Source organism: Pan troglodytes, chromosome 12, assembly GCF_028858775.2.
Source record: "Pan troglodytes isolate AG18354 chromosome 12, NHGRI_mPanTro3-v2.0_pri, whole genome shotgun sequence".
Taxonomy (NCBI): Eukaryota; Metazoa; Chordata; class Mammalia; order Primates; family Hominidae; genus Pan; species Pan troglodytes.
The window spans coordinates 16,646,569-16,927,530 of record NC_072410.2 but is presented as its reverse complement, the minus strand read 5'-3'; the positions used below and the strand labels follow the sequence as shown (position 1 = coordinate 16,927,530).

Genomic DNA, 280,962 nt, shown 5'->3' with positions numbered 1-280,962 from the left:
TTGGGTGAAGCAGGGGGAAAGACAGATTGAAGAAGATTGAGGAGGGACCGGAGGATGAAGAAAAGTTTGGAACTGAGAAAGAGAAATAGCTGGAGGGCTTGAGGGGCATTTCCGGAGATGGAGACACCAGGGCTTGTTTACTCGCTTGGGCAAACAGTCCTAGAGACGGAGAAGCGAAGACGGAAGAGGGGGTGTCTAAAGAGGGAGGGCGTCAGAGCTGCATCAGAGGAGGCTGGGACAGTGGCACAGCGCGACTGCTGCTACCTGGAAGAAAAAGGAGTGGGAGATGTAGCGGCCTGGGGATTTGATGACCAGAGGAGGCCGGGGGGCCTGTCTGATGGCCTCTGGTCCCCCAAGAAGTCTGAGGCTGTCAGTGGGAGAGTTTTGTGTCCTCAAGGATGGGTTTTGAATGGGTTTTGATTACCCTAAAAAAAGTTGAGTTAAAAACTAAAGATACAATTACCCAATCCCGGTTCTTCCTTAAGTTTCTAAATTTGGCGTGCAGATCTTTTTAGTCTATTTATAAACCTAGCATTTAGTAAGTCCTTTTCATTACTTGGATTAATGCCTACTTTCATTTTTTAATTGAATTAAATAAACTCCTTTAAGTATTTTAACTACATTTATGTGTCTATTAATTCCATTTCCTTTCTGAAGCACTTAAGCTACCTTATTAACAAATAAACCTTTCCAAGTACTTAAGTAATCCTTGGAATTCTAATAAACTTAGAAATATAGTGAGTCTTAATTCTCTTAAATGCTCCAATGCTGTATATTTAGTAAGATTATAACCTAGAATAAAAAGCCTAAGTTCAATTATGCATTTTAAATTAACAGGCCCAATTATCTTAAATTTTATAAGTACATGAACTACCAAATATGCACAAGGTTTTTAATCTCAAAAATATTAATACCATCAGTTTGATTCTCTTAAACATTTCTACATTTAACTCAAAATCTCCCTGGAATTAGGAAATGTTTACATACAAAGAAATTATTGTCATCCCCAACAACGTTGGTATAACTTTTCTAGGAGGTTTCTGAGTTTACCTTCTCAGCTGCTGGGATTTTTCAATTAAAAACAAAAATCAGAAAGGTCCTCGACCCAGACACTGGCTGGGGTCTTGCCTACAACCCCTGGCAGGCTAAGTGTGAGCTCCTCCGAGGCTTGGCTGTCCTCTCGCAGCAGGTGCTCCCTGCCACCCCCTGGATCCTGATGACCCAGTTGCTGTTTCCCTAGTCATGACTGTTTTCTATTACCTGCACTTTATTAGATGCAACTAATCTCTTTTCTAGGCCATTCTATGGGGGAGTCTTTTCATATTTGTCCTCCTGCTAGGGCCATAATTCTTAAATAGATTATCAGGCACCCAGTTGACTCTCTTACGGCATTGCTTGGCTCTAAGGTCCTTGGGGCTAATGATAGAGGCAGGGCCATCAGACGAAAGGGAAGTTCTGAGAAGGCTGAGTGGGGAGGGGCTTGCGGAGGCGAAAAGGCTAAAATGGCCTTCAGGAGCACGAGGGTTTTATTGAACTTATGGGCTGGGGTGCCCAGATGGCTCCACAAGCACCCACGCTCCACTGTTAGTTCTGTTTGTTCTGGGCTTACAAGTGTGGCAACACCTGTTATTTCAGGCTTACATGTTACTGTAAGAACATAGCTGCACTCAGATGGCTTCCAAATGTCATTCCACGCTCACTCCATTTTAAAGAAAACCAAACTGGAAGTTGTAGAGGAGCCTTTATAGTGACTTAACAAAATAAAACAAGAATGCAGAACTCTAATCAGCCGACCCATTCTCAAAGGAAAGGCATGAGCCTAACTCAAAAGACTGGCAAATTAATCCCCATTTCTATGTTGTTAGCTAAAATCATGGTTCAAAGAACTCCCAGCTTTAACTTACTTTTATTACATTTTGAACTTTTTCTACTTAAGTTACCAATTGCCAGACCAAAGCACATTGGATAAAATAAACTCTATTATAGTTATGAAGATAAACTGTGGGATATAAATTTCATATGATGGAAAGTAAAGAAGAATTGATGAAAAAAAAAGAGAGAAAATGCCAGGGATCAATGAATTGGGAGGTCTTAGTGAGATTGAAAGATTAAGTAAACGAATCAGAAGGACAACTGACTGTGGCTGGAAAACAGGATGTATGAATTGCACATTTGGAGGTGGTGCAGTCGGTAACCAAGAAGGAAGAAAGGAAAAAGTCATTGGAGAGAAGAAAGTCAAGAAACTAGATTAATCAGGATGACCTTGAGCCAATTCTTGCTCTTTAAAAATGTACTTCAAAGATTTGCACTCATGTGATTATCAAGACTCACTGCTTCTTTGCCTGGGGAAGTTGTGTGTGATGGGTTGATTTTATGTGTCAACCAGACTGGGCTAAGGAGTGCCAGATATCTCATTAAACATTATTTCTGGATGTGGCTATGAGGGTGTTTCTGAAAGAGATTAGCATTTGACTCAGTGGATAGAGTAAAGAACATCCACTGTCACCAATGTGGATGGGCACCATCCCATCCACTGAGGGCATGAGTAGAACCAAAATGGCAGAGGAAAAGAGAATTCTCTCTCCTTCTTGAGCTGGGCCATCCATCTTTTCCTGTCCTTAGGCCTTGGAGCTTCTGGTTTTCAGGCCTTCTAGTTCCAGGGTGTACACCAGCAGCACCCCCAGGTTCTCAGGCCTTTGGCCTCAGGCTGAATTACACCACCAACTTTCCCGGGTCTCCAGTATGTAGATGGTAGATTGTGTGGCTTCCTAGCCTCCATAATCATGTGAGTCAATTATCTATGTACTATCATTTCCGTTTCTTTGGAGAACTGTGACTAATACAGTGCGGAAACACACTCATGGAACATTCTGAGCTAGAAGGTGCCTTAGAGATTGCTTGGACCCACACTCTTATTTTATAAGAAACAAAACTAGGCATAGAGAGATGGTGGGAGGGAGCAGCATAGGAAGAGCGTTCAAATGGGGAGAAGTATAAAGAACAGCTATAGCCTTCTCCAGACAAATCCCTGGGGTGGACGTCTTTCAGAGGGAGTGTGCCATGGCAAGGGGCTCTTGAGTTTTTGAAGACTCGATCTTGCTGGCTACCAGAAAAGGCCTGTGGCAGCCTGGACTGCCAACCTCAGTACCGATTCCAGGTTGAATTTCCTTCTGTGGGTCTGCCTCAGTGGTCCTCGTGCATGTCCAAAGGTCTCTGAGATGGTGGAACTCTGCTGGCCGCCCAGCTTGGTTGCTTCATTACCATGACAGCAGAATCAAAGCCTAGGTCACAGGTCTGAGCCTGAAATGAGCACACTCATTGCTGGTGGGAGTGAGAGGTAAAGGGGTCATCCTGCAGTTGGGAGAACACAAGTGTATCCTAGGCTGATGGAGAGGAGGATGCATGCTGCTTGAATTGCAAGGGACATCCATGAGCATGACTGGGAAGGAATAGATGGGAAACTTCCTAATAAGTGTTCTCATCTTTCACCATCAAACTGAATACTGTTATTTTACACCCCTCAGTTTCTGACCCTTGAAGGCCTGTGGACTTGAAAAAAAGCACGTTCTCAGGAAGCATCTCCAATGTTCTTGAACGTTCTTGAATGTTATCCTGAATAGACAGCCAGGCATTTGGAGAGAGGGTCCTCCATCTCCCCTGAAGGCCACCATCAGGAGTTCATGTGTTTTGAAAGTGGGCCAGACCTACTCATCCTCTCAGGCCATAGCTCCCCCTCTGCAGTAGTCTCTAGGGAGGCTTTGTTTCTGTGGACAGCACAGTGCTGGAGTCACTGGGAAGAGCTGGTCCATCAGTTTGTGTCGCTGCCAATTGTGAGAACAGTAGGACCTTGTGAGTTGCACTCTGGGCTTCTTCAAGGAAACCATGGCCCTGACTGATGTGGAGGGAGCACATGAAAGCAAATTTCAGATCCAAGGCCAGCCAGCTCTCCACAGTAGAGTCTGGCCCTGAAACCAGGAGCCCGGCACTAACACCATCAGCTGGAGCTTCCAGAGGGTGAGATCGTGGCCGACTGCGGCTCTATGATTTCTGAACCACTTTTTCTAACTCCCAGAGACTAAGAGACTGTGGAACACATTTTCATCTCTCCACTGTGTCATTTTCTCACTGGAATAAGTCTCCTAATGGGTCCCCTTGCCTCTGTCTCAAACTCCCCTTTCTGTCTTCCACACAGTTGCTGCCTTGGGTGGAAGTGTGGGTTACATTTCCTAAAAATGGCTCATTCCCACAGGCTCTTTCAAAACCTTGCCATTCAACCACCAAGAGATGGATTCTCAATCCCCTGTCCTTGAAACTGGGCAGTCTTTGAGACTGTCTTTACTAATACAGTGAGGAAGAAGTGATGCTATGTGACCTTGGAGGTGAGGTCAAAAAGATGATGCAGCTTCTGCCCAACTGTCTTGGGACATGCACCCTGGTAACACAGCTGCTGTTTGGTGAGGGAGGCCAGGCCCAGGGAGAGGCCAATGAGGAAAGGAGCAAAGTTCCTGGCCTTCAGCACTGGGTGGACCCACAGATGACCACCAGTACCATGACCTTGAAAGCAGATCCCCCCACCCTCAGCCCAGCCAACTAGCAATACCACGTGGAGCAAGGACAAGCATTTCCTGATGAGCTCTGCTCAAACTGCAGATTCCTGAGCATTAGAAATGACTGCCATTAATTTCAGCCATTGTTTTGGATGGTCTGTTATGCAGCAGTGGATAACCAGAGCACCAGGTACACACCGCCTCCCTGCTCATTTCCCTGGTTATAAGAACCTTCATGGAGGTAGGTAACCCAGCTCTGTCCACCTCAACGGCCTTATCTCGCCAACCCTCCAGTCATAAGGTTTTATTTTCAGACACCTGATCTTGCCACGCTCTCCCTTCTGCCTGGAAAGTTGATCTTTCTGTCTCCAATTACCACTCTTTTCTATCTAACTCCCATTTGTCTTCAAGACTCAGTTCAGGAATCTCCCACCTGAGAGACTGGATCCACTCCTCATTTTGAGCTGCATACTCCTCCCATGTGTGATCCCCCATGGATCTGTGCACATTTTCATTGTAGCACTTACCACACCATGCTGTAATGTATGTGTTCCTCCCATAGATGATGAGCTTCTTGTGTGAAGGACATGTCTTATTTGTGTATGTAACCCCAGAGAGGAGCACAGCGCCTGTCATAATGTACATGGTCAGTAAATATTTAATGAATAACTACTTCCAGACATAGGGTCTGATGCCATGAAGCCCTACTGTAGCTGGAAGAAGATGTAATACTGTCTGCCTGAGATAGGTCCCAAGCAGGTTTCTGCAGCCCATCTTCTTTGGTGGTTTATATCTGCTTTTACACAGTCAAGTTCTTTCCTGCCTGTCATCAGAGCTATATTTCTTGCTTTCTAGCTCCTGCATTCAAGATGAGTCCAGGCCATATTGTCAGCACAGTCTTGATTTTAGAACCCCAGCCCCAGCAGTGTCTACTACTTAGTCTAGTTCATCCACAGGTGCCCAAGGCACTGTGTGTGGAACACAGGGTGGTGGCTTGTGGGTGCTTCTGACTCCAGACTGACAAGTTACCTAGATTCTACCTGTCACTTGAGGTAGGCTGTGGTAAACAAAACTAGCATTCAACAAGCAGGTGACCAAACGACCAATGATTATCAAAACCTAGAGAAAACAGTCTGAAAATAGAAGAACTGACAACTGCGGAAACAGAGCTAATTCAAGAAATACTCACTTGAAAATGAATGCAACTAGTATTTTCAGATTTGAGAGAATGCTGATTCACAAAATGGAAGACGCATAGCAGATGGAGTGGCTGCTGGCATCTGGAAATGTTCTTGACCTTAACAATGCAGAAGAGAAACTACAGATGAAAAGTTAGTCAGTGAAAAGGGGAAGATTGCTGAAGAAAAGCCTAAGAGAGCCTTTCTGTAGTTGATAAACAGTGGCTAAAAGTCTAAGTAAGTTGCCTAGAGTTAGCAAGGTAACCTATAGAGAAAGAAAAGAGTGATGTGAGGAACTGAAAGGATGGGAAAGGGAAGGTGAAATGTGGTGTAAATAAATGAAATCCTCACCCATCTTAGCAGAAATCTCATGTCCAAAACAGATAGATCTAGAAATAGGCCAGTTAATTAAAGACATAGAAGCACCTATAAACTAAGGTTGGGAGATAAGGAAGACGAGAGTATTTTTCCCCTTCAAATGTATTTGAATCTTCTGAGTCTTCTCACAATAAAAATGGCTTACCTGTGTAATAAGAACAAATAAATGTATAATGAAGTACAAGTATATTTGCATTATGCATGCATGTTGCTACTATAAACCAAAAAGTACCTGAGACAGGTCTCAAACAATTTAAAAGTTTATTTTGCCGAGGATAAGGACATGCCCAGGAAAAAGGAACACAAAGCCACAGGAACAGTCTGTGGTCCATGTCTTTTTCCAAAGATGATTTTGGGGGCTTCAATATTTAAAGGGGGAAAGTGGGCTGGAGGGGAGAGAGGGAGGGTATGGTCACGTTATTGAATCCACGGGTTGCAAGAGAAAAGGGGCCAGGTAAGGTGGCTCATGCCTGTAATCCCAGCACTTTAAGAAGCCTAGGCGGGTGGATTGCTTGAGGTCAGGAGTTCAAGACCAGCCTGGCCAACATGGTGAAACCCTGTCTCTACTGAAAATACAAAAATTGGCCAGGCATGGTGGTGGGCGCCTGTTATCCCAGCTACTCTGGAGGCTGAGGCAAGAGAATCACTTGACCCTGGGAGCTGGAGTTTGCAATGAGCCGAGATCGTGCCATTGCACTCCAGCCTGAGTGACAGAGCGAGACTCCGTCTCAAAAAAAGAAAAGGAAAAAAGAGAAAAGGAGCAGGTAGGGGAATAGTCAATTAGATATTCCTCTCATGCTCAGTAAATTGGCACTTTACGTAAGGATGAGATGAACATAGAGTAGCTACCTGGGAGGCTACTTTTTATATGTAGCTATCTGCTTAGGAACAAAAGGAAAGGTCTTGCATTACTCCACTTTCAGCTTAGTTTTTTCCTTTTGGCATCGTTAACTGGGATCCCAAGATTTTATTTTCCTTCGACACTGCCCACGTAAATTCAAGTATGCAGGCAGAGAGAGCTGGGGAAGGAAGGAGAATGACAGAAATGACATTGAAATCCTGTAGTGGAGGTGACTCCACTGCTCCTCTGCTGCGGGCATGGAATTTGCCTCCAGGTGAGTGTGAGGGAGGAAATGGAAGCCCACTCTTCTCTTACTGGGTCTCAGATGTTTGCCACACCGGGTGGGATCTTGATGCTTAGAGATAAGAGTTTTAGTAAAACATGGTGTCCTAAACATAGCCTTTAGGGCACTAATAGCACTCATGGTCCTCAATATCCAGATGTTGAGTGAGTGGAGACCTCAGTGATCTGACATCGGCTTCTCACAGCAGAAGCACTTTAGATTTGTGCCTAGGTAGTATTTTAAATTCCTGTACGTAGATTAACTGTGAGTGACTGTGTTTACCAGTGCTCTCTGCAGCTGGCTTCATTAGGGGCAAGCAGAGAATGATTGATTCTCCCACGGCTCCTTTAAACTCTTTCCTTCTTTCCTGCCTGTGCAAGAAATCTTGAGCAAGTCTCCCAAAGTTTTTGGCCCCTTCAAGCACAAAACCAGTCTTGTTTCAATAATTGAAAATTCCCATACAACAGGATTCCAAAATTTTGTCCAGCTGAAAGTGACCCCATCTTAGGTCTGTGCTGGCTGGAAACCTGCGACAGCGTGGCAGCTCCTTCCCTGCTCCTCACCTGCCTCCCCACCTCCCTCTCACTGCAATGGGCTGGAAAGGGGCAGAAAGGCGCAGTGTGTGGAGGAAATGCCTTTCCTGACTGGTTCTTTTGTAATCAGGATATGGATAGATGTGCAATTGCTGGCTGTTCCTCCCACAAAGCACATTGGCCAATGCTTGGAATCCCCCTGCTGGGACATGTGGATCACGTCTGTCCTCTGGCTGGCTCTGTCTGACTCTTCCCATGGCCTGTGAGCTTCTGCTGGAGGCTTCCTCTGTCCCAGACAGTCCTCCTTGGTGGGATCCCCCTTATGATGACCCCAGGCCAGGTCCTCTCTGCAAGGTCCCTGACTGCTCTCCAGAACGCATCACCCTCCATGCAAGTGCACGTGCACTGTTCTCAACCCAGCTGGGAACCCGCTATTTCCAACCCAGCCTGTTTTCTTCATTCTGCTCCTACCGAAGAGCTGCTGTAGCCCTTAGGCTTAGTAGGTGGGAAACAAAAGTTTCTCTTCGTCCCAAACTCTAGGCAACAGGATATCCAGCTCTCATGAAGTCCAAATCACTTGTCTTGAGGGAAGGGGACGTACTTCCTCTCTGTGGGGTATGGGCAACCCACACATATTCCCCACCGCCAATCTCTTCCACCAGAACCTGCTCTGAGGCCTTGCTGGGTGACACTGGCAGAACTGGCTCCATAGTCTCCATGCACTCTGCTTTAGGGCACAGCACCCATCGTTCTGCCTTGAGAGATGAACCTACCATGTTGTCCTCAGCCCTGGGGGCTCCTGCCAAAAGTGAAAGATACAGAGTCCCAGTTTACATCCTGTTACACCCTGAGAGTTTCCCCCGGAGTTTAGTCCTCAAATAAATCCACTAGTACTGGAGCCTCCTTATTTAAGATACTTAGGTTCAGACTTGTCTGTGAAAGTGTAATTGGAGGTGAGGCAGAAATGGGTTTGTATGAGGGCTCCTGACCGAACGAGAAGGAAGGAGTGGGGGTGGGGGAGGAGAAAAGGAAAAGGAGAGCATCATATCTGCCTGAGAACGGTCCCCACCCTCACACCATGGGTTCCCATCTGAGCTCACTGGGGGACGCACATGCTGAAGAAAATGGCATCCCTATACACACAACGGGGCCGGAGTAGTGGGCACAGGCAAGAAAGGCCTCCCTGGAAGAATGCCAGGGATCCACACAGATGCACCCAATGTCTCTGGAAATGACTGGGCAAGACTTTGAGTGAAACTGGAGACCTGGCATTAATGAATGGGATAAAGCTAGAAAAACCAGAGTTATCCTTGATAATGTCACAACATGGAGTCCACAGGCTGGACAAACCTGGGACCATGGAAGCTATACTTTTAAGATCTTAATACAACGTCCAGTTAAAAAACCCTTCTGCTACCTATTTCCTTTAGAATACAAGACGCTAAGACCTGGAAAGCACCCCTTGCAACATCCACGTTTGACACTTTGGACAAAAGAGTTGGCTGTGCAATTCTTAGCACCCTCATCTCTGTCTGGGCATTAGTGCCTCGCTATGGCCTGTGCCAAAACATGCGGTAGCGATAGCACACCTGTAGTAGATTAACATAAGTCATAGCCGTTCAGAAATTTCACCTCCTGCAAAAATGCGTTTAAGCTTTTCTTCAGGGAAGGCTGAGCTGTTGGCCCCAGAAGACTCTCGGCTGACCTAAACAACCCTTCTTTTTTATTTTCAAACAGTCTTAAACAGGTTTCTGCATGTGATGACAACAGACAAAAAGATAAATACAGTACATTGAAATTATTCATCTTTTTAAATATTATTGCAATATCTTGAGACTTTGCTAACTTCTCCTGGAGTTCAGATTCTCAGAGTCCTTCGTGTGAACCTCCACTTAAAATGCACAGCAATTGTGCACCTATTTGATAAACTTCCTCCTGTCACTTTCCGACACACACTGGCCATCAGTGCAAGCCAGTGGCTGAGACCGGCTCTTCTTATGCTGTGCTGTCAGCCACAGCCACTCTGACCATAACCCTGGGCCTCCTTTCTGCAGAATAGATTTGCACAAAGACCTCTCTCATAGCTGTTTCTCTCTGTCCCTAGAGGTCCCTGGGCTACGTCCTTGGGTTGGAACCCAAGCCAAAGCTAAGTGCAATGACACAATTGAGCTATTGTGTGAGCTGTAAGTAGAGGGAGGATGGCAGGGGCCCAGGGCTGACTCACCAGGCACACCTGCCTGGCCTGGCCTTCAGGGATCCCAGAGGGTAGAGACTGGGCCTCCTCATTCCAGGCCTTCCACCCCCGAGGGGTTGGGGACATCTCTTCTGCCTCCTCCTACTGTCCCCTGCTGCATTTCTCCTGGCCTTGTCTTCTCTCTACCTATGCAAAGGCCCAGAGGTCAGGCCCTAGACACAGTAGCCCCAAGCCACACCAGTTCTTCAGCAGCTGTGAGTGGAGCAGGAGCCCACACCCTACCTGGAGTCTGAGGTTGGGGATAAACTGGCTGCTGGCCAGACACTGTGTAACAGGGATGAGCTCCTTTCAGCCATTCATGAAACCTTCAGCCGCAGCATTTCTAGCCAGATTAAGAGGCTGGGCAGCTGGGCAGCAGCCTGGGGGTATTAAGTGGAGCCCAAGAATGCTGCTCACAGAACTAGGTCCCCTGAAGTGATCCCTGGAGGAACCAGAACTTTGAAAGGGTTGAGACCAGGAGCAAATGCAATAACACAGATGATGTCCAAGAGGGGAAATTATGCAGAGGAGGATGGGTGCCGGCTGGGGACCTGAGATGGAGTAAGGTACCAGGCCCTACCACCAGGAGGCAGGCTTTTGGGGGAAAGTTCCAGAAGCAACTTGCAAGAAGATGGGAACCAGGCCAGAAAGTACATTCTTGGGGATCTCAGAGCAGATTTGAACTTAGCTTGCAGGCATGGCTGGTGCAGCTCTCTGCAGACTCAAACTATACAACATGAGTCACACATAGCTACTGAGCATTTGAAATGTGACATGTTCAAATAAAGATATGCTTAAGTGTAAAACCTATACCAAATTGTTAATAAAATTAAAAATGTAAAATATCTCATTAACAAGTTTTTATATTGATTACATGTTGAAATGATATTATATTGGATATATTGGATGAAAAGCTTTTTATGAAAATTAATTTCAACCTCTTCCATTTCACCTTTTCCAGTGTGTCTATCAGAAAATTTAGAGTGACATAATTGAGTCAGATTATAATTCTATGGGATAGTGCTGCTCTGGGCTGTTCACTTGCCTGAATTCCCAGGTTCCCCCAGCAGGGTCCCTCCATATCTTTGTAATGCTGTGCAATACTCTTCTTAGAATATAGTGTATCTGCAAAAAGAACTAGGTGCTATCAGACAAGAACAGCTAGAAAACAAAAAAGATCTGTTGGATATTACAAACAAGATGGGTCTATTAATAGATTTATTAGAATAATTGGGCATAATTTTAAGGTAATCTTCTATAATGGAGAGAAAAGATAACAAAATGATAGGAGATGCACTAAAAATCCAACCATTAGGAATTCCCATCCCCCAAAACAGGGAAGAAAATGGTGGAAAGAAAATTATCAAAAGTCCTGGGAGATGGAGGAAGGGCACACAAGGGAAGGGCCAAAAGTGAAATCCTCGTCTGTTATCATGGAAAGTCAATTAAAACCTGAGAAAGGTCAGTCTAATTGTATCCTTAGGGCATTTGGTCTGGAAGTGACTACAAGTGCTGAAAGTGGTGGTCTCTAAAGAAAGGGAAAGTGTTGGCATTACGAATTGGCGAGAAAGAGACAGACTACTTAGCCTAGAGTGGGGGATCCCTAACCCTGTTTTTTCTTTGTTTTTGGTTCTTGTTTTGTTTTGTTTTTTGAGACAGGGTCTTGCTCTGTCACCCAAGCTGGAGTGCAGTGGTGTGATCATGGCTCACTGCAGCCTCTACCTCCTGGACTCAAGTGATCCTCCCACCTCAGCCTCCCAAGTAGCTGGGACTACAGGCAGTTTGCCACCACTCATGGCTAATTTTTGTAGTTTTTGTAGAGACAGGGTCTCACTCTATTGCCCAGGCTGGTCTCAAACTCCTGAGTGCAAGCAATCCACCTGCTTTGGCCTCCCAAAGTGCTGGTATGTGCCTGAGCCACAGCATCTGGCTTTCTTTCTTTTAAAGACAGTTTTGGATTGTGAAATATACCTACAAAGTAGTAAAAAATTAAATGCACAGTTTGACATATAACTCAAACACCCACATAATGGCCACCCAGGTCAACAAATAGAGCATTATTAAGTTTCCAGAGCCCCTTGCCCATAAATTTCTTCCCCACCCAAGAACCATCCTTCCCTCCAGATGTAACCACTATTCTGACTTTAAAATAATCATACTCTAAACAGACAACCTTCAAAATGGGAGAAAATATTCACAAACTATGCATCCAAGAAAGGTCTAATATCCAGAATCTATAAGGAACTTAAACAATTTGACAAGCAAAAAACAAATTTAAAAAGTGGGCAACAGACATGAACAGACACTTCTCAAAAGAAAATGTACAAGCAGCCAACAAACATGAAAAAAGTCTCAACATCACTAATCATCAGAGAAATGCAAATCAAAACCACCATTACTGGTGTATAACCCAAAGGAAAACAAATTGTTCTACCAGAAAGACATATACATGCGTATGTTCATTGCAGCACTATTCACAATAACGAAGACATGGAATCAATCTAGGTGCCCATCAATGGTGGATTGGATAAAGAAAATGTGTCACATATACATCATGTATGATATCGTCTGTGTCCCCAACCAAATCTTATCTTGAATTGTAATCTGAATTGTGTGTTGAAGGAGGGACCTTGTGGGAGGTGATTAGATCTTGGCAGTGGGGGTTGTGCATGCTGTTCTCATGATAGTGAGTGAGTTCTCACAAGATATGATGGTTTTATGAGGGGCTTTTCCCCACTTGCTCTGCACTTCCGCTCTGTGAGGAAGGACACGTTTTCTTCCCCTTCCGCCATGATTGTAAGTTTCCTGAGGCCTCCCCAGCCATGTGGAACAGTGAGTCAATTAAAAATCTTTCCTTTATAAATTACCCAGTCTTGGGCTGTTCTTTGTAGCAGCATGAGAATGGATTAATACAATGGAATACTACGCAACCATAAAAAAGAATGAAATAATGTCATTTGCAGCAACAAAGATGTAGCTAGAGGTCATTATTCTAAGCAAATTAATTCAGGAACAGCAAACCAAATACTGCATGTTCTCAGTTATAAAGTGGGAGCGAAACATTGGGTACACATGGACATAAAGATGGGAGAAATAGATACTGAGAACTACTAGAGGCAAGAGAGAAAAAAGGAGGCAAGGGCTGAAAAACTACCAATGGAGTACTATACTCACTACATGGGTATCAGCATCATTTGTACCCAAAACCACAGTGTCACACAATAACCCTATGTAATAAACCTGCACACATATTCCCTGAATCTAAAATAAAAGTTGAAATTATTTTTAAAAATAAAATACTGCTCTTGACTCTTTAATAGATTTATCACCTGTGTATGCAGTGTAGTTCAGTTGAGTCTATTTTTAAATAATATATAAATGGAACCATACTGTGTTATTTTGCATATGTTTCTTTCCCTCCACATTCTATTAATAAAAACCCTCTGGGTTTGTGCCTGTCTGTGTGTATGTGTGTGTGTGTGTGTGTCTCTGTGTGTGTGTCTACATCATTTTTGTAACTGAATAGTAAATCTATTGTGTTAACATATAAAAATGCATTTATTCCCTCTACTTTTGATGACTCTCTCCTGATTACTGGAAATGAATAGTGTATCTAAAGCTTAGTGTGCTTCCCCAAAAAGTTGCCTGGCAAAAAAAAAAAAAAAAAGAAAGAAAGAAAAGAAAAAAAAAAGAAAGAAAACTGAAGACAGAACAAAACTTTGAAAAGTAGGGAACATTTTGCCAATTTTATTTCAGGGAATTCACTTTAGTTCAGACAGTAAAAGTGACCTCGTAAGTGAATTTTTTTCCCATACCCCAAGCTTGTATAGACTGGTGGTTCTGGCTTAGCAGGCATCAGAAGCCCCTCAAAAGAGTATTAAATAAAGAATGCTGGAGGCCACCCCCACAGTTTGTGACTCAGGAGGTCTGGGTGGAGACCTAAAAATTTCATTTCTAATAGAAATCAAACTTTGCAAACTACTGCTGTAGACAATTCCTGTGCAGAAACTGAGAGGCATCCTAAAGAGGAAACATCAAATAAGAAACAACAGCATGCTCATTTTTGTGTCAGAAAATTATTTTAAAGACTCCTAACCTGAAAGCTCATTGGCATCAGAATAGTGTTCTTGTCTGTATGAAAATGAACTTTCAGGCTGGGCGTGGTGACTCATGCCTGTAATCCCAGCACTTTGGAAGGCCGAGGCAGGTGGATCACCTGAGGTCAGAAGTTCGAGACCAGACTGGCCAATATGGTGAAACCCTGTCTCTACTAAAAACACAAAAATTAGCCAGGCATGGTGGCTGGGGCCTGTAATCCCAGCTACTTGGGAGGCTGAAGCAGGAGAATTGCTTGAACCTGGGAGGCAGAGGTTGCAGTGAGCTGAGATCGCACCATTGCACTCCAGCCTGGGTGAAAAGAGTGAAACTCCATCTAAAAAAAAAAAAAAAGAACTTTCAGTAGAGCTAAATCAGATTTGACTGAGGCAACTAGATGGCCTATTGCACTCAGTTTCTCAATCTATGACCATATTGTCTCAAAAGATTATACACGGTAATAAAAAAATTAGTTCATTCACTCTTGAGATTTCAGTGTTATTTCCCTAACTCAGTGTATTATAGGAAAAGTCATTAATGAGGATCCTTATTTTAAAATTTGATTTGAGAGATTTTAGCAAGGTGTATTTGCAATCTCCTTACTAAGCTCATTAATTCTAATAGCTTTTCTGCAGACTCCATCAGATTTTCTCCATAGAGAATCATGAGGTCTGGGAATAAAGAGGAGATGGTGCTACCAGAACCTGGGAGCTGGGCTCACCCGGCAGAAACTAAACTCCATGCAGACTCCAGGAGATGGAAACAAAAGGAACAGCTGCCGCTGCTGCTGGAGATGCTGCCCAAGGCTCTCCTCAGCCTCCCACTAGACCCTCCCAGTGGCCAGGAGCCGCTGCCTGGGGCATGGGAAACAGCCTGCAGAGCCTGCCACAGGACGGGAGCCCACAAAGGGCAAAGTGGAGAAGGGAAGCAAAGAGGCCAAGAACCAGCATGGATATTAAGACATCAGGGCTGTAAGGGAGCAATTGCAAAGACTGGGAAGGGCCACTGGTGGAGTGGAAGGGAGGCCAGCTGAAGGCAGATGAAGGAAACCTTTCAGGGATGCAGGGCGAGCCACAGTGAGGCTGAGCAGTGACCACTGAATTCAGCAACACGCAGGTTGGTGGTGAGCAGAGGGGAAACCTGATTGGAATCTGCTAAGGAGACTGTGGGAGGAGAGAAACTGGAGCCAGAAGTACAGGAGCTTCTACTGAGGTTGTGCCGCAAAGTGCAAGAGCTGTAAGAATCAGCAAGGTTGGAAGAAGTTTGCCTGTGTTTAAATTAGGAGAAATCATCCATGTGGAGGCCAGTGAGAATGGTCCAAGAGTCCTCCTCAAATCACTCAATACATATGCATTGTGGTTAACCCTCAAACAACATGCAGGTTAAGAGCACTCACCCCTTGCACAGTTGAAAATCCCAGTAAAACTTTTCACTCCCCCAAAACATAACTACTAACAGCCTAGTGTTTACTGGAAGCCTTACTGTTGGGAGAGACACAAGGTCAGACATAATCAGGTCCATGCCCATTTGTGTCTTTCCCCAAGGTCAGGCTTTTATTCATGCTATTTCAGTCATAAAAGCCACAGGCTGCATGGAGTTCCCAAGGAGGCAATTCTCCGTACCACTTCGTTCCCTCAGGAGTCAGGGCTACAGGCTCACAGGCTCAAGCCACTCCACAGGTCAGTTGATATCGCAAACCATACCTAGTAGGATACTTAATCAATATATAAATGTTATAGATTAAACATTCCACATCAAACAGAGCAACATTTAACATCAAGAGAAAAGGGGATAGGAAAGCGGTTAATTAATCAGTCCAAGGACAGTGACATGGACAAGGAGAGGGTCCTGGGCAGATCTAGGTGCACAGCAGCGTCTTGTAAGGGAGAGCCCTCGATTTGGGCAGAGCCCTCAGTGACAGATGCCAGATGCTGATCACGAGTGATAGCAGGATGGTATTTCATAAAACAGCGGTGTCCAGCTGGTGGACTCCTGCTGTTTTGTAGCCCTTGAGTCCTCTGGTGAGGACTGATTGATAATAAAGAGTGTGTCTGGCTATACTCTGGCCATAGAGACAGTCAGGTGCTGTCTCTATTGATTAGGGGAACATCTGGTCCTGTTGTCATGATGCCTTTTGAAATGTAAGATGGAGTCTTTTTCTAAGATGGACTTACTTATGTCACAGGTGCTCTGTACACTTTACCAATAACATAAACAGTGCATTACCCATATTTTGTATGTTATATGTATTATGTACTATATTCTTACAATAAAGTAAGCTGGAGAATAGAAAATGTTATTAAGAAAATTATAAGAAAGTGAAAATATAGTTACTATTCCTTAAATAGAAGTGCATCATCACGAAGGTCTTCATCCTCATCATCTTCATGTTGAGTACACTGAGGGAAAGAGGAAGGAGGGATAGGTCTTGCTGTCTCAGGGGTGGCAGAGGTAAAAGAAAATCCATATATAAGTGGACCCATGCTATTCAAACTCGTGTAGTTCAAGGGTCAATGGTATTGTGGACTCCCTGTTTCATGTGAGAGGCCAACTCAAACTAAAGCAAAATAAGAGAAATGGGAACATAACAAGGACATGGAGATACCTCATGGAGCCCTGAAACTAGAATGCGGCAAGGATGCAGGAGAAGCTGAAACCAGAGATGGAAATGGCCTTGGGACACCCTCTCCAATTCATGGCTTTATTTCCATCTTCTCATCCACTGATTCTTTACTCTCATGATAGATGGTTCTATCCTCACTGGCAGAACTTGTGAGCTCTTTGCAAGGTGGCCCAAGAGGCATCACGCCCCGCTCTCCAGCCACTCTTGGAGGCCCTTACAGGACCAGGCATCCTGAGAGCTGGACGCCTGAGAGCTCCACGCCTGAGAGCTCCTGAGATTCTTTTTAAAAAATTGTACATATTTTATTTTTTTTTTTTAGAAACAGCATCTCACTCTGTTGCCCAGACTGGAATGCAGTGGTGTGATCACAGCTCACTGTAGCCTTGAACTCCTGGACTCAAGCAATCCACCTGCCTCATCCTCTCAAGTACCTGGGACCACAGGCACATGCCACCATGCCCAACTAATTTTTTATTTGTAGAGATGGGTTCTTGCTGTGTTGCCCAGGCTGGTCTCAAACTCCAGGCCTAAAGTGGTCCCCCTACCTCAGCCTCCCAAAGTGCTGAGATTACAGGTGTGAGCCACCACACCCACACTGAGATTATTTTTACCACTTCAGCCACTAGGAGAAGAGCTGTTCTCAACCATCTTGATTTCCAGCCCACAGATTCGGAGAAAATCTGATGGGCTGAGCTTAGGGAGTTACTTATTCGTAGCACAAACAACTGCGGCCATAAGAAGTGGTGTTTCAGTTTACAGAGCAGTAACTGTGTCAAAGGGTGGTAAAGAGAAAAGGCATTTCACAGAAAATTAGGAACTGTGCAGAGTAAATATTCAATACAAAATAGTAATAGGATTGGAATTTGTCAGCAGGTAGCTGGTTCCCAGTGGGTTTCCAGCCAATAGAAATGGGCTCCCAGAGCCCTGGGTGATTGAGCAAACTACAGAAATTTAAAAATCAATATATGCAAGGGCCAAGTTGCTGCTTGGGAAACTGACAAATCTGAGGGCCAGATTATTCAGTGTCACTTCCAACACACTTCTGGTTTTTCCCAGACTGCAGAGGCTGAGCAGGTGAAAAATCTCATTCCTTAGAGTCATCAGAAACTAAAGTTCTAGACATCATCTAGGGTCCTCTTCCTGGTGCAAATGGGAGAGATTTAATTTGCAAGCAGTCAGGTGGCCAGAAAGGCAGGGCTGAGATGTCTGCTCACTTGTGTGGGGAGAGCAGAGGTGGGTGGTTCTGAAGCCAGCGGATGTGGGGGCTGTTTGCTGATTCTGCAGGCAGCTTCCTGGTTGGAAATGTGGCCAGGTTCTGCTAGATAGCTTTGAGAGTAGCTCTAGGGGCTCCCCCTAAGGTCTATTTATTCAGCTTTTCCAAGGATTTCATAAGCCATTTAATAGCCTGTGATACATCCCTTTCTGCTTAAACTAGGTCAAGTATATTCTGTGAAAATGAACTGGATGAATTCAGGTGCAATGTAGGGAACATCTCTTAGAAAACTAAGGCAGGAGCCTTGGTGTCTGAACTGTGGCAGAGCCAGTGAGGCCTAACCATAGGGGTGATGGAACACTGACAGCAATGTGTCTCCTTGCCTCAAGTCTGGCTGGATCCTAGGATCTAGGGCAAGGGCTGGCCTGAATACAGCAGCCCAATGGCCCCAACAATTGGACAATGAGGGAAGTGATGAGTAGGAAGTCATCAGGGCCTCCTATATGCTATGTGTGAACAGCAGATCTATATTATCAGGCCTGGCAGGAATCCAACCCCTCCACTTTGCAAAGAGGAAAGTAGATGATACATGACATATTTAGAATTATGGGGGCTCCCACATCTTAAACATTGCAAATAGCTCCTGGTATGTGTAGGGTGCTTCATAAATTGTGCATAAAATGGTGAGGCAAAGGAACCCAGGAAGGGTTTATTGACTTGAATACATTTTATTCATAACTGTAGACTCCCCATTACTCACTCTCCTTCAAGCACATATCCATTGAGCCATCATTGAACATGAGGATTACAGCGAGGCATCCCAGAAGCAGCAGTTACTATGATTGTAACCTGGGGAGAGCAGCAGCCGAGGAATCTTACAAAAGGGTTGTGGCCATTTTCCCATGAGTGAAACAAACATAAAAGCAGGCTCCCAAGGACCACATTTATCACTGATCGATGGAGTGCTTTGCCAATTTAGGCAGTAGGAGGTTGTTTAATTATAACAGAGCAGTGTTGCGGATTACATCAAACATTTGTTTTACATCTGAGAACCCTGGAAATGAAAATTAATAGATTGATGCAGGATCACCCTTGCTTGCCGGGGACCAATGATTCTGAGTAGGTCGGTGATTAGTCATTTTCCTTTGAGTTCATTTCTATGATGAAAAGTAAAAAAAAAAAAAAAAAAAAAAAAAAAGGGATTTCAAGAAGGAAACTTTTGTATGGAAATCTGGCAAGTTTTCATAAGAACTCAATTGTTCTTTTGTTTTCTGACCTGTGATATGAGGTCGTGAGCCCAAACTGGGTCTCAGCCGCCATTCATAAGACACCAGCCCTGCTCAGGCAGGCAGACGTGAAGTCCTGCGGTGGCTGTGCCCGTGGGACTGGACGCCAAGAAGTTCCACAGTGTCCAATGGAGAGTGGGAAGGCAGGTCCTCTGAAGGACAAGGGTATTGTCAGCGTCAGGAGGAGGAGAGAATTCCAAAGGAAAGGGGTGGATTCTGTAGGCAGCTGGCAGACATCGTCCACAACTAGTCGGGGCGGACTTTAGTTGTCATGAAGATTCAAACAAATGAAAAGGCATAATTAATTCAACCAAATGAGGCCAGAGCTTTTTATTTTTAAATTCCAAGCCCACTGATTTCCTTTACATGTGCAGACCCAGTAGAAGCAGACATTGCCACACAGTGAGGCTGCTCTGTGTAATAAATGATGGTTAAGTGAGGATGGAACCAAAAGGCTGAGCATAGAGGAAGAAGATGCCCGAGATGTCAAGACCTACCTCCTATAGGTGAAATCTCTTTGTGTTTTTGTTTTTGTTTTGAAACAGGGTCTCCCTCTGTTGCCCAGGCTGGAGTGCAGTGGTGCCATCATGGCTCACTGCAGCCTCAATCTCCTGGACTCAAGTGATCTTCCTACCTCGGCTTCCCAGGTAGCTGGGACTATAGGCACATGTCACCATGCCCAGCTAATTTTTAAAATTTTATGTAGAGAGAGGGTCTTGCTATATTGCCCAGTCTGGTCTCAAACTCCTGGGCTCAAGCGATCCTCCTGCCTTGGCCTCCCAAAGTGCTGGGGTTACTGGTGTGAGCCACTGCTCCCGACCTGTTTTGTTTTCAAAAGATGGGCCAGGTGTGGGAAGCTGGTGATAGAAGCTGGCTGCAGAAGCAGTAAGCCTCAGTGTAACCTGAATCGAGGATGTGGGAGGCATCTCAAAGGTGCAGAGATGAGCAGGATGTGGGGCTATAATGAAACATAACAGCAGCCAATGTTAGCAAGATGGAGCGGAGCAAATGAGTTTCCTGGCCCTCTTCCAGCCATGCCTCAGCCCCAGCTTCCTGGCAGCTTCCTGCAGCCTGGCCAAAGGCAGCCTTTCTTCCAGAACCCCCACCTTCTTGGAGGTTTGAAGCTTGGATATAAAACAATATAAATGATTATTGAGTAAGGTCCTTCATCCAACACTTCACAAATCTTAGAGCTGTCTGTTGGAAATTGATTATATTTGTTCCCCAGAGTTAAATGAATTAGGCATTGAAATAAGGCTCTCTCTCTTACTCTCAGTACATACATTTTATATATGTGTGTGTGTGTGTGTGTGTGTGTGTATTTTGAGATCTTCTATGATCATATAAATCAGAGGGCAATTAAGTTCTTCTGCATTCTGGAGGACAGAATGTCAAAACTAGGCAGAGAAAAATAGTCTCACCTGGTTGAGTATCAGCAAATTCCTCTTTTGTGGTTAAATCAAGGGCCATTTTGCCAAATGCCAGTGACCAAAATGCCAGAAACTAGAAGCTACTGAGTCTTCTCTGGAGCTTCAGTAGTGTCTGCCTTGTAACTTGGACCATTTCTTCTAGAGAGGGAGAGGACCTGGGAGGTGGTGTGGGGACAAGGGAGGGAGAGGACCTTGAGGGACAAGGTCAGGGCAGAGGAGGGAGAGGACCTTTAGTAGAAGTGCAAAAATAAGAGTCCCTTTCAATGTATCTTCGTTGCAGGTGCTCAGAAAAGGCAGAAGGAGCTTGTCCTCAACAACTTTAGAAGTCATACAAAATGTTTTGCTCTCAGGGAGTCACAATATTTATTAATATACACATGCTCTGAGCATTCCTGCAACAAAGAAATCTGACTTGGGTCAGCCCAGCGTGTTACAAGCTGGCCAACACCATTTTGCAGTTTACACCATAGAGTACACTGAGGAATGCTCTCCTGGAAAACAAAACTTGCTGTGGGGCCTCTGTCTGGGGAGGAGGGGGTCCCTGATGCAGAACCTCTCCAGGCAGTTTCAGGAGTCCGTTTGTGAAGGGCCACTATGGGAGGCATATTTTGACTACGGTAGTTGCATGGTCTCTGACTCTGAAGACCCAAGAGGGCCTGAGGGTAGGGAGTAGAGAGACCAGAAAAGAAGATACTGGACTCTCTTTAGGGTCCTCCCAAGCGTATTGGATTAAGAAAAAGTGTGGGCCAGGTGTGGTGGCTGATGCCTATACTCTCAGCACTTTGGGAGGCTGAGGAGGGTGGCTCACTTGAGGTCAGGAGTTTGAGACCAGCCTGGCCAACATAGCAAAACTCCGTCTCTACTAAAAATGCAAAAATTAGCCAGGTGTGGTGGCATGCACCTGTAATCCCAGCTACTCGGGAGGCTAAGGCATGAGAATCTCTTGAACCTGGGAGGTGGAGGTTGCAGTGAGCCAAGATCGCGCCACTGCACTCCAGTCTGGGCAACAGAGGGAAACTCTGTCTCAAAAACAAAAAGAAAAGAAAAATTGTGAAAGGGGATCTTAGGTTTCTTTCCAGAGCAGTGCTGATTCAATAGAAAATAATGCAAGCCAAGATGTAATTCTAAATTTCCTACTAATAAAAGTAAAAAGAGGCCAGGCACGGTGGCTCACGCCTGTAATTCCAGCACTTTGGGAGGTTGAGGTGGGCAGATCACGAGGTCAGGAGTTCAAGACCAGCCTGGCAAACATGGTGAAAACCCATCTCTACTGAAAATACAAAAATTAGCCAGATGTGGTGGTGGGCACCTGTAGTCCCAGCTACTCAGGAGCCTGAAGCATGAGAATCACTTGAACCCGGGAGGTGGAGATTGCAGTGAGCTGAGATGGCCCACTGCATTCCGGCCTGGGTGACAGAGCAAGACTCGATCTTGGGGGGAAGAAAAAGTAAAAAGAAATATTTGAAATTAATGTAAGAATATATTTCATTTAATTTGATACACTACAAATTTTTATTTCAACATATATTCAATATAAAAATTATTATTGAGGGTTTTTTTTAGTAAGTCTTTGAAATTCAATATGTATTTGATACTCAGAATATATCTCAGGGCTCTGAATCCACAAAGTGACCTCGAGACAGAACTGTAGGTGTGCAGGGAGGCTTCCAAGATCCCGTGCTAGGACCTCACCTCAGGTAATTACAGGGATCCTCATCTCTGGGGAGGGAGACTTGCTGGGTAAAGAGGGAGCCACAGGCCAAGAGACCCACCTATCTGCTAAATTGCAGGGAGGGGAGAAAAAAGATCCTGGTTACTTCCTCAGGTGGTAAAGCTGGCCCCACGCCCCCCCTTCATTGTTTAGACTTCATCCCAAAGGAAAACCCCCTCTGTCCCATGAGTATGTGGCAAAAAAAGTGGACCTTGGTTTTTCTCCTTCTGAAAGAGGAAAAAGGAAAAGGCCACATGGCCAAGCTGGCCAGCATCTGGTTCTGCCCACCTCCTTCCCATTGCCCATTGGGCTTGAGTTGGGCTCCGGGTGGTGGCAGATGTCCCCCCCAGTGGTGGCTGCTGTCCTCATGGACCTAGGCAACCTACTGATGTCACCAAAGGAAGTATGTGCTTTTTTCTTTTGAGATGGAGTCTTGCTCTGTCACCCAGGCTGGAGTGCAGTGGCGCCATCTCAGCTCACTGCAAGCTCCGCCTCCCAGGTTCACGCCATTCTCCTGCCTCAGCCTCCTGAGTAGCTGGGACTACAGGCGCCCGCCACCACGCCCGGCTAATTTTTTTCTATTTTTAGTAGAGACAGGGTTTCACCGTGTTAGTCAGGATGGTCTCAATCTCCTGACCTTGTGATCCGACCGCCTCAGCCTCCCAAAGTGCTGGGATTAGAGGCGTGAGCCACCACGCCTGGCCAGGAAGTGTGTGCTTTAAAAAGCTTCTGTTCTCTGAAGTTCCACGGGAATGACACTGAAAAGCAAAGCCAAGTTCACCAACCCTTAAAAAAAATAAAGCTGCAAGAACAAGATTATGTGTTTTGGAGGCCTGATCCTGCTCACACGCAGGGCAGTCAGTACAAGACAGCTCCAGAAGACCCATTTCACTGGGGCCAGGGTCACGTGGGTGCAAAAGCTGCAGAAGAACAAGGAAGGATTGGCCACACACAATGACCTGCTCAAAGGGAAATAAGGAAGACTTGAGGCATTAGCCTTGGCAGGACTCAGCGTGAGTGGATCCAATGCACTGATTTCTGTGCTTCCAGTGGTGCCCTATTCTCTCTTTGGAGACAGAGGTCAGCACAATGAGCAGAAAGGACAGACAGGTTTACTTGGTGGCAACAAAACTACCATTCTTCTTCCCTGGACTTGGAGACATTCTGAGAAGATTAGGAAATATTCCTGAGAAGGAATGCCAGTGGGAAGTGATTGGACTTCATTTGTTCCTTACTCTAGAAGACTGCACTTATTGAAAGACTGCCTTGTGCCAAGTGATGTGCTTGGTACTCAGGATACAATAGCTGGAGCACCCAGACTCCAGAACCTCCCTTGTAAAGCTTACTCTCTGCAATGGAGGTGGCCAGCAATCATGTCTGCCCCTCCAGTCTGGGAATTCTAAAGGGAGCAGCTCTTGATCCTCCAGCAACACAGCTTTGGGCAAGACAGTTAACACTCTAAGAAGCTGGTAGAACAACTCAAGGCTTTCTTATTCCAACAGGTCAAAGAGGCAGAAGCACAAAGAGTTGACAGTTTCAAGTTGTGGAAAAGTGCTGGTAACTCCAGGTTTGGGTGCAGACCCTGAGACCAGTAAGGGGCCAGAAAAGAGAAAAGGGGCAGCGTCTTTGCCTCTGGGTGGCCACAGCTTTCGTGTCTTCAGTAAGTGATATGACCAGTTGGATGTGCTCCTAGATCCCTTTCGGTTTTACAACTCTAGATGAACTCACGAATGATAGATCCATAATCAGGAGTTAAGGGGAAAGTAGGGACCCCTGGATAAATTTCAGAAATTTTCAGCTCATCCAACAAAGTCATTAATGTCCCCGCACAGAAATCATCATCAGGCTACTGGGTCTCACCTCCTGGGGCCCCCACTTCTGGAGCTGATCTTTTCCATTAAGAAAACCAAAGGTGTCAGGGTCAGAAGGTGGTATTGCAAGATCTAAGAACTCCACTAGGTGCTGTTTGTGAAGCAGCATCATTGTCTGGGGTAAATACCAGGGGTTTGTTGTCTCACGCCAAGAAGATTAAGGATACGAACACATGTGGGTGGGTTAAGGAGCAGAACATTTAATAGGCAGAAGAAAGGAGAGAGAGAGAGCAGCTCTCTCTTGTGAGAAAGAGGTGTCTGAAAGGGAAAAGCCAGCCCACAGTGGACTGCAGGCTTGAGGAGGCGGTGTCTGATTTACATAAGGCCCCCAGATTGGTTTGACCAGGTGTGACATTTACCTGGGGAGGGAAGGCTGGTTGCCCCACCCTAATCTTATTATGTAAGTGGAATTGCCACTTGGACAGTGCCATCTTTTCTGCTCCTTACTATACACATGGCTGGAAAAGAGAAGAGAAGGTAGAGCCACCATTTTGATCATGCCTAGGCACAGGTAGCCTTTTTCTATTGGCCCAACTGCCAACATTCACCCATGCAAGCTTCTAGCTTGCTTGTCTATGTCTGCAGCTCGATTTTACAGGCTGCAATTTGTTAGAAAATAAAATGATTTGGGGGCTGCTTTTCATTAAAAGGAAAACCTTACTGAGGACTTCTGTACCCTCACTATCTGCTTAAGTACTTTCTTATTAACTCCTATATCACTTGGGCACTCTGGAAGTTTCACAGCTGAACTAAATGAACCTGGGGCTGTCGCCTTGCCTGTTGCCTGCCACACAGAGCACGGAAACATTGGCACTAAGGAAAGGCTCCCAAGGGCATGTCTGCTAGGGATCCTTAGCAGAGAAATTGCAGCTGAGCTCTGGACCTCCTGACACCCAGGCCTGTGACTTGCCAAGCTGGGTAAAATTGCTGCTTGCAGTGAGATCAAAGGAGAATCTGCAACCTTATGACTGAAAAGTCAACCTCGGGGTTAACCCGTTGAAGGCGTGCTTTCAGCAAGGGGATGATTTTCTCGGCCAACTTTAGATAAATGAAATCAGCCTAGAGGGAAACAAATCTTTCTGCCAAACTCCATTTGAAATAACAAAGAAGTCTTTTAAGACTATGAGAAAAGACAGAATACCTTTAAAACATTTTAAATATAATACAGCTGGATAAGAAATGTTAAAAGCTAGAAAGGCTGCTCAAAAACAATAGGACAATTAGAAAGTTGTTTAAGTAATTAGCATGCCAACCATGATGTTTTAAAATGCCCTTGGATCTCTTAGTTATCTGAATAAACTTAGAACCTAGCCTGAGCCCGATTTTCTTCCTGAGATCAATACACAGCATCTTTCTAACCTAAATGCAAATCACTTTACAAGTGCTCAGGAAATGACTGCTAAATGGGTTAAGTGTAACTCTTAGTTACACATCCGTTCCTCTGAGCTTAGAGTTCCTTGTACTTGAAAAAACAAAAAATTCTCCCTCCCTGACCAACCTATCATATAGCTAAGCTCTTAATATAATTTGCATTCGTCAAGCCTGTCAAAATAACTTCTAAAGCGTCCCCTGTCTGCCCTGAGGACTCCATCTGTAGTGCGACTGCCAGTTTCTGGTCTCCTGAAGTGAGTTTCATACCTTTTCCCACCTCACTACGTGCCCAGTGAGATCCCAGAGAGTCAAGGTAGAGAAACCCAACCCTGTTATCCTTGCCACCTCAAATCTTTAGTTGACTGGGGAAAGGAGTGTCTACTTGCAAAGTAAATCCCTGTGACCCCAGGCAGATGACAGGATTTTATTTTTCTTGCTGATTAGAAAGCTGGATATTCAGAGTTGAGGGGCTCTATTACAGGATACCTTTCTTGGGAAGTTCAGCTACCAAAGAATGGAAAGGGAGGTTTCATTCTGAATATTCACTTCCAGATGTAATCATGCACATGCTCCTTGTAAGTGTTCTGTTCGGACGCTCCACTCAGCACACACACTCACACATATGTCACAAACACACTCCTACCCACCACACATACACACACAAACTCCTACCCACTACACACACACATCCACACACACACACCCCTACCCAACACACATCCACATAAACACAGCCCTACCCAACACAAACATCCACACACATATACCCCACCCAACACACATCCACATAAACACAGCCCTGCCCAACACATAAACATCCACACACTCACACCCCTACCCAACACACAAACATCCATAAACACACACCCCTACCCAACACACATCCACATAAGCACAGCCCTACCCAACACAAACATCCACACACATATACCCCTACCCAACACACATCCACATAAACACAGCCCTACCCATCACAAACATCCACACACATATACCGCTACCCAACACACATCCACATAAACACAGCCCTACCCAACACACAAACACCCATACACACACATCCCTACCCAACACATAGCCACATAAACACAGCCCTACCCAACACACAAACATCCACACACTCACACCCCTACCCAACACACATACATCCATACATACTCCTACCCAACAAACAAACACCCATACACACATGTCCCTACCCAACACACACCCACATAAACACAGCCCTACCCAACACACACACATCCATACACACACACCCCTACCCAACACACAGCCACATAAACACAGCCCTACCCAACACACAAACATCCACACACACACCCCCACCCAAAACACATACATCCGTACACACACACCCCTACCCAACACACATCCACATAAGCACAGCCTTACCTACCACACACACATCCACACACTCACACACCTACCCAACACACACTCACATCTACACAGAGCCCTACCTAACACACACACATCCACATATACACCTACCCAACATGCATACATCTACACAGAGCCCTACTCAATACACACACATCCATACACTCACACCCCTACCCAGCATGCACACATTCATACGCTCACACACCTACCCAACACACACACATATCCACATAAATCCAGCTCTACCCAACAAACATCCATACACACACCCCTACCCAACACACACACACACTCACACACAAACACTCCTACTCACCACACACACATGCACCCACACCCCTCCCCAACACACACACATATCCATACACACACACTCCTACCCAACACACACACACCCACACCCCTACCCAACACAAACACACATCCATACACACACCCCTACCCAACACACACACACCGCTACCCAGCACACATACACTCACACCCCTACCAACACACACACATCCATACACTCAGACACCTACTGCACACAGCCCTACCCAACACACATACACATATACACACACCTCTACTCAACACATACACACATACACACTAACTCATAAACACATTTTTACACGCACACACGCACACCTCTACTCACATAGCCCTTCTCACGCATACACACACACTCACACACACACCTACCTTTCTGCTCACAGCCCCACCTTGTTGTCCCATTAACCTAGCCATTTTTCTTATTGAGTCACACTTAAAAATGGGATCTGCCCAGACTTCTTCAAGGCCGGGTGACCCAACTAACTGGTAGCTTAGCTGAGAAGTCACTCCCAGACCCTGGGAGCAAGTGTGCTTTTCGCCAATATTGGGATGATCTTCCCGTGACCCCACAGAAGCTCTACGTCATCTTACACTCTCTTCCTTATTCCCTGGCCAGTCACCACATTCTGCTCCTGCTTCCTTCGCAAGCTCTTCAGAACTCATCTGGCATTTCCCTGGCTAACACCCCAACCTGAGGCCAGCTTCCTATTTAAATGGAATCTTAGTGGGTCTCCCTGCCTCTAGCTTCTGTTCGCTGAAATCTACCCTGTGCTGTGCTACCAGATGGGGTTTCTTAAGTTATCACTTTTTTGTTACCCCTCACCCAGCTATTGATGGCTCCCACTTACCTGCAGCTGATGAGTAATTTTGTGGGTTCGTCTAGCACTCGAGGGCTCCACAAAGGAGCCCTCTGTCTCTGCAGAGGCACTGTGCCGGGTGAAATGAGGCCAAGGTTTCCAGATCAAGCTGAGCTGGGGTTTTTCCCAGTTTTGCCACTCACTGATGGGTAACTTGAGGTCAGTTACCTGACCCTCTGAGCCTCAGGTGTCTCATTTATAAAATAAAAACAACTGCTATTTATTGAGTGCCTCCTGTCTGCCAGACACTGGGCCAAGCCCCTGTGAAGAACTGACCCAGCCGAGTTGCCCATTCAGAGTGTGTTTCAATGCTAGCCATTGTTTCAATGGACACAGGCAGGGGGCTTACACGTCATCCCAAGGTTACAGCAACAGCAGTTATCAGGCTGACTTCAGAAATGGTTTTCATTCGTAAGCAGGCCCAAAGGAGTTGAAATAGTTTGGATATTTGTCCCTGCACAAATCTCATACTGAATTGTAATCCCCAGTGCTGGAGGGGGGGCCTGGTGGGAGGTGTTTGGATCATGGGGGTGGATCCCTCATGGCTTGGTGCTGTCTTAGTTACAGTGAATTCTCATGATATCTGCTCATTTTAAAGTGTGTAGCACCTCCCCTACACTCTCTTTCTCTTGCTCCTGCTTTCATCATGTGACATACCTGCACCCTCTTTGCCTTCCACCATGGCTGTATGTTTCCTGAGGCCTCCCCAGAAGCAGAGACGATGCCAGCATCATGCTTCCTGTACAGCCTGCAGAACCATGAGCCAATTAAACCTCTTTTCTTTATAAATGACCCGGTCTCAAGGACTTATAGCAATGCAAGAACCACCTAATACAGGAGTCCTGTGAGCTCTTTGTGTAAGTTCAGGGAAATCCAGGCTCCCTGTTCCATGAAGAGTTTCCTGAAGGCAGATGTGACAGGGTCCCTGAGTGACTGCATGGATTAAGGCTCCCCATCAACCCATGTCAAATGTACTGCAAGTACAGAAGCAAACTTAGGTTGTGTTAAGCCTTTCGGATTTAGGGGCTTAATTTTTACCAGATAGATGATCACCTAATATGGTTTGGATATTTGTCCCCTCCAAATCTCATGTTGAAATGTGATCCCCAGTGTTAGAGGAAGGGCCTATTGGGAGGTGTTTGAGTCATGGGGCCCAATCCCTCATGAATGGCTTGGTGTCATCCTTGAGGTAATGAGTGAGTTCCTGCTCTATGAATCCACTTGAGATCTGGTTGTTTAAAAGTGTGCGGCATTTCCACTTCTCTCTCTTGCTCCTGCTCTTGCCATGTGACACGCTGGCACCCCCTTTGCCTTCTGCCATGATTGAAGACTTCCTGAGGTCCTGACCAGAAACAGATACCAGTGCCATGCTTGTACAGCCTGCAGAACTGTGAGCCAATTAAACCTCTTTTCATTATAAATTACCTAGCCTCAGGTGTCCTATTAGCAATGCAAATGGAGGAATACATCATCTAATCCAACCTAACTAACACATTCCATACTGATAAGACAGATGAGAAAAGCAATAAGAGATAAGTTCACAATTTTCATTTGGGGCCACTTGCTATGGCAAGGACAACAATAAAATCTGGATTTTATGACAAGGTGCTGTGTCCAGAACTGCCTTTCTGCTGAGAATGCCTGCATGGGGGTGTAGAGCAGGGAGTTGGTCACCAGGCTGAAGATGAACTTAAGGGGGACACTGAGGTATCCCCATGCATTGACAATGGCAGTGCCTACAAAAGTCACCAGCCTCTAGGTCCTCCATGCAATATAGGGTGACTGACAATTAGAAAGGAATAGTGTCAATCATGAAGGCCCCTGATGTTGAGTTCTCCTCTCTTGTTTTGTCCTATAGCTGCCTGCCTGTCCAACCCACCCACAGGTGGCCACAAACTTGGGATCATGGCCCAGGATGAGGCCTGTTTAGGAGAAGGTATTATTCTTCATGAGATCGTGGATCCAGACAATAATCAACAACAGATGCTAGAATACTTAGGCAAGGGATGAATGGGAAACTTGTTAGGTGGAGCAGGCTAACAGCATCTGAGCCCACTGGGCCAAACTAACGTCACCAAGCAAGGGGTGACCAGACATCATGTGTCTCTTCATGAGATGCAGTGTGAAATGCCCAGCACCACCCATGAGAATACTTGCCAGAAGAAATCAGCCAGAATCTAACCAAGCGTAGAGCTCTAACTACCAAGTTCCTGGAAATACAGGAGAAAGAGGAACATAGTAAAAGGCACCAGGAGGATACAATCAGCAGGACCCTGAATATGAGAAATTTTGAATAACTAAGATGAACATGAGTCTGTTTGAACTATCAGATACCATAGGCTGGGTGGCTGAAACAACAGAAATTTACTTTCTTATAGTTCTGAAGGCTGGGAAGTCCAAGATCAAGGTGCCAACTGATTTGGTTTCTGATGAGGGCCCTCTTCCCAGCTTGCAGACAGCCACATTTTTGCTTTTCCTCACCTGGTGTCTCTTTATTATTTTTTTTTTTTTTTTGAGACAGAGTCTTGCTCTGTCACCCAGGCTGGAGTGCAGTGGCACGATCTCCACTCACTGCAAGCTCCACCTCCCGGGTTCACGCCATTCCCTTGCCTCAGCCTCCCGAGTAGCTGGGACTAAAGGCGCCCGCTACCATGCCTGGCTAATTTTTTTTTTTTTGTATTTTTAGTAGAGACAGGATTTCACCATATTAGCCAGGATGGTCTTGATCTCCTGACCTCGTGATCCACCCGCCTCGGCCTCTCAAAGTGCTGGGATTACAGGCATGAGCCACCACGCCCAGCCGGTGTCACCTCTTAAAGTGACACAAATCCTGTCTTATTAGAGCCCCATCCTTATAAGTTTATTTAACCTTAATTATCTCCTGTAGGTCCTATTGCCAAACACAGTCACATTAGGGGTTAGGGCTTCAATGTATGGATTTGGGAGGAGGGGGTACTCAGTTCAGTACATAGCATGAGTCATGCAAGTGCCTCCTCACTAAACAAAGAACACCTGCATCAAGGGGACATGTTGTTGCTGCCACTTCCCACCCTAAACTTGAAAGATGCTGGCAGGATAAGTCTCTTTCTCAGTGGGGACCAATCCCTGTTTAAGTCTCTTTCTCATTGGGGACCAATCCCTGTTTAAGTCTCTCTCTCAGTGGGGGCCAATGGTTGTGACTCCTGGGCATATTCCTATACCTCATTCATTTCAAGATGTTGACTGAACACTTCTTCTGTGCCAGACTCATGTCAGGAGCCTGAGGTGCCCCAGTGAGAAGATGTGGCAAAGAAGATACCTGCCTTCAAGGAGCTTACAGTCTAGCTTGTCAGGGAAGGTAGAAAACCTAGAGTTGATTGAAAGGAAAGAAGACAATTGCAATTAAAGGGAAGAGGACTAGTATCTTCAGGAACATTTAAATACAGCCATGTGTTGCTTAGCGACAGGGATACATTCTGAAAAATGTGTCCTTACGTGATTTCATCATTGTGCAAACATCATACAGTGCACTCACACAAATGCAGATGTATAACCTCCTGCCACCTGTATAGGGCACTTACCATGAATGGAGCTTGCAGGACTGGAAGTTGCTTTGGGTGAGTCAGTGGGTGAATGTGAAGGCCTAGGAAATCACTGTAGACTACTATAGACTTTATCAACACTGTCCACTTGGCCTATAAAAATTATTAAAAATTTATTTTAAAATACTTTTTTCTTCAATAATAAATTAACTTTAGCTTATTATAAATTTTTACTTTGTAAACTTTTTAATTTAACATCTTGACTCCTTTGTAATAACACTTATCTTAAAACACAAACACATTGTACAGCTATATAAATATATTCTTTACGTCTTAGTCTATCAGCTTTTTCCTATTTCTAATTTTTTTAATGTTTTAAACTTTTTTGTCAAAAACTAAGACACAAACACACACATTAGCCTAGGCCTACACAGGGTCAGGGTCATCAATATCACTGTCTTCCACCTCCACATCTTGTCCCACTGGAAGCTCTTGAGGGACAGTAACACGCATGGAGCTGTCGTCTCCTATGATAGCAATGCCCTCTTCTAGAATCCTCCTGAAGGACCTGCCTGAGGCTGTTTTACGCGTAACTTGTTTTGGATTAAGTAGAAGGAGTACACTCTCAAATAATGAGAAAAGTATAGTATGGGAAATACATAAACCAGTAACATAGTTGTTTATTATCATTATCAAGTATTATGTACCATACATAATTGTATGTGTTAGACTTTTATACAACTGGCAGGCAGTAGGTGCGTTTACACCATCATCACCACAATTACATGAGTAGTGCCTCGTGCTACCATGTTCCAGCAGCTAGACACCACTAGGTGGTAGAAATTTTTCAGATCCATTATAATCTTATGAGACCACCGTTTCATATGGGGTCTGTTGTTGACTGAAACATTGTTATGTGGCCCATGACTGCACAAACACAGAAAGGCTGAGTCTACATTCCTGTATTTCTGTATTTTAAGATTGCTTGCGACAGATTAGTCAACGTCTGTCAGTCTTCAATAATGCATTTCATGGAATGGAAAAGTTTATAGTCCACCAGAGTGGATCAGCAAAGTTGACGCTAATAAGATTTTTTCTTTCTAGCCATTTCTAGGCCAATGGGTCTCTGTCCTTATTTCTGTTGTCTGTTTTCACAATATCACCTACCAACCTCCATCACTTTTTTTTTTTTTTTTTACATAAACTCTGCTTTCCAGGCCCAGCTTCCCAAGTCACCTTCTGATTGATCGAAGTCATTGAGACCTTTATGGAGGAGGACAAACTCCAAGGAGGACCTTCGGGGAAATGTACTCAAGTCTGAGTCACTCAGAAATGGACCAGTGATGCTAGGGGTTCCCTGCTTTCCCTCTCTCTGCTGTCCCTAACACTTCCCGCTGTTACAGGAACCGGACAGTGGGTAGACCTGGGTCGCCCAGGGCCCACTGCTGGCCCGCCTGATATAACCAGTAGTCCCCAACGTTTTTAGCAGCACCTAGGACCAGTTTCATGGAAGACAAATTTTACATAAACGGGGGAGGGGGATGGAGCTTGCAACCTAGATCCTGTGCGTGTGCAGTTCACAATAGGGTTTGAGCTCCTATGAGAATCTAATGTCACTGCTGAGCTGAAAGGAGGCAGAGCTCAGGTCCCCTACCGGTCCATGGCCTGGGGGTTGAGGACCCCTGCTATAGGCCACTTAGAGCATCTGCCCAGAAAGCAGCCTTAGAGACTGTGCCAGCATGTTCATTTTTGATGAAACCTGGCCTGCCACAGTTGCATGAGCTTAAAGGAATGTTACTGTAATTACCTGGCCCTATACCTGGTTTCCAGGGTCAGCAGCCGGAGAGGTCTTGCTGTTTGCTTTTGAGCTAATCACATGTGCTCACTTCCAGCTGCTGGATGAGCAGTGAAATCAAAATAGCTTCTGACAGTGATCATCCTTGCATGGGGGATCCCATGCTCAGGGTGAAGGCAGACATTCTTTTTTCTTACAGCGAAGAGCAAGGTTTACTGTCATTAATAGAAAACCATCTGTGCTACCTAATGAGGTTCTAAGGATTGGATTCTATGTCAAGGCTAAGGCAAAGTGGCAGTTGCTCCCTGCGTAGGTGACGTTAGGAGCCTCAACCTGTCAGCTGCTGCGTGAGGCCTGGCGTGGCAATAACGCAAAGGCAAACTCTTAAGGAGCACTGTAAGTACTACTGTAAATCTTACCTTTATATTTCACTACTAGTGTTTTAGTTCAGGCTATGATAACAAAAATATCATAGGCTGGGTATATTTGTGGCTTAAACAACAAACATTTACTCTCACAGTTCTGGAGGCGGGAAGTCCAAGATGGAGATGTGGGCTGGTTCAGTGTCTGGTGAGAATTCGCTTCCTGGTTCATAGATGGCGCCTCCAGGCTGTGTCCTCACATGGCAGAAGGGGCGAGAGAACTCTCTGTTCTCTTCTTATGAGAGCACGGATCCCATTCGTGAGGGACCCACTCTCCTGACCTAACCACCTCCCAAAAACCCCACCGCTCCATACCATCATGTTGGGTTTTAGGATTTCAACATAGAAATTGTGGGGGAACACAAACATTCAGTCCGTGACAACCGGATTCTGTCAAAGGATCCCCTCAGAATCTTCCCTGGGCTTCATGGTGGTGATGCTCGGCTGAGTGGATCTCAGCAAGCCACTGTATCTTCTGGAGAGACAGCTGTCCTTTGCTATTTTTCAATAGCTGGAGGTGGAAGGTGCCATTATTGGTCCAATTCTTCAGCCCTCTCTGTATTATATCGTTTCCCCGTGACTTTACAGTTTTTCCCGCAAAAGGTAGAACATACTTCGCACTTATTCCCCTTCCTTTAACTTCCGCGATGGGACTAGCGTTGGCCAATAAATGGAAGCGGAAATGAAGGCGCACCTTTACAGGCTTTGCTGCTTCCACTCGTGCTCTCACTCTATGTGCCTGTGCCTGGCCACGCCGAGAGCTTCCCCCAGACAGCGCTGGCTCCTTTACCAGGATCTCAGAGTAACCCGGAGCCCCGACCCCCTAGAGAAGCCACGTGCCGCTGAGGCTCAGAAGCACATGGCCCAGCCAAACCCAGGCCAGATCAGCCACGCCCCAGCCAACCTGGAGGCTCCCGGGCTGAGGAACCGCTGACTGCTGCGTGTCCAACCCCGAGGCTCCTGGCTAAGAAACCACCCACTCCTGTACGCTGCGCGATTCGTGGTTTCGTGTTACACAGTAGAATCGTGACCCTAGTCACCTGATGCACAGATCATCTTCTTTAACAATTTTTTGGGGAGTTGTCAACCTGAGTTGCAGTTAAGAGATGAGCGTTTATATTTTTTTTTGAAGCAAGGTATCAAAGATTTTTTTTTAAGGTTCCTTATAGCGCTAAAGGCACAAAGGAGACTTCGCTCTGTTTTCCAGGCGTGTTGTTGTCTATTTATTAACAATCTCACGGCTCCCATCCCGCGATGGTTATTACAGAAAATATGTTCTACAGCTAGATACACATTAAAGTTTGGTTAAAGATAAATTTGTTTAAAAATGAATAGAGCAATACAATCAATTGATTTTTAAAAGTCCCCCCCCCCTTTTTTTTTTCATTTATCCACCAAAAAAACAATGTACAGAGAGTCTCCTTGGCCAGGGACTATCTTAGGCTCTGGCACAGCAGGGAACCAAATCACACCCTGTCCTTAGGAGCGACATTCTGCAAGGGCTGAGCCACTCTTCGGCCAATTGTGCCCACTTTGTCTTTATGTCTTTGGTTAGACTAAAGGAAGAGCCACAGCCTGTGTTTGTAAAGTCACCCAAGCAGGGTAAATAGAATAGAAACAGATCATAAAATGGTGACAGCCTAGCTCAAATATCAATTATGTTCCGCCAGCAGAAAATGCAATTTTATATTTTCTAAAAATCAATTTAAACTTAGAAATTATCGTTAAGGCAGAGTGTGGTGGCTCATGCCTGTAATCCAGGCACTTTGGGAGTCAGAGGTGGGTGGATCACTTGAGGTCAGGAGTTCGAGACCAGCCTATCCAACGTGGTAAAACCCCATCTTTACTAAAAATACAAAAATTAGCTAGGCATGGTGACGCACTCCTGTAATCCCAGCTACTCTGGAGGCTGAGGCAGGAGAATGGCTTGAATCTGGGAGTTGGAGGTTGCAGTGAGCTGAGATTGCACCACTGCACTCCAGCCTGGACAACACAACAAGACTCTGTCTCAAAAAAAATTATCTTTAAATTTACAGAGATTTTTGTACACCCATGTTGGCCCATAGTCCCAGTTGAGTTACCATAGCAGTATTATTCACAATAGCCAAAAGACAGAAGCAACTCAAGAATACCTTGATTAATGAATGGATAAACAAACAAAATGTGGTGTGTGTGTATATATATATATATATATATATTCACATATGTGTATATATACACATATGTGTGTATATATGTATATGTGTGTGTATATATACCATATTTTGTTTATTCATTCATATGGATAAACAGAACTTCTTCATCTATATGTATGCATATAATTATATATATATATATTATACATATAGCATATATATATATGTGAGACATATTATTTAGCCTTAAAAAATAAAGGACATTTTGGCACATGCTACATACAGCATGTATGAGCCTGAGGTCATTATACTAAGTGAAGTAAACCACTCACAAAAAGGCAAATACTGTATGATTCCACTTATATGAGGTACCAGAAATAGTCAAATTCATAGAGATGGAAAGTAGAATGGAGGTTGCCGGTGGCTGCAGGGAAGGGGAGAATAAGAAGTTAATTGGTTCAAAATAGTTGTGTGTGTGTGGGTGTAGGGCGGTGGTGGACAATGAAAACGAAAGCCTGGGTACAAAAGCTCAGTGTGATGTCGACTGGGGCACTTGGCCTCTCTGATCCTGGGTGAAATAATCTTAATTTAAGGGATTGGCCCCAAGGATAATGGGGCCAGAGTTAATGGAGACTGAGTTTCAGTTTGGAAAGACGAAAAATTCTGGAGATGGATTGTGGCCATGGTTGTACAATGTGAATGATCGTAATGCCACTAGACTATATATTTTAAAATGGTGAAGATGGTATAGTCTAAGTTATGTATATTTAACCACAATTTAAAAAAATTTAAAAATGAATTTTAAACATTTAATCCACCACACCGTAAGCCAAAAAGCTCTGTGTGACCTTGAGTGGCGCACTTGGCCTCTCTGATCCTGGGTGGCATAATCTTAATTCAAGGGATCAGCCTCAAGGATAAAGCCTCTGTTTCTCTCTGGCAGATTGAGTTAGGTTATATGTCATCCTTCTTTGGCTGACCCATGTACAAGGTCAATGCCAGTCCAGGCTGCCACAGGCAACAGGTCTCCCTTCTTGCAGTGTGAAATCGCTTTGCAGACTTAGGACAGCAGGACTCGTTTCCTGTTGCTCTGATCCCATAGCTTTGGGCTTCACAGTTAACCTGCTGTTCATTGTTTTCCCTTGACTCTAGCGCGCCTGCTCCTCTATCAGGAAAATATGATTTTTTGGAAAAGGCAGTTCCACGCTAAAGCCATGCTAATTAGTACTTGTTTCACAGAGACAATAGCTCATTTAGGAATCTCTTTCTTGAAACAAAGGCAAAATAAGTATCTGCTGGATTTGGTGCCAAGGGTGTCATGCCTTAAAGCATGCCTGGGGATACTTTCCTGTCAAGAAAAAAAAAAAGATATGAATGTTTGTCATTGAACAAGAAGACACAATTGGTTTCCCTATGCCATAGACAGCAGCCTCTGTGTAGCTCTATTAGGATGATCTGTGCTCTGCAGAGAGCCAATAGGATGGAGTGGAGGAACCACCTCACTTTCCATATGGACAGCTGAAGGATAGGTAACTTGAAAGGTGTGCGCTGGGTCAGATCTGAGGTCTTTTGTGAGAAATGCTGAGATGATGCAAGCTCTCAAAAGGCACTGCAGAAACCAAGCATTTCAAAGGTCAAAGGAAGATTTTCAAGGGAAAACCAAAGCCTTGGATGGCTAGAGGAGTTCTAGATTTGCAAGCGGCAACCTGAAAACAGGTTAAATATATATACATACATATATACATCTATGTATGTATAGATGTATATACACAAAACATTTCTTTCATAAGAGGGGCTTTACATAATTGATTTTTGATTTCAGAGGCATTGCTCAGTCTATCTTGCCTTGGTATCTACCAAGCAGCGTCAAAACTTCTAGAGAATTGGTGTGTGTGTGTGCATGGGTGCACACGTGCACGTGTCTGTGTGTGTGTGTAAGTGAAGGTACTCAACTAAGTGTCACGTCAGATGTAAGCAGGTTGACAGCAACAGCACATGTTTCTTTCATTGCAAATAACAACCAATGTCAGTTTGGTGCCTGCCACAGTCGGGGGCCCTGGGAGGCTGACACTGAGAGGGTGGTCAGCATGCCGGATGCTTGTTAGGGGCATACGATTGACACCAGTGGAGCTTCTGGAGGGGCTGGAAGCCAAATTGCAAAGAGGGAGGAGATGGGCTGCCATGCCAAGGCTTCAGCTGGTCACAGAGAGTTCTGAGCAGCGTGGCCCTTCAGACGTGTGCTGTATGGGGAGGAGGTGCCAGCCAGGCTCTTACACCCCTACATCCATCACTCCCTGCAAGGGGGCTGCCATAGGGCAAGGGGACTGTCTTCAGACAAGAGAGCCCCCAAAGAGGGCTGATAGCTGAGGGTGATCTTCTGGCCACTGGGAGAATAGACCTTCAATTCCTGAAGGGGAATTTGGGCTACACATCACTATGTCTACCAAGGGAATGAATGACTGGAAAGAAGGAAGGGAGGGACAGAGGAAGGGAGAGAGAGAGGTGACAGAGAAGGGACCGAGAGGCAGGGGAGTGTAGGGAGGGAGGAAGGAGGAAAGAAGGAAGAAAGGAAGGAAGGAAAGAGGAAGGAGGGAAGGAAGGAAGGAAGCAAGGAAGGAGGGAGGGAGGGAGGGAGGGGAGGAAGAGGAAAGGAGGTGGCTGTACTGTGATGTGTTATGATGGGAGGGATCACTAGGTCATTTTAATCTTTCTGAGTCTCAACTTCTCAATTTGCAAATGAGATCATCCTTACCTGTTTTACAAAGCCATTATGAGGATCAAATTTATGCAAGCCCTTAATGCATTGCACAGAACTATACAAATATGAGCTTGTACGATTACATAATGCTCCAAGAGTCAAGGAGCCCCACTAAAAACAATGCAGACTTGTAGTCTCTAGGCCAGTGGTTGTCAAACATAAATGAGCATCACAGTCACCTGGGGAATTATTAAAATGGAGATTTCTGGGCTGTCTCCAGAGGATCTGATGCAATGTATTTGGGTTGGAGTCTGAGAATCTGTATTTCTTTTTTTTCTTTTTGAGACGGAGTCTTGCTCTGTCGCCCAGGCTGGAGTGCAGTGGTGAGATCTCGGCTCACTGCAACCTCCACCTCCCGGGTTCAAGTGATTCTGTAGCCTCAGCCTCCCAAGTAGCTGGGACTATAGATGCATGCCACCACACCCAGCGAATTTTTTGTATTTTTAGTGGAGACAGGGTTTCACCATGTTAGCCAGGATGGTCTAGATCTCCTGACCTCTTGATCCATCCACCTCAGCCTCCTAAAGTGTTGGGATTATAGGCATGAGCTACTGCGCCCGGCCGAGAATCTGTATTTCTAACAAGTTCCAGGTGATGCTGGCACTGCTGGTTCCTGAACCACACACTCTGCAAAGCACTGCTCTAGGCTACCTGAGCACCACCACGCAGTTTTTCATGGCTACTGTGATGGTTATTCTTAAGTATCCACTTGACTGTGCCATAGGGGGCTGAGATACTTGGTTAACCATTGCCTGGGTGTGGTTAGATGTTGTTCATAGGAGGGGGTTTTGGATGAGATGAGGTTTGATTCAGTAGACTGAATCAAGCAGATGGCCCTCCCCTGTGCGGGTGGGTGGGCATCACCCAGTCTGTTGGAGGCCTGACTAGAACACAAAGGCTGAGCAAGGGACGATTCAGACTTTTTGGCCTGACTGTCTTCCAGATAGGACATTGTTTTTCTCCTGCCTTTGGACTCAGACCCGGAATGTAACTATATCATTGGCTCTCCTGGGTCTTCATTGTGTGGATTGTAGATTTGGGGAGTTTTCAGTCTCCAGAATCTTGTGAGCCAATTCTTTATAATCTCCCTCTCTCTCTCTATATATATGCATATATATACACACACAAATATTAGTACACATATGTGTATGTATATATTTATATTAGTATAACATACTTATACTAGTATTAATATATTTATTAGTATATATACTATTAAATATATATAACAGTATAGTATATGTATACTATAAATATTGGTATACATACTAGTATTAGTAATATATTAGCATATTAGTATTTGTATATTTATTAGTTATATATGTCTTATATGCCAACATTTAATATATATATAAAATGCTGTATATATAAAACATATATAATATATATAATAAAAAAATTTTTATATATATATATCTCCATCCTGTTGGTTCTGTTTATCTGGAGACCCCTGACCACACCACACATCCAAATATGTCAATCCCTCTAGTTGAACAAAAAGACAGGCTAAACAGAGCTTTCAGAAATATATTAGCTGTTGGCCGAGCATGTTGGCTCATGCCTGTAATCCCAGCGCTTTGGGAGCCTGAGACTCCGGATCATCTGAGCCTGGGAAGCCGAGGCTGCAGTGGGCTGAGATCGTGCCACTTCACTCTACCTGGGGTGACAGAGCAAGACCCTGTCAAAAAAAAAAAAGAAAGAAAGAGAGAGAGGAAGGAAGGAAGGAGGGAGGGAGGGAGGGAGGGAGGGAGGGAAGGAAGGAAGGAAAAGAAAGAAAGAAAAAAGAAAGAGGGAAAGAGAAAGAAAGAGAAAGAGAGAGAAAGAAAAGAGAGAGAGGGAGGGAGGGAGGAAGGAAGGAAGGAAATATATTAGCTGCTGCTTACATTTTAGAAAGTATAGAAAGCAGGCCGGGCATGGTGGCTCACGTCTGTAATCCCAGCACCTTGGGAGGCTGAGGCCAGCGGATCACCTGAGGTCAGGAGTTTGAGACCAGCCTGGCCAACATGGTGAAACCCCGTCTTTACTAAAAATACAAAAAATTAGCCAGGCATCATGGTGGATGCCTATAATCCCAGCTACTTGGGAGACTGAGGCAGGAGAATAGCTTGAACCTAGGAGGCAGATGTTGCAGTGAGCCAAGATCATGCCACTGCACTCCAGCCTGGCCAACAGCAGCGAAACTCTGTCTCAAAAAAAAAAAAAAATTATAGAAAGCAGTCAGCACCTGTCATTAGAAACCACAGGGATTGTTTTAAGAGGGAGATGAAAGCCAGGATGATTTGGGGCTGAAGGAGAATTTAGAGCCATCGGGCTGAACCATACTATTGTGATCCTGACCATTCCGATATTCTCAGTCCTACCAACGAAGAAATGATCTCAGGCGAGATAAGCAATTTGTTTCCAGGCCCACAGAACAATGTTGCAGAGAAATGCAGCCTTTGCCTCTGTCCATCCCTCTTCTCATCTCTGATCTTGCTTTCAACGCAACCTTCCTCTGTGACCTCCTCTCCTGGTCTCTCCCTCTCTTTTTTTTCCTTGCTTTTTCTCTGCAACCAGCCTCATTTGGGTCTTTAAGCATCAAAACACCTCTTAGACCCTGTGGTGCCTTGGCAGCATTGTTCTTAGACAAAAGCCTGAGTCACTGGCCCTGTGTCAGCTACAGTAAAAGGCCGCCCCACCCCCAGCAGCGCCTGTTAATCCTATAATCCAACACCGATTTCTACAAGACTATACACAATTTTCATTGGTCCAAATTTCAAGTAGGTCAGGCAGCTGATGTTCAGCTGATTAGAGGCTCCTAGGGACCCTACAGATTCAGAGGCAGCAGGGTGTCTTGTAACTTCAGAGGCGACATCTTTCTGAATCAACACAGGCTGCTGAAGAATTCTAATCTTGGTGGCGCTTGAAGCAATTGAGAGTAATGAGCCTCTGTCAATTTGAGAGCAAGACATCCTTTGAATCTCACCCCCCTCTGCTGAGCCATTTTTGGATACAGTAGAGCTTTTAGTCTTTCTATAAAAAGGAAGTTTAACAAAATGTGTTTTCAAGAGAGAAAGTACAATCATTTTTTCCATGGGAAAGTAGAGTTTGTTTAGTAAAAGCGTTTTGACCAGATCAAAATATGAATTCGCTAGTAGAATCTGACAGTCCATGTCACAAATCACTGGTTGTGATAAAGGAGGCATCATCCCAGGAGTTCATGTGTGTGTCGTGCAGTGAGCTTTCCCCAGGAAATGAGATTAGAATTCTGGTTCGCATTGCTATCTGGAATTTCTAGATATACATAGGTAAGACCCAGTGAAGGATTCCATTGCTCTAGAACAGGGGAAGCCATAGATGGTAGCAGACTGCGTGGAGCAGTTCCCTCCCCCTGCCCACGTATCCCCAAGTCTCCATTCCCATTGCCACCAACTTGCACTGGTCTGAGAAATAACATTTGATTGTATTAGGCCACTGCACCTGGGACGTTGTATATTGTAGCATTTAGCATGCATGGACTACATGGGGTGATAAGACCAAGTTGGGAATGAGGTAGGGGAATTAAGGACCAGGAGACTGCCATGGACTTGCTCAGCATCCACCACCCCTGTGGGGAAGGACCAGGGAGCTCAACAGATCTGCCTGGAATCTCCTTGAAAGAGAAGCAAAATTTAATGAGTAGGGAGAGGGAGACTTCTTAACGTTTGTTTTTGGTTTTCTAAACCAGATGAGCCTTAAAATGATATATATCCTGATTGGAAGGAAATATCCCTTTAGGAATACCTAAATTCTTTTGTATATCTAATATGCTAAGAATATCCAAATTCCTTTTCCCTGGTTAACTGGGTGCCTTTTGACTTGATCTCCTCCCACAGGGAGGATCCCTGGGTCCCACTGCTCCTGATCAGTCCATCACCCACAGAAACAAATGAAGGGGAATTCTCATTAACCAATCAGGCTCATGCAAGCTTCCACCCTTGGCCAGCAGCTCCCCAGCCTCCTCCCCTGAGACAGATCTGCGTGCCACCAGCTGAGGAAATGGTCTAGGCCGCAGGAAATCACCAAGTTCCTCCCTAATTGCCCAGCAGACACCTGCTGGATGCCCCTGTGCTGTTGTCTGGGAACCGTACCTGGCTAAGAGCAGGCAGCTGAAAATATTCACAAAAAGTAAGAAAAGAAAGAAATGGAAAAAGAGAAGAAAAAGCACCAGAAAGAGGGAAGGAAAAGGAAGGGAGGAAGGAAAAGAGAAAGAAACAGAGGGTATGGGGAAGAGTGACAAACTGACCTGACCAATAGACAAAGAAGCTAAGAAGCTCGGACCAGGCACCAGGGCAGAATTCTCTTGTCTGAACATCACCACAATGATACTCTGCTGGGATAAGCACCGGGAGGTGCAGATTAAGAATGGCAGCCAGGACACTGAGACTCTGTCTTCATTTTCCAATGACAACGAGAAGCATCCTGGTGCTGGGGCTGGTGTTTTGCACAAGTGCATGATGAACATCACTTCCCCCAAGGGACAGAGCCTAGACAACCCCAGGGCTTTCCTTCTTGAGCCTAAGATGGGTCCCTCCTCTTTCCCAAGCATGACAGTCATCAGTTGTGCCTTTACCAGCCCTGGCAGCTCCATGGCCAGCTCCCTTCCTCCTGCCTTCCTCACCCCTTCTACTGCTCAGAGCTCCTTTCCTCCTCTCTCCCTTCCAGGGAGGCAGTGTGGGAGTTGGGTGAGGGGAGCAGAACTCCGGATTCAACCACTGGGTCTCCTGCTGCCACCAGGGGAGGCCTGATCAGGCAGGTTACTAGGTTACTATGGTCTGAATGTTATGTCTCCCTAAATCCATATGCTGAAACCTAATCCCCAAGGTATTAGGGAGTGGGGCTTTTGGAAGGGGACTTGGTCCTGAAAGTTGGCCCTCATGAGTGCAGTCAGTGCCCTTATAAGAGGCCAAAGTGACCAGAGTTCTTCCCTTCCACCAGTGAGGACTAAAGAAGACGCCATCTATGAGCCAGGAAGAGCACCCTCAGCAGACACCCCATCTGCTGGCACCTTGATCTTGAACTTCTAGCCTCCACAAACCCATTCCTCTTGTTGATAAGCCACCCAATTTATAGTATTTAGTTATGGCATCCTGAACAGACTAAGATATAGGTCCTGACTAGATATTTATTATTATTGTTATTTGTCAAAACTCCACTCACCATTCACCTCCCTTCGTTGGTTTCTTTACATAATCCCAGACTTTGGTTAGTGCTATATTTTAAATGATCAGACCAAAGGAATGGAAAGGTAAATATTCCCTGCCTTCTTTTGCTCCTGCCTGCCTGTGGGAGGGGAGTATGACTTTCACTGGGGCCGGGGGAGAAGATTTCCTCGGAGACTTTCTAGAGTAAGGGATGCGAATCTGAAGGAAGAGAGAAATAAGGAAAAGTAGGGATGTCTTCGCTTTCTGCTGCCCCAGAAGCAGACCCAGATACAAGAATGGGAGTGCAAGTTTACTATGAAGGTGGAGAAAACTATAATGGTGGTGGGAATGGGAGAGAGAGGAGGGAAGTTTGTCAGGAAGGAAGTGAAGCCAGTTACTGCCCTGAACACTAGGAGCTTAGTCTCTCTTGGAGCTCAGGAAGCTGGAGTGGAACACACACCTCTGAGTCCTCTTGCCCTGGGGTGAGGATGCTGGGGTATTTCCTATACGACTCCACCATTCGGCAGGGGTTGGAGGCTGTCCCATTCCATGCCTATGTGTAGGTTGCAAGGAGAAACCCACTTTCTCAGGTAAAAGAATGCAGGTGCTGCCCTGGGGTGCTTTGAAGTGGTAAGGGATGGGGAGGGTAGGAAAGCAACACTGTCTGCTACAGATTTTAAGAAAGGAAAGCTATGATCTTCAGTCCTCCTGATGGCGTGTGAGACACCTAAGCAAGGAACATCGGTTCTTTGGAAGTTGCTTCCTGATTGCCACAGTTTATCCTTTTCAATGAACTGCTCCCAAAGCCTGGGCCACAGATCCTCACCACCTGGAGGCTGCAATGTCCTTTGCCCAGCTGAGCACCAACGTCTCCTGAGCCTGGCTCCACAGCTGGACTGCAAGCTCCTCAAGCATGGAGCTGCTGTGTGATTGCTTTTGTGTTTCTGAATCCTGCCTGAGATGTCTTATTTACATGCCCAGAGGAGGAGACAGAAGAGGAGAGCATTGAAAAAGATCCCTTTCATCAAGGAAGGGGTTTTCAGAGACCACGCTTGTGAGAAGCTTTGCATAGGGGCTGATCACTCTTCTGCTGAATATCATAAATCTCTTATTGTCCACTGCTAAAGATGCAAATCGCAGAACATTTGTTTGGGGCTACTGGCCAGATAGCCTGTAACTGCCTAAGCAAAGCAGTCTCTGAAACACCCATGAGGCCTGGGGATGAAACGATGCTTCCTAAGTGATCTTGGCCCAAGCGTCACCCGGAGGGCGCCCCTAGAGTTTGTTTCTCCCTGTCGTTGAGTGTTTATTGCACTCCAAGTCTAAGGTTCAGCTTAGACTTGGAGGTGGGGACTTTGTTTCTGCCCTGTCCTATCGTGGAGCCATTTGCTCATCTTTAGGAGAATGATCTGCGGTCCCTGTGCTGTGCTGAGGCCCCCCGGCTTATTCAGAGAGAATGAGCCTTAACAGATGGGAAGGATGAAAAGGAGCGGCTTGCTTCAGGGAGCTGCACTAACCTGGCAGGGTTCTTAGGGACCATTGAGTTTTGCTCCACTTCCTGAACTCCAAATGGCCCCCCAAGGCCCTGAAAGAGTGATTTCAGCTCCAGGGAGCAATGTGCTCTCCTCATGCAAAGGATCAGACCAGTGTCTTTGTAATCCTAGCTGCCTCAGGAAGGTGCTGGCTGCCTCAGCACCTGCTGCATAAATGCCCATAAATATTGATATTGTTTTAAATTGCCTATTAAAGAGAATGGCCAACTCCATGAAACCATTTTAAATAAATGTAGATTGCCTGACTCCCTGGATCTTTTTTCATCCTCTGATCCTCTGGAGCTTTTTCTTCTAAAACAAGCTCCCTTCCACCCACAGCACAGAAGGTCCCCGAGAGTGACATGGGCTCCCCGCTCAGCTCCCTCTCTGCAGAGAGGTCCCAGCCTAGTTCTTCCAAATACTTATCTTCTGAAGTAAGTGGCAAGAAGGATGGGGTCCGGAGGAAAGAGAAATGGAGCAGCTGAGGAAGGGCAAAGATGAGCAAGGAAAAGGAAGATCTGGGATTGAAAGAAAAGAAAAAGAAAGATGAAGACATAACAGGAAGAGGGATGACATTAGACTTCCCCATAGGTCAGGGATGTCATAGCCCAGTGCCTCTCCTCACTGCCTGGGCTGGCCAACGCATTCCCTTTCTTTCATAAAGATTTTCCTAAGCTTCCAGCTGCCAATCAAGCTTCTGTTCTGCTTCCTAATTCCTCCATCCTTCCCTGTGGCACTGATCACTTTCTAATATTCAGCTGTTGTGGACAGACTTTGAGGGCAAGAAGTTGTCATTTATATATCTGTAAACCTTTCACAGCACAGAGTATAACTTTCGAAAAGTCAAAAATGTGATGTCATCTCAATTTCTGTGGTTTAAATGTGTCCCGTCCAAAATCCAAGTGTTGCCAATGTGATCGTATTAAAAGGTGAGGTCTTTAAGAGATGATTAGACCATGGCAGCTTTTTTCCTGTAAGTGGGATTAAGGCTCTTATAAAAGGGGCTCCAGCTGTGTTTGGCTGGCTTGCTCTTCTGCTCTTCTGCCACATCAGCACAGGGCATTTGTTCTCTCTTGCCCGTCCACTTCTGCCATGTGAGAACAGAGCAAGAAGGCTCACACCAGATGCCAATGCTTTAATCTTGGACTTCCTAGACCCCAGAAAGAGTAGAAATAAAATTCTGTTCTTTATAAAGTACCTATCTTTCTGTGGTATTCTGTTACAGCAGCACAAGTTGACTAAAACACCAATCTAGAATACATGTGTCAAAGAGAGATTTCATTACGAACAAGGGAACACATATAATAGTAATGCCTGTTCAGAAAGCATTTTTAAGAACTGGGTATTTCTAGAAGGTTTTTGGGAACAGAGTGTTAGAATATGATTGCTAGGTTATATAGAACATTGGTTAATGTTCTACCGAGCAATGAAACCACAGCTTCCCTAATGGACAGAAATCTACAGGTAACATCACAGAGACTGGGCTCTAATCAGTAAGCAACAATGTCAAACACAGATTTATTCTCCCAGAGGTTTGAAAATCCTGGCAGGTCATGGCATGACAATGGAAGGACATGCTGTCAGTCACTTCTTATTTCCAAGTTTGGGATGATGTTTCTAAATATAAGTGTTCAATAAATGTTTAGTGAATGACTGCATGAATAAGACAGGAATCTAAAATCATGTCCTATAGGTAAACAGATCTTTTCTATTTCTAATTCCCATGATTTGTTCAGTGTAGCTCTTGGGCCCTTTATTGAACTGTGGAAATTTGAAGGAAGTCCATTGACATGAGAATGGCTTTTCATATTGTACGATTAAACATGACTTATATTTTAATAAAGTCCTGGGTCACATGTGTGGCATGAAAATACAGCATTCAATGCTGTTGCCCGAGTCATGTGAATATGGTGTTATTAAAAGTCAGAGCGTATTGAATGTAATTGCATGCAGGACCCTGGCTTTCCTTCCCACTACATCTCCTGTTTTATTAAAAATAAAACTTTCTATGTAACCAAAATATTAAATGGGGATTGTAATATTAGCTCTTATTTAACTCTAAATTGACTCTGGATCATTTTACATGGTTAATGGCTTACAAAAAGCAATGTACTAAAATCCAGGTCTCACATAAATAGTAAGGTCCAATTTAACGGCAACAAGCTAGGAGAGTTTTAAATGACCATTTCAGAAACATTTTGCTAAGTCCTTGTTTTACTCCTCCACCTCCAGTTCAGTGCTAAGAGCCCAGAGCTTAGCTCAGCTAAGTGCAGAATGAAAATGTTCAAAAGTCACCCTCACGCATCCATTCAGAGACCTATGCATCTGCCTCCTTGTTGACAATGTGTGCCAGTGAGGGTGGCACGGCTACGTGCCCAGCTGCCCTGCACTACATCTGGAATCTAGCCTGGTCTCTGGCATTCCATGTGGTGGGGTCACTGAGCAAGCCTGCTGGGACCTGTGGCCATGGGGTCTCTTTCTCCAGCTCTCTTTTCAAAGGTGTGGATCTTCAGTTCCCCAGGATTACTGTCATGCTGCAAGGCTCAGCCAGCCCTGGAACACAAATTAATTCCTTCTTCTTAATCTTTCAGGGGCACAGACATCTTTGAGAATCTGTAGAAAGTTAAGCCTGGGTTCCTTCCTTCAACTGCAAGCACACATGTATATGCCTCCCCTTTCCAATATAATCTAGAGGGTTGAGGTAATGAAACCCTGTGAGGGACATTTGGAACCTGTAAGAGCCCCACAAGAGTGACAGATGTTCCTTTCAAGTGTTTGCAAACAGACAAGCCTTCCCTGGTCAAAGAAATGTTATCTCTCTTTGAATATAAAGAGGTGAGCTTGGAAATGGGGGTAATGACAAGATTGGTTACTCTGCTGGCATGTGAGGCTATCTCTGGGAGCCACCTCTTCTCCAGGATGGGGCAAGCCCCTGAGAACCTATCTTCCCATGGGAGTATTGCAACAGCTATGTGCCAGGTCCCCACTTCCGTGTGTCTGGTCCACCAGCTTTCCAACTCATCTCTGATCTTGTGTGCAGTGGACTCCACTAGTCACTTACAGCACATGTGCGTGCATATGTGCTTCCCTCCTGAAGACTGCTCTTTTTTTATTGCCCACTTAGATTCACACAGTGGTTTCATCCAGTCCTTTGTGTATGAATTGAAACTCAAGCCAGTACAAGGCAAGAAGAGACCCGGAACTAAGGGATCACCAGCTTAGCAGAAGTCCAGGGCTGTTTGGGATGTGAACAGGGAGATAAGTTTGGAGAGGTAGATTGAGGCACTTAGGCAGAGGGGCTAAAATGCTGAGTCAGGGCCTGTGGCTTGTGCTAATGGAGGTAAGATAAGACATCACTTGTAAAGTAAATCATCACCAATTTTACATCTGTTTTGCATATTCTGATTTTTGTAGATTAGCCTCTGTGCCAGACTTTCTCCCCTTCTCTCAAAATAGTAACACCCATATTGCTGCCCAACCCACAGACATGCCCAGCCTCCCTTGCAGCTACTCATGGCCATGGGTGAATGTTCTAGCTTAGAAGACGCATGAGCAATGCCTGTGATCCCCTTACAGTGAAGCCCTCATGCCATTCTGTCTGAAGAGCTCAGCCAAAGCAGCTCAAGCTCCAGCTCTGTTCTGGACCATGAGGATGGGGACTAGGTTGAGTGTGACAGCGTAGGTCCCTGGCAAATTCATAGAGCCACCAACACAGCTGGCTATCTCATCCCCTGCTTGATTTCTTCTATGTGTAAGAGAAATCAATATCTATCGCGCTGAGGCCACAGTTGCTCAGGGTTCTTGATTATGTATGGAATCCTATAAATACAGCTTCTCTGCCTCTTATCTATTTGTATTCCTTCTCCTTCTTCTTCTTCTGGATACAGGGTCTTGCCCCATTGCCCAGGCTGGAGTGCAGCAGCATAATCATAGCTCACTGCAGCCTTGAACTCTTGGGCTCAAGTGACCCTCCTGCCTCAGCCTCCTGAGTAGTCCTATTTTGTTTAAACTCCTCTTCTAAAACAATTCATTAGGCTTTAGATTTCTCAACTATATCTTTAAACATCTTCAGCTTCCTTTATTCACTTTCAATTTTTCTTCCACTGTACATGGAACATCCTCAATAAAGATAAATTAAAGGAATGAATAAGCACTTGTCCTTTGGAGGTTGTGGCTGTATTTTCCCTTGTTTAGGAACACAGAGTCTACAAACACAGGAGAGCTGGAAGTGAGAGTTGGGAGGCACCACCCCAGAGTTCATTTACTTCACTTTCCACCTAATAAAAAAAAAAGAAATCTCCATTTACAAGCATTTCCCATCACACTACAGCTCTACCCTTTCTTCCTTGTTTTCACTCCCAGCCCCAATAAATACGTCTTTCACAACACCTGGAAAACTTAGCACCAAACAACTTAAGCCACATCCTCCCTCCTTTCAGATCCACCCAAAGAGGTTATGGCTTCCAGAAAATTTCCCTTTGGCTATAAAACAGAGAAAGGCTAGCATTCCATACTCATCCCACATCCGCGATTTAGAGTTTTGTGGGAATCAATGTTCCTGCTACCACCACTCCCAGCAAGAGGGCATGTTCAGAATGTGAATGGTGGCTGTGAGGCCTCAGCAGCTCAGAGCTTCTTCCTCTAGGGTCCAGGGTATGTCCCGTGCCCTTGAGCTGCTCTTCTGACTACAGGTGGGAACATAGGGGACTGGCAGCAAGAGCTGCCAGCCTCCTGGAGGGGTTAGGAACCCCACACACGTCCCCAGACAAGACGGGGAGCGCCACCTTTAGCACCCTGCCTCACCCAATTCATTCCTCCACAGCCTCAGTTGAGGTTCCACACCCTCCATCCACTGAAACCCATGTCAAGTTCACCTTCAACCCCACGCTATAACTTGAGAACATTGCTCTGTTCTCCTCAGACTCCTGGCTTCATGCAGGGCCCCCACCCCTCACTCTTTTGGAAGCCCTCCCCCTGGGCTCCTGAGACAGCACGCATCCTGTCTTTCTCCTGCATCGGTTGTTATTTCTTAGTTTCCTGTGCTGGCTTCTCCTTGGCATGGCTTTAAAGGTTGGAGACCCTCGTGGCTGGAGTCAGGCCTTGTTCCTCTAAGGGAGCTCACCCAATATCCTAGGCTTTAAAGGTGTCTATGTGGAGAAGTCCCAAATTTCTGTTTCCACTCCCTCCGCTGAGCTCCCAGCTCGAATTCCTACCTCCTGCCTGAGTCCACCTTTGTCCCCTGCCAGCAACCAAACCTGCTGCTCTTTTCCATTTGAGGCAGCAACTCTCATCCTCCTGGGTGTCTCCATGATCTGGGAGCCCTCTTTTCTTTCTCCTTTCCTCATCTCCTGTCTCTCCTACCTCAGAACCTCTCTCCAGTCTGTCCATGTCCCTCCATCTCCTTGACCTCCATCCTCCTTAGACTAAGTCACCGCCCCTCCTCTCAGGATAATCGCGATCACCTCATTCATGCCCCTCCATTTGCTCTTCTGCTGTCTCTTCTCCATACAGTATCCAAATCAAGGGGCCTAAAATGCCAGTCATATTACATGACACCAGCTGAGAGCCAGCATAGCCTTCCTTCCTGCTCAGCGCCAAACTCCCAAACTCCTCACGATGGCCTCCAGAGGCCCTACCCCAGGGTACGGATTCTGCCTGATCCTCTAGCCCCACCATCTCCCATCCTCTCCACCGCCCACCAGCCACACTGACCTCCCTGCTGTACCCCACAGTGCCAAGCCCTCTCCTATTCCCGGAGGTTGCCCCTGCATTTCCTCTGCACCCCAGTCCCCATTCTTCATGGGATTAGTTTGTCCCTAATCCCAGGGCCTCAGATCACCCTGACTTCTCAGAGACACCTCCCCAACCCACTGTGTCAAGTGGATGGAACTCCACCATTCTCTTCATCTCACAACCTTATTTATTTCCTTCATAACCACTCGTCGCATTCAAGTAAAGTATGTTCATGTGTCTGCCTGCCTATTTGCTGCCTTCCGCCCTGCAGCGTGTAAGCTCCAGGAGGCAGGGCCTCGTGTGCCTCCTCCTGGTGCATCTCCTGCGTCCCCAGTGCCTAGTGGGTGCACATCCGTGTTTGCTGAATGAATGAAAGACCAGGGGAATATTACTTTTTTCTTTTTTCTTTTTTTTTTTTTGAGACAGGATCTCACTCTGTCTCCCAGGCTGGAGTGCAGTGGCACAATCATGGCTCACTGCAGCCTCGACCTGCTGGGCTCGAACAATCCTCCCACCTCAGCCTCCGAAGTAGCTGGGACTACAGGTGCATGCCACCATGCCAAGCTTATTATTATTATTATTGTTATTTGTAGAGACAAGGTGTCATTATGTTGCCCAGGCTGGTCTCGAACCCCTGAGCTCAAGCGACTCTCCTTCCTTGGCCTCCCAAAGTGCTAGGATTACAGGCGTGAGCCACCACACCTGGCTGGAATATTATTTCTAAGAGGAGTTTATGAATAGCTCACTATGTGCCAACCTTTATACCAATCCCTTTCAATATACACTATCTCCTTGAATCACCCAAAGTAGGGTTACTTATCCCCATTCTAGAGTTGTGGAAACTGAGGCTTGGAGGTCACTGACTTGCTTCTGCTCACCTACCTGGTTTCGGGGCAGAACTGAACTGAGTCCCAGGTTTGTTTGGTTCTGCTACACCTACTGTCAGCAGTGAGAACAGAGCATTTTAATAGAAACGCTGGGACTATTTTAGTCTTCCTCATTGTTGAAAAACAGCAGGTGATCTAAGACAAAGCCCTCACCTGGAGAGACTCTTCAATGACCTCTTCCCCAGAGCTGCTTTCAGGTGGTTGCAACTGGTTACAAAATCCGGGGGCAGTCCTCACTCTCAGAACAAGTCTTTTTCTTAGCGGTGTGTTAGCTAATGGAGGACAGGCAGACCCGGGTCCGTTGCGTTTGGAGGAGACTTGAAAGCCAGCACCACCACCTTCCTTTCATTCTGAGCGCTGTTGACCAAAGCCTGCCAGTTGGGGAGGGAAGACCCATGGACCAGAGCTCTGCCTCCTTCTGGGTCAGTCCTGGCCAGTTAGATTTGCATGTGTGAGGCCTGAAATAATAAAAATGGAAGGCAAGTGATCCCTGATCCTAGAAACTGAACAAATGGGCGGATTCTGTGAGAGCTGCAAAGGCAGGTACAACCTACTGGAAACCAAGAGGCTTTTGAAAACTTAGGGTAAGTACAGCTGAAAGGATTTCCAAAACGGAACACACTGGTGTTCATCCAGATCAAGTGACAAACTGTTACCAGTGCTTCCAGAGTCCTGCCTGGGCCCTTCAGTCACCACAACCCCCGGTCGGTTATGTTCACCACTCCCCTGACCTCTGACCCCAGAGAGTCGGTTTGCCTGTTTCTGCTCTTATGTAAATGTAGCCATGTAGTGTGTATCCTTTTGTGCCAAGCTTCTTTCATCCAGTGTAATGTTTCTGAAAGCATTTGTTCATATTGTGAGTTGTCTATCGCATTTCACTGTGGGCAGACACCACAATTTGTCTGTTAGCTGTCTGGTTTTAACATACTTCTGATTAGCATCACTTTCTAGGCTGGATGGGAACCAAATAGGGTTTAATGCAGCCACCTCTTTAAAGATGGGGCCACTCCATAAATTTCATTTCATGCAACTAATGTCTAGGAAACATTCTTTCTCCTTCTTTATCACTCTCTTTTATGTGGATATATTTGTAGAACTATTTAGGCTCTGATCAGCCTTCACCGTGCATGGTTCTGGAAAAGGTACTGGACCAAGCCTTAGAAAGAGGAGTTTCTGCAACTGAATGTTATCATTGATGAATCCATTCCAATGGCATGGAATTAGTAACACCTGCCCTGCCTCCTCCCAGGGCTACTCTGAGGATCAAATGAGATAGAGCAGATATTATACAAGACCATATGATACAGCTTCATAAAAAAAAGACACACATGTATTCTATTTGGGAAAAAAAGGCTATAGTATACCATTATGAGTAGTAATGTTATAAAAGAATTTTTCTTATCTTTGCATTTTTAAAAATCCATATATTCAACATGGAAAATGTTTTACTTTAAAAATAAGAAATATGCTATCAAAGTCAAATAATATCTCTAGAAAGGCATTGAGATCTATAAATTACAAAATAAATGAAAGCCGTTATATATTGCTTGATTGGCTCATAAGGAAGACTGGCTGGTTTTTAAAAATAGAACTTTACTTTTTTGTAATCTATTTGGCAAAGCCAGAACAAAAACAGCTCCTGCTGAAAGATTAAAAGAAAAATAAAGTGCTTCACAGTTCAGGCTGCCAAGAGATAAATGGGGTCTACAATTCCTCACATTACCTTTCTTAACAAGGAGGCGGTTGTTGAACATGAGGGTTGGTTACCTGTCTGAGGAGTGCCTGTGGGCTGTGCTTTTTCATCCTCTAGGTGGTTCTCGGTAGATACCTGTTCTTAGGCATTATGATGATATGGGAACAAAACAAGGTCTCCCAAGAAAGCAGAGTCGACAAGAGTCACGCCTTGAATTGAAGGTGAGTACACCTAACAATGGGTGGAAAACTCTCCCCATCTCAGTGGATAATTCAGAACAAAAGAATAGTCTCACTCTCTAGGGCTTGACGATCCCAGTTTCCATTGACCTTTACTTGGAAAATCCAAGTGAAGTCTGTAAAAAGAGGTGATATTATTGAACTTTTTTGTGTGTTATTTTTTTTGGCGGGGGAGTATGCTTTGGCATTTGAGGCTGGTTTTTCAACCTAAGAAGCCTCTTATTATTATTCCCAAAGGTCCACTTTAAAAATAATCATTGTTTAAACATAGTGTCTCTTATATAACGGCTGCCTCTATGTCATCTGGGAGCTCCTCAGAAACACAGAATCTTAGACCCTGCCTCAAACCTCAAACCTACTGTATCAGAATCTGTATTTTAAGATCACCAGTGGATGCATGTTAAAATTTCAAAATCCCTTCTCAATAACAAAATTTAGGAAAATATAGGAAAGGTAGAGAGAAGGACAGTTTTGGTGTATGTATTAGTTCATTCTCACACTGCTATAAAGAACTACCTGAGGCTGGGTAATTTATAAAGAAAAGAAGTTTAATTGACTCACAGTTCCACATGGCTGGGGAGGCCTCAGGAAACTTACAACCATGGCGAAAGGCAAAGGGTAAGCAAGTACATCTTACCATGGCGAAGCAGGAGAGAGAGAGCAAGTGAAGGCAGAAGTGCCACACTTTTAAACCATCAGATCCAGATCTCATAAAAACTCACTTACTATCACGAGAATAGCATGGGGGAAATCGGCGCCCATGATCCAATCACCTCCCACCAGGACCCTCCCCTGACATGTGGGGATTACAATCCAACATGAGATTTGAGTGGGGGCACAAATCCAAACCATATCAGTGTTTGCCTCCTGTTTTTCCTCCATGCATTGATTTCTTTTTACATAGTCATCGTCACACTGCTGTACAGTTTTGCAGCTTGGTTTTCACTTAACCTCATCATAAGCATCTTTATGTGTTATCACATCCTTTTTCATAAACATTTCAAATAGTTGCCCAATCGTCCATTAAGCAGAAGTTCTCTGGTTAATTATATTTAATTTCTTCTAGTGAGATGCTTGGGTGATTTAATTTTTTTATATTGTAAGTAACTTAGCAATAAAAAACTTTGTGTCTAGGAATTTACATATTTAGGATTTCTTTTTTCTTGGAGAGATTCCCAGAAAAAAAGTTGAAAAGTAAAGCCTGCTTCTTTATTATAAAATGAGTATATTCTTATTATAAAAAGTTATTAAAATCTGAGAACATGAATTTTTAAATGTGATAAATTTGCATAAACCTACACACAAATAGGTGTGTGTAAAAACTCATGAAATCTGAATCAGGTCTATAGTCAAGCTAACAGCATTGCACTGATGTCAACTTTCTGGGTTTGATGCTGTACAATATTATGCTTCTGAATGTATTCATTCATACTGTTGTGAGTAGTTGGAGAACCTTTGTTCTCATTAGACTATCATATTCCATTGTGTGTCTATACCACACAAGATGTAACCATTGGAAGAATCTGGGAGGATACATGGGGTTTTCTGTATTATTTTTCCAAATTACAGTGAGTCTGTGATTATTTTAAAATAAAAGATTAAAAAATATGAGACAGAGAAGGAAAAAAAAGCCCATCACTCAAGCACAAACCCTGTTAAAAGTTTTGATATATTTCTCTTCAACCTCCTGTTATGGCATGGTCAAAAATTGTAATGCAGGCCAGGCGCAGTAGCTCACACCTGTAATCCCAGTACTTTGGGAGGCTGAGGTGGATGGATCACGAGATCAGGAGATCAAGACCATCCTGGCTAACACGGTGAAACCCTGTTTCTACTAAAAATACAAAAAATTTGCCGGGCGTGGTGGCAGGCCCCTGTAGTCCCCACTACTTGGGAGGCTGAGGCAGGAGAATGGCGTGAACCCAGGAGGCGGAGCTTGCAGTGAGCCGAGATCACGCCACTGTACTCCAGCCTGGGCAACAGAGCGAGACTCCATCTCAAAAAACAAACAAACAAACAAACAAAAAACAAAACAAAAAAAACAGTAATGCAAAATAAAAACCACTTTAAGGCCCTTGATCTGTGCTGCACTTTATTAGGCATAGCTTTGAGAAGATACTAAAATAACTAGAAGACAGTGATGAGTTCTGAGAGGACTGTGGCTGCTGTGCAGACAGGCTTGAGGTGGCTGAGGAACCCCTAAGGAAAACATGCAGCGCCCATCGACTTTCCAGCTCTGCTCCCTGCAAGCCATTTGTTCACTTGCTCCATGCACCCGTCCCGTTTCTTCACTGAATTTCTCTGAGGAACCTGTGAAAATGCAGGGTTTTTTGACAACGGTATAATTGCTTTCAGGGGGTGTACACGGAAGCCAAACAAACAAACAAACAAACAAAGGTCCTTTAGCTAAATGCCCAGCTCTAGCTCTTAGCTGTATTTGCAGAAAGGATACCAAGAAAATGACTGAGGTGGTTGCATTTCATTAATGCCCCAACTCCTAATGGGAAGCACTTGAGTCAACAGCACTGGAGAACACGCAAATTCCCTTTCAATTCCACATCTTGTGCATGCTCACCTGCCAGCCTCATCTCCATGACAACCAAAGAGCCTTCTTCAAAAATCAGCTCAAATGGCACTACCTATGAGACCCTGGCTTCAGCAAGACACAGGGCCATGACATGCCCCCTGCCCTGTGCCCCCTGCCCTATGCTCCCATATATCTGACCTGCTGCTGATGTTCTGTAATTTATCTACGTGCTGGGCTTTCTCCCCATAGACCCTGAAGCCTTGACGTGTTTCTTCCTTGTTAGACACCTCCTGCAGTCTCCCACGCATTTAGAAATAGGTTCTCAACAGGTGTTTGTTGATGCAGGGAAGGAAGAAAGGAAAGAAGGAGGGAAAGAAGGAAGCAGGGAGAGAGGGAAAGTGGAGAGGAGGGAAGGGATTCCATGGGTGTGAAGGCAGTTAAAGCAGCTGTGCCCCATCTTTCAGAACATCTGCAGCTCTCTTGTGGCCATCACTAACATTCATCTCCCCCTCCCTCTGAGCCTGGCATCAACATGGTGTAATAAGCAGCCTTCTGGTGTTGCCTTGGAGGCTTCCACTTTGGTTCTTATTCACCCTATTCTCAGACAAGCTATAGCTAATGCCAACCAGAGAGCAACTGGCCCCTTGTGGTTTCACCACTGGGCCTGCTCTTGGGCAGACAGAAGGACCAAGCAAGTTACACCCTCAAGAGAGCATACTGGTTTTGCCCATTTGGGCAATGAGGTTCATTCCTGAGGGATTGCTTAGCGTGAGATGTGGAGATAGGGCTTGGGCCCAGTTCTAGCTTTGGCCATTTCTATGACCTTGAACCAGGTGCTACAGTAATAAGACTGCTTCTGCAACTAGAAATTACATGGGTCTACAAGGTCCTTCTGTTTTTCCAGCTCTGAGATGGAGGGTTCATTGGCAGCAGGTACAGGTCAGAATCCCAAAGGTGGGAGTCAAGGATGTTTGATTTCACCAGAATTCCAGGGCCTGGGGCAGGCAGGGCCAAGGTCAGGCCGACCTTGGCTGGACATGGTCCATTAGAACTAAAGGAACCAGACCTCTCCAGGCTATTTTGGATCACCAGGACCAGTCCAGCCAAGTAGGCCTTCTGTCCTAGATGGTTGAAAATGGTTATCTACCTTGACTTTGCAATAGGATGGCCTGGGGGAGCTTAAGAAAATGCTGAAGGCTGGGTTCACCCCATAAACTCCTTCTCTGCAGAGTTGACTTACCCACTAGGCACGGTGCCTAGAACACACAAAAAGTTTACATTTCCCTTGAAATCAAATGAAGAAAACAGACTTTTACGTCAAAGAAGAGGTTTTAATATGCAAAATTAACGTATTTTTCTTTATACCAAAATAGTCATAAAATGTCTCAATATATTTTTACAGATGAAGGAGCCCTGGAAACTCATACTGTAGCCCTGGCCAGGGGTGCCCCACTGTGGCATCAGGAGTTTTGAAAGCTTCCCAGGTTGTTCTAATATGTAGCCAAGGTTGCAAACCACTGGTTTTAAGGGTGTCCAAGTGACTTCCTATGCTTAAATAGGTCTACCTGGCCTCCCCTGAGTCTTGCTAGAAATTTCAATTTTAGAGAAATTATAATTAATTGAAAGTAAAAAGTTTTAAATTAAATTGGAACCTGGTTTCTAAAGTCCTCATTCAAATACTTATCAAATGTTGCAGTTACCAGAGACTGAGTAGGCTTTGAAAAAGTGCATTTAATGTGTGAATAGAGGCAGGAGAGATTACTGGTGGTAGTACAGGCAGTTGGCAACCCCAGGCAGCTGGGGGTGTCTGCTCAGGCTAAGAAGGGGGGCTGCTGATGGAGAGAAACCCAAGTGGCCACCCGGACAGCCAGTGGGCCCTCCTATGTCCATGGGCTCCAGGGATTTCCAAAGCTTTCCTTGTTAGATCTGAAGCAGCCTCAAGGCAAGCAGGGTGATGGATTGATCATTATTACCCCACTTTCAAGGTCAAGTTCGGGCCACACATCACAACAGGCCGACTGCCCACCAGCCAGGCAGTGTCCTGCAGCACGGGTGACTTTGCTAACTTCAGACCCTGTATTTCAGTTAAAGCAGAAGATACTGTCAGACTGTGTTTGGGGAGAAAATGAAAGCATTCTCTCACTCTTCACCAGCTTTTGAAGACCAGCATTGAAAATTGCCATGATTTTCATAATGGTACACTGATCCCAGGGCAGCCATGTCTGAAATGTTGAGGTAGAAGAAGCAACAAGTGATTTTGTGTGTGTGTGTGTGTGTATGGTGTGTGTGTGTGTGTAACAACATGCTGTTTAATGAGCCCCTGGGTGCAGGTGGGCTGAGGCCTAAAATGACATCAGCCCCAAGGAGGACGGGACAGGGGTTTTATAGTCCTCTGTAAACAGGAAGTGTCCCAGTCTGATGTGATTGCTACGTAGTACCCGGATGGCCTCCTTCTCAATCTTCAGGGGTACGTGTCTTCCAGCCAGGGTAGGTATCTACCGGCTGGCTCTCTTCCTGATTCTGCTATCTTGCTGACACACGCTGCTGACTCACGTGGCCTTGTGCCTTTGGACTGGGCCTGAGAAGGGAGGAGATACTCATTCCTTCAAGCTTTCAGGCCCCAGAGAGAATCTTTCATTCCTATTTGGTTATAGAAAAAAGGGAAAAGGGGCAACTTTCTCAATAACTACTGCAGGTGTGACACAGGGGGTGGCGTGGGCACCTTGGAAAAAGAAAACCTTAATTTTTTGGGTATTCTTGAGAGACGGGTTGGTATCCACTGTGTCACTGTAGCAGGAGCATCGTCTGGATTGTCTGGTGGTTAACTGTAGTTTCAACAAGTTTTAATGGCTTTTATTATCAATGTTTTAATGGCTATTATCAATGTTTTAATGGCTATTATTTAATTATTATCAATGTTTTAATTATCAATGGGATAGCACAGGAGAAACAGGAGGAGCCCAATGATGAAGATTACTGTCCCTACCCATGTTTTAAATCCTCCTAAATTAGAGAACCACTCTCCCAGAAGGTTTGCCAGGTCCCATCCCTTCCAGGTTTGAGTTGGTACTTGGGCTACTTTTCTGATGTTTGAAGCAATTTCTAGAACTGCTCTTTCCATTATCATCTATGTTAAAACAGCAATTAGAGACATTAAACTTACCACAGACCCCACCTTCTTCTGCTAATAAGTAGTTTAGTGCTAGTCTGTTTTGATAAATTGTCAGGTGCATTTGGTTTTGTTGTTGCGCGAGCACTTCCAGGGCTGAGGTGGTTTGGTTAGTGATTATCTCTAGAACCACCTGTAGTCTAATTATTCTATTTAGCATAAATATGGGAGTGTGATAACCCCATGAACCATCCTCTGCCCAAGTGACAGAACTGTAATATTTGAATGTCCGCTGCGGAAGCCATTCATCCTCTTGCCATCTTTGGCTTCCTCCTACCTTTAAGGATCGTTTTTCTCTGTTTAAGGTATCATACACAGGGACTCCCAGTATGAGCAACAAGTGATTTTTGGCCTTCCCTTTAGGAACAGGATCTCCGGCAGGGTCCACAGGGCTCCAACCTGGCTACAGGACCACAGCTCCATCTTTTGGACAGCGATGGGATTTGCTTAGGGGCCCAGAGAGTATAGACACTGCCCTCTGTCTCCTCACTTCCACTGCCCCTACCCACTGCCCAACAAATGAAAAAGAAAGAGAAGAAAAGGGGAGACAGGCAGCTCTCCAGCGTGGAGATCATCAGTCTTGCTTCTCCTTCCGTGCAAGACTAAATGACTTGCATTTGCCATTGTGGAAAATTTTACAACATAGTGGAGAGAAAATAAATACTTCAACATTTTTTTTTAATTTAAAGGTGAGCATAACACTAAGAGGTTAGTGTGAGGTGTGATGCCATTCCCAAAGACCTGAGGCCTCGTGAAAAAAAAAAAAAAACTACATACATTTGAGTAAACCTCTGTCATGAGAGCAGAATAATCACAGAATATTGAAAGGAACTAAATATGGTATTTCAGCCAGTCAAGAAGTTACCTCCTTGATCTCTAAAATAGCCATCTCCATTTCATTCTGAACACAATTTTTATCATTAAAAATTTCTGAAGCTGTAGTTCCATTATATGTATCTATTTCTTTAGAAAGTATATCAATGAACTATGGCACACATGTCTTGTGTACACTGTAAAGCCTCCAAAACAGAAATGAGAATGTGAGATAGAAAGAAATACAATTCTTCTTTCCCACCACGCCCCAGAGGAGAGTCTGGCACCTCCCCCAGGGTGTGCCTTTCACATGGAAACCACAGGGCAATACTGCGTGAGTCCAGCCAGCCCATGGAGGATGGAGTGGCAGGCCCTCTTGCGTCTTCGCTAGAAATGTGGGACATATGGATGCACATTTAGCAAGAAGATGTTGCTGGAAGAAAGGCAGGCCACTCTAGTTTTGCCAGTGCCAGGTCTCTGAGATTCGGGGGCTCACCAAATACCATGCCAGCCCTCCATTTCCCAGCCTGGTACAGCTGGGCCAGGTCGCTGCGTCCCCCATGGAAGGCGGGGGAAGCACTGGTGACCAGGCGGGAGCCTCAGGACCCAGAGTGCACAGAAGGGGCCTCCGCCCTGCATTAGGCTGGATGTGAATGACAAATAAACATTCGTTGTACTAACCCACAGAGACATGGGGAATTAATTGATAATTGGAGCAGGATCACACCTATCCTGACAAATACACGCAGCAAGTCTAGCTGATGAGAACTGGAGGCCAAGCTTTGGAAGATCAGTTATGTCCACTTGCAGCACGTAGAGGTGCTAGGGACACAAAGGAAGTGTCCCTAACCAGAAAGAATCAGGAAGACACAAACTATCTGCTAGTACAGTGCACCACCAGTCTGGTTATTCATAGGTTGGTGTGTCTGCACGTAAAAACAGTATCTTCCCTGAATATGAATGTGTTGGTGTTGTTCTGTTCAAAGCATTTCCATGTTTATTGTTTCATTTGGCTAGCAAGTATATATATTCATTCACGTGCAAAAATCCATGCAGACTTGAGAACAAATTGTATGCCACCTCTAATGAAGACTTCATTAAGGTTGTGACAAGTATGTTGGTGACTCCGCTCTTTCACTGCCTCCAGCTCACTTCATGAGGACCACCTTAGGAATCCCTGAAATCCTGCTGATGCTGAAAGCTGGAAAGTGACCCTCAATATCAGTCACATGGAAATCCCTCTGCAGTTATGTTGGATCGATCCTGCCAAATAAACATTCTGGACTTCTGAATTGGAGGTTCCCCTCTTCTAGTTATAAGCAACACCACCATAATAACAGCAGATACAGTTACATGCCAGGTACTACATGAGTGTGCTCTCTAACTTGCAAGAACCCTCTGAGGTAGATGGTATTGTCTTTATTTTATAGATGGGAAAACCAAGACTCAAAAACAAGAAGTAGTGACATAAAAGGTGAGGTTCACTCATATCCAGGGTGATGGGATATGAGGGTGGTGGGAATGTAGTTGGAAGTCCCATTCCAACCCCTGAGCCCTAGGTGGCCACACCACCCCCTTTCTCCTCTGTCCCCAGCAAGAGCCTTTCTCTACATAAGTTTCTGGAGAGATGGCCACCTCTGCTCGGCATTCAGTGTCAGGATGCCAGAGCCCCCACCATGCAGAAGCCCATTGAGCTGGGGACTTGAATGAGCTGGAGCAACAGGAGCTTCCCTAGAGAGCGAGGTAGGCCCTCTGCAGCCCATGTTACCTCCACCTTCAGCTGCTGACTCAATGTGCACAGACAGCAGAGGAAACTAATGCACCTGTCCTTTTTTTTCACTTGCTAGTGTCCTGTACAAAAATGATAACACCTACTTTTGAAAGCTTTCTAAGGCAAATGGTGAGAAGATCAATGCAAAATGTTACCAGGAGGAAGTCTCCCTCACTAAGGTGTCTGAGGGATACATTAGTTCCAAAACAGTCTCCAAGTATCTCTTTAGAAGTTTACATTGCCCTAGTGGTTATAGTTTTTTAAAACCATTCAAAAATAACACGAAAGGAAGTAGATGACTTCTAAACAAATGGTGAAAGTGAGTTAACTGAATGTGGTTCCTGTTTGTTTAGACTCAGACTTAAAGGGGAAAGAAAACCAACACTGATTTGTAGGGGGGCCACCATGACAAGATCTGTGCTGTTTATTTTGTGTGCATGAGCTGATGAAACCATGCTGAGTATTGGCTATTATCACCCCCATGCTACAGACAGGGGGAATGGAAGCTGCCTTGCAGGTGGTGGAGCCGGTATTGGAATCCAAAAGCAGGCACTGTGGTTTGCCAAGAAGCAATTCAGCTGCAGCCCCTTTCACAGCAAAATGCCAGGAGGTGTCATCGAAGCCTGAGTTCTGACTGCCCTTGCTGGGTGCATCTCAGACCAAGAGCAAAAGAGACATGTGAGGAATCAAGGTCTTCCTGGCTCCCTTTGCTGCACCTGGGTTCAGAGGAGAGCAGGGTCACGTCACTGTGATATGCAGGAGGCTGATGCACAGGAACAGAGTAAAGGCAACAGGCAGATGGATACCCTATCCCCTCCTGAAGCCCAGGAGGGAGCCTATGGGCAGGCGGGGGAACAGGGCGCCCTGAGGTGTTCTGGGCTCATTCCGAGGACAGGTGCTTTCTTCAGGGGGAAGATAACATGCACAAGTGTTAGATGTGACATTTTCACAACATTCGCATTCTTGCGCAGGGCATGGCACGCCCTGGCTCTGAGAGGAGCAGGAGCCCAGGGCCCCCACATTCTGTGGATGCCTTCTCTCCAGGTCCAATGCCATTGCCTTTTCTATGCCAGAGGGAAGAACTGGGCCTAAAAGGAGAAGTCTTTCCATGGCTCGTTGGACAGCAAAACCCAAGCTGACCTGATGTAAGACTATTTCTCATTTTCACTGATCCCACTGGGAGTGAACATGCAGACATTTCCCTGCAGCATATTCATGAGTTTGGTGATGGGTGCTGCCCCAGCCACCCCTCCACCAGGGTGTCATGTAAAATAGCACATGCAGCGTGCTATTCTTCCAGAGCTGCAGTGTTCTCGATTCCGAAAATGCTTAAGGCTTTGGGTAAGGGCTTGTGGACCTGGGTGGGAAAGAGGTACCTAAAGTTCCCATTTCACAACCCAGGAATCAACTTCCAGTAGGCTCTTTACTGAGGAAAATCAGGGCACCTGGCTAGAAAGCCAGCTCTGGCTGGCTCCCTCTCAATGGTGCTCCGTCCTCTGGATCCCAGTTTCCAACGTAGAAATGGGGACTTGGGCTCTGAGAAGGGTGGGGAGTGTGCCCAAGGTCTCCGGAGAGATTGTGGCAGAAGCAGCCCTAGAACCCGGGTCCTAGCTGGCAACCACGGCTCCTCCCACTCAAATGGATTCCTTTCCACGTCTGGGGTTTTCTCTCAAGATGCTGACATGTGAATTTGTCCTTCTCTTCATAAAATGCTGTGCTTGTGAGCCTGAAATCAGTCCTCTCCACTCCCTCTCAGTTGTCCACCAGGAGGTTGGCAGATGTCATATATTTTCAGTTCCCCAGGTTGTCAGGCGGCCTTCATGCTGCACAAATCATCATGCCGCAGAGGAACAACCCATGCAGTCACTCTAGAAACCCCTGGGCAGGGTTCTAAGGAAAGTGAGCCCCGATAAAGGAGGATGTGGGAAATTAAACTGGATTGCAAGGCATCCCCCTCAGGGCACGGGGCTGCAAGCAGGCTGCACCTTCTCGGCCCAGTTGTTAGTGGGCAGTGGGCAATTTGGAGGCCCCAGGTTCCTGCTTCCCATTTGCCTGGCCTTAATGGGCACTGTAATTATTAACAAAGATGGTAATTTCAGGATTGCTTGTAATGACAAGAGGAACTCTGAAACAACCTCAGTGACCTTCAAAAGGAGACAGTGAAATGCATCATGAGACACCTATGAAATGGGAAATGAAGCAGCTATAAAAATGAACTGTGACATTAATTGTGCCTATGGCTTGTAGAACAGTCTGTATCAAATGAGTCCCTCAGGTCTGGAAGTGGGCGGGGGTCCTCCAGGCTCCTCAACGCCACTTGCGACCATTCTCCCTCAGTGCTCCCTAAAATCCTCCGTCTTTGAAGTTGGAACTGCTAGAATTCATGATTAGTTTTCTTTGCAGCCATCAAATTCCTACCCTAAAGTCATTAGCCCCCTTTTTCTGGACATTTGAGCTCCTGGCCAACTCTCTCCATGCGTGGAATCCTTCTACAACCTGGCCTTTCGGTTTTTGACCTCCTTTCCTCCTGTAATCAAGTTCTCCCCACCTCAGCTCATGGTCATACCCTTAATGATGACATTACCAAAAACTGCAACGCTATTTAGAATCTTGATCTGGGGTGTTCCATTCTCCAGTAACCCCAGCTTATCTTTCCCACGCACTCCTCTCTTTCTCCAATTCCATTAACTTTTTAATCCCTTTCAAACTTACAACCCACACACACCTTCTACCACTTAGACACCCCTTCTAACCCATGGTCCCACCATCTTTTCTCCCTCTCCCCGGCCTCACCTCCCTCTTCCCCAGCCCTGATGGGCCGTAGTGCCAATCATTTTCCCATTCTTGTGTTAGCCTCAGTCCCTTTGTCTCTTTCTCAATTTGTCTCATTCAGCTAAATCCCAACCCTGGTTAAATCTGACCTCCCACCTCCTCTGTACCTGAGCCCAGAAGGTTAAATTCACTGGTCTCTGCCTCTGCCTTACCTTCCTATAGTCTGTGGTCACCTGCAGGCACAGTGATCTTTTTAAGGCTGAAGTCAGATCATGTTGTTTCTCTGTTCTGTATTCCTCAATGGTGCTTCATCTCTCTCAGAGTAAAATACAAGACTCTTCAAATGCCTCCCCTTTCCTGCCACCCAACACCTCTGTGACTCTCTCTTCCTGTTCCTTCCCCTCTGCTTTCTCTGCTCCAGGCATGCCAGCCTTGTAACCGGTCCTTGAACTCACCAGATGTGTCTGCCCCAGGACATTTGCACCTGTGGGTCCTGCTGCCTGGAATGATTTTTGCCCTGGGTATTCACATGGTTTGCTCCTTCAGGTCTTTGCTCAAATGTTACCTTCTTAGTGCTGCCTTTCATAATCATTCTATTCAAAACTAATCCTCTCTCACTCTGCCTTTCCTTCTCCTTCTTCCTGCTTAATTTCCCCAGAACATTTAGTTCCTTCTCATATCTTACATAATTTTTCATTTATTAGGCTCATTGCTTTTCTCTCCAGATAAGTATGTAAGCTCTATAATGTCTGATTGTTTTGTTATTATATCCCCAGTGTGCAGCACACATAAATATCTGCTAAATGAATATTTCAAAATTATATAAACATATATATGCATACACACATGAACAAAATGCTAGAATATTATACTCTTGTGTAAGAATTTATGCTTTATATATGTAATACTTAAAATGTTAACAAACATGTAATACTTCTATGGTCTAAAAAATCAAGAAAATTAAAAACGAATATTTTCATGGGCTGCACCAGCTCCCTTGTTCCCTGCAATTCATATGGGGCTTCCCCAAAGAATGTGCACTCCCACAGGCTGCCTTAACAGAGGCCCATCTCCCCATACAGGCCTGGGACCTCCGGCCTGCCCAGATCCACAGAGAAGCCCCTGGCTCCTTGCCTGAAGGGTTTGACCTGGAGAGGGAGGGGGCAGTTGAATCCAGGATGAGGTCTCCTTGCATGGGCAAGCCCCAGAAAGAACCCTCATGTTCCCCTCTGGAGAGTTGAATGAAGAACAGTCTCTTCAGCACCTGTGCCTTGGGAAGACGGTTTTGTTTGTTTGTTTGTTTTCGTTTTTGTTTTAGATGGAGTCTTGCTTTTTCACCCAGGCTGGTGCAGTCTGGGCTCACTGCAACTTCCTCCTCCCAAATTCAAGTGATGTTCGTGTCTCAGCCATTCCAGTTACTGAGACTACAGTTGCGCGCCACCACACCCGGCTAATTTTTTGTATTTTTAGTAGGGACGGGGTTTCACCATGTTGTCCAGGCTGGTCTCAAACTCCTGACCTCAGGTGATCTTCCCACCTCGGCCTCCCAAAGTGCTGGGACTACAGACATGAGCCACCACGCCCAGCCAGGGAGACTCTTATGTTGCATGTTCCAATGCAACACCTTGATGCAGGACTAGCCAGAACTTTTGTACTCAAAAGTAAAAGGTGCACACAGTGGCTGGGCACGGTGGCTCACACCTGTAATCCCCCAGCACTTTGGGAGGCCGAGGCAGGCGGATCACGGGGTCAAGAGATTGAAACCATCCTGGCCAACATACTGAAACCCCATCTCTACTAAAAATACAAAAATTAGCTGGGCGTGGTGGTGCGCACCTGTAGTCACAGCTATTCAGGAGGTTGAGGTGGAAGAATCGCTTGAACCCAGGAGGTGGAGATTGCAGTGAGCCAAGATCGCGCCACTGCACTCCAGCCTGGCAACAGAGTGAGACTCCGTCTCAAAAAAAAAAAAAAAGTGCACACAGTTTTGCCACTATCAGGATGGCTCCCTCCAACAATAAGTTGATCCCATATTAAATTCAGACGCACAAGTCAGACTGCAGAGTTGGGAGTGTGCTGCTGCTATGGGAGAAAATTAGGTATCCACTAGGCCTCCTTGCCATGTGAAGTCCTCAGAGAGCATTGCCTTCTGGCAGTAAAGTGGAGAAAATAGCTTACGGCTATATTTAAAAGGTGAATTGTTACATTAAAATTATGTGTACAGCATTCACAGGAGGAAGCAGTCCAGCCCCTTGATATTAGTAGCGGGTCTATCTGAGACAAGCTCTGAGCAGACTCCAGGACCTGCTGGGGGCCTGCTGTGGGGGGGTTGGCAGTAAAGCAGGTGTCAGCAATTAGCATGATTGCCACCTGGCCCGTAAGGATCTCCACTTTCCATAGTGTCTTTGTGTGTCACCTCCCATGCTGTACCAAGTCATGTCACTTCTTTCTGTCTTGCCCTCACTCTCCTCTGCCCCTTGGAATACGCTCTCTGGAGGACATCAGCCTCCATGTCATGTTCAGCCCTATAGAGAGGACTGCGTGGCAAGGAACTGAAGCCTCCTACCAGCAAGTACGTGATCCCCAGCCCCGGTCAAGCACTCAGATGCTACAGCTCCAGCTATAGCTTGATTGCAATCTTATCAGAGACCCTGAGCCAGCACCACCCACAAAAGCCACTCCCAGATTCCTGACTCCGAAACCTTGTAATAAAAACAGTCGTTATCTCTAGATACTCTGTGTTGAGGTTACTCAGCAAGAGATGACTAATAATAATTTTGGTATGTGGAAGTAGAGCATGGCTACAACACATACCTAAAAGATGAGTGTCTTTAGAACCAAGCAGTGGGCACTAGCTGGGAGGCCTTACGGAAAGCATTCACGAAAGCCTAAATTGCTTGGGACAGGCTGTCAGTAGCATTTGAATTTGAGGAGGTGACTGATAGGGGCATAAAGGAAAGTGAGGAAAATTTGATTGGATGTGAGAGAAAATGGGGTCCTTGTTATGTGGTGGTAGAAAGCTGAGCAACACCACTGCATGCAGTAATTCAGGAGTTAGGAGATGATTTAATAAACTAGGTGATCTAGCCAAGGACGTTGTTCAAGGCAGAGAGTTGAAGGTACTGCCTGGTGTCTTCTTATTGCTTATGGTAAAATATGAGAGAAGAGAGATACACTGAAGAGAAAGGAGTCAAAATTTGCTGTTTTTGAAGATTCCCAGCCTCTTCAGATGGCAATTGATGCTAAAATTAAGAAATGGCTTCTGAGCAAAGATCAAACACAGGAAACTCTCAGAAAAGCATAGTTCAGAGATGAAGCCAAGTGTGTGACTGAAAAATCCTTTGTGAAGACCTCAGAATGATCAAAGATTGTGCCTCTGAATACCATTAAGCCAGACAAAAGGCCCCCTAAATTTTTAAATGTATGCTTCACAGATCCTCTCCATTACACAAAAGAGCTTCTACAATGCTTAAGGAAGCTGTTCCTCAGCAGAAATCCAAAATGGAGAAGGACTTACATCGAAGAGAATTGTGGGTGTCACTTTTGTCTAATGGAGTAAACCCCAGTGAGATTCACATGAGACCCACAATGTTTTTAAGAGACTTACATCACCAGAAACACCCCTAGCTTGGACTGACACAGACAGTTCACAAGGAAGAGAGAACTTCGGACCTCTAATTTCTTTAAGCAGAAGAAGCTGAAAAACCCATACATAGTACCTGTCATGAAAAAATAGATGACTCAGAGGTGGGTCCAAGAGCCCAGAAAATGGAATTAAGAGCTATGGAGCTATTGCTGGGCAGTGTAGGACTGAGTCCTGAGCAAGGGACTCCCACCATTGCCCAGAGGGACTGCTATGGACAATGACTCCCTTTTGCTCCCATTTTCCGTCTTTCAAAACAAGAATGTTTATACAGTTATTCCCTGCCTGTTACACCAATGTCAGGTGTGTGCAGGACAGACAGATACCTTGTCTTCTTATGTCACAGGTTTTCAGATTGAGAATTATGTCTGAGGAACTTCTTCAACACTTGGATCTGATTTTGAGAGTAAGATTTTGGACTTTGAGCTGATTCTGTGATGGGGATGAGATTTTGCTGGGGGAGCAAGGGGGAAGATCTAGGTAGGGCTGGTGTGTCTATCATGCAGAGGAACATGAATCACTGGTGGCCAAAGCATGGGCTGTGGTTGCCAGTCTCTAGGATGACCCCTCCCACGTGTCAGGGTCAGTCTGTGTGAGCAGAAGACAACAGAAGTGATGGTATGTTACTTCTTTTTTTTTTTTTTTTTTTTTTTTTTGAGACTGTGTCTCACTCTGTTGCCCAGGCCAGAGTGCACTGGCACAATCTTGGCTCATTGCAACCTCCACCTCCTGGGTTCAAGTGATTCTCCTTCCTCTGTAGCAGGATGAGCCACAGACAAAACCCCTCAGACACCAAGTTAAAGAAGGAAGGGCTTTGTTTAGCCAGGAGGGTCGGAAAGACTCATGTCTCAAAAACCGAGCTCCCTGAGTGAGCAATTCCTGTCCCTTTTAAGGGATTACAACTCTAAGGGGGTCTGCATGAGAGGGTCATGATCGACTGAGCAAGCAGGGGGTAAGTGACTGGGAGCTGCATGCAGTGGTAATCAGAACAGAACAGAGCAGGACAGGGATTTTCACAGTGCTTTTCCATACAATGTCTGGAATCTATAGATGACATAACCGGTTAGTTCGGGGTCAATCTTTAACTACCAGGCCCAGGGCATGGTGCCAGGCTGTCTGCCTGTGGATTTCATTTCTGCCTTTTAGTTTTTACTTCTTCTTTCTTTGAAGGCAGAAATTAGACATAAGACAATATGAGGGGTGGTCTCCTCCCTTACCTCAGCCTCCCAAGTAGCTGGGACTACAGGCATGCACCACTATGCCTGGCTAATTTTTGTATTTTTCGTAGAGATGAGGTTTCACTATATTGGCCAGGCTGGCCTCAAACTTCTGACCTCAAGTGATCTGCACACCTTGCCCTCCCAAAGTGGATGCTATGTTACTTCTGAGACTAGGTTGTAAAGTTAGTGAGGCTTCTGACTGGATTGAGCCAGCCCCAGCTCCCACAGTCACTCATTCTTGGGGAAGCCAGCTGCCATGAGGTGACAGTCATACAGAGATGTCCACATGGTAAGAAGCGGGGAACTTTTACCCTAGTGGAGTCTTCAGATGATGGAAGCCCACGTCAATACCTTTACTGCAACTTCGTGAGAGGTCCTACAACAGAACTTCCCAGTTAAGGGACTGCTGGACTGTGACCATCTCAAGCTGTGTGAGATAACAAATGTTCCCTGTGAGGAACAAGCTCTGATTTTTTTATCTTGCCCAAATTCCTACCTAAGGGATCTAGGGAGTCATGCCTTACAAACCATCAATTCTCAACAGATGGGTTTTACTTGAACCTATATATTGTGACTTACTTTTTGATCTGACTCTGGCATAACATTATGAGACAAGGAAAAAAATGTTTAACCCCAAAATATATTTCCTTGCCATACTTTGAAATTGCCCTGCAAATCTCTTGTGGGAAAAATTTACATCCTATAGATAATCCCTTTTCACCTTTGTTTTCCTTCCTTTCTTTCCAGATCCAGGAGATAATCAACTAAGACCCAGGCACCCTTTTAGGTCCAATAAGAAACATTTTACAACCTGCTCTATCTCTGAAGTCTGCTCTCTGAGAGATTCCTCTGCACAATAAAACTTTGTCTCCACAATCCTTTATCTTAACCTGAACATTCCTTTCCATTGATCCCAGGTCTTCAGATAAACTCAACCAATTTTCAGCCAGAAAATGTTTAAATTTACCTATAACCTGGGAGCCCCCTCTTTGAGTTGTCCCGCCTTTCTGAACCAAACCAATGTATTTCTTAAATGTATTTGATTGATGTTTCATGTCTCCCTAAAATACATAAAACCAAGCTGTGCCCCAACAACCTTGGGCACATGTTCTCAGGACCCCCTGAGGGCTGTGTCATGGGCCATGGTCGCTCATATTTTGCTCAGAATAAATCTCTTCAAATATTTTATGGAGTTTCACTCTTTTCATTGTCACTTGTTGACACTCATTGACACTCCAGCTGCTTGGTTTTGGGGATAATCTGATATGCAGTAATAGTAACAAATACTGGGGGCTAGGTATTACAACCCCTGTCTGGAGGAGTGGACACATATAGAAAAGATGCTTGTGTCAAAAAAAAAGTCAAACTCTGTAAAATATTTGAAGAGATTTATTCTGAGCCAAATATGAGTGACCATGGCCCATGACACAGTCCTAAGGAGGTCCTGAGAACTTGTGCCCAAGGTGGTTGGGGCGCAGCTTGGTTTTATACATTTTAGGGAGGCATAAGACATCAATCAAATACATTTGAGAAATACATTAGTTTGGTCCAGAAATGTGGGACAATTCGAAGCAGGGGCTTCCAGACTATAGGTACATTTAAACATTTTCTGGTTGACAATTGGTTGAGTTTGTCTAAAGACTTGGAATCAATAGAAAGGAAATGTTCAGGTTAAGATAAAAGGTTATGGAGACCAAAGTTCTTTTGAAGTCTCATAGTGGCTGCCTTAGAGACAATAGATGACATAGGTTTCCTATTCAGACCTTGAAAAGGTGCTAGACTCTCAGTTAATCTCTTCAGGATTGAGAAGGCCTGGAAGAAAAAGATCTAGCTGTATTAATAGGGATTCTTTACAGATGCAAATTTTCCCCCACAAAGTACAGCTTTGCAGGACCATTTTAAAATAGGGCAAAGAAACATGGTTTGGGGTAAAACATTTCGATTTTCTTACTTGTCATGTAATGTTACACCAGAGTCAGATCAAAAAGTAAGTCACAATATACAGGTTCAAATAAAACCCATCTGATGAGAATTGATGGTTTGTATGGTAAGACTCTCCACACCCCTTAGATAGGAACTTGGGCAAGATAGAAGAAATCAGAACTTAGTCCTCACTTGGATCTTCTTTCCAAGTGGAAAAAAGAAAACAGGCAAAGATATATTCCCAGATCTGACTAAGAAAGGATACAGTTGTCACTTTTCCTTGAATGTGGCCCAACTGCTATCCAAGTTTCAACAGAAATTACTTCCCTTCAAAACTCTTGAACATTCTGAAACCAAACTTCAGAAGAGATGCCAACCTGGGAACAATGTTAAATGAGAGTGAAGTTAGGCATGAAGTGATGGAAGGAGAGGTGGTCTTGGGGTCAGGAAGCCTGGGTTCAGTCTCAGTCCTTCACTTGTTGGTTTGGCCACACTGACAGTCACAAGGGCAGCTCTGCCTCCCTGCTTGCCTCGCCCATAATGAGAACGCAAAGCCTGTGGGTTGATATGAGGATTCAAGGAATGGCTTGATGGTAGGCACCCAGCTGCACTCACTGTTTTCCTGACTATGCCCAAATTGGGGGCATCTGATCATGTTAGCCACCTCTCTACCCTGCTCTACACCTTGCCCTTAACTAATTTCCAGTGTTTCAGGAGGATCTCTTTTATTTTTTTTTCTTTTTGGATTTAAAGGTATCATTCCTGGGGAAAACCTACCCACTAGCCTTATGAACTCAATTACAGGTCACACTTGGTGGCAATGTAAATTATGCCTAGCACTTACTAGCTTTTCGTGTATTTGCTGAATGAGTAGATGAATAAATAAATGGATCAGGTAAACAAATGACTCAGTTTGCTTCAGATGTTTTGACTGGTTCCTTACTAACCCATATCTAGAAGTAATCACTTAACAGATCAACTTCAGCATTAATTCAGGTTTCACTACTGAACTGGTGAGTAGTGAAGTAAGGCCTAAAAGTTGGGTGTCTTGCTGTCTAAGGTAGTTCTTTTTCTGGTATAATAAATAATTTGATATTTGTCCTGGGTTTCTGGGAGGGAGTGTCTAAACCCTTAGAATTTCCCAGGTAATAGGTGTGTCTTTGTTATTCCTGGTAAGCCCCTGGGGCCACTGCTAAGTTTATACTAATGAGATGACCCAGGGTAGGTGCTGGTCATGCTAGAAGACCAACCATGTGATTACAGGGTTGGGTTTTGTACCATGTGATATCAACATGACCTGCAGGGAAGGGACAGGGGCTGGATATGGAGTTCATCCACAAAACCAGTGAATCAGTCTGTTGGGAGAAAAGCTGAGGCAGGGCTTCCATGTCTGACATAATGTAAAAGAGTCTTGGAACATCTCTGGGGTCCAGGGTCTAAAACCCCTTGTGGCCTTTGGAACACCAAGCTCTGTGCTAAAGGGTAGAAGTCTGTCATGCTGCACCACAATCTAAGCCCAGGGCATAAAACACTTTGTGGCTTGGATGGAATCCAGGGCTCAGGGTATAAAACCCCTCATGGCCTCTGGAATGTGTCTAGACTTGCTGGCTTCTTGCTTCTAGCACTCCCAGGCACATAAAATGATTGTATCTTAAACTAGAACATGTTCCCCATTATCTCAAGTGGTAGAACATGTTCCATACGCTTCAAAGGAAATGCTAAACCATCACAGCTATAGCACATGTGCTTGATGCACCGCTTCCTTTCAACCCCCACATCCTCACCACCTGCTTCTTTGATCACCAATAAATATGGTGGGCTCCCAGAGCTCGGGGCCTTCACAGCCTTCATACTAGCTTTGGCCCCCGGTCCCACTTTATGCACTCTAAACTTGTCTTTTCTCATTCCTTTGAGTCCGCTGGACTTCATCGTCCCCATGGCCTGGTGTTGGGTCCAGCCACCCCAACATTCCTGGCACCTGATGTGGGGCAATGAAGACCCCAGTGAAGGAATGCTAGAGCATGTGAAAGCAGAGGACCCATCATTAAAGGACACCTGAGGACAACTGAAAGAAGCTCAGCAGGAAAGCTGAGCGCTCGGAAGAACCAGGGTAACAATGGGACTGAATGAAAGCAAATATACTGCTTATTTGAATTTCTTAAGGCATTTATTATGAAGAGGGGGAGTGAAAGTTAGTACTCCGAATTTGTTATCACTTTTTAGTACAGTAAAGCAGTTTTGCGCATGGTTCCTGGAACAAGGGACCATAGAGTTGGATGAATGGGATAGAATTGGAAGAGATTTTTAAAAGGCATATAAAGAGGGGGCAAAAATTCCAGTTTCCATGTGCTCAATGTGGGCACCAATAAAGGCAGCTCTTGAGCCATTTCAAACAGATGATGAGGCAGATTCACATGAGGAAGGGGAGGACGAGTGTAAAAAACTAACTTCAGATTCTAAATGTGAAGAACAGAAACTGGAGGAAATTAAAGAAAAGAAAGGGAAACGGAAAAAGTATGTTTTACTAGCCCATCAGCTCCACCTGCTGAGATAAGTGAATGACCACTTCCTCCCTCTCCCCTTAATGGGTGAGAAGATGAATTAGCTGCAAAACTTACCGTTCCTGTAGTTGCAATATTAAAACGTGGAGCAATTGGTGGTGCCATACAAAACTCTATTCAAAAGGCTAGAGCCAACAGAGACCTTGAAGTATGGCAATTTCCAGTTACTATAACCCAGCAAGGATGACAGAATATAGCTAATTGGGCCACCTTTTCATTTAAGTTGTTAAAGGAATTCAAGCAGGCCATTAGTCAATATGGGCCAAACTCTCCTTTTGCGCAAACTTTGTTAAAAAATGTGGCTCTTGATAATAGGTTAATACCATATGATTGGAATACTTTAACAAAATCTGTTTTCACTCCATCTCAGCATTTACAGTTTAAAACCTGGTGGGCTGACAAAGCTCAAAATCAGGCAAGGGAAAACACACAAGTGCAGCCACCTGTGCCTGTTTGCTTTGAACAGTTAATGGGAGTCAACCCTAATTGGAGCTGATTAGAAAATCAAGCAGAAATGGAGGATGCTGCCATTGTTCAGCTGCGCTCTGTGTGCTTACGGGCATGGGAAAGGATAAATGTTACAGGGATGGACAACCTCTTTCTGGAAACAGGAAAAGGGGCCCACCTCGGGCCCCTCAACAAACTGAGGCATATCTGGCACAGCCAGTGCCCTTACAAACATAGAATTCTCCCCTGCCACAGCAGGCAGTGCTGCCATAGACCTTTGCAGCACAATTCCCATCTCCCTGCTTCCGGGAGAGCCACCAGAAAAGGTCTCTACAGGAGTTAGGGGACCCTTACACTCAGGAACAGTTGGTCTATCACTTGGGAGGTCTAGTCTAAATTTGAAAGGTGTCACTGTACGTACAGGAATAATTGATTCTGATTATACTGGAGAGATTCAACTAGTTATTAGTTCCTCAACTCCGTGGTCTGCCTCCCCAGGAGAAAGAATTTCTCAGTTGTTGCTGTTACCTTACACAAAACTAGGAAGCAGCACAGTGAAAAGAACAGGAGGCTTTGGTAGTACTAATCCAGCAGGGAAGGCTGTATATTGGGTTAATCAATTGGGTTTTTTGTCTGACAAAAAACCTATTTGTACAGTAACTATTCAGGGAAAGGACTTTGAAGGACTAGTAGATACTTGAGCTGATGTCTCAATTATTGCTTTAAATCAGTGGCCCTGACACTTGCCTAAACAAAAGACTTCCATGGGTATTGTTGGCATACGGACTGCCAAAGTTCCTTGATTTTACCATGTCAAGGGCCAGATGGCCAGGAAGGGACAATTCAACCTATTATTACACCTATTCCTGTCAATTTATGGGGTAGAGATTTGTTGCAACAATGGAGTGCCCACCAAACATCTGAAGATCTATCATGAGCCACGGCAGGAAGAGAGGACTATGGGAAGAGCCAGAATTCCCAATACGAGTGATGGCATGAATAAACATCTCAGAGATGAAGGAGAAGACTGAGAATACTCATCAGGCAAATCCTCCAACATGAGGACAAATCAAGAAGTTGGCACAGATGGCAGAGGACAACTTGAAAGCACAGAACATAAACAACTAGTAACCTGATGGTGGCCATGCTGGTGGTACTCACCATGGTGGTAAGCTTCCCTACTTTAGGAGCAACTCAGATTTCACTTACTGGGCATATGTCCCATTTCCTCCTTTAATTAGGTCTGTGAGTTGGATGGATCCTGTTATTGAGGTGTACACCAACAACAGTAGCTGGATGCCTGACCCCATAGATAACCGAGGGCCAATGCATCCTAATGAGGAAGGGATGAAAATGAATATATCCATAGGATGTAAATATCCTCCAATATGCCTGGGACCTGCTGTTGGATGCTTACAAATTATCACACAAGACTGGTTGGCAATAGTTCCTGGAAAAAATAAATCACAGGCCATTCTGCACATGATTTCAGGGCATAGTTTAAAATATAATCATTCCAAACCTAAAATTCTGCAGTTCCATCTGAATAAGCTTGAATATGGCAAAACAGAGTTTGGTTTGAAGGTGTGGACACTTGAACTTGGGAAGATTGTATAGCAAGTAAGGCTGACGTGCTACAAAATAATTCCTATGGAATCGTCATTGATTGGTCCCCAAAGAGGATTTTTAAAGACAATTGCACTGCAAGGCCCTCTTGTTGAACAAATGTAATAAACCAGTGGAATCATTGGCAATGGAATCATACACAGTATGTTCAGACAGAAGCTGATTTCCCTATCATATGGAGTCCGGCTGGCATTGTCGCCCGTCGTCTAAAAATGATATCTCCTGCCATAGGACAAGAACATTCAGAATTATGGAAATTAACTAAAGTTCAAAGTTCAATCAAAATTTGGGAGGGCAAATATAATAAGTATAACAGAGAGGGAGGTAAAAATAAATATGTTCTTTCTTTTCTTTCCAACAGGACCTTCTGGATTCAGAGTTGTGTTTAGCCACCTTTTATGCTAGCAATAGGAAATGTTACTCTTGATATAAATACACACTTTATTACATGCTCCAAATGTCACTTGTTTACCTGCATTAACTCAACCTTTGATAAAAATCAAACCATTTTATTAATTAGAACCAGGGAAGGAGTTTGGATCCCTGTGTCCCTAAATAGACCATGGGAGGCATCACCATCTATTCATATTGTAACTAAGATCCTTAAAAAACGCTTATCCCATTCCAGAGGATTTATAGTTGCTCTTATATTTGCTATAATTGGCCTCATTGCTGTTACTACTACTGCTGCAGTAGCTGGTGTGGCTCTACACTCATCTGTGCAAACTGCTGAATTTGTCAATAAGTGGCAAATAAATTCCACAAAACTATGGAATTCTCAGGCTCAAATAGATCAAAAAGAGTTAACCAAATTAATGATCTCCATCAGACAGTGATTTGGATGGGAGATTGTATTATGAATTTAGAAAGTAGAATCCACATGCAATGTGATTGGAATACATCTGACTTTTGTATTACTCTCCATAGTTATAATGAAACAGGACACCGATGGGAAAAGATTAAATGCCATCTGGAGAGCAGAGATGAAAAATCTCACCCTCAATATTGTGAAGCTAAAAGAGCAGGTTTTTGAAGCTTCTCAGGCTCACTTAGTCCTGCACCCTGGAACTGACATCTTGAACAAGGCAGCCGATGGATTGTCTGCAATCAATCCTATGAAATGGATTAAGGCCATTGGAAGCTCTACGTTTGAAAATTCTATCCTAATATGTGCTTGTGCTGTCTCCTTTTAGTCTGCAGATGTGGAAGCTGTCTCTGGAGAGAAAGCTGCTGTCGAGAACAAGCAATGATAGCCGTGGTGGTTTTATGAAAAAAAAAGGGGGGCATGTTGGGAGAAGCTGAGGCAGGGCTTGCATGTCTGACATGATGTAAAAGAGTCTTGGAACATGTCTGCGGTTCAGGGTCTAAAGCCCCTCATGGCCTTTGGAACACCAAGCTCTGTGCTAAAGGGTGGAAGTCCGCCCTGCCACACCACAATCTAAGCCCAGGGCATAAAACCCTTCGTGGCTTGGATGGAATCCAGGGCTCAGGGTATAAAACCCCTTGTGGCTTCTGGAATGGGTCTAGACTTGCTGGCTTCTTGCTTCTAGCACTCCCAAGCTCATAAAACGATTGTATCTTAAACTAGAAGAACATGATCCCCATTATCTCAAGTGGCAGAATATGTTCCATATACTTCAAAGGAAATGCTAAACCATCACAGCTATAGCTCATGTGCTTGATGCACCACTTCCTTTCAACCCCCACATCCTCACCACCTGCTTCTTTGATCACCAATAAATATGGTGGGCTCCCAGAGCTCGGGGCCTTCACAGCCTCCATACTAGCGTTGGCCCCCTGGTCCCACTTTATGCACTCTAAACTTGTCTTTTCTCATTCCTTTGACTCTGCTGGACTTCATTGCCCCCATGGCCTGGTGTTGGGTCTGGCCACCCCAACATCAGTCAATCATGTCTACTTAATAAAACCACAGTAAAAACTCTGGACACTGAAGCCCTGTAGAGCTTCTTGAACACACTGATGTACCAGGAGGGTAGTGCACCTTGAATTCCTGGGCCAAGGACATGGAAGCTTCATGTTTGGGATCCTCCCAGAGCTCATCTTATGGTGGTCCTAATTTGTATCCTTTATAATGAACTATAATTGATCCTAAGTACCATGCTTTCCTGAGTTCTGTGAGTTTTTCTAGTAAATCATCACACTTGAGGGAGTCAGGAGAACTTCCTGGAGTTGTGGCCAGTTGATCAGAAGTATGGGAACCATAGAATTTGTGGCTGGTGTCCAAAGTGAGGGGAGTCTTTCTGGGGACTGTTTCCTTAGACCTGTGCAGTCTGTTCTAGCTGTGGTTGGTCAGTGTCAGAATTGAATTACAGTATTGCACATCTTCTAAACTCAGCTGCCTCCGTTGTACCTCTCTTGGGGCAGTGCATGTATATGTTATTTTTCAAATTCAATGTTTGAAAGAAAAACATGCTAGTAGTGAACTTATCCAGTCAATCAAAGGTATCCCAATGCAGGGCTACAGAAATCCAGACAGAATAACATTGTAAATAAGGATGTGGACAAGCTGACATTAATAACATGTAATTATAAAAGGCATACTGGTGGATAGAAAATACAAGCTAATTTGGAGTTTCAGTAAATTAATTTGTGCTTAATTAAAATTTTATAGTATTGGAATCCCTAAGCCAAATGATTTTTTTTTCTAGTTTATTTGCTGCTTACTTATTTGCTTGTTTATTATTTAAGCTATTTAAATTGTAAAATATTCAAGAGAGGTTATCAAGTTAAATAAAGTTTAAAAATCACAAAAAAAGTCAACAATTAGCCAGGCGCTGGTGACCTATGCCTTTAATCCCAGCACTTTGGGAGGCCAAGGTAAGCAGCGATCACTTGAGGAGTTCAAGACCACCCTGGCCAATGTGGTGAAATGCCATCTCTACTAAAAATACAAAAATAAGCTGGGCATGGTGGCACATGCTTATAATCCCTGATACTTGGGAGGCTGGGATATGAAAATCACTTGAACCTGGGAAGCAGAGGTTGCAGTGAGCCAAGATTGTGCCACTGCACTCCAACCTGGGCAACAGAGCGAGACTCCATCTCAAAAAAAAAAAAAATTGTCAATTAGTCATGATCTCTGATAGTCTGTTATCCTTGGAGATTTGGAAAGTCTTCATCGTTACTATTAGTGACCTAGTCTTTCAGGATTTGGTTTGATCTTCCCAGACTTGACTGGGCAGGGGGATTTCTATGGAAAAGACTGGTCCAAGATCCAGGGATGTCTCCTTTAGTCAAGGGGAGCCCGGGCAATGGAGTGGCCTGGCCTTCTTGAGGTCTCATGCTTCCAAGTTGAGTGATCCCCTGCCCTCTCTCACAGGAAAGACATAGGAGAAATTCAGCCTCACTGTCTCCAGTTTTTTTGTGTGATTTATGGTGTTGCCAGGTGAAATCTCAACCCCGTAATTCGTCCATACATGTTAGCCAAGAATAATTTTACATGGAAAGGGTCCAGATAACTGAATTAACAAACATTATCTGACCCACATGGTACACTGTAGAGTTATTTCTGCAATTTGAGTTTGCTTATGCTTTTTAGTAACATGGCAAGGAACAAAAGGAACATCTTCAAAGGACCAGCAAAAAGGCTTTTTAGCTTTGTAAATAATTTGTCAATGGAACTACAGGTGGGAAAGATGTATTTTGCCTTGCTTGAGTGCCTTGAGAATTGAGAACTCGTGTGTGTGGAGGCTTTGAACTCTCTGGGAGATGGTGGGAGAGCAGCCCTGTCTCATTTCCAAGGTCCTTTCGAGCAGAAAATGCAATCGCCCTGCTCCTTGCCCTTCATCTGTCAGGTGAGGAGATTTTCAATCCTGCCTTCCTGCAGCTCATGGCTCAGCCTTCCCCAGTCTTTGACCTTACTCTCTGCACCTCGCCTGCCATCTCCCTGTCACCGAGAATGACAGTTACAAGGGAAGAGGTGAGTTTACCAGCCATGCTGAGGTTGTGGCAGGACTTAGGCATGCCCATGCATCCTGTCCCAGATACTGGCTCGCTCCTCAGGGCAATCTCCTTTCACCTTTTCCAGCCTGTCAGTTCACAAATGTGAAACACATTTCATCATTCTGTTTCCACCAACTGCTTGCATGTTCCCCAGATTTTGGCCAGCCATAAATTCCCACTGACTCTGAAACTCATCTCCATTCTTCTTCTTGGGCCAATCAAGCATCATGGAGGTTAGTGTGCTTCTTACACCCAGCGTGCAACACCCTAGCTATTCACGCCAAAGGAGTGCATCTGTGGCAAAGCCCTTGGAAAATAATACATATTTTCCCAAATTTAGTGGTGTATTTACTCAGAGCAATAAAGACTGATTTGCTACTGTATTTTTGTAGGTATGATACAGTAAAATATTCAACTCCTTTGTTCGCAAACCATTTTTCTCATGATTATTTGTTAGGGTCTCTTCTATGCTGGGCACTGGGAAGGGAAAGGTGAATAACAATAATACCAGGCCCTCGGGGTCTAATGTTGCCAGAAAGGGGTCACTGGGGGAGCACACAGCAGGCAGGGTGGCTGAGGTCCTGAGTGAGAAGCCAGTGCTGTGGACATGGGGAGGTCATCTGTCACAATCCGAGGGAGGAGTCAGGGATGAATTTCTGAAACGGAAGTAGGAACAAGCTGGGAGAAAGGGTCGGGAATATGGAGGGAGCTTCAGGCAGAGCTCAAGGAACCTCTAGGAGTTTCAAGAGGTGATGGCTCAGAGCGACAAGGATGGTGGTGAGCTAGGGTTAGGTCCCTCATCCATAGCCTTGGCTGCCATACTAGACAGCTTGGAAATGGCACCTTCTGGTGGAGAAGGCATGCTTCAGGGGCCCTGGGCACCTCTGGGTGTATTTGGAGGTAGGTGTATCTCCTCCTTCCTTTCAGCACTCTCTTCCTCATTTTTGTCTCATGTTTGCTCTCTCTCCTGAGAGGGACCTTGTGACCTCAGACTGGCCACCCACCCCTTGGGTCCCACCCCAGCTACTTAGCACCAACACCATCACAAGGCAGTGGGTGCCACCCACTAGTGTCCTCATCAGAAACCTGTGGGCTGGTGCCCTTGAATCCTCTTTCAGAACAAGTTCTCACAAGTAGTGAGCTGTCACAGGAGAAGACCAGTTAACTCCTTCGTATGACAGTGATACAGCAGCTAAAAAGAAATTATTTAGGCAGTTAGTGAGGGTAAGAGAGTCCTCACTAAGGTTTCCCTTTTAACAAAGAGCACTCCTCAAAAATTTCTTTTCTGACAAAGAGCAGCCTGTAAAATCGAGCTGCAGACATAGATAAGCAAGCTGGAAGCTTGCACGGGTGAATGCCGGCAGGTGTGCCAATAGGAAAAGGCTACCTGGAAGCCAGGTACGTTCAACATAGAGTCTCGATCTTCCCTTTTCTTTGTCACCATGTGTACAGTAAAAAAGCAGACAACGTGGCACTGGCCAGGTAAAGAACTTATCTGCATAATGAAAGATTAGGTTACGGCGGCCAGCTTCTTCTCATGCTATGTAAATAGAACACCTGGTCCAACCAATCTTTTGGGCCCTATGTAAATCAGACACCGCCTCCTCAAGCTTGTGTGTAAAACCCTATGCATTTCACCGCAGTACTGGAAGACCCACTTGGGAGCCCCTCTCTCTCTGCAGGAGAGAGATCTTTTCTCTTTATTTCAACTATTAAAACCTTTGCTCTTAACCTCACTTCTTGTTTGTCAGCATCCTTGTTTTCCTTGGTGTGAGACAACAAACCTCAGGTATTACCCCAGACAAATGACACCGCTTCAACAGTAGTAAACGCCATGTAACTTACTGTATTTACATTTTCACATTGGGAAAGTGTTGAGCTGAAAAATAAATCTCTAGAGGTAAACTTTCATAAGAGTGTGGCAAGCTGACCACTCCTCTACAAATTAAGCCACGCATGTAAAGATCACTTCTGCCTATAACTATCCTGGACGGTTTTTACAAAATCTTTAAAAAAAATTCCTGGCACAATTTTTTTGTTATTACAGTCTGCTTTCTTCTATAGATGGCAGGAAAAAAAATTATTTTGTTTTTGAAAGTCCCAGTTTGTGAGTCTCTGGCTAAGAGAGGTTAGCTGTACCAAACATTACACTGGCAGTTACATATCTTACAGACAGTTCTGTGCCTGGGCTGCACAGAGACACCTTTCTCTAAGAAGCTTATGAGAGATACATGTACAGGAGTTTTTATTGAAGCCTTATCCCAGGCTCCTGGAGAGAAGGTGGGAAGGGTAGCAGAAGGAATCATCTTCTAGTTATTAGGGGTTAACATGGGAAGAGTGACTGGTGGAGACAAATCTAATGGTTTGAACCCAGTTGTGGCCACCAGCCTGCTGGGGCACTTGGTGCTGTGCTGTGTCTGCGGGCAGCTGTGCCTCCAATGTGGCTTGGGGAGTTGCAGAGCAGGCTGGCACCAGCTTTAGCAATATATCAGCAGCTTGCAGAGAAGAATAGGAACCTGCTATGCACTAATGGAAATTTATAGCCGATGCAATCTGGAAAATACATAAAACAACCCAGCATCATGAAGCCAAAATACTTCCTGTGGGCTTAAAGCTAATCCTCGACACGTGGTCAGAGAGATCTAGCTAATTACAGGTTACCACTGGTATGTGGCATCCTAGTACCAGAAACTCTGATTAACTAGCAGTTCATACAGATACCCTTAGAAGTCTGAAGGATTCCGAAGTGGGCTTCAAAATCAGTGGACAGAAAGAGGCAGAATAGAGCACAAGAAAAATATGTGGAATTTGTTCCGTGTTATTTTTAAAATTCTCTATTTTTAGACTTGTCAATGTTGTACTAACATTTGAGTTCATGATATGTACTATGTACTGCTCTGCACTCTGCAAGCAATAAGCTTGTTTTTATATTCCCACTGCCTAGCGCAGTGCATTAGTCTCAGTATTTAGAACCTCTAAGAGGCTCAGTATTTAGACCCTCTAAGACCAATTAGAGTATAAAATCCATAGTACACCTATACATTCACTTTGGCTTTTCTTTTTAACAATTCAATGAATATTTATTTATTTATTTATTTATTTATTTATTTATTTATTTAGAGACAGAGTCTCATTCTGTCGCCCAGGCTGGAGTGCGGTGGTGTGATCTCAGCTCACTGAAACCCCCATCTCCTGGGCTCAAGCAATTCTCCTGCCTCAGCCTCCCAAGTAGCTGGGATTACAGGTGCCAACCACCACGCCCAGCTAATCTTCATATTTTTAGTAGAGACAGGGTTTCACCATGTTCACCAGGCTGGTCTCAAACTCCTGACCTCAGGTGATCTGCCCACCTCAGCCTCCCAAAATGCTGGGATTATAGGTATGAGCCACTGTTCCCGGGCAAATGAATTTTAATATATGTATAGAGTTGTGCAACTATAATCACAATTTTAAAAGATGTTCATCACCCCCCAAAGAATTTGCACACCGTTAGTAATCAATCCCCACCAGGCATGGTGTAATACCAGAACTTTGGGAGGCCAAGGCCAGTTCCAGCTACTCAGGAGGCTGAGGTGGGAGGATCGCTTGAGCTTGGGAGGCAGAGGTTGCAGTGAGCCAAGATCACACCACTGAACTCCAGCCTGGGTGACAGAGTGAGACCCCATCTCAAATAAATAAATGTTGAGTAATCACTTCCCATTTCACCTCAGTTGCCCCTACCTCCCTCCGGTCCCACCCTCTACCCCTTCTTTCCCCAGCCCCAGGCAACCACTAATCTGCTTTCTGTCTCTATGAATTTGCCTATGCTGGAATTCAATATAAATGAAACAATACCCTATGTGGTGTTTTGTAGCTGGCTTCTTTCACTCAGCATGATGTTTTTAAATTTCGCTTATGTTGTAGCATGTGTCAGCACATGCTTCTTTTTATTACTGAATAATATTCCATTGTGTAGAGGTGCCTCACTTTACTTAACCATTCATCAGTTGATGAACATTTGGGTTGTTTTCATTCTTTGTTATGATTAATCCTCCTAGAAATATTCATGTATGAGTTTCTGTGTTGACATATGTTTTCATTTCTTTCGGGTATATTTGGGGAGTGGGAACAATTTGGATAGTGGACTTGCTGGGGGTCATGTGGTGATTTTATGTTTAACTTCTAGACTTTTTTCCAAAGTGGTTGTACTATTTTATACTCCCGTCAGCAGTGTATGAGTGCTACGATTTCTCCATATCCTTGCCAACACTGGTTACATCTGTCTTTTTGACCATAGCCATTGTAGCAGGTATGAAGTAGTATTTACATGTATTTAGATTTGTAGGTCTGTGATGGCTAATGATGTTCAACATCTTTTCTTGTGTTTATCAGCCATTTGTGTATCTTTTCTAGAGAAATGTCTATTCAAATTCTTTGCCCTTTAAAAAAATTAGTTATTTTTCTTTTATCTGTTTTTTTCTGTTATATATCTGTTTTTTCTCCTATTCTGTGTGTTGTCCTTTCACTTTCTTGATGGTATTCATTGGAGCACAAAAATTTTAAATTTTGAGAAAGTCCATATTATCTAGTTTTTCTTTTGTCACTCATCTTTTTGGTATCACATCTAAGAAGGCTTTGCCTAGCACAAGGTCATGAAGATTTGCTCTTATATTTTCTCCTAAGAGTTTTGTAGTTTTAACTTTTGCATTTAGGTTAATAATTCATTTTGAGTCTATTTTTGTGTATGAAGTGAAGATGGGGACCAACTTCATTTGTTGGTATGTGGATATCCAGTTATCCCTCTACCATTTGTTGAAAATATTATGCTTTCTTTATTGAATTGTCTTAGCATACTTGTTGAAAATCAATCAACCATAAATGTGCAGGTTTATTTCCAGATTCCACATCCTATTCTATTGATCTATGTTTCTGTTAGTACCTATACAGTATTGATTATGATAGTTCTGTAATAGGTTTTAGAGTTGTCATGAGTCCTCCAACATTTTTCTTCTTTTTCAAAATTCTGTTGGTTATACAGGGTCCCTGAATTTCCACATGAATTTTAGAACCAGCTTACCAATTTCTGCAAATAAAACAACTGAGTTTTTTTTTTTTTTTTTTTTTGAGATGGAGTTTTGCTCTTATTGCCTAAGCTGGAGTGCAATGCTGCAATCTTGGCTCACTGCAATCTCCACCTCCCAGATTCAAGTGATTCTCCTGCCTCAGCCTTCCAAGTAGCTGGGATTACAGGCACCCACCACCATGTCTGGCTAATTTTTTGTATTTTTAGTAAAGACAGGATTTCACCATATTAGCCAGGCTGGTCTCAAACTCCTAACCTCAGGTGATCCACCCACCTCGGCCTCCTAAAGTGCTGGGATAACAGGAGTGAACCACTGCACCTGGCTGACAACTGAGATTTTGATAGAGATTGCATATAATCTGTAGATTAATTTGGGGGAGTATTGCCATCTCAACAATAGTAAATCTTCCAATCCGTGAACATGTGGTGTCCTGTTTATTTAGGTCTTCTTTAATTTCTTTCAACACTGTTTCATAGTTTTCAGTGTACAAATACCCTTTTTTTAAAAAATTTATTCTTAAGTATTTTATTCTTTTTGATGTTGTTGTAAATAAAATTGCTTTAATTTTATTTTGAAATTGTTAATTGCTAGTGCATAGAAATACAATTAATTTTTGTAGATTGATCTTATATCTGGCAGTCTTGCTGAAGTTGCTTATTAGCTCTAATATTTTGTTAGTCATTTCCTTAAAAATGTCTATATGCAAGATAAAGTCCTCTGAAAATAGTGATAGTTTTACTTCTTCCTTTCTGATCTGGATACCTTTTATTTCTTTTTCTTGCTTAATTGCCATGGCTTAAATTTTCAGTACAATGTTCAATAGAAGTAGTGGTGGACATTCTTGCCTTTTCCCAACTTAGAGATTAAGTCTGTCTGTCACTATTAAGTTTGTTGTTAGTTGTGGCCTGTTGAAGATGTTCTTTATTAGGTTAAAAAGAGTCTCTTCTACTTCTGGTTTGGTGGGAGTTTTTATCATGAATAAGTGCTAAATTTTGTTAGAGGATTTTTCTGCATCTATTTTGATCACATATTTTCTTTTCTTTTTTTAATTAATGTGATGCATTACATTAAGTTATTTTCAAATGTTAAACCAATCTTGCATTTCTGGGATAAAATCCACTTAACAGCTGTATATAATCCTTTTAACATGCTGCTGGATTCAGTTTACTAAATTTTAAAACTAATTTTCCATCTATATCCATGAGGAACCGAATATGTAGTTGTCTTTTCTTGTCATATCTTTGTCTGGCTTTAGTATGAGATAATACAGGCATCTTAAAATGTGCCAGGAAACATTCCCTCCTTCTCTATTTTCTGAGAGAGTTTATGTAAGATTGGTATTATTTCTTCCTTAAATGTTTAGTAGAATTCACCAGTGAAGCCATCTGGACCTGGGCTTTTTTTGTGGAAGATTTTAAATTTCTAATTCAAATCATAGAAGAAATCTAATAATTTTAAAAGATTTTGTAAGATTTGTGTCTTTCTAGGAATTTTTTCTATTTCAGAAAAATGGTCTAATATGTTAACATCAAGTTGTTCATACTAACCTCTTCTAATCCCTTTAATTACAATAGGGTCTACAGTGATGTTTCCTCTATCACTCTTGATTTGGTCAATTTGTGTCTTCTTTCTTTTCTTGCTCAGGTTAGCTCAGGGGTTAGCTAACTATGATCCATGAGCCAAATGTGGCTTGCAGTCTATTTTAGTATAGGCTGGGAGTTAAAAATGGGTTTTTTTTTTGTTTTTTTTTTTTACATTTTTAAAGAGTTGTAAAAAACAAACAAACAAAAAACACAAAGAAGAATATGTGATAGAGACCATACATGGCCTTCAGAGCCTGTAATATTTACTATCTGGCCCTTTACTAAAAAAATCTGCCAACTCCTGGTTAATCCCATGTGCATTTGAGAAGAATGTGTATACTCTTCTGATCAGTGGAGCAGTATAATGTGCCAGTTGGTCAATTTGGTTTATAGTGTTGTTATTTACTTACTTATTTTTCTGTTTAACTGTTATATCAATTATTGAGAGAGGAGTATGAAAATCTCCATCTGTAACTGTTGAATTCTTTTTTCAATTATTTAGATTTTGTTTCACATAATTTTGAACTCTGCTGTCAAGTGCATACACATTGGTCATTGTTATTTCTTCTTGATGCCTTGACTCTTTTATCATTATGAAATATTCCTTTTTGCCTCTAAAATATGCCTTTTCTTGAACTCAATTTTGTCTGATATTAATATAGCTATTTCAGCTCTCTGATGATGACTGTTTCCATGGTATACCTTTTTCTATTCTGTATTGAAATATAAAATGTGCCTCTTGAAGACAGCATATCATTGGATCTTCATTGTTTATTCATTCTGACAATCTTTGTCTTTTGATAAGAGTGCTTAGTCTATTTGCAGTAAATATTTTAATGATGAGATAGGATTTACCCCTATTATTTTGTTTTACTCTCCATATATCTCATGTCAGTTTTGTTTTTCTGCTCCTCTTTTAAAATAAACTTTTGTGTGTGTTAGAATAATTTGAAATTTATAGAAAAGTTGTAAAGGTAGTACAGAGCATCTGTTTCTTTCTATTGTCTTCTTTTGTGTTAAGCAAATATTTGTAGGTGTTCCATTTTAATTATTTTATTTTTAGCTATGTTTTTGGTTCTATATTCCTTTACAGTCATTGTTCTCAGAATTACAACTGCATCTTCAATGTATTACAGTCTTCTTCAGGTTACTACTGATTTAATTTCAATAATATATGCCAACTTTCCTCCAGTGTAACTCAGTTTTCTGTTTATTTTTTGTACTGTAATCATCATAAAGATTGATTTACGTATGTTGTAAACTCAGCAATAAAATGTTAGAATTATTGCTTTAAATAATCTTACAATTATCAAAGAAATCAAAAAATAAAGTCTTATATTTGGCCATATATTTACCATTTCTTGTGTTCTTCATGCATTCCTATGGATCTAATTTATTTTATTATGAAGAACTTCCACTCATATTTCTTAAAGAACAGGTCTACCAGCAAGGGTTATTTCAGTTTTTGTTCATCTGGGAACACCTCACTTTCATGTTTATGTTTGAAGAAGAATCACACTGGATGTAGAATTCTTGGTTGACAGCTGAATTTTAGCATGTTGGATATGCAATTTCATGGCCTTCTGGACTTCATTGTTTCTGATGAGAAAACCATTGTTAATCTTATTAATGGTCCACTATATGCGAGGAGTCCTTTTCTTTGCTGCTTTCAACAATTTCTCATTTTCTTTTGCTTACAACTATATGACTATCTGTCTAGCTGGGGATCTCTATCTATGTTTTTTCTATCTAAGGATTGTTGAGCATCTTGAACCTATAATGTTTATTGTCAAATTGTGAAGTTTTTAGTAATTATGTTTCCAAATTTTTTTCTGCTTCCTCTCTCTTTTCTCCTAGTATACTTGATGTTTTCCTATAGATATCTAAGGCTCTGTTTATTCTTCTTCAATATTTTTGCTCTCTGTTCTTCAGACTGTGTAGTTAATATTGACCAATCTTTAAGTTTATTTATTATTCTGTTATCTGCAATTTGCAGTTGAGTCCAAGTGTTTTTTTCATTTTCGTTATTGTTTTCAACTTTAAAACTAGCTTTTAATTTGTTTATAGTTTCTATTTCACTATTGAGATTCTTTATTGAGTCATTGTGATATTTTTCTTTAATTCTTTGAACATATTTATAACAGATACTTTGAAACCTTTGTCTATTATATCCAAACTCTATGCTCATCCAGAGTCAGTGCATTTTGACTACTTTTTCTTCCTGAGTATGAGTCACACATTTTTGGGCTTTTTTTTTCAGTCTAGTAATTTTTAAACTAAAATTGGACATTTTGTATAATATATTGCAGAAACTGTAGATTTTGTTTTATTTTTCTTAAGGTGGCTGTTGTTGATCATTGCCTGGATTTAAATTCTGAAGTCTGTCTCCTCTGTGGTGTGCCAGATATGAATCTACTAATGTTTTTATGCTTCTTTATAATTTTTGGCCTTACCTAAAGGCTGCCCCATATCTGCATAGCTCTACAGTCAGCCAATGTTTTAGATAGTGCTCAAACACCTCGAGTCTGTAAGGCTTACACCCTCTGCTGAGGTATCTGTGTGTAGGCCGAAGAATGCCTCACAGTTTTAAGTGTCCCTAGGCTTTCACTTTTTGTCAAGCTCTCTTGAGTCTCTCCTCCATGCTGAATAGTTTTCCAGTTGCCCAGGACCATGTGAAGGGCTTATCTTAGTTCTTCTGTAGCTCTCTTATTTCTAATACTTTCTTGTTAAATTGCTAGTTGTCTCATTGCTTGCTTTAATCAGGTCCCCAGTCTCAGGCTAGTGAAACTGCAGGCTTTCCTTTGTAAAAGAAACCAGAGCTGGACACTAACCAAAGCAGTAAAACAGATTTTATTCAGGAACTATTGCAAAAGGGGAAAAGAGACCTCAATATATGGTGTTCTCAATTCCAAATACAGCAAAGACAATTGAGAATTTATAGCCAAGGAGGAGGTTGTAGGGATATGGTTTGTGAAAAAATTACTAATAGGAGACATCAAGGGTAGTGAAAATTCTTACTAAACTAACCTAAAAGTATTCTTGCTAAAGGTAGGTGATATGGTTTGGCTGTGTCCCGACCCAAATCTCATCTTGAATTGCTGCTCCCATAATTCCCACCTGTTGTAGGAGGGACCTGGTGGGAGGAAATTGAATCATGGGGGTGGGTTTTTCCTGTGCTGTTTTCACAATGCTGAATAAGTCTCCCAAGATCTGATGGTTTTATAAAGGGCTGTTCCCCTGCGCACACTCTCTTGCCTGTTGCCATAGTAAGATGTGCCTTTGCTCCTCCTTCACTTCCACCATGATTGTGTGACCTCCCCAGGCATGTGGAACTGTGAGTCAATTAACCTTATTTCCTAAATTACTCAGTCTCAGGTATGTCTTTATTAGCAGTGTTAGAACAGATTAATACAGTAAATTGGTACTGGTAGAGTGGGGTGCTGCTGTAAAGATACCCAAAAATGTGGAAGTGATTTTGGAACCAGATAACAGACAGAGCTTGAAGCAGTTTGGAGGGCTCAGAAGAAGACAGGAATATGTGGGAAAATTTGGAACTTCCTGGAGACTTGTTGAATGGTTTTGCACAAAATGCTAATAGCGATATGGACAATAAGGTCCAGGCTGAGGTGGTCTCAGATGGAGAAGAGGAACTTGTTGGGAACTGGAGTAAAGGTCAGTTTTGCTGTACTTTAGCAAAGAGACTGGAGGTATTTTGCCCCTGCCCTATAGATTTGTGGAACTTTGAACTTGAGAGAGATGATTTAGGGTATCTTGCAGAAAAAAAATTCTAAGGAACAAAGTGTTCAAGAGGAAGCAGAACATAATTGGAAAATTTGCAGCCTGACAATGCAATAGAAAAGAAAATCTTATTTTCTGGGGAGAAATTCAAGCCTGCCACAGAAGTTTCCATAAGTAGCAAAGAGACGAGTATTAATCACCAAGACAATGGGGAAAATGTCTCCAGGGAATGTCAGATATCTTTGTGGCAGCCCTCCCATCACAGATCTAGAGGACTAGGGGGAAAAATGGTTTCATGGGCCATGCCCAGGCCCCCCTGCTGTGTGCCACCTAGGGACTTCGTCCTCTATGTCTCAGCTGCTCTAGCCATGGCTATAAGGGACCAAGGTACAGCTCAAGCCATGGCTTCATTGGGTACAAGCCCCAAGCCTTGCCAGTTTACACATGGTATTAATCCTGTGGGTTCACAGAAATCAAGAATTGAGGTTTTGGACCCTCTGCCTAGATTTCAGAGGACGTATGGAAATGCCTGGATGTCCAGGCAGAATTTTGCTGCAGGGGCGGGGCCCTCATGGAGAACCTCTGCTAGGGCAGTGCAGAAGGGAAATGTGGGGTTGAAGCCCCCACATAGAGTCCCTACTGGGGAACTAACTAGTGGAGCTGTGAGAAGAGGGCCACCATCCTCCAGACCCCAGAACGGTAGATTCACCAGCAGCTTTTACCATGCACCTAGAAAAGCTGCAGAGAGTCAACACCAGCCAGTGAAAGAAGCCTGGAGGGAGGCTGTACCATGCAAAGCCACAGGGGCAGAGCTGCCTGAGGCCAAGAGAGCCCACCTCTTGATCAGCATGACTGGGATGTGAGACATGAAGTCAAAGGAGATCATTTCAGAGCTTTAAGATCTGGCTGTCCTGCTGGATTTCAGACGTGCATAGATCCTGTAGCCCCTTCATTTTGGCCACTTTCTCCCACTTGGAATGTGTCTATTTACCCAATGCCTGTACCCTCATTATATCTAGGAAGTAACTAACTTGTTTTTTTATTTTACAGGCTCATAGGTGGAAGGGACTAGCCTCATCTCAGATGATACTTTGGATTGTGGACTTTTGAGTTAATGCTGAAATGAGTTAAGACTTTGGGGGACTGTTGGGAAGGCATGATTGGTTTTAAAATGTGAGGACATGAAATTTGGGAGGGGGCAGGGGCGGAATGATATAGTTTGGCTGTGTCCCCACCCAAATCTCATCTTGAATTGTAGCTCTCACAATTCCCATGTGTTGTGAGAGGGACCCAGTGGGAAGTAATTGAATCATGAGGGAAGGTCTTTCCCATGTTTTTCTCATGATAGTGAATAAGTCTCACAAGGTCTGATGGTTTTATAAAGGGGAGTTCCCCTGCACATGCTCTTTTGCCTACCACCATGAAAGATGTGCCTTTGCTCCTCTTTCACTTCCACCATAATTGTGAGACCTCCCAAGCCATGTGGAACCGTGAGTCAATTAAATGGCTTTCCTTTATAAATTACCCAGTCTTGGGTATATCTTTATTAGCAGTGTGAGAACAGATTAATATAGCAGGCCAGAGGGATCAGGCATCATTTAAGAGATGACATGGGATTGTCACTGGTAGAGGGTCATGACTGAAACTTGTCCAGGTTCTTGGCATTTTTAACAAAGAATTGGACAAAATTCCCAGCAAAGCAAAGAAAGAATGAAGCAACAAAAGAACAAAAGCAGGGATTTATTGAAAATGAAAGTATACCCCACAGTGTGGGAGCAGACCCTAGCAGTGGTTCAAGGGCCTGCATACAGAATCTTCTTGGGTCCAAACACCCCCTAGATGTTTCCCATTTGCCACTTCATGCTCACCACATGTAAGTGAAGTGGTGGCCTGCAATCAGTCCGACCAGTTGCAGAAAGCAGCCAACCAGAGGCTGAAGTGAAGTTACAAAGGTCACACTCCTCTGCAAACATCTGATTGGTTGCAAAAAGCAACCAGTCAGAGGCTAGGGTGAAGTTACAAAATTGCAAACCAAAACTCCACCCACAATCAGTCTGATTTGTGGTGGACAGTCAATTTCCCATCTGCCTCTCAGAAAAGGTCAAAGGGAGTAGCCTCTGGTCCTTTTGTTACTTAATTTGGAAAGCTAGGGATTTTCCTTTCAATTTAGTTCTAGGAAGTTAGCATGAAATAGCCTCAGGTTCCTTGCCTCCAGACCTATTCTCCTGCCTCAGGATGAGGAATTTGATCAGATATTGACAGTGATCAGATATTGAGGTGGGGAATTCTTGCTTAAATGACTTAGTAGACTTCTCACTAAAATTGAGCTGTGTAGGCATGAAGCGAAGGCCCAACAATGAGGGTTAAATGAGGCACAGAGGAGCTGACTAAAGTTTGGTGAAGGAGAGAATCTTTGCCACCTTCTTCTTTCTCAATCAAGTTCATCACTGCCAACAAAGTCATAGGGAGTTTTCTCCCCAACTCCAGCCCCCAAAAGGAATATGTATTCTGGCAACAAAGCTGCTGATTTTTGCAACCATCACAACAATGGTCAAACTACCACTTTTGCTAACAAAGCTATGGACAAGGGGGTAGGGAAGCAGCCCCAGGCAACAAGGCCACAGACTCTTACACAAGCTCTAGCACTTTTATTAAGAATGTGTCTTCAGACCTGGTGGAGTGGCTCATCCCTGTAATCCCAGCACTTTGGGAGGGCAAGGTGGGTGGATCATCTGAGGTCAGGATTTTGAGACCAGCCTGGCCAACATGGGTGAAACCCCATTTCTATTAAAATAAGAAAATTAGCTGGGCATAGGCATGTGCCTGTAATCCCAACTACTCAGGAGGCTGAGGCAGGAGAATTGCTTGGACCTGGGAGGCAGAGGTTGCAGTGAGCCGAGGCTGTGCCATTGCCCTCTAGCCTGGGGGACAGAGTGAGACTCTGTCTAAAACAAACAAACAAAAAAGAATGAGTCTTTACTGTTGTCCATCTTTGTTTGACTTTTAGTACCCTAAGGGTGTTATTTCAGACAATCCTGTGCAGTATTATATGCATTCTTACAGACAAGGATTGCTGACCTCTTCACGCTGCCATGATTGGAAGACCCTCTTAAGGCTCTTGGTCAGAGTCTTTTACATATCAAAGCATGTTGTGAATAACCAAGTGGGCAACACAGAATTCAGTGTTTTGAAACCGCTGTGGCAGTGGAACTTTGCCCCTAGTTTTTTTTTTCCAGGAGCATCTGATTTATTTCTCAAAGTTTAATGCAGAAGACTTACACGGAGAGGTTAGTAAGACGCAGATTCCTGGGCTCCCACTCCAGAGGTACAGGTTGTATAGATCTGGGGTGCATACACATATGACTTTAGACAGTTGTCTGAAGACCACACCTTGCCCTTTGTTCCATAGAGTGCATCTGTTCATAAGCTCCCACACCTCTCAATAAAAAGGCATTTACTTCTTTTCACTTGGTGTTTAAAAAGACTGATAGAGAAAAGACGATGCTATATGTTCACCAAGTCTGTTTTATATTCTTTCTTGATGGTAACATGTAAAACTACACTTACCAGTTCTTTGTAGCTGGCTGGGACCACATGACTACATCTGGCCAAATATATGTGAATGAGATAGCCAAGTGTAAAGATGTTCCCGGAATAACTCAAACCAGCCTGCACACTGGTAATGTGCACTGAGGTGGAGCCACAGAAGTTCTGCCATTTGCAGTGGGGAGGAGCCTGGCCCCTCCTCTTCCTGGGTGGAACCTGGAATTCAATCTGCCAGGCAGGAAGCATGTACTAGCAGGACTCTCACTCAGCTGAGAGTTCCTGTTTCCCTTTTTTCCCAATAAATCCCATTTTTCTCACCCTTCAAATTGTCCACAAGCCTAATTTTTCATGGTCATGTGACAAGGACCCCATCTTTAGCTGAACTAAGGAAAAGTCCTACAACATAAGCAGGAGGAATAAGTGGATCACTTTCCAGCCATGGCAGTGGGGAGCCCGTGTGCAGTTCTTCAATCTCTTGCCTTCCCTTTGGTGTGAAGGGTGGTGGCCTCGTCATATAAAGATGGCAGAGCTCTGGCTTTGACAAAAGTCTGGATCCTGAAGACTCACATAGTCAACAGCTGCCTGTGGAGGATAAAGGGCTTTGGGGGAGCAAGAAATAAGCTTTTAGTGCTAAGCCATTGAGATTTGGAGTTTTGTGTTACCACATCATAAATCTAGCCTATTTTGAGTTAGGGGTAATAGAAAGGGCAACAGTGAAATTACCTTCTGAAGTAGCTCAAAGGATTGAGGAAAGAAAATATGATTAACAGGAAACCTACAATCTCAAAAATGAAAGCTTGGCATAAGCCAGCGTCATTTGATCCCTCTTTTTCCATGGTGAGGTAATAGTCGCAATCCACAGGCCTTTCCTGCAGTTGTTAAGGTCTGACCTTTTAAGTGGAAAACAATACCTGAGGCCTAATCTAAAGGACAGATGCAAAAAAAAAAATGTCAGTTAACTCAGCCCATCTATCCAGAACTTGCATTTGTAAATGGTTTTATTTTCAAGATGAAGATAAAAACAAGATTCTTTCCATTTTAATCTTCTGTTAACCAGCATATTTTGTTAATTATAATCTATAGCCTACCCCTTGGGTCTTTCATTATTTGAGGTTTTACCTTATATGCAATGATTTTAACAATAAATAAACACCAAGGAGGGAGAAAATAGGTGGTGTACTTCATAATACAAAAATAAATAAATAAAATTAGTAAAATTGCTTTCAGCAGGGAAACACTTTAAGCTCTCTTTCTGTCTAGGAAAGACAACAGTTCAATTAAATATAGCTGGCTGTATTTTATGTTTAAACAGTGAATGTGAGTCAAAGATTCACAACTTCCTCAAGCTTGCTTCACACTGCTTGCCCGTCCTCCACCCGCATCTAACACCAGTCTGTCCTTGGCCCACCCAGCAGGAAAGAAGTGTGATGTGTGTGTGTTCTATCGTGGAATTAATCAGCAGACAGTATGTCGGGGTTAGGTTGGAGAAAATTAAAGGCACACTTGCAGCTCATAGAAAATACTGTGAACCCATTTGGTGAAAGTAACAGACATGCTATGAAAGTCAAATGGCCAACCTTTCCTCCCTTCGCCTTTATTAACTTTGACATTTGCATGAAAATTGAATCCTGGTTTCCTGGGGGCTCATCTGCTCCTGCAGCTTCCCCTTACCTGAAGGCTTAATCTTCTGTTGGTGACATGATAATCAGTTCTCCAGCAAGCAATTATGATGTCACAAAGAGGTAATTATCACTTCAGGTGAGAAAATAAACAGCCCACACAGATGATGACTTGAAATCATTACGATTATCTTAATGTAATTTTTCTTTTGAAAGATTTCATATGAGAAAATGACTATAAGCCTAGATAAAGAACCCATAAGGCAATGGTAGAAGTGTTCATTCTAGACCCTAAGTCAAATATTTGTACATGTTCCCCAAATCCTTACTGAACATTTCTGGGATGGCTTCTCCCTCCTCCAATGTCCCCTGCAAAGTGTGGCATACTGGCTCCCATGGAGACCCATCTGTTGGTCCTCAATGCTTTTCCTCTTTCAAAGCAAAATGAACAAAAGTTGATCTAACTGAAATAATATCATGGAATAGTACCATTAATTAGAAGAAAAAAGATTTCATTGCACAAAAATTGGAGAATGTATATAAAAAGAAATAATTAAAAATTGTTTATAATCCTACCACCCAGAGAAAACCATAGTATTTTAGTTCCAGTCATTTCTTGCTTCAGTGTGTTGGTGTGTACATTGTGAAATGATTACCACAATGAATGTGCATCATCTCACATAGTTACTTTTGTGTGTGTGGTGAGAATGTCAGCGGCGTTTGAACTAGAGCAACTCTACCTTGAGTAGGGGCTGGATAAAATAAGGCTGAGACCTACTGGGTTGCATTCCCAGGAGGTTAGGTGTTCTCAGTCACAGGATGAGACAGGAGGTTGGCACAAGATACAGATCACAAAGACCTTGCTGATAGAACAGCAAGCAGTAAAGAAGCTGGCCAAAAACCACCAAAACCAAGATGGCGATGAGAGTGACCTCTGGCTGTCCTCACTGATCATTATACTTTAATTATAATTTATTAGCATATTAAAAGACACTCCCACCAGTGCCATGACAGTTTACAAATGTCATGGCATTGTCCAGAAATTACCCTATATGGTCTAAAAAGGGGAGGAACTCTCAGTTCTGGGAATTGCCCACTTCTTTCCCAGAAAACTCATGAATAATCCAACCCTTGTTTGGTATGTAATCAAGAAATAACTGTAAGTATACTCAAGTGAGCAGCCCGTGCTGCTGCTCTGCCTATGGAGTAGCCATTCTTCTTCTTCTTTTTTTTTTTTTTTTTTTCTGAGACAGAGCATTGCTCTGTCACCCAGGCTGGAGCGCAGTGGTGTGATCTCGGCTCACTGCAGTCTCTGCCTCTCGGGTTGAAGTGATTCTCCTGCCTCAGCCTCCTGAGTAGCTGGGATTACAGGCACCTGCACCACACCTGGCTAATTTTTGTATTTTTAGTAGAGATGGAGTTTTGCCATATTGGCCAGACTGGTCTCAAACTCCTGGCCTTATGTGATCCACCCACCTCAGGCTTCCAAAGTGCTGGGCGTGGACCACTGTGCCTGGCCAGAGTAGCTTTTCTTTTATTCCTTTACTTTCTTAATAAACTTGCTGTCACTTTTTGGACTCGTCCTGAATTCTTTCAAGTGTGAGACCCAAGAACCCTCTCTTGGGGTCTAGATGTGGACCCCTTTCTGGCAACAAGAATACTTGAGATCTATTCTCTTAGCATATTTCTGGTATTCAATATATGATTGTTAACTATGGTCACCATGCTGTACATTAGGTCTCTAAAATCATTCATAACTGCAAGTTTGTACCCTGTGACCAATATCTCCCCATTTCCCCTCACCCCCTGGCTCCTGGTAACGCCCTTCTACTCTCTGCTTCTGTGCTTTCAACTTTCATACATTCTACATATAAGTGAGATCATGCAGTGTTTTTCTTCCTGTGCCTGGCTTGTTTCACATAGCATGAGGTCCTGCAGTTTCATCCATGTTGCAACAAATGGCAGGATCTCCTTAGTATTCCATTGTGTGTGTGTGTGTGTGTGTGTGTGTGTGTGTCTATATATATATATGGTGCATATATATATATGTGGTATGATTATATATCTAATCACAATTTCTTTACTCATACACATGTCAATGGACTCTTAGGTTGTTTCTGTTCTTGACCATTGTGAATAACACTGCAATGAACATGGAAGCACGGATTAGCGAGGCCATTTTCAATCGCTAAAGAGACAATGTTTGATTCTGGCCAATCAGAGTGTTAAATGCACTGGGTCATTTGGCTAATGACTAGGCAATTGGGTCAAGGCAGAGGTATCCAACAGTGACCAACTATCAAGTAGGACAGACTTAGAGTAAACAGAGCCACTTAGGCCAGGAGTGACTGTGCTGTAACTTCTACCATTGCAGTCCCAGGAGTAAGCTCTGCTCACTCAGTCCTCATGAGCACAGGTCCCTGTCCTCCATGAGTGATCTCTTTTCCAATACATGATCACAATTTTAATTGTTTTAATTGTTAACCTTGAAAAGGCTTCTGTACTAGTCGACTTCCCTTTAGAGTATAAACGCCTTAAGAGTCTCCTCTGCAAAACTATCTACAGATTCTCAAAAGCTAATGTAAAGAAGTAGAGAATCTTGCCTATAAGAAATTATCCTGTTGGCTCTTCCAGAGCTTTTTACCATCCAAAGCTGCTTGACACAGTTCAATTAGAGAAGAGGAAGTCTCAGTACCAACCACAGGACTATGAGACACAGAAGGAGGAGGAAAGAGAAGACCCGCTAGGCCTGGTTTCTGAGAGAGCCAGTCATAGGACATTACAGTGAAAGACTTAGGGAGTGAGAAACCCTGGAGCAGCTTCAGGGGGCAGGAAAACTGCAGAAGAAAGGAAATTTATAAAATTGTTGTTGTGCAAAATAAGTTGGGTCATTTAAAATATTTTTTTTTTGAGGAGGCAAGGGAAGGCTGAAATTACTTTTAATATATACCAGGCCCAAAGTGTTTCTTTAAATCTAATGCTCAGATGAGACTGGGCCATGTGGGACCTGTCAGGTCTCTGAGCCCAAGTTAAGCCATTGTATCCCCTGTGACATGCACATATACGTCCAGATGGCCTGAAGCAAATGAAGAATCACAAAACAAGTGAAAATGGTCTGTTCCTGCCTTAACTGATGACATTCCACCCCAAAAGAAGTGAAAATGGCTGGTCCCTGCCTTAACTGATGATATTACCTTGTGAAATTCCTTCTCCTGGCTCATCCTGGCTCAAAAGCTCCCCCACTGAGCACCTTGTAACCCCCAACCCTGCCCGCCAGGGAACAAACCCCTTTGACTGTAATTTTCCTCTACCTACCCAAATCTTATAAGATGGCCCCACCCCTATCTCCCTTCGCTGACTCTCTTTTCAGGCTCAGCCCACATGCACCCAGGTGAAATAAACAGCCTTGTTGCTCACACAAAGCCTGTTTGGTGGTCTCTTCACACGGACGCGTGACAGGACCTTGGTTTATATCTAGGCTTCTCGAGTAGAGAAACAAATGACAAATGGCTAAAATGGGTCCCCACACACAAATCATGGTTTCATTATAGCATATTTCAAATGTTCTTATTTGCTAACAATTCTACTACTTCCACTAGACACTAGTCTTTTCCAAACAAGGCCTTTTTTGTTACTAATGAATCCCTCTTCCTTTCCCCATTGATCACCTGTATTAATTAGGAGAGTTTAGCTGACCAGAATAAGGACTCCCCAAAATGCAGTGTGTTAAACAAGTTAGAAGTATATTTCTCTTTCACATATTTGTGAGGAGGTAAGCAGTCCAGGGCTGGTTGCGTGGCCCTGCCATGCTCAAAATAGGGTTCTCTCTGGGTCCAAGATAGTTAACTCAACTCTTACCATCACATACATACCTGAACCAGCAGGAAGGAGAAAAGGTTGTGTCCTCACTTTAAGGGAATCCACTTCTAGCATCCGCTCCCTCACTCTGACTAGCTTGTCTCTATTTCACACATAAGGGTTTCATCCCTAACTTCTGTGTTGTCATTGTATCATAACTTGCTTTAAAGTCCCTAATGTAATTTACTGTATCATTGTCTCTTTTGGTCCCTGTCAGTACTTAGCACCAAGCTCAGTACCCACAGGCACAAAAAAGGTACTTGCTGACTGAGATATTTGGCTATTTGCAGAATGTCTGCACCAACATAGAGTGCTTGGAAGAAACTGGTTGAATTACAACTGATCCTGACTTAACAATGGTTCCACATTCCAATGGTGCAAGAGTGATATGGACTCAGTAGAAACCATACTTCATTTGGATTTTGAATTTTGATCTTGTCCTGGGCTAGTGATATGTGGCACAATACTCTTACATGAGATATTCAACACTTTACTATAAAACAGGCTTTCTGTTAGCTGAGTTTGCCCAGCTGTAGGCTAACGTATGTGTTCTGAGCATGTTGAAGGTAGGCTAGGCTGAGCTGTGATGTTCAGTAGGATAGGTGTATGAAGTGCTTTTTCAACTTAATGATATTTTCCACTTACAATAGGCTTATTGGGAGGGACGTAGACCTATCATCATCAGGTGAGGAACATCCATCTCTACACTCAGATATTTATGTTCTGTGTTTTTCCGTCTCCTCTGAGGTGGTGCCTTTTTGGCTCAGTTGAAGATGTGGCCCTTTGGATTTAAGGCATGCATTCTAGGGTGTAATCGTTTTAGCTCTGGGAACTATATCTGGTGGTCAGACACTAAGAGACTAATCTAATCATGTTTCCAGATGTGAAGATATGTACCTGCTCATGTAATACTTGCCATAGGCATTAGCTACTTATTTTTCCAAATAGATAAACTCTAGGGCAGACCTTTCCAAATTTAGGTTTTGTATTCTGGAGCTACAGGGAAATTACTTTTATATTTGCTTTATTCTTTAAAAGCAGAAAAGAAATACCCCACTTTGATTTTTCAGATCTCCTGCATAAGCCTGTTCTATATTTGGGGAGAGTTACTGTTGAGTATACGATATCTCTTTTCCAATAATCCATTTGAGATGATAATGTTGTTTTTTTTTTGGAGACAGAGTTTCACTCTTGTTGCCCAGGATGGAGTGCAGTGGTGCGATCTCGGCTCACTACAACCTCCATCTCTCAGGTTCAAGCGATTCTTCTGCCTCCTGAGTTGCTGGGATTACGGGTGCACGTCACTACGCCCAGCTAATTTTAATGTTCTTGAATTTAACCATAATTATTCAACAGAGGACCATTGGACGTAAAATTTGTCCTGCAGACCAGGTTCAATATGGTAGCTGAGGGAGGCCACATGTTGGGAAGACACTGTGAGGTGACATCAGCATGGGTTTTGGAATCAAAAACAACTGGTTAGTAATTCTAGTTACACCTAACTCTTTGAGTCTCAGTTTCTCCCCTATAAAATTTTGACAGTAATATCTACCTTATTTTATGGATTAAATAAGATGAAGTGTGTGTAACCAGAACACAATCATAAAATGACTTTGAGCTTTCCAATCACTGCCCTGAGTTATGTGACATCAACCTCTTTCTCCAGCTGGGTCATGCCTCCATTCATAACACCTTGGGCAGATTCTATAACTTGAGGGTCACTTCCTGTTACAAAAATTTAGTTAACTTCAAGGTAGCACCTCGATCTCATATCTGATTCAAAACTCTCCTCCCCTATCACAGGTCTGACCCGTGTCTCCAGAACTCAGGGCAAGGAGTGGGGAGTGGGCTTTGTTCTTCCACTTTCTGTTCTGGGGAGAGGTGGAAGCAGCCATGAGGTCGCTCTGGTGTAACCTGGGGCTGTCTCTGCTCCCTATGAGTGAGTGTGTGTTTTCCTTGGGGGCCATCTTTAGTGTCATCTCAGCCCCTTCAGGGTCCCCATAGGACTTCCTTTGACACCTGACCACCTGCCCTGGCTCACCCACGAGCCTCTCTCCAGGCTGGACATCTTGTTATTTAGCCACTACCTGTGGAGCCCACTTCCTGTGTCCCCGGAGTCACCACGTCCTTCCTCCCACCATCTGGCTCTGGCGCTCCTCCTGTCTGTGTCTCACTCCCTTTGAAGTTAACTTATCTTCCATAACCTGGGAAAGGGGAGATCTTTTGACCTATGACTCAAAATCTAGAAGCAATATAGAAAAATATTTATATATTTGATAATACACAATTTTTAAAAGAGAAAATCTGTATGACAAGAAACACCTCAAGCAAAGAAAAAAGACAAATGGCAAACTGGCAGTAAATATCAGCAACTCACACCTGAAAGGATCAATAGCTCTAATAAAGAAAAAACTTCTGAAAATAGAGAAGACCAACAATCCTATAGAAAAGTGGGCCAGAGAGGAGAAATGCAAATAAAAACTATCCTGAGTTACCAAGTCTTACTATCAGATTAATCAAATCACAAAGTTGAGTAGTACACAGTGAGGGTGGGCTTGGAGAAATAGGAGTTTGTGAAAGTCAAATGAGGCTTTGACAGTGGCTAATAAAATTCTCTCTGCATTCCCCTTTTGTTTTTGCAATGTTCTTTCCAGGAACCTATTTAAATATTGGCAAGACGCTGGACACAGTGGCTCATGCCTGTAATCCCAGCACTTTGGGAGACTGAGGTGGACGGATCATGAGGTCAGGAGATCGAGGCCATCCTGGCTAACATGGTGAAACCCTGTCTCTACTAAAAATACAAAAAATTAGCTGGGCATGGTGGCGGGCGCCTGTAGTCCCAGCTACTCAGGAGGCTGAGGCAGAAGAATGGCGTGAATCCGGGAGGCGGAGCTTGCAGTGAGCCGAGATCATGCCACTGCACTCCAGCCCGGGTGACAAAGCAAGACTCTGTCTCAAAAAAAAAAAAAAAAAAATTGGCAAGACCCCCCAAAAGACATATGCAAAGGAGTATTCACAGCAACATTATTTGTGATGGCCCCAAATGTCCACCAATCGGAGACTGGTGGAGTTCTGTGCAGCTTTCAAAACAAAGTAGGAAGATCTCTAGATCCTACTATGCTGGGTTCTCCAGGATATATTGTCAATTGAAAGAAGCAAGTAGAGAAAAGTAAATATAGGCCGGGTGCAGTGGCTCATGCCTGTAATCCCAGCATTTTGGGAGGCCGAGGCGGGTGGATCCCTTGAGGTCAGGCATTCAAGACCAGCCTGGCCAACATGGCAAAACCCTGTCTCTACTAAAAATACAAAAATTAGACAAGCGTAGTGACACATGCCTGTAATTCCAGCTACTCCAGAGGCTGAGGCAGGAAAATAGCTTAAGCCTGGGGGCAGAAGGTGCAGTGAGCTGAGATTGCACCACTAGACCCCTCTATCCTGGGCAAAAAAGAATGAATGAGACTCTATCTCAAAAAAAGAAAATATAGAAAAGTAAATATAATACGCTGCCATTTGTCTAAGAAAGAGGGGATATAAATATATATATGTTAATAAAACAGAAGGATTGATTATATAGTGAATAGTATCCTTATCTTTGAAAGGAAGGAGAAGGTGGAGAGAGCAAGGGTGAAGCTAGATTTCTCTCAATCTACCTTATACTTCCATTTGATAGAAGGTATGTGAATAAAAAAATTAAAGAAGTAAAAATTCTATAATCCTGGTTTTGTTTTTTTCTAAAAATGTAAAGAAAGAAACTTATTTCCCACATCCTTTTAAAACCCAATGTTAATGGGTACCTAGTAATTCATTACAAAGATGTCCCATGAGTTACTTAACAAACCTAACTTTGTTTTGGAAGTATCTCAGCTTAACAGCAAAACATTCCGTGGGGAGTCAGAAATCCCAGGCTCTGAGCCAGCTTCCATTATGCAGAACCATAAGATATTACTGCTGTTGGATTCTTTTTGCCCTGCCAAAACAGCAATGCATAAACTCCAACCTTGTGGCTATTACTCCTGGGACCCTGGGCCAGTGACTTCTGTCGCCTCTCCTGAAAACTCTAGAGGAGTCCTGCCAGGCTCAGGGATGGTTGTGAGGGTCAAAAGAAATGCTGGGCAGCAGGTTTTAGGTGACATATTGTTAGAATCGAGAGGAGGCGGGTCTGCCTGGTGCAATGAGAAGGTATGAGTGTGAATCCTTTTATAACTCCTTGCAGAACAATTCTAAAAATAAGGCATAGGTTCATTCCCAAACTGCACCAGGGCTGCAAGCACATTCTAAATTATACCAGTTATACAGACAGAACTCTTGCAGTGCTAATGCAATTAAAGGGCATTTGCATGGAATGAGATTTTAGGTTTTTTGGTTTTTTGTTTTTAGTTTTTTTGCAGCGCTGTTTAAAGAGGGTCCTTTGAGTTGTATTCTTAATTTGTGTAGTTTTTTCCCTTTAAGATGATCTGTTCACTTCTCACATTTGAGATGCACTGGCTGGAAAATATTGCAGCAGCCCAGGCAGGGCTTGATTTCAGCCGAAGTTTCTCAGGGCCTCCACACGAGGCATGCCTGGGAAATTGCCTTTTTGGGACCTCTGCCAGGCCCCCTGGGAAATGGGAGCAGCCATCCTCCAGTGTAGGTTTAGTTGTTCAGTGACCCAGGGTATCCGAAATAAGCAGAGAGAAAGAGCCCTCACTTCTCTTCCAAGCAAGGCAGTGTTGTTTGCACTTGGCTCTGTAATTAGGAGCTACTGGTGAGATGCTTTTTGGAAGTGAGTGAGCCGTTTCAATTTGGCCATTTGTGGTCCTGAATTACAGCTGACTGGAAATTAAAGCTGTAAGCGCAGCCTCAAACCACAGGGAATGGGGCTGAGGGCCTCCCAGCCACCTGGCACAGCTCTGGAATGCTTACAGCACTTGATAACGCTTGCTAGGGGCAAGACAAGGGCAATAAAATGTGAATTAGATGGAGATGAACATGCCATCCGGGGCAGGAAGAAATCCTCAAGCAGATGTGTGTGGAAATTAATGGTGTGGTGATAACAAATGCTGAAGCACTGCACGGTGACCATACTGGGGAATCGGCCCCCTGACAACTGTTTGTTTTACAAAGGGCGGGCCCTCCTGTGGATGGAAGGAAAAGGTAGGAGGTAATAGCTTTTGAATTTGGTGCAGTTGATGCTTATTAAGGAGATCGTCCAGTCTGTTTCAGGAATGCATTTCAATCTGTGCTGCCAAAATCTTTGTTGGCCAGGGTCAATATTCAACTTATTAAAAGAAAAGTCTCATTCTCTTTCCCCTTTTTTCCATTTGCTCCTTCTCCAGATAAAGAACGAGGGTAACTAATGCAGAGAAAAAATAACCACCCTCAACCAGGAGGCCACGCTGCGGAAGGATCCATCTCCCTGAGTTGTCGTCTCTTTACCCTAGGCTGGGTCTGGATGTTCAGAGCAGAGTTTTAGCAGGCATGCTTTGGAGCTCAAGAACAGGGGTCCCCAACCCCCAGGCTACAGACTGGTACCAATTTGTGGCCTGTTAGGAACCGGGCTGCACAGCAAGAGGTGAGTGGCAGGTGAGTGAGCGAGCATTACTGCCTGAGCCATGCCTTCTGTCAGATCAGCCCGCCATTAGTTCTCGAAGGAGCATGAACCCTATTGTGAACTGTACATATGAGGGACTTAGGTTGCATGCTCCTTATGAGAATCTATACCTGATGATCTGAAGTGGAACAGTTTCATCCCCAAACCACCCTTCCCCACCCCTATACTCCCCCTAATCCCTGTCCGTGGAAAAATTATCTTCCATGAAACTGGTCTCTGGTGCCAAAAAGGATGAGGAACGCTGCTCAAGAACATAAAAGAAGTACAGACCCTAATCCTGGATGCTCGGGTGGGCTGGTGATTGGCTTTTCAAAAGCTTTATTTCTATTAAAGGAGAAGAAAATAAAATGAGAAAGATACCACTTCGATGGCTGTAACAAAATTCTAATATTTAAAAGTGATACCAAAATATAGATTGTGTAAAGTACGGAGCAGATTTCATGGTGGGAAATACAGGGCAGTGAAGTAGAAATAAATGCTGGGTTTGACATTTGAAGACCTAGGTTTGGTTCCTAGCTGGGCCACATTTTAGCGGTCACCATGGTCTTTGAGTACTTCCAGGCTCACCTTATATTTTTCCTGCTCAACACCCAAATTAGCTATTTACCAAGGAATCCTGGTTGCTTTTGATAGAGAGTGATACTTAGATCCAGGTGAAAGAAACCAAGATCTAGGGCCTACATATGCTCATTGCTATGAGGGCCTCAGTGTGTCTCCCTTTCAGTGGAGAGAACTAAGGAATGTATCTTTGGAATCATGGATTTATACTGATATCTTCAATTCAAAGACAATTCAACACAAATACATTGCCGAGTTCTTCCTCAATATCCTCCACACCATATTTGTATCTCTCTTCTTCCTTACTCATTGCTTTATTCTAGGACATAACTCAAAATATTCCAGAATCACAATATCGATACCAGTACTGACAACAAAACTCCTAAGACCAAGATTTCTTTGCAGGTCTTTTTACCCTTAGAATAAGTCCAACTAAATGTGTATGCTTGGAGCTCAGCTTTTAAGTTACTTAATTCTTTTTTTCTATGTACTTATGTAACCAGTTTGGTAGATAGTATATCAGTGTGTTGTGTTTATCCAAGTTTAGAGTGCTTCTAAAAAACTCTTTGATTTAATTTTATTTTTGAATATGTAAAACACATAATTCAAAAGTCAAAACTGGCCAGGCACAGTGGCTCACGCCTGTAATCTCAGCATTTCAGGAGGCCATGGCAGGAAGATTGCTTGAGCTGAGGGGTTTGAGACCAACCCTGGCAACATGGCACAACCCCATCTCTACAAAAAATACAAAAATTAGCCTGGCACGGTGGTGCATACCTGTAGTCCCAGCTACTCAGGAGGCTGAGGTGTGAGGAATGGATTGCTTGAGCCCAGGAGACTGAGGCTGCAGTGAGCTGTGAGTGTACCACTGCACGCCAGCCTGGGAGACAGAGCAAGAACTTGTCTCAAAAGAAAAAACAAAGTCAAAACTACATAAAAAGTGATAGTCATTCCTGTCCTTTACCTCTTACACTCTGAGCCTATCTCACCCCCCAAATTTCACTGGTTTATGATTTAATCTTCCTGCAATCACGGCTAGGCTAGAATCACGGTGTTGGCAGTGTTATCTTCCTTCCAGGTGATGATCCGTTTCCTCGCCTTTTCCAGCTTCTAGAGGCCACCTGCATTCCTTGGCTGTGGCCCCTTCCTCCACCTTCAGAGCCAGCAAAGTCAGGCTGAGTCCTCTTCATGCTGCATTTCGCTGGCTCCCTCACTTCTGCCTCCCTTCTCCACTTATAAAGACCCTTGCAACCACATTGGGCCCACCTGCCCAAGACAGTCAGCTGATTAGCTGTCTTAATTCCATCTGCAACTTTGATAGCCCTTTAACATGTAACCTAATATATTCACAGGTTCTAGAGATTAGGATGTGGACATCTTTGGGGCCATTATTCTGCCTGCCGTGGATTTCTGCTATCACAATGGCTAACTACTATTGGTTTGTTTCTTGCAGCCACATCAGAGGAGCCAGGAAACCTCCCAGAGGAAGTTTGAGTGTTTTCCCTAGACCTGGGAACTGGTGTCAGGAAGGTTTTTGCTCACTTTTAATATCTCTGATGAAGCCTGAAATCCTGCAGGACTTAGCAATTGGTCTTGGAAGAAAAATGGCACCATTGTCAGGGCTGGAAGATGCTTTGTGCCTGAGCCAGCATCTGAGCAGCTGCAAGCATCCTTGTTGCACTCTCTTCCCCTTGAGGAATGAGGACAACGCAGCGCCCACAGGTGTCCTCATCCGAAGCTGGGCTATTCTTTTACCCAGCTCAGCTCACTCAAGTTGCAAATCTGTGAATGCAAACTTGGAATGGAATGCCCTAAAACCAGCTTCAGCTAGCCCAAAGTTGGGGAGTAGAAGGGGGAGGGGGGAGAATTATGACTTAAATTATGATTTTAAATGAACATGAGGTTGCTCTTTCCTTTCCAAAATTTGAAACCTGCCTTGCATTCCTGGCTACAATAAATAAGACTTTTGACATTTTTCTGCAAGGTAAAAGGTAGACGTAAGAAGTGTGTGAGGAGATGTGTTCTCCCTCCTGCCCTCCGCCTACACAAGCAGCTCAAGGAGTTCCCTGGTTTTGATTGCCTCATTCCCCACCCTGGGCTGCTCTGTCCCTCAGGCAGGGCCTTGGGGCCTGTGAAATCAGGGGCCCCAGGAGAATCTAGCAGGTGGCTTGGCTGAGGGCGTGGAGTCAAGAGGGACCTATGGTGAAGGTTGGCTCATGGAACCCTAATTTAGCTCGTAAGGATCCTTCACTAAGCTCTTCTGACCTGACGCTCTATTTCTAGATGTATCCTTCCCTTTCTAGATGTATCCTTCCCTTTCCTTATTCTCTGTCTTTTTCTGGGATGTGGGCTGAGTTTGGGGTGTTAGTACAGACAGTGTGATGGGAGAGATCTTTCTTACTTTTTCAAGTATGTTCTCTGTCTCTCTCCCTCTCTGTCTCTGTCTCTCTCTGTCTCTCCTCTGTCTCTGTCTTTCTCCTTCTCTCTCTCCCCTTCTATGTCTTCATCTCTTTCTCCTCTCTGTCTCTCTCTCTCCCCATTTGCTATCCCTCTCTGCCTCTTTCTCTGTCTTTCTTTCTCTCTGCTTCTCTCTCTCTTCCTTTCTTCTTTTCTTTCTTTCTCAACCTCCTCTGGCTACAAATGAGATCTATACCAGATTTTAAATCCTGCCTTTAACTTTGTGATAAACCACTATTCACTGCTTTGAATTTCAGAAATTAGAAATATTGAGCATATGTCCCCGTAGGCACCAGGGAAAAGCATTTTCTTGTTCACAGAGGTGTCACCTCTTTTTCCTTGCAAAATTCTGCCCTGGAGCAGATCTCATGTGTGGGCCTGAATAAAAATGTGACTAGAAAGTAATAATGTGGTAGACTTTTCTTTTCTTTTTTTCCTGATAAGTGAGCATAGTACCCTTCAGTTAGGTGCTCTGAGAGCCTGAGCATTTATTCCAGTCCTCTCCTTTCGGGACATTGAGTTTAGACTCTGCCTCATATTTTGGGGGGCAATTCCCAGTACTAACAAATATTCGTCTTTGGGAGTGTTTTTACTTTTGGAACCAACCAAATGCTCTTTAGAGCCCTGGTGAAGGTGGGTGATCTGGCAGGACGATGGCACATTTGGTCAAAAAGACGAAGACGTGACTCTAGTGCTTCTCAGAAGAGGCTACAACCCTGCAGGTGGAGGGAGGGTGCATAGGAGGATGTGCAATATTATACCTTTATATTTGAAAAAAATGCCTCTTGGAAACTTAAAATAACATTAAAAGGAGGCATAAGAATTTTAGGTATGTGAAAAGTGAAACTATCGGTTTTAAATGTTTGAGAAACTGCTTTAAGATGATAAAGGAAATATTCCTGTGTAGTCAGAAAAAGAGCTATGGACACAAGTTTCTGCAAGGGCTCAAGTACATTGCAGCAGCAGGTGGTGGTGAAGCTGCCCTACTCTGAAGCCTGGTATCAGATGCACAGGGTCAGGCAAGCAGGAAATACCAGGACTGCCCACATCCCCTCACACGAGGTCTCAGCAGGCCTCAGTCCCACCGGGAATTTTAATGGAGCTTGTTAGCTAACCAGGGAAGCCCTGGAGGAGGACAACCTGCGATGGAGAAGAATCTGGAAACCTTCTAATCTTTGGAAGACCTGAAGCCATTCATAATGTGTGTCTTTAGGAGAGGAGGCCCGCGGGATATTGGCCAGCTGCCTTCAAATATTTGACGGGTTGATGTGAAAAAAAGCTTTGACTTATTCTGTGTATCTCATGGGGGAGTACATGAAAAAGAAAGAATATCCTTTCTTTTTCTTTTCCTTTAACCTGTTTTATTTCAAAAAGGATCAACAGCAACTTACAAAGATTCATATGACCCAACAAGACAAAATGAAATCCCAGCATCTAGATAATAAAATCAAAGTAAAGAGAAAAGAAAGGTTGGAAAAAGACATGAAATAGAAAGGCGATTAGGACACAGAAGGATGTGGTTAAGTGGGTTACAGGTGGGGCTCTAATGTTTTATGATAGTAGAACTAAGTCAACGAATTAAAGAGAGCTGGGCTTGGGGATAAAACTAGGAGAGATTTCCAAATTCTCATTGTCCAGCCATGGGAGAGGTCACCCTGGGTGTGGAAAGGTCCTCAGCATTGCAAGATGACCTGACTTGGCCTCGAATTATGACTATCAGCAACTGGGAGGGGAATCCCATCCTGGAAGGAAGACAGGCTGGGCAGAATGAACTCCCAAGTTCCACAAAAATCGTTGGTTTAGGAATCAGTCTCATTACTGTGTACATTGTGATGGGTTCACAGCCACAGTCAACTTACCATACATGGGTCATCTGAGTGTTGTCAAGGCAGAAAAGATGTTGTATTCCTCAAAGGACCTCCCCTCAATTCCTTTCTGAAACCCATAATCCCCAAAGCAAGTACTTTAATTCCCTGAAGAGAGATAAGGATGGAATGCAAGACCTAAGGACTCACAACACATTTTTAAAAGTTACACTAAGTTGGAAGTGACTGACACAGAGACCTTCCAAAGAGCAGAGGCCATGGGAAATGGAAGAGGCATGTGGCTGCTGGGCCCCGAAGGAGCATCCTTCAGAGCTGCCCCAATCTGATCTCCCATGCCACCAGGATACTTCTCGTACCTGGTCATGGGGACCGTGTTTTTACATGAGAAAATATGGTTTTCACAGTATGGAGATTCCCCAAAGAACTAAAAATAGAACTACCGTTCAACCCAGCAATCCCACTACTAGGTATCTGCCCAAAGGAAAAGAAATCATCATATCAAAAAGACACCTGCCATCATACATTATCACAGTAGTAGTCACGACAGCAAGCCATGGAACCAATCTAAGTGTCCGACAATGGATGACCGCATAAAGAAAATGTGGTATAGGCCATGCGCAGTGGCTCACGCCTGTAATCCCAGCACTTTGGGAGGCCAAGGTGGGCGGATCAGCTGAGGTCAGGAGTTCAAGACCAGCCTGGCCAACATAGTGAAACCCCGTCTCTACTAAAAATACAAAAATTAGCTGGGTGTGGTGGCACATGCCTATGGTCCCAGCTACTCAGGGGGCTGAGACAGGAGAATCGCTTGAACCCAGGAGACAGAGGTTGCAGTGAGCTGAGACCTTACCATTGCACTCTAGCCTGGGCGACAGAGCAAGATTCCATCTCACAAAAAAAAATAAATAAATAAAAAAAGAAAAAGAAAATGTGGTATATATACACCATGGAATACTTTGTAACCATAAAAAGAATGAAATCATATCTTTTGCAGCAACATGGATGGAGCCAAAGGCCATTACCCTAAGTGAAATAACTCAGAGGCAGAAAATCAAATACTGCATGTTCTCACTTTTAAGTGGGAACTAAACAATGGTATACGTGGATACACAGAGTGGAATAATAGGCACTGGAGACTCCAAAAGTGGGAAGGGTCAGGGGTGTGAGAGTTAAAAAATTACCTGTTGAGTACAGTGTTCGCTCTTTGGGTGATGAGTACACTAGAAGTTCAAACCTCAGCATCACGCAATATATTCGTGTAACAAAACTGCACTTGTACTCCTGAATCTTATTAAAATAAAAGTAAATAAATAAACATTTTTTTAAAAAGAAAATATGTTTTCAGTGTTTCAGCAACCAAGGTGTATGCCCCATGGGTCACTGGATGTGACTAGCGTTTCCTTATTTAGTGTACTACCCAGGAAGGCTGAACATGGCCACCTTCAACGTCTGAATCTCTCCAACAACACAGTGAAAGGTTTTTTCCTTGTCTGTCCTGGTCGAAAGAGGAGGCATGGCTCTCCTTAAAGGTGTGACTTGGACCTTGGTTTCCACTATCTTTTGCGCCTCCATCGTCACTTGGCCTCTAGGCTTGCCACACAAGAGGATAGAAGGCGTGGCGCCGCATGGCCACACCTCTGCTCACACCTCTGTGACCTATTTCCTGCCATAAAAGTTACTATCTCACTAGCTGGCTCCAGCCTTCTTGGAGAACCAACTCTCCTGGTTAACTGCTAAGGGAAGGTGAGGTACAGAGGGCATGGGTGTTGGTGGGAGACCAGGCAGCCACAGAGGTGGCCCCAGTGCTCTGGCTGGAGAAAATGAGAGAAATTTTGCCTTGCTTCTGAAAGGGAGGAAATAGTGAAAGGAGTTGGCCTGATCTGGTGAACCTGGGGCTTTTCAGGGCAGGGTGAGGGTGCATGATGGGGGAGAATTGCCCGGTGGAGCTTCCAAAGAGGTTTGAGGACATGTACATCTCAGGTTCTATGGAAACTTGCTTGTCTGCATTGGTGTGATATAAGCAATCCTGTTTCCTTCAAATCTTCAGCAGGGTTTATTACATACAAAATTACCACCATCCTGCCAGGTTCCAAGTTGTAAGCAACAGAAACCTATTCTGGCTAGTTGAGGAGCAAATGCATTTGGTAAAGGGTATTAGCTGGATTGAAGAACTCCTGGGGACCAGAGAACTGGGCTGGAGACTTTATGGTAAAGGGTCATGCCCAGATCACCCCAGAATGGGCCCGGTGGAGCCCACACTGTGGTCATTTCTAGCATAGATGCTGCAGTATGCACCACCATCTCCTTGGAGGCAGGCCTCCAAGGCCACCTCTGTGGCTGCCTGGTCTCCCACCAACACCCATGCCCTCCGTACCTCACCTCCCCTTAGGGTTAACCAGCCAAGTTACTTCTCCCAGACATCCAGAGCCAGCTGATGAGATAACCTTTATGGCAGGATATAGGCCATCTTGCCTAAGGTCCTGCCACTGCTCTCTCTGAAACCTGTGTGTAGCTGCCACCACCTTCACCAGTGTCACTACCCCCGATTCAGGGTCTCTGGTGAGTTCATCTCTCTGTTTCCCTGGGAGACTTGCCTGAGCCCTGGAGGCAAGAGAGGCTGGCACAGCAAACCAGCTCCACAGAGACTCCCAGGTGTTCAAGGTCTCAGATCTAGGAAGGCTGGATTAAAATGCATGATAAATATCTGCTCTGTGACTCCATGTGGAAATCAAAGAAGAAGCTGTATTTTTTTTCTTTTTAGACTGAGAAGAACAGAGATTTGGGACCTGATAGTATATGAACAGGAGAAGGAGTAAATCCTGACACACCCCACCACTCCAATTTTCCCAGCAAAAATCTTGGGCAGGGTGTGGACATCCACAGATTGTAGAAGGAGGTGTTTAGCATACTCTGACCTACATCTCATGGAATAGATGGGTCCACGTGCTGTAATCTGATCAACCCCCTTCCAGTAGGAAAATGCCTTAAAACTTCCTTTTGAAAATAAGAAAACTACCTAGATAGAAGAAATTATCCCAGCCATAGGGAACTAGGCAGCATATTCTGTTGCCTCTTATCAGAGTCTGGCCCTAACTGGCTGTGTGTCTGCAGGCAAGCCATTTAGCCTCTCTGGGCTTCTGTTCAATAAAGGGCTCTGGGGGATTTCTATCTATTATTTTGCACTCAGCGTTCACGGTTTAGTCCATTCACTTCAGGGAAACTTTTTTCCTGTACTTTTTTGAGATATAATTTATACAAAGTGCACAATGTAGTGTACAGCTTGATGACTTTTTAGGCGCGCACACACACACACACACACCCCTCGTGTAACCACAACCCTGATCAAGATATGAAACATTTCCCACATCCAGAATGTGTCTTTGCGTTTCTTCCAGCCAATACCCCACACTCCAGGTTTAACCACGGTTCCGACCTCTATCACCATGGCTTCGTTTTGCCTGTTCTTGAACTTCATATAAAATAGAATCATACAGTGTACTTTTGAACGTCTGGTTTCTTTCATATATAACATGATACTTTGAGATCCATCCGTGTCATTTTAGGTAGATTTTAAAAACTGCAATTGAAAATTCTGGAATAGAAAATTATTCCTGGCTTTTAAAAATAGACATGCCATGTACAGGAAGGATGGGGAGATTTTCTAGGTCAGCAGAGGGTGCAGCGGTATCTCCTCTGAGACTGGAGATCTTGATTCAAGCTGCAGAATGTGATTCTGTGGCTGATCCAAAGATTTTATGAACAGTGAGTAAGGCAAGGAGGAAGGGGAGAGGGGAAAGAGCGGGAAGGGGAGAGGGGAAAGAGCGGGAAGGGGAGGGTGGGTGAGGAAGAAGGCAGGGGTGCTGGGGAGCTGCGGGAGCTTGCGCTTCCTTTTCTGGCATCTACTGTTCTCTCAGATCAAGTACAGTTGTGTAAACAGATCTGTGCCTGGAATGTAAGGAAGGAGGGAGGGGAGCCAAGTAAGTCAGGGACTGCTGGAAAACAGGAAGAACTTGCCTGAAATAGACTAGCTCATGCCTTCAGGATGGGACTCCTGGAGAAGCCATCAGGCCTGTGAATCAGGCACAGCGCAGCAGAAGCACTACCTGGCATTGTGCTGTCCAGGCCTGGGGTGGCACTGTCCCTGTCCGGGCCCCTGTACTAAGTAGTCGAGTATTAATGGGCTGGCAGAGCAACTAGCCAAGCAGAGGCCCCCGTGGCTTAGGGGCTCGTCTTTACTCAGCGAGATGAGTGTGGGATTGGCGGGGACTGTCCCTTCCAGTCCCCACTCGTCTTCCCCTCCCACTCCACCCCCAGCCAGCTGCTGTCAGCATCAGGGTGTTGAAAACTTGCATCACACTACATGGAACGTTGTAATCGTGAAATAGTTCATGAGAGATGGAAAGTGGACTTTTACCTTTGAATCTTTGTTCATAAACAAATGGTGCTGTACCCAGTGGGAATTCCACACCATCTCCCAATGCATCCCATCAGTAACAGGTTTTTGCCTCTTTACCTGCGTTTCTCTTAACTGTGATTATTATTTTTTTGAGATAGGGTCTCACTCTGTCACCCAGGCTACAGTGCAATGGCATGATCTCAGCTCACTGTAACCTCTGCCTCCTGGGCTCAAGCAATACTCCTGCCTGAGCCTCCTAAGTAGCTAGGATGACAGGTATGTGACAGCACGCCCCACTAATTTTTGTATTTTTTTTTTTGTAGAGACAGGGTTTCACCATGTTGTCCAGGGTGGTCTGAAACTCCTGGGCTCAAGCAATCCACCCGCCTCAGTCTCCCAAAGTGCTGGGATTACAGGCGTGAGTCACCATGCTTGGCCTAATTATTTTAATGAAGTATTAAAAAATTATTTTTTGCTCTGACGAAAGCTGATCTTGTATTCTCCCCCATTCTCTGTTCACTTTATTATTTCCTTACAGGCCTTAAGCAACTGGACACTTCTGTTTACATACTAACAAAGTCCATGGATTCAGGTACACTGAGGAATCAGTTGCTGCTGTTTCCATTAAGACTTTTGGCCTTGAAAAAATATCTTTTAAAGAAATAATTTAGACTTTTTTTTTTTTTGAGACAGAGTCTCGCTCTGTCACCCTGGCTGGAGTGCAGTGGCCCAATCTCGGCTGGCTCACTGCAACCTCTGCCTCTAGGTTCAAGCAATTCTCCTGCCTCAGCCTCCAGAGTAGCTGGGATTTCAGGCATCAGCCACCACACCCAGCTAATTTTTTGTGTGTATTTTAGTAGAGACGGGGTTTCACCACGTTGTCCAGGCTGGTCTCAAATTCCTGGCCTCAAGTGATCTGCCCATCTCAGCCTACCAAAGTGCCGGGATTACAGGCATGAGTCACCACACCCGGCCATAATTTAGACTTTTATTTTAGATTCAGGGGGCATATATGCAGGTTTGTTATATGAGTATACATGTGTGATGCTTAGGCTTGGGGTACAATTGATCCCACCATCCAGGTACTGAGCATAGTACCCAATAGTTTTTCAACACTTGCTGCCTCAGTTTCTTCCCCAGTTTCTATTGTTGCCATCGTTTTGTCCATGAGTACCCAAAGTTTAGCTCCCACTTCTGAGTGAGAACATGTGGTGTTTGATTTTCTGTTCCTGTGTTAATTCACTGAGGATAATGGCCTCCAGCTGCATCCATGTCGCTGCAAAGGACACGTAAAATCTTATCTTTAAAAAAAAATGTCAGCTGGGCACAGTGGCTCATGCCTGTAATCCCAGCACTTTGGCAGGTGGGGGCGGGGGGGGTGGATCACCTGAGGTCAGGAGTTCGAGACCAGCCTGGCCAACATGGTGAAACCCCATCTCTACTAAAAATACAAAAAAATTAGCCAGGCATTGTGGTGGGCGCCTATAATCCCAGCTACTAAGGAGGCTGAGGCAGGAGAATTGCTTGAGCCCCGGAGGTGGAGGTTACAGTAAGCTGAGAACGTGCGCCACTACACTCCAGCCTGGGCGACAAGAATGAAACTCCATCTCAAAGAGAAAAAAAAAAGCAACATCAAATCCAGGGCCAGTGAAAAATTGCTTCCAAATTGGCCATGCTCCAATGTGGATTTTTAAAAGTGGAATGAACAACAATGGGACACAAGTATACACCTATTAGAACGGCGAAAATCCCAGAAGCTGACAATGGCAATTTCTGGTGAGGATATGGAGCAACAGGAAGTCTCGTTCACTGCTGGTGGGAAAGAGAAATGGTACAGCCACTTTGGAAGACAGTCTGACAGTTTCTACAAAGCTAAGCGTACTCTCAGTATATAATGCAGCAATTGCACTCCAAAGTATTTACCCGTCTGATGTGAAAACTTATGTCCGCACAACAACTTGCACTCAAATGTTTATAGCAGCTTTATCGATGATTGCCAAAACATGGAAGTAACTGAGATGTCCTTTAACAGGTGGATGAATAAGCAATCTGTGGTATAACCATACAATGGAATACTATTTAACAATTAAAAAGGAATGGACCCTCAGTCCAAAGAACAATGTGGATGAATCTTGAATGCATATTGCTAAGTGAAAGGAGGCAGCATGAAAAGATTGCATACTGTATGATTTCATTTTATGATATTCTAGTAAGGGAAGAATTATAAAGATAGAAAACAGATTCATGTTCATCAGGGGATTGGGGAAGAAGAGGGGAGGAATAGGGAAAGCACCCAGAATTGTTTTACAGCCATGAAATTATTTCATAAGGCACTGTAGTTGTGGAGACATGACACTATGAATTTATCAGTTAGGAGATTGGTAATCCCAGGATGGAATCCAGCCTGTGGCAAAACAATCTAACTGTATTACAATGTGGCATAACCTCACTGAAGGAGGCAGGAGAAAAGGTGCTCATCTGAGTAACTTGGAAATGAGTGGAGCCTGCAGGACTAAAGACAAAAGAAACAATACAGAAGTACTATACTCCAGCTGATAAAGTTGTTTCTTATGTGCTTTGGGTTAACAATTTTGATACTTCTCTACATGTATACTTGGATTAAGACTATTAGTAAAAGATGATGGATGGTGGGAGGCAGGTTTCTCTCTATTGGAGTAAATGGTTACAGAAAGCCAAGGGAATGCCTAGAATGAACCATGTGGTTCTCTGTGTGAGACATTAGTCTAGACTCATGTTTAGCTTAACGTAGATACAGATCGATAATTATGGAAATAATTCTGGATATGTGTGCACACACAGGTAGACCCACCCTCATATATTTCCAAACTCTGTCTGCTGAGAGGGCCTAGTATCAATGAACCCTGGTAATGACAAGCTCACTCATCACCCTGATTTTGGTTTCTAATGCCATTAAAGGAGCCAGAGCTCCTTGGAGAAATGGCTGAGTTTAAGACTGTGGTGGGAAATGCACCTGGAGATGAACCTGGAACCTCTTATAATCACAGAAGATAAGAAGGACCTCAGAAAACAAAAGCATGTGGCCGGGCGTGGTGGCTCAGGCCTGTAATCCCAGCACTTGGGAGGCCACGGCAGGTGGATCTCTTGAGTTCAGGAGTTCCAAGACCAGCCTGACCAACATGGTGAAACTCTGTCTCTACTAAAAATACAAAAAAATTAGCCAGGTATGGTGGGGGATGCCTGTAATCACAGCTACTTGGGAGGCTGAGGTGGGAGAATCGCCTGAACCCTGGAGGCAGAGGTTGCAGTGAGCCGAGGTTGCAGTGAGCTGAGATTGCGCCATTGCACTCCAGCCTGGAGTGGGTGACAGAGCAAGACTCCATCTCAAAACAAACAAACAAAACAAATTTAAAAAACCACAAAAGCCTGGGATTACATCAAAAGAACACAGGAACCAACAGAAAGGGCTCCCAATGGCCAAACCCAGAACAATTTGAGCAACAAAGTAAATAATGTAATTTGGATTATAACCCAAAGTATAAAATAACAACAGTGTGTTTGTGGTTAGATAAATAAGGGATTGAATAGCTAAATACACAGGGTAGAATAGACAAAACTCCTATTCAGAATTTCAAATAATTTATGTAGATACTTGCTTCTCAAAGAGGTGGGACATAACTTCCCACAAGTAACTGTACGCTGAGCCTAGTGACTTCCTTCCAATGAGTACGGTGTGGAAAATGTCAGGGTTGAGACGGAGACTGCCTCAGCCAGGTCGTGAAGACTAGCATCAACAGCGACAAGTCATGCTGATGTATGGACTCTTGATGTGATGCAGTGAGAATGGCATTTTACTTCTGAGATCTTCCTTCCAAAATCCTAAACCCAGTCTAATCATAAGAAACATGTCAGACAAAAGTAAATTGAAGGACCTTCCGCAAAATACCTGACCAGCACTCCTTAAAACTGGAGAGGTCGCCAAAGACAAGCAAAGTCTAAGAAACTGTCAGAGCCAAGAGGAGCCAAAGGAGACACGACAACTTAATACAATATATCCTGGATGGGATCCTGGGACAGAAGAGAGACATTATATAAAAACGAAGGAGGGGCTGGGCACAGTGGCTCATGCCTATAATCCCAGCACTTTGGGAGGCTGAGGCGGGCAGATCACTTGAGGTCAGGAGTTCGAGACTAGCCTGGCCAACATGGTGAAACCCCATCTCTACTAAAAATACAAAAATTAGCTGGGCATGGTGGCAGGCACCTGTAATCCCAGCTACTCAGGAGGCCGAGGCAGGAAAACTGCTTGAACCCAGGAGGCGAAGGTTGTGGTGAGCCAAGATCGCACCATTGCACTCTAGGCTGGGCAACAGAGCGAGACTCCATCTAAAAAACAAAACAAAACAAAAACGAAGGGAATCTGAGTAAAGCCTGGACTTAATTAATAATAACTACGCATCAGTGTTAGTTCATTAATTGTGACAAATGTGCTATAGGAATGTAAGATATTAACAATAGGAGAAACTGAGTGTGGGGCTGTAAAAACTCTCTGTGTTTGCTTTGCAACTTCCTGTACATCTAAAACAATTTTAAAATATGAAGTTTATTTAAAGTGGAATGGATAAATATAGCTAACATTTATGCCAAGGTAAAGAAAAATTTTGTTCACCAGAAATTCTCTGAATTGTGTCAAAAATCTAACAATGAATTTGGAAGATGCGTTTGATGAGTGCTTCTGGAATCCAGGCTGAGCCTCCATGCTCCCTACTGCAAAAGGTGAAACCTCATCCCCTAGATATGAGATAAAAAGAAGGATATGTTTTGTACAAGGATAAGTTTTGCTCATGCAAGGAATGCAAATAAGAATTGGGAGAGGGAAGGCCCAGGAAGTCAAGCGGAGAGTGGTAGGAAAATTGTGATGAGATGTGAGAAAGCTTCCTTCTTCAGCAAAGCCTCCTTAATCAATCAAACTCTTGGTGGGTGTGAATTTTTAAAATTTTAATAGGAAACTGATGAAGAGGCTGAGTTTTGCATTGGGGTAAAGAAAGAGGAATCTAAGAAGTCAAAACTTTTAAGCCATTTTATTTAATAAAGACCTACAAGGATTGAAGTTTTTTGGGAATTAACAGAAATACTCAGTAGGGCAACTCAACCCTAGTCCTGGGATGGAGGATTTCAAGGCAATGGGACCTACCTGTCAAGGCGCAGAGAGGAACACCAGGTGACGTCTGGAGAGATGCTGATTTCAATTGTTGACTCAAACTGAAAATTATCTTAATAACAAAAAGTTGAGTGCTATCTCAGAACATTGGAGGGTTAGTTACTAAATCAAGAGCATCATGCTGAATCACTGCTACTGCTTCTCTCCCTCTTCCCCTACCCTCTGAAACCATGGTCAGACGCTGGCAAAGTTGTGAAGCAGTCTAGGGTCATTTCTGGTTTTCTTTCCCCAGCCCACCTATTTTCAATGACCTTCTCCCTTCACTACCCTCTCAAACTCCATCTCTACAAGGTTTCTTGCATCTGTAAGTCATGAACACCATAATATCAACAGCTAAGTTCCATTGGCATTTGCCCTAAAAAACAAACTCAGGGGAAAGAAGCAAATCAAGTAATTTCTAAGGCTTTTAGGCTCTGTGGATTTAACTTGCTCTGGGAAAGGTATTCTGAGTAGGCTGTTGGTATTAAAATCATACATGATTTTCTCACTCATAAGTGGGAGCTGAACAGTGAGAACACATAGACACAGGGAGGGGAACATCACACACCAGGGCCTGTTGGGGGGTGGGGGCTAGGGGAGGGATAACATTAGGAGAAATACCTAATGTAGATAACCGGTTGATGGATGCAGCAAACCACCATGGCACGTGTGTATACCTATGTAACAAACCTGCACGTTCTGCACAATGTATCCCAGAACTTAAAGTATAATAATAATTAAACAACTCATGCATGAATGCAACATTCCTCCAAGTGTGGCTCCTGGACCGAAAGCGTCAATGTCACCCTGAAATGTGTTAGAAATGCCAAGTCTCAGGCCCTACCCCAGACTACATGAGTGACTTGAGGGTGGGCCTCGGAATCTGTGTCTTAGACTCTCCAGGTGATTCTGATGCTGTCCTAAGTTTCAGAAACACTGATTTTGTGAGTCCCAATTCTTCCCCACAAGGCCAAAGACTGGGGTGGCTGTTGTGCACCGTGAGCAGCTCTAAAAGCTGATTGCAGGTAAGAATCACCTGGGAACTTAAAAAAAAAAAGCTTTCCTTGCCTGGGCACCATCCCCAAAGGCTCTGATTTATGCACTACTTTTCAAAGGCCCCCCAGTGGTTAGAATCTGCAGCCAGCGCTGAGAACCCCTGCTCCAGGATCCAATCCCAGGCCTTAGCTTTTCCTCTAAGGTCCCTTGCTCAAACTTGAGCTATGAAGGGCCAACATCAGAATCCCCTGGAGGCCTTTTAAAACTACCTCAGGTCTCTGATCCAGGAGGTCTGGGGTAGAATCCAAAATTTGGCATTTCTAACAAGTTCCCAGGTGATGCAGAGGCTGTGGGTCCAGTGACTCCACTTTGAGAAGCATTGATGTAAGGTTCAGATCTGAGTGAACACTCAGATGTCTGCCTGTCAGCCCCACTGCCATCCAGCCTGCCCCCATATATACATAGAGGGACTTTGAATGAGCAGCAGTTGGATTTGCTTGGAAATATGAAAAAGCTGGAAGGGCCTCCGTGCACTTCCTCATGAACACGGGAGCCTGTCCCCTTCCAATCTCCACGTCGGCTCCTCCCCTCACCTCCTGCATAGCGGGGTCAGCTAAATAATGGTTCCCCAAGGTGCATGTTCTAATCCCTGGATCCTGTGAATGTGCCGTTATATGGCAAAAGAGACTGCAGACGTGATTCAGGATCTTGAGATGGGGAGAGGAGCTTGGATTGTTTGACGGTCCCTAAATGCAATCACAAGGGTCCTTATAACAGGGAGGCAGAGGGAGGTCTGACACAGAAGGCGATGATATCACCACTGATGCAGGATGCTCCACTGCTGGGTTAGAGGAGGGAGGCTGAGCCATGGACCAAGAGGCCACGGGGCAGGCTCTCCCAGACAGCCTCCTGGGGGAGCACAGCTGCGCCCACACTTTGATTTGTGCTCAGGAAACTGACTTCGGACTCCTGACCTCCAGAACTGTGTAAAGAGATGTTTTATGCTACCAAGTTTGTGGTAATTTGTTAGCAGCCACAGGAAACTCTCTCTCTCTCTCTCTCTCTGTCTCTCTCTCTCTCACACACACACACACACACACATACACACACACACATACTCTCTCACACACACAGCAAAAGGAGCAAGAGGCCATGGGAGAAATCGGAAATCATATATGGGTTTGTCCAACATGTTTTCCTATAACTCACTTTCTCTCCACAATCCTGTTACATAAGCGAGGAAGTAGTAGTAGCAATAGTGTACCCATTTTACAGATGAGGAAGCAGTTTTGGCCACTGTCCATTGCTAGCAGATAGGCGATTTGGGACTCAAACCGAGAATCTGAGGCCCTGCGTCCTGTTTTCTCAAGCTCCGCCCCTCTGCTGTTTCAGCACATCCCCAGAGTCCATTTCCTTTGCTGAGAATAACAACTCACTCTCTGCTGGACACCTGCAAGGAATTACACCAGTGCCTCCCTCACTAACCTGTTGTTCATCACGCCCTCAGTTGGCAGGAATTAAATCACTGCTGCTCAGAAATTGCCAGGACGTCTGCTTACCATCACTGTCCCCAGGGAACCAGGCTCTCTGACATTGCAGCCACCTCTCTCCTTAGCCAGGGCCCTTGAATGCTTTTGGAGACATTTAGAAAAGGAGTTGGCACAGAAGCATAATGCTGGATGAAAACTGCCATTCAGAAGACTTTGCCATTCAAGCCTGCTGAGCCTGAGGGTTTCAAACACATCTCCCCACCCGCCAGTCATTGCTTGTCCTGATTCAAAGAGACTTGAATCCATCCAAGGAGCTGGATAGAGAGCAACTTGTCGTTGGTCAGACGTGGTCTTTTTTGCAGTCCAGGCACTGGGACAGAAGCCAGCAAGCAAATTGATCTCAAAGGTAAAGTGGTAACATATGGGCTTCCTAGGGGGACGTGTGTCACAAACACTGACAGAGTTGGCCACATTCTGCAAAGCAGAGGACAAAATCCATTTGCCACAACAGACTGTTAGAGGTGTTGGTTGAGTCACCTGGACTCACCCACCTCCCAGATCGGGGGCTTTTTACCTGATTGTGGGAACTTGGCCAGTTAAGAGTGTAACAAGATCTAGGTGATCAGAGAGCTGTCTTAAGAGCAAGAAAGGGCCAGGCGCAGTGGCTCACGCCTGTAATCCCAGCACTTTGGGAGGCTGAGGCGGGTGGATCATGAGGTCGGGAGTGTGAGACCAGCCTGGCCAATATGGTAAAACCCTGTTTCCACTAAAAATACAAAAATTAGCTGTGTGTGGTGGCACACACCTGTAGTCCCAGCTGCTCGGGAGGCTGAGGCAGGAGAATTGCTTGAACCTGGGAGGCAGAGGTTGCAGTGAACCAAGATCACGCCACTGCACTCCAGCCTGGGCAACAGAACAACACTCCATCTCAAAAAAAAAAAAAAAAAAAAAGAGCAAGAAAGGCAAAAACAGCTTCTTGAGGTGGGAGCAAGGGCAAGACTGCTTCATGGCACATCTTGGAGAATGTTTGCTTGTGGATGGCCCTGTGCCCAGCTCTGGCTTCTTTCTGAGGAGCACCAAGGGGAACAGCATTCGAAATTGTCTATTAAAAGCAAAACAGAAAAGTTCTTGCAGTTAAAGTTCATATTTAGGCAGCATTTCTGTTTAATAGCATGTGGTATTTTATAGGCTCTATGCTCTTCAATTGACATTTGAAACAGGTCTTAGAACATCAAGGCTCTTGTACCTGGGGAAGAAAAGTGTGACAGAGAAGGATGTGTGTCATATTCCAGTGCACTTTGAGACTGGATGAGCACAGCTGTGGTGTGTGCACCAGCCTTGCTTTGATCATAGAAAGCTCTGATCACAGGTCACCCTCACTAGCAGCAGACATAGTTGTGAAATTGATGTCACATCTGTCACTTCATGTGATCTCCCAGCAACTCCATGAGGAAGGCCAATTTCCCTCATTTTGTGGATGAGGAAACAGTTGTTTTTTTGGTTTTTTGTTTTTTGTGTTTTTTTGAGACAGAGTCTCACTCTGTCGCCCAGGCTGGAGTGCAGTGGCGTGATCTCGGCTCACTGCAACCTCCACCTCCTAGTTCAAGCAATTCTCCTGCCTCAGCCTCCCAAGTAGCTAGGACTACAGGTGCATGCTGCCACGCCCGGCTAATTTTTTGTATTTTTTTCGTAGAGACGGGGTTTCACCATGTTGCCCAGGCTGGTCATGAACTCCTAAGCTCAGGCAATCCGCCCGCCTCGGCCTCCCAAAGTGTTGGGATTACAGGCGTGAGCCACGGTACCCGGCCAACAGTTTTTAAGAAACTTGCCCAAGGTCAGCTGCTAGAGAATGGCAGGGCTGGGATTTGAACCCAAGAGCCTTGGCCAGAGCTCTGATCTACTCTAACGTACCATGTCCATAACAAGCACAGGCTTCCCTCTCGCTCTCCTCTGATCATTACTGTCTGCATTTGAGAGTCAGGTAAGAAATCTAGACTGTCTGCCCTCAGCCCCACCACTCACACTCCACTTTCTTTTCATCAGAGGCTATTTGACTCTGAGAAAAAGAGTGAAAGAAATGAGCCAATGAAAAGTTGAAGAACTCACCCAAAGCCATCCAACTACACAGACTCCAATGGTTTGGCTCCAAAGCCCAGACTCTTAACTGCTATGCTAAATTAGGGATAAAAATAGAGCCTACGATTTGGGTTATTTTTCACTTTTAATGAGGAAAATGTGTTCCAAGTTTAATGCCTGCCACAAAATAGGCTCTCAATAAACACCATCTATTATTATTGCTACCACTAAATATTAATTAACACAAGATTGCCGTGCTGAACACTACTGGGTTTTTCCTCTCTTCTGTTTCTGCTATAACATGTCACTTTTTATTGCTTTCTCTGTCTTCCTACATTTTAAGCTTTTACTTTATTTTATGCACAATTCAAAGGCCTCATAGAGGGGACACATCTTGACTTGTCTGTTGGGGGCCATGTTTGTACCTGGTAACCCAGTGTACTGGGACTAGGGGTTGACCCATGACTCATCATAAATCAGGTTGAGCTAATCAGATTCTCTCTCTCAGGAGTTTGGAATCAAGAATATGAGATACTGAGAGAAGATGATTGCTTGACCTGAGGTCTCCTAGAATTCGATAAATCAAAGCCACCTTTACACCAGAGCTACGGTGGAACAGAGAAGCCACCACTTTGCCAGGAGAGAAGAGATGCAGAAGAATGAAGCAGATGTGGGCAGAGAAGAGAGGCCATTCAAGGTGAGGGAGTAGCTTCAATCTTCAGAGTTCAGTTCCATGAAAAATAGGTGAATTCTAAGAGCTTGCCTGGAGTAAACTTCAGCTAACTTCCATTTCACTTGAGCTAGTTTGAGTTTGAGTGCGTCTCTCTTTCTTGCAATAAACCTAACATTAGCTCTGCCTCTCCTGCAGAGTAAACTCCTGGAGCCCCATGAGGGCTCTTTGACAGTGGCCCTCAAATAAAGATCTACAGCCCCCCACAGAGATGCACAGACACTTGGGGATCTGCAAAACTGAGCTATTCTTATAATAATAAGATGTTACTTATAATAATAAGATGTTATATTATTCTTATAATAATAAGATATTACCATTCATGATGTTACCAAATCATAAATGGTAAAAGATCTATTCAAAGTGTGAGGTGGATTTATGGATTTAATGTGACATATGAAAAGTTATTGATACAATTTGAAATTTCTCATTCCAACCAACATTTAAGAAATTACCACTTTTAAGCTTTGGTGTAGTATCAAAGAATATCCACAATTATCTGGAAAGGAGCATCTAAAATACTCTTCCCTATACCAACTACATAGCTAGTACGGATGGATTTTTTCACGCACTTCAGCAAAAACAACAGATGGAATGCGGAAGGAGAGATGAGAATCCACTTGGCTTCTGTTGAACCAGATATTCAAGATATTTTATTGCTTTAAATGAATTCACAAATACTTTAACAGTATCTCAGTTTTGGGCCAGGTGCGGTGGCTCACACCTGTAATCCCAGCACTTTGGGAGGCCAAGGCGGGCGGATCACATAAGGCCAGGAGTTTAAGACCAGCCTGGCCAACATGGTGAAACTCTGTCTCTACTAAAAATACAAAAATTAGCCGGGCATGGTGGTGCACGGCTATAATCCCAGCTACTCAGGAGACTGAGGCATGAGAATCGCTTGAACCCAGGAGGCAGAGGTTGCAATGAGCCGAGATCACGCCCCTGCACTCCAGCCTGGGTGACAGAGTAAGTCTCTGTCTCAAAAAAAAAAAAAAAATCAGTTTTAATTTTGAATATTATAAGTATAGATAGATAAAAGGCTCTTTGGGCTTCTCGATAATTAAGAGTGTAAAGAGGTCCCAAAACCAAAAAGTTTGAGAATGACTACTCTAGTCCAACCACTCTCATGACTCAGTAGAACCTTCTGCAGCATTCCTAACAGTGGTCACTTAGTCTCAGTGCAATCTTTTTCTGGAATAGGAAGTTTATTCTTTTTCCAGTGATCCCATTCTATACATTGACTTGAAGTCTGTGTCCTTGTAACCATCCCCTAGTAGTCCCACTTCTAGCCACAGAAATTGGGCACAGTGATGTCTTCCAGGCATCTTCACCTATTGGAAGGCAGGCATCTGGCCTTCCCGTTCTTAGAGAAAGCTGCCCAGCTCCTTCGGCCTCTCTCCTCTAACTTGGTTAGTGAACCCTTCATCATCCACTTGCCCATGTTTGTACTCATTTCAGGTTTCACTGTGCCAAGCGCCTTTCTTTTTTATTTCTTCCAAGGTTAAGGGTATTTTTCAGATAGCTGATGTTTTTATAAACCTGGCCTGAGAAGAGTTGAGAGCCCCTGCAGTAATGTTATGCATAGCAGATTCAGCTATGCAGTTCTGTGTTTTGTTACTTCTTGGTACATTTCCATGTGCATTTGTGAGCACCCTCTCCATTTCCTGCAATGATACACTTGTGACCTCCTCCTTTGCCCTCCCTGATCTCTCGTCTTTACCCTCGCCTCTCCTGGGAAAGGGAAGACTTCTCCAGACCCACATGAGGCAGGCCTGTACTTGCCAATGAAGCCCATGACAGATAGGGGAACCCACCCAGGGTTTCAGGATTAGCAGCCCACTGGTTGCCCCCAACCCCTCTTCTCCAACTTTGCATTTATTTGTAATGAGGATGATATTTTGATCTCCATATGTCTGTCTCCTGTGTCTGTCTCCCGTGTCGTCTCATACACAGACAAGGAAAGGGATGTTACTTATTGGTTTCTCTGAAATTCTGATTTTTTTTCCTTAAATTATAGGCTTAAAAAACTAATCTAATCTGGCTGGGCATGGTGGCTCATGCCTGTAATCCCGGCATTTTGGGAGGCTGAGGCGGGCGGATCACGAGGTCAGGAGTTCGAGACCAGCCTGGCCAACATAGTAAAACCCCATCTCTACTAAAAATACCAAAATTAGCAGGGTGCGGTGGTGCATGCCATAGTCCCAGTTACTTGGGAGGCTGAGGCAGGAGAATCGCTTGAACCCAGGAGGTAGAGGTTGCAGCGAGCGGAGATCAGGCCACTGCACTCCAGCCTGGGCAACAGTGTGAGACTTTGTCTCAAACAAACAAACAAACAAACAAAAAACCAAACTAATCTAATCTTTGAATTAGCAAACTTTAAATGATCATAAACTCACAAAGACACAGGCTCTGGTGTCAGCCTTGACCATTGATAGACTCCTTGGGATGGATGTTTAGGGAGTTAGTTCTTGTATGGAAATGAGAGCACTTTAAAAAGAAGATACATTTGGTAAGAGGAGAAACATAAACTGTCCTAGGAGTGGGGGAGACAGAGCTGGGGAGGCAGAGGACAAGGGCTCTCCCTGCCCGTTGAGAACAAGACCTGTGACACATGTCCACACAGAGACAGCCATCTGGAGGCAGCTGAAATAGAAGCGCTCTATTATTTGACATTCAGTCCTGCCTTCTTTACACTGAGAGACTGCCTTTTTACCTTCTAAAACTTCCATCCCTGATGTGCTGCAAGGGTGACTTTATGCATTCTTTTTTTGTTGTTTTTTTAACTTTTATGATTCCTGAGATTGTAGCAGCCACTGAATCTCCTATGCTGAGGCCAAGCCATCAAAGCTTGATCCAAGATACTTGACCTGAAAACAGCCTGGCCCTTGGATACAGAGATAGAGGGCAGATTCATGAATATCGGGCACTTCTTTAAAAAGCATGAATATGTAAAATCACAGGTTGTCATGTGAGAGTGAAAAGGAAGACTGAGAAGAGATGGCAGTCAGGACAAACCCTACTGTATAAAAATCAAGTGAGGCGGAAACGAGAAGATGAAAGTCGATTGTGGCAACAATAATCACAAATAAATAGGAAGGTAGAATATAAAGAGAATCCAGCCTATACCATGAAATCTCTTATTCCCATTTATCATCTGAGGAGATTACAGAGGCACCCGTTTAATGACTTTTTGCAATTTGTGCTCTATCTTGATTTTAACTGATTTCCTAGAAACCCTTGGTGGACTCACATATCACTTGCTGTCAAATGAGTCTTCAAGAACAAATGCCGCTCTGGCCAATGTTCTGTACAATGTACTAAAGATAGTTGTGTGACTATTTGAGAGGCACACATCGGCTCTCTGGCAGTCTCGGGCATTCTCCGTGCAAAAACTGCAAAAATGATTTAGCGCAGTGTTAGCAGCAGCCTGATTTTCCTCACCAGTGATTGTAATGTGACCTTTTGGGAGGCTGCATTTGCCTGAGGGAGGGAAGTCTCCTGGGACTTCACAGAGATTGCAATAGATTGATTATTGTTGGGGACAGTGATGCTCGCCTCATAATAACCTATTAGTCTCCCGCCATCTCCACTGTACTTCCCTGGTACAATTTCCTTCCAGGCTTCAGGAAGGTATTAAAAAGGTTTAATGTAATTCAGAGTAGGTTCAAAAGTATTTTAAAGTTCAAACGGAACTATCTGAAGGCAAAATTCCTTATGCAACAGTGGAAAAATGCAGGCTTGGTGTTGGAAGGCCTGGCGGCCATTTTTATATGTCCCCTACTGTGGGGCTCTGGGCCTCGGGCCCTTCTTGGGTCAAACAGAAATAATGGAGCCTGCTTCACATAATGACTGTAGAAAGTAAACTAGAGAATACGGTTTTGCATGCCTGGGACGGGGTGGGCACTTACAAGACCCTCTGTTCTTTTCGTTCCCCGTCTCTCATGCCTTCTCCCTCCCTCTGTCTCACTGATGATCCAATGAATTATGCAGCCAGATTAAGCTGACCCTTCATTTAATCAAACAAATGGTTGGTATCTCTGCTTTACATAAAGTATCATAATAGCAATAACTAATGTTTATATCCTGCCATGTGCTTTAGGTTATGCCTTCAAACACATGATCTACGATTGGGTATTTTGCCTACACCAAACAAGCTAAAGCTTAGTGCCATCGCATGCCACACCCCCTCTTAGGAACTCAGATATGCATAATGAAGCCATCCCTAATCTTGCCAGCTCATCTTGTCAATGTGATTTAGTGGGTGTGAATGCCAAAAGTGCCAATAAATGAGGAGTGTGGCTTACCTGGGAGTCAGCCCATTTGACAATGCGGTGTCTTCTTGGCACAGTGTTGAATTACAATTGCTGGTTCTGGCCAGACGACAGTGTGGTTGGAATCTGTCTCTGGGGTCCTCCTCACTCTACTCCTTCATGGATCTCTCCATTTTAGTAATTAAGGTGTTCATGCTTTTTCCTCTCAGGAAAAGAAAGAGGGATAAACACTTTCATACTGAAGAGTTAGTAACTTAATGATTCATCCTTACCAGGACTAGAACCAAGCCCTCTTCATCTTCATCCTATTTCCAGGTTTCTGTAAATGTCAGTGTTTTTCTAAGTTCTCTTCTAGACACAAGACTTGCTACCGTCTCCCAGGGTGAACATCCTCATACCATCTCCCGGGGTGAACATCTCCACATCTGGAGTCGAAGATCTCCTCAGATCACCTCTGGCCAACTCTTTCTCCCGAGCTCCAGGCCTACCAGTAGATATCCAACTGCCCATTGGCGGCTCCTCTTGGGTGTCACTAGCCCTGCAAATTCAATGAGCCATCACATGTAGCTCCACTCCCATCACCTCCTGCTGTACGAATGTGGCATCATCCACCCAGATGCTAAACCAGAAACCTAGAGACCATCTCACTCTGCCCTCTGTCTTATTTTCTACAACCGGTCACCAACTCTTGTCCATTCTACCTCCTAAGTGTCTTTTGAGCTCTGTTTACATCTCTCCATCCCTGCCAACACTGCCCTAGTCAAACTTTCGTCATCTCTCACCTGGAATATTACAGTGACTCCCAGTTAATCTCATTGCTTCCTGTCCAGGCAATTCAAAACATAATAGAAACCGGGCATGGTGGCTCACTCCTATAATGTCAGCATTTTGGCAGGCTGACACTGGTGGATCGCTTGAGCTCAGGAGTTGGAGATCAGCCTGAGCGAAATGGTAAAACCCAGTCTCTACAAAAAGTACAAAAATTAGCCAGGTGTAGTTGTGCACACCTGTAGTCCCAGCTACTAGGGGCTGAAGTGGGAGGATTGCTTCAGCCCAGGATGTCACGGCTGCAATGAGCCATGGTTGCACCACTGCACTCCAGCCTCAGGGACAGAGAGAGACCCTGTCTCAAATAATAATAATAATAATAGTAATAATGATAATAACCACAGTGATTCCCCTCCCCCCGTACCTCCTTAGCCTGACCCTCTAGCACGTGAATTTACTACTTAGCAGTTTATTTCCAATATATCTAATTAGTTCTTGTTTGAAACCTTCCTTTATTACTCTGAGGATATAAATTGTATTTATTTTAAAGCACTGTTCTATGTGTTCTATTAACTCAGTTTCCCTAGGTGTAAGATTTTCTGTTAAGTTTGTTGTCTCTCATGGTGACGATCACTTTCAAATTGTTTATGATTCTTGGCTGTAGGCTCAACTTTACCCTTGGAAGTCCCTGCTAGGTTGGTCACCCCCTCTGTGCCCAGCATGGAGGGAAGGCAGAGGAATCTGCTGGGGTTTATGGCACACGCTGTCTTCAGGAACAGCAGAAGACAGCCAGGCCAGGTCACTGGGCTAGGGTGACCCATTCCTTGCAGTCTATGTCAGACACCAGGTGCGGCCCCGTCTCTCTGACCCAGGCACTGCTGGATGTGGTAACAAACACTCTTTGCCGAAGCCTAGCTCACGTCAGGGTGTGTGATGCTGGAGTGGACCCACCTTGGCAGTTCTGGCTGTGGAACCCCAGAGACTTTCCCAGGGCCTCCTCCTGGCTTCTACCCATCTAGACCATTGGTGTGGCTTCCACCTTCTGTGTTTGTACTTTTCTGTGGCAGCCAGTGCTGCCATTAATCCAATATCCTTTGCTCCTAATCTTGGAGCCTTTTTGATATCTTAATATCTTCTGAGGAAGAGACATTTTTATTTTAATGGAATTCAGTATGTCATTATTTTTTCTCTTATGGTTAATGCTTTTTGTTGCCTAAGCAGTATTTTCCCTGCCCAAAAGTCCTGAAGATTTTCTCCTACTTTTTTTTCTAAAATATTTAATTTTTTTCTTTTTAATTTAAGACTCTTATCCAATGCGAGATAACTTTTGTGCTGATTGTTTTCCCATCTGAATAACTAGTTTTTGTAAAGCCGTTTGTTGAAAAAATGATTCTTTCCCCCACTAAATTATCTTGGCACCTTTGTTGAAAATCTACATCTCTATGTTGGTTTATTTCTGGACACTCATTCTGTTCCACTGATCTATATGTCTATTCTTACAGCAGTACCACGCTGTCTTGCTTACATAGCTTTGTAATGCATCCTGAACTCAGCTAAGAGTTCCAACTTCCTTCTTCTTCATTTTTTTTTTTTTTGAGACAGAGTCTCACTCTGTTGCCCAGGCTAGAGTGCAGTGATGCTATCTCACCTCTCTGCATACCAGGTTCAAGTGATTCTCGGGCCTCACCCTCCTGAGTAGCTGGGACCACAGGCACGTACCACCACACCCAGCTAATTTTTGTATTTTTAGTAGAGACGGGGTTTCACCATGTTGGCCAGGCGGGTCTCGAACTCCTGACTTCAGGTGGTCCACCCCACTCGGCCTCTCAAAGTGCTGGAATTACAGGCATGAGCCACCACACCCGGCCCACCTTCTTTTTTAAATTTTTTTTGGTTATTCTGGATTAGTTGCATTATGTTATCAGGTTTAGAATTATGCTGTCAATCTCTACATAAAAGCCTTATAGCGTTTTGATTGGGATGGTGTTGACTCTATTCACCACTTCACGAGGAGTGTGAGAATCTTTCCACAATACACTTTCATTTCCCCTCCCACTGTTTGCACTATGGTTGTCAAACATTTTATTTCTACATATAAGCCCCATGATATTGTTATTTTCATGTTAAACTGAACATTTTCTTGTGAGAAAGTTCTTTAAAGAGAGAAAATAAAGTCTTTACCCACATATCTACCGTATCTGATGCTTTCCATTCCTTTTTCATGATCTGAGTTTCCCTCTGCAATCAATTTTTTAAGAAGCCGGAAGAACTTCTTTTAATATTTCTTATAGTATTCTTACCTGCTGGGAAAGAATTATCTCCCTTTTTGTTTGTGTGTGTTGTGAGTGTCTGGGTTTTGTCATCTTCCTTTGAGGAGCATTGAGTTCTGCTTCGGCAATCAGTTAATTTACTTGCAGATCAGTTCGATAAAAGAATCCTCAAAACAAAGTCTTGTTTTTTAAGGATTGTTACTGTGGGTCCAGAGTGGCCTTTATGCCAGTTTAGTTTAGTTCTACCAACTGCCCTGATCAATCTGGGTCACTGTTGCCTGCTCCAAATACTCAGTGATCTCTCTCTATTTTGGCTGATCAGAGCAGATGTCTCTAAGCCTTGTGCAAAGTTGGGGTGTTTTTCAGCTTATAGCTCCCTGGTAGCTCTTCCCACAGCCCCACGGAGGCTCACCTTCCATGTACATTCTTAGTATTCAGCAACAGACTCAAGCGGACCCCTATGCAACATTCTTGAGCTCTTTCATTCTGTAGCTCCCTCTTCTCCAGTCCTTGGTTCTGGAAATCCTAACTACTTCATCCTCACCGAACTCTAAGCTCTGTCTCCTCGTGTCAGTGAGATTGCTGCCCTCTTTTTGGGTTCCCCTCCCTGGCCCACAGTCTGACAAATGGCTCCAAGCAGGAAATGAGAAGGTTGTGGGGCTCCCTCATTTACTTCCTTTCTGTCAGGGAGCAGTCCCATGCTGGTTGTTGTCCAGTGTCCAGGAACAATTATCTCCCATGTTATGTCCAGTTTTCTAGTTCTTTATGACAGAAGAGCTTGTCTGGTAGCAGTTACTTCATCATGCCTGGAAGCAGAGGTACCTGTAATATCTCAAATAAGCCTGTAATCCCAGCACTTGGGGAGGCTGAGGCGGGGGGTGGGGTGGATCATGAGGTCAGGAGTTCAAGACCAGCCTGACCAACATGGTGAAACCTCATCTCTACTAAAAAAAAAAAAATACAAAAATTAGCCAGGCATGGTGGTGCATACCTGTAATCTCAGCTACTCAGGAGGCCGAGGCAGGAGAATCGCTTGAATCCGGGAGGCGGAGGTTTCGTTGAGCTGAGACTGTGCCACTGCAGTCCAGCCTGGGTGACAAAGCGGGATTCCATCTCAAAAAAAAAAAAAATATATATATATATATATCTCACATAGGTGCCATAGCTTGAGCAGTGTCTGCAGCTCCATGGTCTGATCCCTAAGGACAGACAAATGGTTGACATCCTACCCCATGCAAAGCACAATGCCAGGCTCCATGGGGCATTAAATATTGTGAATTAGTTGTGATGTATAAACACATAAATGTGCAAAGTAATTTCTTTGACTATTAGAATTTTGTTAAAATCTTTAACATACTATGGGATGAGCATCTCTACATTATAGTTAGAGCTACTTCCCAACACTATAGTTTTAATTACCATCACATAAGGTTTTTTCATTAAGGTTTTGTTGCTGTTGTTCTGTGTGTGTGTGTGTGTGTGTGTGTGCTTATAATGGAATTTTGATTGTGTACCAGTGCAGTACATTTTCTACACAAAATCTGCACAATAATGGGTTGGGTGCGGTGGCTCACGCCTGTAATACCAGCACTTTGGGAGGCAAAGGCAGGCAGATCATTTGAGGTCAGGAGTTTGAAACCAGCCTGGCCAACATGGCACAACCCTGTCTCTACTAAAAATACAATAATTAGCCAGGCATGGTGGCGCACGCCTGTAGTCTCAGCTACTTGGGAGGCTGAGGCAGGAAAATTGCTTGAACCCAGGAAGTGGAGGTTGCAGCACACCATTGCACTCCAGCCTGGGTGACAGAGCAAGACTCTGTCAAAAAAAGAAAGAAAGGGAAGGGAAGGGAAGGGAAGGGAAGGAAGGAAGGAAGGAAGGAAGGAAGGAAGGAAGGAAGGAAGGAAGGAAGGAAGGAAGGAAGGAAAGAAAAGAAATCCGCACAATAACAAGATTCTGGCTAAAGCTGGCCACCCCGCCCTCACCACACTGGGACCCGTGCCCATGGAGGGGATGTCAGCGTGTTTGCCATCCAATTCTGGTTCATTTCATAACTGAGGCTTGGATGACCTGTCTCTTGCCACCTCGTGCTTATTTACTGTTTAAATTTCTGTCCCACATTTTCCTTCCATTGGGTTTCTGCTTTGGGTTTTTGTTTTGGGTTTTTTTCCTTGTTTGGCTGGTTGGATTTTTTGGTTTTGCCTTTTGGCTCCCAATACAACTTTGTTCCATTCCAATTTCTCTAGTTTAAAGCTGATGAGGGTTGGGGTTGGCTGTATTTACTTACTTGTTTTTCAAAATTAATTAATTTATTTATTTTAGAGGGAGGGTCTCACTCTGTCGTTCAGACTGGAGGGCAGTGGTATAATCATAGCTCACTGCAGCCTCAGCCTCTTGAGTAGATGGGGCTACAGGCACGCACCACCATGCCCAGCTAATTAAAAAAAATTTGTAGAGACTGAGTCTTGCTATGTTGCTTAGGCTGGTCGCCATGTCCTGGCCTCAAGTGATCCTCCTGCCTCGGCCTCCTAAGGTGCTGGGATTGTAGGTGTGACGCACCGCACCTGTCCTGGTGTTTATTTATTCATTGATCTTCATCCGTGTCTTCTTGTGCTTCAGCTGCATCTCACCAGGGCTGGTCCCAGAGAGAAGAGAAAGCAGGTGGCACCCTCCCCCACACTCATCTCAGCTTTCTTCCTCTGACAATCTTCTTTTTTTTCCATTCCCCTGTTATCAGAATCCAGCTCCCCAGTTGCACACAGAAGGTCAGACCTCCCAACACAGCTTGTAACTGAGCCTGGCAATGTCCTTTCTTTCCAACCTTTCTCATCTCCTCCTCAGCAAAGCTGAGCCATTCTCTATGCCAGTTATTCCCAGCTGCAGCCTCACCCTCAGAAAACTGGACTGATCTTAAGGATAATGACTGATAGTGGCCCCCAGCACACCTAGCTCCTCAGTGGAGGAGAAACCCAATGAAAGGGCTTCCTGTTGGCATTTCAGGCACAGGAATGAAGAAGCTAAAGGAGTCATTCTGGGGACTGCCCTTCATGGGAGCTTCTCTGTTCCCATCTCCATCTCTGCCCCTTTCAGCATAGTACCCAATTCAGAGAACCTCTGAACCCACTGAGTTTACCAAAAAACACCCTCTATGAATGAAAGTGGCAACTCTAATAGTACATCTAAGGGCTCAATATCATAGTCCTGGAAACTCTATGGATTTTGCCATTCTTGTTTGATATGGAAGTTGATTATATCAATGAACTAGCTTTAAATTCACCCTTTTCTAGAGACACGGAGCTGGAGTGAGGTACTTGTCTGCACAGCATAGCCTGGATAACTTTAATAATTGATGTTTAAATAATCTCCCAACTATTTGCATGTCTGATGTCTGTGGGGAAATTGAAAGGCCTTGTTTTGTTGGCAGTGATAATCATTGGATATGCAGCAACATGGTATGAATGACTAAAGTCTACTCTGGGCTCTGCATTTTTGCCATCATCAGGAATTTTGATGAAAAACAAAAGCTGATCTGGAAAAACAATTCGTGCCAAAGCTTTATATAAATGATTGATTTCACTCAAATTCATAGTCAGTGGTATTTAATCAGTCCTTTTCATCGAGATGTTTGACAATTAATCTTGGGCCAACTAAACATTCAATTGATTTAGATGTTAGACTTTTATGAAACTGAAGCTGATTGTTTTAAACTGAGCAAATTCTAGCCAATGTCTTCCTCTCTAAAATTCTCCCAAAGATATTTATTTTAAGTTTCTCAATACAGAGGGAGGAGTGACTAATTGAGGTACTTGGGCTTGTAAAGAAGCATTTATCCTGTGGAGATTTATTCTATTCTCACGGAGTATCTAAATGCTTATGGCTGTTTTTCATGCTGTGTAAAATATGACTTGCTCCATATAAAAAGCAACAAATATAAGGAACCAAAGGCTTGGTATAATCAACAGGAGCTGCTTTGATGTAAACTCTTAAAGGAGACAGGACTTCTCTTTGCATCCAAGTCTGATCTTGAGTTTGACATTGCAGGTCTAGGCGTGGTAAGGGGTGGGAGGACAGTTGGTAGAAGGAGAGCTGCTTGATGTGGACAAAATGCCTTAGTGTTAAGATTATCCAGAGGCCCTGGCCATTTAATGAGGAGGCTTGTTGCTTCTTATTAATGGAAATGAATGCTCTTCCTTCCCCCAGTCAGGTTCCAGCATTGCTGTCCATATGCTATTCGAAGTATCTGAACCCTCCCAGATGCCAGTCTCTGTGGGTGTAAGACAGGAAATGCAAAGTGGGTTTGGCCCAAGTACAAAAATGTGAACTGTAACAGAGAAAGCTCTGTGGGATGGCCCCTATTTTTTTATACTGTTTCGAGCTAGGTGTTGAATGATGAGTAGCCCGGCTCTGTGGAAATTTTGGAGCATCAGGCCACTTTGTGTCTTAAGTGACAAAGTGCTAATTTAAGGACTGAGATTGAACTTGAGCAACTGATTTAAGCAAGCAACTAATTTCATTCATTGGGAAGATTATGGGATATCTCACACAGGATCAAGAAAGTCACAAGCAGAGCCCAGCCAGGTCCCTAGGATGCCCATTCTCATCTCTCCGCTTCCTCTGTGACTTCATCCTTTCCCTTACTGCAGACTGCGTTCTCCACAAGATTCCACCAACAGGCCCTGGACTTACCTTGCACAGCTTCAGCTACATTGAGCAATGCTGTCACTGGCATGGGTCTGAGTGTCTCCGGGAAGGGACTTGAATCAGCTGTGCATTCCTGGGTGGCTCCATGGAGGCTGAAGAGCAGGTCACCCAGGAGGGGGAAGCACAGGTTGGAAGAGAAGGGAGTCCCTGGTGGAAGCAGATAGGAAGGGGAGCACCAGCGGGCATGGGCAAGGCAGAAAAAACAGCCCTGCAATGCACAGGGCAAGATAGGCACTTAACTCACTCCGGGCCATTAATCCAATCGTGGTTGGCCACAGGATTTCTATGGTCTTTTAACCAATATAATTCTGACATGGTTGTCATTTAATGGTTTAAAACCAAAAAACGGCAAGCAATGTCCTAACCTACCTATAACTTTCCATTATACAACCATGGAAAGAGAGACAGAATTTGGTGGGTTTGTTTATGTGGTTGTGCGTCACAGTCTGAAGCAAAGACATAGCAAAATGCATAATTAAAATAGACTATGCATTTGTTGAGAGCAGGGGGCATGTCTTCTTCATCTTGGATTCCCTAACAGTGCTTCGAACACAGAAACACACTATAAATTCATACTAAATTAAATTTGGGGGGAAAATACTCCAGCAATATTGAGACAGGAAATCAAAAGCAACGGCTACAGATGCGGTGTTCTTAGCAGAAATAGAAAGAAGCAGTTCAATGCTGGAATAAAGCCGGACTCAACAAAGCACCACCATAACGTCACAGCATGGAGTTCACCATGCAGAGGGACCAGCGTACCTCAGGCAGGCAGGGGCCTGATGACATCTCTTTTAGCGGCTGAGCATTGTGACTTTGCCAGGAGTCTGCAGCCACCGGCATGCCCAGAGGACCGGGCATCCTGTAGGAGGCTGGAATGTGTTTGAGGTTTGACTTGCTGTGCGGCTCCTGGAGTTTTATTGAGTTCCTTTGGTTTGAAGTCCTCATGACATTACATTAAACTACACATTATCACAAAAAAAGTTTTAAAATACGCTAAGATTACTGTAAAGGTAAGATGATAAACTTATGGCAAAATTTTCCCTATCCAGGAAGCTAAAGGTGCCTGTTAACCTGTGTTGTCCGGTTTCAAGTATTTTTAAAATACTGCCATCAGTACCAAAGCATAGATTTCTGCACTCAGCTGCAAGTCACAACTGAGGCTTCCCTCAGTGTGGCCACCCTGTTCTTGGTGCATTCCCGTCCATATGGCCCACACAAGCCCAAGGCCTTAATTCATTCAGCAAACACTTTTCCCTCCTGCTGTTTTCTTTCCCTGCTGCTTAGTACCCTCCTTTCTCACCAGGGTTTTCTCAGACTCACCCCTGCCTCTCCTCCCTGCTGGTCCTCTGTGTGTCTGCTTCTCAGGACTCTGCCTCACAGATCCCCTGAGGGGGCCCCGAGCCCAGGCACTGCCTAGCCTTGTGGTGGCACTCAGATTAGAAAAGACTGCTGTTGGGCTACTTACAGCTGCATAACGAACCACCCAAACCAGTGGCTTGACAACAGCAACTCATTGTTTCTCACAATTTCTGTGAGATGGGCAGCTCAGCTGGAGGACTGTGCAGCTGGTCTCTCCTGGACTCAGTCAAAACTAAGAAGGGGCTCTGAGGGTCACAGGCTGGGTGGAAAGGGTTAGGCTTACTCCAGACAGCACTGTCAGCTGAGAGTGACATCGGCCCCCCCAGGGAAGAGCTTCCTTACAGTCACAGAGCAGTGCCACAGTGGGGATGGCTTCCTGTGGCGTGGTGAGTCCCTGACGTCAGGATCGCACACGCAGGGGAGGGTTGGCTGTTGCTCCGAGAAGCCTGAATGACATGGGTTCTAAGAACCCATTCCATTCACTCTCTGTCTCCTCAGGAGCTGGCACTCTTTTCTGTGAAATGGCCTCCCCGCCAACTGTCAGCCCCTTGAATTGGCTTTGAGTTCTTCATGCCTTGCCTGGCACAAGTCGCTCAATGCACACTTGGGCAATGAATTGGTGGCCTTGCACATCCTCATTATCTCGATGGAGGTTAAGTAATGTAGATAAACACAAACTACCACATTGCTCAGCCACCGTCCTCCCATGGACCTACCAAAGAGACAAGAAAATGTGCCCAAAGACACAGATACAAATGTTTATAGCAGCTTTATTTGTAATGGCCCCCTAAAATGGACACAGCACACATATTCACAAATTGGTGAGTAGATACATCAATAAATGATAAATGGCCTATGACGGGACGGGATAGTTCCCTTGACTCCCTTCACGGAGGAAACTGGAATGTCTCATTTCACTCGGCCCGCTGAGTGCAGGAACCGGAGCAAATGAACTCTGCAACGGGCCGGGCCGGTCTCTCCTCTCCAGCGGGAGCAGGCTCTGTGCAGGCTCCGCAACAGCATCCAGGCGTGTGACAACCAATGCTCTTTCAGCTCTGCCGTCCGGGGACAGCCAAGTGCCAACCAGCTCAGTGGACGGTCAGTGTGGCAGCCCCTGCCCTCTTGGCATCCAGGTTCTTGTCTGGCATCCAGGAAGAATTGAGTCGCACGATCTCTTTGAAAGATGATAAATGCGGAAGACTTTATTGACCCATGGGTGGCTGTCAGCGGAAAGGGAGGCTGGAAAGGGGATGGGAAGGTCTCTCTCTGATGCCTAATCGGGCTCCTCTTGGAAGCCGCATCGTCTGAAGTTAGCCGCGTCTATCCTTAGTGTCGACTGTTAAGTTGCTTCTCTAGCTTGCGGCTCAGCCGCTCGATCCTCGACACTCAGCCGCTTGTGTTGCTCTGCCAGCTGAAGTCTTTCATGGGCAAAGGTTAGGGGTGGGGCAGGCCAAAAAGGCAACATTTGGGTACTGTTTTCACTTAGGGCCGCGGTTCCCAGGCTTAAGGGTGGAGTTTAGCCAGGAGCCCAGCCCTTCTGTATCAATACAATGGAATCATCAATACAACTCCTCAATAAAGGAAACCCTCCTGATACAGCAACGCGAATTTGAAAACACTGTTCTAAGTGAAAGAAGCCAGATATGAAAGACTTCATTCTTACGATTCCATCCATATGAAATTCTGGAAAAGGCAAAACTATAGTTGGTAGAGAAAGTAAGACAGCAGTTGCCAGAGCCTGAGGGGGTGGAGAAGGGAATCACTACAAAGGGAAGGGAGGAACATTTTGGGGTGATGGGAGAGCCATGCTTATGTGGTAGTTATGCAACTGCAGACATTTGTCAAAACTTGTTGAATGAAAGAATTTAAATATGAGTGATTTATTGTACTTAATTATACCTCAATAAAGTCACTAGAAAATGTGGATGTGATTAGACTCAGTTTTCAAGCTTGAGAAAGTTGGGAAAAGTCATACTTAAGTATGACTGCAGATGGGACTGCATGATGGGAAGTGGGGCCCTGATCAATTCTTTCTTTAGGGCTGGGGTCCATGGACTATGTTTCCGGCGACTGGTGCCCAGGGTCCATCAGATGGAAGGAAGAAGGATGACAGCACCCACCCACAATGGCTGCAGGGGGGATGACCTGTGGCTGTGCCTTGGCACCTGTCATTCCTGCCTCGAGGCAGGAGCTTCCCCATTCCTCGGACCCTTAAAGTGAGACAAGACTAATGGAAGGGCTCTGTGAGAGACACCTCTGTGACAAACCCCTCAACCAGTGCATGTGGCGCCTCTCCAGCAACCAAGGCTACTCCACCCCTTCCTGCACCACCAGGCAACTCTCAGAGGATGAAGCACACCAGTCAGGTGGTAAACAATGACTCAGGACTGTATACCCAAAGCCAGAGGCTCTAACTAATGCAGTATGAAAAATGACTTTAAAATACCTGCCCTGCAACACACTCAGGGGAAAACAGAGCAAAGACTAAATCTCACAAAGGAAATACCTCAATTATTTCAAACTAATATGCTAATATGATACAAATGGCTTTATGAGCACCAAAGGGGAAAGAAATCCTGGAGCAGAATCTCAAGCCAAAGAGGCACATTTTGGTAGAGGAATGACCTCACCCCAGAACCATGAGTTTGAGATAATGAACTCTCCATGTAAGGTATTTTGTAACCTGTCAATCACTTTTATGAATCTTTGTCATCTTGTTTCCAATAATACGAACCTTGATTGATTTTGGTCCTTAAAATACCAGTTCTGCATTGAGAACACACGGACACAGGGAGGGGAACATCACACACTGGGGCCTGTCGGCGGGTTGGGGGCTAGGGGAGGGATAGCATTAGGAGAGATACCTAATGTAGATGATGGGTTGATGGGTGCAGCAAACCACCGTGGCATGTGTATAGCTATGTAACAAACCTGCACGTTCTGCACATGTATCCCAGAGCTTAAAGTATAATAATAATAATAATAAATACCAGTTCTGAGACAGCTTTCAAACAGCTTGCAAAATCGAACTACAGTCACCACTGCTTGTCACATTAGAGTTTGTGTGCTGTTGCCTAACTAAACAGACAGCCTCCTGAGGGCTGGGATTCGTCCTCACACTCTCCCAAGCACAGCAACCAGCACAGCTTGCCCTCTGGAAGCCCTAAAGATGCAGACTGTGTGGCTGGAGCAGAGGGTAAGAGCCCGGGACTGAAAGTAAGAAAACCTAGATGCTGGTGCAAACTGCTGACTGGCAATAGCATCCCCCAGCCCTCGGGTTCCTTATCTGTAAATGGAGGCTCTATTCCTGCCCACTCTGCAGGACCTGGGGAGGTCAATCTGGAAATCATAAAGTACCATTTATACCAGAGGCTTTACATGAGCGGGGGCAGCCATTGTACCTCATGGGCGCCAAGACAAGTTTTGGATAAAATGCTTAATATAGATACGGTTACCTTTGCTGCTTTCTCCTTTCTGCAATGACTGGTGGCTGTTTTACTGTTACTATCTTATCAAACTTTCATTTAAACAAAGTGTCTTGGTGATATAATGCCTTAACAGAAGGACTGGAACTCTAATGCTGACGTGCGCTTGAGGGGAGCTGGTTTCAACTGCATGTTCACCAAAACCACAGGATCACTACATGGTCACACTTGTATATAAAGTTGCATTTACACTGGCAGCCTTAAAATCCTGTGCACAATAGACATAAATTTGTAAACAAACAACATAAACAAAACTAAATATGTAACAAAACAACACACAAAAAGAGAACTTTTTTAAAAGAATGAAAAACGAAAACTATCTGGGGGTGGCTCTGTGGCTTGTGGTGGGTGTAGTCTGCACTTAGTTGGAGAACTGGCTCTAAAGACTTGGCCGTGCACAGAGCTGAGAAGGGCCCCAGCAATGATTCTCCAAGACTGTCAGGAGCAGTGTGTCTACAAGAACGCTTTCCCACTACTTGGGGGATTGAAGATACCTGTCAAAGCTGAAGGGACTGGTTTGGTCATTCAATAGGCAAGAAATCACTTAGGTGACCCCTATGGGGTCTTTTTTTCTCTGCCTGCTCCCCTGGTGCCAGGTTGCAGGCTGATCTTGCCCAGTTCCTGGCTAACTAGACTGCAGGCTGGTGGATCATGGGACCCACCTTTGACAGCAGGCATCTGGCAATTGGCCTTGGGTGCCCGAAGGCTGATGCTCACCACCCATGGAGCTACAGGCTCCTGCTGTGAACCTATATGATTTGTGTCACGTTGGTTGAGTGCTGCTCTGAGTTTTAGACGAAGGAGTCCACCGTGGGCCTCTACCCCATGAGGAAAAGGAAATCAGGAAATGTATGTGGGGAGTGTCTTAATGAGGGAATCCGTGCTTCAACCATGGCAGGCTGGATAAAGTCTTCCTATTCTCCTCAGATTTTCAGTACCTTTTTAGTTAAAATGCTGAAAATTAAAGTTTGAAAGAGACTAGAAACTGGCCTCATTCAATGTGTTAATCTGTTTGAATAATGTCATCTCATTTGACCAGAGGACCCTTACAGCTGCGATGGCCATTTATCTCACAACTTCTTTGGCTGTGTCCAGGTCCCCTGGCTGGTAACTTATGATCATACTCACTCATGGGCCACCCCTCCCCATGAGGTCCTGGGCCCTGTGACTCAGGGGCCACATCTACCCGTGGGGTCCTGGGCACCTCTTTGCCAATCCCACTCACAGAACCCTTCTGTGAACTAGAGCCTTACATAATAAGAACTTTGTGCTTCTCAATATTTTTTTTAGACTGAAAGGAAATGTTCCCCCTTTCCCTGACTTTGGCTTCAGTTAGTTATTTCAAATGGCAAATGGCACAAGTTATTAAAATTCCAACATGGAAATTTGCTTAATAAACAGGAAAGGAGTTTTGAGGGCCCACCACTGAGCATGAATGTTAACCCTGTGGTTGCCGGCCCGTTGTTTAGGCAGTTTTTGGGCTGGCCTGGGGCAGGGTTCTCCCTCTGTAGTGGGCCTTCTTTGTCACTGTTCCTGGCTGCTGCTGTGAGCTGTTGTTGTATGTACCACATAGTTTTCTAATATCAAACTTAAGAACACAAAATCAGGGTCATATGAAATGATCTCATTTATACATGATTTGTGTAATCATAGATCCACTTTTAGATGACATTTATTCCCTCATCAACTAAATACAGGGTGTTTGGTTCTATGACGTAATTCAAAAAGAGAACAAACAAATTGAGGAGCAAAAACATTAAAATCCAAGGGAGAAAAGAGAAATAAGGCACCAAATACATGTAAGATAGGAAAACATTCAGGGGAGCAGAAGATTTTTGGGCCAGGACCAAACTTTCTTTTGAAAAAAAGAAAGAAAGAAAATGTGGTCCTGGCCCAAACGGAGAAGTAGGGAAAGCCCCTGAAGGAGGTAGCATCAGAGCTTGGTCTTGAAAGGTGGGTAAATGTGGCAGATGAAAGATGTGCACAAATCCTTTGACATCTTCCTCTTGAGAAATAGAATCTATACCCCTCCTCCTGAATGCCTGTAGGTTTTGTGAACTGCTTTGATCAATATAACACAATGGCATTGATTTGTGTCAGTTACCAGGCCAAGACCTAAAAATACTGGCAGCTTCCTCTTCTTGTCTTTTGGAATATCTGATCTTGGAATACTCTCTCTGGGATCCTAAGCCATCATGCTGGAGAGGCCACATGTAGGCACTTCAGTTGACAATCTCAGCTGAGTCAAGCCTTCCAGCTATCCGTCCCAAGGTGCCACACAGGTGAGTGGAGCTGTCTGGGACTCTCAAGTCCAGCCCATCTGCCAGCTGAGTATCATTGATGATCTCTGTCAATACCACATGGAGCAGAAGAACCGCTCACTTGAGCCCTTCTTAAATTCCTGATCTCCAGGATTGTGATCATAATAAAATGGTGGTTGTTCTCTAAGCCTTTAAAACTGGGATCAGTTTTGAAGCAGTGATTGGTAACTGGAACGGTAGGGTTTTGAGTAGCAGAGATAAGGGCCCAAAGGCATCCCAGAGACTAGGAATGTTGTAGGTAAAGCCATGAACCTGTGAAGATGCAGAGAATTGATGCGTGAATTTTGAATTTTGGGGAGATGAGGAAAACTATAGGAAGCATAAGAAAAAAATCACTGTTGTACATGTTTAAGGGCTAAATAGAGAGTCTGAAGGTCTCTGTGTATGTTATGTATTCTTACATATGTATAGCTAATGAAATGTCACTAAGAGTCTATATTTTAAGTTTTTATTATGAAAATGTATAAACATGTACAGAGAATAGCATAATAATCCCCTGTTGTCTCAGTCTGTTTGGGCTGCTATAACAAAATACCATGACCAGGTGACTTATAAACAACAGAAATGGATTTCCCACAATTATGGAGACTGGAAGTCCAAGATGGAGGCACCAGCAGATTTGGTGTCTGGTGGGGGCTCACTTCCTGGCTCATAGATTCACAGATGGCACCTTCTCACTGTGCTCTCACATGTTGGAAGGAAAGAGGGAGTTCACTAGAGGACCCTTTTTAAAGGATACTAATCCCATTCATGCAGGCTCTGCCCTCATGACCCTATCACCTCCTAAAGACCCCACCTCTAATACCATTACTTTGGGGGTTAGGATTTAAACAGATGAAATTTGGGAGGACAGAAACATTCAGACCATAGCTCCCAAACATATAATAATTGGGAGTCAAGGACTGCGTAAGTGGTTTCCTGGCAAAAGAATGATCTCTGTTTGCCAATCTTTTTCCTGAACTATTTTAAGTGAAATCCCATACATTGAATCACTTTATCCACAAAAATTCAGTATATAGTTCTAATAGACAGGGCTTTAAAATTGCAAATACAATACCATTTTCACACCTAAAATATTTAGCAATGTTAAAATGAAGCCCACTCGGCTGTCGAATCTCTCTTACTGCTGGCTCCTTGGAGGCAGAGTCAAGATGGACCCGGCCTTGCTGTGGTTGGTCTCTCTGAGGCCTCTCATAATCAAAGGCAGCTCCGTCTTAGACTCTGCCCCCTTTCCCCTGTGTGCATTCAGCTCATGGCACGCTCGCAGGGTGATGGCACTTCCTACAGTCCTCTATCTGCTATTGCCAGGTATCTGTGAATTGGAAGCCACAGAGGGAGGACCACTGAGGCCCCTGAGGCACGTGGAGGAAGGGAACGCCATGTCTGGACTGTGTTTGAGAAGGTCAGTCTGACAATGTGTGACAATGGTATGGGGAGTGGATTGGAATCCTCTACAGTGAGAGCTCCTGGCCAAAGGAAGGGTGGATCAGAGAGGTGTAACAGCACTGGGTGGGGAGCTCAGAGGCCAGAGGGAGTTTGGTCTGAAAATAATTTCTAACATTTGTTGAGTGCTTACTGTACAACAGGCTCTGTGCATGTGATCTCTTACCCCAGTGTGATAGATAATATTGCCCCCATATTACCTCTGGCCTAGAGAGGACAGGTGATCTAATTACACAGTTTGTGCATAATGCAGAAAGAACTGGAACCCAAAGCCCGCGTCCTTAGCTACTGTCACATGGCAGAAACGAAGGTCCTGGGGTTCATTTGGTATGGTATATCAAGGGAGAGAAACTGCATTATTAAACTGAGTGAGGCCAGGTGGAGACTTTAGGAAGCAGGTGCGTTTTGGTGGAGAGCTGAATGAGCTGAGTTACTCTAAGTGCAGTCTGAGGACTACTGGGATCAGCGTTCTCTAGGAGCCAATAAAAACAAAATGGAGACAGCTGGGCCCCACCCAAGACCTACGTCATTCCAGGGGATTTGACTCAGAAATCTGCACTAACAAGCTCCTTGGGATTTTCAGACTAAGTTTGAGAAACACTGGAATGAAAAATCAGACCAGACTTAGCAGCGGGAGAAAGGAGGGTCTTGTACATTAAAGGGGTGACAAATTTAAGTGACTAGTAAGAAAAGGACCTTTAATAGTGTCTCACATGTAGCTAGCATTTTATAAGTGCTACAGACTGAATTTTTGTGTCTCCCCTAAATTCATACATTAAATCCTAATTCCTGAAGTGAGGTGTTAGGAGGTGGGGCCTTCGGGAGATGATCAGGTACTGAGGATGGATCCCTCATGAGTGGGATTTGTGACCTCATAAAAGAGCCCCAGAGAGCTCCCTCACCCCTTCTACCGTATGAGGACACAGCAAGAAGGTGCCATCTAGGAAGCAGGAAGCAGGGCCTGACCAGACACCAAATCTGCTGGGGCGTTAGTCTTGGATTTCCAGCCTCCATAACTGTGCAAAATCCATTTCTGTTGCTTATAAGCTACCCAGCTTCCGGGATTTTGTTTAGCAGCCCAAATGGACTAAGACAATAAGTAAATATCGTTGAACAAATAGACAGATGAAAAGGAACTTAGATATCAGCATAAGAACTGACATAGTGTCTCTAGGCTGAACACATGAGTTTAGCGGCCCCTCTGAAGGCAGAGTGAGACGCTCCCTGCTACAGAAAACTCTCTGATCATATCCCGATTAAGTGAAGATAATTTTTTTTTTTTGAGATAGTGTCTTGCTTTGTCACCCAGGCTGGAGTGCAGTGGCGCAATCTCAGCTCACTGCAACCTCGGCCTCCTGGATTCAAGTGATTCTCCTGCCTCAGCCTCCCAAGTAGCTGGGACTACAGGCACGCGCCACCACGCCTGGCTAATTTTTGTATTTTTGTAGACAGGGAGTTTCACCATGTTGACCAGGCTGGTCTCAAACTCCTGACCTCAAGTGATCTGCCCTCCTCAGCCTCCCAAAGTGCTGGGATTACAGGCGTGAGCCACCATGATCCCCCTTAAGTGAAGAGAATTTGAATGTCATATTAGAAGTAGATATTGGTAGCAATTTGGGGTAAGGGGGATGATCTCCACAGGATAAATAAGATTACAGCCATTATGTTTAATGTATGTTCTAAACCAATCCAAACAGAATATTGGCTTTTTATGTGCTTTGATTTTTCTTTGTAATGATAAATTTCTTGTCCTCAGGCAAAAGTAAATATATGCCTAGTTACTTTTATCCCCTATTCTACAGGGGATATCCTATCCCCTATTCTACAGTTTCCTCAAGGGTTTAGAAGCACTTCCCCAAGATAGCTAGATGTGTAACATTATCCTTCTGATTCTCTCTGACACCCTGGGCAGTATCGTTATTTAACTCAGACCCACTTCGCACTTTTTTCTTTGGTCGGCCACCATCTGTCCTTACTAGCTCAATGTTAGAAGTCTTCTTTCTCCTTCCTGCTGGAGAAATTCAACTGCATTGCATGGAGAGCTAATTATATGGAGAGACAGTAAGTGCTTACCACTGGAGGGTATAAAAATACCGGCCGGTGTGGTGGCTCACACCTGTAATCCTAACACTTTGGGAGGCCGATGCGGGTGAATCATTTGAGTTCAGGAGTTCAAGACCAGCCTGGCCAACATGGTAAAATCCCTTCTCTACTAAAAATACAAAATTAGCCGGGCCTCGTGGCACATGCCTTGTAATCCCAGCTACTCAGGAGGCTGAGGCAGGAGAATCGCTTGAACCCCGGAGGCAGAGGTTGCAGTGACTGAGATCCCATCACTGCACTCCAGCCTGGGCAACAAGAGTGAAACTCTGTCTCAGGGAGGGGAAAATAAGTGAGAACCTTGGTGAAGGAAAGAGGTAATCAGCTCAGTTCAGGGCAGATCTGAGATGGGAAGACAGGAAAGGTAATCTCACATCACCATCCTTTTGTAGCCCAGGCCTGGAGAGAATAATTAGGTGACCCGCTCAGAGTCCGTTGGGATAAAGTTGTTCTAGTTTTTGTTCACTACGCCGCCTTTCACGTGTCCTCTACATTAGAACAGGCCAGTTACTGGGATGCAGTTCTGCGTTTCCCTTGGGTCTCACCTTAACATCGCTCGCTGAAGTGTGCCCGGATTACAGAGCGGGCAAAGGGAAGCAGTGGTTTTGCTCACAGCTGCAGGGCACCAGGTTCCTGGTTTCTCAAAGGCTTTTCTATTGGAGAAGTTTGGGTGAGAAGATTTCCTGGACTGCAGCTCTGAACCCAGACTGTGGAGTCTTTCAAAATATCTCAAAAACAGCCCCGCCTAAGGCATCCTTAAGAGCAGCTCTGAACTAAGGAAATTCCAAAGCCCACTTTACAAACCAGGCAGAAGCAAGGCCTCCAAGCAGGGAGGGAGGGAGATAGGGAAGAAAGGGGTGAGGAGTAAGGGGAACAGTGGCGCGGCTGGGGCGGGCGGAGGAAGTGGGGGAGCCAAGGAGACACCCCAGCGCTGGGATCCGGCAAGTCCTCCCTCTGAGTGGCCAGGGGGCCTCGTCCCTTCTCCCGATGCCTTCTGCCCTTCCCTGGGTCTCCGGAACCCAGCTTGTCCTAACCGCTTTCGCTGCGGGCAGCGCTGGCCACGCGGCCCCCGCCGCCGGCGGTTCTCCGTGGCCAAGCATCCTTGGCCTTGGAGCCCAGGGGCTGCGCTCCCCTTGGGGCCGGGGCGGGAGCGAGGACCTCGGCGGTACTCGCCCGTGCGCTGGGCGCAGCCGCTTGGCCGTCAGCCCTCTGGCGCGGCGCCCACCCGCTGGGTCCCGCCCCGGCAGCGACGCAGGGATAACCCGCGGCCGCGCCTGCCCGCTCGCATCCCTCTCCCGCGCCCAGTTCTCCCTCGCAGCGGCTCGAAGTGCGCCCCTCGCCCTCCTGCTCGCGCCCCGCCGCCATGGCCGCCTCCCCCGCGCGGCCTGCTGTCCTGGCCCTGACCGGGCTGGCGCTGCTCCTGCTCCTGTGCTGGGGCCCAGGTGAGCGGGGCGATGCCAGGCTGATTGATAGCGGCACCAGGGGTTGGCCCCGTGTGGCGCTTCCAGGGTGCCCGGGGAGAGCGATCGGTGATGGGGTGGCGGCGTAGGGACCCATCCTTAGCCTAGGCAGGGCCAAGGGGGTGGTAGAGGACCGGGTCTGGGGTTTTGCACTCGCACAAGTGCGAAGTGGTGAGCTTGTGAGGGTGGAGAGAGTACCGGGGTCAAGGGGAGGGTCTCAGATCTCCCGGGCAACCTTGGGCAAGGAGGGCCAGGCGTCCGGAAGGGTGGGCAAGTAGTGTTTCGGGGCTTAACGTAAGGGGCAAAGGGGTTGTGGGGGCTTTACGCAGCTGGTAACCCAGAGGAGGCAAATGGCACCATCACCGCCATTCCCTTCCAGGCAGTCGCTTGGCAACCAAGTTGACTTGCGCTTCCCAGCTGGGTCAAGTTGCAATTTGCAAAGCCGGGCACAGGCCTCACACCCCAGAGAGGGGAAAGGCTCTTAAAGGAGTAATGCTTAATCTTTCCTGCTTCGTGGAGCTCCCAGCGAATCGGTTGAAAACTCAAATTCTCCGCTCGCTCTCTGTAAAGCGTGCATTCACACGCACACCCAGAATGATGGGTGCTCCGATATCTGAACGCTGGGCTCCACAGGCCCCACTTTAGGAACCATAATCTGAAGCCGTGGTTTGTCCTGAGTTACCACCTTCACTGGGTAGGAGGAACATTTATGGTTCACAAGTGGCCTCAAGGACACATGACTGCCTTTGAAGCTTACAACTAGGGGAGGCAGGGATTGTGACCTCAGAGTTACTGGTGTATGAAGTGACTTGCCCAAGAGCCTGAGACTGGCGCTGTCCCACTGCAAAGCAGCTGGGCACTGCCTAATGTAAAAGGGAGGCTCACTCGATTGCTCGGTTTCTGTATTTTGCTCATTCAAAACAGGTATGGAAACTGAACTGGAGGTGAGAAGAGGCAGGGGACATTCAGTAGGAGCCCTGGGATGGAGCCCCGGGGTTGCTAAAACAGCAGGAGAGGTGGTGGGGTCTGTTCAGGTGGGGAGGATTATTGTTCCACCTTAGAATCACAGGCGAAGCTAATCAGTCATTTCCCATTGTGTGGTTTACCTGCCTCCCACTCTTTGTTCTTGCCATTTTAAGAAGCACATCTGGGCCGGCCTTGGTGGCTCATACCTGTAATCCCAGCACTTTGGGAGGCCGAGGGGGGCAGATCACCTGAGGTCGGGGGTTCAAGACCAGCCTGACCAACATGGAGAAACCCCGTCTCTACTAAAAATGCCAGACGTGATGGCACATTCCTGTAATCCCAGCTACTCGGGAGGCTGAGGCAGGAGAATTGCTTGAATCTGGGAGGAGGAGATTGCGGTGAGATCGTGCCATTGCACTCCAGCCTGGGTAACAAGAGTGAAACTCCGTCGCAAAATAAAAAAAGAAATAAATAAAAGAAGAAGAAGAAAAAAGCACATCTGAATAAGTCAAGTGAGCACTGGCTACAAGCCATTTATTTTCAGGACTTGTATTTTATTTAGTGTATACCAATAACTCAGTGATAGAAGTCAGTTAAAATATCACCACCGAGCTGGGATGTGAAAGTTCTTATACAGTGAAAAGATTTTTTTTTTTTTTTGAGATGGAGTTTTGCTCTTGTTGCCCAGGCTGTAGTGTAATGGCGTGACCTTGGCTCACCGCAACCTCCGCCTCCCAGGTTCAAGCGATTCTCCTACCTCAGCCTCCCGAGTAGCTGGAATTACAGGCATGTGTCACCACGCCCAGCTAAGGTTTTTGTTTTTGTTTTTGTTTTGTATTTTTAGTAGAGATGGGGTTTCTCCATGTTGGTCAGGCTGGTCTCAAACTGCCGACCTCAGGTGATCCACCAATCTTGGCCTCCCAAAGTGCTGGGATTACAAACATGAACCACCATGCCCAGCCTACAGTGAAAATCTTTATGTAATCCCAAAGGTGACTCTTTATGCCACCTCCAAACTTTTTTTTTTTTTGAGACAGGGTCTCACTTTGTTGCCCAGGCAGGAGTGCAGTGGTGTGATCATAGCTCACTGCAGCCTTGATCTCCCGGACTCAAGCAATCCTCCCACCTCAGCCTCCCGAGTAGCTGGGACTACAGGTGTGTTGACTCCACGCCTGGCAATTTTTTTTTTTTTTTTTGCTTTTAATTTTTAGTAGAGATGAGTCTCACTATGTAGCCCAGACTGGTCTCGAACTCCTGGGCTCAAGTGATGCTTCTGCCTCGGCTTCCCAAAGTGCTAGGATTATAGGCTTGAACCACCACGCCCTTCCTCACTCACAAACATTTAATAAAGAAAATGACCGTGACCCCTTCTTGATCAATTTATTAATATTAAGCACCTTCAAAGGAGCATTTTGCAGCTCTGAATTTGCTGGGAGAGCTAATGCTAGGCAACTGGATTGGATAAATTAAGGAGTGCTTATTATTGCAGCCTCGAATGAACAACTGATGATATTGGGTGAAAAATCCTTAATACAGAAAAAAATCACAGCTATTCTATTGTTCCTTATCCTTTTCCTCAAACAAATTTAGTGTAGTGTCCAGTTATATGTACTGATATGGAGTTTAGTGTATAGTACCTGGCACAGCAGCAACATTCATAATTCATAATTTGGGACTTATTTGTGCTTTTCCATCTATAGCTAAGGTTTGGCGAGGCTCTCATTTCTGGAGTAATAGTGACATACATTTGCTGCAAGAAATTGCAGCCTCATCGCAAATGCCTACACCCAGTGTCTATTTCAACATCAGACCACATTTCATTCATTAATTGTTAAGCACTTTCACAGAAGGCAAACAGATGGAGGGGCCATACTTAATTCTGTATGCACTACCCTGTGAGCTGTTAGAGACTGACAGATGTTAAGACATTAATGAATGCTATTATTAGTGCCAAGGAACATATCTGTCTCCCTTGGCAAATATTTTCATAGATTTCTTCATTGAATTTAAGTTTGGAAGGGAAGTAGAGCGTTTAACAGTAGTCCCACCCCCATCTAATTAGAAAATCCCCTCTACAGTAGCCTGGTCAAGTGCTCATCTTTGTTTATTTATGCTCAGACGCCTCCAGCAACTCTTAATCTCAAACCCCCCAAGGCCATTTGTCCCATCTTGGGTGGCTGTCTGTCTGGGCGTTAGAAACCTTACTTCATGCCCTAACCTATGGCCCAGTGGCCCCCCAAAGTGTTGGCTCTCCTCCCACAATTTCCTTCCTCCCTTCCTCCCTTCCTTCCTTCTTTCTTTCTCTCTCTCTTTCTTTCTTTCTTTTTTTTTTTCTGAGATGGAGTCTCACTCTGTCACCCAGAATGGAGTGCAGTGACGCTACCTTGGTTCACTGCAACTTCTGTCTCCCAGGTTCAAGTGATTCTCCTGCCTCAGCCTCCTGAGTAGCTGGGACTACAGGCATGCACCACCACACTAGGCTAATTTTTTGTATTTTTAGTAGAGACGGGGTTTCACCAAGTTGACCAGGCTGGTCTCAAACTCCTGATCTCAGGCGATGCGCCTGCCTTGGCCTCCCAAAGTGCTGGGCTTACAGGTATGAGCCACCACACCCAGCTCCTCAAGTTTTATTTCTCTAGGTTAAACACCTAAATTCCTTTAATTTCTTCTCATATAACACATGTTTGGGCACTAGTCCTCTCTGGACACTCTCCTTTGACCACAACTCCGGTTTTTCTATGACCTTCTTCAAGTGAGATGATGTGAACTGAACTAAATAGTAGAGGGGAGATCTGTTCAGAGCTGTGATGGAACAGCGACAGGACAGTTACTTTCTTTTTATAAGTATCCTTTATTAAACAGCCTAAGATTGCAATTGCTTTTTAAACAACTACATCACTATAGACCGACTTGAGCACAGACAACAAAAACCACTGCAGCTCTCCCACAGGCTGCTATGCACTACGCCGATATCTTAGCTCGCCACCCAGCAGACTCCCAGCTCTCATAGGGAAGATGTGAGGGAAACCACCACCTCTCCTCCCTGGCCCTTCAGTGTGGTCCCTAGAGATCTTATGAAGCCATTTCCATGCCATTAAACCTCAAAAAATTGGGAGGCCATGTAATTTATCATCCAAGCTGAAACACTTTTGAGAGCAAAAGGAGGCACTATCATTAATTTACAAGGACAAGAGGTATATACCAGGGCTGTTCCTGGACAGCCAGAAAGTGTGGCCACCCTACCCGTGAATTAGAAGGGAGGCACTTAGCAGGAAATAGACTTAATAAGTTCTAGCAGGTTCCCCGTCCCATCCCAGAGGGCAGGCCAGCAGGCTCCCTGGATGGCCCAATGACTCTGAAGGCAGCTAGGTAGCACTTTAATCAAATGCTACAGGAGGCTAGTAGGTTAGGTGCCTGCTTACGGACCATGGGTGTGCTAAGTGACTTGGGCTGAGAGGCATTCAAATTCAAAATTTGTAAACACTGGGTATGCTAATAAAATGCAACCTCTGGTAGGGCAGCCAGCTTGTGACTCTTGTTTATGGATATATTTTTCGCCCCATCTCCATAGTAAATTCTTTATGCAGAGGTTCTCTTTGAAAACATTTATTTTTTCCCCCAGCTTTATTGATGTATAATTCACAAACAAAGCAGGCATTCTTAATTTTATTTGGGTCACAGACACTTTTAAGAGTCTGGCAAAAGCTATGGTTCCTATTCCCAGAAAACTGTGCCTTGGCAGATGCAAACGCAATTTTACATGCCTTTCTAGACCCCTGGAGCCTGTCCATGGAAGGAGAGGCTAAGAACCCTGCTGAGAAAGTGGTCACCATTACCTCCATCCTGGGGCCTGACTCCAGTTCCTTACACCCGAAGATGCTCTACTCACTACTTACGATGTCATGCAACAGTTAAGGGTCAGAGGCTTCTATAGGTCTGCAAGCCAGTTCGCTGGGTGGAGGCGTGTGTTCTATCAGGCCAGACAAGGTATTTTCTATTAAAAATGATTGAGCTGATCAGAAACACTTTTAAAAGTGAATACAAATAACAGCAAGTGGTACAAATCATACTTGATTTTAGGGTGATCTGGGCAAGCTACAAAACTGGGCTGCACTTTTAGAGAGCAAAGGCAAGTTCCCCAGTGTGTGGGAGCCTCACTCCCATTTCTGCCTGCCTCTGTCTTCACATGGGTGACCTCTGTGGATCCTCTCTTCTTCTTATAAAAACACCAGTCACTGGATTTCTGTCCATCTAAATCCCGTATGATAACATCTTGAGACCCTCTCAGTGATGGGTAAGGCTGTAAAAAAAAAAAAAGAAAAGAAAAGAAAAAAGAAAGAAAGAAAGAAAAGAAAATTTAAAAAAAATAAAAATCTTGAGATCCTTAATGGATTATATCTGAAAAGACCCCATTTCCAAATAAGCTCACATTCAGGGGTTTCTGGTGGATAGGGGTTTCGGGAGGACACTATTCACTATTCAACGTATTACACCATGAAGTGAAAATTTGCAGGAAGATGCGCTTGACAGATGGCTGCGCCTCACAGTAAGACACAGGGCTAAAAGAACAGCATCACTCCGACTAGCTCAAATAGTAATACCCTTGGTCGGCTGTGGTCATTATCACCAGTATTAGCCATGGGCAGCCTGAATTGTTTGTCCTGCAGGACAGGGAATACAGCAAGCGTTAAATACTGTGATGTTACCAAGTTGCCAAATCAAGGCAGGGGCCCGCAGTTCTTTTCTCCCACTCTGATTTTTGCCTTTGATAAATTGAAGGGAGCAGTATAACTCTGATATGGCTTTCAATTTTCATTCCTTTAGGTGGCATAAGTGGAAATAAACTCAAGCTGATGCTTCAAAAACGAGAAGGTAAATATACCCCCAATGGATAAGGGGTGCATTCTTAACTGGATGGAAATGAAATGGCAATATGGATTGTGCTCACTGGAGTCTTGTATTTGGAAAATCAAAAGTGTTTACTCCTTAAAAGGTTAGCAGATATGAAGGGCTTATTCTGTGGGTATGTGGTGTGGTATTTTATTAGATAAATATTATTGCCAGTAAATGTCTGAAGGTTATTTTTCTGAAACCTGTCAGTGTGGACTCAAAAATAAAAGAAACAGTAGTACAGTGCTAATTGCATGCTATTTATTTTAGGACCATGGAGCACTTTAGAGACTATCTTTGGAACACATAATCCTCAGTTGGTGGGGCAGGCGTGGAACAGCAGTGTTGCGGTAGTCCGTGTATCCAAAGAGCTCTTGGGGAAGGGTTTCAAACAGGAAAGCCTTTCTTGTTATTAGCCTCTGTTTTGAATAATGCATCTAAGATAAATGTGACAGCAACAAAATATAGAAATTGGACAGTCTGGGGGTCACAACGCACAGGTTCTGGACCTGCTGTAATCAGATCAGGTGGATCAGTTGTGGGGTCTCGTGAATGTCATTTTCCCTCTCCCAACTTTCATCTCTATCTGTAAAATTAAGAATCCCTTAGAAATGAAAAAGTGTGACCACACTTCTGATGTGACCATTTAGTCAGTTATTCTTTCCCTCCTAGTTTTTGGGGGATTCTAGCAGGCTGAACTTCCTCCCTGAAGTGGGGTCCTCAGTCATTCTTCCCACACTCCCCAGTTGCTGCTCAGGGGCCCTCCCACGGGTGGCTGGAGAACAGGCTTGGGGCGGTCCCAGCATCTTTTCCTGGGTTTCCAGCCACCCAAGAAGCCCTGGTCCACCCCCAATCTCTGAGGCGGCTCAGAGGGTCCCCTCCCTGTGCTGTGTGGTGGCCAGAGCCTCACCTCACGGATGCCGCCCAGGGATCAACAATGCCCTCACAGAGCCAGTTTGTCATAGGTGAGCAAGCTGCTGAGGCAGTCACAACTCCTAGGGGTGCATCCCGCAGCCTTGACTCAGTTCAAATCAAGAAACACATATTGAGCACCTACTGTGTACAAAACAGTGTTACAATCCCTGAAGGGATTGTAAACAAACAAACAAAAAACCCTGCTGGTATTTATCCATACGACCAACGAATGCACCAGGCCTGCATTTCCATGATCCTGTGCATTTTTCCTAACGTCATCGAGAGGGACTGTCCACCCACTTTTATAGATACGGGGACAGAGGCTGAAAACGTGACAGCAGGAGAAAAACGCCTAATGGCACAGTGGCTTCCTCGAGCACATCCTGCGGAAGTGGTTCCATTTCAACAATTGAGACTGTGATGGAAAGACGTTAGCAGCAGCAGTGTGAGGGTGCGGGTCAGTATCCTGCATCAATGGTCAGACTGTGAGGCGCAGAGAGGCACTGGCTTAAGGGGATTCTGTGTCCCAGCAGCCTGGTGTGAGAATCAGCTGTACTGTTGGGCAGGGTCTGGTCCCTGCTCACCCGGGGCTCATCATTCCAGTTCCTTTTTCTTACATAATCTCCTGAGCCAAGCACAACCCTCTTGTGTTGGCATATGCAATGGACATGCCCGTACACCTGTGTGGCACTAGATATCCAGTCTGTTTCCTGAATGCGGAGCCTGAGGGGTGGGCCACTTGCCCCTGGGAAAGGCCTGGGTCCTGGGAGCGAGTGGGCTGCAGGAGATGAGCTGAATTTCATTTCTACCCTGAGGACCTAGAGGTTGAAGTTTAGTCCATGCCCCTTTATAGGGTTGTACCAAATAACACTTACTAACAGGAAGCATGGTGACAGAATCTACAAGGCTGTGTCACATTGTCACACGCAAGTAAGAATGAAGTTGAGAGTCAAAACCCTCCTACACATGGTGGTGGGGGATGGGATGTATAACAGGGATTCACCGCAAGTGAGGAAGGAAATCATTCTTTGTGCTTTGGGGATGGGGAATTGATGATTTCAGCACCTGTTCCAACTAAGACTAAAGTGGCCGTTGATGAGAATAAAGCCAAAGAATTCCTTGGCAGCCTGAAGCGCCAGAAGCGGCAGCTGTGGGACCGGACTCGGCCCGAGGTGCAGCAGTGGTACCAGCAGTTTCTCTACATGGGCTTTGACGAAGCGGTAGGTGTTGCCTCCGGCTGCAGGCCTGGCTTCCACAGGGCAGGGTGGCAGGGAGGAGGCCTGGCTCGGGGAAATAGGAAGCAGAAAATTCAGCTTTGCTGTTCATTCCTAGAGTAAGAGCCCCATCATATGCCAAGTGCTATCAGGCACTGGATCATGTTACCTGTGGTGTAAGGGCGATGGCTGGAAGTTTCCACCAGGGTACATTCAGGAGGCAGAACCCACGGCAGTCATGAACCAAAACAGCGGGGACCTAGATTCATCGAGAATCTGACTTTCTCGGGAACCCTTTTAACTTGGCTGAACAGTTTTGCCAGGGTATCCTTAAAATAACTCACAATCCCCCAAAACCTATTAACTTTTAACTTGAAGACTGTCAGAAACAACAGGGATGCCAGGATCTATGATGATAATGAAAAGAGATGAAAAGGGACCTGTAAAGAGAGGATGGGTCTTTGTAGAGGTTTTGGGGAAAATTTGTTAATGCACTTATAGGAAAAGATGGTTTACAGTTCATGCGCCTGGATGGCATTGGTGGACGTATTCATTGAATGAAAGACAAAGAGTTTATAATCGTAGGCTCCCAGCTGGGGTGCATGTGGAGGTGAGACGGCAGCCCATGGAAGTCATAGATGCGGCCGCATGGGCATCCATCCATGGTGACTGAGGAGGCTGAGCTCCCTGTGTGAGACGTAAAGGGAGGAGGACCTGTGGCCTGTGCTGCCCCACCAGGGAGCAGATGGGCTTTTCATGGGCAGGACCTCCAAATGGGCAGTTGGATGTGTTTTTCAAAATGGGCACATGATTCATTTAGACGGTGTATACACAATACTGCAGTAGGTGAAGAAAAAACTAAACCCCTTAGACATATCATTTTTAATGGCTACATAAAATGAAATCATGTGGCTATACCAAAATTTCCTTCACATTTCCAACCATTGGACATATTACTTGTTCCCTAAGTGTCTTTTTGCTTTTTTTTTTCTTTTTCTGTGCAAATAGGTAAACATGTATAGCCAAACTCTGAGCCAAGCATGATTCTAAGTACTTAGAGGTACGAACTTACTTCACATTCACAACAACCCAAAAGGCAGGTGCTATTATTTGCATCTCTGTACAGTTTGCCTTTTACTTAGACCACATTCTTCCCAGTGAGGTTCCTGGGGCAAAGGTGGAATCACATTTAAGTATCTCTGAGTATTGTCAAACTGCACATTCCTGTGAGTCACATGTAAGAGCAACAGTTTTCTGGCATCTTCAGCAGCATCTGGTGTTCTCATTGAAAATTAAAAATATATGTTTGCTTACTTGATAGATGAAAATGCTATATCCTCTTTCAGTAATTTGCATTTCTTTGATGACCATCATTAAAATGGGCATTAGGAGTTTAACATGCAGGGACGGGCATGGTGGCTCATGCCTGTAATCCCAGCACTTTGGGAGGCCAAGGCAGGTGGATCACCTGAGGTCAGGAGTTCAAGACCAGCCTGGCCAACAGGGCAAAACCCCGTCTCTACTAAAAATACAAAAAATTAGCCAGGTGTGTGGCTCACGCCTGTAGTCTCAGCTACTCAGGGGGCTGAGACAGGAGAATCCCTCGAACCTGGGAGGCGGAGGTTGCTGTGAGCTGAGATCACACCACTGCACTCCAGCCTGGGCAACAGAATGAGACTCTGTCTCAAAAAAGAAAAAAAAAAAGAGTTTAACATGCAGAAACTGCTCAAATAATGTCAGGTGTAAAAACCAGAATAAAGATGAGGATCAAACAAGATTACAGTAACTTAATATGCATTAAAAAGAGTACAGTGACTACATCCAAGTGTCACTAGTGGTCTCTGGCAAAGGAATATGATCTCTTTCTATGCTCTTCTGTCACATACAGATTTTAAAATCTTAGTCTATATTATTTCTGTATTCATCAAACATTTTAAACAATTTTTTGAAAATACATATTTAAGCTAAAACTGCAAGCAAACTTGTAAAATGAGAGGCTGGGCACAGTGGCTCACGCCTGTAATCCTAGCACTTTGGGAGGCCGAGATGGGTGGATCACCTGAGATCAGGAGTTGGAGACCAGCCTAGCCAACGTGACAAAACCCCATCTCTACTAAAGATACAAAAAAGTTAGGCAGGCGTGGTGGCGGATGGCTATAATCCCAGCTACTCGGGAGGCTGAGGCAGGAGAATCGCTTGAACCTGGTCGGGGGCGGAGGTTGCAGTGAGCCGAGATCACGACACTTCACTCCAGCCTGGGTGAAAGAGTGAAACTCCCTCTTAAAAAATAAATAAATTAATTAAATTAAATGAGAAAACCCAAGAGGCAAGATTGTTTCACCATGGCCAAAAGTGTTGTATTATGGGAGAAGCAAAACTAGAGATGGAGCCAAAGAAGTCGGTGTCCTCCTTCCCAAGGCAGAGGCAGAGGTGGGCTCAGATGATTCAGACCCCAGGTATAGAGAATGGCAGTGAGAAACTGGAATCACGCTCTTTAGCCCAGCACTAGCTGGCCCACTACCCACCAAGAGTGGATGACCACTGAGCCCCAGAGACCACAGACACGGGCTAGGCTGGGGATTCCAGCCTCACAAAGTTCTCAATATTAATTAATGTTCATTGGCAGTCTTGTTAAAATAACAACAGGTTGCTGAGTCCCAAACATCAGAAAGTTCCATGCAGGAGGCATGGAGTGGCTGGTGCCTGAGAACCTGCATTTGTGATTTGGATGTTGGGGTGCATGGGCCACGCTTGGAGAAAAACTGGCCCTGCACCCCAATGGCATGACCCGTTCACCCAGCCCATCTGTCATCTCCCTGCCTTTTTGCTCTCACACTAAATCTCTTGCCATGTCCTGAGCATCAGCACACGAGTCCTAGTCTAAATTAATCTTGCACCTTCACCACCACCAAAGAAAAATTAGTCTCTCCTTTAAAAAAAATGTATTAATAGCCAAGATCAGTTGCCCAAACCAAAACCTGAGCATCATTCTACACTACTTACTCAGCTTTAGCTTCTCTATCCCTTTTATTATCTGCAACTGTCTCTTCTCATATCTGTCACTCAGGAACAGTAGGCTTCTTGAAGGCACAGACTCTGTTTTTGGCAGCCCTCCAGTGCCCAGCACAGGGCATGACACACAGTGCCCATCTCAAAGCATTTGCAGAATAAATAAACGCATCTGTGTACACTCTAACCAACAACACAGGTATAAGAAGAGTCACCATCAAATGTACCCCCAGTTCTCTGCCCTGGCACTGTAATAGGCCAATGCAGTGGTTGATCTAACTCAGGCAACATTTATTAAGCATCTACTACATGCAGTATAAAGGGCCAGGCACAGGAATGGGGTAGGAAGATAAGACAGTGTTTGCCACAGTGAGATGTGGTCTGAGGGTCAGGCCAAGTTGTTATGGTATTTGGGCACCTGTCCATTTGATTTACCAAGAGAGAGAAAAACATTTAAGTCTGGAGTACACTTAGCAAATATTTTACAAAAGTTTGCAAAGGTATGGGCCTGCACTCCTTTGGGAAAAGATAGCTTTTATCAGAGTGAATACTGCTGACTGTTTTGGCCTCTGAGCACAAGAATACAGTAACAGGGAGTTACTAAGCGTTGTTAATCGTTGAAGAAAAACCACCATGGAGAAAAGCCATAGGTAAGATTAGGTCTTAGGGGACTGCGTGCCCTTAAATCCATTCTCTATCATTCTCTCTCTTTTCCTCCAGAAATTTGAAGATGACATCACCTATTGGCTTAACAGAGATCGAAATGGACATGAATACTATGGCGATTACTACCAACGTCACTATGAAGAAGACTCTGCAATTGGTCCCCGGAGCCCCTACGGCTTTAGGCATGGAGCCAGCGTCAACTACGATGACTACTAACCATGACTTGCCACACGCTGTACAAGAAGCAAGTAGCGGTTCTCTTCATGTATCTCCTAATGCCTTACACTACTTGGTTTCTGATTTGCTCTATTTCAGCAGATCTTTTCTACCTACTTCGTGTGATCAAAAAAGAAGAGTTAAAACAACACATGTAAATGCCTTTTGATATTTCATGGGAATGCCTCTCATTTAAAAATAGAAATAAAGCATTTTGTTAAAAAGAAAAGTCTTAGAATTCATTTGGGTGCAAATTAAGCTGGTGACATTTCTCATTCCCTTGATGTTTTGAAGTTGCATCTGAGAGGCACCTCTCTGTTATCACCGTGAGCTTCCTCACCACCACCCAGGCAGACCACGGGACTGAGTGAGAGGTCTTCAGTTTGTTAGAACACAGTCTACATGAAATGCAAGGCATACGATCAGCAAGAAAAGCTAGTTGAAAATAACCTGTGGTTACAGAACGTGGAGGATTCCAATCATTTGACAGAAAACCCTTCTGGTTCTGAGCTACAGCTGGACCTGTTTAATGTTACCATCCAGGAAATGAAGGGCAACAGAAAAAAACCTGAAATTTGGTTGATTTCAGAGCCACAGTTATCTAAAAAATAAAACCTTGTTCCATGAATTTAAGACATATTTAAGAATATTCTTTGCATTGTAAACAACCTGAGTGAATGAAAGAAAAGGTGGTATTTGGGTGAGGAGAGGGAGGATAAGAAGACGGAGGAGGTGAGTGAAGAATCTGAGCCTTTGCTGATAGGAAGGGGTCTGGTCCCAGACTATGCAGAACTGCAGGGGGTGAGGTGGGGGAGGAGATTAACAGCATGAGGGGGGCAACTCAGAATGGGTCTTAGACTTTTGTATGTCACAGACTCCTTTGACAGTCTGATGAAAGCTTTTTGCTCTTTTCCCCAGAAAAATTACATGCAATTTTGCAGATAGCCTCTGAAACTCACCCCCATTCACAAACCCTATGTAATCAATAACCCTAGGCCCAGTAGGAAGCACTGGATTCAGAGCAGCGGTGTTACGGACAATCATAAACAAAGGTCATTCTTTTCTTCTTGGGGATTCATACAAATTAAAATTGTAGTAAAATATACATGAAAGTTACCCTTTTAAGCATTTTCGGGTGTACAATTCAGTGGCTAAATATATTCACATTGTTGTGCAACCATCACTACCATCCGTCCATCTCTGGAACTTTTTCATCTTCCCAAACTGATACTGTATCCTTTAAACACTAACTCCCCATTTCTACCCCCAACCCCTGGCAACCCCCATTCTACTTTCAGTCTCTACGAATGTCCACTCTAGGGACTTCATATAAGTAGTGTAATACAATATTTGTCTTTTTGTGTCTGGCTTATTTCACTTAGCTTAATGACCTCAAGGTTCATCCATGTTGCAGCATGTGTCAGAATTTCATTCCTTTTTAAGGCAGAATAATATTCCATTGTATGGATAGGCCACTTTTGCTTATCCATTCACCCATCGATGGATACTCGGGCTGCTTCTATCTCTTGGCTCTTGTGAATAATGCTGCTATGAACGCGGGTGTGCAAGTATCTTTTTGTGTCCCTGCTTTCAATTCTCTTTGGAATTGCTGGATCATATATTCATTCTGTTTAATTTTTTGAGGAACCAGGCCAGGCACAGTGGCTCATGCCTCTAATCCCAGCACTTTGGGAGGCTGAAGTGGACTGAAATACAAAAATTAGCTGGGCATGGTGGTGGGCGCCTCTAATCCCAGCTACCAGGGAGGCTGAAGCAGGAGAATCGCTTGAACTCAGGAGGCAGAGGTTGTAGTGAGCCAACATTGCGCCACTGCACTCCAGCCTGGGCAACAGAACAAGACTCCATCTCAAAAAAAAAAAAAAAAAAAATTTGAGGAACCCTCCATGCTGTTTTCTACAGCAGCGTACCATTTTACATTCCCACCCTTAACACTTTTGTTTATTTTTCTTGACTATACTGAGCTGGCTCAAATCCCAATGCGATCTTAAAAGAGGAGTGAAGTGGGTGATGGAGGACATCTTTGCTTCATTCCTTATCTTAAAGGGACTGCTTTCTATGTTCCTCCTTAACTATACTTGCTAGATTTTTTTTCTAGATGTCCTTTTTCAAATTAAAAAAATTTCCTTCTAAAAATATGCTAACACTTTTTAAATGTCATATGTTATATGGATGTTTAATTCTATTTTTTTCTTTATTAAGTTTTCCTTTTAAATCTGTTACTAAGGTGAATTTTATTAATAACAATTCTAATAGTAGTCAAATTGCTGGAATAAACCCAACTTGATCATGATGTATCATCTTTTATTTTTCATTGCTGGATCTGGTTTGGTAATATTTGTTCAGAATTTTTGCATCCATGTTCATAAAGTGAGATTGAATTGGCCTGTAGTTCTCTGTCTGGTTGTGTTCTTGAAGTTTGGGCATCAAGGTTATATTGGCCTCATAAAATGAATTGAGAGTGTTTTGTTTTCTATTGTCGTCTGTGTAAGAATGGTGAGAATGAAATTGTTGTTTCCTGAATGTTTAGTAGCATTCAGATTGAGCCATTTCGACTTGGTTTCTTTATGGAAAAAATTTTGACTGTTGGTTGTATTTCTCTTACAGGTAAAGGATGATTCTGATTTTGTGTTTCTCTTTGAGTTGGTTTTGCTAAGTTCTGTCTTTCTAGGAAGTCATCCACTATATTAAAGATCTGAAGTGTGTTGAGAGCAGTTCTTATTCCCTCTTGCATTTCTCTGTAGCATCTGCATTTATGTTCTTTTTTTCATTCCATTTGTGTGTTTTTAAAAAAATGAATCATGCCTTTTCAAATACATAGTTTTCGTGTTTTGTTTTGTTGATCTCTTGTGTGTTTCTCTGTTTCATTTGTTTCTGTCCTTTTAATTTCTTTCTTTCTTCTTCTGTGGGTCTTTGATTCAATTAGATCTTAGCTCTATTTTGAGCCTTCTCTTTTTTTTTTAAGGCAAGCACTTAATGCTCTACGTTTCCTTCCAAGTATTGTATCCCATGTGTCTGATGTAAAAAACTACATGGTGAAATCTTTTAATTTCAATTACGATTTCTCCTTTGACCCATACATTGATGTGTTACTAAATTTCCAAGTGAGCGGACTTTTCTAATGATCTTACATGCTTTGTTTTCCAACTTAATTGCATTGCAGTAAGAAATGTGGTCAGGCGGATCTCAATCCTTTGAAGTGTATTGGTCGTGCCTTATGTTTGGGGTGTGTCAATCCCAGCATCTGTTCCATGTGTGCTTGAATGAAGTGTGTCTTTTCCAAATGTCAGATGCAGTAAAAGCCCATTAATTCAAGCTCCATAGTTTTACGTTCACATTTTCTACTTTCTTACTGATTGTTTTTGTCTGTTTGATCTACATGTGTTAAAATCTTTTACTATGATGATGGATTTAAAATTTTTTCCTTTTAATTTTGTGAGTCTGGCCTTGTATATCATGAGGCTATACACTATTCATATACATACACACATAAATTTAGAATCAGTACCTTTTCCCAGTAAGTGGAATTATCATTATGTAAGAAATTTCCTTATTTTGAGTAATACTTTTTGCCTGAATTCTCCTTTGATATTAATATGACTATACTTGCCTGCTTTGGGTTAATATTTTCCTGGTCTATCTTTTCCACTGTTTGACTTTTAATCTTTCTGTGCTTTAGGTGTTTCTGTTGTAATAAGCACATAGCTGAATTTTGTTTTGTTTCTAAAATATAACAAAATGTTAACTGGAGAATTTAGTCCACTTATGCTTATTGTGATTAGTGATTTGGTTTTATTTTTAACATCACATTTTGAACATTTGATCTGCTCCATTTTACTTGCTCCTTTCCCCTCTCTTCCTTCATTTGGACTCTTTTTTTCTCTACTTCCACTAAAGGTATACACTGATCTATTCTATTGGTGTTTGCCTTATTTCATACATATTAATAAGTTAAAGGGACTCAATAGCCATAGTGTTCTCCTGGACAATACATGGGCCTTGCATTCCCCCTTCCAACTTACATGTGACTGACACTTGACATTTTAAATCTAGTCTGCTTTATTTTCCCTGCAAATTATCTTTGTTTCATAATCAGTGGTTTGTTTAGATTGTTACATAATTATCTTAGCTCTACTGTTTCTCCTTAAAACTCAGCCCATGCATCTGAGATCATTTTCCTTCAGTTTGAATCATATCCTTCAGAATCTATTTAGTGAGGGCCATTTGGTGGTAAACTCTCAAATTTGGCACTTTCCCTTGTTTTACTTGGCATAAAATTCTTGGTTATTTAATCAATACTTTGAATTTCTTTTACCGCCTCTGGTTTCCATTGCCGATGTTAAGAATTTCATTATTCATCTAATAGCCATTCCTCTGTAGGTGATACTGTCATCTTAAATTGTTTTGATACCTACTTTTCTTCTTTGTTGTCTATATCCACATCTATGCCTATAAATATTAATATGTTTGAAGTTTGTTGGGCTTAATCTGAGGATTGGTGTCTTTCGAACAATTTGGAAAATTCTCCATTTTTTTTCTTTGAATGGTGTCTCTCCCTCATTCTAGTAGTTCTGGAATGTTTTATTCAAGTATGTAAATTTTAATTATATTTTTCCTTTCTTATTCAAATATGCTTGGTTATATCTCTTGTTCCCTGTTTAGATTTTCAAGTTTCTCTTTTCTTTCTTTAAATGTATAAAACACTTTTATATTTTTGTCATTTCCAGTATCTGGGGTCTTTGTGAATCTCTTTCTGCCTACCATCTACGGTTTCTCACTCATAGTGACTGTCTCCTTGATTTTATGTAATTTCTAACCATGAGCTGCTCATTCTTTTCGGAATGTTGTTTTTAAGACACACTTGAAAGCTGAGTTAAGTTGAAGTCCTCCAGACAGCACTTGCATTTTCTTTTGCTAGTGGCTTGGGGTGCAATGGAGTCTACCAAACTGGGACCACCTTAAATTCTGTGCTTGTGGATTTACAGACCAAATAGAGACACCTTGTACTTACTGTTCTCAGTCCACTCCCACCAAACTGAAATTTGAAGGAAAGCATCCTCACTGCCCCCTTTTGTGTGATGGATTTATTTCTCATTGGCCCATACACCAAGGTAGAGCCTTTTGGGAGCTCAGTCTGATGCAGGGTAATCTGACCTAAACTTTATCTCCTGTCCTGAGCCCTTTGCAGCTTTCAAAGATTCTCAAGCTCTACATGATTCTGCAGACATTTTCATGCAATAGCTGGTTTTCCCTTCTTTTTGGGACTCTGCAGATTCTTTATTTATCATCTAAGGAAAGTGTATATAAAATCACATCCAGCATTTCATTTGTTCCCATTGAGGGGTTTATTCACATTAATTTGTCATACTGCTGGAGACAGAACTCCTATTTGGTCATTTATTTCAAACCAAACATTCTTTACCTTTTTTGTCTCTGGAAATCTTTAAGAATAACATTTGTAAATGCATAAAACCAAGTACACAGGATTACAAAGGAAATCAATTATATTGAAAAAGTTTACAACCTTTTAAAAGACAAATTTACGAGATAGTAGTAAATGTGTTTCTTCACGCTGTAAGTAACAAGACTTACTGGTAGGTCTACAGCTATTATAATTTCAAAGTAGTGAAAGTAAATGACATTTTGAGACAATTGTAACAACTATAATGTGATAATATATCTGATTTCTATATGTGGCAGAATGCCAGCTAAGAGCTATTTCCATCACAGTTTGTTGTCTACATTTATCATTGAAGAAAAGGCTAAATTTGAGTTAGGGGTTAGTAGAAACAAAAAAGTTCATTTTTTTTCCCATTCAAGCTCATGAGACCCCCTATTTAAAGGGATTTCCATTCCAGTTCTTGTAATATATCCAGAGTGAAAGTTTCCAGTTATTCTTAGGATAAAGATGAAAACCCTTGATGTGTTTTATGAGACCTGGCCCCCTCCCTACCTCTTAATATTCCTGTTTTCAATCTCCCTTGCTCTGCACTTCAGCAAACTCTGCTAGACTGTGAACCCCAGGAAAAGCTCACACCTGTTTCTGCTCACTATAAAACTTTCAGAGCCTAGTATACAGCCTGTCAGAGTAAGTGAGCTTTAATATGTGTCGAATGGATCCTGACTACACAAAGGAAGGATCTAGTCTCATGTTTACATATGGATCTAGTCTCATTTTTACATATGAAGAAGATGATGGCCAGAGAGGTTGAATGCCAGTCAGCTCCTGGGATACAAGGTGAGTTAGGAACAGAGCAGGGATTACGACTCAGATGTGGACATCTTTCCCACACCACATTATTCCTCTCCCTTGTCTCCACCACCCGTTAGCTTATTTATGCCCCACCACAGCAGGGTCTCACCTTCTCCCTCCAAAGTATGCCTCTTGGGCCTGGAGTTTCTTGAGCCTATACTTGGTTTGGCAACAGCAAACTAACAGTTTCTCCCACTCAACCACTGCCCTTGCAGCTAGCTGCCTGTGAACAGGAGTGCGCTGTGACTACAGGTGAGATTTCAATCCTGTCAGGTGTGAAGCTTGTTTGTTTTTGGAGACAGGGTCTCATTCTGTCACACAGGCTGAAGTGCAGTGGTGCGATCATGGTTCACTGCTGGCTCCAACTCCTGGGCTCCAGCCATCCTCCCACCTCAGCCTCCTGAGCAGCTGAGACTACAGGTGTGTGCCACCACGCCCAGATAATTTATTTGTTTGTAGAGACAGGATCTCGCTATGTTGACCAGGCTGGTCTTGAACTCCTGGTCTCAAGTGATCCTCCTGCCTCAACCTCCAAAGTACTGGGATCACAGGTGTGAGCCATAGTGCCCGGCAGTAGTTCATTTAAGCTTGGCCAGAGACCCTTGGCCGTGAGCTTTTCAAATCATATCACCTGCTCCCCTAAGGGCCCATTTTTAACAAGCAGCACTGTCTTCTTCTGTGGATCAGAATTACTCGCCAGCATTTTGTAAACCAGACATTTTATATAAAGCTGATTCTTCAACAGAGGACAAAAACCCCTACTGTAATATACTGACCAAGAGCCACAGATTAAAGACAGGAAGACGGCGTGTGAACAGGCATTGCTATCCCTACCGCCATCTTTTTAAAGCGAAGACTGAGTCCCGGGGAACCCATGCTGGGGACGTCAAGCCTAGAAGAGCAGAGTCCAAGGACTGGACTGACTGCTCGTCTTCAAACATCTGAAGGGCTGTCAAGAGGAAAGTCTTTGTCTTGTTCTTGGAGAGCCCCAAGGGCACAACCAGGCCCCATGAGTGGCTGCTCAGCGAAGCCAATTTTTGCTCAGAATTCTGATAATGGAATGGGAGCTTCACAAAGCTAAGTGCTTCCAGCAGGGCGAGTGAACAGTTGTAAAAACTGTTTATAGAAATTCCTGCGTTTGAAGATGAAAGTTTCTTAAAGTCTGAAACCATGGGATACCCAATGGTGATTTTCAAGTACAACAGCAACTCACTGCTCCATCCCTGCTGAGGCTTTAGGAAGAGATCTAGTCCCCGATTCTTCTGAAACTTTCACTAAAATAAAACTAGTGTACAAACATAAGGAGTGGTGGCAAGGCTAGATACAGTACGATCCACCGCCCCCTTCAGGCTACAGACAAGTAAACGAAGGCTCCGGGAAGGCAGCTGACTTGCCTATAAACCAGGCCGATGCTTTTCGAGTAGTTTCCTGATCTACTCTGCTTCTCCTGTCACATTACTGCAGCAAACAGGGAAACAGGTTAAGTACAGTTGGGAATTGGGATTTATAAAGAGTTGTGTCTTTCCAGTGAGGTACATTTTTTTTCTGCCTGTGCCTAACACACCTAAGATGACCTGGAGAGAGAAAAGCACAATACTATGTCATTGCACCTCCATCAGGGTTAAAATGGAACCAAGAAGAAGCCCACGCAAGCAGCAGATGTAGCATCTATGAAGTGTGAGTCAGACTCCACTGCAAATGATGTGTCGTACCTTTGATGTGATTTGGCACTTTGCTGCTGCTTCTGTTGTTTTTAAATTGGGTTCTCTCACCTTACTCTTTTTTGATTTCGAGTTCCCTTTCTCTCCTTGCTGAGAAACAAATTTTGTGAAAATAAACTGGGACATGGTAAGCATCTATTACCGAAGAAGCCCAAATGCAGAGAGGAACCCCATTGAGTGGGTCCTTCCTGCACTGACAACAGATGGATTTTGCCTCCTGCCATTTGATCATGAATTTGGGAATAAAGAGCGTGGTTAACTGTCCAGGGAAACCTCTCCAGCTGCCCAGCATGCTCAGACACAGTTGTTCTGGGAAGTAGTGAAGAAACACCATATCACCATTTCTGCCTCACATTTGCATATTACATCACTGCAACCTATCACCTTTCAAAGGGGGAAAATAGGTGTTATCACCTTTACCCACATATATTTTCATTTTCAATGACAAACTTTCATTTAACACTTAATGAACAAAATTCCACTTTTAGTGATTATTACCGATTCCTTAGTCCTTTTCAATGCCTTTTAAGTTTTCCTCCCTTTATTTAAACCTAATCTTTCAGATTCAAGCTTTGTCAGATAGATAACAGGCATAAAGCAGAGACCATAATACAGGTGATTTTTCAGCATTATTTGCTATGATCATGAGATTTTTTTCTTTAGCCTATTAAAATGATGGATTATATAAAGATTTTCAAATATTGAGCTAGTCCTTGCATCCCTGGAATAACCCCCACTTGGTAATAATTCCTTTTATATACTCCTGTATTCAATTTGCTAACATTTTATTAAAACTTTTTGCATCTGTACGAATTTGGAATACTGGTCTGTATTCTCTTGTGCTCTTTGGTTTTAGTATCAGGGTAATATTGGCTTTATACAAAGAGTTGGGTAATGTTCCTTTCTCTTCTAGTTTCTGGGAGAGATTGTATAGGATTGGTGTGAATTCTTTAAATGTTTGGCAGAATTCACCAGTCAATCTTTCAGGGCCTGGAGTTTTTTTTTTCTTCAGATTTTAAACTATGAGTTAAATCATTAAATAAGCTATTCAAATTACAAATTTCATACTGAGAATTTCCTAGGATACGTTTCCTAGGAATTTGCCCATTTCATCTGAGTTTTCAAATTTATGTACGTAGAGTTGTAGCTAGTATTCCCTAGTTATCCTTTCAATGTCTATTAAGTGACATCCCTTGTTTCATTCCCATTAATGGTGTTTTCTGTTTTGTCAGTCTTATTAGAGGTTTGTGGCTTTTATTATTTAAGGAGCCAGTAATTTGTTTCACTGATATTCTCTATTGCTTTTTGTTTTCAATACTGATTTCTGCACTTACTATGTCCTTCCTTCTGCTTGCTTTGGGCTTACCTGGCTCTTCATTTAAATTTCTTGAAGTACAAGCTCAAATTATTGAGATTTCTTTTTCCTCTACTGATATTAGAATTTTAGTGCTACAAATTTTTTTCTCAGCACAACTTTAGCTGCATCTCACAAATTTTGACATTTTTATTCAGTTCAATATATTTTCAACAATTATTATTATTGAGACTCCCTCTTTGGCTCATGGCTTATTCAGAAGTGCGTTGCACTGTTTCCAAGTGTTAGGAGATTTTCCTCTTATTTTTCTGTCACTGATTTCTAGTTTGACCCCATTGCGGTCTCTCAGTTTTATTCCAGTTCTTTGAAATGTGTTGAAGTTTGTTTTATGACCAGGATATAGTCTACCTTGGTATATGTTCAGTGGGCACTTGAAAAGAAGGTGTATTCTGCTACTGTTCTGTGGAGTGTCCTATAAATGCAAATTAGATCCTGTTGGTGGATATTGAGTTCAATATCTTTGCTGATTTCCTGTCTAGTTACCCTATAAATTGTTGAGAATGGTGCTTAACTCTCCAACTATAATTTTGGGTTACCTATTTCTCTTCTAAGGTCTACCAGTTTTTGCCTCACATATTTTGCAGCTGTGTTACTTGTTGCATGCACCTTTATGATTGCTGGGGTCTTTTGGTTGGACTGATCCTTTTATTATAATGTCATATTCCTCTCTGACCTTGGCAATTTTTTTTCTTTTTGCTCAGAAATTTATCTAATATTAATGTAGTCACTCCTGCTTTCCTCTGATTTTTGCATAGTATATATTTTTTTATCCTTTTACTTTCAACCCACATATATTGTTTTCACTGAAGTTTCTCATAGACAGCATATAGTTGGGCCATTTAAAAATATACTCTGCCAATCTCTTAATTGGTGCTGAGACCATTTACATTTAATGCAATTATTGTTATGTTAAAGTTTAAATCTGCCGTTTTACTTTGTTTTATATTTTCATTTTCTCTTCCCTGCCCTCCTGCAGGTTGTACTTTTTTTTTTTGGCATTCTATTTTATTTGTGCATTTGAGTACATTTCTTTGTACAGCTTTTTTTGCTGGTTGCTCTAGGTATTACATTAAACTTACCAAAAATCTACTAGTGTCAACTTTTGCCCATTTGGGTGAAGGGTAGAAATGTTACCTCCCTTTACCTTCTGATATGTATAATATAGTTGACTATTTCCTCTACATAGACAGTCACATGAGAATGTTACAATTTTTGCTTCAAACTTCAAACATAATTTAGAAAACTTACAAGGAAAAGGAAAGCCTATTGCATTTATTGATATTTTCATTCTATGTTCTTTCTTCCTGCTTGATGCCACAAGATTCCTTTGTTTCCTGTTAACTGTCGTTAGAAGTCTGCTTATTTACATTTCTCATAATTTTCCTTCATCTGAGAATGTCTTGATTTCCACTTCATTCTTGAAGGACATTTTTGCTGGATATAGAATTCTGAATTAACAGTTTTCTTTCAGCACTTGTGTCACTTATTTCTGGCCTCGGTGGTTTCCACTGAGAAACCTGCTACCACTCTAATTGCTTTGGCCCTAGGGGTAAGGTGTCATTCTGCTCTGGCAGCCTAAGGGACCATGTCTTTGCCTTTAATTTTCAGTTTAACCATGATAAATCTTGGCATGTATTTCTTTGGGTTTATCTTCTTTGGTGGTTACTCAGCATTTTGATTTTTTTTTTTTTTTTTTTTTTTTTTTTTTTGTCAAATTTGGGAAATTGTCAGCCCTTCTTCCTTAAATTTTCTTCAACTCCATCCTCTTTCTTCTTTCTATGACCCCAATGACATGACAGATGCTTTGTTCCACATATCTCCAAGGCTCTGTTCATTTTTGTCAGTCTGTTTTCTATTTGTTATTTAGACCGGGTAATTTTGATTGTTCTATCTTCTGTTCTCTCCACTCTGCTGTTGAACTTATCCACAGAGCTTTTTATCTGTTACTTTTTCAGTTCTAAAATTTCCATTCAGTTCTTCGTATCTTCTCTTTGCTGAAATTTTCTATTCATGTTTCAACCATGTTTATAATTGCTAATTGAAGCATTTTTACAATGACTTTTAAAACTTAATTTGTCTGATAATTCTAAGGTCTGTGTGATCTTGGTGCTGGTATCTGTTGATTATCTTTTCTAATTTACCTTGAGATCTTCTTGGTTTCTGGTGTGGTGAATAATTTTTTATTTAAACCTCATCAGTTCTGAGTGCTGTAAGACTCTGGGTCTGATTTAAATCTTGAATTTTAGCAGGTCTACTCTGACTGCTCCAGGGAGTAAAGTGGGGAATCTGCCTTTTTACTGCCAGGTAGCAGGTGGAAACCCAGGTTTCCCTCCAGGCCTCCACTGGTAACACTCAGGCTGTCAGGGGTGGGGAGCTTGTTACTGCTCCCCATGTGGCCTTCACTGAGGTTGCCTTATTATTGCTGATTATTGAAAGTGCTGAAAGCCCTGACTCTCCACTAGGCAGTTGATGCCATGGGGTTGGGGTCATTACTACCCAGTGGAGATGCAAATCTCAGCTCAGGCCTTCTAGTCCCAAGCCCCTACAGGCCTTTGCTGACAGCACCAGAGCAAAGAGTGGGGGTAGGGGCAGGTTGAGACATCTTCTTAAAGTTAGGTGAGGGCGGAGCTCCAGGCCCCACTTGGTCTTTGCTGGAAGGGATGGGGAGGGGCTGTAGTGTTTTTCATGTGGTGTTTGACTACAGTAGAGCCATTTCTGTTTAAAAGTTTTCCTTTTTACTAGGTTGCCCTTTCCCTGGTATGCTGGCAGCAGTGAATCGGTTTCTGTTGGGGTTTTTGACTGTGTCTGTTGGCACTCTTTGGTTAATAACTTATCCAGCTCCAAGGCTGGCATATAGAAGGCAATAAGAAAACCCAGGGAACTCACTACTTGTATTAGTTTGCTAGGAGAGCCGTGACAAAATACCAGAGACTGGGTGGCTTAAACAACAGAAATTCATTTTTCTCACAGTTCTGGATGCTAGAAGTCCAAGACCAATAGGTGTAGACAGGTTTGGTTTCTCCAAAGGCCTCTCTCGTGGGCTGAGATGGCTGCTTTCTTGCTGTGTTCTCACATGGCCTTCTCTCTGTGCATGCATATCTCTGGTGTCTAAATTTTCTCTTCTTACAAGGACACCATTCAGACTGGATTAGGGCTCACCCTAAAGACCTTATTCTACCGTAATCACCTTCAGAGGCCTAATCTCTATAGTTACATTCTGAGGTCCTATGGGTTAAGACTTCAACATAAATTTTAAGGCAACACGGTTTGGCCCGTATCACCACTGCATTCTTCCTCAGGTCCTGAGGTCCCTGGCTGGTCTACCTTTTTCTATCTACTTTCAGCATATTATGCTTGTTTTACATATAATGTCCAGAATTTTAAATTGTACTTAGTAGGAAGATGAGGGAAAGTATGTCTACTCCATTTGGTAAAAACGGTAGAGTCTCTTCCTTGCATTTTCCTTTATCTTCATTTCTTTAAAAACTGACCTCCCCTCATTAGTACATGGTAGAGCCATCTACACTGACTCTTACATCCTGGAATTCTGTACCACATCACATTAGTTTTACTTCAAGTAAAATGTATATGAAATACAGAAACTTAAAATTCAGCAGCACCAAAATAGCAGGACTTTTTAAAAACATTGTTTTTGATAATAATATCTTTACCTTTTTCCTTCCCACGACACAGTTGTAGATAAAAGTGACTCTTGTTCTCCAAAGTGGCCAAGGTACAAGCAGGACACAATCAGGGCTTTTTAATACAGAGAAAACATGCGGGTTAATCATGGTGATTAGAACCAAGTCTTGCTGCTGTCTCTGAAGCTCAGTGCATCACACCCCAGATACTATGGTATCAGTTCTCTGGGTAATATAACCTTTCAACTCCCTATCAAAGGTAAGAACCAACCACTGAGAATATCTGGATAAAGTCAACAAACCACTTTAAACAGATGAACTGAAACATTAAAACTCACAACTCTTCTGCCCTAGCAAACTGCTGAGGATTTCCTAGATTTCCCAGTCTTAAGAGACCAAACTGTAGCTCAGTTATCACCAGACCAGCATTTCACTCAACACACCTTTCAGATTGAGAACAAGGTCAAGCTCATACATAACTAAGAACCATGAACCAGAATGGTGGCCCATGCAGCACCAGAGTTGTGATCAGAGATGCCGTCAGGGATGGAGCAGAGGCAATGCCACAAGAGTCACAAGAGTCCACCTGGGCCAGTGGGCTGGGCTCAGTATCTAAGAGGGTGTAGTGGAAATCCAGTGTGTTCACTCTCTAATCTGCACCTTGCTTAAGCCCACTATGACTGTCACTGAAGTTAATAAGAGCAGCTGTACCAGTGTCGTCCCTGTAAGCAATAGCAGTGATGCCTCAATCAGGAGCCAATCCTGAGATGCAGGAGCACCACTGTGTTAGTTGGTTCAGGGTACTAGAACAAAATACTTCAGATTGGGTAATTTATAAACAATAGAAATTTACTGCCGGTAGTTTTGGAAGCTGGGAAGTCCAGGATCTAGGTGCCGGCAGATTTAGTGTCTGGTGAGGGGCTGTTCCTCATAGACGGCACCTTCTTGCTGTGTCCTTAAAACATGGCAGAAGATGCAAAAAAGCTCCCTTGGGCCCCTTTTGTAGGCACTAAAGGGCTCTGCCCTCATGGCCTAATCCTCTTAAGCACCCCACCTCTTAATGCTATTGCACTGGGGATTAGGTTTTAACTCATGCATCATAGGGGGACACAAACATTCAGACCACAGTAACCATGCTCTGTCTGCGCACTCATCCCTTTCCAAGCCCCTCAACTCCACTTCCCTCTCTTCCCAGGACATTGATGGAAATGAACCTCACACCACATCCCTGACGCATTACTTCTTTCCTTAGGATGAATTAGATGGATCTCCTCTTTCCCTTCCTCCTCCCTCCCCTGAAAATATTTTATGAATATCACAGACAAGAAAACCAAAGAATGAATCCCATGGAAGAATTCCAGATACTAACTAGCAAGTAACTAGGTAAGAGAATTCTGGACCCTGGGGCCTTTATGTTCTCCCAGATTGCACTGCAGAGCTTAGTCCCCGGAAATTCTCAGCTTTCCCTGTCTACACTCCTTTTTCAATGTCTTGGTTACCATTAGTAGTTCCCAAATGAGCTTCCAGCTCTGTTAATCCCATCTCGGTAAATGGTATATCACTTACTTCTGGTCAAAATAATTAAAATTATAAATAAGAAACCATCTTTGATTCCTCTTTCTCTCTCACACCACAACCAATCTAGCACTGACCCTAGTTCCAGAATCTTCTGGAGAATTTAGCATGACAAAGAAACAAAACCACATCGTCCTCTGCCCTGCCCAAGACTGGGATTCCAAAAATATGTCCAATTAAGAAGAATCCCAAGGTGGTTGTAAAGCACAGGCAAGTCTAGCTTACACTGGTTAGGTATCTTAGGATCTCTCATTTTTAAATGCTTCTGATACATAGAAATCTTTATCCTCTCAGCGCCTGCTCAGGTTTGTGTTGTTGTCACGCGGAGCCAATCTACTTGGAAAATGTGGAGCTTTAACTTACCGCATTGTTCTTCCATTTATTAAGAGGAAAAACAAAATGCTAACACTAAACCTTGAAAGGGTTTCTATTGAAAACAAAAGCTCTCAGAGTTTTCACTCAATAAGCCTAGTTCACAGATCTCTCCAGAGGGGACAATTTGCACCTTTTTTTTCTCCATCTGGTCTGTGTTGCCAAGGAAGGGCACAAAACTGATTCTAACCCTGGCTAAGATCTGAAAACTTCACATGGCAGTGAAAATTATATGCATACACTCAGCCCAAGTAGCATATAAATGCTTCCAATAGCTACATATCAAATTATATAGTGCACAAACCTGAATGTTTTCAGAATTTTCTTTTAAAATAAATTCTCCAATATTTTCCTTAGCACTCCAACAAGTGCCATGCCAAAGCCGAAAGACAACCTTTAAAACTGGAAGTCCATGACTGGTGAGTTTCAATATTTTATTAAAATAGCATATTTAACCATGGTTAACCAAGAATATGTTAACTTTGTCTCCCCCAACCTGCCCCCGCCCCAGATACGCAGCAAAACACAGTAGTGATTTCAAATATCCTTGATCATGACCAACAGGAATATTTCAGTCAACTCTGCAACTCAAAAGTAGACCTTGGAAAAACTCTGAATTAAAAGAGAAACATAAAGCTCTCACACAGAATTCTTTTATCTGCCCTAAAATCAATGCCGGTGCACCACCACCTGACAATACTGCTAGGATTTTTCTTTATGCATAGTATAACGACTCATTTATTAAGTACCCACTTTTATAAATAAAATCGGCATTTTTTGTCCCGCTTAATGTTCCTTTTCAGCTTCACAAAGAAACCAGTAAATAAAACTGTCAACGACAGTCACAACATATGCTCTCACAGCAAGATAAAAAAACTTGAAAATACGCAGAGATGCATCTACGCTATTTTACATAAAAAGAGAGATTCAAAAAGTGCAAGGCAAAATCTGCAGTTTTTTGAGGGGAGCTTTTAGGCACATCCATTTCATTAAAGCAAGCTTCAGAATGAAATTCCAGTTTGTTCTTCATGACACCTGTTAAAGTCTTTCTTTAAACAACAACAAAAAAAGCCAAAAATACATCCCATCAAGTGTACAATGGTAGTCTTGTGTCCTAAAAGTGAGGGGTTCAGTTGTGGCGAGTCCGTCCTTTCTTTATTCTGGCAGGCTTTGGTTTGGGGATGTACTGATTATTTGCCTGGTACTCGAGTTCTTTACGGAAGTAGTGAATTGCTTTGTTTAAACCTTCCTCCAGTGGGACCTGTTTAAAGGGAAAGCAAGAAAGGGAGACAAGGTCACACTGACAGAAGGGCATCGCAGGAAGGAAGTGCCACCTTGCAGGAAGGAAGTGCCACCTTGCAGGAAGGAAGTGCCACCTTGCAGGAAGGAAGTGCCACCTTGCAGCCAGTCAGGCCTCCTTCAGAGGAACACTCACAGAACCATGCTTTGGTTGTGACAGCATCCAGCATCACGGCTCACCGAGAGAAGCCAGAAGTCCTTCAGGGCCGCTTTCAGAATGTACTGTGGAGCTGACAAGTGTCACTCTTACTGACGTAAAGTGAGCTCCACCTCACAAAAGACCCCAACTACCTCTTGCTGGTATAATGTCTACTCCAGTTTGAATCGGCTGGCAAGATTGTTTTTCAGATAATGCCCATGTGCCCCATTCTTTCAGAAGAAATCCACCTTGGAGTGGCGGGAAGATGCTTTGGGAAGGTGATCTGCATCTGATCAACACGCCTGATTCTCCCACGTGACATCAACCCTCTGCACTGCCTAGCAGATCATGGCCCACTTGCACCCCCACCATACTAAGAGGCTGAGTTTGAGAGGGAACCCACGGCAGCCCACACCACAGAAAGCAACCTTCTTCTGAAACTGCTTTGCAGCCAACAGGAAACCAGCCAGATCAACTGCTGATTAACAGCAGAAAGAGAAAAGGTGAAGGGAGGCACTGCCAAGGGGTGCTGGGGCACCACTGGGGGCGAAGGTCTGTCAGCTTGACTGTAGCGATGGTTTCACAGGTGTCAAAATAGATGAAAACTTATCAAATTGTATCTTCTAAATATGGGCAGTGTGCAGTTTGCCAATTATATCTCAACAAGCTGCTAAACACACACACTTGGGACAATTAAGATGGATAATGCCTGTAAGTTTCTTTGGATCATATCCCTCAAAAATTTATTATAAATTAAAACTACTACTAGAAGAGAAACCAGTGGTAGATGGCTCACATTCCAAGAATGTTAGAATATTATAGGTCTAAATTCCAGAAAGATAAAGATACTGAGCATACACACACCTCACATAAAAAGCAATAGTTAATACATAGTGAATGTATATTTAAATCTTCAAAAAATATTTTGTTTAAAAATATAAGCTCTCCTTACAAAGGGGCCAATGGCCCCTTACAAAGCTTCAAAAAAACAAGAAACCTAGGCTGCTATAACCTGTTTTGCACAGCTTGGGATTATTCGATTTTGTGAAGTCTGGGTGTAATTGTATTTTTATTTCACTCAACAAATTTCTGCAGTTTTTAGCAGATTACGTAGACTTGTACATCACAGAATGAAATAAGGATCAGGCTGGAACTCTCATGTCCCTTTGAAGTTCAATATTCTAGGATTCTACTCACTCAGCTCTGACTATGCACATTTTAAAAAGGTAAACTGAGCTCTCCACTGCGTCCCTGACTCTCTGACTGCGCCACAACCCAAGGGCCGTGCCAAGATGCTCCTACATTTGTTGAGCACCCAGTGTGTGTCAGGTCTGACAGGTGCCGGGCTCCTGCTGGACACAGGGCTACACGCCTCTGCCCGAGGGGAGCCCGAATTTCAGTGGGGCACATGAGGGTGGGCAAAGAGGGAACAGCCAGGCAGAGGTGACAGTAAATGAGGTGGGCTTGCTTCTATAGATGTGGCCAACCCAGCCAACCTCCCTACACAGGTGGTCTCTGAAGGACACAGGCAGCCCCTGAGGGCGAGCATTCTCTGGCGGGGAGGAGCCTGCAGTCACCCAAGGCAGGAAGGGCACAGCAGGCGGCAGAGCAGAAGCAGGCGGGGTTCAGGCTCAGCCCCAGGGAGGCGGCAGCCGCCCCACCCTGCCCCCTTCAGTAGACACACTGAAGACAACAGGAAGGCATGCAGTTCCCCTTCCTCCACACCCTTCAGTCTCGCACGCGTCCAACCAGGGGCTCCACTGCGGGGCTGATGGGGACCACTTGCCCCTGACCTGGCCCCACACACTCGATAGGCAGGCAACTGGGGCTACGCAGGGCTCTTTGAGCGTGTGCTGCCAGCGCCCTTGGCACAGCGTTCACAGTCAGGGGTGTGTGTGTGTGTGTGTGTGTGTATGTGGGAGCGGGAGTGTATGTGTGAATGTGAGTGTGGATCAGTGAGTGTGCACATGTGAGTGTATGAATGTGAGAATGTGTATGATAGTGTGAATGTATATGTATGTGTGAAAATCAGTGTGTGTGAGTATACTTGTATTAAGTGTGTTTGTATGACAGTGTATATATGACAGTGTGAGTGTGTGGGAGACAGTGTGAGTATATGTGTGTACAAGTGTTTGTATGGCAGTGTATGTGTATGAGAGAATGTAAGAATGTGTGTGTGCATGAGAGATTTTACGAAAACAGAGCCCAGAGCAGGGGCTTCCAGCCGCTTCCCAGGTAACATTCTCTGAGACTCCTGATACAGGAGAGGCTGTTTACCACTTGGAGAAAACCCTCTATCTGCCTGGATGCTGAGCCCACCTTGCTCCTCCGGGGGCTGTCTGACAAGGGTCAGTGCCTACAGGACAGCAGACACAGGACACGGGAGGCCCCTCCCCACAAGGCAGCATTAACTCCCTGCACTTACCACGGGCTCCCACCCCAGCATCAGCTTTGCTTTTTTGATGTCTGGTTTTCTTTTCTGTGGGTCATCCTGGGCTTCGGAGAGAAACTGAATTTCACTTCCGCTACCTGAGATGTTTAAAGAAAAAAAAAAGGTAGGAGAGAATCACAAAGCATGGGTAAGCACAGCCTTACCATCCACATCAAAGTCAAACCCCATATGCGGTGTGAATAGGGTGCAGGCGGTGGAAATGCAGTTCTCTGAGAAGCCCCAGAGCTCCCGAGGGACTATTCTGCATGGAAGTCCAGGGAGTGCTCCTGCAACTGCTGTGGCCAAGCTGACTGTGTGCAGGCGCCCAGCAAGAGCTCGGTGGCGGGCAGGTTATTCTGTCTCAACAGGCCTGAGTTACCGCCCAGTACAAGAGGGTTGCTCCAAGGCAGACCACCCACACCAGGTAACAAGTGCAGACGTGCCCACCGAGCATGACCCTGGTGTGAGACCACAAACGTGGTGTGGGGCCATCCCTGAGGTGGATGCCCCAAGTGGGCCATACCTGGGTGCTCGGAGCCTAGACAGCCCTGAGACCCAAGATGTGCAGCCACCCAGCTGGAGGGACCTCTCGGAGGACAGCAAAGGCTGGCCTGTTCCACACCCTTGCTGGGCCCAGGACCCACTGGCCAGCAGTGCACAGCCCCACCAGTGACTGTGAGCCAGGCCTGCAGAAGAAAGCCTGTGGAGGCTTTCCCTGCCTCCGTGTCACGGGGGCCACATTGCAGACTCTGCAGCGAATCACCACCGCAGGTGGTTCAGGATGGTCTGTCACAAAGCTATATACAGAAGCACAGCAGGGAAGCTGCGCGCCCCTCCCCGCAGCCTTAGGTTTCAAATAGCGTTTCTCAAGCGTCAGCACGCACGGATCACCTGAAGAGCCTGTCAATGGGCAGATCCTGATCTGGGGGCTTGGGCTAGGGCATGAGAGTCTGAATTTCTAACATGCATCTCATGCTGCTGCTGCTGCGTTGGCCCACGGGCCTCACTCTGTGCAGTGAGGGTGTGAAGGAGTGGATGGCACAGAGCTGTGATCTGAGCCTACCCCTTCCTCACGCAGGAGGAACACACAGATTCAGGATGGAAAAGCTGGGAAGTGCATCGGAGCAGCTGTGGGAGCCACAGATGATGCAGGCTATGTCTGAGGAAGACCGCTGCTTCTACTGCCACGAGCAACGGGAGGATTCCAGCCATCCGGGTCGATTAGACCAATGCCGGTGAATGGCAGCCTGATGCCAGGAAGGGCACACTGGAGGAATTAACCCAGCCAAGCGGGGTCTGGTCACCTCAGAACACACTGTGGCATACTCCTCCTTGGCCTACCTGCCAGTCTAGTCTGGTTGTGACTTCACTCAAATTTCGGGATCAACCCCAGACAACAGACATCCTCCAAGAGTCTGACTCCTCAGAGCTCCAGGAAGTCTGAGGATGAGGCCAAGGGCTCATCCACTCTATGTCTGCAATCCAGGGCTGGTCTGGAAGACCTGACCTTCTCATGGCCTAAGAGTCCACCTTGATGGGGTGCTCCCAATGCTACATTGCCCCCAGTGGGTGGCGGCCAGGATGACCAGAATTGCAAACAGAATTTCAAACCTGCCTGAAGCACACAGCTGGTGGTTGCTGTCTCTTGCTGTCTGAAATTCTATGCTTGACATGACCAGTTCGGAAGTCCAATAGTTGTCACCCATGTAGGATGATCTAATACAATCGTGCCTCAAACACTGGGAGCAAATCTCCTCCTCCCTCCCACTTCATGCAAACCTGCAATGAAAACTGAGGAGAAACCAATCCTGCCCTCCTTTATCTTTCTATTCCTTAAAAATTAGAAAACACTTAAGTATTCCTGATAAAAAGTTCTGCTTTGATCCAATTCAATTAGCTTGTATTAATTACCCACTTTCTAGTCAAGGTGTTATTAACAGATAGGGCAGGCACAGTCGATTTTACTCAGGAAATGACTTATCCTACTTACCAACAAGGTTTTTAATTAACTGAGCAAATTCTAGGATTGTGTGTTCTTCTGGGTTCCCCTAAGAAAGAAACGGTTTCCAGTTATAAGCGTCATGACAACAGCAGCAATCCACCACCCAGACCACAGGCGTGTCTGCAGAGACGTCTACTGGCCGAGTCTGACCTCCCTGCACTGCTTCAGCAGAGCTCCGTGTGCCAGAGGGTACTCCGCTTCCAAGATGACAGTTACTCACCTGGCAGTGCTAAACTGCACCATCTATACCTTCAGCCTCTAGGCTGCTGTGTACAAGGCTGGGCTTTGGATAGGTCAAGAGTTTCTGATGAAGGCACACACTCACTGAGTATCAGACAATTTCCATATCTAACATAACTTCAATGTCACTTTTATAAAAGCTTAGGTTTACAAAATTAGCTCTCCTAACACTATCTATTCCCCTCTGTGTGAGCTGTGTTAACCGTGTCAGTGATGAAGGACTTGTAATCTCACACCCAAAAGCTAAGGCAGAAATGAGTACGCTCACAGGCGAGTGTCCCCGGCAAGCCAGAGGACAAACTCCAAGCATTTCATGAAGAGAGAATACTTGTGGGGGCTTTAAGGAAAACCACTTGCTCTTCTTCTCCCTCCCATCACACATCAGAGCACCTGTTACTCTTACTCTGCCACCACTGCCCTCATCATAAGAGACCACCACAAAGTCTGATAATCCTATACCCTAAAGCCTCTTCATGCCCAGGTCCTCGGTTAGCCTGAAGCTAGATGGTAAATGTGGAGGGAGAGACCCTGGGCCTCAATGGAGCACAGAGGGGATGACTAGCCAAGTGGAGCGACGGAAATTTGCAAGAAAGTGATTCTGCCTTTCTCCTGGCAGATACACGACTCCAATTTTAGGAACTGTCCCTGTGCAAAGGCCCTCCACAAAGAGGGAAGGAGGAACATGGTGTCTACAGAGAAGAGCCTGGCTGCCCAGGGAAGTCACTGACAACACCCTTGCTAAAGAACCTGCAACAAAAACGCAGAGCAGGGGCGGGTCGGGCCTCTCCAGTGTACACAGGCAAACGCTGCAAGCAAAATGAGGCTTACAGTGTGAGGCATGTTCTGGTCTGTTTTAAGTGAATGTTTTTTCAAAAGTGGCACACTGTACCCATGAATCAGCAACAGTCCCAGAATGGAGTCAGCACTCCAGGGCACATTCTTTCCCACGTGATGAGAATTCCCTTTCACCTCGGGGAAAAATGCATGGTCTGCAATGTATTTGAGATGGCTGGTTACAAAGACATGCATAAGCAAAGGTGACATGGTTTGCAAGAAACAGGTCACATGGCCAACATTTTAGAGTTCCCTGAACTTTGGAGTGTTGTGTAGGAACGAGGAGAGGTAATTTGGGAGAAGCACCTGAAATGACCCCAAGGTAGGGTTAAGGGGGAGGTCTCTGTGAGCTAAGAGGTTCTTGTGTCCACTGCCATCAACAGAAGCAGAACATCTTGAATGCTGGACAGTCCACATTGGAAACCTTGCATTTTAAATGAGATGGAACAAAACTGCTCAGAAAATCACTCAGTGATAGAAAGGGTAAGAGGTCCTACCATGACCTTGGCTGATGCACCAAGGAGGAGGCAGCTTGGGGGGTAGGACCATGTCCTTCAAATCCTTGGAGAGTTACCACACTGTAGAGGCATCACACTAGCCATGAATGGCCCCCAGGTGGAGAAGTGAGGTCAGTGGACAGGTGTGCAGAAAGTGAGATTTCTGGTCCAATATGAGGAAGAGCTTTCTGCCGGCCAGAACTGTCCAAAGACAGGGTGAATTTCTCTGAGCAGAAGCAAGTTCGCCAGCACTGAAACTGCTCAAGGCTGGATGATCCCTCCAACAGGGAGGTTCTGGGGCTGTGGGCAGGCATGCAGGGAAGGCAAGAAGCCATGAAGGTGGTCTGTCCGGCTAAATGACAGACATCATCAGCAACCGGAAAACTTTCCCTCTGAACAACCTCCATCTTCTAAAAACGCAATCAGGTCTTATAATGACGACCCGCCTGTTAAATAGAGAACGAGATGCATACACATGTCCACCTACTACCACCAAAAGGCTTCACACAATTTTAGACCCGGGTCCTTCAGAAGGTGGAGGGACTGATTACATCACTCACCCATGCCTTGCAGATATTTTACTTCTTTGTATACTCTTACTTTGTGTTTGTTTTTCCTCTAGTATTTAGCAAGCAACAAACACAAATGTCCTAAGTGTGCCGATGGCAAATGAAGCAAAGCCTGGTGCTGCTCATGGTTTCACAAATGAACGAAAGTCTGAGCTGTCCTGCAGAGTGGAGGGAGAGGAGCACTCACCAGGTTGACCGGGCTGCTGACGTTGCTGTTCATGAGAGCCACGAGGCCATTCACTAGATCACTGGAAAAAAAGGGGAGGCAGGTGAGGCTCTGCCTGCTGGAATATGCTAGTGCCACGCACCACATAGAAGCCCTCCCAGAATAAAAATTACCACCCCCAGGAGAAAACAAAAACCCAAATGGAAAATTGAATGTCAAAATAAAATCCTACAAACTAAGATGGTGTTTATAATGCGAAAGTATTTATGGATGAAATGATATATTTGATGTCTGGGATTTGCTTTTTTTGGGTGTGGTGGAGATAGTTAAATAGGATGGAAGCTGAGTGATGGGGCTGAGTTCGCCACTGCATTTCTGAAGTCCTTTAACAATTAAAAACTAAGCATAAGTTAAAACAGGCATACACTCAAAAAAGATGGAGTTTACATAAGTTTCCAAAGAAAATTCATGTTTAATGTGAACCCAGTAGTTGACCTGTACGAAAGCACATGATTACTTTTAAAAACAAGATCCACGGAAATGAACGAACTCCAGTATGTGATCCCCATACTGGCAAATCACAGATAAAGGCAAACAATACTGAGGGTTGAAATAAACAGAAACGTCACTCCCTACTCCCCCAACCTTAAAGTCGCCACCCCCCAAAACGCCTCGTATGAAACGGTCAGGGATATTTGGATGTTTCAAATGGATTGTGATCAACTGGGCCATGAAGGTGAAGATAAGTAAGCAAACTTTCGCTTACCAAGGTTTGGTTCTTATTTTCAGAAGCTTTAAAGTGTGGCTCTGTTAAAAAAAAGTTACTTCGTAAAAATGACACCTCACTGCTAAGCACAAGCACTTTTTCTACACCAATTTTCCATGAGCTACAATTCTTAGAAGACTTTTAAAGCTCTGACCCTTCTCCTTCTCCTCCTCCATCGTTACCAGTGAGGAGCAGGTCACTCTGGGTCAGGATAAACTTCCAAAAGAAAACCGCAGATAGGTTTTGCTTTCAATTGAAAAAAACTACTGGGGTATTTCGTAAATCAGATATTTCTGCGTTTTCCTTTACGACAAATGCGTATTTCATATGAACATGCTTAAAATGTTCTATTCTCAAGGATCAAGCACAAATGCAAATCCCTGCTAACCTTGGATGATTTCTCCTTTACAGAAACTAGCAAAAAGTCACTTCATCACTATGGCAGTATTGCTACATTACAATAGTGCACTCATGACATACATCTGTGCACGTTTATAAAAAGACATTAAAAGCTGCCATTCCATTGCATCCACAATATGATTTAATATTGAAACTGGGGGGTGGGGTTTGAGTTGGAAGAAGGGTGACTCTCAGGCAGTCATCCTCAGTGGGGCAGACGGGAGAGCCATGGGCCTTTTACATGACAAACTGGCAACTTTTAAGGTCAAAATTGCATAGATCACACTCTTTAACCTGAAGCTCTTTACAAGTGTCATTTTGACAAAGTGACTTTTAAAAAATATAGCATGCCTTTGTTATGTAAATGAGGACAAAACCGGCCATGAGAATATTAAACAGAGTCATGCCAAAGTGCCGATGCGGATGGCCACCTAGACCTCAGACTCCCTGCACTGTTGTTTCAAGGCAATCATGGGTTTGGGGAATGGTTAATTTAGTACAGTAACTATATGGACCCAGACATCGTGCATTACTAAAAGACGCTCAGTTCCTAAAAAATTGCTTGTGAAAAACATCAAAACTTTGGTCAGTTAATGAACTCAGCTGAGTCCTCAATAACTAAAAAGTTTAAGTCAGGAAACCCTTGCCCAAGTATGGCAAAGTCCCTGAAGCCTCATCATCTCAGACTCTGCTAACGTGAAACCAGAGAGGATCACCAGAGTGGGGAGTAAATCAATACTACTGAAGTGTTATGAAATGGGTTTTCTAAAAGGGTTAACAACCATGTGTCTCGGGAAACTGCTCATGCCCTTTTTTCAAGTAGTCAAGTGGTGTGGGAGAGGACGATGCATGTGAAGGCAGCTAGGAGCATGAGCCACGACCATCAAAGCAGGCACAGGACAGTGACCAGGCCATCAGAGCGGGCCAGGCACCCTGAGTGGGCCAGGGTGCATTTTGTCCTGAGCTGGGACAGCACATAGCACAGGCATCACTGAATGCTCAAAATATTTTAGTCCTAGCAAAAAGAAAAGTCTCTGAGGCTATTTTAAATGAATTTTGCACACAATGCCCTTGAGATAATGAGAGCAGAAAGAAGAACGGGTTCTGACTGGTTTCCTTTTACCACACAACATCCCATTGATATTCCATGTGGTGTGGGGGCTGGAGAAGCCTGGGGGCCACTGGTGAGGCAGCCCGAGGCAGGCACACACAACCGAGGACAGCAAGACTCCCTCAGAAAAGGGCACAGCTGGGTGAGTGGAGGAGGATGGGATAAGAATGCGTCACTACGGAAAGAAGGTACTCAGTCCAAGGGAGGCCCACAATTTGGTCCCCATACAGAAGTGTGCCATGATAGTTTCCTCCAGGGACATAGTGCCTACGTTAAGTGCTTTGAAATGAACACAGTCCCAAAGCGGGGGCAGCTGCCATTTCCCTGTTAAATCGCTTTTTAGAATATGCATGCCTATTTGGGCAACAAAGTTGGTTATAGTACACTTCTGGGCTTTTGCCCCTTGAGGCAAGATACTAATGGGTGGGGAGGAAAAAACTACTGACTGTGTAAATGTTTACTCACAGCTTTCTTTTGGAGTAAATGGAAATTCACAAATATTTTCAGCAAAAATCTACAGTGGTTATTTTGATTTCTTTTTAAAATTTTATTTTACTACCAGTTCCATTTCTCCAAGGGACTCCTACCCAGGACCCCTACCTAAGGGTCCTGGGTAGGTAGAATTTTATGTGGTTGCTTTGGCTGAGGTGGGACTTGGGGGCTGCCCCGACCCGCACAACAGCCACCATCTCACCCTAGTGCCCCTGGGATGGCCCCAAGACAGCAGGAATAACACTTCCTGATTGACAGGCATACTGGAGTATTTGCAATGAAGAGTGAAAATATGTGGGTTCAAAATATAGAACTGGGTTTTACAACAATTCAGGATACCAGAAACTTTCACAGAATTTACAATAGCCACATACTGGTGGATGCACTTTGGCATACACAACTGCTTCTATCCTAACTACTCTGAGAATCCACACTGCCTTCTAAAATTAATCATCAACGGAATGGAACAACAGAACAGTGGATTTATAAGGGTTGCCAAGAAAGCAATAAAAATCACCATGTGAATCTATTCAAAAAATATATTTTTATCTGCATTTAGTTTCAGCATGAAATTCAACATAAGAACACTATCTACCTTGTGCCCTCCACAAGGACTATCTCCTCCACCCCGCGAGCCATGTTTGCAATGGGTCAGATTCTGGCATTCACAGGTCTGCTGGATGCAAAAGGCCATCTCTTAACTCCACCTGCGCTGAAATCACCCAAGTCACCCTCAGAGCTGGGCAACTTCACCCACACACCGCTAGGTGGCAGTAAAAGATTAGCACATGAGTCACGATAGTCATGGAGATGAATGCAAATTTTAACTTTTAAACAGAGAACAGCAAGTTTTCCCATCATAAAATTAAAAATTTTTAATCAATATATAGTGTTAGCGTTGTGGAAATGGTTAACATATACAAGACACTGAACTGTCTGTCAAGTTGGCATGACCCCTGCTCCAAAGCACTGCTAAGGCTGGGGCAGGGCAAGACAGTCTTACCTGACGTACTGGAACGCCCTTGTCTGAGACCCGGATCCGTATACCTGGAAGGAAACCAACAGTGAGGCCTCCTGATAAAACCACACCAGTCCTGCGTAGGTGTCCTTGAAACTCCAGGGGACACAGTCCGACCTTGAAACTGATCCCAGGGGGCAGTGATGCTGAGTCAGAGCATCTAGCACCACATCCCGCACTCTACTTCGAGACCACGCCTTGACAGTGAGATGGTGGCAGCAATACCTAAAGTGTGCACCTGGTATAGCTGTGTAAAGTTTTCCCTCAAAAGACAGTGCCTGAAGGAATTCGCTTCTGCTGGAGTCTTACGATGTGTCAGGCATCATGTGAGGCTCTGGGGGGCTGTGACCTCAGAGTCCAGCTAGGTGACAGATCTACAAACAAACATTAATACATGCATTTAACTGGGGTTCCTCACACTGACTGCCCAACAGCAGAGCTGGGGATGCCACCCAGGCTGGTTCACAGACTGGGATGAGGCCGGCATCTCCTGGTATTGTTACAGCTAGCTCCCCAGGAGATTCTAATATAAGGCCAAGGTGGAGAGGCATGCAGGAGACTCTGAAAGTGATGTGGAGGTGGCAGGAGGGAGGGTCACATTCCCCTTTGTTTCCACTGCACATTTGCTCCACACTTCCATAGCTTGGCTTGTGTTCTTTGCTCTGCCGGCTAAGACCCTCTTGTCTACCTTCTACCTGGCAGAGTGCTACTCATCCTTTAGGGACAAGCTCTGATGCCATCTCCTGGAGAAGCTTCTCTGGCTCATTGCCCAGGGAAAGCCCTTTGCCAACTGCCCCCAACTGTGAACTCCCCAGAAGGACTGGTGTCCGAACCCCCTTTGCCCTGCTGGAGCCCAGCACGATGCGAGGTGCGATACCGGCATGGGATGAGCACCTGCTGAATGACCTGCGGAGCGCCATGGATCACGCCACTCACTGAGGCGGAGACGGCAACAGAGGTGCTTGGGGAGATCTCCTAAGCGTGGCATCACAGGAACAAGAGTGCCCTCGGGGGTTTTGTTTGCTTGTGTACCTCCCTGTGGTGGAAAGCAGGCAGCTGGGAAGAAGGGACTGCCTTTGGGAACAAGCTTGATTATAACAACCCTGGGGCCTCTTCCCGCCTGACAGCAAAAAAGAGCCCCTGCCAGCAGCTCTGTGAACAGCACCAGCCCCCTCAGCCCCAGACACTCAGCCTGGCTTTCCCGGAGCTCCCCGCTCCAGCTTGGAGAAGGAAAAGGGGAAGGAGCAGGTGGAGAAGAAAAGCACACGCATGGCCGGGCGCGGTGGCTCAAGCCTGTAATCCCAGCACCTTGGGAGGCCGAGGTGGGCAGATCACCTGAGGTCGGGAGTTCGACACCAGCCTGACCAACATGGAGAAACCCTGTCTCTACTAAAATTACAAAATTAGCTGGGTGTGGTGGTGGGCGCCTGTAATCCCAGCTACTAGGCAGGCTGAGGCAGGAGAATTGCTTGAACCTGGGAGGCGGAGGTTGCAGTGAGCCGAGATCGTGCCATTGCACTCCAGCCTGGGCAACAAGAGTGAAACTCCGTCTCAAAAAAAAAAAAAAAAAAAAGCACATGCATCAAACCCCCTGAAAGCCTTATTTATTTAAAAAGCAGGTTCAAAGGCTATCTCTGTTTTCTTAATAAACATTTATATGCCAATTCCACAGGTGTATCAGTTCTATCTATGTAGGTTCTGTTCTTGGGGGGAAGGCCTTACACTGAGAAAAGGCTGGGGATACTGAGGAATGGGGATTCCTGTCAACACAGAAACTACAGCTGCAACAAATCTCAGTAAAGGAACATTGAGGAAGGATGGGCATGGGCCTCTTGGAAGCAGAGGGGAATTCCTTGACAGTTCTGCCTGAACCTGATTCTCTGGCCTGGCTGATACTTCTGATACATGTGAGGAAGGTAGGAAGCAGTGGGCCTGAGATGGCAGGACAGGAGGTCCACCCACTGCCAGCTCCCTCAGCCTGGAAACTCCCCTCTACACCAGTGCCGTAGGTGTAACTCTTTTTGTTTTTTACAACCTTATTTTGGAGATGAGGTAATGGAAGGTCAAAGCGCTGGAGTGACCTGCATTCAGCAGAGTGAAATTTATCTTGACTCCAAGTTCAGAATTCTTTTTCCTGCCCTATTGTGTTCATAATTTCAGAACTACCTGTAGATTTTTTTTTCTTTTTTCAAACTGTGGCTCTCAGGCTGGCACCAGGCCATTCTCCAACCTCACTGTAGTGAGTATCGGATTTAGGCAACTCCCGCATCACAGGCTCCTCCACAGGTGGGTTTGGGGCTGTGCTGCTGTCCTCCCCATTGCCTCTGCCTGCATCCGGGGCTCTGCTCTCAAAGCTGAGCGCACAGAGGCACCTCTGCTGCTTGTTTTGCACCTTCCCACCACACTCAGTCAGGGCCACTGTGATGGTGGGCTCACCAGTCTGCTAGTGCATTCCAGCCACATTCACAGAAAGCCCACCTTTGTCCAGAGCGGCAGTGGCCTTCAACAAGCCAGCCGAGGCCAGTCTTCAGTCTGATCTAAAGCCCAGGCTCGCTCATCAGAGCAGCGGTGTCCACTCACACACCGTCTCTCAGAGAGGAGCCATGGAAGAGCACAGTGGCAGCTTTCCATTCCACCCAAACATGCCCTGGAGGAACACAATCCAGGGCAATACATGCTGGGTAAGCCCCCCGACTGGGATGGGTTAACTAGGCTGCCAGGGTCAGGATGTGAAGAACCACGCCAGGTACCTGCTCAACCAAACAAGGGACTTGTGGTGGAGACATTCAGCAGCTTGAATATCACTTAATCCCGAAGGGCTGCAGCCTGGGAAGTCCAAAAGGCTCCCAAAATAACCTGCAGTCTGCTGGGTATTTCCCACCGTTGACTCATTCAAAGTGCACTGGAAGGAGAGCTACGACTGTGGGTGCATTTCCCTGCGTGACTCGCCAGGGGCAGCTCCCCACCCAGCCAGCACCGACACAAGGTTCATCTGCAGGCACCACGGTCACCGGGTAAGCTATGCTGCCTTCAGGTACGGTGACACAAGGTGCTCAGCAGCACTCCCTCTGAGGTCCCACCTGAGGCCCAACTGGGCCTCAAGGAAATAGTCCCTAGTACAAGAGGAGGCTGTTCTGCCTGGGCTGCAGTGGAAAGGCGTGGATCCCGTGGGACGCCCACTGCATACCCCCACAGACCTTGCTGACACAGTCCTGAAGGTTTGTATGCTCCAGTGTGTGCATTAGGCTAAGATGCAATGTCAGTGGCAGCCTGGAACACTTCCTTCCTTGTGTCCTTAAGAGTCCTGCTGGATTTCAGTTTCTATAGCATATCACATCCATCATCTGTACTTTGGTTTAAATTAGCCTACCTATTTCACTAACACAGTACTTTGCAACATGAGGATTTGTAATTCATGTGTGAAATATTCACTGTGTGCGCTAATGTGAAAATGTAAAGTAAAAGAAAGGGGTGTGTGTGCAAGAGAGAAGATGCTATGCCATTATGCCCCATCCAAAATATCTGTCTTCCCTGGGCTCTAGAATGCAACTGCAGACCCTGTGTACAGCCCTCCCAGCATGGTCTGAGGCCTTCCATCTCCCCCACTTCAAGATAAGGCCCGCAGGGACTTGGCACAAATTGGGTGTGCAGCGAAATCCAGGGCATGAATATCACAGGGATCTGGTGTGGACAGTTGACGTCAGCAGAGCTCCCTCGGCCTCCTCATTGTTCTTCTAACAGAAGACAGTGTGAGATTCGGTCCCTCTGGCTTCATTTCACAGAACAGGAGAGATGCAAGGAGATTCGTGCAAGAGTCAAGGCTGCTACTGGGGGCCGGGGAACGAAGGGCTGTGTGCAGGTCAAAGCAGCATGATGATCAAGGAGTAACCAACAGGGGAGAGGACCGGCCGGGGGTGAGGGGCAGTAAGGAGCTCTCATGATCACTTAGCAATGTCCCCAGCCGCTGTGCTTTATGTGTTTAAGATGTAACAAAGATTCTTTGCTTGGCCAAACTTCGTTCAGCCTCCAGTACCTTCTCCTAGGCCCATTTGTGCACTTCCTTGTAAAATGTAGTTTTGACAAGAACCCTGCTAAGTCAGTTTCACAAGAAACCCTTACCCTCGATATCTGATCACCCTCGACATCTGACATTCCTCACCCCCCCTATCCCCTAGAGTGTGTCCAACCACCCTGGCCTGTCGTCAGCAAGAATCCTGTTAGGTTGGTTTAGCTAGAATCCTCCTTACCTCTGATGCTTCCTCTTAATAATTTTCCATCCACTCACCTCCTCCCTGCTCCTTGGCTGTAAATTCTGCTTGCCTGTGCTGTATTTGGAGTTGATCCCAGTCTTTCTCCCCCGAAAAATCCCACTGCAGTGATCCGTATTCCTGTCATGATGGTCCTGAATAAAGTCTTCCTCACCATACTTCAGTACCATTGAATAACTGTTTAACAAATCCTATGGCTTTCCGCCACAAATGAAGGCCCAATGTAAGAATCACTTAACATACCACAGTATCAATAAAAATGCTAAAACATCATACCAGCTTTGAATTGGTCTTAGAAGTACGATTTTTCCAAAATTTCCCTTTGGAAGAAGAGCAAGGCTTTTAAAATGATATCGAACTGGATTCAAACCCCAATTCTACGACATCTGACCTGTCCTGGGCAAATCCAAACCTGGGATAAATCATGTAAGGTGGAAAGCAGAATGACCCCTCCTGTGAATGTGAGTGCCATAACTGAACTGTGGGCCAAAGCCTCTTCGAAAATAAACTTAGGACAATAGCTCTACCTGAACCATACTCATCTATTTTCTAATCTGACATGCAAACTTTGCTGAACATGATTCCACTTAAAATATAGCTTTGATGTATGATGCACTTAACCCAGCGACATACTCCCTGAGTCCTCATCACAGGCATCTGGTACAGCAACGAGTGAGATGCTAAGACAGGCATGAGGAATCTGCTCAAAAACACGGCTGCAAGGTAAGCAATCACACCCATCCCGCTTGGAAAGGGAGAATGAGACGCTGAGCTGTTTCTGGCCACCCTCAAAGAGGTCACCTCAGAAGTGACTTGTCGGAAATGTAGCAGAAAAGGAAATAGGTGGACACACCTCCTTATTTCCCTTCCTCAGTAAGCCGAGTGTTTCTAAAGACAGGCTGGCTCAGGCAGGCCTGCGAGTCTCTCCCTAGACTGCTCCACAGAGCCATCTGACAAGAGCAAGGCATGATATCTCAATTGGACAGAAAAGAATGAAGTCAGTGACTTCATCAAATTCTTGCTGGGAAATAGAATTCTGTGTGACAAAGGAAACAAAACATATTCTGAAAGGCCTCCCTCGGGACTTCTGCCTCCTGCCACCAGAAGTTGCCTACAGAGACTGAAGCCCGCCACGTTCTGGATTAACTGCAGTCATGGACGGCTCCAGAGATCTTCTCCCTTCTGTCTCTGGCACAAAAGCTTGCTCGGTGTGAAGACAACACATGAGTTATCACCTCTGCCAACAATGCATGCATTCTTAGGGAGGCTAGGGGACACTGGGAGCCCTGGCTGTGGCCAAGGAGGCACTAAATCAAGCTGCTTCTTGGAGGCTTTCATGGTTTCCTCTGCAAACAAAGCAGCTCTCATCTCACAGCATGAGGGAGTTTCTGAACACAGTTGCTAAAAAGGCACCAGGCTGTCCTCGAGATGTGGAATTCTCAACTGAGCAGGTGGACTAAGGGGTTCGCAGGTCACGGCACGAGCTCCTAGGAACCCCAAGTAGCAGCAAGAGGGTTACATGAGATGATAGTAAGTTTCACCACTTTCACTTACCATAAAGGAAAGCGGCCACTACAAACCCAATAATTAGTCCACTCAACATTTCTCTCCTGCGCCCACGTACCTGGTGGTCTTCTGGAAGCTGGGGACGCAACCACGAATGAAACAAAGTCCCTGGTTTTGAAGAGCATACACTGTACTAACAGAGATTGGGGCTGAAAAATTCGTATTTCAGTTGGTTACAAGGGCACTGAAGACAACTAACATGGTTATGGTAACTAGCCTGGTGCCATAATGCAGAGAAGCATCAAGAAGGTTCCCTTAAGGAGAGGATGAATGAACAAGAATGCCTGGAAGAAAAGCAAGACGCTGCTGGGACAGGCAGGAGCAAGGGAGCAAGGAAGCAAGGAAGCCCGGCCTGAGGGAAGGTGCGGAGGCAACAGGGCTGTGTCCCGTGCTCTGCTGGAGCTGCAGAGCCACTTGAGCTTCCGACCCCTCTTTACAAGGCTCCCTCCAGCTGCGGGGTTGAGAGTACACAGGACAGGTTGAGAGTACACAGGACAGGGAGAATGAGAGTGGCTCCAAGGCTACGGCAATAAATAGGGGTGGGGCAGCAGCAGTGTAGACCAGGGACTGGAGTCTGGATCTACCTAGGGAGGGCACAGCCATTAGGATGTGCTGGTGGATCTGTGCAGTGAAGGAAGGAGAAGAGCCATGTGTAGTCACAGAGCCTCCATTTAGGGGCACCAAGATACCACTTAGTGACAGGGGGAGGTGGGAGAGCTGGCATGGGCTGTTGGGAGCCTAAAGCTGAGTTTGGACTCACCTCTCCCCGGGAATGCATTCAGCAAAACTCAGCTATACAATGCAGTTGCCCTCGGAGAGTCATCCCACTGTGTAACAGGCTAGGCTTTTGGTTCTACGTTGGTAGCGGAGCAGCCAACACAGACAAGGAGACATACACACCACGGAGAATGCTCATGAAGAGCGGGGGCTCTGGCTTCAAAACCCAGGCTACCACTGTGTGGCCACCTAAGCTTGGGCAACTCATATAACCTCTGCGCTCCAGCATCCTTGCCTGAAAAAGGAGGGGAATAATGTCACCTGCAGATCATAGGACAGAAGAGTGAGCTAACGTGATCAACCAATCAATGGGTAGATGCATATGTACTACACAGAAATACACAGAGCTATAATTCTTCCCCCGGAATACACTCAATTGATAACAAACCATGCCACAGGATTTTCAGAGTAACAGGATGCAAATCGACTCGAGTCCCACAAAATGCCAGCCTGGGCAGACAACCACGAAGAGGAGTGACCGGGGAGCTGGGGGTGGGAGGGAGGATTAGCAAAACCAAAGACGCCGGCAGAGCCTCTCACCAGGCAGGCCTGGGGTGCTCCTCCCAAGGGAGGCCAGAGGACTGTGGGGACAGGTATGGAATCAGCAAACCCACCCTGACCCCAGATGGTATCTGAGGGTACCAAGCAGTCAGTGTCGGCACAGACATCTTTGCCACACACTCGGACCACCGACCACAGATCACTGGGACCTCTGCTGGCTCCAGAAGTTTCCCTGGGTTGAGGGTGGCCGGTGGAGGATGGTACTGAGGGCCTGCCGGCATTGTCAAGGTGACGGCCCAGCCTGATCAGATGTGGCTCACCTCCCCACCCTACCTGTCCAGGCTTCTCAGCCATCTGAGGACACCCAGTACAGGCACACCCCTGGCTACAGCCGGCAGGCCAAAAGTATGTCGGAAAAGGTCTTCACAGGCCGGCTGGTACAGGCAGGCAGACCTGGAGGCATGGGCAGGGACCCCAGTGGCCATGGAGGGCAAGGTGACTCTAGTTTCGTGGAGCAGCCATGCATCTGGGTTATGTCCCCGTGCCTGCCTTCCCCTTAGTGGAGGGTAGCGGGTATACATGGCGGCTTCAGAAGTGTCACTCCCTGAACCAAGATGCATTCATCCCTCATCCTTTGTGAGCTGACTTCGATTTGGGTTGCAAGGTGCTCCCTGAGCTGAGGCCAGCACCTACCGTGAGTGGCTCCCCCTGGAGCGCCTGCAGGATGAAGTTGCTGACTACCCGCCCATCGTTCATGTGCATGCGTGGCCCAAAGGTGTTGAAGATTCTGGCCACTCGCACTTCCACGCCTTCCTGGAACAGAGAGAAGAGGAGGTCAGGTGTGCTCCCCTGTGTGGTCCATGCATCCACTTTGCATTTCCAGTGCCCTGCATGCAATGCAGAATGGAAACGTTCTGCTTTCCATTCCAAAATGGAAATGGCTTTTTTGTTCTGATTCCATAATGTGCTCATTATAGACCAATTGGGAGACTACACAGGGCTATACCAAAGACAGTCAAAGCTGTCCCAGATCGCACCACTGAAAGGCCACCAGCATTAATATTTTGGTAGAAAACCAGCCAAACAGTACAAGGAGGAAAAACGTGTATTTATATAAATTTTTTCCCAGTTAAATATATATTTTCCAAAATGGGATCATGTTATGAATATGCTTTTCTAATCTTTTTCACATAATATATTGTGCAAATTAATCACTCAATAGAGATTTAGATGTCAATGAATATTTAATAGCTAGGGAGAAATACAAGAAAGCTCTCTATCTTAAGAAAAGGGGACATAGAAACGTTCTTACTGAGTGAGCTTGCATCTACACTCCCAATCTATTTTACTAAAAAACATCTGTTTTAGTGAAAAACTAAATACAACTTAGTGCCCAGTATAGGTTATTAGCTAATGGCCTGGAAAGAGAAACATACTGACACTGTTTAAAACAGTCATCCCTCCTGTTCATTTTCATCTCTATGTTCATTTTCAAGTATTTTTAATGCTTCTATTTTTACTACAATGAACACGTATTACTTTTGTAATCCAGAAAAGCCTGTTTTCAAATATGCAATCATGGAAGTGCATACTGGAATAACAAAAGCCTGCTCTAAATGATCGTGTTAATTATTAACTTCACAGACTGCTTTGCCAGGGATGGAAAAATTAAATGTTTTTATCACAAACTCTGAATTAGTGGGCTTTTACAGTGTATACGTATCTAATGTTTGATCCATTGCAGAACAAACGTGCACTTTCTGGGCATCTGAGGGCAGGGAGCCTGGGGCGTGAGGACCTGGGCTCCTGCTTCTCACTGCGCCCATGTGTCCGCCGTTCCCGCTCCACCGCTCACTGCCCAGGCCTGCCACTGACTCGGTCGCAGCAAGACTGGGAAAGGAGCAGTATTCACCTGACCGCCTCAGTGTTCTAAGACTGAAAGCACAGGCCCAGTGGCTGTATTTGGTGCCAGTTATCACTACCAGCTGAAACAGTTCTTTTTTCAATTTCGGCCAACACCTTAGGCTGGCATGGGTTGGGAATGGGAATCCAATGAACCCTTAGCTAACAAGGCTTACTTAGCACAGAATTTCTCCACCAGTATAGCGAGTTAAAGGGCATGAACCACGAGCCCCAGAGGCCCCATCAGCCCTCTCAGTGGCTGGAGTGACACGGCCGCCACCTCGGCCCACAGCAGGCTTGTCAATTTCCCTAGGGTGTTCCACAAACCCAGGCGGGTTTTTAAGTGTGCTGTGATGTGAAAAAGGGTGAGAGGCATGGAAGCACATAGTTAACTTTTAGAAGCCAGAGTGCTTTATTTGTGCTAATTCTTCCCAGTAATACACTGTAATACTTCACGTGAGCCACTCAGATACTCAGGACAAAGATATGAGCTAAGTCCAAGAATAAATCAACCCTTTTCTCCACCGAACTAATGAGTGTATTAAAAAGGGTGGGGAGCAGAGATGCTGCTCTCAACAGAAAATAACTCAGAAGTACCCATTGCATTTAATTGATAAGATGAGGAAAGAAAGTGAATGGATGTGGCTTTATTCTAGGAAAAGACTGGAAAAACCTCAGCAAATTTACAATAATCAACGCAATGTGCCTGGCAGGGGAAAAGCTCAATGGGTTAGGCAAAATTTGCAGCAAATCAAATGCTTTTATCTTCTTGACGTTCCCTTTCCACAAAACAATATTCCGGAACATGGCCTCATTAGGATCAGCAGACATTACGTGTCCAACCCATAAACAGGCTTGCTTGCTGTGGCTTTTCTATTTGGGCCTGTAATGGTTCAGCAACAGAGGGCAGCCCTTCTATACAGGTGCAACAGCCGTTGAGTGCAACAACACTTCCAAGGACACGAGCTCTCAAGGCTGGTCTACACCAATAAGACAAGCTACTCATGAAGCCTAAACTCCTTACATGAAATAGGAACCCGAGGCTCACTCCAGTTAAGACCTGCTCTCCTCTGGGATGATGATGTCTTCTGGAGTTTGGATGCCCATCTATCCCTTTCTAGGTAGCATCAGGGAACCCTTGGCCTTCACACAAAGGCGACCCCCAGTCAATATGTATAGTCCACTTGCTGCTGAATCCTCATTCTCACTGGTCCTCACGGTGGGACCATGTGGGCAGGCAGGGGGACAGTCGGTGGATGCTGACACCACTGTTGATGGTGGCAGTTCAGTTGCCACCCACATGCATGGATTGGAGAAAGGTATTCCTCATCTCAGATCTGAGGAGAGGTCCAGGGTCTGACCCAAAGCCACCTTCCTAAGAAGGGAAGAACCAGGCTGAAAACCCAGGAAGTACACACCAGGCAACGCTGTCTCATTTAAGGAAGAGCCCACCTCTGAAGGACCAAGAAGTAAACACATTCATGAACCCGTGACTCCCACACAATGTTCTGCCTGCGAGTGGTCAGGCCCTGCTGACACTGAGCTGGTGCCTTTGAGCATAGACAAAGCTGTCAGTCAGAAAGCTAACTGCTGATTCATCCTAGGCATGGCTGGATTTCACTTTATGCTCTGTGATTTCGTCCCCTATGGTGGCCCATGAGTCATGGACAGCTCCAACCATCAGGAAGGTCAAGACAACTCCTACAAGCCTGAGCTGCACCAACATAGAACCAATGGAAACTCAGGATGGATGCTGAGGGACCTGCAAAGGGTGGAGGCTGGAATGTCTGGATGGCCTCGTCTCATCCTGGGATTCATTATCCCAAGGAAGTCACTTCAGTTTCTAAGACTTAAGATCCTAATCTTTGAGGTGAGGACAATAATATCCATTCCACCTACAACACAGGGGTTAAAACACTGAAACTATTTTGAAAACTGCCATCATTATTATCTACCTCCAAGGGATGGTTCTCAACCCAGTAATTGCCCTTGACCTCTGTCCCCAGTTTTCTGATGACACTAATTTACTTTGAAGTGACGGTGACCACGTGTGGAATAGCTCACAAACATTGCCACCAGGACACTAGGATTGCAAGGAACAGGCTGAGGCTCCCAAAGGCCCTTTGGAAACACGAACTAGGCTGGAACAGTGTAACCGGCATCAAACGCCTCCTTGCCTCATTCGTAGCAGCTGAGAGAGGGGTGAGGGCTTGGGTATGCAGGTCCTGAGACGTGGAGCCAACTAACAGCAGGCCTGACAGGCAAGAGGTGATCCAAGAGGAGTAATGAAGGTACAGGGATTCCTCCCTCCCCAGATATCTCCCAAGGACAGAAATGTTACCAGCAGGGATTACACGGTGTACAGAGCACCTCTGACAGAAGTGATTTTATCTTAGAAAATGACTCCATTTCACATTTCAAAAGGCATCCAGCCAACACGGTCCAGATATTTGCGTAATCAACAGAGACAACACCCAACCAGATTAAGGGCATAACCCTTTACTGTCAGTCCTCACCAAAGGGCTCAAGGGCGGTAATGAGCAGGACTTCTACAACTCGAGATGGCCATCTTGACAGACTCCATCTTGCTGTCACTCATGATGAGCACTCAGCATCTGCCGCCAAAGACTGCCCAAATCAAGGGCTCTTCCATGCAAGATGATGCTGCCTGTCCAGATAAGCCCAGGACCCTCTCTTTGTCCATGTCACTGTCCTTGGACTGGTTCATTAACCCCTTTTCCTCTCCCCTTATCTCTTGATGTTAAATGTTACTCTGTTTGATGTGGAATGCTTAATCTAAACATTTATATATTAAGTACACTACTAGGTATGGTTTGCAGTACTGACTGACCTGTGGAGTGGCTTGAGCCTGTGTGACCACAGCTCTGATTACCGAGTGAATGGAAAACACTAAGAAGTTCCTTCTTGGAAACTGCATGGAGCACATGGATTTTATGATGGAAATAGTATCAATAAAAGCCTGACCTTGTGGAAACACACAAACGTTCATGGACCTGGTTATGTCTGACCTTGCCCTGCTCAAGACACATGGGTTCTCCCTCAAAATTTCTTTTAAAATGCAACCATTCAGTGGAGAGTACAACAGGTCCCCAAATAATATCACTTCATGATACTACTAATGAGAAAGAAAATCACCTCCTGGCTGGGGCTACTGTCTGCACACAGCTGGCATGTTCTCCTCTCCCCACGTCTGTGTGGGTTTTCTCCAGGTATTCTGGTTTCCTCTCACATCCCAAAGCTGTGCATGTCAGACAAGTGGGCTGTTCCAGTGGTCCCAGTGTGAGTGAGTACGCCCTGTGAGAGGTTGGCATACTGTCCAGGGCAGGCTCCTGCCTGGAACCTGGAGCTGCTGCGATAGGCTCTGGCCACCTGAGAGCCTGTCAATAATTATCTTGTTTTTATTAATCTTCCTTAGGTGGATAGCTCACATTTATTTCAAATCCTTAATATTAGAAGTGTTTTAGTCTTTATTTAGAATTTTGGTGATGTTTTTGTGACCACAAATATGCCCAGGAACTTAACTCTTGTTATAGCGATTAGCCTGTGGTACTGCTGATTTTGTTCTATGTCCTTCTGCTTAAAGTAGCAGTTTCCAAGAACCTGCTGATGCTGTTAAGTGATGACTTACTGTGCTATATCAAGCCACTGAACACTGTAACATGATCACTATATTCGCTGACGGAAGGTACTATTGATAGAAGGTGGAACAGAGCCCTGCATAGTGGGAGCAGGTCCTGAAGGAGGTGCCTGGGCATATTCACCTGTAGGGAATGGGATGGAGAAATGCCAGGAAGTGCACCAAGGTACAGCAGCCCAGGCTCTCTCTGACGCTTCTCTCAGAGAAGTATATGCACATCCCTAAAGCAACAGAGTCAGGCTGTGAGGGCTGAACCCCCTAACTCCCCTAGGGCCTGTCATGCATACATCTCGATGGGTTCTGCTCCCTACCTGTGGATGAAACTAAGGCGACTGCAGAATGCACAGCTCACTGTGCTGAAGCACGATTCTCAAAGGTGCTAAAAGGTTCAAGTTGACTCGAGGGATTGGCTGAGGAAGGGGGTCCGGGAGGGGTGTGTCTGCATCTGTTTGGCCATCTTCCTCAGCACTTCTGCTTCAGCATCAACAATCAGCTGACCTTCCTGAGGTTTGCTCTGCAGCAGGCCAGGAGGGGTGGATATCACTCTGCCAGTGTCTAGGTGGGACACGTGGGATGCGGCCGGCCAGCAGGCACCCAGTGAGTGAGTCACAGGGCCAGGAAGCCAAGCTGCTACTGGGCAGGTCCAGAGGACAGGACAGGCCTCCTGGGGTGTGAGTCCTAGCCATGGAACACTGCACCTGGTTTGGCTGCTTACTTTTTTTTTTTTTTCCAACTCAGGTAGAATATATATACCAACTCTGACTTTTTCAAAAGTACTTTGATGCCAGGAACTAAAACAAAACCATACCTTCAGGGCCATTAGACTAGATGATTTCTGAGTTTGCTTTCTTTCCACTCTGCCATTTGCTGGTTTTATGAATGGAGGCCTGTTTTGCAGATCCAGCCCAGTGGGTGGGCCACAGACCTCAGAGTCAGACTCATGAGGGGGCGAACTCAAATGCACACTAAGCACTGACCGCAGCCTACGGGGGAGGCCCCCACATTTATCAAGCCACTGAGTCCAAATGCACGCAGAGGCGGCAATTTAATTCCTCCCTGGCAAGTTCTAACTATTCGGGAAAGGCTCTGCCCTTTGATCTCAACCTCCATCTCACTCCATCCCATGAAAAAAATTCCAGGGAGCTTCTCTTTTTCTAAGGGGTGTGTGGTAGATTTTTCTGGAAAGTAAAATTCTATTTTGACTACATTAGGACATTTCATTCATTAAAGAAACTCAGAAGAGAATCTTTAGGAAAAGAGAAATTTTTCTATAAAAAAATTATTCCTACCTCTATCTTGTTTATATTTTCAATCTTTACATATTATTCAGAGTAAGACATATCCACATACTATATAGGATCTTGACAATAAAATCACAATTTATACTTAAGGGGGATATGTTATTATGTATAAGAAATTAATTAAAGTTGTTAAAATAATGAATTAAAAATATGCCAGACGTACTATTCCACCTGGTTCATCCTCCTTGATTTTATTTGTCTCCAGATAGCATAAATCCTAACACACAAAGTTTTAAATTTTCTCCCCAAACTATCTCAAAAGATCACATGTTTAGAACTATAAACTGACAAGGTCACAGTGCAGCTCCTGTTGCTGAATCTCCCAGCTGAGAGGTGCAGGGGTGATGCTACTGCAGGCGCGTGAACCACTCGTTCTGGGCACTGTCCCACAACTGTGCGGGCTGCAAAGGAGCCTTGGCGCCTTTGGACTTGGAGCTGCATGGTCTCCTCTTGCTCACTCATGCTTCTTTACCTGCTTCAGCCTGCAGGGACAGCCAGGGAGTGTGGGGAGGAGCAGGCCCCACAGGTAGCCAGCTGAAGGTTCCAACCCCACTTATGGGCTAGGGACCTGGAAACCAGTTTTGGAGCCCATCCTCCCATCTGTGAGATGGGCTGACCACTCCCACCTGAGGGGGCTGCGGGGAATTAACTGAGATTAAACGGACTGAGCCCTAACAGAGGCTGAGCACGCAGCAGGCATTCCAGCCCCCAGTTCCTGCTCTCTCACAACACCCACAGTAGGCACGCAGAGCATCCTCAAACAATGTCACCTCCAGACAGTGACACATCCAGAAAGGCACAACATCCTGCAGGCCGCTGTGCTCAGAACACAGTCATAGTCCCAGAAAATAACAATCACTTTGGAGTTGTTGCCCCAAAGAGGTCCAGTGATTTGCCCCAGATCAAGCCACAGGTAGAGGGCAGACCCAATGTGGCAGGAGGTGCTTGGACCCACCCTTGCTGCCAGCTGTCACAAAATCCTGGGTTAAAGAATCATCTCAATGTCTTCATTTCAACGTTTTATATCTCTCAGAATCTTTATATAGTGGTGTTTGTTTTATTTTATTTTTCCCCCTTATGTTTGCCTCTAGATGGGATTATGCATAGCAATTTTTCTTTTTTCTTGCTTAATCAGTATTGTCTTATTTTTCTATACCTGGCAAAATATCCTGCCATAGCAGGAACCGAAACCTGTCTCAGCTGTGAGGTGTCTGCTCCTTTGCGCAGAGAGGAAAGGCACCATTTTCCTCCCTCCTCAGCACCCATTCAGAAAAAAGTGGGAGTGAGCATTCAGGTACCAATTTTAGCGCCCAGAGGGGCTTGTGGCCTTGGACCCATGGCTCTTCCTACAAGGGAGCACAATATTTACAACATGAATAACGGGATGGAAGGTAGGAAGAACACACTGCACCTTCTTCACAGGCCTCCTGGAGCTCAGGCAATACCACAGTGACCCTCACAGGCTCACTGCTCTTAGTCACGTCATTCCTTCCTCATCAGGAAACTACAACCTCCTCCTGTCTGCCTCGCAGCCACCAGAATTGGACAGGGCCCCAGGACCCCTAGGGTCAAGGGCACGGTCCTCCCTGACATGACTGCACAGTGGGAACAGGTAGGGTCCGTGGGAAAGGGTGGCAATATCACACCTGCTTACATGCCTCCCTCAACGTGCCCCCAGAGGTGGGCCTTCCTCGGTGCCATTTCTCACCTGGGCAGATGCAAACCCTCAGCACATGTGCTAAGTAGAGTGTGAGCCCCAATGAAACTACAGTTTACTGACCTGTTGGCCAAGAGCCCAAGTTCCACACTCTCCTTCCTAGAAAGTGCTGCACCTGTCTTCCATGGGCCAATTCTCAAGCCTCCCAGTGTGATGGAAAGCAGCAAGCGTGGTTCCCACATGAAGAACCCACGGCACCCCTGTGTGAAGTACACTGTGAACCTGGCCACAGAAGTGACTCTTGCAGCCATTCTGCAACTGTCTGTTAGGGACTCCAGGGTGGGAGGCACATGCCTGGTGACTCCATAGAAGGCGTATCATGCCAACGGAGTGACAGGGACACCTTCCCGACAGGGTTCATGTCAGGGATGCTACCTTGAGCAGGAGGAACCAGCTGACCACACTGGGGGCTTCTAACAGGTACATTACTCACAGTTTTCAGGGCAACGCTGCCCACACCATTAAGCTCCCGAGACCTATGTGAGCAGGAATTTAAATGCTGATGTTCCAGAGTTACTAGGTGCTACCTTCCTGAACCCCCAGGCACAAATGACAGGAACGGATCCAATGTTAGCATTTGTGTGAAATGCAGACCCTGGCTGGAGTCCAGGCCCCTAGAACACTACCTGGCATACAGTCGGTGCTCAAGAAATGCTGCTTCTATTATTACCAAATACCATAATTATCGCAAGCATATACTTAAGGTAATATGTATACCCATAAAGTTATCAACTACATTAGCCGAATAATCATTTAATTAAAACTAAAAGCTCAATCAAAATGTCCCATTTGTCCACCAGCTTTACCTATATAAAAATTCACTAGGTAAGAAATACAATCATAGGACTGAAAGCAAAAGAAAACAGTTGAGAATCATATCACTCCTGGAACACATTCTAGAAGAAAATGCAATGATGTACCCCTGACACTCTAGTCAGTACTCCTAAGTACCCATGCACACAGAGTGGTCCTGTGTGTCTGGGAGATCATCTGAAACTTTTGAGTCAAGATATTCTGGGCCCCAAAATGATGAAAGTATGTTCCTACTAAAACTGATCGGCATTTCATAGAGGAAGTGGATAATGTAAGCCAACAGACTAAAGTCGCTTAGAAGGCAATTAGTTCTGCTTCTGGCCAAGAAATAAAGCAGAAAAGTTTAAATATAAACAATAGCATAAGGTTAATTTATGCATCTTTAATGCTGGCATTTCCTTAAACACACGATGAGAAAGAGAGTCCTCGACATTCTCTCCTACCCCTCAGAGAGCCTACCTGGCTTTACATTGCCCTGTCCTCTGTGGTACCACGGGAAGGGAAGTCGACTAAACTCTCATCCCAAGGTCAGGAACAGGTGACCTGGCCCTTGGCACATGCTTGACTGGGCCTCTGCCGGGGCCTGAGACAGACAGTCAGGAAAACTCCTGGATGCTGGCCATGCTGATGACACTTTCCCCTCCTACAGAGCACACAGCTGACAGTTCCCCAAGCTCACCTGCAGACTGGGCCCTGGGCCTGACAGCATTGCTCCCAGAAACAGACACTGCATCTACCAACAGCCTGTCCTGGACCAACGTTCCACAGACACGTTGATTTACCTGCATGTCCCACTATACCAGAGGGCATTTTCATGAGGATGTGAAAATTCAGACCCAAGCCCAAGGACACACTCAGTGAGAACATGAATGGGATATCCTGTGCCCAGGCCTCCACCTTCTCTGCACAGTTCATTGGCTCCTGCACCACCCTGAGATGGGCAGGGCAGGCTTCACAAACCCTGTGTCAGAGATAAGAACTGAGAGAATGACGGCTTAAATCTTGGAGTCACACGGCAGCACAGCCAGTGTGGCAACCTCGGCCTCTTGGTCTGTGAGCAATTTCTGCTATAACATGCAGGTGACCAAATCTGTCACATAAAATATCATCAGCACAACAATGACTAATGAAGAAAGCATGAAATAACAGTAAATAAGTATCGATAACAATAAAGAGGTTCAAATTACAGCAATAACGCATCCATTTTTATACTTAACTGATAGAAAAGTAAAAAAAGAAGATCCATTGATTTGGAGGCTTCAGGAAAAGAGGTACTTCTTAGCTGCTGGTGAGCAACTGGCAATGAAGAAGCATTCTGTTCATAGCCATAAAATAGTATTCCAAACCCAAGAATTGATCTCTAGGAAATCATTTTTAAAATAAGGAGATACATGGAAAAAGCTGTTGATAATACCATTAATTTATAATACTGGGAAACTGAGCTTCCCAAACACCTATCCCCAGACAAAATCAGTCATGGCATTCATTCCTTTACAACACTTTACATTTGACGTCAGGGTGCTCAGCACGCCTAAACCGCAAGCCTAGACCCTGGTCAAATACCTGCTTCATGTAGGCATAGCACATGGTCTCTGCAACACGTTTGCCTTCATCGTAGCAGGCCCGAGGCCCTATTGGATTCACGTGGCCCCAGTAATCCTCACTTTGAGGGTGGACTTCAGGATCTGCGATGGGAGAAAAGGGAGACTGTTTTCATCTTTCCTTTTTCCAGTTCATATCAATAATGCACATTTATGATGCAAAAGGGAACTTCGGAAAGACCCATTTAGAGATGGAGAGATGTATTAAAGAGGCAACCTCAGGTTTCCAGTCCATTCTCTTGAGTTCCAGTAGGATATGATATTAAGCAATGACAATATTTTACTTACAGGGGAAAAAAAAAAGAAAAAGATCAGGTCTCCCAATTTTAAGTCTTCCCTCTCTTCCTTAAATTGTTCTTAACTTTTAGAGTGCTATACAAATTACAATTAAATAGAATCTATGTGAAGAGATATATGGTTTTGTTTTATATTTATAAAATTGATAACTGGAGCAAATCATGTATTTATTGAAAAAAAATGAAAAACGCAGCATCTCTGGAACATGATGACTTTGACATGTGCCATCAGCAGAACAAATCTGGGACCCGTGACGAGACAACGTGGAGGCTCCTGTAGGGCAGGTGGAGGGACGGGGTGCCCCTGGCAAATGGGTGCCTGTTCTTCTAGCCCTCATTTTACACTCCCAATTCCTGTTTCTCTAGCGTATAAATCAACACTTTAAGACGTACCAGGGGAAGAGACTATTGGAAGAAAACACGTAACAAATTCTTTTATTCACACAAGTATATTTCTGGAATGTGAATATACACCTAATTTATTTAGTACACCAAGAATTTTATACATACTTTAGTACAACTATGATATAAAATGTGTAAGTCTTTGCCACGAAATCTGGACAAAAAGATGCATTGTTATAAATTCCCATCTTGTTTATCTTACCCCTGAAGTCTGACTTGGGACTCAGTGGGCCTGAGCAGGTGCAGGGAGGTAATCAGACAGGTATCCTGCCACTTGTCTGCTCAGCCGATCCCTCTGGGTCAGCACAGCCTCCGCAGCAAAGCAGAAGTGTGCTGCAAAGAAAGGTCTATGTATCTGCTGCTGTGGTTTAAAATTCCCTTTCAAAGAGCAAACTTCTCACTACTCAGTGAGAGAAAAGTTCTAAGGAAAATACTTCCTGAGAGAAAGGAACCATTGACTTAAATTCACAGAATGTACCAGATGATTGATCTCAGACCTTTTTCTGGGGATCTTTAACAAGAGCTGGGCAAGCTACACTCCAAAAAAGATGGTCATAAATTTGACAAAGGACAAGAAAGAAAAGGCTGGGTACGCCCATCTGTCCCTGGACTGGCACCGTCTGGACTGAAATGCCCAGGACGCCAAGCTTCTAAATAAGTCCCCTCACAAAATCACCGTGGAAAAAAACGGGGACAACTTACATTGTTAATACAAAAGTAAAGACCTAGAGTCAACAATAATTTCCAATCATCTCCCCTTTCCAGCATTCTGTGAGGCTAAGACACTAAGCAAATACTCCACAAAAGTTTACTTTGGTTATTCAAGGTCAGAGGAGAGCACCAGGTGACTTCCATAAATTACTCTCTCCAATTATTTAGGAAGCCTAAGGAACACAGGCTCCTGTCAGACATGCAGATAATAAATGAGATGAGTAGGGGAAGCAGGATGGCTGTGGGAAAGATGTCACTGTTCCCCTCTGGACAGATACCATACCCCATAGGTAGGGAGGGGCACACTCTGCTCTTTTATTAATAACTGCCCAGGACTTCAAAAAAGAAGACAATGAACTACCTTTTCATAGAGATTACAAAGAATATCACTGCATTTAGAAGAATTTCTCTGTTGCTATGATTTTTTTCATTTGGTTTCCTTAATTAAAAAAAAAAGTCTCTTCTGATTTTACCCTCTTACTTCCTTCTCTTGTCCACAATAATAATGTAAAATAGAAAAATTACATCATACTAAAACCTGGCTTCCGCTGTATCAGCTAAGCAGTTCTCCTAAACCTTGCACACCCAGCTGGTTTGGGGCTGAAGAGAAATCAACACACATTGAAAATACAGCCCCTGGTCCCCACTCCTCAACTCCTTCTCAGGCAGTGAAGGAGAGGAAGGCTGTAGCTTGGTAAAACAAGCTCATGGGTGTTCTGACACTACCTGCTTAAGGTTCTTCCAGAACTCGTTATACAAGAGGGAAGGCAGTCAGCGCATGTCTCTTCTCCCAGGAAGCTTTAAAGGCCAGCCCATAAGCTCTTGGGAGGTCAGGCATGCAGCATGCATGACTCACATAGAAGAATGGCATGTGCTAGACAAACAGGTAAAAAGATAGTGTGATTTGTGGGGTGTTTTCAGAGCAGAATGGCAGAAACACTTCTGTGGAATCATAAATGGTGGGTCTTTACTGGCCAGGTGACAGGGTGCAGACCTCCAGTGATGTGTGATCAAACAAGAGAGGTTGTCCCACAAGGAAGAGGAGCTTGGCGACCCGGGAGGCCGACAGGTAGCCTCTTGTGCACAAGAGGAGCATGGGCAGGCTGGGCCTCCTCAGAAAAGAACACTGGACTCTTCTGAGACAGGATGAAAACAGTCCAAGGGCTGGAGTGAACATCTCCTGAGAGAGCCTCCTACTCACCTCCATACACCTCCGATGTGGAGGCCAGGAGCAGACGGGCACCGACTCGTTTTGCCAGCCCTATAGAAAGCAAAGACATGATAAAAGAGACTGAATTTACATGTGCAGGCACATTTTTTGCTGGCCAATTTAAGCAATGTTTTAGTATTAAAGACATTTAATTATCTATCCAATTATCTACCCTTACTGCATCTGCTTTGGCACCAAAATAAACAAAACAAATAGAGTAAGAAAAACATAAATGGATTCTCAGAAGGCCAGTATTTTGTTGAATACTTGTCATAAGCAGGGCCAAACGCAGAATCTGTTAGTTTGATAAAGTGTGATTTGAGGAGTTTCGTGAAGACTCCTCTGCCCCCAAATATTACCCCATATTTTACTGGGTAACTTTCCCTTGGTTGGCAGAAGGCAAGGCCCTTCTCTCCTTAACTTCCACAATGGTCAGCCTGCCACTTCCTGAACATCTCCTGGGCTCTTCTAACTGCCCATGCCACCCTGTCTGGGTAACTCTCCACTCATTCTTCTTCCTCCTATGCGGTTCAGCTTACACAGCACCTTTTCCAAAGCAACTGTCACATTCCTCAATTCTGCTCTGAACCCCTTTCCTGGACTGACCACTCACATGTAACTGACCAGAACATCATTATCTATGGTGGTCAAGTAAGTATGGAAAGTCTTCCAAACTCATTCACAGAGTCCCAGTGTACAGTGGTTCACTACAGGATCCAAGAACCCCCCTGACCTTCACTAACCCTGTACTTAAGACAGGCGACATACCCCACCCCCAATCGCCACTACACTAGAGGGGGGCTGTGCTGGACACCCCTCAGCTCTGCCCCCCCACCAACAGCAGGGGCCAACACATGCCCACGAAGCACTGCTAGGAGGATGAGACGAGCCAGGCACATGCAACCTATGTGCGCTTCTGGGTGGGGCTGGGTGGGGTGGTAGGATTCTAGCATGCAGCAGCCAGGGGTATCAGTGTGTCAGACAATGTAGTAGCTTCAAAATGAAGGACTCTGAGATCTTTTTCTCATCTTTTTGTCCAGATTTCGTGGCAAAGACTTACACATTTTATATCATAGTTGTACTAAAGTATGTATAAAATTCTTGGTGTACTAAATAAATTAGGTGTATATTAAATGTTTTAAGATATTTGTACATTCAAATTCAATTGTACAAAGTAGTATAGGGACCTTATGTATCTTTTACCCAGATTCCCCCAATGCTAAAATTTGCAAAACTAGATTGTGCCACAATCACAACATTGACATTGATATGATCAGTGACTATTTCCACTGAAACGGACATTCCATTGATAAAAGTGATAAAGCATTTCCATCTCCACCAGGATCCCTCACACGGCCCTTCTACAGCCTCTCCTCGCTCCCTCCCACCTGCTGACCCCTGGCAACCACTAATCAATTCTCCATGTCTATAATTGTGTCATTTCAAGGATGATACACAAATGGAACACGGCCTCTTAGGACTGAATTTTTTCATGGAGCATATTTATTTCCCTCAAAATCTATCCAAGCTGCAGTGTGTATCAAAGTTCCTTCCTAATCTATTGCTGTGTAGAATTCCAGGGGATATATGTATGCACTGCCGTTAATCATTCACCTATGATAGGACATTCTGGTTGCTTCTCATTTTTGACCTCTACAAGTAAAGCTGCTATGAACATTCACACAGGTTTTCATGTGAACATAAATTTTCATTTCTCTGGGAGAAATGCCCAAGAATACAATTACTGAGTCTTACAGTAGATGCATACTTAGTTTTTTAAGAAAGCGTCAAACTGTTTTCCAGAGTAACTATACATTTTATATTCCCCCCTACCTGAGTTCTAGTTTATAGTTTTCTCTGAACTTTGGTCACAAACACACATCACAAATGCAATGTGTTTTATTTCAAAAACAACTGAGTTTAAAGATTTTGAAACTAAGACTATTTCTGTATCACTTTCATGGAATGACTCACACAGGATCTACAGAGACAACTGTCAGGGAGTGAAGCCAAGGGAGCTATCCTGCTGCTGTAGTGTCTGGGGGTTACGAAAAACTTTCATCAGAGAAAGAACTCTAGCACAGGGTCTGGGAGGTGGGCAAGTTACATACAGGGAAGGGCCTCACCAGGAAAAAGCCAGGCAAAGTTCATGGCATCTTGTCTCAAGCGCAAGATGGCTAATGACAGCTCCTCTCGGTTCAGAATACAAAGTCCAATTTGGGTTTCTTTCCAGCCTACCAATGGTCTCCCTTTGCCTTTTGTATCTCTCCTGGAAGACTCTTTACCATTCCTGCAAGGCCTCCACATTCAATCTCAGTCATAGCTCAAGCCCTAGCTCGAGTCACTTTTGCCTTTAACTCTAAAAGCACTTTGCTGAGGCCTCTCTTTGGGAGCCTTTCCTTTCCTACTAGGTATCATCGACGCTTGTGCCCATTCAGCAGCCCCCAACCCCCATGGGGCACCAAGTGCAGAAGAGCCTGAGGGTAACCCCATCTGAATCTGCCCCAGTGACAGGACCCACAGGCACAGTGACTGCATCCCCCGAGTAGGAAGAATAAACGGAATCTCCCTAAACACCAAGTGCATGATCTTTTCCTCTATGGCCTAGTTCTGGTATGATGGAGGGGGGCGGGACAGAGAGAGTGTAGGGAGGGGCAGGCGCTTGTGATGGCAAGAAGAGGGCATCACGCACACCTCTAAGCAGAAGCAGCAGCACCCTGTTCTGTCTGGTGACCAGAGCAGGCAACGGTAACAAAGAAGATAAAGCTCTTTCCAGATAGGAAGAATGAATCATCTTACTCCAAACAACCTGTCCCCTGTGATGGTTCATTTTATGTGTCAACTTAGGCCACAGGATGCCCAGATATCTGGTTGAACATTATGTCTGGGGGTATCTGTGAAGGTGTTTCCGGAAGAGAGGATAATTTGAATCTGTAGACTGCGTAGAACACATGGCCCTCCCCAATGTGGATGTATCATCCAGTCCCTTACAGGCTTGACTAGAACACAAAGACGGAGGAAGGTCGACTGCTTACACAGAACATCGATCTGCCCTCGGCTCTCTGGTTCTCAGGCCTTGGAACTACACCCCTGGCTTTCTTGGTTCTCTTTCTTGCTTGCAGAAGGCAGACGGTGGGACTTCTTGACCTCCATAATCATGTGAGCCAATCTCTCGTAACAAATCTCTTTCTCTAAATCTCTACACATCCTATTGGTTCTGTTCTTCTGTAGAACCTTGACTAGTACCACCCCCTAAAATATTGCATTTAAGAGATAAACCAATCTCTGGCTGTCCTTTCATTCTCTTGACTCCACGCTTTGTTCAAATTAAAATTTAGTGCTGTATGTCCCAAGTCTATTTGCAGAACCTGTATTAAATGTTCCTATACTTAAATCCATCATTTACTTGCCATTTTTAAAAGTGGTTCCTTTCTTCCACTTTGCAAATAATCAAAACCCCTGGAGTTTTTTGAAAAAACTGTGCCAAATTTAAGCATGCCTCTAATTTTAAACATTAATATGTGCACATTACCTACTGCTATAAATCTATGGCATGTCATTTGTGAATATACACATATGACCACCATTAACAATGCTCTCTCGTCCATCTTTTACGAATGCGAACCCTGAAGTCCAATCTAGGGCAGGTACTCAGTCTTGATAACACCCCATACAGATGTCTCCATCCATTCCTTCAAGGAGTGCTACTGAATCACCCCTGTGTGTAAGGCCATGCCAACCCAACCTGGGGATCAGAGCCACCACTGCCTCTTTCCAGCATGAGGCATGCCACTTATCCTCAGCATTCATCAACTGGTTTCAGAGGAGGGGAGGGGAGCAGGCTGGGTGGTTGGTCACATGAAGCGCCTGTGGTCACTCCCAGGGGATCTGCACCAGGGTGCTGCAGCCTGATTACTACAATGCATGAAAAGTTAAGTTAGACCATCTCCTCCATGACATACTCTGATGACAAATAAAGTCACACTGAAATAACACTGCAAAACTGCCAAATACCACAAGCAGGGCAATAAGGGACGAGGGAACACACTCAGATCAAACTCTAGTAGAAGATTCAATGACCTATGCTCATAATCATCTAAAATATTCCCAGCAACAGCCAAAAAAACAAGAAAATGACAACTTACCCAACATGTTTAATGTCCCAATCGTATTGGTCTTTAATGTCTTGATAGGATTATACATGTAGTTTGGAGGGGAGGCTGGAGATGCCAGATGGTATATCTGGTCAACTAAAGGAGACAAAACAGAAGCCTATTACTTCAAAAAAGCACCAAAAAAATACTGACCTCCTAGGATATATACTGTATAATAAACGTATTAGTATATCTTTCACTGAAATCAAGTTATTTTATTCTTCATATAAACTAATTTACATTTGTAATTAGGAAAATGTTAAAAATAGAAAGTCTAATTATTTGGAAACAAAAACATGTGCTGGGTCAGCTGAGTCTGTTCTCGTGTAACCAGAGTCAATTCGATTACTGGGTTGATTGTTTTCTGAAATATTTGTCCCAGATAAAGCATTCAAATCAGAAGGAAGACTGATTTTTTTCAGACACAGAATTAATCATGAATTTTTTTTTTTTTAGTTTGTGAGACAAATATGACTTAAAACCAAAGACACAGAACTATGGGAGAAAGTAGCCTCTCATTTGTTTTTATGCATCCTGTATACATAAAACCAGACCCTGAGACCATGGGGAGGGAGGGAGGGAGGTTTTTAAAGCCATGAATGGCAAAGCAATTCAGATTCCATGCAACCCCTGCCCCTCCTGGAAAGGAATTCACTTTAACGTCACTACCCACAGCGTTCCAGCACAGAACCAAGTCAGGTAACATCTGCACATAGCAGAGAAGTCCTCGGGGACCAACCTCTCCCTGTGGAATGGCAGCAACAGACACACACACACAGGAGGAATGCCATTCTTCCAGACAAAGTCCATGTCATGCCATTCTACTTTTAGCCAATGGTGAGGAAACACATCCACCATCCACAGGAGTGAGGAACAGGGATCTGAAAGCTCTGCTGCCAAAATGAGTCCTCCCTTGCACATGGATGTGTAAGAATACCTGCAGGGGCCCCTCTGCCCGGGCCTTCCGGGCTCCCCTGACCAGGGAACTGCTGCTGTCTTTCCTTTCCCAGTGCTGGGAATGGAAGAGCTGCAGATCAAGCCTTTGAGCCACAGCAGGTCAGTCTGGAGGTTCTCAATCAATCCTGACTGTGCACTAGTCATCCAGTGAGGTGATGCCTGGGTCCCCAACACCCTGAAGCAGGCTGGGAGACTCTAGACCTTCATTCATATATATATATTTTTTTTAACATTTGAAAGCCAAGTCTGAAAACCAGTGAGTTAATTTAGAAATAGAACCAATGCTTATGGGAAGAATAATCTTTTTGTAAAGAGAACTAACAAAACACAAAATCTTTAAAATTATTAATGGTCTGTCAAAATGCAAGTTCGCTGAGAGGATCTGTCCAAGTAAAATGAAATCCTGTGACTGCTGTTCCCACCCCCACAAGTTATTCTGAGCTGAAAAACAGCTAAAAATAAAAGACAAACTAATATTGTATTATACAAATTGTAATTTAACAAGATACCTTTTAAAAATCAGTTCTCACAAAGTCCCATAATTCTAAGGCCAAGCTATCTTTTGCAGTTTCCAGCTAGGATCAGCACAGACCGGGTCAGTTCCTGCACACCTACTTCCAAGCTCCAGGGCTGCAGGTAGAAGCAGCAGACCATGAGCCCCAGAAACAGGCACTGTGCTGCCTCCTCTGAAGATGCCTCCTCATACCCACCGCCACTTTGGAGCAGGACTGTGCCAAGTTCAAAACCAAATGAGGGCCAGGCACAATGGCTCACACCTGTAATCCTAGCACTTTGGGAGGCCGAGGTGGGTGGATCACTTGAGGTCAGGAGTTCGAAACCAGCCTGGCCAACATGGTGAAACCCGTCTCTACTAAAAATATTTTTAAAAAATAGCTAGGTGTGGTGGCAGGCACCTGTAATCCCAGCTACTTGGGAAGGTGAGGCAGGAGAATCACTTGAACCTGGGAGGCAGAGGTTGCAGTGAACCAAGATGGCACCATTGCACCGCAGCATGGGCAACAAGAGCAAAACTCCGTCTCAAAAAAATAAATAAAATTTAAAAATTAAAATTTAAATTTAAAAAAATGAACCTGGCCAGACCTTCAGAGCTGAGTACGACACCACAGAGCCCGCTCAGGTGTGCTAGACCTGGAGCCTGCTGCCACCTGACTTATACTCACGGGCATTTCTGCTTACACAGACAGGGTCACCCTACGTTCCTCAAAGAGAGTATAAACAACTCTGTATGGGCTGTGATCTTACACAACAAATTATTCATCATTATCTTTACTCTTGAGGTGACAAGGTATGCAGGGAAAGACAGGAAACTGCATTAAAGGCTAAGAGGGAAGAAGTGTGCCTTGAGAGTACAGGAAGCCTCCCCGACATCAAACAGAAAGCCACTATCATTAACCTCACACTCTTCCCTCCTCCTCGTCTGCTCCAGTCCTGGCTTTCTTCTTCAAAGCTCAATCCAGACGTCAGTCTGTATGGGAAACCTTCTCACCATCCTTGGTCAGAAATAATCCCTTGCCTGCACCACTAGTCCACAACAGCTCAGCGCTGCCTTGTCCAGAGATTCACACATGCCTTCCTCACTAGACGATGAGCTCACTGAGCACAAGATGCAGGCCTTTCCCTTCCTGATGCTCTCCACAGTGTGGACTCTACAGGGAGGGGAGGCCCCCTCGGTCACCCACAAATGCAGACTCCTGAGCCCACCGCAGGTCTCACCCTTCAGGATTTCCAGGCGGGCCTGGAAACCTTCCATTTACAACAAATACCCCTCCACGGTGCTCTGGCCCAGGCCAGTTTGGGAACAGGGCTCCACAAAAGTTAGCTGAGAGAAGAGATGAGCGTAAACTGGGGTTTTTCCATCCCCAAAGGCCATTCCATCTGCTTCAGTGTTTCTTCCTCATTGGACAGGTCAGTCCCACTGCTGCTCCGGAAGGCTGAGGGCTGCCCCATCAGACTGTCGAGACGTTCAGTTAAGTAGCGGCACTGCTGCATCCTCCCATTTGAGAGGAAACTGAAAACCCTATGAAAATCAAAGTTTCCCACCACCCCCCTCTCCTTTGAGAATGTGTTCTTCCTGTAACATTAACAATAACTCTAGTTCCTATCCTAAAAAGGGCACTGCAGCAGAGTCTGTTGGTTAAATAATCTGGTGAGAAATTCTGAAGGGGAGAGAAGAGGGGAAATTCAGAGCAGGGACAAATAACCAGCAATGAGAGGTGCTAGGTAAACAGTAAGTAACATTAATAACAACCGGCTTCGGAATATAAATAAAGCAGCAAGGTTAACCCTCACAGCCCAGGACAAAGGCCCTGGGAACATGTCAACTGCACAGTTCAGAGTACACCAAGCATGAGCCTGACGTTCCAAAATCCAAGCTGAGGTGGGGAGAGGAAGTCAAAGGGGGACAGAAAGGCAGCCCATTCATGGGTGCCCACAGTTGCTCCAGAGACCACTAGAGACCCTGCCACGACCTTTCACATTTACAAGGCCACGTGCTGGGAGCTCAGCTAGAAAAATAAAAGTCTCAAGAAATGAGCCTAAAAGAGCTCCAATTAATGATCAGCAGCATTCCTACCAGAGAGCACGCAGGGTAATCTTATGTTGGGAAGTGGCTGGGTGAGGGCACAGCTGCGACTTACTCGGCCCTTCTATGAATTCTGACTGGGGAAACTCAACCAGTCAAACCACAAATGAACTCCCTAAAGGGTCTTAGGCTGAATTTCACTGTGCCCAAAACCCACATAAATGACACATAAATAGGGAAGAAAAAAATCACCATAGGAAGAGAACAACTCGCGATAACCTGAAACCACTGTTCAGAACACATCGGAGAAATCGACATTTTCTTCTACCAAAGGGGAAATCCACATAAAAACTGACTGTAGCTTCCACTCCTTTGTTGATTTTCTTTTTTAATTTTGTCTTAAGTTAGTGACATAGTCTGTGTCAAGCCTCATTCTGTGCCACACCCACGCTGTATGAAACTGCCAAGGACCAGTTCAGGATTTGTACCACGAAACTAAAGACTATAGAAACACTAAAACGCAAAACAGTGGGTTAGTTCTTTCTGTGATAACTCACGCGATTATTTAGCACATACTAAATTCCCATCATAAAAGATACTTACAGTAGAATTCTCTTTTTCTACACTTGAGTCAGAGGTCTTACAGAAATACTCCCCAACGAGATGTCCCTCTCTGCAATGTGAAGTCTCACAGCATGGCCCTAGTCTTTGTCTCTAGAACCAGTATTTAGGATGGAAAACAGGAATGAAGATGATACAGAACTTCTCAAAGTATAAAGACCAAATTTCTCTTGGCACAAAGAAGCAGAACAGCAAGATTTTCCCTTCATTTCATGTCAAATGTATTTACTTAGGGCAAAGGCTGCACACACTAGAGACTGGCTCAGCCCCCGGGAGCTGGGGTTGCCCGCCAGTGCTGTCGACTGATCTGAGCGAGGGGCTCACCTTCCCTGTGAAGCCACCGCAGGGGAAAGAATTTCCAGTGTCCTAGGCTGCTCCATAGGAAGACTCCACAGCTCCAAATTAAACAGAGGGTGATCTCTAAGAGCCACCACTGCAGTTTTATTTACATTTGCAATATAAACTGAAAGCTGAGAAAAAAATTTCTAAATGATACTTCAACAAAAATATTCTAATCAGAGCTGCATGCTTTAAATGTCTACATAAACATGGACTCAATCCCCTTGGCAAACACTGTTTCCACCCCTCCTCTTTAGGGTGGGTGCCCAGGGTTGATGGCTTGGCTCTCCCATCTTCCCTCTCCTGGTGCCCCCACTCCCGGCCCTCCATAGCAACTGAGCATCCAGGTAAAAGGCAGATAATGGAAAGGGCTCCATGCCTTGGTTTCCTCACCTATAAAATGAAGAAAATAGCTGCCTACTTCACACGGGTATTGACATAATTAAACTTGCCAATCGTAAACAGCGATTAGAATAGCATTTGGAATATAGTTAAGTGTTAGCTATGGTCACTTTCTTCTTTTATTTCCCTGGACCTCTTCAACAGAGATACTACAAGTTCCCGGTACTGGTCTTCCCACGACACAATGCACATTTCTGCCTTTTCCTGTTCCCCATGGAAATGCTGGTCTCAAGATCCCTGTTTATACAGACGGTGGAAAAGTAAATTGGGACAGCATTTCAGGGAAGCACAGTTGCTCTGTAGCAGGACCCTGGGAAAGCCAGTGTACCATGAAAATGATGACAGAAACACAGATGTGTGGCTTTCTGGTTTATGATGGCCCCAAACTGCAATCAACCTAAAGATCCAACAACACAGGACTAAGGAAATTACAATATATTCATAAGAAGGCAACTTGCTAACAAGTAATGTTGAGGGGAAAAAAATCCGTGTCTTGGTAAAGAGATCTAGCTAGTATAGCCACAAAATAGAACACTAAGCAGCTGCCAAAAAAGGTCTCTATATATGATATAGAAAGATCACCAGGACACAGTAAGTGGAAGAAAATAAGATTCAGGACAATACATAATAGGTTATATAAAAAGGGAGAACTATAAATACCTATTTGTGTTAGCTGGGTCACATACAAACACTGCAGATGAATACAAAGAAAGGATCAACAGCTGTTTCCTGAGGAGAGCTGAGAACTGGCAAGAGGAAGACTTTAACTTTACAGTTTTATCTTTTCCATTTTTATGTTTATTTATTTATTTTTGAGACAGGGTCTTACTCTGTCTCCCAGGCTGGAGTGCGGTGCAGTCATGGCTCACTGCAGCCTCAACTTCCTGGGCTCAAGTAATCCTCCCACCTCAGCCCCCTGGGTAGCTGGGACCACAGGTGCATGCCACCATGCCTGGGTAATTTTTGTAGAGACAGGGTTTCGCCATATTGCCCAGGCTGGTCTGGAACTCCTAGGCTCAAGCGATCTGCCTGCCTCAGCCTCCCAAAGTACTGGGATTACAGACATGATCCACTGTGCCCTGCCATCTTTTCCATTTATTTTTTAAAATAATTGAACCATATAACCATATTACCTATTAAGCATGTTTTTAATTGGGAAAAAAATCACATTTAGGAAAACAACTGGATGTTAGCTTCAACGGTTTTTTTGTTTTTTTTTTTTTTTTGAGATGAGGTCTTATTCTGTCACCCAGGCTGGAGTGCAACGGCACTATCTTGGCTCACTGCAACCTCCGCATTCTGGGTTCTAGCTATTCTCATGCCTCAGCCTCCTGAATAGCTGCGACCACAGGCATGCACAAGCATGCCCAGCTAACTTTTTGTATTTTTGGTAGAGACTGGGTTTCACCATGTTGCCCAGGCTGGACTGAAACTCCTGAGCTCAAATGATCCACCCTCCTTGGCCTCCCAAAGTGCTGGGATTATAGGTGTGAGCCACCGTGCCCAGCCAACTTCCTCAACAGTTTATAGAAAGATTAAAAATAATTTTCTATTTGCTTTGTAAAATACCTTTCTATATTTTCTTTAACATGTATGTATTATTTTCATCATCAGGAAAAAAGTTTCTTTTGAAAAGAGAAAAATATTTCAGATTCTCTTCCATCTCATTCTTTATCAAATATATAAACAAGAAACCTAATTCTTTCATTTAGTTCAAAGTATGTTTAATCTCTCTTGAGATTTTTCCTTTGTCCCATATGTTATGTAGAAGTTTGTTGTTTCATCACTAAATACTTTTGTAATTTTCCAGATATCTTTCTGTTACTAATTTCTAGTGTAATTCCACTCTGGTCTGAGAGGACACTTTATAGGACTCTATTCTTTCAGGTTGGCTGAGGTGTCTTTTATGGCTGAGAATATGATCAGTCTTGGAGAATGTTCCATGTGGGCTTCAAAGGAAGGTGCATTCTGGCATTGTTGGATGAAGTGGGCATTGTGAGGGCAGAAAGAGTGAAGAGATGGAGGGGCAGCAAGGGGGAAATTATCAAGGGCACAGAAGACCTGATGCTAAGGTTGAGGACCCACTGAAGGAGAAAGTGAAAAACAGGCTTCAAACTACAGAGGCAGAGAAGCATCTTATGCTCTCCCAACATAAATGCCAACTGAGGGAACGCAATACTCTGAGCAAAGGACAAAGCACCAGTCATTTATTGTATGACTTCATTCAATGTGTGGGTGGGTGGGTGTGTGTGTGTGTGTGTGTTTGCATGTATGTGTATGTGTGTGTGTGTGTCCTACACACAGTCACAGAATTGGCAGAAATGGCCTAGAGCAGCTTTGGTATCAAAGCTCACAGTTAAAGAAGATAATTTACTTATTAAAACACCATTTTTACTAAGTTCTGGCTTCTCAGTGGTACTGAAATTATATAAACAATAGTGTCATAAAATAAATGTTTCTTGCCATGTGCTAAAAAAGAGAAGAGAGTAGTAATATTAATAGGTATCATTTGGGGGAGGTCGAGGTGGGCGGACCATGAGGGCAGGAGATGGAGACCATCCTGGCTAACAGGGTGAAACTCCATCTCTACTAAAAAATACAAAAAATTAGCCGGGCATGGTGGCAGGTGCCTGTAGTCCCAGCTACTCAGGAGGCTGAGGCAGGAGAACGGCGTGAACCCGGGAGGCAGAGCTTGCAATGAGCTGAGATCGTGCCACTGCACTCCAGCCTGGGCAACAGAGAGAGACTCCGTCTCAAAAAAAAAAAAAAAAAAAAAAAAAGGTATAATTTGGGCAGCACTTAGTGAAATGAGGGCCCAGTGCTGTGCTAAGTCCTCACAGTAGTTTTCTATTGCTGCCTAATCAAATTTAGAGGCTCAAAAAATATCCATTCACGATCCGATCTGACAGGTCTACAGGACCGGGCACAGTATGGCTCAGCTGGTTCTCAGCTCTGCCTGCCCCCAGGCAGAAATCAAGGTGTCAGCAGGGCTGTGTTCCTTTCTTCAGAGGATGATTCAGGATGACAGCAAAATTCAGTTCCCTGAGGCTGCAGGACTGAGGTCTCCTTACAGGCTCTCAGCAGGGAGCCATTCTCAGCTTCCAGAGGCTGCCAACACTCTCCCGCACATGGTTCCTTCAAAGCCAGCCAGGGTTAGGTCAGGTCCCTTGCACACTGCAAACCTCTCCAGCTTCCCTTCTGCCTGGTCTCCCCGTGGTATCTCTTCTACCCAGTCTCTCTATCTGACTCTTCCATTCTCTGTTGCTGCCTTTGACGGTTCATGTGACTATGTGGGGGCACACCCAGATAATCCAGGATCATCCTCATTTTAAAGCCAGCTGGTTCATAACCTTGATTCTATCAGCAAAGTCCTGTGACAGCACCACCTAGCATCTTGGGTTGAACAATGGGAAAGGGCATCTTAGCAGGGAACTGTGAGAATCTGCCTGCCAGGCCCTGTCACATGCATGACCTCAGTTAACCCCACAGCAATCCCAGGAGGAAATCCAAGAGGAAAGTGAGCCCACTGAGCTATAATCTACATAGCCTGTTATACTTTACAAAAACTACAGCTTCACTCCAAAATGAATCCTAAATAGATTACATAATTAAACGTTTAAAAATGAAGCAAAAAACCAACCAACAAAATAACACCATGGCTGCTTTCTCAATATTAGATTAAATATTCATCTCATCTTGGAACGGTTAGAGCAGAAAGAGAACAGAAGAAACAGCAAGAAGAATATGAACAGATGAAACTGTGTTATAAAATGTCACTCAAACGAAAAGGCAAAAACTTTTTGCCTTTGTAGGAAAAATGCTAAATACAAGCCCAACAGTTAACATTCCTATTACAAAGAACTCATACTAAAACAATATTTTTTAAATGGACTAACAAAACCATTGGTATTTCTCTGGTGAATTAACATGTTAAAGTCTAACCTATTTAGTAACCAAAGAAATGTACATTGAACCAATGGTTTTCTATCAAATTAGCAAGATCAAGGGGTTGGCAGATTGGGTGCTGGTGAGGACCTGCTTCCTGGTTCATATATGCATCTTCTCGCCATGTCCTCACACGGTGGAAAGGCCAACGGGGTTTTCCCAGGCATCTTTTATAAAAACACTAATCTCATTTGTGACGACTCTGTCTCCATGAACTCATCACCTCCAAAGGCCCCACCTCCTAATACCATCACTGTGGGGCTTGGGATGCCAACATATGAATTTGGGGCGACACCAACATTCAGACCACAGCAGATGTGTACTACAGGAAAGTTACTTCAACAGGTCCATGAAGTTCAGGACCAGGGGTGCCACGTAGGAGAGAAGACGGCTATTCACACTGTTATAACCACTCGTTATCACACAGACTAGGACAGCACCTCATACACATTGAGACATTTCAAAAATAAAACCCAACATAGCTTTCAATGTGCTGAGTCAAACAGCTTACCCTCAGGAATCCCGCAGCTCTGGCAAGGCCACCTGCGGAGCTCTGAATAATAACAACGTGCAGTTTTCACTCACCCTCGATGTAGAGGGGCTCCACCACGTCGTGGTTAATCAACTCGAAGTTCTCATGTCCGATCCAGTGCTCCACGTTTCTCTTCCTGCCCGTGAAGAAATTGTCCACCACGGTCACCTCGTGGCCATCCATCATGAGTTTGTCAGTTAGATGGGAGCCCACGAACCCTGCGCCTCCTGTTATCTGCATCCGGACAGCGTGTGCAGAGCATTCCCAGAAAAAGCACATGAGAACACAGTGAGGACCAGCTCCACGGAGAGACATCTCTGGTGCAGCCACGACTTAAAACTCAGGAGCAAGGCGGGGAAGGAAGACAGCAAAGGTTTTAAGGTAGCATCTTGACTCTTACTGCAGAACAAAGAGGTCATACTATCTGTAAACTCCTAAGCAGCCTAAAATTTCAAACTACCAGTCTTGGAAGAATACAGAAAAATCACAGTTACAAATTTCAAAATGTCTTTGCTGACTGAGAATTTCCCATTAGTCAAAGGCTCTTGTTTTATAACAAATGGGATGCTGGACATAGCTCACGTGGCTTTAATATTACTGCTGAGAACTTTAAAAATTACTTTATAGAAAAAATGATTAGCAAAATGCAGAGATTTGGTGAACTACCAAGAAAAAAAAACTTAATATTTAAGTTAGATTCAAAAACTGCAGGAAAAACAAATATCTTTTAAATTGTTTATGAGAACAAATTAATAAGCAATACATGCTGTTTGTAGACTAAAGCCCTAAACGCCTAAGTCCACTGTGTGGTTAATTTCTGAGTGGTGATGTGAACACAGTGTGGTATACACTCCCAGCCACAGAGCACGATGAGGCAGGTGTGAGGGGTCTTGACAGTAACTCAGTAATAACAAAACCTAGACCCCTGCAAAGGTGAAAAGTCAACTGCGCTTGAAAAATACTTTTAAGTTGAACACAGGTATTTTATTCAAATTAAATGGTGTAACTGGAGGAGGATAAAGGGAATTTCATCTGGGGGAAGGTTATAGGCGGTGGGAGTGAAAAGAATAGGCTCAGAAAACAGACTTGCCATGCACAACTCAATTCTCTAGCCTGCTGTATCCTGTTCTCCACTCTGCCTTCTCTTCACCAAAATTCTCATTCATTTCACCCTTCTGTTTCAAACGGAAAGAATTAATAGGAAGACAGCAATCCTTTCTACCTAAAATAAAAGGTATACAAACTCCTAGGTCTATGGTTTTAAAACATGTAATTCTCCATGAAACTCCTGTTTAAAATAAATGAAATCTCACACACGATGAAGTATTCACCACGGGTGAGAGAGTAAAGCCACCTGGATTTGAGTGGAGTGGTAGCCCATGCCTGTAATCCCAGCACTTTGGGAGGCCGAGACAGGTGGATCACTTGAGATCAGGAGTTCAAGACCAGTCGGTCCAACATGGTGAAACCCTGTCTCTACTAAAAATACAAAAAATTAGCTGGGCGTGGTGGCACACTCCTGTAATCCCAGCTATTTGGGAGGCTAAGGCAGAAGACTCACTTGAACCCAGGAGGCGGAAGTTGCAGTGGATCGTACCACTGCACTCCAGCCTGGGTGACAGAGAAGACTCCATCTCAAAAAAAAAAAAAAAAAAAAAGAAGCCATCTGGATGAAAAAGATCAAAAATGGCAGAGGAGAAGTAAGGGGAGGCTATAAACTAAAAATGAAATCTGGGTTGGGTGCAGTGGCTCATGCCTGTACCCAACACTTTGGGAAGCCAAGGTGGCTGGATCATTTGACGCCAGGTGTTCAAGACTAGCCTGCGCAGCATGGTGAAACCCCGTCTCTACTAAAAATACAAAAATTAGCTACACGCCTGTAATCCCAGCTACTATGGTGGCTGAAGCACAAGAATCACTTGAACCTAGGAGGTGGAGGTTACAGTGAGTTGAGATCACACCACTGCACTCCAGCCTGGGTGACAGAGCGAGACTCTGTCTCATAAATAAATAAATATCGTAAGTCCCCCAACTGAGTGGGCCCCCTCTTGGCCAAATGGAACCCCAGAGAAACCTGAAAAGCTGAGTTCCCAGCCGTGATGTGAAAGGAGATTGGACATGCCTCACTATACTTTCTCTTTTGGAGTTTAGACACAACTGACCAACGTTAATATTAAAACAGAGATCATAAACAGGACCTAGGGTCGTGCCAGACAGGAGCTAAGTCACATCCCTCCAAGTCATTCTGACCCAGTGTATTGGTGAACAGACTTCCTTGTCATAACTTAGATTCCTTTCTGCTGACTCCAAAGTTTTACACAAAGATTTACTCCTTTAACCAATTACAAAGTAAAAAATCTCTAAAGCCAGGGAGGTCAAGGCTGCAGTGAGTGGCAATTGTGCCACTGCACTCCAGCCTGTGTGACAGAGAGAGACCCTGTCTCAAAATAAATAAAATAAAATAAAATACAGAATCTCTTAACCCGCCTATACCTGTGAGCCCCCACTTCAAAATAGCCTGTCTTTTTGGGCCAAACCAATGTAAAAGCCCTATATATTGATTTATACCTCCTTGTAACTTCTGCCTCTCTAAAATGTATAAAACTAAACTAATCCGCCTGCCTCGGGCACACTTACTCAAGGCTTCTTGGTTTTGTGTTTCCTGGGGCTGCAGTTACTCATACTGGATCATAATACACCTCTAAAATATTTTAGAGTTTGGTTTTTCAGTTAACAAGGCCAACCTCAAGAATAACCATCCCTTAACCACCACATAGATATTACATATGCTCTGATGAAATGCAAATCAAATGGTTAAGACAGGACGGGTGAGACCAGGCATCCTCATGCTCGATAGCTTTCATTTGGCTTTACCAACAGCACCATTTTCCAAATCCCCTTTGCCTTCGAGATAAGAAACTGACACCCAGAGAAGTTACGTCTTTGACTAAAATCCTCAGAGATCACTAGCTGGGACAGACTAAAGCTACAGTCTTTCTAATTACATGCTCTCTACTGCCTGTCAATTTGTCTGGTTCGTGTTTCATCTTAAGAGCTCCCACATTCTACTGCTATACCTGAACAATGACTATGAAAAACGATTTTCCAGAAAAATAATTGAAATTCAAAGTTGACTCACCACTAGAGCTTAACTCACGGGATGAGATTTCATTTTATCTTCACGTTACTGCATTTTTCCAAGTTTTCCATGATTTTTACATTTAAAAACTTGCAACTTTTAAAAAGAAATGTAACCCCTTTTAACATAACTGTTTCTCTATATGCAAATATTTCTGAAAACAAAATGTTCAGTGGCACTCTAACATTATCTCTGCACCCAAAATACCTGGCAGACAGTTCTGAGATATCAGAGATGCAGCGTATTAAATTACACATGATCATCTCCAACATCTCACTAGTCTTAGTACTGACGTAAAATTGTTGGAAGCACCTTAGCTTGACTAAAATGCACTGGAATTTTTTTTTCTGAAGTAATTTCCTTCTACCTAAAATACTTAAGATTTATATAATATAGCTGGATGGTTATGCTTTTATCCTAATCAATGTTAGCCCATTAGGCAAGTGTTTCAAATAGAAACAAATTTGGTGAAAGCTTAGCACTTACAAAGCTCTATCAGGAACACTAATCACCAAACTCAAGGATACTCTTTGAATAACAAGGAGCTAATACCCAAAAGAGAACAGGAAGTAAGACCTCTTACACTGAGATGGATTAGAACTTACACGGCTTTGCATGGCTTTCCAGTATAGGGGTTTGTCTCAGTGTGCTTTCTTGCTCGCTCTTGTGGGTGCCAATAGGCAGCTAAAGTGGTCTAGTTCAAGGTCAGCAGTCAAACTCATGATGCTTAGCAAATTAGCAAAAAATCAAAAAATGTATTTCAAAGCAAGTCTCCTCTTTCTGTTGAAGCTGTCCTAAGGCTTACCAATTTACTGAAAAGGCTTTAAGTTATAGCAACAATATACCAGACTCACATGCCAAATGCCTCAGAAATGTGCTTAACCTATGAGATGGCAGGTGAGGGGGAAAAAAACTAAGTCTGTTTGCTGTGGTGATGTGTAAAGCAAAATAAATTCTATAATACTCAGCACCGACAGGAAGATCATTCCATGTGCACATAATAAAATTCATGGCAAGATTTTGGAGCATTCCTGTAACAGTGCTGCTGTGCTTTTAATGTGTCCACCAAAAGCACATTTTGGTAATTTAATCCCCAGTGCAACAGTGTTAAAAGGTGGGGTGATGAGGCCATGAGGTGAAGTAAATGGATTAATGCCATTATCAGAGGAGTGAGTTTGTTATCGTGGAAGTGTGTTCCACATAGAAGCACGAGTTCAGTCCCTTTGGTCTCTCTCTTGCCCTCTCTTTACCCATCCACTACGTGATGACATAGCAAGAAGACCCTCACCAGGTCACAACCCCTTGATCTTGGACTCCCCAGCCTCCAGAACCATGAGCCAATAAATTTGTTATAAATTACCCAGTCTTAGGTACTCTGTCATAGCAGCACAAAAAGGACTAGGACAGAAAATGGGTACCAGAGAAGTGGGATGATGCTTATACAAACACCTGAAAATGTGGAAAAAGCTTTGGAACTAGGTAATGAGTAGAGGCTGGAAGAATCTGGAGGTGCATGCTAGAAAAAGCCTAGACTTCTGTGAATGGAGTGTTAAAGAAACAGTGGTGAGGCCTCAGAAGAGAAGAGCTGTGGGGGAAGTCTAGAACTTCTTAGAGATTACCTGTAATATGGTTGTGATCAGAACAATTGTGGAAATATGGACAGTAAAGGCCATTCTGATGAGGTCTCAGATGGAAATGAGGAACATACCACTGGAAACTGGAGTGAAGGCTATCCTTGTTACAAAGTGGCAAAGAACTTGGCTGAAATGTGTCTGTGTCCTCTGGCTTTATGAAGGCAAAATTTACAAGCCATGAGCTAGGACATCTGGTGGAAGAAATTTCTAAGCAAAATATTAAAAGAATTGCATGGCTTCTTTTAACTACATAGAGTAAAATAAGGGAAGAGAAAAATGATTTAAAGACAGATTGTATAACTAAAAGGGAAACAGAACAAAAAAAATTTTTTAAGTCCCCAGCCTTACCATATAAAGAATGAAAAAGTGTGCAAGAGTGCAGACAATTGACCCTTTGATACACAGAGTAGCATGGTTAGAAGGAAGCCAGGTTCTGTCCCTTAAGACAATGGGAGAATGACCCTGAAGGCATTTCAGAAATCCTCCAGGCAAGCTGAGACCTCGAGGCCAACGTTTCCAGAGAGGTGCTCGAGGTCACCATTCATTGTCCTGTGCTGCCACAAGTCTCTGCTCCCCTTAGCATTCCTCAGCCAGCACAGCTGTGGCTCCGGCCAGTCCAGGTGCAGCTCAAGCTACCGCTCCGGAAGATATAGGCTGTAAACCTTGGTGGTGTCCACGTGGTGCTCTCATTCTGCAAGTGTGCAGAATGCAAGGGCCATGAGAACATGGCTTCTTCCAACTAGATTTCAAAGGATGTCACAAATAGCCCGGGACAGGGTGGGAGGTGGCGGGGGGTAGGCAGAGACTCATTGCGGTGATACAGCTGCACAAAGACTCCAGAACTGTAAAGCTACCAGCATGTAACACCAGCCTAAGGAAGTTACAGGCACAGAATTCCAACTCGCGAGAGCAGCCAGGTGGACTGAGACCAACAAAGCCACAAGGTTGGGGCTCCCAGAGGCCTTGGAGGTCCAACCCCCACCCCAGCGTACCCAGGACTCAGGCCATGGAGTCAAGAAAGATTATCTGGAGCATTACGATTTGATATTGTTTGCCCTGTTGGGTTTTGGACTTATTTGGGACCAGTTACCCTGTTCTTTCCTATTTCTCTCTTTTGGAATGGGAATGTTTATCCCATGCCTGTTCCACCATTGTATTTTACAAGTAGATAACTTGTTTTGATTTCACAGGCCCATAGCTGAAGGGGAATTTGCCTTAGGATGAATCATGTCTTGAATTTTTCCCAAATGATGTTTAGATGAGACTTTGGACTTTCGAGTTGGTGCTGGAACAAGTTAAAATGCTGGGCTATTGGGATGAAATAAATACATTTTGCATGTAAGAAGGACATAAATTCTAGAGACCGCAGCCAGAATGCTATGGGTTTGAATGTGTACCCCCAAAAGCATGTGCTGGAAACTTAATTCCCAATGCAACAGTATTGGGAGGTGAGGCCTAATGAGAAGTTATTGGGCTATGAGGGCCCCACCCTCATGAATGAATTTACGTCATTATTGTGGCAGTGGGTTATGTGTAAAAGAATGAGTTAGGTCCCCTTTGTCTCTCTCATCCACTCTCTGCCCTTCTGCCATGGGATGACACAGCAAGAATGCCCCTTGATATTGCACTTGCCAGCCTCCAAACCGTAAGCCAATACCTTTCTACTTATAAATTACCCAGTCTGTGGTAATCTGTTACAGCGGCACAAAACAAACTAAGAAAAGTAGACTATCAGATTTGTGATCAATCTGACAACATGGCAACAAAACATTAAAAAAATTAACTTTTCTATGCTACTTGAGACACTTATTTCCAAATTCATGCTCAAATGCATATACCTTTTTGATGCAATAGAAATAACCTCAAAAGAGGGACATACAAGTATTAACAGACTTCAGAGTCTGCTCACAGCGAGAGTTATGTAAGCCATCTCAAAAAGGCAAGAGACTTCTATAACTTCCAGAAGAACAGAGAGATTATATGGGGTAATAGTCTAATATCGATTCAGGAGTGACAATAATATTTTAGGGATGCACAGTACTACAGCCTAAGTGATGGGTAAAAGAACAAAACAACCTGTGTACTAGTCATTTCAACATCAAGGTCATATATAAATCATTCCTTGTAGAATTGCAGTGTAAAGTGCTCTACAGACCTGTTCCCCAAGGAAACAACCATAAGTGGTCCAAATTATTTTTTTAAATAACCATTAAAAGTCTCTGGAAATTGTGCTAAGCATGTACAGCAAATGAAGTAACATGTATTCAAGAAAATATAAAATTCACTTTGGGAGGCTGAGGTGGGCAGATAGCCTGAGGTCAGGAGTTCAAGACCAGCCTGGCCAACATGGTGAAACCCCATCTCTACTAAAAATACAAAAATTAGCTGGGCATGGTGGAGCACACCTGTAATCCCAGCTACTTGGGAGGGTGAGACAGGAGAATCGCTTGAAATCAGGAGGCGGAGGTTGCAGTGACCCAAGATCATGCCACTGCACTCCAGCCTGGGTGACAAAGCGAGGAAAGAAAAGAAAGAAAAGAAAGGAAGGAAGGAAGGAAGGGAGGGAGGGAGGGAAAAGAAAAGAAAAGAGAGACAGAAAGAGAGAGAGAGAAAGGGAGAAAGAAAGGAAGGAAAGGAAAGAAAGAAAAGAAAAGAAAAAAGAAGAGAAAAGAAGAAAGAAAGAAAATATAAAATTAAGTAAGAACAGCAAGAGTCTGCAACACTTGAGTCCATCCCCACAGTTTAGAGTGGGGAATGTGCTGGGTGTGGCCAAGAAAATGAGAACCCCACTCAAAAGATACGGTATCTCACCAGGAAGGGCCACTTAGCAGTACTTCCCAGACAGGGAAGGCTGAGAATAATAGGATTCCAGTCACGGTTGCCCCAACTTGCTTAGAAGGGAGAAGTTCCATGCCAAGAGGGGCAAGGAAAAAAAATCAGGGGCTACAGCACCCTGATTATAAAACAGAGGTGTTGCTCCCACCCCAGCACCAGGGCAGTGGTTCAGAGGTTTTCCTGGGGGACAGAGGTACTGAAAACAGTGCACTCAAAAGCTCTCCCTAAAGGGAGCTGACTTTATTTGAAAGAGAAAGTCAAATATAAGGGTGCTCTCAAGAACAAGGGAGATGCAGATGGTAAGCAATAAATAGAAGGCAATAGATCTATGAGAATAAAAAGCTAAATCCGAGGCCAGCTTGTTTAACAGAGAGAACCAGGGAGAGGACACTTAAGAAACCTCCTGGGGTCAGAACAAATCTCAAAGACTGGTCTCAAAATCTACCCCTGCCAAGGGGACAGAATTTAACTGGATCAGGCTGAAGAGCAACTTAAAACCCACAGCATTGTTGAAAAATAAAGCAATTAGCTAGCAACCACTGCAGCCTAACAGCTGGGTGAGATGCTGCACAGGCTTAATAGAGAAATCAGGGAAAGAGACTGTCAACACGAGCCTGTTAGACCGACCATCATCCCAGGGGGTTTGGCCAAGGCTACGTCCTCCAAGGAACAACCGTTAAAGCTTCACACTGGAGTGGCGGGGACGGAATAGGAAACACTTCACTAAAGTAGACCAGACAAGTCACTAAACAAATAAATAAGTAAATAAAATAAAACAAGTTGGGGAAGGTGGGGGTTGGGATGAGGGCACAGTATCCAGAAATGCTACAATATACTACCTAAAATGCCCAGTTTTCTACAACAAATTACAAGACATGCAAAGAAACAGAAATGGGTGACCCATAAACAGAAAAAACAACAAAGCAATAAAAACTGTCTGTGTGAAGTCCCAGGTGTTGGATATAACAAAGACACCAAAGCAACCACTGTAAATATTAGGTTGGTGCAAAAGTAATTGCAGTTTTTGCCATTAAAAGTTATGGCAAGTGTTCAAAGAACGAAAGGAAACCATGCTTAAAGAAGTACATAGATAATAAAGAGAGATTACAAAATAGAAACAAATTGAATTCTGGAGTTGAAAAATACCACAGTTGAAACTAAAAATTCAACAGAGGGATTCAACAGTCAATTGGAACTAGGCTAAAGAATCAGCAAACTTGGACTGAAAGGGCTTATGCAACCCAAAGATCAGAGGAAATGCAGGAAACTAAACAGAGCCTCAGACAAATACAGGACACCAATAAGTGCATCAACATGCATGCCGCACTGGGAGTATCAGAAAAGAGAAAGGAATACAAAATATATTCAAAGAAATAATGGCTGAAAACTCCCCAGAATTGATGAACATATGAATGTATATATTCAAGAAGTTCAACGAACTGCAATTAGGATAAACACAAAAATAGATGCACACAGACACATCATTCTAGAAATCCCGCAAACCAAAGACAAGATAAAATTTTGAAAACAGCTGTACTAGGTTGGATACTGTCCTACAAAGTTTATGTCTGTCCCAGAGCTTCAGAATGTGACCTTATTTGAAAACAGAGCCCCTACAGACATATTTAGTTAAGATAAGGTTATACTGGATTACGGTGGGACTTTAATCCAATACTAAAGGCATGCAAAGACCCATGTGCTGCTGGAGGCAGAGACTAGAGTGATGCCTCTACAAGCCAAAGAACACCAAGGATTGCTGGCAATACGAGAAGCTGGGAGAAAAGCATGGAAAAAACTCCCCTCAGAGCCTTCAGAGGGGCATAGGCATGGCCCTGCTGACATCTTGATTTCAGACCTCTAGCTTCTAGAACTGCGAGGGATTAAATTTCTGTTGTTTTAAACCACTCAGATGGTGGTAACTGCAAGTCCTAGGAAATTCATACGGCAGAAAAAGAAAAATGACTTGTCACATGTAAGGGAACCCCAGTATGATTAACTGCTGGCTCAGTACAACAAACAATGGAGAAAGCAGTGGATGGCATACGTATTAGTTCATTTTGTGCTGCCATAAAGGAATACCTGAAGCTGGGTGATTTATAAAGCAAAGAGGTTTATTTGGCACACGGTCCTGCAGGCTGTACATGAAGCATGGCTCCAGCATCTGCTTCTGCTGAGGGCTTCGGAGAGCTTTCAATCATAGTAGAAGGCTAAGGGGGAGCAGGCATGTCACGTGGCAAGACAGGGAGAAGAAGGGGGTCCCATACTCTTTTTTAACAATCAGGTCTCGTGTGAACTCATTACAGTGGGGTGTGCACCAAGCCATTCATGATGGATCTGTCCCCATGACCCAAATAATTCCCACTAGGCCCCACCTCCAACACTGGAGATCAAATTTCAACATGGGATTGGGAGGCTGGAACAAACATCCGAACTCTATCAACATATTTAAAGTGTAAAAATAAACTGGCAGTCAAGAATCTTATATACGACCAAAAATAACTTCCAAAAATAAGATATCCCTAGATAAACAGAAAAATGAGAGAGTTCATTGCTAGCAGACCTACCACACAAGAAATACTAAAGGATGTTCTTTAGGCTGAAAGCAAGTGACCCCAGATAGTAACTGGATTCCACAAGGAAAAAGAAGGGAAAGGTACCAAATAGGAAATTAGTTAATTACAAGGCATTCACTCAATGACTCACCTAGAGCAACTTCTAGTCCTGCAAGCTCCATTTGTGGTAAGTGGCCTACACAGATGAACACAAATACTTATCTTTGTTATAACTACCTACAGTGTTCAGTATAGCAACATGCTGTACAGATTTGTAGCCTATGAGCAATAGGTCATACCATGTAGCCTAAGTGTGTAGCAGGCTGTACCATCGAGGTTTGTGTAAGTCCACTCTATGATGCTCACAGAACAACAACAAAAACACTTAACAATGCATTTCTCAGAATGTATCCCCACTGTTAAGTGATGCTTGACTGTACATTTACGGTAAAATTATTTTCAACGAGGGTGCCAGGAAAATTCAATGGGCAATGAATAGTCTTTTCAACAAATTGTGCTGGACAACCGGACAGCCATATCCAAAAGAATGATGACCTAATACCCTATTCAAAAATTAGCTCAAAATGGATCACAGGCCTAAATTTAAGAACAAAATCTATAAAACTCTTAGGAAAAAAACATGGTAAATCTTTGTGCCCTTAGTTTAGGCAAGATTTCCTAAATATGACATCCAAGTACAAGCAGCAAGAGAAAAAAACAGACTTTATCCGTATTTAAAGCATTTGTGCTTCAAAGAATGTCATCAAGAAAGTAAAAAGACAACCCACAGAATGAGATAAAATATTTACAAATAATATACCTGATAAGAAACTTGAATTAAGAATATATAAAGAACTTAATTCAATGATGAAAAGAAAAATAACCCAATTAAAGAATAGGGTAATATCTAATAGAAATTTCTCCAAAGAAGATATAGAAATGACCAATAAGCACACAAAAAGATGCTCAACACCATGAGCTATCAGAGAAATGTAAATCCAAACCACAAAAAGATATCACTTCACACCCAGTAGAAAGGCTACAATCAAAAAGACAGACAATAAGAAGTGGCGTTGAGGATGTAGAGAAACTGGAACCCTCATATGCTGCTGGTGGAAATGTACAATGGTGCAGCTGCTCTGGCAAACAGCAGTTCCTCAAAAGGTTAAAGAGAGTCACCCTATGACACATATAACAAACGTACAGTCGTCCCTCAGTATCCACAAGGAATTGGTTCCAGGACCGCACCCCACCCCCATACCTAAACGCAAAGATGCTCAGGTTCCGCATATAAAATAGTGTAGTATTTGCATATAACCCACACACATCCGCCTGTATACTTTAAATCATCTCTAGATAATTATAATACCTAATACAATGTAAATGTTATGTAAAAATGTTATACTGTATTGTTTAGGGAATAATAACCTGAAAAAAAGTCTGCACATGTTCAGTACAGACATAACCATTGTGCGCCTAACTACATTTTCGATTCGTGGTTAGCTGAATCCACGGATAAGGAAACCACGGATATGGAGGGCCTACTGTATAAATAAACTGTGGTATATTCATATAACAGATTATTTGGTAATAAAAATATATGAAATACTGATACAAGCTACAACATGAACAAAACCTGAAAACATACTAAGTGAGAAAAGCTAGTCACAAAAGGTCAAATGTTGCATTATCCCATCTATATAAAATACCCAGAATTGGCAAATCTACATGGACAAAAAACAGATTAGTGGTTGCCTAGAGATTGGGGTGTGGAAGGCCTAAGGGGAAAATGGAGAGTGACTGCTAATGGGTATAGGCTTTCCTTGGGGGGGTCCTACAATTGGATGTGGTAATGGTTGCACAACTCTGTGAATACATTAAAAACTACTGAATTATACATTTTAAGGGTGAACTGTATGGTATGTGAATTATATCTCAATAAAGCTGTTACTTTAAAAAAAAATGCAACATGAAATCTTTTTGGACATAATTTGTTACCTAATAGTTAAAAGGGTTTCTTTCATTGGTGAGTTTATACTGATGTTTAACAAGAGCACTATTAGCCAAGGATACCCCTGGGTATTCTTCAAAGTGGTCTGTGAGCTAGAAAAGGTTAAAAACCACTGCTCTCAAATTTCATACTTCCTCAAAAAGTTAAACACAGGGTTTCCATACAATCCAGTAATTCCACTCCTAAGTATACCTAAAAGAATGAAAATCCTGTGTCCACACGAAAACTTACACACATGCATTCATAGCAGCATTATTCATGATAGCCTCAAGGTGGAAACAACTCCAAATACCCATCAATTGAGAAACAGGGAAACAGTATGTGGTACACCCATACAATGGAGCATTGTTTAGCCATGAAAAGGAATGAAGTGTACTGATTCATGCTACAGCTGAGCCTTGAAGACAGATCAAATATCACATTATTTCTTTCAGACGAAATGTTCAAAAAAGGCAGATTCATAGAGATAGAGAGTAGTTTTAGTGGTTTCCCAGAGCTGGCGGGAGGGGGCTGGGAATTGGAAGTGACCACTAATGAGTACAGGACTCTTTTTTGGGGTGATGAAAAAACTGTGGAATCAGAATGCGGTGCTAACTCTGTGGACATACTATAAGCCACTGAATCGTATCTTTGAGAAGCGTGAATTCTATGATATGTGAATTATCTCTCAATGAAAAAAGAAAGTTTCTTAATATTACAAATACTATTCAGGTGTGCAAACTTACCAAAATTCTTTTCCGATCCTTTTCTGATAAAAACTTTACTGGTGGGTATTTCTGGGTAAAGCTGTATAATATAAAGAGATTCAAAAGGAAAAAGTCAAACATCTCATTTGAATATTTTCTCTGTCTACCATCAAAGCATGTGCCAGGTTTTGGGACTGTTATTGTTTGCTCTTCTCTCTACTCTTGAATGAGTGCTGGAGAAACCAAGGAGTCACTAGTTAACTTGAGGTCAAGAGCTATATAACCTGCTCCTTGTTTAGAATCAAGCTAAAGACGTGACTTGAGATTCTATCTCTAAGAAGCGAAAGCGCAAGGAGCTACCGGCTTCCAGCAGCTGCTAAAGCAGGGCAGGCACTACCTCTATTAGTCCAGATAAAACCACACCATGAGGGAGATGGCCGTGAAACTGCCTTTGCAGAATTGTAATAATGAGAGAAATCTAATACGACTGGCTCCATCTAACCTCACAGGCTCAATTTTTGTTTTTATTGTTTTTGCTTATTTTAGTGCAGAGGCCAAGATAACTAGGAGAGGAATTTATAGTTAAACGATGAGGCAAGGAAAACTGACCCCCCTCCTTGTTTCGAGATTGAAGCCACATTCCTAAGCCGAGGTTAGAGTTATGGTAGGGTCTGAACTTTGCTAAAGAATAAGCATAAACAATGACCTGCCACTGCTTAGCTTAGCTGGCTTTTCTATATGTTGCTTACTGCCCCAGGGTCACTCAAACAGAGGTCGCGAGATTTGTAACTTCTCCAACAACTTCTACAGATAACATCACTATTGTGAATCCTAAGGAAACGGTATTTGAGGTATCTTTCAGATTTAGCATTTTGGCAGACAAAGAGATGTCACCCGGTCCTCAGACTTGGCTTCCATGAATTGATTCAGCTGCCTGAAGACAGTTTAGACACCCCCATGATTTCACACCCAGCCAATCGTTTCAGCTCCCCAGGCCCCCACCCACCAAACTACCCTTAAAAACTCAAGCCTCCGAGTTCTCAGGGAGGCAGATTTGAGAAACCTCGCCCATTCTCACACGTGGCTGGCCCTGTGATTAAACTCTCTCTTCGCTGTAACACCTGTTGTTCTCAGTGCCTTGGTTTTCTCAGGGCAGTCAGCAAGAAGAGCCCACCGGGCTATAATCATGGCATTCTCTGGGTACTGTATCAGGGTCCAGGTGGAAGAAAGCAGCTTCGTGAAGTCACAGGCCCAACGCATGAGGACCGCCCCACAAGAGCGAGAAGAGATATTAATGAAACTTTGTCTCCTGCTCCAGGAATTTTCACAATCACGGCATCCTCTTCCTGACCAGCGTCCCTGGTAAAACGATTGAGCATCAGCATCTTCTGTCTCTGTGGATCTGCTCTGACCCTAAGTCTCACTTATGTTTTGATACCCTCTTGCTGCCCTAAGGTGCCATTGGTCCCCAGCCCACACTGATGTCCCAGGAGCAGGGCAGTATGATCTGAATATAAAACGTCCAGTGAGGTAATAAACACAGAACTGAAATATTCTTTTTAAAAGTTATTCAGTTAGGAACAAAAGTGCTTTAAATAAAATCTGAGACATCAGCTTTATGGTCATTATACTAATTGGAAAGGTGTTGTGCCAGGTGGCACCGTCTCCATCCCTGCCCTGTCCCCAGCACAGACACAGCACTAGGATACAGAATGCACTTCCTTAATGGTCGCTGAACTGAAGGGAATATGAAGGGTCATTAGACAGAAGCCCCTGAAGCAGGGGTTTCTCATCTCCAGAAAGCCCCGAGCGTGCTTAAATCGGAGTGAAAGGGCTTTCTATTACAATGCAGACGAATTCCCCCATTAAGAACTTCCAGGGTCTCAAAAGCTCAAGTTCCCCTTGCAGACTACAAAATCAGATGGGAGAGTCTGAGGGCAAGGGTGGGAACCCTGGGGCTCCCCCTTGTGAGCTCACCGACTGTCTTTAGTACTTGCCGCCCATAGGAAGTGCCTCAGGAAAGTCATCCATGCAGCTGGGGAGCAGGAGCAAGTTCTGCCTTCAGTCAGGAGCGATGCTGTTAGACTGGCGGGAGCAGCACAGATGTCTTGTTTGCCAAGTAACACTTCTTGTCATTCCGCCTCTTCCCTCACCAACTCAGCTAGGGGACGGCACTGTAAATCTCAGAGTTATTTGTGTGCACCTCTCACACCGCTCCAATTGTCCTCATTTCTCTGAGCTCACGATATCCAGGTCTTCAGCCTCAGTCCCCAAGTGGCACACCCAGTGCCGTGGCACAGCTGAGACTCTTTCCTTCCCACGACTGCTCATAAGCACCGTGGCTCCTCCGAACTGTCTGTCGTGAAAACGCTGGAGCCGTCTCTGACTCATAACTTCCCCTCACTCACCTTCAGGGCTCCTTCTCTACCGTGTATATGATTTTAGAGTCAAGACCGCTCGGGAATGGGAATATAGCTACATATGGGAAAACGCGGTGCAGGGAGAAAACCAATTCAGTGAGGAGCGGAGGCGCAGGACTGTGGAGTGTGCATCCGGGGCCATGGAAACAAATGTTAATCCAAGCTGTCAGCTTAGAATAGTCCCTATCTGAAAGCTTAAAATGAAATGTGGTGTGCTACTTATACCAAGAGGAAACGGCCAAACCGTTTTATTACAGGAAATGTACTTCAAAGAAATTGAACTGAAGCAAAGGCATGGTTGCCCGACATACGCAGTGACGGGCATAAGATGGACTAAAAATTACTTCAAATGCAGCGTGCTGAAACCTTTAATTTAAAAAACGAAAAATAGCTTGAGTTTCTTGCTTTGTTCTTCAATATGTAGCAGCCAAGTTTTAGATTTCATACGTATACGCTCAAGTAATTAAACTTTTAAAAAACTATCTTATACTCCTCACTTCTTCGAGAAGCCACACATACAAAGCTGAAAAACAGGAAGGGGAGAGTGCCTGTGGGGTCCTCCTCAGTATGCATGTCATCCTGTTTTCCTCCTTGCAGTAATGGGTGACAGAGCACAGTGACTGATAGAGTGCAGTGACCATGTGGGTGCCGTTGGCTGGGCCACATGCTGAGCCAGCTGCCTGGTGCTCCCAAGCACCTGCTGGACTGACCCAGGGCTGGGCAGGAGCACAAGGCCTTTTTTTTTTTTCCTTTTTTGAGACAAGGTCTTACACTGTGTCACCCCAGATGGAGTGTAGCGGCATAATCACAGCTCACTGCAGCCTTGTATTTTTTGTAGAGATGAGGTTTCATTATGTTGCCCAGGCTAGGCTCGAACTCCTGGGCTCAAGCCATCAGCCTGCCGAGGCTTCCCAAAGTGCTGGTATTACACCGTGCCTGGCCCACAAGGCTTCTTAAAGACCTGTAGCAGGTGAAAATCCTACCCAGTGTACTGGCTCATCCACTTATTCAGGAACTTTCCATTAAGCACCGTTCTACACTAGGCACTGGGGGTTAAGCAGCAAAATGCAGCAGAGGCATGAGGCCTGCATTCCTAAGCGAGAGAGAAACCAGCAAGCAGAGGCAGAATGAGGTAACAAATCTTTCCTTACAACCCCAAATTAGTCCTTTACTAATCATTAATATTTTATGCCATTCCAGATTAAACTTACTGTTTAGCCAGTAAGCAGTATTCTTACTTAGAATTTAAATTATCATTTGCCATCTATTCAAAGAACATTTAAAGATACAGAGTTAAACAAATGGCATATAATCAAAGTATTAAGCAATGGGAGTGTGGTAAAAGAGAAAAAGCCCACATACAATCCATTTACTCAGGATTCTAGAATGACACTGTCTTCTTTCTTTCCCTGTATAAATATAACCTGTAACTTCCAAAAATATCTTTAGTTCTTGGGGGCCACTTTGCTCAAAGTGACAAGCACGTCAAGTAAACCTATTTCCAGTTACATTCTTATCTTGTCAGTGTCAAGATGGTTGTTTGATCATCTTTATCACACACTGAGTCAGGAAAAGTAAGCTAGACGGAGTTCCATCAATTTCCACCATCACGCTTTTTTAGCCAGGCCTACGCTTGACCTTCTGACACAGTAATGCAGGCACGCGGATCACCTGACTTGCTGACCAACCTGAAGGACGGAACCATTCCAGAATGAGTCACCTGCAAGCAGCCCCAGAGGCAAATGTTTGCCCTCTGCCACTATTTTCAAGGCGGTTTCACAGGTTGACAAGAATAAATTATTAGTAAATTCTTAGGATCGAATTCTTATTTGTGCTTCTCCATCCAGTTTAAAAGCACACACTCAAAGATATCACAAAAGTATCAAAGAGACTGCATAATTCTCACATGTTGAGAGCTCTTGTTTGTAAGCTATTGCCTTAGGGAAGTTATCGAATTGAGACATTTTTCTTTTCATAAATAAATTCTATTGTCTAAAGAAAATAATCACTGGTGGACAAGTTTTTAGACCAATATAGAAAATGTGTGGTGGGTTATTTCTTATTGTTCCGATTTTTCTAAAAAGAAAAAAAAAGCTTCAATTAAGATCTCTCAATTCTACTGTCTTATCAAAGGCAGATTTTCTGGCTCCCATCCAAGGAAATATTACAAGCTGCATAACTAAAGCACAGAATCATGGCAAAAAAAATTTAAAGCACAAGTAACAACCTTATATTACTAAGGGAATCTGTTAAAAATTACTGACAACTTTTGTTCTGATAAGTGCTGAAATTAACAGTTTGCTTGACTGCTCAGTTGAGGATAAGAATCAAGTGAATGACACATTTTGTTTAATGACTCTTCTCCAGTCGTATTTCCCTTCGATCATTTAATGAAAATCAAAGAAAAACTGCTCTTCATTTTTTCATTTTTGTTCTGGACTTGATAAAAGGCTCATTCAATGCTGACACACATCGTCCAAACTCATCCCAATAAGGGGAAAAAATCACATCAACTTTAATAAATGCCGTCATTTTTCTTTCTAAAATTTCTGAAGATTCAACTGCTACTCTAGATAGTTTTCCACATACAGTACGTGCAAGAGGAAAGTCCTGGATGCTGAGGCTCAGCGGCCTCGGGAGTGCCTGAGAGAGAACCTGAGGGCAATAGTGTCCCAAAGGGTGAGGAGGGGTTCTCTCCGAAATCTGACTCAAATAAACATTTCTATCATATTACATAATTCTTCTTCCCTCTCACGTCACCTGGACTAAATTCTGGGAACCTCCTCATTAACTCTGGTGACAAAAGCAGCTAAATGACTACACATGACACACCATAGGCTCCACATCCTTATTTTGTGGTGTTTGCATATGGTACTACATTTCAGGCCCACTGGATTGTCCTCCTATTTTGGAATTCTATCCAACTGATCAATATATGCAGAAGTTCAAGGAAAATGTGAGGCCTGGCCTCAACTTCTATGTAATAAATTTGCAGAAATTCAGACGTTCAGAGTTTGAAGAAGGAAGATCTTAACACATCTAGATTGATTCTTCTCCCCATGTTCTATCTGGGTATTACACTCAAAGTGGGGGAAATGCGTATATAGACATTTATTTAGGTTGGCAGAGTTTGGAGCGAACAAACTGAGAATTAATTACTCATTTGAGACAAACTTATTTTAACTATTGACTTTAAGACAAAAAGTACACATACCTTTTTTCTAAATCTCTGATTTTCTCTCTTAGTGGTTCAACCATCTAGAACAATAATAACAAAAATCAGTTTTAAAGCAAAAACACAGTTCTCAACCCCTTTCACCCCATTCTGATGTTTCAGATAAGGCAAAACAGGTTTTAATTTCTTCTACAAATTAACTTCCAGTTTGAAATTAAGATACACCACTTGCGTCACAATGCTAGAATTGAACAGATAAACTGTCCATTTGAACTCTTACTCCATAAATGCCTCGGTTTCTGAGACAATTAATGTTTTTGCTCACCCATCCTACTAGGAAGAATGTAAAAGGTGTTTCAGGCTCATAAAAACAGATCAACACTATCCATCTCTTTTTAGGAACAATCCCCTAAGCATGGCCCACAAAAGCTTAACATCTTGTTTCTGCAATTACTGTGTATACTCATGTTATCAGCTGCAGCACATAAATTGCAGGTTGTGAGTCAACCTACATCCACGTCTGTAGACACTGCGGACTCAGGCAGAAAGACAGCAACTCAAGGGCTTCCCAGGACTCCCTAAGTTGGCTTCAAATCCAAAGTAAGTAACCTCCCATCCCCTCCCCCACAGCCCATGTTACAACGGTCTGGCTGTATCTACATGTATTTAAATAGGAGGTGCATAACTGAGCATCGGTGCTAGCCTTCAGCTGGGTGGGTGTGCGACGTCTCCATCTGTGCACGTGGATGCTCTTTACATTTGTGGCCTAGCATCCGATTGGCGGCCATTGTTCTTTTCAGCACCTGTGCCAGTGAGAGGATGTTGGTACTCATCTCTATCTCCCAAAGGCAATCACTTCCCTTTCTCTAAAAAACGCTTACCTGAAAAGTCATGTAAAAGTCTAAATCCATTTTGCCTTTGAGGTAGAATTTGTTTTAATACGTCAAAAATGGACCAACAGTAACAGACTGCATGTCCTCTTAAATAAGGGAGTAATTTTTTGAGACACGGTTGCAAAATCACAGAACAGCATCAAGCTGCCACAATAAGAATGACAGCACGAGCAAAGGAAGTAAAATTGACAAGTATACAGATGAAATAGATACAAAAATAGAAAAAAGACTAACCTCTTCAATCTTGCTTTCAATTTTTAGTTCACCATTTTCCTGGATAGACCTGTTGAGTAGAAAGCTATAAAACTGAGATCAACTGAAAGGCTTTGTGACTTTAAGACTGTTTCTGAATAAATTACCCTAACATAACCCAACGGATGCAGACCACCTCTGTCTCCTGCTCAAGTATCAGTCATGTGTACAATTCCCTCCAGAAGGGATGCACCAGAGGAAAAGAAGACAACCAAAGGGAAGGACTCCCCTTAAATCCATCTATGAACATGCTCAGTATTACCTAATGGATTATTTCCACTAAACTAAAATAATCTCACTGCTATGCTACATCCAACACAGGATTTTAAATTTGAAGCAGGAAGTGCGTCTGTAGGAGTATGTGTTTGTGCCTGCTGGGCTTTCCTGGGGATTTAATGTAAAAATGGAGTCTTTTAAGTAAAACCACAGAGCTCCTTTAAATGGGATCTGAGCACCCCACCTAGTCATACACAGCAGCCTTTGTCAGGAGACACACACATGCCCTGGTGGTAGGAATCAAATCGACACCATCCCACCCACCTTGCAAAACCCAACTCCACATGAAAAGCCTCCTGAGGGCATAGTAACCTTTTACCCTGGTAGACATGTGCAGCCGCATTACATTACAATACCAACCTAATCATCACAATAGTGATTCTCACAACATAACCAAGTGGAGCAAATTTTCCTTTACATGGAAAACTATGAACAGTACCAAATGGTTTTTACAATAAGTGCTTATTTCTTTTTGCTGATTTTTTTAAAGGCTATTTTTTTTTTATTTGGTAAAGAGATAACACAAGAGTTTTATTTTTACAAGAGTGCCTCCTGCCCTATGAAGAAGCACACACGACGCATACAGGCCTAACGCTGGACTAAATAGGTGGTCTCTGCATCGATACCCACTAGCTGGCCCCCTGAGGTCATGGGCCTGCCATGGCTTCCCGAAGACAGCTCCCTTCTCAGAAGGCTTTGCAAAAGCCCCTCAGTGTTCTTGCTCAATCCACCCAGAAATACAATTTACATAAGCTAGGGTCAACCCTTTATTATCTACACAAGGAGGCAAGGGGGGGGTGGCCGACCATTGTTTTACTTGTGGGCCTTACTTGGTAATTGTTAAAATCAGCTGCATTCCTTGAGAATACCCATAGGAGAAAAGAAACAGCTCAGATACGTGAATAGCAAGAACCCAGTTTTGTTTTAAAAATACTTTTCAATTAACCCATGACATCCATGGTATATATGTACCAACTGAAATGTGTCTATAAAATCCAACCACAGTACCCAAGTAATTAAAAACAATTACCTCATATTAACGAAGTTGCCCCAAACAGCTGTAAGAGAAAGAAAAAAAGAAGTCAATGTTTAAGTCCACAACTTTCAGGGATTCCAATGGATGGAATCTTAAATTTTAACCAATATTTTAAATTTTACAAAGAAAATTAACTTATGAAGACAACAAAATGCATACTTTGTTTTCAAAACAATTAAATCTTACTACAAAATAAGTAAAAACAGGATCGTAGAGTTTATTCAGGTCAAGTTTGAGAACTGCAACCCAGGAACATCGATTCAAGTTGCCCTGAATATATGCTCCCATCAGCAGCAGTGACAAGTGGGCTTTTAAAGGAAAAGGCAGTTTCTAAGTTATCAAGAATTTACATTAAAATAACATAAGCTACTGATTGGCCATATATTGTTTTTTGTATCAAAAATCCCAGGAAAAAGATAATTGGTTGAGGCAGCTGGGCAGAAACAAAATACCTTTAAAGAACCGGCCCTGGGCATGGCAGGGCATGACTTTAGTTCCGTGCTCATGACTCTCCGGCCTGATAAATTTTGCAAACCTCACATGGCTCACACTGCTCTGAGCTGTTTTTCTTTTCTATCTATCCCCGCAGTTTTGGAATACCTCTTTTGGGGTCTAGAGTTGGACAGTGCAGGTGAAGCTTTTTTTTTTTTTTTCCCAAGTGACAGATCTCCCTTTATTACCCAGTCTGGTCTCTAGTGATCCTCTCGCCTCCGCCTCCTGAGTAAGTGGGACTGCAGGCGTACGCCATCACACCTAGCTAAGGATGCATGTGTTTTGATAAACAGTATGTTCTCAACCTTTGTTTGAGGAAGAGCTAGTCACAAAAATCAAATAATCACATGTCTGAAAGAAGTCCTAAGGTTCAGTCTAACCTCTCCCTTGTAACGATGATGAAAGCAAACCCAGAGAGGTTAAACAGTGGCCTGCAGTGCGGCTTAACTCCAACGGGAGTGCCATCCTTTCTCCGCACTTACCACATCTCCCTTCTATACTCTAGGCACCTCGTGGGCAGGCTCTCCTGTGCCTGTATACAGCTGGCCTTCAGTAAATGTGTATAAGTCAGCCCTGAATCAACAGCAGATGACTTTAAAATGTAATACTGGACCATGAGCACTCACTTTAAGTTACTGAGCAGGATTCTTTCTACGGAAGCCTTTCCTGAGCATAGGCGGTCCTAATATTTTGTACACACTCCTATTTGGCCCTCATTTGGCCACTCAGCAGATACTGAAGGCCTTCTAAGTACCAGGTGCATTTAGGTGCTTCCAGGTGCCGAGGAAGAACAGAGAGATTAAACACAAACGTCCTCCCTGTCCCGGGCTGTTAAATTTGTGAGCTTGGGAAGGCCCTGAGGTTAGGATCTCATAACCCCAGGCATCTTCCCATTGCCATCCTCTTGTGTGTAGTAGGAGTTTAATAGCTACTCATCAAATAGGATTCAGTATCCAAACTACACCCCCACATGAAATTCCCACTCTCAAGAAGGGGAATGTTGCTAATTCCACAGAAGCACATCTCTCTTCAAACAGAGGAGGAAACTTGGTTTAAAAAAAAGACAGCAATACACGACCAAATAAATAAAAGTGGCAAGAAAGCAGGGAAATGGGAGAAATTAAAATAAAGCTATTAACTAGATTCATTATTCATTAAAAAAAATAAAAACTGCTTATGTCAGAGGCACTGGAACCAGAGTAACTCCATCTTGAACAGTAGCTGGGTAAAGTGAGGCTGAGACCTACTGGGCTACATTCCCAGACTGTTAAGGCACTATAAGTCACAGGATGAGATAGGAAGTCACCATAAGATACAGGTCATGGGCCGGGCACTGTGGCTCACACCTGTAATCCCAGCACTTTGGGAGGCAGAGGTAGGCACATCACCTGAGGTCAAGAGTTCAAGACCAGCCTAACCAACATGGTGAAACCCCATCTCTACTAAAAATACAAAATTAGTTGGGCATGGTGGCACATGCCTGTAATCCCAGCTACTTGGGAGGCTGAGGCAGGAGAATCACTTGAGCCCTGGAAATGGAGGTTACAGTGAGCTGAGATCGCACCATTGCACTCCAGCCTGGGCAACAAGAACAAAACTCCGTCTCAAGAAAAAAAAAGATACAGGTCATAAAGACCTTGCTGATAAAATAGGTTGCAGTAAAGAAGCTGACTAAAACCCACCAAAACCAAGATGGCCACAAGAGTGACCTGTGGCTGTCCTCTCTGCTGCACTCTTACCAGTGCCATGACAGTTTACAAATGCCATGGCAACGTCAGGAAGTTACCTATATGGTCTAAAAAGAGGAGGTGTGAATAATCCACCCCTTGCTTAGCATATCATCAAGAAATAACCATAAAAATGGGCAATCAGCAGCCCTCAGAACTGACCTCTCTATAGAGTAGCCATTCTTTTAATCCTTCATTTTCTTAATAAACTTGCTTTCACTTTAAGGACTCGCCTTGAATTCTTTCTTGTGCAAGATCCAAGAACCCTCTCTTGGGGTCCGGATCGGGACCCCTTTCCTGTAACACTTATACCTTTGAACCATGTGATTTTGCTCTTATCTTACTCTCAGGAAATCAGTAAACATACCGGAAAAGTGCCCTCACCAATGTCACGGCCTTATTTATAATCACACACACAAAAAAGGAATAAGCCATAATATCCCATAATTAGAGAATTGCTGTATAAATTGTCATACAGCCATTTGATGAAATCAGAAAGCCATTAAATATGACCACGGAACTACACTGTAACATGATGCAGTTATGACAGTACCAGACGAAAAAATATATATACAGTGTGACTCTCACTTCTGTAAAATGCATTGGGAAAAAAAGACTGTGAAATTTCCAAAATACTGAGTTTAAATGGTGACATGAGTAACTGTTTAATTTTCCTTGTGGTTAAGTGTTTACTTACTTTTAAAAAAGTTTACTTACTTTTAAAAAAGGAGGGAAGAGATTTTAACCCTTACTAAACTCTATGTCCTTGTTGTCCTGTTCTTGCCTTTTTCTAGACACCTGGTGAACACCTGGGTCGGTCCTCAGCTCGGACACCACGCACTGCTGCCACCAGAGTCCACAAAGATCACCTGTGAGCCACCAGTTGCCCAACCCATGTGCGCTTTTCTTTACTGTGCTATATATCTCAAATAAGTATACTGTCTCATTTTGGCTACAGGATTAAGCTGCTTTACTGAGAATAAGTATTCCATGCTATGGAAGCATCCATTCTCTTATTGCCTTCTGGGTGGGTAGCACCTTTTGGCAGACTTTTCAAATCATTCCATGGTTATTTGCTTTTTCAGTTTTTTCTTTCAAACCTTTTTTCAACTCACTTTAAAATGTTGATTTCAGGCTGGTGCGGTGGCTTGTGCCTGTAATCCTAATACTTTGGGAGGCCAAGGCAGGCAAATCGCTTGAGCTCTGGAGTTTGAGGCCAGCCTGCGCAAACTGGTGAAAACCCCATCTCAAAAAATTAGCCAGGGGTGATGGCTTGTGCCTTCAGTCCCAGCTACATGGCAGGGGCAGAAGCAGAAAGATCGCTTGAGCCCAGGAGGTTGAGGCTGCAGTGAGCTGAGATAGCGCCACTACTCCAGCCTGGGTGACAAAAGTGAGACCCTGTCTCAGAAAAAAGAAAAAAAGTTGATTTCACAAAAATCTCTCAATCCTTCTATCCTCACTCCATTTCACAGCAGTGAAGGCTGCCACCCATCCCAGACACCTTCTGTTTCCTTGACCATGATGTCCTGAGCCCTTTCCCCTTGCCCACTGGTTCTCCTTAATCATCTCTTCCTGGGGAAGCAGGTGACGCCCATGCTTCCCAGGATCAGCCCTGGGGAATGATGTCCAAGCCACAGCCAAAGCTTTACCACCCTTCATAAATGGATAAGAATGGATGTAAGCAGATATGGACCAGATCCACTTCTGTGTCTCAGACCTCTTCCACTGCCCCTGGAGGCTGGAGATGCACCTGGAGACGTGCCCTCTCCTCCCCAGCTGCACCTCCTGATTCATGCTGCAAAGGAGGCTTCATGAATCCCTTCCTTCCCCACTCAGACCTCCACGCTTCACCACTCAGACCTCCAGAGCAGGCCCCTGCAAGCAGCCCCCTGCATGTGACTCTCCACCTTCCCTAAACCACTTGCTGTCCCCAACCCTTCAGCTCGTCTACAGGTAGTGTCCTGGGCACCTGCACCTCCAAGACTCATCTGAGCATTTGATTCTCCAGAAAGCATCTTCAACCTTCCCTCCTGCTCCAGGAGACACTGGTGGCCCTCCTGTGTGGCCAAGGCCTGCTACATGTTTTGTTCTAATTGGTACCTTACAGGTGGGTCTCACTGCAAGATGAGGTGTTTTCATATTTACATTTGTTACACCAGGCATACATGGTCCAAGCACTAAAATTCGTTGAATGCATGCCAAGTAATTTTTCCCTTTCCTTACATTTATCTCTTGCTTATTACTTTTTATCTTCAGACGCGCTATAACCAATTAATCTTTACAATGTTTTTATGTCAAGTGTTATGGCCTCCTTTCAAATTATCAAAAGCTCTACCTGCTTTGCTTGAGAGAGAATTCAATACCCAGCCCAGACCAAAGAACAGACACACACACACAGCAAAGCAGGACAAACCCCCACGTTGCTGCACAGATTCCAAAGGGAAAGACACAAGCAATTTCCAACAATTATGAAGCTTTAGTTTTGTGTAGAGTAGCCTGGAAGGTTGCAGGGCATAGACCTTAAAAGTTAAACATTACTTTAAATTAATATTGCTTTTAAGTTTTTGCAACCTGCTTGAGTTATTTTGACCCACCTTACGGTGCTTCAAACAGATAGCTGGGCATTACTAACAGATGCACTCTACAAATATTTGAACTGAATTAAACCCATTTATATAGTACCAGGAATCAATATTAAGTAAAGTAAGTATTTTAAGAAAGATAATTATTCAGTTATTGACAAAGGGCTTATAACTGAATGCTCTTACACAGCTTTCAAGATATTTTAATTTTTAATATAAATTTAAAAAATACTTTGTATGTAAACTGAGGCATATCAGCTTCATAGTTCTCATTATGTTGGTATCCAGACTTCAAGCTATGCAGGGAACCCAGTTCAAGAAAATCTAACTCATAAAAATTTTCATTTAGAGTGAAAAATTGAGTTTTTTAAAGGATATGATTAAAATGAGTGTCCTTTTCCAACAAAGAAAAAATTCAAACGCTAACCCGACACTTTCATAATCTCTCTGAGTCTAACTTGATTTCTTAAATAGTCATCAGCTATCATGAGATCAATCCTTTTAGAATACAGTCTTCCAGTCTGAAGTCTGTGGATCTCCATGGATCCCTGAATGGGTTTCAGGGAGACTAGAGGGGAGTCTCATGTGAAACCACATGTGAAATTGTGTGTTCACAGGTCTCAAAGGTCCTCCAATGAATTCAAGACCCCGAACAAATGAAAAACCATCAATTCGGAATCCATAAAAGCCCGGGATTTTAAGAGGCACATTTGTTTTAGAATAGGGATATAGCCTGAGACCCTGAATGCCAGGCCACACAGAAAGTACAGATTCTTCACCAGGAATCCAGATGTGGGTAGCAATTTCAATGGCCCTATTTCAAGTAATGTTACAAGGCTGGATCAGGCAAAATCACCATTTCCGTTTTATACCTGTCCATTTTAAATGGCTACAGTATGCTTTAGCATGTTTTTCTCAGTCATTCCGATCACTGTTTCAAACTGGAAAGCATATGTACTTTTACACTAAGTCACAGGAAGAAAGTGTGATTTAGGGAGACTGCTCTCCTACCCTACGTTATCTATGTAACACTGTATGTAAGGCACGCCCTTCTTTATAGTATGACATCCTATAAAGCAGCCTGCTGGATGCTCAGTGAAATCAGGCAGCCCCTGGCTGCGGGGTCCTCATGCAGGCTTTGCCTTCCTTCCAACGTTTCCTAAAATCCTTCCTTGCTCATCCATCCCCCATTCATTCAACAAACTCAGCGCTTGCGGATGCACAAGTTAAGACCCTGCACACATTGCTTTACTCTCCACAGGCGACATGGGGTCTGTGACGGAAATGCAGCATGTATGGGGAGGATCCCCTGAGAGGGCGTGGAGAACCCTTCCCAAAGGCCTGGCTGGGTGACAAGCAGTGGGGGGGCGGGGTGGGTCCACCTCAGACTACGGGAAACAGTGTGCCCCATTCCTGCAATAAAAGGTGGAGCGGCCACCACTGGCTAGATGCTGGAGGACTTACCCCTTTATTGAGACCTAGGCCTCTAGACGGAACCATGTACAGAGAAAGAAAAGGCATGCCCCAAAATAACAGTAACAGAGGCCATCAGTCACAGGGCAAATGCAGGTCTCTTTTTAAAAATTATTTAAACATTTATTTGAGTATCTTCTAGGAGCCAAACAATGTGTGAGGTCCGGTAGCCAAGGTTCCTAATCCACACTGCCTTTTAGCATTGCAAGGGCTCTGCAGGCCCCAACACTGACGGAGATGGGGCTGGGGGTGGAGCAGTGTGGATCTGATTCTCCCATCTCAACCGATAAAATCTAGGACCTTCCAGGCCACAGGTCTGTACTTCAGACCTGCTGAATCAGAATCTCTACAGAGGCCTCCCAGCAGCTGTATTTTTTAAGTACCCCAGGTGACTGTGACCCCTGGCGAGGGAGGAGGACCTCTACCCTAAGGGATCTGGGGACCTGCTGCCACCACCTATTGCCCATCTCCCTGAATGTTCAGAGTCCAGGCTCAGGCCATCTGCCTCGTCATTCCTCAGACTTGCCACACCTGCCTGCCTCAGGGCCTTTGCACTTACACTTCTCCCAACTGCCTCTTCACCTTTCCCCCTCCCTCAGTTCATCCAAGGTCTCAGCTCAAAAGTTACCTTATAAAAGAGGTCTTCCGACCAATCTATCTGTGAGAGCACCCACCCCCCAACAGCCCACTTAGCCTTTCTTTTTCTTCACAGCACTTATCACCAGCTAATATACCTATTTATATCTGTTTATTGCCTGTTTGTGCCCAATAAAAAAATGTAAGCTCCACAGCAGCAACAATTTTGTTTTGTTCAGTGCTGTTATCTAGGGTACTGAGACAGACGAACATAGTATGTGCTCCCTAAATATTTGCTGAAAGCCTGACTAAAACGCTCCCCCAGATGACTGGGAATTGCTACTCTAGGGCAGAAGTCAGAAAACTGTAGGCTGGGTGTGGTGGCTGATGCCTGTAATCCCAGCACTTTGGGAGTGTCGACTGCTTTAGCCCAGGAGTTTGAGACCAGCATGAGTAACATGGTGAAATCCTGTCTCTACAAAAAAATACAAAAATTAGTTGGGCATGGTGGCACACACCTGTGGTCCCAGCTACTCAGGAAGCTGAGGTGGGAGAATCACTTGAGCCCAGGAGGTTGAGGCCGCAGTGAGCCATAATCACACCGCTGCACCCCAGCCCAGAAAACAAAGTGAGACTCTGTCTCAAAAAAAAAATTAAAAACCCACAAAACTCTATTAAAAGAGCCAGAATAGCAAATATTGCAGTTTTGTGGGACATCTCTGTCCCAGCTATTCAACTCTACCACTGGAGAGTGAACACAGCTGAAGATAATTTGTAAAAGCATGGCTGTGCTCCCACACAACTTTATTGAAGGACACAGAAATGTGCATTTTATACAATTTTCAGGTGCTGTGAACTAGTATTCTTTTTGACTTTTTTCAACCATTTAAAAATTGTTAAAACTTTCTAGCTCTTGGATCTTACGAAAACTAGCACTGGGCTGGATATGGCCCATGGGCCACAGTTTGCTGACCTCTGCTCTAAGGGATACCAGAATGACTAAGGTGATTCCAGTCCAAGGAGTTCTTGTCCTTGAAGGAAAATGGTCAGCAGCCACCTATATATAATGAACCCTGGAGAAGTAAAGGCTGCAGTCACCTGAGTCCTGGGGAGTAGCGTGAAGATGCCTGTGGGACAACTTCCGGACGGAGAAGGAGATTCTGGTGGAGGAAGAGGATTGGGGGGGGGGGGCGGGGGCGGGATGGCAATGCCAGCAGAGGCCCCTGGGGAGGGGAAGATGCAGCAGCAAGGTCAAGATGGGCAGGATGGTTGTTTTCATAACAAGCCCCAGGAGATTCTGTTCATGAACCAAATATGGGCACCACTGTGTTCCCTTTTATATTATTCCAAGAAAGCTGGGCTCCGGACAGCAGGCAACGAACAGCTGTTCAGAGCATGAAGAGACAGTGAGGTGCTGTAGTCTGAGCAAATCTGGAAGCAGCGGTGTGAGAGACAAATGGGCGAGGGAGGAGGTGAACAGAGAGTAAATAATGCAGAGGGCAGAGCCCACCGGTCCTGAGGGTGAGGACAGTAATGTCACAAGATAAGAGCACCAGAGGCAGATAGTTGGGGCAGGGGAGGATGGTCTGAGATAAGCACATGCTTAGCTCAGGGCATCCTGTAGCAATCCACATGAAGATGTCTCACAGGCAAATAGAACCTGAGGGCTGGGGCTTGAAGGCACGCACCAGCCAGAGGTGCAACCCAGGGCCTGTGTGGGGCGCACGTAGTAAGAGGCCACAGCCCTGGGGAGGGCCTAGTAACAGAACCAAGGCACGTGCCCAGTAAGAGTGGCAATGCCAGCATCACTGCTGCTTACTGAGCACCTACTCCACGTGGGCCTTTTATGTTGGTTCTAATCACAACGTCATGGTATCACCACCATCCCACAGCGGAAGACAGGCCCCAAAAGGTAGCCGCTGACTTGCTTGAGGACACACAGCTAGCGCCCACCCATCCCTGGGCCACCCTTCCAAAAGTGAGGCCTCAGTCCAAGGCTTGCATGACCTGTCAAGGGCTCCAGATTCCTTCCCATCTGCATGGAAGAAACGCATCTTGTTCATTTCCAAACACATCCTCTAAGCTAATCCCCCATCCTCAATGCCACGTGGCACATGCTCAAACAAAAACTGAGTGACATCAACCTCCATGAAATCCTCAGTGGGGCAGCGAAGCCTCCTGGAATGTGAAAGATGCCCCCCATTTCAGGAGAATGAATAGCGATTTCCAACCTTCCAGTGCTCAGAGCAGGAACACTTTAATTTAGAGAGACATTCAAAATGGAAATCTTGTACAAACAGAGGGCACCTTGAGCACACTGAAAGTATTATTGGCAGAGAAAGTTCCAGAATGCTGCTGCTGCATGCATTCCAATGCTGGACTGTTTGCTGTTCCTCTCAAGCTTTTCTGAACATGTGAGCTGTATCGAAAAGCTTCATCTAAGTTGAAAAACAGTTTCTCTGCCAAGTGCTTGCAGCAAAGCTACATGGAGCCTTTACACCCAAAGGGAGACTCCAAAGTGACACTTTTAAAACCTGTCCAAAAATTATCTGGCACACCTTGCATGGGGGGACAGGAGAAGTGTCTCTGTGTCCTTCTTTTAAGTCTGGGGGTCTTGAGCTGCTTGGACCACAGGGAAGAGTAAAAGATACACTATATGATGCCTTTAGATGGTCACAGATGGCCAGTGCTTCTGCCACATTTGCTGAGACACTTGGTCTCAGAGCCCTGAACCACCACGTGTGAAGTCTGACCACCCGAGGCCAGACAGTTTGCCTGTGGGCACTCTAACAGCCAAGCCTGAGTCTGTCCTCAAGGTCCAGACCTGTCAGTGAAAAAGCCGCCTGCAAATGGATGCTCTAACCTGGGTGTGGTCCCAGGCATCACGAAACAAAGAAGAGCCATCCCCATCTCAAATTCCTGACCCACCAAGCCCATGGGTATAAATACAACGGTAACTGTTTTCTGCCACTATGTTTTAAAGTGGTTGGTGAAGCAGTGAAACATAACCACAACCAAAACAGTGCCAGACCTGTCACCACCTTTAATCTATTGATGCTCATATGCCCAGGTCACAGCCCTCAAATCAAGCCAAATATAGGGCTAAATCCCTCCTCACCCACAGCTTGCCCTACCAAGTGTATCTGTGCCCTCCTCCAGTCAAAGGCACTGCTTTGCATAGAGACTGGCCCGCGTGGGTAGAAGGCAAGGGCCAAGTCTGAAGTCCTCGGAAAATTCTGATCCCTATCCCCCCACCCCAGGCTGCTCCCCACCCGGCTGTAGTCCTCCCACCTCCCATCTGAAGAAAACAAGTGTACATAGGAAAGATGCATCCTTACTCACCTCTGAAGAACCCCAATCATCCTAGCACTCTGGAAAAGGGCAAATCTTCGACTTTCCTTGGATAAACCCTGAGGTGGCACAACTGAAATGTTTGCTTAAAGCAGATAAGAATATGCATCATTCTTCTAAGAAGAAAAGCATTCAAAGTTTTGCTTAAGCTGACCAGAAGGTTCGAATTAGAAGATACTGCTCTGTGTTTAATTCTCCAAATAAGAAAGGGGGATGTGTCCCTGCGGTGAGGGGGCTTCGCAGTTGCTAGTTCCCACCAAAAGAATGAGGTGCTCAAAGGTCAGGCATCATGATAGACCAAAGAGTGGCAGTTGCTGAACGGGAAGCCGTGCCTACTCCTGAACCTGAAGGAGCCTTAGCCCTAAACCTTGGAGCATGCCCAGACTAGAGAAGCACTCTGCCGCCGCCCTCAGCCTTCCAGGCCTGTGCTCATTCTAAGCGGTTACACAGGATGAAAAGTGGCCCAAATAAAAAGTCAATCTGGGGTGCCTGAGCAGGCTCTAGCAACCGGCATGCTCCAAGCCTAAAGCAAAGGGCGCTTGCTTATCAGATCTCCCTGTGGTCCTCGCCCTGCTCTGAGCCCTCCAGGAAGCCAGAACTCCAATTTGTTGCCTCCAGAAGCAGGCAAAAGAGCAGCTCTCTGCAACCCCGGCTGGCAGGCTCTGAAATCCAGCTATAAAACCCTTGTGATGCACACCTTCCCATAGGCTTACCTAATAAAATCCTACCAATATGCCCAGGGGAAAAAATTTTGCCCCAAGATGTCACTTTTTTTAAAGGGTGGTTAAAAGTATGGGTTTTGTAGATGATATCTGCACCTTTTACAACTTTTTGCACATAAAATGCCAACGTTAAGTAAAAAGGACAACTTAGAGGATAATACATACAGCAGGGTCAATGTTTTTGCTTTTTAAAGCTACATGCATTTTTTTTTCTTTTTTTCTTTTTTTTTTTTTTTTGAGATGGAGTCTTGCTCTGTCACCCAGGCTGGAATGAAGTGGCATGATCTTGGCTCACTGTAACCTTTGCCACCCGGGTTCAAGCGATTCTCCTGTCTCAGCCTCCTGAGTAGCTAGGATTACAGTTGCGTGCTACCACACCTGGCTAATTTTTGTATTTTTAGTAGAGATGGGGTTTCGCCATGTTGGCCAGGCTGGTCTTGAATTCCAGACCTCAGGTGAACCACCTTTTTCGGCCTCCCAAAGTGATGGGATTATAGGCGTGAGCCACCAAGCCCGGCCTAGCTACATGCATTTTTAAAGCTATTCATGTATTTGTTTATTTTAGAAGTCTGGGGACACCAGGTAATACGACCTTCCTATACTTTTGTATTACTTTAACTTCCGCAAATCACAAGAAACTTTTGAACACCTTTTTTAAGTCTGTAGAGGATGCTAAGTTGGTCTGTCTAGTCCAGGTAGGGCAATATCATGGTTTTCAAAGTATAATGCAAAATTCCCCAAATTATAAATTAAATGATAAATTAAAAGCCTATAAACTTGTAAGTCAAAAGAGCCAGAAATTCAAAACCATTTACTTAAGTATCTCATGGAAATTTACTACTCTGTTTTAAAAGCCTGGATAAAAGAAACACTTCCACAGGGAACCCTCTAATGAAGAACAGCACAAATGCTTCTTTAGGCCAGAGCTATGCAAAGTGTGTTCCTGAACTGTACCAGCAGCCTCATCTGAGAACTTGCTGGTAATATGGATTCTCAGGTCCCACGCAGGGCTCCTGTCTGAATATTTGTGTCTCCTTAAAATTCACATGTTGAAATCCTAACCCCCAATATATTGGCACTTGGAGGTGAGGACTGTGGATGGTAACTGGGTTGGGAAAGCGGAGCTCTCATGAATGGGGTCAGTGCCCTCTTAAGAGGGACCCTGAAGAGCTCCCTCACCCCTTTGCCATGTGAGGACACTGCAAGAAGGCGCCATCTATGAACAGGAATTGGGCCCTCACCAGATACTGAATCTGCTGGGGCCTTCATCTTGGACTTCCCAGCCTCCAGAACTGTGGGAAATAAATTTCTGTTGCTCATAAGCCACCCTGTCTGTGGTATTTTGTTACTGCAGCCTGGGGTAGGACAGCTCCCAAAGCAGAAACTCTGGGGTGTGGTCTGGCCATCTGGCCTTAGCAAGGTTCCAGGCGTTGCTGACGTGACCCAAATCTGAGACCCTCTGCTCTGGGCACCCACCTGTGTTCTCACTTGCTCAGTTCCTCTGAAGACATTCCACATTTCAGTAAGACAAAGAACAGAGTCAAATGCCAGAAGAACTCCTCTGCACAAAGCTCCTCCATCGCAGGCGCTACTAAGTTCTAGACGCCCCTTCTCCCTCTTCACTGCTCTTCCATTGTGGTTGGCAGATGCTGACCATGTGTTCCTCCATGTGTCCCCCATCTCTGTGCCCGCCGCGTGGGGGCCCTGGCCACTGCATCACCAGGCCACCTCCTTCCGGGCCCTTCTGTCTATGCCATCCCCACGTGGCACTTCTCCCTTCTTTACACGGTTTGTCCAAAAAGTCTTTGTCCTTTTCCTGCTCAAGATTTCTGAGTTCTCCAGAACAATCTGGTCACCCGCTTCCAATTATCAGTGTTGAGCATGCACCCCACATATATGTATGTGTACCACTATATTATGTTCTTTATAACAACAGAAATAATGTAAAAGGACAAGGCAAAAAGTATGTGTATGTATATATGTGTGTGTATATACATACAAGTGTGTGTATAGATATAAGTATGTGTATGTATACATATACAAGTCTATGTATATGTATGTGTCTGTAAATATATACAAGTGGGTGTGTCTGTATATATATGTGTATATGTACATGTACGTGTGTGTATATATGTGTGTGTGTATATATGTTAGAGTGTGTGTGTGTGTATATATAGCAGCTCCACAAATCTCTTTTACAACATTCCACATGGAGTAGGGCCCATGGGGCACACCCTGCCCCACCCTAGTGGATGCCTGGCACTGGCCCCCACCCCCAGCCCCCTTTCCCCCGCCCTATGTCTACTCCTCCATCACCTGCGGCCAGCTGGGCAGTGTAGTTCTGAGCACACCCAGTGCCCCCCAGCCTTCCTGAACCACAGAATGCCTTCCAGCTTCTTCTATCACATTCGTACTTCCTGACCAAGAAATAATCAGCGTCTGATCATTAATGGGCCTTTTCTCTAACGGACAGCAGGGCGGTGTTGATAAAGCTTGCTCAGCACCAGGTCCCTGTGGGCTGGACGGGGCACAGCTTGGGAGCAGGGCTTCATGTTACCTTTGCTCTGTGCAGCAAAGCCCTGCATGGTCACTGGTGTCTGGCTCTCTCCTCCTCCTGAGGGTGCCCAGTCTCCCTCTGTGGCTCCATCATGCATCAGGCACAGGCGAGGCACCCTCTCCAAATCAAGGCCAATCCCAAGGCTCCCTGCCCATGTTCCTGGACAGGATGCCCAAAGGACCCTTTGTGATGAGGCCTCCATGGTCTCCCCCACCCCACCCTGAACCCCCGCTCTTGCTCTGACTTCAAACCCTGGCTCTTCCCCTGACCCTCTCCACAAAGGCCCTGCCCTGCACTTCTCCTGCTCTCCGCTCTCTGGCTCTGTCATCTTTCCCAACCCTGTGCGGCCTCACCCCCTCTCAGATGCCCGCCCAGACCCTTTCTTTGTATCACCATGGAGTCTTCCGCCTGCTCCTGTCTCCACCTTCACGATGAGGACAAGGTCCCTGTCTGATTCATTCTCTACTTTACTCTGCAAGTTCAACATTACAGAGGAAATGAAGATTACAATGAGAATTTTAACATGACTGACCTTCAAATCCCAAGACAGGCTTGAAGGTAAAGCTTTAAAGTTCTAAATATTGCATTCTATCCTTAAGGGATAGAAGGCTGTAAGAACAACAGTTTGAAGGAACAGGATTTTCCACTAGAAGTCCCCACTCATACAAAGCCTTCTTTTCGTTTACATGAGAAGACACTATGATATAAATCTACCAATGAGTTCTGTGCAACCATAGATTCATGAGGTAGATCTCTGTGTTGAAAGATTTCCTCCACGGCCAGGTGTGGTGGCTCATGCCTGTAATCCCAGCACTTTGGGAGGCTGAGGCAGGCAGATCACAAGGTCAGGAGTTCCAGACCAGCCTGGCCAACATGGTGAAACCCCATCTCTACTAAAAAAAATAACAAAATTAGCCGGGCATGGTGGTGTGCACCTGTAATCCCAGCTACTCCAGAGGCTGAGGCAGGAGAATCACTTGAACCCAGGAGGCAGAGATTGCAGTGAGCCGAGATCACACCACTGCACTCCAGCCTAGGCGACAGAGCGAGACTCCGTCTCAAAAAACAAAGATTTCCTCCACATATAAAGTAAAAAAGCAAAGCACAGAAAAATCAAGGGCATAAAACCATTTACATTTTAAAAGCACCTAAGACATTCTACAAATGGTACAATGCAAAGGAAACAATCAGTAACCCACCGGAAGGTGAACAGGATTAGCTGGAAGGGAGCGATGCTTTCCATATACTTCCAGACTGTTTGACTGTTAAAATTATGAATTAAAACTAAGCCCCAGAAAGATATGTAAAATATCAATGACCCTTGCATCTCACTATCCAAATTATAAACCACCCTTAACCACCAAGTACCTTCCCAGGTTCTCCACCTCAACTTAGGATTTGGCTGCAAAAATACTACAGAGAGAAAGCTCTGCAATAAGTATTTCAGTAACAATTATGTGACTAATTCTTAGAGCTGGAAATAAGATACACTATCTGCATATCTCCACCTGAGAAAATCAAGTACTTTCTGTCATTGGAAGCAGGACACCAATAAACTTGGAAACACGTTGCACTCACACATTTCACTCGAGGTTCTAGTCCAGCGTCACCATTTAACAAGCACAAAACATCTCTTCATCTGAAATACCAGAGGATACCATCAAATTTGGGGAGAATAGGGAGAAAGAAATAGAAAAATTCCAGACCACTTCTGAACTCCAGAAAGCAAAAATTGACTTTGATCCTGCAAATTACTACAGACAACAAAGAAGTGGACTCTTTTTCCTCCTCTCCTCCCAACTTTGCAAATATCAATGATGCCTGGTGTGGCATGGTAGAAAATGTTACCATGCTATTTCTTTTGCCTTTTTCTACTTAAAGAGATGTAGGCTCCACCTAAGGATATGTGACAATATTTTACCTCAAACAATAACAATGGAAAATGAAATATACTTCCCCTAAGGTTACCAAATGAATGAATCTCCTTAGTTTTCTGATGGAACGAACAGATACATTAAAGAAAAAGAGGGAAACCAAGGGGAGGGAATCCCTCCTAGTTCATGGGGGCATCCCACAGGGTGGGCTGCGGAGAGGTCACTGGAGTTTCATCCCTCCCACGCCTGTCACCAGTGAGGCTAAGCATCAGGGCCCTCATCCTTACAGGCATATCCCTCAGCAGCCCTGTACTCTTCTTCCCCGTTGCCAATCACGTCCCTGGCTCAGGGCGGGGCTCTGGAACCTCATCACTGAGTGCGGCTGCCTCTCTGAAAACTGCTAACAGGCCCCAGCTCCCGGCACATGCTCCCTTCTCAGCAGGCTCCAGCGAGCACCACCGATTAGGTTTGAGAATAACCGTTAATGAATCTATTTTTAGAATGCCTAAGGCAAAGAAAGCTGGGGCAAGCGGGGCGTGGTGGCTCACACCTGTAATCCCAGCACTTTGGGAGGTCAAGACGGGCAGATCACCTGAGCTCAGGAGTTCGAGACGACCCTGGGCAACATGGTGAAACCCTGTCTCAACTAAAATACAAAAAACTAGCCGGGCATGGTGGCGTGCGCCTGTAGTCTCCCACTCAGGAGACTGAGGCACCAGAATCACTTGAGCTTAGGAGTGCAGGTTGCAGTGAGCCGATATGGCACCACTGCACTGCAGCTTGGGCTACAGAGTGAGACTCCGTCTCAAAAAACATAAATAAATGTTTTTAAAAATCCATACTAGTTAAGAAGAAAAAGTAAATTCAGACTTCTCACCACGACTTTTAGGAGGAACTACTATGACCTAAGAAACCCAGGAGTGCTAACGCTGGGATCCGACATAACATGTAAAGCTCTATTATTTCTTTCTGAAAGTAGGGCACTTTCTAAAAGTTAAGAAGAAGATGGGAAAAAAGTATACAACTTAAGGATTAATGCAAAAGGCAAAGGAGAAATTTTTTTAAAAGATGGATTATGACTCCAGGGCTCATTTTATTGCTTACTGTTAAGAAGTTTTGTTAGTAATATATTTGATACTTGATCTTGATGTAGAATGAATGCTAAAGAGAAATTTGATGGAAATACACTTCACAAAAGAAAGAAATTACAAAACTTTGCTGAGGGCCAAAAGAAAGGTCTATCTAAAGTATGGGTGTCCAATCTTTCGGAATCCCTGGGCCACAGTGGAAAAATAATTGTCTTGGGCCACATATAACGCTAACAATAGCTGAAGAGCAAAAAAAGCAAAACAAAACTCATAATGTTTTAAGAAAGTTTATGAATTTGTCCTGGGCCACATGCAGCCCGCGGGCAGTGGCTTGAACAAGTTTGGTAAAGAAAAGCTAGGCGCTATTTCTGGATGGGAAGGCAATTTAATATGCAGAAATTATGAGGTCTGGGATTTTTCTCTTCTTTGCACTTCATTCTCTAGCTTTTCCACATTGAGCACCTTGTTTTCTCATTTCTCCTGTATTTTGTAATTTTCAAATGGGAGCTTAAAAAGTTTTAATAATGGTTTTAAGCTAGCCTTTTCATTTTGTGTTCAAAAAGGGCAGAGAGGGAAAGAAGGTGAGAGAGGGATCTAGGAGGACCATCTCCAAACCACAGCACCCACGGGCACGATCCTCAGCCACCACAGCTGTGCCCCAACCCAGAGGGCTGTCAGTGCTTTGGGCTCATTCTCCATGCCTCAGTTTCCCCATCTATGAAATGGAGAGAACATCTCCCCTCTTCACGCCTCACTGCAGGATAGTCGAGTGCTGCTTCTCCTGCCCAAAGTGAGGGCTGCATTTCAGCATCTACACTGGTGGGTGGGGGTGGGGTGGGAACGCAGGCAAGGTGAAGCCTAAGGAGGGCAGAGAGCGCTTCCGTTGGGATAGTGGGGTCCTCTCATTGAATTAAGAACCTAGGATAGAAATTCTGTTTTTTAAATAATTAGGATGCACTGGGGTAAGGGAGCAGGGAATCAGAATTAAATTCCACAGAACAGCAAAAGAAACCAAAAGAAAAAAAGAAAAAGATCCTGATTTGGCAATGTATGAGTTTTGCTGAGAAGCCCTGTTTATGAGGATCCATTATTCACAGCTAATGGCCATTTCCACCAGAGCCATCACTAGCCCCTTTGATGAGTGTCAGAATAACTTGGTTCTTTCCCTTGGTTACAACCAAGCCATCCTACACCACCAATGTTCTGTTGCTGATAAAACCCAGCTGCCTGCTCAAGTCTTTTTTTTTTTTCAAAAAAAAAAAAAAAAAGCAAGGTCACCCCCAGTATATATGTCAACCAAATTCTAACTTAGAACCAGCATGCTTTGCTTTCAATTTCTAAAAATACTATAAAAATATTCAAAGATACTAAGAATAACATTCCAAGATCTCACAACCCTAACAAAATTGTTTTCCTTTTCTAGCACATCCAGACTCCCTCTGAAAAAGACTGCTTTGAAGTTCAAATGTTTTCTGCTGTTGCTTTACTTCACTTATTTATTTTGGTTACAGCAACTCTAAAAAGCTTAACCAAAAAGAAACTGATGGATTAACTCCAAATTCACTCTTGGCCCTTCTAAATGCAGGGCGATGAGGAAACCCTCAGCCCCCCTCAGAGGAGAAGTTCCCACTTGCTGGCCGTCACTGCCCTTCCTGCCTGGAAGGAGTCCCTCCATGTTGCAGGTTACTTTACAACACACACCCACACCTTTTTTCCCTTGAAGCTCATCAAGTGAAGCTATCATCTCTTTAGAGAAATCCCTTCAATTCCTCGCAGTATTTAAAACAAATTATTTTTACCTGCAAGGCAAAAGAGACCAGAGTATTTTCATTTTACAAGTGGAAAAAAAAATTGAAACAGAAGGTTAGAAAGCTTGCACCACGTGATAGGGTGAGACCGCTTTATTCAGAAAAGGGATGATCTGGCCAGGCACAGTGGCTCACGCCTCTAATCCCAGCACTTTGGGAGGCCGAGGTGGGTGGATCACCTGAGGTCGGGAGTTCGAGACCAGCCTGGCCAACATGGTGAAACCTCATCTCTACTAAAAATACAAAAATTAGCCGGGCGTGGTGGCGCACGCTTGTGATCCCAGCTACTCAGGAGGCTGAGGCAGGAGAAACGCTGGAACCTGGGAGGCAGAAGTTGCAGTGAGGCAAAATCGCACCACTGCATTCCAGCCTGGGCAACAGAGCAAAACTCCATCTCAGAAAAAAATAAAAGTATAAAAAGAAAAAGAAAAGGGCTGACCCTGAATTAATCCTCCCCACATTTACCCTTCAGGTAATTCCTAGGACTTGTCATATTTGTAAGACAAAAAGCAAGACAAGAAATTTGCAGTAGACATTAATGCGGGTTCAGTACACATGAAGAATCTGGTAACTGGCCTCACCTATTCAACATATCTATTTGTGAAAGCTCTCCAACTTCACATCAGACATGTTCTTGACTTCTCAGCTGTCTTAGTCCATGTTCAGGCTGCTATCACAAATATACTACACAGTGGGTGGCTAATAAACAGGAATTTGTTTCTCACAGTTATGAAGGTTGGGAAGTGCAAGATCAAGACACTGGCGGTGAGGGCTCACTTCCTATTCACAGACGGTGCCTTCTTGCTGTATCCTCACATGGTGGAAGGGAGGAATGAACTCCCTTGGGCCTCTGTTACAAAGACACTATCCCATGCATGAGGGCTCTGCCTCCTGACCTAATCACCTCCCAAATACCCCACCTCTTAATGCCATCACTTCAGGGATTAGGTTCCAACATGTGAATTCCAGGGGACACAAACATTCAGATCACAGCACTGGCCTGTACAGAAGTACCATACATATCATATACCAGGACTAGAATCCAGTCACATATCTACAAAAGGTAGGCAGCTCAGGAGACATGCACACCACAAAGCACATTTCAGGCCACACTGGCCAACCCCAAAATGCAAAACTGATTATACTTTGCCCTGCCCTAATGCCTGAACACTTCAGGCATGTTCATCAAAATCTCTCTCATGCTGCACAAATTCTTATGGAGGGCTTACTCATGTCATTAAATCGTTTATGTCAGGTCAGACTTCCACGTTCTGCCTTTATGGGCCACAAAGACTCCTGCTCCTGGCATTGTGTCACTCCAGCCTCTGCTCATTCCATCACTTTCACCTTCAACTCCACTGCCCAAATTGTATCCTTCTGCTAAATGCCAACTCAATGCCCCAGGTCTTAAGGGCATCCCATTCTCTCCAAGTCCCAGATCTCATTTCTCTCATGGTACTCAGCACTTTACCTTGACTACTTTACCTTGTCCGTTTTCTTAGGAACTATGGTGGAAAATGGGAAAATTGTTGAAAATAAAGATGCCCAAGTCTTAAACCCTGTTTCTACCTACAGAACACTTCTGATACCACGTGTGTGTGCTTTTCCCATACTACCAACCAATTCTCCCACTCTCTAGACACCAAGCAAGTGGCCAATGATTCCATTCAATTCTGGCTCCTTGGAGAGAAGGCTGATTCCAGGTTTGGGGCAGAAAAAGAAAATGAGCCTGAAACATCTAGACATTAAGGAAGTGCTCAAAGACTAAAAGAAGCTACGGGTCCACAGTGATTAAAGAAAGATCACCATGAGTTTAACGGTGCCCCCTAAAATATGTCCACATTCCAATTCCTAGAATTTGTGATTGTTATCTTACTTGGAAAAAAGGTCTTTTTAGCTGTAATTAAAGATCTCAAGACAAAAAGATCATCCCGGATTATCCAGTTGGGCTCTAAATCTAGTGACAAATGTTCTTATAAGAAACACCCAGGAGAGATTTAGCAGACAGAAAAGGAGGAGGCCATGTCACCGCAGAGGCTGGAGCAGTGCAGGCAAAAGACAAGAAACCCTGGAGCCACAGAGGAGCCTTCCGAGGGAGCTCAGCCCTGCCAACACCTTGATTTCAGACTTCTGGCCACCAGATTTAGAAATAATAAATATCTCTTGTTTCAAAGGCACCTAATTTGGAGTAATGTGTTACAGCAGCCACGGGAAACTAATACAGTGAGAGAAGAAAAAGGGAGGGAAAGTTCTTTTCAAAACACCACCAGTTAATAACTATCAAAAGATTTACAAAATTAGAAAATCACTAACTGCAATCCCCAACAGAAAAATCAGTCCAGGCAAGGATCGTCAATGGACATGAAATGCACTGGCTGGAGAACAAGATATTCGCACAGGTGGCAAGAATCACTCCACAGATTGCATACTGCAAAAATGTACCTTCAAAATGAAGCAGCATAGAGGCCATTCCTTCCAGGGGTCACACTGAACACTGTCAAGTGGGACCAGCCCAGACACTACATGTTCCCAACGACACCAATTAGCAAGCATTGTTATAAAAATGTTTAACTGAACTTAATCATAAGGAAACAATCAGACAAATCCAGAATGTGGGACATTTATAGGAAAACTGCTCTGGGCTTTTATATATATACATATACACACACACACACACACACACACATATACATGAATATACATAAATATGTATATACACACACACACATATATATAGGTAAATGTTATGAGAAACAATCAAACAAACAAAAAAAAAATCAGGCTACTATGGCTCCAGAAATTTAGAGGCATAAAACCAAATGCAACATGTAAATCTTGACTGGGTCCTAGATTTTAAACTAAACAAAAAAAAATTTTTTAATTAGCTGGCTGTGGTGGCACACACCTGTAGTCCCAGCTACTCAGGAGCCTGAGGCAGGAGGATCACCTGAGTGCAGGATTTTGAGGCTGCAGTGAGCTAAGATCATGCCACTGCATTCCAGCATGGACAACAGATTGAAACCCTGTCTCAAAAAAACAGAAGCAAAAAAAAAATCTCAGAAAGGCTATCAAAGTCATTTATGATACAATGGGGGGAAATTTAAATATAGACTATATCTTAGATATTATTTTGTTAAATTTTAGGGTGTGATAATGGTAATGAGATTATATAGAAGAATACCTTTATTCTTAGGAGATATATGTAAAGTACTTGAAGGTGAAGTACTGTTACGTCTGCACCTTTCAAATATTTCAACAAAAAAAGTATATATAAAATATATACAAAAAAAGTAAGAAAAAGAAAAATGTGGAAAAAAATGTAGGCATCTGGTGAATCTGGGCAGAGAGTATTTGGGTGTTCACTAAAATATTCTTTTAGTAGAAAAGATAGAAAATCTGAAAGGAAATTTTGAAAATGTTGAAAATTCACAATTTCCAGCTTCTGCCTCCAACCCTCAGGCTCCTACAGGCCTAGGAGGATCCTAGGAACCTGCATTTGACAAGCCCAAGCTGATCTCACGCTCGGGTCAGTCTAGGAATGCCACCAGTACTAGGTTGTTGGCTTTTAGCTGTCTGCTGTCCCCCAGGGTCCTCTGGCGTCACAGTGATATCTAACTTGCTGCACATCCTCCAAGGCAGAGGCTAACAATTGTGTCCCGAGTGAATTTATGAGGGCAATTGCCGATCATGTGGGAGCTGATTCTATTAAGGGCAAAACTGTACCATAACCAAAGTCCCAACCTCAGAGAAGTTTGAAGTCTGTTACCATAAACACAAAACTAAGACACATAAAACACTCTTTCATATGGTTTTCAGGTTTTATCTCTTTTCTTGTTAAGTAACACTGACAGGAAAGAAAGGTATCACAACTAAAATGTCACTACAACAAAATCCACGATACACCAAAAATTACATAAATGTTACTAGATGTCACAACTGTAATTTCCTTTTTTTTTTTTTTTTTTTTTTTTTTTTGAGATGGAGTTTCGCTTTTGTTGCCCAGGCTGGAGTGCAATGGCACGATCTTGGCCCACTGCAACTTCCGCCTCCGGGTTCACGAGATTCTCCTGCCTCAGCCTCCTGAGTTGCTGGGATTACAGGTGCCCGCCACCATGCCCAGCTAATTTTTTGTATTTTTAGTAGAGACGGGGTTTCACCATGTTGGCCAGGCTGGTCTCAAATTCCCGATCTCAGGTGATCCACCTGCCTTGGCCTCCCAAAATGCTGGGATTACAGGCATGAGCCACCGCGACCAGCCTTAACTCTAACTTTCAAAGGCTAAAGGTGACAAGATAATGGCTCCTAAACCCGACTAAAACATCAGAAAATGTCTTTTGTCTTTGATTTCTTTTCTTTTTTTGAATATAGGCAATCTATTTTCCTCCCTGCCCCTCTCTCCATATCCCTCCTCCCTGACTTCTTTTTTGTTCTTGTTTAAGGAATCAATCCACGTGGACAGGGAGAAGGGGAAGGGAGAACAGGCACCAAAATGCTACTGGATGGGAAAAAGAAGATAGGTGAATATGGGGACATGGAGAGGGCACGGACGTGGGCGGGCAGTGGAATGGCCCATTTATACTTAGGGTCAAGAACTGGGCCAGGCCTGGAGCATCTGCAATGGGTGTGGAGGCAGCAGAGACAGGAAGTCTGATTTTCAAAGACATCTAAGAAGCAGGACAAGTTCCAGCTCCTGTCCCACCCTGGCAGAAGACAGGTGGCTCCATCTCTGGAGAGGGTGGAATCAGGGTCTCTGACAGAGGAGCCCAGATCCCCCTGGGACAATCAGGTTACTGATTAGGCTACAGCCCTCGCTCACTGGGCTCCAGGATGCAGGCAGCCAAGCCTCCCCTTCCTGCAGGAACCAGGGAGAGTCTTGTGACAATAGCCCGGGAGGACCAACCCGCAGCACTAAGGTCAGAAGGCCCCAACAAGGAAAGGTTCAGCTCACAGAAGGCAGTGCCCATCCCTACAGAGTCCCCCACTCTTAAACATGGGCAGGCCATCTGAGGAGAGCCTCACACAGAAACGGGAAGGCAGCCTAGAGGAAAGAGATCCTTCAGTAAAGAGAAAAGAAAACAAATTTTTTAAAAATCCAGAGAATATACCATGAAATGAAGACCATGTTTTAGTTTTTTGAAAAAGTTCACAGAACAAAAAAGAACTCTTATACATGAAAAAGTATGGCAAAAATAAAATGTAAAAAAATCACTAGAAGAGTCTAAATACAAAAATGAGGAGACGTCCCAAAAGTGCAACAACCTTAAAATGGTAGAAAATAGGAAATAAGAGGATTGGTCCAGCAATCCTATATCAGAATAGTAGTAGTCCCAGAAAGAGATGAAATAGAAAATGGGAGGGGAGAAAATCACCAAAGAATAATTCAAGAAAATTCCCATAACTGAAGAATAAGTGTTTCTGGATTGCCAGGGCACAAAAAATGCCCAACATGCTGGATAAAATACACCAAGGCCTAGCACTGTGGATCTTGGAACACCATGGATGTATCAGTCAGGGCAGGCATTGTTAAGCTACAGCAATGAGCAGCCCAAAAGCCCTCAGAGGCCTACAACAACCAAGATTTATTCTTCAAGTTTATTTCAATCGAACAGGGTCATAGCATGGGTGGGAGGGGGTTCTGCAAGCTGAGTATCATCATTGTCAAGCTGAGTTCAGAACCAAACTAAAGGGAAGGAAAACTCTGGCAGCAACTTACACTCGCAGCGAAGTGCAGGCCCAGAAGTGGAAGTAGCACTTCCGCTCAGCTCCTGGGCAGGCCACTGGCACAACAACCATGTGAGGCCATCAAGCTCAGGGAGTGAGGAAGGGAGGGCAATCCTACCAAGAGCCTGGGGGACAGGGGGATGGACATGTGTGGCGAGCACTGACAACTAGACCCGAAAGGAAGATGCTACAATCTTCAGAAAGAGAAGGACTGGCTTGAAATTCTTCAACAATACTGGAAGCCAAAAAGGATTGGACCAATGCTTCAAAAATTCTAAAGGAACTTTTTTTCTATAATTCTACACTATCAATCTATCAGACATGAAGGCAGAAAATATACTTATGAGTAAAGTCTCAGAATTCACTTCCCATCGCATCCAAACCAGGGAGTGAAACAAGAGGAAGTCAGGAAACAGAAGTCCTGCAGTGGGTAGGTCCAGGCTGATGTGGGTGCAGGTGGTGAGGCTGGCAGCTGACCCTCAGATGTATCCACAAGTTGCAGTAGAAGGCCCCGGGGCCCTTCTTCAGGAAGGGGTGCTGACCAAGGGGCATCCTGATGCTCATGAACATCATGGGGGAAGACGCGACAGACAACTGGCAAAGAGTTTGGAGTTGGATCTGTCATACTACATAGAAAGCAAGCAAATTAGAACACCAGCCAATTATTCGCTGGAGAAAACAAAAAGTAACCTACAACATGACTCACTAGGAACAGCATTTACATAGTCATGCTTGTAAACACTGCATGATGAGCTCCATGAGATTATACCACATCTATATAGGAGGGTGGAGAGCATGTACAGGGGCAAAGAGAAGAAAAAAATCATCTCCCAAAGAACAAAGTCACTAGGTAATATCTACAACTGAAAAATCAGGAAGCCAGGTGATTCAATGGCACAATGATAAATACCAAAATAATCAACTAAAAGAAGTGAAATGCCTAGGGGTTGGGTGCGGTGGCTCACGCCTGCAATCCTAGCACTTTGGGAGGCTGAGGTAGGCAGATCACCTGAGGTCAGGAGTTTGAGACCAGCCTGACCAACATGGAGAAACCGTCTCTACTAAAAATACAAAATTAGCCGGGCATGGTGGCGCATGACTGTAATCCCAGCTACTCAGGAGGCTGAGGCAGGAGAATCACTTGAACCCAGGAGGCCAAGGTTGCAGTGAGCCGAAATCACGCCACTGCACTCCAGCCTGGGCAACAAAAGCGAAACTCTGTATCAAAAAAAAAAAAAAAAAAGAAATGAAGTGCCTGCTTCTGGGGAGAGGGAAATGGTGGCAGGGGATACTGTTTGGCCCTGCAGAAGCTATTTAACTTTTTACACTATATGCATGTTAAAAAAAAATACGTTAAAGGTAATTCAAGCAGTCTGCCCAGGAGCTACCTAGTAGGTTGGCCTGATTTTTGATTCAGCACAAAGGGCAGAAACTGAGTTCTTTCAATGAGCCATTAGCACTGCTATAAATGTTTCAAGGGCTGAAACACATAAGACACAATCCCTGTCCTCAGAATCGGGATTTCATTGAGGAAAAAAAGCCAACATATGAATGGGAAAGAACTCAAGTACAATGCAAGTTGGCAGGTGGTCAACCCCAAGACATGAAGAAGAGTTATGTGGTATCAAGGAGGAGACTCAGGGCCAGAGTAGGTAACAAAGACTTTGGGAAAGATGTAAGGAGGAGAAGGAGAAAGGCTAACAGAACTTGAGTTCTGTTCCCGAAACAGAGAGGGCATTTCTGCAACGGAGGCTGGCTAACAGTGAGGGTGTATATAATTGGGAAGTATGGACAGTTTTTTCAAACAGTGGTGAGATTTTACTTGTAACAGGGAGGGCAAGATTACTAATTAGGAAAAGCAGAGATTAGAAAACACAGACATCACGGTTGAGGGACTACATTTTCACTGTCCTTGGGTGTTATCAATCACAAGCCCTGCAACATTTTTCCCTGCAAAGTGGGTCAGACTTAGCATACCTGCTCCTTATTAACACTGCCTCCACCCTGTGTTAAACCCCTCATAGCTAAAATCAACCATGTCGTGGGCTGCACCCCAGGCCTGCCTGCCTGCTTGCCTGCTCTGGCCCCTGTCTGCCTGGGCAGCCTCATGGCTGTAATTTTGTTTTCACACTCCAACAATATCATCCTTCTTTGCATTCCTAGAATACTGCCTGCTCTTGGCTGCCGCAGGACCTCTGCACACACTGCTCCTCCTAGAACACACTCTCTCCTATGACTTCCCTGTTAACTCCTACATAAGCCGTCCATTCTCAGCTCACTTTTGATTCCTCAAGAAAAGAAACGTACCTGATTGCTCTCACTCAGGAGTTCCTGCCATAGTTCTCATGCATTCCTTTTCCTCACACCAGTTTGTAATTTAACCTTCATTTCCAATTCATGCCCACCTCACCATCTTGGCCAGTGGGTCTCAAAGTGGTGTCAGGTCACAGCAACAGCATACAGAACAACCTATTAGTGATGCAGATTCTCAGGCCACATCCCAGACCAACTGAATCAGAAACTTGAGGTGGGAGACAAGCAGTCTGTGTTTTTTAAAAAAAACCCTACTGATTCTGATGCATGCTTAAGTCTGAGAATCAATGTGCTACACTATGTGGTATAGGGTCTGTACCATCACAGCACAGACCAGTTAAGTTTTAGCACCCCATGGTGTCTCCTGGTGCCAAATTCAGGGACAACAGTAAGGACTTGGTAAGATTTCCTGGTCAGATGAATGATTGGTTAAAAAACTTTCCTGCTGGGCCCGGTGGCTTACGTCTGTAATCCCAGCACTTTGGGAGGCCGAGGCAGGCGGATCACGAGGTCAGGAGATCGAGACCATCCTGGCTAACATGGTGAAACCCCGTCTCTACTAAAAATACAAAAAATTAGCCGGGCGTGGTGGCGGGTGCCTGTAGTCTCAGTTACTTGGGAGGCTGAGGCAGGAGAATGGCGTGAACCCGGGAGGCGGAGCTTGCAGTGAGCCGAGATCGCGCCCCTGCACTCCAGCCTGGGCTGAACAGAGCGAGACTCCGTCTCTAAAAAAAAAAAAAACTTCCCATGGCTCCATAAATCCCCTACTTTATTAATTCTAAACCCTTGCAGCGACTATAGAATACCCCCAAAATAAACATTGAAACTGCTGTTCGAAGACCTGGGTTCTAGCTCCTGCTCCCAGGCCTTTCTGGGTTCAAATTTTGGCCCTCCTTCTCTTACTATCTGTGTGATCATCCATAAATTTCCTAATCTCTCTTGGCCTTAACTTCCTCACCTCTAAAATAGGAATCATTATAGTACCGATTTCCCAGGGTTGCTCAATGATTGAGACAATGGCACTAAGAATCATGACTCACACAGTTAAGCACTCAACAAATGTAGGTAGTATTACTGCCATAATAATAGTTATTCAACTTTAAATGGTCTTTCCTCTTGGGTCTCAGCTTTCTTACTCAAGATTGACCACACACACACTTCAGACTAGTTCTTCCTCCCTTGCAAAACTACACACATCTAACACCCATCCGAGGCCTGAAACCTCCCCTAGCAACCCGGAGTCCTGCTGGGGTTTTCCAGCTCCACCTCCTGAGCAGCTGGGCTGTAGCACACAGGCTAGATCGACTCATACTTGCCTTCCTAGAGCTCAACTGAAGTCACTTCAGACAAGTGAAGTACCCACTAACCTCTGGAATCAGATCTTGGTAACGCAACAGGTTAGCAGGTGATTTCATTTCAGTGTGTGTCTGGGTGGCTAGCATTCAAACGCAGCTCACACTGGGAGCTATTTCTAGTCCAATTTTGCTACTTGGTAACGTATTAATAGCATCAATTAAAACATTCCCAACGAACAGATCTTTAAAAGGACGGTTTCTGACTTCCCTAACAAGCAGAGGGCCGACCACCTGCCTGCGAAGTGCCCCTCCTGCCCTGTCTCCAGGCAGCACGCTGTGAGCGATGACAGAAACTAGACCCGCGCACAGAGAAGCTGCAGGCACGCCCTGCCCGGCCACCGAGCTGCCTGCCTGCTTCGCCCGGCCGCCGAGCCCCGGGGGAAAACCTAGAATGGGGGTGCCGGTGCGCCCCGACACCTGGGCACGGCCGCGGGCCGGGGAGCCGCCCACACTTGGCTCCCCAAGAGTTAAACGCTGAGTAATTTTCCTGAGGAGCAAACAGTCGGAGCGGGGGCTCTGCCAATGGCCACAGTATTTTTATCCGACTTAACCAACACCGCGGCGCGACCTCGGGTGTCCCCAAGGGTATCCCCACGCGGCACGCTCCGGAGTCCCCGACCGGGACCCTCGCCGGCTCCCAGCGCGACATGGACGACAGCGCCGCCGCCGAGTCCCCCGCGCCCGGGCAGGAGGCAGAGACCTGGGGCCGCCCGAGGACTGCTAGGGGCCCCTCCGCCCGGGGTCCGCGCCCGGGCCTAAGCGGTAGGGGGTGTGCGCCCAAGTTGGCCCGCTTTGCTGCAAGAGTGGAAAGGGGTGGGAGCAGAAAGCGCCGGCCCCGCCCGGGGCGGGGAGCAACGCGGGGCTGCAGGGCCGCCTCGGGGCCCCGAACCACCGCCGCCCGGCCCACCGCGGCGCCGGGGAATGAATGGGGCTCCCCAGCTGGCAGCGGGCGCGCACTCACAGGCGACGTAGGCCAGCAAGGCGATGCCCAGCAGCAGCTTCATCCTCCTGCGGTTGACGGCAGACACGAGGCGCAGCAGCGCCTTGCTCACCATCCCCGGGAGCCGCGCGGGTCCAGGGCCCTGCCGCGCGGGGGCCCGCCTGCTGCACAATGCGCGGCGGCGGCGGCGGCAGCGGCCCCGAGAGCCCCGCCTCCTGCCGCCGCGCGACCCCGCCCCCGCGCGCCTGCTTCCTGCTGGCGGGATCACCGCGCACGCGCGCCTCCACCCCCTTCCTCCGGCTCCGCCCCCGCCCCTCCGGCTTCTCTACCCGCAGGCGCAGTTGCCGCCTTTCTTGCCTTGGTTTTCGAAGAATGTGACCTGGAGGGCTGGTGGGCGGTGCGGCGCGCTGCGGCGCATGCGCGTTCCGGTCTGTTTTCCCTGAGTTAAAGCGCGCGGGTGCCAGCCGGGAGGTGCGGCTGGATTCGTTTCGCTGAGGTGCGTCCCCAACCCAAGGGCACGACTGCAGTGGCCAGTTTCCGAGCCCCGCCCGGAGGGGGGCACGCGGTGGGCATTCCGGTGTTGCAGTGAAACGAAACTTATTTGCTAAACTTGGCCGAGCCTTAGAAGTTGAATGCCTGCCTCAGAAAGTTGCCTCGTTCTCTGGGCTGTTTAGTTGGCTTTTTGTAGTTAGAATATCGGCAGCGAAAATGATAAATCCCCTAAACCTTGCCGAAGTAAAAACTGGCTGCGTTTTTTTTCCTTGGCTATGATCAACTGGGGTGCCTTTGTTTTAATAATAGTCTTTTATTATTATTTTAAAAAGCAGTGCTAAGTATATTAATTTAGGATAGACTTGGAAAAGAAAAGATGAAATTGCGCTGTCTCTGCCTAGAGAAAAACCCTGAACATGTTGTCGTGTGTGTTTCATTCAATCTTTTTGTTGAGTATATCTGTTTTATGAGTGCTGTACTGATTGCATAGGAGGTACCTGTGTTTAAAAAGCATTTATTGAATGATGATTACAAGCAAGGAGATGTATCAGCAGATCCACAGATAATCGGAAGCTTGTCGTTGGATCTGGAGAGAGCTGGTCCCATGGAGGAAAAAAAGACAGGTACACACAGATGTGTGTGATGCCACATTAAGAGAGATCCCGGATTTGGGATCTGCAGGCTTCAAGAGGTCATCTTCAGCTATACGGAGAAATTGAAGTCAGCAGCGGCTCTCCTACCTCTTGGAACCTCAGGCCATTTTGCAAAACTTAATAGATCACCCTCCTTTAGATTTATTAGAAACCTCCAAGAAAAGGAAATATGGCAGCTGGTACTAAAGCAGCAGCTTTATGTTACATCTTTCAAACTATAGTGCACATGCTGTGATTCTGATAAAACCTACCTCCGTCCTACCCCTCCTCTAAACCTATTGAGAATCCCTGACTAGGAGGAAACACTGAGCGGTTTGCTAAGGCGGATTGCCCCTGCTATGCATGCTGCCCATAGATGGAGTGGACTTCTTTCGAGAAGCCCAGCTCCCTGACTCTGACGTGTCCAAGGAGGCTGCCAAGTGACAAAACACCTGGCATGGGAGCCTGAGTCCTGGGTTCCCAGAGGGGCCAAGGCCCCAGAGCACACCAGTTTGGAACAAATCGATTTTGTTTGTAAGTCTGCATTTCCTTGTGTCCTTCTGGGTTTGCCTTACATCTATGGTTTTTGAAAAGAGAACTAGAGCAAATGGAGCTCTAGGCCTTTCCCATTCCATGACTCCGTGGTTTTTAGATTAAAGATGAGGAGCAGAAATGGAAGAAAATAATAGTTCATTAACATTTGACCTATGGGCAAAATCAGACTGAAGCTTCTAGGCAGATTTCAAGCATTTTAGGTTTTAGGTAGGGTTTAGTTGATAGGTATCCTATTAGACGATAAGGGTTAGAAATTGTGGGGTATTTGCCATTTCTGTACTAAACTCCTTAAGCCCAGCATTCCCAGTTAGCATTTTTTTCTGCTGCTGGACACTACTGCCAACTTCTGCCCTGTGGGATTAAGTATATGGAAATATCATTAGCAGCTGCAGTTGAAATAGCTGCTGCTGTCATTATTGCCACCCAGAAGGCGGTTGGTGTCCCAGGACGCTGGTGTCCAGCTCAGCCGCAGCCAGAATTAAAAAGTAAGCAATAGTAAGTGTGCACCCAGTGGAGGTAAGAAGGCCTGAGGCAGGGAGATGCCAAAGAGACCCTCCAAGCTCCTCCGGGGATCTTGGGCGTAGGCAGCACCATTTCCCTGTGCTCCTTGCCTCCCTTGTTTCTTCCCAGACCCCCTTGTTTCTTCCCAGCCCATCCCCACTTCCCCCGCAGGTTCTGGGCTCATCCCTCCCTGCTCCCTCCCCTTACTGTCAACCCCCTCATATTTCCAGTGGATAGGTTAACAGCAATATTTTTGAGCGATTACATATTTTTGAACAAGTTACAAAGGTAGTGTTTTTGACACTCAGGGTAATTAAAAATGAATTTTAATATGACTTCTAAAGTGTTTAAAGCCTAAGGAGTGGAGAAAATTAACATTTATTAAACCTCTACAATGTGCTAGGGACTGTTATGCAATGCACTTTCATTGTGACCTCATTGATATGGTTTGGCGCTATGTCCCCACCCAAATCTCATCTCAAATTGTAATCCCCACATGTCAAGGGAAGGACCTGATGAGAGGTGATTGGATCATGGAGGTGGTTTTCCCTATGCTGCTCTCATGATAGTAAGGGAGTTCTCATGACAGCCAATGGCATTTTTTTTTGAGACGGGGTCTCACTCTGTTGCCCAGGCTGGAGTGCAATGGCACAATCTCAGCTTACTGCAGCCTCTGCCTCCCGGGTTCAAGTGATCATCCTGCCTCAGCCTCCCAAGTAGCTGGGATTACAGGCGCCCGCCACCACGCCTGGCTAATTTTTGTATTTTTAGTAGAGATGGGGTTTCATCATGTTGGTCAGGCTGGTCTTGAACTCCTGACCTCAGGTAATCCACCCGCCTTGGCCTCCCAATGTGCTGGGATTACAGGTGTGAGCCACCACACCCGGCTGGTTTTAAAAGTGTTTGGAAGTTTCTCCTTCACGGCATTTTTCTCCTCTCCCCTGCCGCCATATGAGGAAGGTCCTTGCTTCCCCTTCACCCTCTGCCATGATTGTAAGTTTCCTGAGGCCTCCCCAGCCATGTGGAACTGTGAGTCCATTAAAACTCTTTCCTTTATAAATTAGCTAGTCTCCAGCAGTTCTTTATAGCAATGTGAAAACTACTAACACACTCATTTAATTCTTGCAACAGCCCTGTGGGGCAGGGTTGCCATTGTTGCTGCTCTTTAAAAAAAAAAAAAATTTTAAATTAATTTTTAAATCAACAAAAACTGTATATATTTATGATGTATCATATGATGTTTTAATATATGTATAAATGGTGGAATAGCTAAAACTAGTTTGCTTCCACCTTTTGGGTATTGTGAATAATGCTGCTGTGAACACAGGTGTACAAATATCTCTTTAAGACCCCACTTTCAGTTCTTTTGGGTACATTACCCAGAAGTGGAATTGCTGGCTCATAAGGTAGTTGTATGTTTAATTTTTTTGGGAACCTCTATACTGTCTTCCTTAAGGGCTGTACTGATTTACATTGCTGCTGTCATTAATAGATGAGGAAACTGAGGCTCTGAACATTTGATAAGTGTCCCAACACTTGGTAGGTGGCAGGGTTACCAGTTACTTGGCTTGGTAAGTAACAGGGTTACCAGTCACAGAGCTGGGAGTGTAGGGCTGGAATTTTAAGCCATGATTTTCCCTGTGTGAGGATGCTTTTCTGGAGTTGAGTGCAGACTTGCACAGAAATGACTATCACTCATAGCAAAATGTGGTGAGTGGTCACTGTGGGACAGGGTCGCATGAATGGCTAAGGAATTTCACAACAGGAAGGTATGCTTCCAGGTCATGGACTGTGGTTTGCCATGCCGGGACCAGCTGACAGGCTCACAAGAGCTGACAGTTAGCAACTGTTCCTCTGGGATTATTTGCACCATGGAAATACGCAATTGCTACATACCAGGGATTCTTTTTTTTTTTTTTTTCTTTTAACTAGCATACTTCTGCTTGCAGATGAGAACAGTGAGAGTGAGAAAGCTTTGCAGAGCAGGACCTACGTGAGCTGAATTTGAAAGGATGTAGTATAGAATTTGGACTCATACATCTTGGGCAGGGGCATCCCTCAGGAAATAGCAAAGGCAAGGATGCTGGGGAGTGAAAGGTTGCCATAGGAAATAGTGGGGATCTCTGGCAGGAGGAGCAGAGAACAAGAAGCGAAGGTATATTGGCCAGGCGTGGTGGCTCACACCTGCAATCCCAACACTTTGGGAGGTTGAGGCAGGTGGATCATCTGAGGTCAGGAGTTCGAGACCAGCCTGGCCAACATGGTGAAACCCCATCTCTACTAAAAATACAAAAATTAGCTGGGCATGGTGGTGGGCACCTGTAATCCCAGTTGCTAGGGAGGCTGAGGCAGGAGAATCACTTGAATCTGGGAGGCAGAGGTTGCAGTGAGCCGAGATCGCACCACTGCACTCTAGCCTTGTTGGTAGAGTGAGACTCCATCACAAAAAAAAAAAAAAAAAAAAAAAAAGAAGTGAAGGTGTAAATAATGTTGGAAAGGAAGGCCATAAGGGTTATTATAAACTAGGCATCAATCACACCCTCATCAAGGGTTACTTTCTTTCCTGGCTACTCACTAGCAGTGTCAGCCTCCATCTTCATCTTTGCACTCTACTCTGAACACTGCTGGGCCTAGCGTGTGCTCACTGCATCTTCCAGGCTTCCCATTATGCTCTGCCAAGAGAGGGCCCTGGAGGAAGATCAATGGGCAGAGGAGAGATGCTTCTGTGTCAGTTCTTCTAGCGTGGCCATGGCTAGTGGCTGCTAATAGTTGCTGGCACTTGCTGCAGTGAGGGTGGGGTGATTCTGGACTCAGCAGCCCCAGGGAGGCAACATCTTTTCAGAAGTTGACCCCTGTTATCAAGGCCCCTATTCTCAGCTGATCTGCAGCTGACAGCTTCTGATCTCTGGGCATCACTTCTTTCATTTTTGCTTCTTCAGAATCTCTCTTCTCCCTTTGGTGCTTCTTAACCCTGCCAACATCTTTGGAACCAAACCCCTATATTAAATTTTTTCTGTTTGAAATACTTAACAATAGTTTTCCTGACTAGATCTCAATTGATACATCCTCACATCCTCCTCTGATGAAGGTGAGAAAGAAGGCTTGGTCTCAGACCTCCTCCTGAGGTGCCTGCCATGAGGCTGCTCCTCCCTGCCATGCCAGCTGTGCCATGGCCACATAAGTTTTCCTGTTGGTAGTGACAACCCTGTGTGTATTGGAGTCCCTTTCTGGAGCATATGTTTCTCTTTCCTAGGGTCTCAGGAGAAGGATAGATGCAAGGCCTTGCTGCCCTGTTGCTTTATTTCCCAACATACCATCACCCCAGGATGAGTGAGTATGCTAGATCTTCTTACTGGTTTAGGCAGACAGATGGGTTTAATATAGCATCATAAATAACTTAAAATTGCTTATCTAACATTCCCATTCTTGAGTCTTTTTTAAAAATGTACTTTATTTTTTAGAAGGCTTTATATTATGGAAAAATTGAGAAGATGGTGCAAAGAGTTCCCACATACCCCATACCATTTTTCCCCTATTATTAATATCTTGCATCTGTATGGGACTTTTATCACTTCATACCAACAGTTCACACTATCAACATGATTTGTGACTGCTGATGTGGACCTTGATCAGATCAATGCCAACTGAGGTAGTATTTATCGAGTTTCTCCACTGGAAAATTATTCTTTTTTTTTAACCCCTTTCCATACTGTACTCTTTGGAAGGAAGTCACTATATGCAGCCCACAATCAGTGAGTGGGGCATCATGCTTTCCTTCCTTGAGGGTGGAGAATCTGCATAAATTCTTTGGAATTCTACTGCACAGGAGTTTGTCTCTTCTCTCCCTTTGTTAATTTATTCCGTCATTTATTTATATCAGTATAGACTCATGGATATTTATTTTATACTTGGAGTTATAATACAGTACTACTTTATTAATTTTATCACTCAAATTCTGCCAGTGTATGTTATAGGGAGCTCTTTTGGTTGGCTTCTGTGCCCCTTTGACATACTCCCATCATTGTGGAGTTTCCAGGTTATTGTTTTTGTCTTAGCATTTTCTTACTTCCTGGCACTCACAAGAAACTCCAGACTCATCTTGTATATTTCCTGCCCCAGTCCTAGAATCGGCCATTTCTCCAAGATCCCTGTTTTCTTTTATTGGAGAATAGTATTGGAAACCAAGATTTGGGTACTAGGTGTGCTAGTACTACTGGAGTGTTGTTGCTTCTAGGTGTTCTTAGCTCATAGAGCAAAGAAATATGTGTATGTGCACTAACCTTTTTATATACACATAGCAACAAATATATCTATAGATAATCTATATCTATAAACAGGAGTTCCTACTGAGGTCTCCAACTCTAATACATTGCCACATGGATCATTTTAGGATCATCTCCCTAAACCTGGCTCCCACCATCTGCCATCCGTTTACTAAATCATTCGATTCCAGTACACATGTATAGCAGTGTCATTTGTTTCTTTGACCACGGGATGGCATCTATGCAGATTTCTATCCTTTCCCTTCACACACACACACACACACACACATACACACACACACACCCCTTTCCTCTCCTCTGCTCTCCCCACAACCTTGCATCCCACCCCAACTCTGGAACTCCTATTCATTCCTGTGCTGTGCAGCTTGTCTTCCCTTGTTTTGTCCATACCCATGAAGGACTTACCTTCCTCATCTATACCTGCTAATAAAAGTGTTTTCTAAGAAAATCCAGTTCCCTCCCTAAGACGCACCAAAGACCCTTAAAATATTTTCTTAAACCTGACCAGGATAAGAGTCTGGCCTTTTGTCTACAGACAGTGGGGTGTGACTGTCTGTCTCAAGCAGTAGCTCCCATCATCCAGGCAGGTTTTCCAGCAGCATCGGCTGGAGTGGGAGCGGTCTCAGGAGAAGCTCATGCATAGAAGGCTGCTGCAGCAATTCAAGTGGACAAGAGCGAGAAAAGCTAGTAGTTCTGGTGGAAAGGGCATAGGAATAACTTTGAGGGTTATTTTAGAAGTTGAATGACAGATATTCTGGTTGATTGTATAGATCAACAGGGAGAAAGAGTAATCAAATGAGACTCTCATGTCATATGCTGGGGTGACAGGTCCTCCTGAGGTGTTAGTGAAGACTGAAAGTTTTTTTCCTCCCAGGTATTTGTATTTTAATGATTCTCCTGGACTAGAATTCAAAGTTGACAAATAGGTCTTATATGCATGCCCACTCCAGTAGAAACGTGGGGTTGCCTGAAGCTCTGGATTAGGAAGGGCATCCAGACACAACAGGAAAGTGCTGTGATATTGGTAATGCCTGTGTGGTTTCGACAGGGTGGGACAGGGACTGGGGGGAACCTATGATTCATGGTTTTCATGGTTCTATCGGCAAGTTCCCTCCAGTTCAATAATTTCATCATGAATTTTTATGTACTAAAACTGCCAATGGAGGAGATAGTTTTGAACAAAAGCCTCCATATCATATAATGTAGGCAATTCCTTCCTTGTCTAGTCTAAGGCTGGTCTTGTATTCTAGACTAAAATAACCAATGAGCTGTGTGAGAGCCCAGTCATAATGAGTTCCTCAAAACTGACCTAGGGCTTTGCGCAAACCACTGTATGATAAGGCAATAGTGAATTAACCAGTTAATTGTGAATTAGGTATCAGCCACTACTAAGTCATACTTTTCAGACCTTATGATATCTTAAGGTATGCAAGCATGGGATCTTGAAAGGCAGAGCTACTGCTAGGCCATTATGATATTTTGATAGGGAGCAGGAAAAGGCTCCCTTTCCTCAATGTACCTTCTTTACTTCTTTCTGGAAATTGTTATGATATAGATCTGTATATATACACATGCATGTATGTGTGTGCATATATTTTATATATATATATATATATTTCTGTGATATTGTGCCTTCAGTCAGTGCACAACCTGCACAACTAAACATGGTGTATGTAGTCAGCAGTGAAGGTAGGATGTAGTGATGCAATGAGAAGGTAGGGGAAAAGATAGAAAGAAATGGCTTCCCTATATGCATCTGGGGCTATGGAGTTACAGCAATTAGATTTGGGGTTTCTGGTGCACAATCAATTCTAACTTAACCAATTCTAACTTAAAGTTCTAACTGCTCAAAGATACTTTGAGCAGACAAGCAGCTGGTACATGAAAAAAACTGACATGAAATAGTCCTCTTCTTCATGTCCTCCACCTCCACTTCACTGTCTGGTCCTACAGTCAAGGACAGCATCAGGGAAGGTGGAAGGTGCCCAAATTGAGTCAAAAAGCAGAGGAGGTAATCAACCATGAAGGCACCCTGAGTCTGTAAAGTAATAAAACTCATAAAGTAGATGGGAAGACAATTCCACTGACATTATAAGAAGGTGATCATTCTGAAGGACAACATTCATTTAGATATATGTGCAAAAGTCAGTTCCTTTACTATCATACTTCATATGCAGCCTTATAATTGCTTTTACATTACCAATATAAGGGAAAAGCAGAGCTCTTGTGATGGTAGCAAATTTCCATCATAAGATAATGTGCAGGTGTCAAGGCTGAGATGGGAAAAATTTTAAATGTTAATAGGACAAAACTAAAGCATTTTATCAGAATAAAACATACAGTGGGGAGGGAGAAAGGACAGAAGACGCAGTGTTATGTGGATGTCAATTTGTTCATTTTAAAGTCAGGTAAGCCTAGTTTAACATACAGGTTCAAGGGGACAAGAAACACTGATAAAACAGCAGGTCAAAAAGCCAAAGGCCTTTCTCCCTTCACAAGCCAGAAGAAGTTAGTCCCCAATGCTGAATTTGCTAGAGGGAAATCTGCACTGGAAAAAAAAAGAATTTCAAAAGAGATATCCCTAGGTGGATTTCTAAATAAAATAAAGTAGCATTACTCAAGTGTCCTTCAATGGTTGAATGGA

General features: G+C 44.5%; 2 protein-coding genes and 1 long non-coding RNA gene across 17 annotated transcripts; 2 read left to right on the top strand and 1 right to left on the bottom strand.

The window, feature by feature from the left end:
* Positions 1 to 33,661: 33,661 nt before the first annotated feature.
* Positions 33,662 to 105,710, top strand: LOC129143246 (uncharacterized). The gene is made up of 3 exons (XR_008546488.2): positions 33,662 to 33,866; positions 53,910 to 54,013; positions 105,192 to 105,710. It is a non-coding gene; the product is annotated as an uncharacterized LOC129143246 (long non-coding RNA).
* A 43,087-nt stretch (positions 105,711 to 148,797) lies between these two features.
* On the top strand, positions 148,798 to 161,463 carry C2AH2orf40 (chromosome 2A C2orf40 homolog). Of its 4 annotated transcripts, none has more exons than XR_010149037.1 (4): positions 148,798 to 149,340; positions 155,149 to 155,196; positions 155,485 to 157,349; positions 161,073 to 161,463. XR_010149037.1 is itself a non-coding variant. In XM_009443029.4 (4 exons), the coding sequence occupies exons 1-4, from the start codon at positions 149,262 to 149,264 to the stop codon at positions 161,232 to 161,234; spliced, it is 447 nt and encodes a 148-aa protein (XP_009441304.1). In that variant the 5' UTR covers positions 148,855 to 149,261; the 3' UTR covers positions 161,235 to 161,463. The 4 variants fall into 4 exon arrangements, 3 of the variants coding, with proteins under 3 accessions (XP_063644990.1, XP_009441304.1, XP_016804713.1); XM_009443029.4 differs by having other exon boundaries at positions 148,855 to 149,340; positions 157,192 to 157,349; XM_016949224.3 differs by lacking the exon at positions 148,798 to 149,340 and adding an exon at positions 154,227 to 154,311 and having other exon boundaries at positions 157,192 to 157,349.
* On the bottom strand, positions 153,156 to 272,103 carry UXS1 (UDP-glucuronate decarboxylase 1). 12 transcript variants are annotated; one of them, XM_016943721.4, is made up of 15 exons: positions 271,877 to 272,088; positions 243,271 to 243,298; positions 241,947 to 242,010; positions 240,859 to 240,902; positions 235,264 to 235,324; positions 222,421 to 222,601; positions 213,021 to 213,125; positions 208,867 to 208,926; positions 206,219 to 206,340; positions 195,958 to 196,077; positions 188,138 to 188,181; positions 184,388 to 184,448; positions 182,049 to 182,106; positions 180,053 to 180,156; positions 153,156 to 154,624 (listed from the first exon to the last, which is right to left on the bottom strand). In XM_016943721.4, the coding sequence occupies exons 1-15, from the start codon at positions 271,968 to 271,970 to the stop codon at positions 154,322 to 154,324; spliced, it is 1,449 nt and encodes a 482-aa protein (XP_016799210.1). In that variant the 5' UTR covers positions 271,971 to 272,088; the 3' UTR covers positions 153,156 to 154,321.
* Positions 272,104 to 280,962: the final 8,859 nt, after the last annotated feature.

Bases quoted from the DNA above. Each gene is read 5' to 3' on its own strand.
- C2AH2orf40 (XM_063788920.1), top strand. From the start codon at position 148,886: ATGCCTTCTGCCCTTCCCTGGGTCTCCGGAACCCAGCTTGTCCTAACC.
- UXS1 (XM_016943721.4), bottom strand. From the start codon at position 271,970: ATGGTGAGCAAGGCGCTGCTGCGCCTCGTGTCTGCCGTCAACCGCAGG. The intron at 196,078-206,218 runs GTATTTGACCAG...TCTCTGTTCCAG, and splicing joins GCTATGCCTACATGAAGCAG to GAAGGCGTGGAAGTGCGAGT. The intron at 188,182-195,957 runs GTAGGTGCTGGC...GTTTCCTTCCAG, and splicing joins TCCAGGGGGAGCCACTCACG to GTATACGGATCCGGGTCTCA.